The sequence below is a fragment of the Cavia porcellus genome, unplaced genomic scaffold (assembly GCF_034190915.1).
Source record: "Cavia porcellus strain 051 isolate PalLab524CR breed Dunkin Hartley unplaced genomic scaffold, mCavPor4.1 scaffold_22, whole genome shotgun sequence".
Classification (NCBI taxonomy): domain Eukaryota; kingdom Metazoa; phylum Chordata; class Mammalia; order Rodentia; family Caviidae; genus Cavia; species Cavia porcellus.
The window spans coordinates 9,978,393-10,222,185 of record NW_026947505.1 but is presented as its reverse complement, the minus strand read 5'-3'; the positions used below and the strand labels follow the sequence as shown (position 1 = coordinate 10,222,185).

Sequence of the window (243,793 nt, the reverse complement as noted above, 5' to 3'; positions counted from 1 at the left end):
AAGTGTATTTACTTTGGATATCTGTAAATAAGTTACCAGAAGCATCCTAAAAACTTCTCTCCACTGTTCAGGTGGGTATGATGACTTTGGTAGTAGTCAATGAGGAAAATGAAGCTTGCTTAGTATATGTATGTGCATACATAGAGAGAGACGAGGAGAGAGAGAGACAGAGAGACAGAGAGGGACCGACAGAGAAAGACAGGGAGGGCGAGATTTTTTAGCATTTCTTGATTTCCATGACCAATTAAAATTTAGGAATAATTTTTTTAGTAAATGGTTTTACGTCACTAGTTGATCTGTACTTTCATGGACAACAACCCCTATGTTTATGTTAACATATTTCATAATTCACAGAACACTATGTTTTGCTACTTTAAAAATCATTAAGAGCATTGAGATGTGTATGTGTATGTGTACCAACTCCACACAGGAAATGTAAACGTTATGTACTGAGAACATGTACTAATAAAAATTAAGCAAAATTCGAGTCAAGATTTTATAATTGGCATTTTTTTAGCATTATTTAAAAAAACACACCTTTTTAAAATCAGAAACTTACAGGAAAGAACAGGTATATAAACCCACTCTCAACAGTTAATAGAAAATAAAGACACACCAATGTTAGGATATTGAGATGGACCACGCTGCCACCAGGTTTGGACTGTCTGATCTTTATTAGAGTCTGAGTCTGGGAAGACTGTCACAAGTTAAACACAAGATCCAAGTTACAGTAGGTGTTGAGTAAGCTGATTATTAACATTGACCACTGAGGCAGCTGTAACTTTGTTGCACTAGGAACCACCTCTGCTGATTGGTCTGGGGCCTGCAGAGGGGCCCACGTGCATTATCCCCTTCAGTGCCTGGCCTCCCAGCCGCTCCTGATGTTTACATGGTTCTCAACAGGAAACAGTCACATTTCATTCTTCCTGGGCTAAATGGAATTAGGACTGCAAAAATGAAACTCTGATGAGCGAAGTTAATTATGGAACTGGAAAAGAAAAAAGGATGTTATCGGCAATGTGTTTGGAAAGAATTCTTTACAGCACAGTGCGGGTGACTTGGGAAACCAGTGTATTGTACATTGTAGAGTTTTAGATATAGAAGGTGTCGGCCTCAGGGGCGGGTGGCTGACGGTAGCTTCCATCCAGACTTTGTGTCCTGCGCTGCTAAGGCCCAGCAGGGAACAGAACACAGCGGCTCACACCTGCTCTTCCTCTTACACTGGGATCTCATTCCAGCTTAGGCTTCTCTTTCTCTTCTTCCATACCTGGAAATGAAAGCAGTGTTTTATTTCAGCATCAAACTAAATGACAAGCAGGTCTGCCGAAACTGCTCACAAAACCCTCATCTCCCACACTTTCCCCATGTACCCTCTCTCTCCTGATTTCTCCAGCAAAGAGGGAAAGCCGTTTACAACTTTCTCTAGAACATTCCTCGGTGACCTCTCTCCCCACCCTTTCTCTCAATCGGGACACAGTATTTCTAGGACATGGTGGCTCTCGGCGCTTCGGGGAGTACAGGGTGCTCCTTGACTTGTGGAGTTTGTATGGTATCCCCCGATGTTCCTTGCCAGCTTCTAACCACAGGAGCTATATGCGCCCAGCCCCTTCAAACAGACCTCAAGTTTTGATTTTTTTTTTTAAAACTTACTCCTTAAGAGCTAACAACATTAACAATTTTTTTTAAAAAGCTAAAAAACATCTTTTTTCATGAATTTACTTTTAAAAACTTTTTTAAAAACTTCATAGGAAACTTGCTAGGTATAAGAGCTTTTTATTTCTGGATGCATTTATACTTTTGAAAAACTTTTTACAACTCAGGATTAAACTCAGGGCCTCCTGCATGCTAGGAAAATGCTTCCCCTCTGAGTTACACCCAGCTCCACACCCACTCAAACTCTCTGCTAACAATCCCATCCTAAAACCCATGTCTCTCTTCCTGCAGGACTTGTGTATCCTGTGCCCTTAAGACACTGTTGTCAGTAGTGAACAGTCCATGAGGCTTTATTCTTTCCTGGGGATGAAAGCATTCAAGTTCAAGTCATTCTTAGGAATTTTAGCTCAGTTTGGCAAATGCTCTCTTCTTTCCTTCGTAGTGTAACAATTTTCTAATCTTACCAAATTCTTGGAGAATTCTTGATTATTTGTTTCAATAGCAAACATACAACAAAAGAATTCAAAATACCATGCTGAAGGTTTTGTTTGTTGGTCCCTAGCTCCCTGAGGACAGGACTTTTACTGATTTTATCTGTGGCACCTGAAACAGGGTCTGTGTCAGGAGAGGGAAGTGGGAAGGGACAGACAGCTGGCTCAGCAGGAAATCAGAATGAAACATAGGGCCCTGCAACATCATGTGTCATTAAATCCAACCCCAAAGGGTCGTGATTCTAGGTCTCACATTAGGAAACCCTTCTCACCGCCCCGTGCCTGTTTCAGGGGGTCACAGGGCTGCAGGTGAATGTGGTGATGCCCCCACAGGGTCTCTATGCAGTCTTTTCTTGTGTTTTTAGGGCTGGAGAAGTGGCAGAGACCTATGGCACATTTTGCAAAGCCTTTATTGTTAATCATATTTAGAGACACTTCAGATTAAGTGCAAAAAGGACTCTCCCTCGGAGCAGGAACTGGCTTGAATGCAAGAAGATCCAGCGTGTCTTCACTGCTGGGGAGCCCCGGAAAGGGCCGGAAGCACAACACCGGTTTGCTCAAACTGCACGCATGACCGAGTCCAGCCTCTTTTTACATCCCCTCCCCATTGGAAGTGGCCAGGATTCAATGAGAGTTTACTTTTCTTTCTCAAGTTTGTTTCCTCCCAGGGCTCCACTGCGGATGGCACGCAGTGATGGCAATGTAGGAATCTTCATGGAAAACGGGGTGCTCACTGACCTACAGAAGGAAATGGTCCCCACTTACTTTAGTTTGGCAGCTGTGAGGGGCGTGTGTGTGTGTGTGTGTGTGTGTGTGTGTGTGTGGGAGGGGGGCAGCTGTAAACAATGTCTGGAAGAACCGGAAGTAACTCCACATAAGCACAGAGACACCTGCCACAGAGCAGAAGCAGGCTGCACATGTGGAGTGACACACATGACTCAGTCCCAGGCATGTCGCCAGTCTGGGAGAAGGGTTCCTCCTGGGACAGCGCCTTGACATTTCTGGCTTTGTGGGCCTGCAGGAGAAGCCCCAGTGAATGCCTGCGAACAAAAAGACTTTCTGCACACCTAGGCCTGACCCTAGCCTCGCTTCCTCCTTTTGGGTGCGGGACCTTTTTGTCTAGTACCTTGGCCCCCTCTGAATGGCACAAGAGGTCAACATGGTTTCTGAGGATTTTATATCATTAGAAACACTGCCAGTGTGGCTTGCAAAGGTCAAGGACAATGGAGGTAAAGAGCAGGAGCTCTGAAGTGGCTCAGAGACTCCTTGTCCTTTGGTTCCAGAGGGTGGGGCTGCTGCCCAGGGCCAGCGAGGCAGACCTGCTGGCCCCAGGCTTTATGGCCAGGTCGGGCTACCTCCTTCTTCAACAGTCTTCAGAACACAGCATCCAGCCCAGGAGGATTGTCTGAGGCCTTCAAATGGAAGGGAGCACTACCTGCTCACCAGCTGGCTTGGCTGGGAACCGTGAGCCCTTCCTTCCTGTCCTTTCTCCTTCTGGAAGATGACTGTATTCTACACCAGCCCTGCCTTGTGTTTTGGAAGCAGGTAACCTCGTCTTGTTTCACAGGTTGACACTCAGCTGGCGAACAACTTTATTTCAGGAACAATCAGATCCAGAGTCTGTCCCACACCCGATTCATGTCATATTCAAGATGTGATGTTTGGATCTGAGTTGATGTTGGAAAAAATGGAGTGTGATGGGGCTGCTGGGATGGGGTAAATGTGTTCTGCATGTGCAAAAGAGGTGAATTTTGCGAGGGGAGAGGGTGGAGTGCTCTGGGCTGAAGCATGCATCCCCAAATCCTGTATTTAATTTCTAATGCGCAGTGTCTCCGTGCCTCATTTGGATGGGGTCTTTGCAAATGGAAAGTGATGTCATCAGGGTGGGCCCTCATTAGATGTAACTGGTGGCCTTATACAATGGGAAGCTGGGGAATGGTCACCTACACAGAGAGGACACCAGTGACTGGGAAGATGGTTAACTGCAGCCCTTGAGAATCTGGGAACAGGTATTTCCCTCCCAGATCTCACAAGGAATCAATCTTTGTAATCCTGTGACCTGGGACTTCTGGCCTTTACATATGCTGGCAACGAAGTCCCATTCTTGAGGGCTTCAAGCCTGTGGTGCTTTGTTACTGCAGCCCTAGCAAATTCAGCTTATGACTCACTTTCCTTTTCCACAAAGCAAATATTTGCTTGTTAACGTAGCCTATCTTAAGGTTTCACAGAGTTCCAATTTGCTAGTAGGTTGGCCTCATGTTATTTTATTAAACCGAGTCTGAGGTTCCGAGTCCACTGCAAGGAGATATCTGGAGCTGTGAATAAGACTGTTTGGTTACATTAATAACTTACTGGTTTTATTTGGGATCCTTTTAGTGAAGGTGGCATTTTGTTAGAGCAACCTTCTCTAACTCTCTTTTCTGTTAACACTGTATTTTTCCCTATAAAATTTTACAGACACACTTTTTTTTCCTCCTTAGAGTTGGCTGTTTTACTAGCTAATAAGACTGTATGAGTAGTAAATCTTTCAGGTAAAACGGCCAGCAGCTCCTAAATTGATATGATCGTTATAAAGCTGAAATTTCTGAAGACAGCCTGTGCACAGGCTCACGGGGCGGGCTGCTGGGGCGTTTCCCTCTGCCTCTGGAAGAGCTCTGGTGGGCGGCGTTTCTCTTGTTTTATGTTCCCCCAAACATACTTACTTCTCTGTGTATCCCAGATGTAGCTGTTCAGAACTTCCCCCAGAAGGTACAGAAAGTTCATTAAGATGGTTGTCGACCCAAAGAAGATGATTCTGGCTCCGGGGCCGATGTGTTCCAGGAAAGGGTACACCCACATGCCGGTGACATGATGCACCCAGCACACCCTGCCACAGGATTGCAAAGGAGACAGCGAGGAGTTACTCTTGTGGCAGATGTCAGAGCTGCGAGGTTACAAGTGCACATCCTCACCCACCCTTCTTCACCAGCTGCCAGTCACAACTTCTGATACTCAGGAGCTACCGAAAGTTGGATGTTTTCGCTTTTTGTTCTGAAATGATTTTAGACTCACTGAAGAGGTGCAAATAGAGGACAGAGAGCTCCTCTCTGTCCCACACTCAGCCTGCTAACCTCTTGTTAACAAAATACTGGGACATTTACAACAACTAAGCAATTACAACTAAAGTATAGAGCTTATTTAGAATTCCTCAGTTTTTCCATGAATGTCCATTCTCTGTTCCAAGATCCACTCAAGGGTCGCCCATCACATCGAGGGACACGTTTACTCTGTCTTTACTCTGATTCCTTGGACTCTCCTTGTCTTTTATAACATTTCAAGGGTTTTTGTCAGATATTTGACGTTGCTGGGTTATTTCATACTGTTATACAATCTTTTCAATCTCTTCTTTACATTGTGAAACCATGCAACATTCAGCAATCACACTGTAATAAAACCTAGGTATGCACCAGGTATCTTGCCAACCACCTTCCAACCAGACACGAATATGCATTGTACAGATGGCACAACCATCCTATGACCTAGCAGACACCAACATTCCTATCCTCTGATTGCCAGGTCCTACACTTATTTCACTTTTTACATTTACACACTTACATGTAATCATGCTATTTGTGTTCTGAAGATATTCTGTCTCAGAAGCGTATCAATTGCTACCACCTTCAAGAATTAGAATAGTTGTTGCATTGGCTCAGTCCTGACATGACCACGAATAGCTCTTTTCCAAAATATTCTAGGGTTTATTTCTTTGCTGTATGTCAATGTTGAAGTTATTTTACAAGTAACTGTACTCCATTGGTAATAAAGATTACCTTTTATACTTAGGTGTTTTGGAGGTCATTGTTCATATTTTCCACGGTTTTACTCTTTAGCAGTGTGCCTTCATCTCTATTAGCTATATACATACTTCGTGTTGAGGCAGGAATTCTAAAATCTTTACTTTAGAGCTTGAATTATGGATGAAGGTGACCTCATTCTCATGGAGGTGAAAATTTATTCTGGGTACTGTGCAACAACTGTACTTTTTAATATAGAAAGAATATACACACAGCTAACATCATATAGAAACAAATACATAGACACACACAAACATATAGTACATGTGAATACAGTGTACCTGTAACATTAAAATTTTATGGACCGTCAATTCCACGCTTAGGTGTATATATCTAAAATTGAAAGCAATTATACACCAAGGGTGACCAAGGGTCACAGTTGAAATAAGCCAAGTGTTCATCACCAGAGGAATAAGTGAAATCATATATATAGATATATGTTACTCAGCCACAGATTAATGAATTTGACACATCTTACAACAAGGATAAAATTTGAAGTGATGCTAAGTAAAATGAACCAGATACAGTACAACTACTGCATGATTCCGCTGACAGGAGACATGGAGAATAAGCAAATTCAGACCCAGGAAGTACAGCAAAGGTCTCCAGGGGCTGCGAGGAGTGCAGAACGGGAGTCCATGTCAGAGATGATGAAAGGTTTTGTGTACGGAGAGTCGTGATGCTTACATCACCACATGGACATATTCAGTGACAATTGTGCAACTACAAATGGTTAAATGATGGATATTATTTGGTACATTTTATCAAAATATGCAGTTTTCATGGAGTGGAGATTAGGAGAAACCTACAAAGGCTCCTGGTTGTGGAAGGCACTAACAAAGGATGGACTGAGAAAGCCTGCTGGACAGCAGAGAAACATTCATGGAGTCAACCCAAGTCTGCCTGGGTAGCAGTCCAAACACAAAGATTTTCATCACAAAAGGAGGCCACGTTAATAAGAATAACATTTTTTGGAAACTGAAGCATTTATGAAACTCAGTGAAAATTAAATGGCTAGAATTATCCCGTGGGATTCTCACACACCATATTGTTTGTTCGTAAGTCAAACAGTTTTATCTTCCTGATTTTTTCCATTTGTCTTTTTGAGACAGGGTCTCATTGTGTAGTCCAGACCAGCCATAAACTCACTGTGTGGCTTTGGCTGGTCTCGAACTCACAGCAATCCTCCTGCTTCAGCCTCCTGACTGCTGGGATTATAGGCATTCACAGCCATGCCCAGCTTCTCCCTAATCTTACCAGATGTAAGGAGATGGTGTACATCCATCAAGTGGCTTATTAATTTCCATGGAGATAATATGTAATATCCCCCAAATTTAATACCATAATGTTATAATTAATTTCTGTAAAATCAACTTATGAAGCTATAATCTGACTCACTGTAAAACTATTTCCTCAATTAGAGATATCAGGAGCAATTCTAATTATAAATGCTAATCATATTTTTTATACCAGATCTTGGTAGTCTACTTGCTTCTCGTAGAAAAAACTTTCCTTTGCAGCTTTTAGAGTATCTCTGATGCTCTAAAAAATCTAACACATCTACTTTTTAGATGTTGTTGGCAATGTACCTCTGATGTGTATGGCATTGCCTACAATACCAAACAGACATGACCATGTTCCTTGTCCCCTCATCACCAGAGGAATACTTAGCTGCCTTCTCTATTTGCATCTGTAGCCTGGATGGCTCCTCTGAATTTTAGAATCTCACACCCAGTTGTGCACTACACATCTGCCCCTGGAGGTGCGATGGCATTTCTCAAGGAACGTGTCAGTGTTAACATCTCCCTGTAATCTGGTTCTCCCACATCCCCTGCCCTTCTCTCCCCTGGTGCTCAACGGCAAACGTCTTTCTCTGATATCTCTCCCTTCTCAAACTGATGACCACTCCATTACCCCAGTAGAAGATGGGGTTAGAAAAACTGGAGTCAAGCTGGGTATGGTGGTGCACACCTGTAATCCCAGCACTTGGGAGGCTGTGGCAGGAGACTCTGAGAATTTAAGGCCAGCGTGGGCTACAAAGTGAGTTCAAGGCCAGCCTAACATGCACAGTAGAACCCTGTCTCAGAACAAAACAAAACAAAGCAAAACAAAATGAAAGAAAAGAAAAAGAAAAAAGAAAAGACAGACTCATATTTGACTTTTCTTTTTCTCATAAGCCACATTCCAGGCCCATACTTTCTACTACTTTCCAAATATAGTCATCATTCAGTGTCCATAGGGAATCAGATCTAATACCCTGCAGATACCAAAATCCACGGATGCAAACATTTCAGATAACATGGTGCAGTATTTACATCTTACCTCTGCACATCTCCTGCATACTTTAAATCACAGATAAATTACTTGGCTACCTCAAGCAACACAAACGCTGAGTGAGTAGTTCTTACAACTCACTGTTTAGGGAATGACAACAGAAAAGTGTGTGCACATTCAGCATAGACAGAATTGCTTTTCTGAATATTTTGGATCCACCGGCAGCTGAATCTTTGGGTGAGGGGCGCCAGCTGCCTATCCGACACACCTGCTTCCCACCTCACTGCCACTTGAGTGCAAGTCAGTGTCGCTGCTCATAGAACCTCCCGCCTCGTGGCTTTGACCTCACAGGTGTCCCTCTCTAAGTGTCTGCACTGCAGCAGCTGCATGGATCCGGATGCAGTGCACGCCAGGCCATGCGACTGTTTTCTCGCTTGTTCTAAAATCCCGTGTCCCTGGGAAGCTAAGGCCTGGCTGAGCTTCCCCAGCGCCTTCCTCACTTCGTCTTCCACTCTTTTCCCTCTTGCTCACTTCTTTCCAGCCATCCTGCCCGCCTGCTGTTCCTGCGCACACCAAGTGCTTTTATCTCCGGGTCCTGGTTTGGTTCTCCTCCTACTCCTCCCTGCTCCCAACATCCCAGCGCTGCCTGCATCCTTTAGGTTTGTACTCAAATGTCATTTTCTCAGTGACATTGCCCATGGTTGCCGTGCCTAAACCCCGCAATTCCCATCCTGAAACTCTCTGTTCTCCATCTCTTTTCCTCCTACCCATTTATTGGTGACTCCAAGGAAGGAGCACTTTTTCCATCATGCTGACCTCGGCATCCTGCAGCCATTGAGGCTGGCATACGGTGTGCATGCAAAAATGACTTCATGAATTAATAATGGAATAAGACAATGCCACTTACACCTGTTTATCGAGCTCCTACTATGTAGCAGGAACTTTGCCAATAATTTAAGAAAATCTCAAAACACAATGCCCTTTGTCATTCTATTTAAATCTAGAGTTGACTGATCTTTTCTGCAAAGAACCAGTTAGTAAGTAACTCAGCTTTGTGGGCTGCCCCATGGACTCTAGCACTGAGGTGCAAACACAGTCACAGATAATATGTAAGCAAGTGAAGGCTCTCCAACAAAACATTTTTTTGAGGGGTACCAGGGATTGAACTCATGACCATGCACTTGCTAGGCAGGCGCTTACACCACTGAGCTAAATCCCTGGCCCTTGGAACTTTTTTTTTTTTCAGAACAATGCAATCTGAATTTCATGTAATTTTCATGTCACGCAGTGCTTATCTTCTTTTGATTTTTTTCAGCCACTTCAAATGTCAAAGGATCCTTAGCTTGTCACACACCCACATGCATGCACACATGTGCACACACACAGGGCCCACACATAGAGGCCTGGATTTGACTGATAGGCTGTCGTTTCCTACGAGCTAGTTAAGTCTTTTTTTAATTTTGTAAAACTCTTTGTGAACATTATGTCATCTAGTCTTTTTTCTATGATTATTAGTGTTTATTTACTGCACACAATGACTGCATTCATCATGAGGAGGTGGTACATGTGCATTACACATCCTCACTGTTTTCACATCTCTCTTCCCTTCCCTCTCTAATTCTTCTTCCCATTTGCAGGGGATCCACCTTCTGTATTGTGACATCTATCTTTTATTTTGCTCTTTAAGTTATTTAAACTTTAGGTTTCTCATATAAGAGAAACCATGTGATATTTGTGCTTGTGTCTGATTTATTTCACTTGATTTTATGGTTTTGAGGTGCACCCTTTTTTCTACAAATGATTCGAAATTATCTTTTTTTATGGCTGAGTAGTAATTCAGCACGAATATACCATTTTATTTATCCATTTGGCTGTTGATAAACTTATAAGTTAATTCCAAGTTTTAGCTATCGTGAGTTGCACTGCTATCAACACGGGCATGCATGTATCACTGTAATTTGATATCTTTAACTCTTTTGAGAAGATCTCTAGAGGGGAAATACCTTGGTCAAAGGGAATTTCTACTTTTGTTTTTTTTCTTCTTCTCTTCTTCTTCTCCTCCTCCTTCTCCTTCTCCTTCTTCTTCTTCCTCCTCTCTCTCTCTCTCTCTCTCTCTCTCTCTCTCTCTCTCTCTCTCCCTCCCTCCCTCCCTCTCCTTTTGGAGACAGGGTTTCATTATGTGGTTCAGGATGGCCTTAAATTCACTTTGTAACTCAGTCTGGCCTTGAACTTTCAGCGATCCTCCTACCTCAGCCTTCAAGTGCTGGATTATAGGCATGCACCACCATGCCAGTTTCTTTATGGCTTTTTGAGGAATCTCCATACTGATTTTTACAGCCATCTGGTCCTAGATATATAATGCCATCTTAATTTACACTGGTGTAGACATCAGAGGTCACAGACAAGATGACAAGACTGCCAATGCAGAATTTGCAGGTCTGTATAATCTGCCAGGCATTCTGAGTGTGATGTTTTAATAGGATTCATGAACTTGTTCTTTGCTTTATATAAATCCCCCAAAAGGTGTAATTATCCTTACTTCACAGGTAAAAATATGAGACTATACTAAAATACCTGATTTAAAAGCCTGCAAAACTGGAAAGAAAGGCGCATTTGATTTGTCTTTGGAACTGTATGGGACTGTTTTCCTCAATGAGCTTTTAATATTGTCTCTAAAACAGAAGTGGGGCTTTTTCCCCACCTGCTTTGTAAGGTTTCCTAGATCTGGAAGGTCATCAGGCCGGTCAGCAGCAGAAACCCTGTAACTGGGGGGTTCACCTGAATTGGTGCAAATGATGCACCCACTTGTTGGAACAGGCTGTACGTTTTCATCACTTGTTTCCCTGATATTATCAGGGTTCAGCTCTGCAGAGATGACTCATGGCCTGCTCATCTGCGGGTGGGGAATTCTTAGTTCTTGGCTGACTTTCAATTTCTGTCTCATTTAAAAACCTTCTTGTCTTCGTGCCCAAGTAGTTATGCTGAATGTAGTGGTAATTTTAATTTTGCCTAATAACTCAACCGTGGTGTTTCTGTATATGTGTGCGTGTGTTATTACCCTAAGACTTGTGATTATCTATTGTATTAGATGTACTTTCAATTTCATTCATTTTAATGTGCAATTAAAAAATAACACTTGTCCATGCCTACCAGTTGTGTACTTTGCCCCTAGAAGTCCAGAAGTAAATGAGGCAAGAGGTAATTGAATGCAGTCTAGCAAGGGATCCAGATATCAAGGAACACTTACAAGTACAGTCAGAATCATTATGTTTTTGATAGTGCTGGGGTTTGAACCCAGGCCTCCTGCATGCTACACAAGGGCTCTACCACTGAGCTGCTTTCACAGTCTGTAGTCAGAATAAAGAAAGGCTCAGTATAAGAATACCATGGGCACACAAATCCCTCCCCCTTTGTAATTTCCACCTACCATTCGCCTTTCTTCTGTACCTTCAACTTTCCTTCAGACCACTTTTTCCACAGTTGATATACCTGGTAAACACCTTTCTTTAAAGCAGAGGCAAAATGTTTGCATCACCATCACAGATACTGCACTAATTCTCTTCTCCTCTTCAAAACCCAACTTACCCAGAAAGTGGTGCCCACTCACAGGAGTCATCGCCTTACTCGGTGCTCACTCATTCACCCCCAGCAGTCGGGCTTCTTTCTTGATACTCCATGAAAACACACGGGTGTCCTTGACACCAGTTTCTCTGTTTTCCCTCTACGACTTTGAACGTGCACTGTTCTTTGTTTTTTTCCGAACAGCAGTTGAACGCAGGACCTCGTACTTGTCAGGCAGGTGCTTGTGCTGCTGAGCTACAGCCCTGGCCCATTCTTTCCACTACTGTGGATGCTCTTCTTGTGCCCTCTTGTAAGTTCAACATTTGCTGCCCTAACACTGAACAGGAATTTCCTTAAAGCTTGGTGTCTCACCCTTCTCCTCTCATTATGCATTCTCAGCAGATAAGTTCATTCACAGCCATTGCAAAATGTCCAGTAAATACGTGAATATTTCACAACTTTATGTCCTAACCAAAATTTCTTCTCTACTCCAGTAAATGTTATCAAGTAGTCCTTAAGACATCTCGTGATGCACATCTTCTTTCCTTAGAAGGTTTATTTTTATCATTACATAATCACCACATTTATCATGAGCTGGGGCATGTATATCACATTTTTTCATCTTGTCTCTGCCTTCCCTCCCTGGTCCTTCTTACTTGCCTTCCCATTTGCAAAAGCTTGATATCCAGTTTCCCATTTTTCAGTTCTTTTTCCATCCCTTTCCCACTCCTTTCCCTTCCTCCTGCCTCTACCTCTTGTTCCCACTCCCACTGGAACAATGTAGCTTTTATTTTGGGTTTTATTTGTATTTTGGGTTGCTCATATAAGAAAAACCACGTAATATTTAAACTCCTGTGTCTCATTTACTTAATATTATGGTCTTAAAGTACATCCAGTTAGTCGTAAGTGACTTGAGTTTATCCTTTTTATGGCAGAGAAATCCTACATTGTGTATAAATGGCACATTTCCTTTGTCCATTGATCTACGGATGGGCATAGAACCCCTTTCTGAGATTTATCTATTATGAACTGTGCTGCTATAAACATAGATATGCACGCATCATTGTAATATAATGCCACGAACATCTTAAAGATAACCAAACTTAACAGATCGAATGCCAAAGTCATGCTCTTTCTCTCCAAGTCTTGGACACTCCTTATCTCTTCAAATGGCACTGCTGTCCATTCAGTTTTGTAATTCAAACACCTGCAAGTCATCTTTGACACCTCCCTCTATTTTATCACATACAAACTGTTATCCTGCCTGATGAAGGATACATCAGACTTCTATCCAATACACTGATTTTTTTCCTCCCAGTTCTGTCATCAGGACTTTAATTTACATTACAATCATGTCCAGACAACCCTAATAGTTTCTAATGTGCCCCAAATCTATCTCTCCCCCTTAAAGTTCATCCTCACAGCTGCACCACGATCTTTCCAAATCAGCGATTGGACACATTGTATCCCGGTTTGAAACATGTCAGAGCTCAGAGCAGGGCACTGTCTGCTTCCTTGTTACAGACAATGAAGGCTCACGTGCCCTTTATCCCGGGGCTTCTACCTGGCTCCACCGTCCTGTCTCACATGTGCACTTTTGTTACGCTGCGTTTCATTTGGATCCTCCATTTTGCACATCCCTCCTGCTATGCAGCTTTTCAGATGCTCCTCTTTCTGCTTACACTGCTGGCGATCCACCTCTTACACTAGTGAAGGTATATTTATCTTTCCATCTCTGCTCTCCTCTCACAAGCGACCTGTCATCAGTTATTCAAGAATGTTTTCTCTGATCCCCGGATTCCGTAAAATTTGATAAACTCCTGGAGGACCATAAATCTCATTTGAAAAACAAATTTTTATTAGTGCTTAAATTTGAATGATCTCTTTTTCCTCCGCAGTACAAGTTCTGTCAGGTGACGGGTTGTGTCTGTTTTTACCTTGTGTTCTTAGCGCTTACTGAGATGCTTATCATGTGATAGTAGTATGAATGAATGAGTGAAGCAGTATCTTAGCTTAGAAAGAAAGATGTGTAAGAATTAACTGAATAAAGACAGGAGGAAATAACTTCTTGGCCAGACAGAATAGCCTGTGTAAAAACCTGAGAACAAGGGAAAACTCCAGAGGTCCAAGAAGGAAACTTTTCTTGACATCAAGGGAAAGAGGGCAGGAGGAGCAAGCAGATGCCAGGCTGTGAGAGGCTTTGTAAGCCATGTAAGAATCTTACCACATAAGCCATGAGCTCTTGTGAGGTTGACGTGACTTCCCTTCCTTTTCCGCCTGTTACCTGTACTTATCCTGGATAGAAACACCTATCTTACCACCAAGAAAATTTCATTTTTTAGGATTATTTTTTTAAAATATTACGTATTTTTTTACTAGTCACATTTAGATAAGGTGGTAGGCTGTCTGAGAACTAGTATGGACAACAGAAAATCTTTCAAACACATTAAGTAAATTTCAAGTAGATCAGATTGACCTGGAAACCAACTGTGTCAAAAATGGAGGTGGCCAGGAAATTTAGGAGATATGAAAACCAGGTGTCTTGGAAACCATAAATATAAATGGTATGCAGCGGTATGCTGCAGAAGGTCACGGGAACCATTTGTCATGTCTTTGGGAAGCTTGTAAGTGGGTTGATACCTTGGACTCAACCATGGAGGCACTATGGCATTTACACCTCGGCCAAGGGCAAATGCCACACAGCATGTGACTCTTCCCTTGTCCCAGAAAGTACTGCAGAAACATCTGCCAGTAACTGCATCTTAAAAAAAGAAAACAGAAAGGAAAATATTAGAGGGCCTTGTATGTAATGATAAGATTATTTTGTAAAACTCCTGTTTCAGTTCTGGGGAAATGTGAGCGCACTCCACAGCACTCCACATTCCCATGCTGGCTGGGTCATGACATGAAAGATGTTTCTTTAATTCATAGTAAAAAAAAAAATTGACAGGCACTGATTTGGGGAATCGAGTTTAGAGAACTTGGTGATTGATCGGACCTGAGCACAAGGAAGCTGTGGTGAGTAAGGATTAATCACAGATTGCTGGCCCGATGAGCGATGAGCGGGCGGGGAGTGCTCCTGTTCCTGAGACAGGGCTGGCGCGGGATGACGAGTTCCGCCCGGACACGCAGAGCTGGAGGTGTCTGCCCGTGTCCAGATGGGACGTCCTGCAGCAGTTACTTACACGGAGCTAGCTAGGAGAAAGGCCTGATGTGGCCACCGGTGGAGGCGATGAGAGTGAGGACAGCGGGCCGAGGGGTCCTGACAAAGCTTAAGCGTCACGAGGCAGGGCAAGGGAAATGCGCCTGGAAGGGGGCCAAGGAATGTGGGCTAGTGACAGGGAAGCAAGACAGAAACATCTGGGGCTTTTGGAGCCGGGGACACAGGGCTCAAAGATAAAGGAGACTGCATCTGTTAGCTTGAAACTTTCAGAACTAAGAGTTGTTGCGAAACTGGCTTTCCAGCTATAAAGTGGATGCAAAGATAATTTTTTTTTTCGTTTTTTTTTATCGGTACCAGGGATCGAACTCACGACTGCCTGCTTGCAAGGCAGGCGCTTATGCCGCTGAGCTAAATCCCCAGCCCCCTATGCAAAGATAATTTTAAGTGGCAAGTGCATTCCTAAAACTGCCTTTGGGTGCTGACTTGATATAGAAGATAAATCGTGTTTAAAAGTTGATGGAATTCATTAGCTCTTTTCATAATGTGGCCAAATTTCATCCTATCACACACAAATCATAAATTGGGTAGACATGGGAGCGTCTGTGAAGCTGCGGTGAGGTGGGTATATCTTTCTTTTCTTGCTCTCCAACCCTTATTCAACCTATAAAGACACGAGTATCTAGTTTACCACCAAGAACCTTTCAGTTTTTAAGTTATTTTAAACAAGATAAATATTTCCCTATTATTCACATGTAGATAAAGAAATATATGGTTTGAGAGTGAGGTAATTAGCTCAAGAGACACACAGGACACAGGTGTACATGCATTAATAGCTAATAGCCAACAGCACTCCATACTCAGTAAAAGGCACTGTATTAAATACTTCTATGAGCAATTCATTGGGCAAGATACTCTATGAGTACCATTTTACAGATGAGGCCACTGAGGCTCGGCAGGTTAAGTACAGGAGGAGGTGGGATGCACACACACCTCAGCAGTTTAACTCTCAGCCTGTATACCAAGTGCCTCAAGTGCTTTGAAGGCCAGACTGTGATGGATGAGAACAGGGGCCCTGGAAAGCTTTCAGTATGCGCAGACAAATATATATATATATATATATGATTTAAGGATGAAATCACTCTAGAAAGTTTTTCTTTTTCCCATTGACTATAAAAGTAATTCATATTCATTCTAGACAATGTGTGAGATGCAGAAATGTTGCAAGATGCAAGATAAATGACTTCTGCTGAAGTTTTAACACAAGATTGAATGTCTTATAAAACTCAGGGATCAGATTTAATGACTTCCCCTCAGCAGAGGGGAAACCACTACAAGGATAAAGTAATAAACACCTCCTCAGAGCAAACGATGACTTACCTCTTAGGAAACAGTCACCTCACGTGTGCATTTAACCTACTAGAATTTACGACACTGCTTGGCTGGCATGAACTGTGCCGGGTGAGACAGTGGGTGTGTACCAGCCTCTCAGTGGGTCTCTGTGCTCCAGCCTGGTGCTTCTGAAGGGCTTCTCAAGGCTGCATTTGACTTTTGGCTCAGATGCTGAATTTATCCCTGGCAGCCTCTTTAGATCCAGCTGGCTAAATTTGGACTATTCTATCAGTATTGAATTCACACAGACTTGTTTCTGATAGATTTTTGGGAACTGAAATCCTGCTGGAGTTTTCTAGTTCATAGATTCACTCATTCCTTCAACAATCTTTTCCATCTCCCTCCTCCCTTCCTCCTTCCTTCCATCCCTCCTTCCTGGGATTGAACTCAGGGCCTCATGCAGTATGCGCTCTACTATTGAACCACACCCCAGCCATAACAAACATTCTCGAGCTTCCTCTTTATGCCCCACCGGGTGACAGCGGAAAGGATGTAAAGGTGTGGTTCTGAGGCCATGGACTGATGGGTTTGATGTGGGATGGGCAAGGTTTTAGGACCCAGGCACTAGGACAGGGCATTTGATTTCACAGAAACACAGCTTAAAAGTTCTCTTAGGTTCAATCCCCATACCACCACCACCAAAAAAAAAAGTTCTTATAAGTGAATATTTATGGTAGTTCCAGAAATTTAATGGCATCAATTCATGGGCAAATACCAAACAGGGATCTAATTTGAGCCTTAGTTGAAATAGTCCTAGCTCAGTTACAGACCTAATTCTACAAGACTACTCTTTATATACTGTGGATTTAACAGTATTTTTCTAGATAATATTTAAGGCATAATCAGAAATTAATATTCATCCAAGATGTACTGGTTTTTTCAAAGGATCCAGCCAAACAGAGGCAGTCAGGCTTGGTGGGTGTGTGTCCTGCAGGTGGTTTAATGATCTACTGTCACCATCTTTGGTTCCTACTAATTTTTGAACAAAAGGCCCCATTTTTTTCTTGCCCTGGGTCCTGCAGATCACGTCACTAGTCTCGTCTCAGTAGCAGTGCCATCTTAGTGCTGAGTCACCTTCCAGCTCTTTGATGTATTTGTTAGTGTATCTTGGCTGTTACATATCTTCTTGGGTCCTCACTTTTCCCTTTTAGTAAAGGAGTGTAAACAATACTCCCTACCTCACAGATGTAATCATCAGGTACTGCAAAGTTGTTAGCACAGTAAACCTGTGCCAAATTAAAAAAAAAAAAACAAAAGGAAATGAAACAAACAACCTGTCTACTCTTTCTCTTCATGCAGAAATACAGAGTATTTTCTTGTACTTCTCACATCGGAGAATATTTTCAAGGTTACAAAGCCCTCCACCCATCCCTGGGGAAAGAAGCAAACTGTGTGCCTCCCAGAATGAATTCCTGTAATGAGGTAATGAGGGAATGGGCTTTCTTCCTGATTCTAAATCACAAATATCAGAATGATTTATCTACAATGGCAGGCCAGTAATCGACTTCAGAATATTTTCCTCTAACACATCTCCTGGCCTGGGTATAAATGATTGTCTAAGCCGGCTGCAAGTGGTTTGTTTCCACTGAGTCCCGCTCTACAGTCTACCTGGGTTTATGGTGATGTTTTCCTGGAGAGGATTCAATTTGAATTTCCCTTAATAAAATCATTACTGTTTTCTTAAAAACTTTAACCGTTTGGAACTTCTCAAAGCACGCAGGTGCCGAACATCAAGCTGACACACTGAACACTGCAGGGAAGATGTGTTCATACGGAAGGGAGGTGGGGCCTCAGCAAGGGACCTTAGGACCCCAGCCACCATCGAGCTGGCTGCAGCTGGGAGGAGGGGTGCATTTAAACTAGAAGGGGCGGAGGAAGAACGTCCTGAACTCCACAGTGGAGAATCATGGTTTTCCATATTTTGCAAAAATTATCTTCTTTGTCTCTCTAGCATCTTTCCTGTCTCTCCACCTATCAGTTGCTTACTTTTAGACTATAAATAATGACCTGCTTACCCCTGCCATGAAATTCTAACTTCAGTCGGCCCCGTCTCTTTGTGGGACTACCAGTGTTTCTCTTGCATCGCCAACTCTCCTTGACAAGGACACATTTTTCAGACAGTGCTTGGACATCTGTGTTGTGCTAGTGTTCTGAGTCAAACTGTGGTGAAGCTTTCCCTGTCTTGTCACATCTGCCTCTAGATGTTGCTTCTCTCAGTTCAAAGCATTTATTTTTATGTTGTTATTTATCAGATATCAGCAGGACTACAAGGTCAGACATGTGAACACAGAACCCTGTGAAGCACATGTGGTCCCTGGACTTTTGATGGGGTTGCTGGTCTGACAGACGTGGTCCCTGACTTTCAGACAGGATTCCCAGGGTAATGGCCATACAGCTACAACTCCGCAGTAGCCACCTTTACTAGTCAAAGAAGTGGTAGAAAGTTGAGTTTTTATCAGAATTAAACCATCCAAAGTTTCAAAATACATATACATCTCTCTCTCTCTCTCTCTCTCTCTCTCTCTCTCTCTCTCTCTATATATATATATATATATATATATATATACTTTTGTACCAGGAATCAAACTTGGAACCTTGTGCCTGTCATGCAGGTACTTAGGCTGTTGAGCTATATCCCCAGCCCAAAATGCTCGTAGTTTTAAACAGCTGAAATTTCTTGTCCAACCAACTACAACTCTTAGTCTCCTCTGGTATACTGTCATGCTACTCAGGAAACCCCCATTCAACTCTTTTTAGATGTTTTTTAGGGTTTGTAAAAATTAGTTAATTTTATTTTAAAATTGAGGTATGGTTGATGTACAAAAAGGTGTAAATAATTAATGCATAAATGATGATTCTGAAAATCTGTATACACCTGTGAAGTTGTCACCATAAACCATGCCATAAGCAAAACATCACTTGTAGAAGTCTCTTCTTTCCTGTGTGCACGACCTATTCCCTGAACAGCTTTAAGTACATAGTACAGTGCTGATAACTGTGCACACTGTGCTCTACAGCAGATCTTCAAGATTTACTTATTGTGCATTACTGAAATGTTGTACGCTTCGAGCAACACCTCCTCCAGTCTTCTTCCTCCCATGACTTGGTCACTATCAATAGCTCTGCTTTTGTGAGTTTGACCACAATATCCTCATCCATGTCTTAGGAAATGGAGGACTTTCCTTTTTGCAAAAGGCAGAATATTCTATTGTATGTATATGGCATCTTTTATTTATCCATTCATTGGTTCATGAACATTTAGGTTGTTTCCACGTGTTTGCTAGAATGGATAGTGCTGCATTGAATGTGGGAATGCTGACACTTCTTTTGAGATTCTGACTTCCATTATTTTAGGTACATAACCAGAAGTGGGATTGCAGGACTGTATGGTCGTTCTATTTTTAATTTTTCAGGATCTGCCATGGTCTTTTCCATGGCAGCTGTACTAATTAGCAAGCCTACCAACAGTGTATGAGAATTTCCTTTTCCCCACATCCTCATCAACACTCTTCAAAATGTAAGTCAATTTTTTTTTTTTTTTTTTTTTGTACTGGGGGTTGAACTCATGACTTTGTGCTTGCCAGGCAGGTGCTAATGGCATTGAGCTAAATCGCTGGCCAATGACAGTTATTCTACGAGATGTGTTACTTCATTCAGTTTTATTTTCATTGTAGTTTAAATGCATTTGCCTGGTTACTAGCAAAGACACGCACTTTTTTATGTACCTGTTGGCCATTTGTATGTCAATATCTCTTCAAATCTTTTGCTCATTTTAAAAATTGTTTTTAATTAAATCCTTTATGAGATGTACAATATACATTTCACAGTAACTTTTTGTTTCCTTCATTGTATAAAGGTTTTTCATTCCATTTATTAAATTTTGTTTTTGTTGCATGTTTTTAGTGACAGTCATGAAATCATTGCCAAAGCCAATATCCTGTTTTCTTCTAGAAGTTTTAGAGTTACAGGGATTACATTTAAGTCTTTCATTCACTTAGGATTGATGTTTTTATATGGTGTAACAGAGATTCTTTTCCATGTGAATATCCAGCTTGCTACCACCATTCACTGAAGAGACTCACTCTTCCATTGCACATTCTTGGTTCCTTCTCAAAGATCTAGTACTGTAAATGTGTGGCATTATTTTTGGGCTTCCTGCATTATCCAGAACCAGCCCGCTGGTCCTTGAGTTTTCTTTATTGGGAGATTTTTGATTTACTGCATCTGTTGCCTTGATCATTATTGGACTATTAAAGCTTTCAATTTCTTCTTGTTTCAGTCTTGATGGATCAATATATCTGCTTTTATGTCAGTACCATACTGTTTTGATTGCTATAGTTTTGTGGTATATTTCCAACACGAGACGTGTCATACTTCTTGCTTTATTGTTGTTCAAAACTGCTTTGGCTATGTGTGCTCTTTTGTGGCTTCATATACATTTCAGGATTGTTTTTTCCTATTTCTGTAAAAAATGTTATTGAGGGCTGGGGATTTAGCTCAGCAGTGCAAGCGCCTCCCTGTTGAGCGTGATGAGGTCATGAGTTCGATCCATGGTACCAAAAAAAAAAAAGTTATTGATAGGGATTGCCTCATATCTGTAAACTATGTGTAATAGGACATTTTGACAATATTAATATTCCCTTTTCTGACCCAATATTTATTCAAGATTGTTTAATTTCTATGTATTTATGAATTTTCCATTTTCCTTATGCTGTTGATACCTAGTTTCATTCCTTTGTGATTGGAAAAGATACCTGGGATGATAAGATTTCTTTTATAACCTTAGCATGTGTTCTATACCAACTAATGTTTCATGTGTGCTTAACAAGAATGTGTACCCTGCAGTTGTTGAGTGGACAGAAACATCTCTTAGGTTCATTTGGTCTGCAATGTTGTTCAAATCTATTTACTTACTGATTTTCTCCCTGAAAGACCTATTCATTTCTGAAAACAGGGTAATGAAGTGTCCTACTATCACTGTATTGCTGTCCATATCTCTCTTCAGGCCTGACAATATTTGCTTTGCATATTTAAGTAGCTTGATGTTACATATATAATATTTAAATTGTTGTATTCTCTTACTGATTTGGTCCTGAATCTCTATTAATTTCTGTTCTCCATCAAACAGAATGATTTTTCACCAGTTCAAAATGTATTCACTATATAAGAGAAACTTGTATCCCCATGGATATTACACCCCATTAGGTCATTTATATTTAAGGTTAAAATTATGAAGAAAACCACGCAATGCCTTGTAGAAATGCCACTAATACGGAAAGTGGCTATTATGGAGGCTTTAAATATGTACTAATTGACATTTTCATTTTTCCTCACCTATTATAAGGAGAAAGAGAAGTTAAATGAAGAGATACTCTTCACTCTCTAAGTGGCACAAATGATGTTTTATAGGAATGAAGAACAGCAAGACATGAAACCTTAGTATAAACTGCTCTTTTCAATTGAATGAGAGTCCTCGTCGATTTCACTATTGACCTCAGTCCAAGACAGGCTGCAAACAAGGCCTTCGTCTGCTGCTATGAGCTCAAATTACCAATTCACAACCAAAAAGAGGCGACACCAGGATGCATTTATTTCAGACAATAAAGGTCGAGGAACAACCTGAGGTATTGAGTCATTAGGAAAGCTGAACACGCGCGTAAACTCGACAAAGATCCATTTTCATCCCTCAGTGGAATCCTTGTATTTTAAAAGGCTGAATTTTTCTTCTACATTTTAGCACTGCAGTTTTCTTAGTTCAATTGCAAACTTACCTTTGCTAAGATTTGGCACGGATCGAACTAGTCTGCTCATCATTTTACTTCTATTTATCTTATATAGCAATAATATGAGACTACTGAAGGTTAGCAATATCTAATAAGACCAAAGGGATATGAGCCCTACTTAGTGGGTAGCAGTTCAAAAGAAAACCTAAGGGCACACTGGGTGTTTTTCTACTGTGGAACCCAGGTACCAACTTCCTGACTACTGTGGTATTTCAATATTCCATTTCTTTTCATTAAGCAGTGACCTGGTGAGTATTTGGATACTGTCTACATTATAAATGTGAATAATAAAAAAAGGACTGCTACCATGGAAACTTACCTGATGGCCTTTGTGGTGAGTTCCTTGTTACTTGAATATAGCAAACTCTACACAATAAAGGACCCATCAACATTAGGTAGAAAGCTTCAATACAAGAGCACTGATTATTAAGTTTAATGAATGCCTTGGACATTGCAGTCTGAGGCAGCTTTTATTTTTGCTCAACCTCATTATTAGATAAGCACAGGGGGAACTTGCATTAAGATACCCTTTAGATTGCAAAGCAAGAGTCAATTTTAGGCCATCTCCCACTATTTGTTTCTTATAAGAAGAAACCATGCAGCTGATTTAAAGATATATTTACTTAGAAACATACTAACAGCAAACTAAGATGCTGGGTCATTCCAAGCTACATTTCAATAATTAAGCTTATTTAATTTTTATGTCAGCGATTTTTTCTACGTTGGTGCCTTCCTCAAAGGCAAATTTATTTAAATACATGTACCATGTTTTAAATGTGGCTGTACTTTCTATGTATTGATATTTTAAAGAGGCATTTATTTGGTTAAGAGTAGACAATATCTCTACTAGTTCAATAAATAACTAAAAATCTCTAATTTTCAATAATTAGTAATTTTTAAAAGTGTACATAGTCAAAAAATTGAGCCAACAAAAAAGCAAAAAACAAAACAAAAAGGTCACTGAAGGTAACGGGGAAGGCTTTTATTTAGTTTTTTTTATTTTGAGAAAGTGCATGCACCCTTTTCAATGTCAATTAAGAGCTTCTTTCTATCATTAGGTTATATTTGAACTCCTCGCTACTATCATCTTCTCTACCTGGGTGGACAGATGCTTGCTTTTCTCTGGCTTTTCTTTTCTTTTGTTTTGCTTTTCTAGAAAACACCACTGGAGAGTCCACTGTCGTGGACCCAGCAAGAACTGCTGAGTTTGTTACTTATGACTTATTTTCAACTTTGTCCAGAAAAACAATAACTAAGTGTTGACAAATGTTGTTCCAGTCCTTGTTTATTTTTAAGTGTGGAAGTTCATCTCCAAGGAACTGAAACTACTATTGTGTTGGAAAGAATTCATATTGCTCACTAGCTACACGGATGCAAGTTTTTGACAGTATACATCACTTATTCATTCATTCAAAATTTACTGAGTTTTTCCAGGCACCAACCACATCCCAGGCCTTGAGGTTAATCTGTGCATGTCATTTGTGGTGGTGCACAGCTGTGGTTTCACAGCCGTGTCATTGGAAGACTTCATGGGAGCACTAGAAAGTACTCAAGGGTTGGGAAAGGTTTCCTGGAGGAAGTGACACCTGGTCTGAGACTCAAAGACAAACTGAGAATGGCAATGAGACCAGGAAGGAAACACTCCCAGCAGAGGAAAGAAGACTACAAATCCCATAGTTGTGTTCATGGAGCTATATGTAGTTTAAAAGATCTGATACACTGATTCTGAAGAAGTTGCAGAGTTTGCTCCTGAAGCCTTCTGTATGTCATACATACCATGATTCTGCAGATTAATACTGCGGTCATCAAATTCAACTAGGCCCTTTCTGTGTTGTGAAATCTGCTTTTTTCTTAGCTTTTCTTTCTTTCTTTCTGGGTGGGATACTGGGAATCAAACTCAGGACCTCTCACTTGCCAGGTAGGTGCTGTGCTGCTGAGCCATATTGCACCTCCTCTTAGCTCTTTCTAAGCTCTGTCAAAAAGCACAAACAACCCAGATGTCCATCAACTGACGAACATATAAGCCAAATGTGGCATATCTACACAAACAAATATTTTCAGCTCTAAAAGTGAATCAAGTATTTATATCAGCTATAGCACGGATACCCCTCGAAAACACTGTGCTAAGTGAAAGACGCCAGTTGTAAAAGGGCACCCTTTGCATAAATTCCACTTGTATGAAGTATCCAGAACAGGCAAGTCCATACAGACTGAAAGTAGATTAGTCACTGCCAAGGGACAGAGGAGGAGGGAACAGGGAATGACTGCTTAAAGGGTAACAAGGATTCTTCTGAGAATAATAAAATGCTCTGGAATTAAAGCAGTGATGACTGTGCAACTTTATGAATGTTCCCCAAACCACCAGAGTCTACACTTTAAAAGGGCAAATTTTATGGTACATAAGTTAATTCTCTGTGAAAAAAATGCAAAAAGAACAAAGTTGAAAATAAGCCTTTCAGAAATAATTATCTTATCAGCCTAGAAGATACAGGTAAAATAAGTTTGCCAATATATTGCTAATTTCTGAAATTAGATTGTAGGGATTTATTAACCATTGATTTCTAAAAAGGAAGCAAACAAAGCCCTTTCCTGTCTAATCCAAAAGTCTTCCCATATTTAGATCATGCCACAAAGAAAACAGAAACCAGAAGAAAAGAACTCACTTAGTTTGCAGTTATCAAACTTTACCATTTGCTTACATCTTTTCTGAATTTCATAAATACTCTGAGTCATGCACTCTGCTGGGAGTTTAGGATACCAAAATCAACATAAGAGGCACAGTCTCTACCCCTGAACTTAACTATGTGGAAGGAAAACCAGGCATTTAAGGTGTAAATACAAATAAGTTCATGGGAAGAACAATCACAGACTTAAAACAGATTGGGGAATCAGAGAAGTTTTCTTGGAGGAAACGACGTTTAAGGTAAAATGCAAGGTGGTGAGAGTTTGTTAGGCAAAGGGGTTGGGTCAGAGACAGAGTGACAGGTGTGGGAAAAACATGTAAATACGTGGAGGGAAGAAAGAGAAGTGCATGTATACTAGTCCAGGCTCAAAAGAGACAGGACCAACAGGAGCAGGACAGAGTTTTATTCCGAGGAGCCAACCCAGTAACTTCAGGGCTGAGGAGTCCCAGCATCTGCCATCTGGAAGCTGACGGTCAGAAGGCTGGTGTGTACCTGCAGTCCAGTCCCCAAGAATGAGGGGCTGAAGGCATAAGTCCTGGTCTGGGTCTGAAGGCTGAATAACTAGAAGCTCTGATGTCCGGGGCAGGTGGAGATGGATGTCCCGGCTCAAGGAGAGAGAGCGCAAACTCACACCCGTCCACCTTTGTGTTTTATTCAGACTCTGATGGACCGTGCACACCGCAGCGGCACGGTGCTCTTCTCTGCCCACCTGCAGATTCCCTCACAGACACAGCTGCAGACGCTGTTACCCAGCTCTGTTAGCATCCTTTCATCAAGCTGCCACAGAAAATGAACACTGACAGTGTGTGGGGGGGATGGAAAGGGGGTGAGAGTGGCCGAAGGACAAAGAGAGCAGGTGGACGAGGTCGAGAGATGAAGCGGTACCAGTATCAGGGGCTAAGTCATTTGGGGCCTTGCAGGCCACTAAGGGTCTCCACAGTGGAGAAGCTCTCCAGTGCTCATGTTGCTGGATTCCTGGTTCTTCTACACCTGTGTGTAAGTAGTAACTTCTGAAACCATCAAGAAGAACCAAGACGTCACTAGTGTTTCTCCCAACAGTGGTCCAGGTATGAGCAAATCTTGGGACAACCTTCATGGTGCCTGGCTGCCCTTTGTTCTTCATTGACAAAGCAACGGGATGCTACGATAGGTCTGGGGCACAGAGACGACTGCAGGGACAATGAACCCAGAGGAAGAGAGGTACCTGCCACCCAGGATCCCTGTTACGTGATGTTCTTTTCTAATGGGCGAGATGGGGAAGCCCAGCACCCTCCTTTTACAGAGAGACTCCTGTTGCTCCTAAACAATGTCTTATTCACCTTATAAATCTCCTTGAACCTCAAGGCCACTTGAGAGCTGTTCAGCACCTCCCATGCCGACCTGTGCATGTGCTGCTATGCCTGTCACACAGTCCCTGTATGCTTCTGGTCCTATGCTGCCGGCCTTAGAGACACGGGTGATGGTGGCACCTACACAATGGAGTTATGCTTCTTCCCTGCCATCCTATTTTTAGATCCAGCTAGCTGAGACTTGAAAGAATATTTCAAAATTATGAGGAAAAATTACAGCCTTACTGTCAAAGGAGAGAAGAAAACTCTGCATGATTTCAAGCAGAAGTGGTGCCTCCCTACCCTGGATGTCAATCAAGGAACTACAGCTGCTCACTGTGCCCCTGGGGAAGAGCACTGCGCTCCCCAACACACAACTGACCACCTCTGGTGATAAAGTCACAGATCCAGGTCCGTCTCGCAGTCTTCCTCAGGAATGGGATGGGTGGCACTCCTGAGACTGCTTCCAATTCAGCCAGGAGCTGTGATGGTTACACTGGAAAGGACCTGCCTGCCCGCACAACATGATCACCAGCCTGCCAGCACTCGTAGTCTGAGTTTAGAACGTGCACAACGCCAAGCATGATGGAAATTAAGATTATTTTTTCTCTGAGTACAAATACTGTGTCTGGCTAGTATCTTGACGCTCCCCTGCACCCCGCCCCAGGAGGTGTGGGTTGGCAGGCTGGACTGATGAGTTTGGCCTGTTCATTGCTCACTGCAAACACTTTTAAATGGATATTGCACTTCCTCTGTGAACTAGCTGCCAACCAGAAGTTTGCCCTAAAGATCAAATATGCATATGATTCCTATTTTCGAAAGAAGAAGAAAAAAAGAATCAAAATATATTTTTAATCTATTAGGAAAACACCCCACATTTAAAAAATTTTTTCTGGAATTTAAAAGATGTTTTGTTAATAAGTTAAAAAATAAGTACAGTTGACAAGATGAATTTAAACTTGATGAAATTATTAAACTCAAGGAAAGAATCTTAAAATATGTCTCAGAACAACAGCAACATTCATTCTCCAAAGAAATAAAGCTGACTTCAGATTTTTCCACATCAGGATTAGAGACCAGCAGATCACAGAAAGAGATCAAATGAAGCTGTAAGAAAACTTCTGAGATCTTTAACCCAAACAAGATGCGCCCCTTTATGGCTTCTGTCTAGATGTCCTCCTAAAGCCATATGTGGTTATAGGTGAGGCTTTTCAGAGGTGGCTGGGAGATGCTGGGATCAAGGACATGTGATTCTAAGTCAGTCCACTGATTGGCTTGGCATAGTTCTGGGTAGGATTAAGGGTGTTCTATCCTAGGTGAGAGTGTTACCTACCCCAAGAGTGGGAGGCTTAGGTAAAATACAAGGGACAGAAAGAAAGCTGGTGTTGTCATCACTTGTCACTTGTTGCTTATTGCTTGCTGCCTTCTGCAAATCTCCTCTATGATACTTATCTGCCATGCCTTGGAGCCAGCCAATTACGAACTAAACTCTCTACCAAATGTGAGCTGCAGTAAACCTTTCCTCTTTAACTCTGAGTGTTGAGTATTTTGTGTCCACAATAAGAAAAGTGGCTAAGGCATGCCCATTTGAAAAAGGTAATAAAAAAACTAAAAAAAAAGAAAGAAAGAAAAAGAAAATCTAGATGGGCATTTAATCCTATCATATCAAAAATCAAGAAGCGACAGTATGTTAAAAAAAAGAGAGACAGAGATTAGAAAATGTCCTGGCTGAAATACACATCTTCAGCTAGCCTCACTCACCAGGAATGTGCCTTTTCAAAAAGACACTTGTCTTTCTGTGACAAGCAAACAGCACTAGTTCACACTGCACTCAAATGAACTGTTGTTTTATGTTTTCTAAAATTCATTGTCTAACTGTGATTAGAGTTTAGCGCACGTTGTTGGGGACGCAGGGCACCAGGTTCATGGCAGGGACCTGGCCTGCAGTGGTGACTCAGGTTGACTTGAGCTCTTCAACTCCTCTGGGGGAATGAACAGATCTCAAAAGAATCCTAATGACAGTTCTTGGATTTCTCTAGAGGCTAGCAAAAATTTATGAATGAATTGTCACTTCTTTCCTGAAGTCTTCCAGAAGAGCTAGAAAACTAACTCAAATTTTTATGACTCCATCATCTTTCTTATCCAGCAGAGTATCAGGGGGCCAAATTACTCACTATTATTGCAAAATGATTTGTACTTGTACCTGTAAATTTATGTATTTGTTTTAATTTATGTAAGGTTTTTATATGCAAGATTCTCAGAGTTTCAGGATGACTTATACATTTTGTTTTTCTAATGTCATGTGAGCATATTACAGCCCAGGGATGTGTCATTGTGCAAGGAAAAATAAAAGGGCCACCAAAACAGAAAAAAATAAAAAATAAAAATGGGAAACTCAAGCTGATAAAAACAAACTACTGAAGAGTTGTTAGGAGGACCGACATGGTAAAATTTGCATTTTGGAACAAAAATCTTTGGGTAAGGGATGGGGAGGTATCACAACCAAGGTAAGAGGGCTGGGGCATTAGGGGTGCATGGAAGAAAGGGATCTGCAAGAAGGTTATAAGGAGCAGCCACGGCGAACATGATGGCATCCACAAAAAGGGGACAAAACAATCAGTGAACCACCAAAGAACACGTTTAAAGGAAGGTGTCATGGAAAGGTAAATTAAAGGGTCTGGTGGAGGAGCTGAGATAGAATTTGTATTTTAGTGATTGGGGGGGATCAAATGTCACTGGCTCCCCAGGTGTACTGAGGGTCACTTGATCTTTTTGGCCTCCATGCAATCTTCTTCTGCTTTTGATGCATTTACCCTGGACCTTCAGAAGGCTAACTCTTATACTTTTTTTTTTGGTACTGGGACTCAAACTCAGGACCTTGCACTTGCCATGCAGGCATTACGCCACTGAGCTATAATCCCCGGCCCTCTTCATTCTTACACAGCATTCCTCTGGGTTAGGGAATGCTGGGCTATCGGCACTCCGCCTATTTCTCCTCCTCATATCCTTCAACAGACAATGCTTCTCTTACTTTGAAAATTACTAGGGAAACACCTACATGTATAAAGTCAAAGTTTTGCATTGTTATTTTACACCATGTTTTTCATGCCATTTTCCCTTATCTTAAACAAACGATCTTTTGATTCTGCTGACTCTTGGGTATAAGTTCAATTCTAGTGTAAGAATCTCATCTGAATTGTGCACTTATTTTTATCCATTTCTGTTTGTGTCTCCTGGAAGTCCGGCACTGCTTAGTACTGTGGGAGAGACACACAACTGGACCTGTTCTCATTGCTGCTAAAGAGCGAGAGTGGGCAGCACCAGGGCCCTGCAGAGATGGTTGAAAGTGCTCCTGTGCCTCTCTCCAGAGATGAGCTCCGCCTCTCCTAAGTGCTCTAGCCCTAAATGCAAAGGCTCTCACTCTGCTAACAAATAAAACTTCCCTCCACCTGAAATGGCTTCATTGCCTGAACTGGATAACACTCAGGCAGAGTGCAGTCGGTGAGGTTTCTCCTACAAGGTCATCAGCTCCAGCTGGTAATTTAAACTCATCAGGCAGCTGAAAGAAGAGACACTATAGCTAGAATTAAATCTTAGAGAAATAGATGGATGGCAAGGTACTAGGACACTTTATGTGGTTACTGTTGACCTAAATGTAAGAAGGCCCCTCGGTGTATGAGTTTGTATAGTACATCTATAATGAAAAAAATATGTATCTCCATACAGTCATTTTTACTACAATGCCTTCACTTAAAACTCACTTGCTGTCACAATGTCATTTGTTAAGCTATTTTAAAAATTTCTCTAGGACATTTTGATATAATGTCTAAAAATAATTAACCCCTTATAGACAAGGAGGCTATTTCCTTTAAGATCATTTCAGGTACTGATCTTTCTCCTGCTTTAGGAAGTAACAGACAGCCTGAAAAAAAAAATAAACATGACTACATGATTGCAATTAGTTTTGAAATCTCCGGGCAGAAATGAACAGGGGATTAGAGTAGCACGCTTCGCAGAAGCTGGGCCAAGTGTGGGGAAGAAGAGATGCCGGAGAGATAACAAGGCTGGAGCCTGAAGACGAGGAGTCTGACTTGGAGTTGGCAGCGGTGTGGAGAGGTGGCTTGGATGTGGTGTGGAGAAGGTCAAATCTTTGAGTTGGGAGGAACTTAATGCCCTTGATAATCAGAGAAGGTTGCAGTGGCTGGGTTAGTAAGCAACAGTAGAAAAGGAGGATGAGGAAGCCAGAGAGGTCAGCAGGGATCAGATAATGCAGGGCGCCCTGAGCCAGGTAAGGAACTCTGGACTGAATCCCCAGTGTAATGAGAAATCACCCACATTCTTGGAGCAAAGGAGTGGGGGGTTTCTTGTGTGTGTGTGTGTTGGTATGGGGAATCGAACTCAGGACCTTGTTCTTGCCAGGTAGGCATTTGAGCCACTGAGATATATATCCCCAGCTTTTCTATTAGTTTTTAAAAGATCTCAAAGATCCTGTGGATGATGGGGGAGTGGGGGGTGAGCAGTGGTCCAGGAGAGAGGGGAATGAAGTATGAACTGTAATTCTGGCCTTGGGGCCAGATCCAAGTGTGTGGACTCACAAAGAACCTTGGAGATCATGGAAGCTAGAAATTGTGGAGTGACTTGCCTGTCTTTAAGCCCTGGACAGATGGACAGGATGGTTCATAGATTTCTGGCAGGAATAACTTGGTGGGGAGTGTGGCTAAGGGGTGCCTTTCTGGGAGTGGATGGGGAAATCAGGTATTGTTAGGCAGACAGATCAGGAGTAGGACCAGGAGAGTTTCTGGGCAAACATGACAGGAACAAACTGACACTGGGAAAAGAGGTAGACAAAGAGGGGGATCTGGGAGGGGGGTGCTGCTGGAATTCCAATAGGAAGTATGCATAGAGTGAAAAGAGCCAGCAAAGGTGCTGAAGGGGGTGATCTGAGAAATAGGAAGATTGTCCTATCACCCAAGTTAGGGAGCAGAGTATTTCAGGAAGCTGGGATAAAATATCAGTTAAGGCCTACAAAGCATTCCATGACTTCAGCAAAATAGAAGTCACTGGTGACATGCAAAAAGGTTTTGCTAATGTAATGAAAGCATAAGCCTCCCTGAAGAAGGCTAACAATAATATCAGGACATGTTCTGTGCTAGATACTGTCCCACACACCTTATGTATGCTAAAATTGAACATTGTAATGACCACAATGACTTTGCGAGGTAGCGTTATGGTTTGTGTTTAGATGTCCCTCCAAAGCCTCATGCAGTCATAGGATTTTTTTTTTTTTTTTTTGGAGATGACTGAATCTAAAGTGTGTGATTGATTCAAGATGTGGTGCTGGGATTAAGGGTGCTGGGTTTAAGAGTGGGGGATGGCTGGATCTGTCCACTGATTGGACTGGCACTGCTCTAATCCCAGTGACTAGATACAATGTTCGGGACAGAAGGAAGCCTACCTCTTCTTCTTCTTCCCTGGTTTGCTTTTCCTGTCCTCTGCTACCATGCACTACTTCTCCTCTGTGATGCCCTTCTGCCAACCTACCCTGCTTTGAAGCAAGGCAATTACAGACCTCTATAAACTGTGAGCTAAATAAACCTTTCTTCCTTTAGCTTTGGGTGTTAGGTATTTTGCCTTAGTAACAAGAGAAAACTATCTAAGTAGGTACGATGAAGAAATTAAGGCACAGAAAGGTTAAGTGACTTATTGAAGGCCATATGGCAGAAGCAGAATTGAAGCTTAGCAGTCTGATGAATCAATCCATTCCCTCTGCTACCAGATTATCCTGTCTCTTAAATGTGTGAGAGAATAGACAGCATAGATAACTCTTTGGGGTGAGTCGGCTGTGAATAGGGAGATAGAGCAGCAGGTGGATGTCCAAGAGGGTGGTCATAGGACTGCAGTTTTTGGAAGGTGGAGACAAAGATCAGAATGTGTTCAGATATTGATTGGAAGGATCCAAGAGGGAGCCAGAAGTTACACAAGAATGAAGTGATGATCAAAGGGTGAGGACCAGAAGAACTGAAAAGGTTGAGGCAGATAACAGAGGGAGGCATATCCATCAAAAGGTGTAAACTCGTCGTCTCCTAGACCAGAAGATAATGGGCACGGAGTGGATGCTTGCAGGAGGACCTCAGAGGAACTGAAGTTTCAAGTCTTTCATTTTCTCTCTGACATAAATGGCTAGTTCATCTATTTAGGGACAGGGGACAAGGAGGTGGAGGCAGGGGGAAGCAGACAGAGGCCTGTGTGGAAAAATCACCATGCAGCATCAAGAAAACAAGCGGCACCTACTTGTTGATTCTCAAAAGACTGGAGGAAAAAGAAGGCATGCTATGGGCGTGGTTGTAGGACATCTGGGGGATGGCTAAAGAATCATAACTGCATATAAAATGATTTGGGGGTAGGATAGGATTCATAGCAAATGGGGTACTCCTGGAATGCCTGAGAACCAGCTCTCACAGGTGGGGATGAACTTCTGAATAATAAACACCGAACATTTATTTTCAGGAGATGAGTTGTATCCAGGCTTTTTCACATGAGATGTATCTAGGCTTCTTTGCACAGATGCTACGCTGAGAAACAGACCTGCCCTGAACCCCAGTGCAGAGTCTGAGGAGCTGAGCGCAAGCCACATCATCAGCTGTCAAGCTCCCAAATGTCCACACAGACTTCTTGTTAGAAGAAATCAACACACCCTCAACGAAATGCTTGAAAAACAAGCACATTGGAACAATGGGAAAGCGATGACATTCTCAGTTCTCAGGGGAAAAGCAGAGCTCCAGAAATAACTTAATATATGAACCATAAGAAAATTCCAGAACACTCTCTAGCATTCTTAATAGATTAAGAGAGGCACAAATCCCATAATGCAGGATCAAAATTCTTAAGAGCAGAGGGAGGATAAAATGAAAATCAAATAGGCTGGTAAGGAAGAGACAGAGACAGAGACAGAGACAGACAGAAAGAGAGAAAAGGAGGGGGAGGGAAATAGAGGAAAGAGAAAGGGAGAGAGAAAATGGGCCTTTCTCATGAGAGACTCCACAGACATTCAGCATTTCTGTGGCCGTAAAGGAAGCAAAGGAACTTTTAATTTCTGAGCATTCCTATGTGCTCAGCACTCCTGAGCAGTGCCTACCTTTACTGTCCTTCTCACCTGACACCTTGCAAAAATGAGGTTAAAAGAGGCCAAGCCACTTGCTCAAAGACTGAGGAAGAAAGGAACCCCAGCACCTGAATCCGCAGCTCTGCACTTCCGCCCAGAGTAAGGCTAACTGCTTAAAGAGTGAAGCAAGCTGCTGACACCTCCTAAGCGGAGGCTGCCCAGTGATGGTTTCCCAGAATACAGGACAATCAAGACCAGTGATTCAGTCCCAATCATATGGGGGACATCAGACACCCATTTTTGTGACTTTTATACAAATCCTGCCTACTAAGTATCTTCAACTCTTTTTTTTTCTTCTAGGTGGGGAATCTAAGGGCCACACAGGCTGGCTTGATCCAGTGCATTGGTTTTCTGTCACTTCTGTAACACATTATCTCAAATTTCAAGGTTAAAAACAATCCAAATGCATCTTGCAGTTCTGTGGGTCACAAGTCTAACAGAAATCTCACTGCACTAAAATTAAATTGCAGCAGGGCTGTCCCTCTTCTGGAGCTCTAGAGGACAATCTGCCATTCTGCTTTTTCCAATTCTAAAAACAATCTGTGGTCAATGAGCACTAGATACACTCCTTTTCTCCTGCCTGGAAAGCTAGCGGTGGTGGGTTGAATCCTTTTCACAGTGTGTCGTTTGTGGATCTTGCTTGGTCCCGTGTCTCTCTGGCTACAGCCCGTAAAGGCTCTCCACCTCTAAGGGCTCATGTGAGTATCGGGATCCGCCTGGATAATGCAGTCTATCCACAATGTCTCAGTAAGGTGACCTGTTCAAGGCTCTGGCGATTAAGACGTGACTTTCTTTAGGAGTGGGTGTTATTTTGTTTCCCAATAAGGTTAAAAAATTACTAAAGGGCTCAACTGACTAAAATCTGGATTTAAAGATTTGGTTTCAGAAGTCTTATTGACTTTACCTTTAATAATACATACAGAACCCTACCACTACTGAAAAATAAATTTTGAAAATTGAAATGGGTTGTATATACAGGCTTTTTCTGTCTAGATGCAAATCTAAGAAACTGATTTGGCCCAAAACCTACTACTGAGGTCCAAGCCACTTCGCCTATCAAGAACCAGGATTATTTCTAACTGGGAGGACTCTAATACGGTCTTGAATTTCATTTTCATTCTCATGACTAAATTTATAGGACTTTTAAACTTAAGTACACTCTTTGTTTTGAGAAAATTTCTCTGCGTTTAAAGATAAGGAACGTGGAAAATACAGAAACAGTTAGACAAGAAAATGAAAAACCAACCACAATTCCATAGCTGAGAAATAATTAAGTTTGGTGGGGGACAAAAATTCTGATATGAGATAATTTAGAATTGCATCACCAAAGAAAGATCATTCTTAATTCTGATTTTATTTTTTCTATGTTGGAAAGCTATTCAGTGAATATGTTTGTGATACTGAAATTTAGATTATGAAGCTTATCTACAACTATTGAGTCCCTGAAACAATTAAAAAATGTTGTTTAAAAAAAGTTATTTTCATATCCTGTAGAATTTTTTTTTAAAGTCAGAAGTGTATGAGTGAGTGGAACTGGTAAAAGAGAAAGATCTTACGACATCATAACTCAAATTCCCAAACATTTGATGAGAAAACATCAGAACTCTGATTATTATTTGTAGAGAAAGGTCTCAGAGCTGGCAATAGCAAATTAGAAAATTTTTCTATCAGCCATTCTCTGGGTTTGCACAAAGGTTCCTGTGAGGTACAGACTTTCCTCCTTCTATGTTATGCCTGAATGTACACAGCCCGCCAAACAGAAGTGGAAGAGACTGAATTCCCACCCAGGAAATGGGCGTAGGTCCTAGACTTACTGTTTCTGGTGTGTTTCTTTAAAATACAACAAAACCAAAATTCAGTACAGCTTTGGGCCAGCATGCACCTGAATTTAGTGCTGGGTCAGGGGAATCGTGTAGATTCTGTCTCACAGCTGGATTTGTCATGAATTTCTGCCCACAGCCCAGTGGCTTGTCCTGGGCAAGATGTCCAACCTGAGTTTTAGCTTCTTTCTCTATAAAACGGGCTAGAGATGCCTATGTCAAAGGGTTGCCAGGGTGGGGGGAGATGAAATGAGATCATATCTGAAAAGCATGTGGCACAGTGTCTGTCTCAAAAGAATGGTATTTACTGCGAGCTTTGCAATCATTGTTACAGTAAGTGGCCTCTGTTACATTCAGCATGAAATAATACAGATCCTCTCATTCAATAACAAAAGTTCTACAAAAACTCACAGGCTGCAGAGGAACGTCTGAGAGGTAACAGGGAAGGAACTAAGAACTTCCTACAAAAGGATGCAAGAACGTGTCCCAAACATCTGGGCAAGCAGAGAGGGAAACATGCTTGGCAGGCAGACGTGGTCATGAGATGAGTCTGCGGAGCTGCAGATGCTAAGTGAGAAGGGCACCAGTGGGGTGAGGCAGCAAGAGAGAGAGCTCGGTGGTGCCTGTGCAGGCAGGATGGCACAGGTGCCCGTCCCTGGCCTCCTCAACTCTTACCGCCCGACTCTAGGAGAGAAGAGATTCCAATGGAGAGGGAGACTTGTGAGACTGACAAGCCAGAATTCCAGAAAAGCAGACAGCCTGGCCAGCAGTCCTGAGGTACAGAGGCGGCTCAACCACACTTGGTACTGTAAAAGAGATCTATTTATTTTGTAATTAGCACACAATAAGAAGAAACCTTTCTTCCCTCTTGGCATAAAGTCCTGGAATGTCCAGTTACAACATGGGATGGTATCAAAAGATTTCATATCCTGAATCTCTGGTTGGAGGGTCACTGGTATGTTGGCCCTGAGATAGTCTGGAAGGGAGCAAAAGCCAGTATCATGTTGATAACAACTGGAGCCTCAGGATTATATAATGTGACATGTCTTGACCAGTACTGCTTAGGTCTTGGCATACCCAAATGCCCAGGGCAGAACACCAAAGGAAAAGCTGACTCTTAAAGTTTGCGTAGAATATATGAGAGGGAATTCACTGGTTAAAGCAAATTATATGTCCAAACAAGTACTGGTTTTCTGGGGGAGTACACGAAGCTGACAAGTCTCCCCGGGCATGAAGAGCATGAGTAATGCTTCATTATAATGAGGGACCCTGGGGGGTCCCTAACGAGGACTATAGGGTATTTCCCATGTGTGTGTCTCTATGGAACGTGGAATGATTGTACACACAGCAGAGGGAAAGCCATGAGAAAGCAGAGTTCCTGCAACCTCTGGGATGCTACAAGACAAGTTAATAGCATATAGATGAATTCTCAGAAATATACCATAGTTCTCAGAGAAAACGTCTCTGTCCCACAGGTAAGCGACTGTGAGTGCAAGGTCTTGAGACTGTATTTGGGGTGGGGTGGGGTATGATAAGTCCATTTCTTAGTTAATCTAAAGGTTCTTCTGGCTATGTTGTAAACTTTGTGGTAGCCTGGAATGGGCATGTGGCTTCCTTACTTAATTCTTCTGAAAGGGAACAGTCACTGATTATCAGGTACACAACTGGTAAACACGTTAGCACATTTCACGACATAATGTTAGACACATTTTACCCATGAGTCCTAATCAATTGTACCTTTTTAAATCAGAGAAAGTCAAATGTTTTAGCTGTGTGTGTGTGTGTATGTGTGTGTGTGTGGTTGTAAAATCTCTAGGAAGTGATGAGGAAAATAAACTCCCGGTCCACTCAAACTGGCTCTCAGTAGTTGACAGAGTGGCAGATGGGATGAACCTCAGTGCATACTTAGCCTAGAGTCTGTCGTCTGGATGTCCCTTAGATCCAGCCACGTGGTATGGCTTCCTGGCTGCAGATGTTCTTTCTGCTCGGATCTGGGGCATTATGTGATTGTTTATGCAAAGTATGTGAAGTCCTGAACTGACTGTACTTCATTTTATATGTCTAGGCTGGCCATGGAGATGGGGCCTCCCGAAGAGCCCTAAGCTCTTGGAGGGATTAAACATAGTTGCAGGGTGTTGAGCAGAACATTGTCCAGTCCTTCAGGCTTAAAGGAGGCAACGGTGACCCAGAAGTCAGGAGACGAGAATCCCCTGGGACAGAAACACTGGTGGGAAGGGCCTTGTTTATGTGTGCTCATATATCAAACAGGACTTGGAATTAGAAAGAGAAATAAAAGATCCTCTGTGTGAAGATAAAGAACTTCTGAAGCATTAAAGCATACTAAAAAGTGAAATTAATGTGAAGACAACTTGCCAGACAAAAACTCTTATCAGGTAAATCTGGCACCTCATTTTTGGGGTTTCACTGTGCCCACACACACATGGAGAAGTCTTATGTTTTATTTACCCAATATTCAAAACAAGCAGTAAAATGCATTCTATGTGTGACAGCCAATTATGGAATAGGTTTCAAGTGGATTTTTTAAAATGCACATTTTCACTTCCTATTAAGCTTAAGTCTGTTGATCTAAGAGGTCATTTATTTTGTTCTCATTTGTGTTTGTTGCAACTCCCCTTCCCCCAACAAAAGCAACAACAACAACAACAACAACAAAAACAAAAAAATCCCAAGCAGAAAAGCCCTTCAGCTATAAAACTAGTGTCCAAGGAAAACATTTAGTTTGAAAAAGAGTTGAAAAATGTAGCCTTGGAAGAACCACTGCTTACATGGGATTGTTCAACAAATTCCTGCTGTGTGAGGTTTGGCATATACTTTCTAAAAATATAAGCATCTGGGGAAAGGAGACAAAGCCCAGGTCTTGGACCAAATGAAGCACGCAGTGTGAATCTGTTAGTGATTATATCCATAATGCAGTATGTGCCCAAATTTAGCAGTGAAAAATCCAATACAGTATGAAAGCCCAGCAGGCGTGGTCCTTACCATAATATATAGCCCACCGAGAAGGTGTAAACGGCGGTGAGTCCGCTGCTCCTGCTGGGATACTGATGGTGTGATGTTCTCATCTCGATTAATATAAAGGGCAGAACCGTTGTGTGCTGAAAAAGAACAGAGACCAGGTGACACAGATTCGCATCTTGTCTTTCTATCATGGCTTTTCCTCTGGTAAGAGAATGAACATTGTAAATTTCCAGGAAAGAGCCGCAGCCCAAAGCAGTCCAGGCTCTCCAAAGAAGGAGAGTGGACGTGAAAACACATATTGCTACCTTGGTGATTTTCTTCTGCGTCTTCAATTCTGAAATTTTATTTTACTTAATGTCCATAGAGAGAAATTTCGAAAACACAGAAAGATGCCTAGCCAAAAAAAGAAAAAAAATTGAAACTAAAGGAACAAAAATAAACACAGCCCATGTTTTAATATACATGTTCTTTTTTCTTTTCTTGTTAATATTTATACTTAATTAAGATCATACAGTGTGTGCAAGGTTGTTTTACATTTTTATTACGACTTTGTCGTATGAGAATTTTTGATATGTCATTTTAGAAATTCTTCTAGAACATTAGCCCTGCCCACTGCTGCCTAAAACTCTATGATGTAGCACATATACTAACATTTATTTAGTAAATTTCTGTTCCTGGGATTAAATAGTAAAAGGTTTTTAATTTTTATTAATGAACATCTTTTACGGAACTCTTCATCTGAACATTAGGTTATTTGTGTACAGTCAAAGGCTCTAAAAAGTTTAAGGTTGTCAACACACTGCAACAGTATGTGTGGACAAGGTCAAGCTGGGAAACTGTTAAATTCACTTTCAGGAGGGCTGTGCCAGTTTGTACTAGCAGTGCACAGATTTGGATATGATGTCTGACGGTAGATGCAGAGAAGCTGGGTAGAGCATTTCCTTGGGTTTCTGATGCAATGGCTACTGTGCATGGTAAGACAGTGGGCCAAGACAGAGATTCAATTCATCCAACTCAGAAGGTAAGCAGAAAGGAAAGTCATGTTCTTAAGTTCCTCAAAGATACAAGTACCTGTGTTGCTGAAATCTGGTGGGCAGACATAAGGGTTCAAGAGCTCCTTAGAAAATCTGGGGCAGAATATATATTTACCACCCAACTCTGGAGACATTCTCAAGAGTACAACGATGCCACAGCTAAACATGGACTCATCAGCAGTTCTGAGTTTCACTTAGAATTTACTGAAGAGCCAGGAAAGAATCTTCATCTTGCTCTTGCTGTACTGATTCCATATTCAGGAAAAAGGCAGCAAATTGAATGCTGTGATTTTCAAATTCTGGTAAGTACTTTAGCAAAATGGAGCCAGGTGGCGGTTAGTACTGACAGGTAAAAGACATGCAGAGGATGTTGAGAAGCACACCTTTGAAACAACTTATTGCTTATACTCATAGAGAAAAGGAGATGAGGTTTTGTGAGAAATATTAAGATGGTGGACATTCTTCACTTCAACAATTCCTTTAGGTAACTGTGTTGAATGTCAATTCATCAGCGATTCCAGAGTGGCCTTCTAACAATGTCAGGTGAGTGATTCCACAGTTGGGTAGTTTTGTATTTCTTCATCTCTTATCTTCTTTATTATTATTATGTTTAAAACAGTATAATTAACTTTGGAAAGAACCATGCAAAATATACATTGTAATACAGAGAGAGAGAGAGAGAGAGAGAGAGAGAGAGAGAGAGAGAGAGAGGATGCATCCTATAAATTGATTCTATTGGTTTTTCATTACAATTTAGTTACCTCAGAGGACTCTGGCAAGGAATTTCACCAAGAGTGTGAAAGGCCAATTACAGTTTTATAACTTGAAACACATGCATAGGCCATGTCTTATCAAATCTTACACAGGAAAATATACCTGCAAATCAAATCGTTACATGGAAGATAAAGCAAGCCCTGATGGCCTGTGGGGGTTATCAATGACAATGATATTGCTTTTGACTCATAGGAGTAACAAATTTCTAAACCCTTTTTCTTCATTCACTGATATGAAGTGAGTAGATAAGAAGCCATTTTTTCTGTAGATTTATATTAGCGCCAATAACCAGTCTGAGTGTGTTTAATTACTAAGCCATTACTGTTTCTCTAGCCTTCCTGCCATTATCAGATGTCATACCTGAAGGGTTGCGAGGGACTTTGATAATGCCAGACAGAAAATCTATTTGAAAAAAGGAAGATCTTTCTAGATCACTTGAGCTATGGCCTCATCAGCAGTAAAAATAAACAACTTGCTTCTCTGACAAGAAACCACCGTCAAGAAATTTATTTGTGGCAAACTGCACCTGTGCAAGTTTGGTCACTGGCAAATCTCAGGGGAAGGTTTTCCTGTAGTAAGGTAACAGCTTATCACTCAGCATTTTTATACATTAAAGGAGGAAAACACAGAGAAGGGAAATACAGCTCTGTTTCCAACATTTGCAATTCAAATTATGTTTCCTTATAAATAGTACTATGGAATAAAAGTAAAGATAGTGCCAAATAATTACTGAAAATGTAAATTTTGTTCCACACAAAATTACATTTCTATGGGCTAAAAAACAATGCATATTTCTCTATGGTCTTGCTGGGCTCTAAGTAACCTTTAGCAGCTTAGTTATATCTTAAAATCTGTAGCACCACGAAGGGTGATTATTTTAGAATTATAGATATGAGATTCCAGTTTCAATCCACTTCCAGGTGTCTCCACCTCTGTGACTTCAGAACCACAGGAGAAGCCAGGTGTAGTGGAACATACTTGTAATACAGCATTCTGGGAGGATGAGGCAGGAGGACTGCGAGTGTGAGCCCAGACTGGGCAATTTAGTGACTTAGTAAGGCCCTATCACTAGGGGGGGGGGGGAGAAAGAGAGAGGCAGATCAGTGTAAATGCCCTAGGTTTAATTTGCAGTACCACCACAATGACTACCACCACAACAAAAACACTGAAAAGAAACAAAAGCAACAAAACAGAGCAGAAACAGTTGATTTCATTTAAAACCTCCAGCTGCACAAGAGAAACAATCTTATGTTTTGTTCACTGTTGTATCTACAGCCCCTAGAAAAGACTGATGCAGAAACAGGTACCTGATAAATATTTGTTGAACATCTGAAGTGAGTATAATTAACTCCATTCTGCAAAGAGACAATTATTTACCTAAAATCACAGAACTGCTGCATCTACAGGAAGGATTCCAAACCAGTTCTGTTTTGAATCTGCTTCCAAACCCAAGTTCTTTTTTCTGCATCTGAATAATATTTTGGAAAGATAGTGGAGCTGAATAATCTTTGAGTCAATAATACTTTGGTAGTACATGATTCAAGATCACACACATGTCTTGCAGCAGATCAGAACTATTTTCCAGTTAGGCCTCAAAATAAACAAGTCTTTACAGTAAAAAAGAAAATGTAGTTATTTCCTGAAGCATATTATGATCTAAATAAGGATAAGCAATAATGCCAGCAGGCGTAACACCTAGTGGTACAGAGAGGAGGAAGCAGACTCAGGAATGATTTACGTAACCCCTGAGATGCAAAGACCATTTAACATTTAGCGGATTCTCTGGTAGATGGAGACACACTTTAGCTAAACAAAGGAGAGAAAGTCTGGTCATCCTCAGGGGCTCCTTACAGTACTGGATTGTTCTTTACAGTATGTACTTGCTATGTTTGGATATGTTCAGATTACTTTATCTTAAAATGTCTATTGATGACTATATTTGCTTGGTTTTCCTTAAAGTAATGAAATCTGGAGGCAGACTAAGTTTACAAAGGAAAAAGATGCTGGAGATTCATGGGTACGGTGTCAGGGTTAGCTCGGCTCTGGTGGGAACCAGATGGCACATGGCATCACAAGTTAGGGAGGAAAAGATTAGATCTAGATATAGGAAACCAGAGAGGGTGGGGTCCCACATGTCCTTCCAAGGACATGCCCCCAGTGACCGCGTGGCCTCTCACTGGTCACCATTTCATAAAGCCCATTACTTCTCAGCTTCCAAGTTGAGGATTATTTATACTAAGCAGTCACAGGACGCTGTGCATCAGTGGAGGAACCGTAAATGTTCATCAGATATCTTTGCACGACGAAGGCTCTGATTCCGATGTCTGCTCTTTACACGTTGAACAGGATGTGGGTAATTGTGAAAAGGACATTAAAAACCTACTAGCATGAGACCAACTTTCCTAGGTGGAATCAGAAGAACTGAGGATAATTCAGAAGGCACTACGTTTTTGCTGTGTGCTTCAATATTACTTAACACCAGGCCTGTCTCTGTACTTCATAAATTATCTTGCAAACCACCAGAGCCTCCGCTATAGTCAGGATATTGAAGGTCTCCCAGAGTCCATGTGTGAAAATCCTGGTCCCAACTAGGTACTGGTGGGAGAAAACATAAAGAGGCAAAAGTCTAGCAACAGGAATGAACGCAGTGGGTGTTTATTAGAGAAATAGGCTCACATTACACAGGGAGGGTCTGGACTGGCTACTGTGAAACTTTTTGTGACTGTTTGTGATAGCCTATAAACAAAAGAGAAACTTTAGAATGTCAGCTGGTATAGATTATTAACACAAAAGACCCAACTGGCCTCAGGTATATGACATGTATATGACACGAGGCCAGGCAAGGGGAACAGATGAATTAGGGAGCCTCTCAAGGTTACTTTAGATCTCTAGAATCGATTGCTGTAATCAGAGCGCATGACATGAAAGTAATGGATTTGAAGACTATCGAATGGCCATTTCTCTGATATTTCGCCTCCTCTATAAAAGCTTTCATAGAAAAAATTTAACTGTTCCCATGGTTACTGGAAATGGTGGTTTCACTTTCAATAACTATGTTTTAAGTAGCGACAGGGAGAATGGATGCTGTATTCGCCTTTTCGGTCACCCTCTACTTCCTGCATTTTCTATTGTGGTAATGTAATTTAAGGCCTTCCCCCAGTGAACAGTTCACTTTACTCCCTGGGTTTTCGACATATAAACAGTTTTCAAGATATGATTTGGCTAAAAATAATTTGCTATAAATGGGGAGGGGATCAAGCAATGGAGGGAGAGGAGAAGGTGGTGAAAAAGGGACCATAAAAAGAACTGAGATGTGTTCTATACACGTACCAACTCATGATGAGTGTGATCATTATGTACTGCAAACAGGTACTAATGAAAATAAAACACATTTTAGAAAATTAAAAATGAATTTTTTCAGTGGCACAGTTCTCCTGTCCTGAATGAATACCAGGCAAACTTGTTTCCTCCTTGTTAGCAGAACCAGCTTTTGAATATGAAGTGTCACAGCCAAGAAGGGATAGAGAGCCCAAGGCCATGTCCACTCCTGTGCATCTGCAGTCCTTATTCCTCTGCCCTGGGAGTCCTGTCATGGCAGGAGACATTCCCTCTCCAGGTGAACCTGTCCTTGCCCTCGTGTTTTCAGGGCATCTACATTTTACTCTGTCCCATGACAATTTAGGATCACAAATAAAAGGATGTCTACAGAGATGTGTGCCTATGACAGTTTATATCTGGATGCCCCACCTAAGGCCTCATGTGCTCATAGGTAGGGCTTTGGGGAGGTGACTGGAACCTGGAGGGGTGTGGTACTGAACAGCAGACCGGTCCGCGGACGAGTTGATAGCTAAATGTGATGTGGGAGGTAAGGCTGTTTGGAGGAGGTGGTCACTGCAGCTACGATGTGGAAGATATATCCCTACCTCCCTTGATCGGTCTCTGCTTCGACACCATGCATGTCACGTCATAAGCAAGCCCTGCCTTTGAGTCTATGGGTTGAAACCTCTACAAACAGTGAGCCAAAATAAACCCTCCCTTCTCCAAGTTGTGGTACCGTGCTGGGTTTTGTGTTCCAGCAATGAGAATGTAATTAAGACAGTGTGTGTGCGTGGTAAACCTGCATTCTTGTGGGCATCCAGGCTGCAGGCTGGGCTAGAGATGTGGCTGGACTTGCCTACGAGGATGGAGTGAGAGAATGTTCCTAAGGGGTCCAACAATTTAGCTGGAGTCCACCGCAAATAGAAACACTATGAAAACTGCTATAAAATACAAAAAGTTGTATGCTCCAGATTGTACCTTGAGTATTTTTACCTCTCTTTTATCTACGGAAGAGTTATCTATAGAATAAAGGGGGTTAAAATGAGATATTTGGAAACAAAGCAGAAAATAATTTCTAGTTTTGAAAATAAAAAGTGTTAACGAAACATGATTTAAAGTGATACAAGGGGTGACATCAGAAAAATGGGAAATCGCGAAATGCTGGCTGACTCCAGCCTCTGGCAAGACTTCCAGGGTCCCCAAATGAATCCAGCATTTGACTCCAGAAAAAGGCAGCCTTGGTGGGGCGGGTGTGGGGTTGGGGCCCAATCTTCCCTGAGACTCAGTCAGTGAGGCCTTTTGTCTTTTCCAGGGAGAGAAATGACATCCCAGGCAGCTCAGAAACAAAACTGACACAGCCACAAAACCAGTTGCAAACCTGAATTTTTATCTCTGAAAATCGGATGCAATATTGTCCCCTGAAACTGTTGTTAATTCTACTAATTGGTCAACTCAAAATCTGCCAAATCTGCCACCCTTCTCCTCCCTCCCTAGAAGGGATAGTTTTTAGGTCAAAGGGAGCTACCAGATTTAGCCACTCTTCCCATTTCCATTTCTCTTGAAGTGAAATATAACTTCTGCCTGTCGCGGGCCTGCCTCTCTTAAGGGCTCAGAAGCTGGCTTTCGTTTGGTGTTGCCTGTGTATATGACGTAGAATCTCTCCAGAAGCTGCCACAGCCCTTTTGACAGTGCCTTTTTTGGTATGACGTAAGGCACCTGTTCCTGCTGGCTGCCAAATGAGCTGCATGGCTTTTACACAGGAGCAACTTCATAGTCAAGATGAGGCTAAAAATTGTGAGCCTCAGTTAGAGAAGGAACAGACATGTGTCAGTGCCCCACTTCATTATGTAGCCTAAGTACTAACCCTCAGAATCACTCCATTCTAACATGGGTGCAACAACTCTCGGGATATAGTTTTAATAACTAGGCAGAACAAATGCAACAAAGTCACATGTAATGTCACAGATATGCAGAGACAGATGTCTTTGTGATTACGAGCAAACTGTGTGTCACAGCAACAGTTACACTAGGACAGTAACACCATTTATGGCTATTATTCTTATGTTTAAAACCCATTTTAATATGACTTCAGGACAGTAAAGTATCCGATGATTATTCTGGATGACGGCACCACACGGTGCCAAGGGGCCATGGCTTTACTGGGAGGCTCCACCATGCCGTTTATTTTTCTCTTTATTTTTCAGTCTGAGCAGCCTGTGGGCCACCAATTAAGGAATTCCTTAAGTCTAATCCATAAGCACTTTGCCAAACTCAGCTTCCTCCACAGCTCACACTGCTGCCATGGAATCCCAGATGCATGGATGTCATGGAGGAGGAAGGCAAAAGGAAGGGGACACTGAGTCATGTGTTCCCGTGGTTGGCAAAATTTAAAAGAGGAAAAAGACTGCGTGTTAGTATTAGTATTAGTAGTGGAGAAATCAAGCTGGAGGCAGACAGGAGCACAGGCAGTGAGAGGAGGGACCTATGTGCCACACTCTCCTCTGGCTGACCTGTCACCAAGGAAGGGACCTGACTGCCCCATGACTTTCTTATAATTTTTCTCTTTCTCCTCTTCTCTCCTCTTTTACTTAATGAACACTATGATATTAAAAACAACATAAGGAAAAGAGGGGAAAAAAAGCTAGTCTAACTTTGGCAAGTATCTATTCAACAGGCATCCACAGAAGTAAGACTTTTTCATTCCCCTGTGTTTACAAGGTTTCTATCATTATTAATTGATGCACATAAATATGGAACACACAGTAACAGGAGTAGCTCCCACTTACTAAGCTAAAATATGCTGAATTTATACTAGACATATTCTACTGTTAGCATATTTAATTCTCATGACAATCTTATGCAGTAGTTATTTTCACCTTCATTTTATACATCAGGAAGCAGAGGAATAGCAGATTTACTTTTCAGCAGTGGAGAATTAATAAAGTCAGGTGCCACTGGCATCTGACTTCAGATCTGCCTGACTTGAAAACCTGTGCTTTTACTAAGACACGCAGCTTTTCACGGTCACTTATTCTTCATTAATTTGTTCAGCAGTTTATTTAGTTAGTCATTCAATAAACACAGTAAGTATTGGGTCCTTCTTATGGTGCCAGGCACTTTAAAATACGCCCCAGAACACAGCAGACAAAGATCCTGGCCCACAATGGACTGCTATTCCTCCAAGTGCATTTCTAGCCTAATACAAATTTGAAGTCTCTCACCTCTGAAAAAGTCTAATTCACTGGGGATGTCTATGTGAGGTCCTATAGTAAAAATGGCTTGTACAACACATGGCAATAATGATGAAGCTTTTATTTTTATTGTTTTGAGATTGCATTATTGTATGCTAGGAGCTGTACTAAGCACTTTGTGTGGATTAAAATTAATTTAATTCTCAAAATAACACCTTGAAGTACAATTTATCAATGCCATTCATTAGTTCCATTTTATAAGAAATAAGGCCCAGAGAAGTTAAGAAAATCGCTCAGGTTTATCCAACTGGAAGGAGGCGGGGTTTGTGCTCAGGCTTGGGTAGTCCCACTTCTGAGCCCTTTCTGCAGATTCTGGGACACTGGGAAGATGAAAGGATGGGGGATGGGTTTGTGGGTGATTTTAGCGGGGGAGTAACTCCATCTCATGGCTGCGCAGGGGAGAAGGAACCTGGAAACTTCTCACAGGAAGACCTCAGGGGCTGAGGGTTGCATCGCCTGTACATTCAAATATCAGACCAATCCTTATGCTCTCCTTGAGGGCAAGTCCCACGGGTAACTAAGGGCCTCACATAAACTGGGGACAAAGATCGAGAGTAACCCCAAGCCACTGCCAAAGACAAGCATTCTTTTTCTGGGATATCCAAGACCTTTCTAGGTTTTCAATGGACTATTCTACTTGAATGTACTGTGAAGGAATACTTAAATGTCCTGAGGGGTGAGGAACAGACGGAGGGGAGAAAGAGCAACGGAGGGTGTCATGGAGGAGGGAGGCAAAGGAAGGGGACACTGAGTCACGTGTTCCCGTGGCTGGCAAAATTTAAAAGCACTTGGAATATTTTCTTAAAGAACACGGGCAAGAGAACATGGCGGACAGACAACAGCAACTACTGAACGCTCTCTAAAGGCTCGGCTCAGAGGCCAGGAATGATGTGGACTAAGGAGATACGAACCAGTAGAGATATGCTCTGCTGACTCAGGAACGAACTGGGCTGAGAGAATCCAACTTGGAATACAGTCCTGGCGCTAAAATAGGAACAGAAAAATCTCGGTGTGGAGGCTCGACTCCGCGCCATTGGAAACCGCGGTTTGGATTTCCCGCCGCCCGGCGGCCGGCTACCTTCACAGCGGCTTGGCAAGGAGAGACGCGACCGCCGAGCCCTGGGAACGGGAGTCTGGGAACGGAGTTCCCGCGCCATCGGAAACCGCGGTTTGGATTTCCCGCCGCCCGGCGGCCGGCTACCTCCATAGCGGCTCGGCAAGGAGAGACGCGCAGAGGCTTGGGAACGGGAGTCTGCCAACGGAGTCGGAAACGCGACGGCCAGGGAGGAAGGCTGACTGGTGGCGAGGTGAGCGAGGAACTGACTCCCTACCGCAGTTTGACTTCAGCGGAGGTTTTTCTGGGCGCGGGCAGTCCTGTAAGAGCAGGGCGCGGTGGCAACTGCAGCCGCACATTTCCCTCTCGGACGGGATTGGTGAAAGGTGCCTGGCCGGAGGGACGCTGCTCGCGGACTCCCTAGGCTGGCCTAACCCAGATCCCAGAGCCTGACGGTGGCCTGGAGGAGCGACTGACTCCCGTGTAGGCTGCCTCCTCCGCAACTCCCTGGGGCGCAGCGGTGAGCGGGAACAACTAACCAGCGCAACTTGATCAAGCTGTGGCTGACAGGCAGGGAAGCCGGGCCTCCTGTGTAAGATTACATTTTATAAGGAACAGAAAATATGGGGAAGGGAAGCAACAAAAAAGGCTCCTCGACCCCCAATCCTGAGAATCAGGCAATAGTGGACACTGCACCAATATACATTAAGCGCCATTTAGAGAGCCTCATAGACCAATTCAGGAATGAAGTTATCAATGACCTGAAGCTAGAAGTATGCAGAATAGTTAGAGAAATGCTAAGCACCACCCAGGAAAAAGCAGATGGTGGAATGGAAGAACAGAAAAAGAGGGGAGAATTGCTTGATGGAGAAAACAGAGAAAGCATTGAGTATGTGAAGCAGGTGCAAAGGGACTATCAAGAAATCAAGAAGTCTACCCAAGACTGGCATAACAGCTTGAAAGAAACTAAGGACAGACTATCTGAATTGGAGGGCAGACTTGAAACATGGGAGAATGAAATGAAAAACTTCTTAAAAATAACAAAGAAACACACAGCAATAATACAAAGACAAGAAGATGATAAGAGGAGCCATAACTTAAGGATTAAGAACATAAAAGAAGAAGTAGGGACACCAACAAGTGAACTACAAAAGCTACTCACAGAAATAATCCAGGAGAATTTTCCTAATTTAGCAAAAGGTAAAGATACTCAAATGTATGAGGCATACAGGACCCCAGCTACCTACAACCCTAACAGAGAAACACCCAGGCATATAATAATAAAAATTCCAGAAATTCAATACAAGAACAGAATATTAAAAGCTGTAAGAGACAAGAAACAGATCACTTACAAGGGAAGACCCATCAGAATTACAGCAGATTTCTCTTCACAAACCATCAAATCACGAAGAGCATGGGGAAAAATAATTCAAGCTTTGAAAGATAATAATCTACAGCCAAGATTGAGATATCCTGCACAACTGTCCCTGGAAATTGATGGAAAAACGAGGTGCTTCCAAGATAAAGAGGAACTGGGGGAATTTGCAACCACCAATTCAACCCTACAGAAAGTATTGCAGGATATTCTAAAAAAAGAAAAATATAAAGAACCCAGAAATAGGGGCGGGGAGGCCACAACGAATGGAGCAGAGAACAAAATGAAGAAGACAAACTGACAGCTACTGACAGAAAAAGAGCTCAACAGAAATGAGACAGAGAAGATTGGATGATAGGAACAGCTTTTTTTGGAGAAAATGACATCTTAATAGGTAATGCTGATTTAGTACCATCTTGTTTTGAAGTCTCATCTAGCTTTTGTTCTTCTGTCTCCAATGGTCTAAACAGGTTGTATCTTATTGGATTTTGCTATGTACGATAGTATAAGAAAAAACCTTTTAAAGACAAGGAGATTATACAGAGACCATTGTTCATTTTCTGTTAGTCGATTCTAAATACTCTATAATGCTGTCATTCTCTTAAATGGATTTACATTGTTTTGATATACTTAATGCTACAGTATATGAAGTTGTACTCAAGGACTTCAGGGAGGGAGTCAATACGGTAACTATTTTTGGGTCAGGATTAGCTGGTGGTGAAACACTATTCTGCTTAAATGGTTATGTTTTGATCTGCCCTGTTTCGCTGTTATGCCCTCTTTTTTCTCAATCTCCACTCCATTATTTACTTTTTTATTTTTATCCATTTAATTAAAGGGAAAAATATAGCAGGATATAATATAGTAACCCACTTTGACTTTCTATTATCTCGATTTGAAGCCCTGTATTACTCTCACCATCTTGTTTTTGACTGAGGTTCCTATATTCTGTTTTGCTGGATAGTATCAGGTTCGAAAGTTTAGGCATCAGCTGAGAAGATAATGAGATTCATTATAACGCCCATTCTCGTTGACTTTTATCTACTTTTGAAGACCTACAATATCTCCAATGTTTTGGTTTTGTCGGTTTTATTCTTTACGGTTTTGTTCAATTGTATTACAACTAATGATATAGGCAATTCTATTAGAAATAGCGGGAGGCATTATGGTAACCATTGTTGATCACCTTGTATTATGTTTTTATATTATCTATTATGTCCATCCTTTTGACTTGACCGATTCTGTTCTGTTATGTCACATTTGGTTTTACTGTCTTCCAAAAAAGCAACAAGAACCGTGGGAGCAATGAAACCCAAAATGTGTAATAGTCACTGTACAAAAGAGAGGAAAAGAAAGTGCTCTAAACTATATAACTGCATGTATATTTAAATGTATAAGATAGAAAATGATATCACAGAGTTTTATTGGATCATTGAACAGAACTGTTTGCAGTATCATTGTTGGAATGTCCACTCTACAAGCTTTAATTTTGTGACTTGAACAATTATTTCTAAGATGGCAATATGTAATCCATTAACTAGTGATTTCCTACTGCGCATTTTTTTATTCTGTAAATCTGTATAACTTGTACCCCTTCACTGTTTTTTTTTCTTCTTTCTTTTCTTTTCTCCTTAAATAAAAATTAAAAAAAAAAAAAAAAAAAAAAAAAAGAACACGGGCAAATATGTTTAGGGAACAATACATAACACTGAAACTCATTGTAAGAGTACTCTGTCATGAAAAAAGAAAAACTTCATCAATAAGAGAGTAGGATATTTTTGCTGTTCATCTGTCACTCAGAAATGCTGTTTTCGGTAGAAGTGACTTATCCGGCTATTTCAGCATCATTCCCAGGGCGGAGGAGGGCTCCAGAAACACAGCTCTGGCCATTTGATGCTTTTTCCATAACTTCCCACTACGTTCACATGATGCCCAAGACTCTCAGCATTGCCTTCCAAGGCCTTTCTATGGGATTTAACCTACTTTTCCAGATTAGTAACTTATCACCCTCCTCTGGCAACTGCACTGTTTCACTGAACGACTTTAATTTTTCAGAGCTCTGTTCATGCTCTGCTCTCAGACGGGAATCCCCTGTATTTGGAATTTTCTCTTTGTTACATACTTAGGACAGAGTCGTTTTTATGCCTATCAAAAAAATCGTTGCTCATATTTCTCTGGTGCTTCACAGGTAGGAGGGGTTGCCGAGGCGCTAGTCCTGACCAATGGGCCGAATGTGAAGAGAAGCGGCATGAGCACCTGGAGAGCAATACACTTAAAAACTACTGTGAATTTATCTCTCTCGCCCCTGCCACAGGGACCTGAGGTGCCACAGGGACCTGAGGTGAGATGAGGGAGCCACAAGACGGCGGGGGCCTGGACCTGAGTCACCACCTGGAAGAGCACAGCCCTGCAGGTTAACTGGATGGCAGCAGGTATCGTTTGACTGGGAAGTAAACTTTGTGGGGCTCGTCCATGGAGAAAACAAGATAGCATATCCCAAATCAACTGTTCTAGAAAAAGTTAAACCTTCTTTTTAAATTGTGTTCCCATGACATATCTACATGATGGCTCTCAATGACTGTATACCTGTCTCCATTCCTATGCAATAAATGGTACTGTAACATTCCACATAATTCTAGTCAGCCTGAGACAAGGGACACTGGTGTATTGTGGACTCTTTAAAGAGAAGGAACAAACCAAGGTGATCATAGTATGTTCAATTTCTATTGCAGGAATATATTAGTCTGACTTTTTCATAGAAAATCTGATTTTTCCATTAGCTTTCATTTGGGAAAAAAATCCTGCAATTTAAGAGGAATAAAATATAAGCTCCTAAATGCAAGTTTAAAAACACATTTATCTTTAAAGAATAAAAAATATAAATGTCCATTACAGAAAGGAAGGGGGCTATTTCACCCCAAATCATATTCAAGTAAGTCATATTAAATCATATCAAATTAAAATCATATATCCACAAAATATGTAAACGCATTGATCTTGAAGTGGAAATAGTATCATATTTCCATTGATTTTATAATGTCATCACAGTTCTCTATCAAGGATAAAAACAAATTTCAGTGGTTTAAGTATGCTTTTTCACTGAGTCTTCAAATACAATGATTTCAAATGGCTTTAATTTGCCCTTGTTTATGATAAAATAAATGTTATTTTGATTGATTGGCAAATGTCTACTAGCAGCAATAAGAGCAATTATGTTTGACATGGAGACATTATAAAATCTATAACCCAAACCTTTAAAGGGTGATTTGAAATGTCAAATTTGACTTATGAGAACCAGTTATAATCCTGCTTCATGCAAAAAGCATTAGGTTAATCTGGAGCAAGGTACTGCTGCCAAGCATGCACTGCCATAGCTAATCAGGGAAATTTCAGAAAAAAATCATCTCCAAGAGATTATTGATTTGCTGTCATGGCAAGTTTTTCTTATGGGCTGCTCTGGAGCCAGAATGCATTGGCATGTATTTTTCAGTGACTAAGCCTTGATCTGTCCTTCTGGATTCCTGCCTTCCTTGCACTGACATCTGCAAACACTCACACTTGACAGCCTCATGCCCAAGTGTAGCGGCTTCCAGGGTGATTAGGATTAGTTCAGAGGAGTTTTGGACTAGTCTGAGTATAATCATAAGCAGAGAGCCATGAGTCTTAAGAGAGTGACATGCACCCTGCAAGGGATGCAACACTAATAGAATATGTACATGTGCAAGCAGTCATGCAAATATATGCATACGACACATCCATCTAAATAAACACTCATGCCAACACCCCTGTGCATACATGTGAGCACATGTCCATGCAAACACACACAGGAACACACATATGCACAGACACATGTAAATACATGCAAACACACATTCATGCACACACACTAGCACACATCTATGCATACACACACCCCTGCAAGCACCCTCACAAGTACATACTTATGTACAACCATTCAGACACAAACCCATGGAAACACGAGTACATACCCATACATACACAAAATCAATCATCCATCAGTACATAAGCAAATGTATATAAGCACATATCCATGTATATACACACATTGAAACACACATGGAAACCCACATAAACACATGCATACACACCTATACACATGCAAAAATACATACAAACCTACTAACATACTTAAGAAATGAAGAATTCAGTTTAAATCTTCAAGGTCATCTTTATCACCTATTAAAAGTAAAGCTTTTAGACGAGCACTATTTTAGATACACAAAGCAGCTACAATTTAGCTCTTTGCCCAATGATTCTTTGATATAAGGGCCCTTAAAATGCAAAGCACCAAAGAATTCTCTCAAAAATAACAGGAATGTCAAGGAAGAAAGAGACACTTTATTTCACAACTCCATGTTTTCTCTCCACTAGCTTTTGGTTTTGCAAACGGAAAATGACAGGCTTTCAACAAAGCAATGGCAATGGCTATGACGTGTGGATGGGCAGACAGGCGACGGGCTGGAAAAGGCATCTAGGAAATGAGTAACACCTCTCCTCACCCTGGGCAGTCCATCAGACTCCCACACCTGTGTCTGCCCTTGGTTCAGACTCTATTTCCCTGCACTTTCTATGCTTTTTTAATGTTACCCTCGTGACTGCATAGCCACTGTTGAGTCCAAACAAATGGGGACTCAAGTAGCTGCATGGGCTCTCCTCCCTGGGCAGGCGGGGCGCAGATAGGAAGTCATCCCCCATTAGCTGTGTGCCTTGGATCCAGCTGCTCTCTTTCTAGATCCCAGGACCCCTGGCCTGTAAGAGCCTACAGCACTGATCAGAAAAGCCCTGTCAAGTCTTAGGAATCTGCGTCCCATTCTTGATGACACATTTCTGTATTCGGTGCTTATCTCTGCCCTCCCTTCTTTTGCTCTTGAAACATTTAGTTTAAGCAAAACATACATAAAGGAAAGGAGACAAGTAAGTAATGGTGGCCCAGAAAATTCAGTGGGTATTCACAATCTGAACCTCAAACCCCTTTTTGTCATAAATAATCTCCTGAAAAGGTAACCACTATTCTCACCTCATACATCATAAATACTTGGTCTGATCTTAAAATTTATATCCGTGGAGTCACACAGTATGTGTTCTTTTGCATCTTGTGCTTTGGCTCAATTTGACATCTGTGAGACTCATTCACATTGCAGTGTGAAGCTCACCTCCTCACTGAGCAGCTCTCCTGTGTGAATATGACTCAATTTATTCACTCATTCTATTGCTAATGATGCTGGTGCATTTAGAAAGAATGCTGCTGCATCTATTCTCATGCATTCTTCTTTTGGTGGGCATGTTTGCAATTTCCTGGGCATAAGATGGAGAGAGGGATTTCTAGGTCCAAAGACATGATCCCAGATATCAGCTTTGCAGTAGTGCCCAGGAGGTTTAGTGTTATATTTTGAACTGACATAACTTTTTTAGATTATTTCTAATTTATTTTTTATGATTTAAAAAACTAGTTTATTAGGACACGTATATAGTACATAATATTTACATCCTTTGTGAGAAGTTGGTGCACATACACAACACATTTTAATTCTTTTCCCTCCCTTCATCTCTTGATCTTCTTCACCTTTGAGAGTAATTTGTTTCTCTACTTTCTATTATCTTCTACTCTGCTCTTTATTTTTATTCATTTTCATATATGAGAAACCCTTTGAAATAAGCTTGTGTGTCTGATTTATTTCACTTAACCTTATGGTCACAAGACACTTCCATTTCCTGATGTATTCCTCAAGTTTATTTTTATTTATTTTGGGACAAGGTTTTGCTATGCAATTCAGGCTGGCTGCAAACTCATGGTGATTTTTGTGCCTCAGCCTCCTGCGTGCTAGAATTAACAGTCATGTGCCACCATGCTTGGCTATCTTTCTTCACAGCAGTGTAGCACTCCACTGTGTGTAAATACCACGTTTTCTTTATCCATTTATCTGCTGATAGACATATAGGTCACTTCCAAGATACAGCTATTATGAAATATGCCCCTACAAATATGAATACTCATATATGGATCACTATAATATGATTCTTTTACTCTTTTAGAAAGGAAGATACCTAGAGGGGAGCAGCTGGGTCAAACTGAATTTTGAGTTTTTGTTTTCTGAGGAATCTGCATGTTGGTTTCCATGGTGGTTGTACTAGTTTACATTCCCATCAACACCTTCCCCCCACCCACACAGCCACACTAGCATTTGCTGCAGGTCAGGTGCCCAGGAGAGCTGACTCTGAGACAGAAATTAGTATGCAGAAGCTCTTTAGGAAGTGTTCTGAGGATCAATACCTTTCAAGCAAGAAGAGAAGGAAGGAATTAGCACAGGAAGTGACCTGAGCCTCTCTCAGCTGTGGAGCTGATGACCCTTTCCGAGTTGCTGCAGACTGCGATATGTGCATCAGGTCTTTGTTCTCCAGCGAGGACCAGTCCTGGGAAGTGGGCTGCCACAGGAAAGGGGGCTTACCCTTGGCAAGGCAGTGCTTTCAGATGGCAGCTGTTTTTGGAGGGGACTCACTGCAAAGTGTGGAAGTGTGCAGCATTCCCAGTCGCTGGGGAAGTGAGTCTTTTTGTCCCAAAATAGGGACTTGAGTGGCACATCACATCGTTCACCAAAAATGGCTAATAGCACACTCGAGATACAACCAGTCTGATCCTCTGCTTATAAAATCTGAACCAGTGCTGGCAATGCCCACTGGTACTGCAGGGTTATGCATTTTGTGACAGTGAACTTATGCAGACTTACTGCTTTTAGGAGAAAGAAATGGGTCAGTACATGACACAGTGTCTCACTGCCACCTAATTTATATGCTGTAAAGTCAGCTACTGTCAATTTATATATGGACATGCATGGTTTATAAGCCTTCTTGCTGTGCATCTGGGTTTCTTATTAGCCGACATTAAATGCTCTTTAAAATTCATCAGCTTTCATAGCAGTTCAGCACCTTCCGCTGAATAAGGCATATGCTTGGCCATCTAGCTGTAGCCACCATGGAATTGAGGCTCAAAAAGCAATGGCAGCCACACAATATAGGTGTCAATGCCACAGGAGGAGTACATGGTGGGGGGCGCAGGAAAGAGAAACTGGCTTTGAGCTCCGTAACGATGTCACACCACCAATCTCCAGTTCTATTTCTTTTTATAGTCCTGGGTTTTGTTATTTTTGCCCACAGACCAATACTTTAAACAACATTCCTTCCCAAAGCATACGCATCAAGTCATAGCGCTTTCCATCTTAACCTAATTCATCAAAGATATGTATTCCGATCAGCAGGAAGTCAACAGGACTAAGATGCTGCGCCCACAGAATTCAGCTAAATTAAAGAAATCTGACATTTTCATTAGCCTTGGTAGCCTGACCAGGGGTAGAGATTATGAATTGTTAAATTATAGTTGTATGTATTAAGGTACTTTAAAAAAAAAAAAAGCTTAATCACAGCCAAGGGCTCTTCCCTATACCAGTTGTGGTCGATACCAAGAAGTCAGCCCCCTATTCTGTGACCACACAGGTGAACAGGACGGTCCCCAGGTGCCAAGCATCTCTGCTCTCATCAGGCTCCTCCCTAGTGACAGGGTTTGGCCCTTCAAGTGCTGCCCACCGGCTCCTGTCTTCAGTGTCCCCTTTGCTCCAGCCAGCACAAGTATCTCTCTGACCCCGTATCCTCTCCCAGGATGTCAGGGGCGCACTCAAGGAAACAGAAAGATGATGTCACAGCTCACTTGGAGCCCTGAGAATGTTTTCAGTTTCAATAATTGGAAAGGACGGGCTGGGCACAGGAGCACACACCAATAATCCCACTACCTGAGGGGTACCACCTCACAGTCCAGCCTGAGCAGCTTAGTTATTTAGCAAGACCTTGTTGCAAAATAAAATAAAAGTCACGCTATGGTTTAGATCTAGGAGTCCCCCCAAAGCCACATGTGTTTAGCAGAGGGCTTTGGGGAGGTGACTGGATTGTGGGGTGCTGTACTTATCAGTGGATTTGTGCACTGATGTGTTTAGTCACTGACTGTGCTGTGGGAGTGTGGCCAGAGGCAGGCCTGGGGGAGTGGCTGGACGGGTGCATCTCCCCCCAGCTCTTCCCTTCTCTCGGCTCCCTGCTCACCACCATGTGAGCAGCAATCCTCCGCCAGACCCTTCCGCCAGGCTGTGTCTTCATTTCAGCCTGCCAGCTGTGGGCTGAAACTTCTAAAAACTGTGAGGCAAAGTAAACTTCCCCTCTTTGAAGTTGTGGATGTCAAGTATATTGTCCTAGCACCATGGACTAAAACAATTTTTAAAAAATGTTCAGGGATCTAGCTCAATGTGGAAAGAAAAACAAAAACAAACAAACACAAAAACACACAGACAAAAAAAGAAAAGCAACCCAGAAGAGACGAAAGGAAAATGCATGGGAGAAAGATGATTCAGAAAGAAAGTGAGAAATGTTATGGATTGGATGAGCTAGACCTAAGAGCCGGTACCAGGAAGACTGAGACGAGGAATAAAGGGAGTTAAAGATTATATAAAAGCTGTGTGCTCTGCTAGAAGAAGACAGGAAGTTTATGAGTTATGAAAATGGAACAGAGGAAGCATATAAGTCATCCCAATGCATGTGAGGATTCAGGTGCAAATATGATAGATAGAAAGACAAGGAGAGAAAGAAAAAGTAGGGTGCGTGACGAACACCAGGCACCTTATCACTAAGGGAAGACCCACGGATCTCTGCAACGTGGCCTCGGAGGAGCCCGGCTTCCTCTAGCCTCAGTGCTCCCAGTTCTGACCCATACTGCAGTCTGGAGGAAGCCAACACGGCCGTCAGGATTTGAACAAAGACGCTGGAATGCATCAGATCCCCTTGCGGGAGATGTGCTACAAAAGTAGATGGGGATAAAGAGGCGGGAGGGAAGAGACAGCCAGGGCACTGACAGAGTCCTGTCACTGCCACGCTTCACCTGCATCTTTCCTGAGGCTGAGCTCGTTTGGCTCTGCTTCAGTTGGTGCTTGAACATACTGCTGCCCTTGATCAGTCCCCTCCGTTTTTACTAATAGATACACCACATTTTTGTTTGTTTGTTTGTTTGTGTGTGGCACTGGGGATGGAGCCCAAAGCCTTTGAACTGAGCTACAACCCCAGACCTTTAATTTTTTTTCTTTTAAATTTTGAGACAGGGACTTACTAAGTCACTAGATTGCCCAGGCAGGGCTCAAATTTTCCGTCTTCCTGTCTCAGCCTCCTGGAGTGCTGGGATTATGGACTACTGGTATAACTGACAAATAAAACTTACTATCGTTAAGGTGTACAACTTGATATTTTGCTACACATGAGCAGTGGTAAAATGATCACCAAACTTAAGCTAATTAACATATCCATCACTTCAAATAAGTGGTGCGTGTGCGTGTGTGTATTTGTAGAACACTTAAGGCCTACTCTCTTTAAAAATTCAAGCAGGCAATGCAGTACCCTTGATTAATTCTTCACAAGTCACCTCAGGGAGTTTCTGTTTAGCACCTTCAGGGGACAGGCCACACTCTTATCCTTATTTCCTTTTAATTCATGACCGATGGAACTCTCCATGTAAGTAGGAGCAAATCAGAGTAAGAGGGAAACACGACTGAATGCTATCCGGATGCCGCTAGGAAAAGCCTAGGATGAAAACGCATGAGCCTGCACTGAAGGCCCAGCTCACTCCTCTCCTCTCAGTGACAGCGGGGAGGAAGCGGCCAGCCGGTCAGGTGCTGGGCGCGTGTCTGCGGGGTGACACGGTGGGTGAGGAGTCTGCAGGGGCACTGAGGATGCCTGACAGTGACCGCAGGGCTCTCTGTCCGTGGGAGCTCTCAGTCAGCAGGAGGGGAGGCTCAGGTCCTCCCAGCAGCGCCCCCGCAGAAACCTCTCTCCTCTGAGCGAGGTATAGTGGGTCTGGCTCTTGCCAAACTTAAATTGCATCCATGTTAAAGAGAAAAGAGGCTTTAGCACATTCCTTTGGGGAATGGAAACAATTTATTTTGTTTGTTTCTAATGGAGAGGGCTAGCTCCAGAATCTCACTGTGAGGTCTGAGAATCTGGGCTGAGGAGGCCAGGCGGTCAGACAAGAGAGGGGGACAGGGGGAGCAGGAAGGGGGATGGGAGCAGTTAGAAGGGTGAGGCAGGAACTACAGCACCCCATTTGCACATCTTTGGGGAACACATCTTTGGTCAGGTAGTCCACGAACAGAAGAGCTTTCACAGCTCTATTGTTTAAAAAGGAAATGAATACTATTTTCAAATTTAACCTCCTGCCCAACTACTACCCAGCACAACCAACTACAGTACCTCTGAGGATGGGAATGAGGGTTAGTTTTATTGTTTTCTTTCCTTGCTGCTCAGATTAAAAAACAACAACAAACAACTGCCAGGCTGTGGCTCCCCTTTTCTTCTAGGAAGAGAGGGCAAGGGCACTCACACCAATGGCCTGAACGACAGGAAGTAATGAGGTTTTGGAATGACTCTCAGAGTTCCCAACATGAACTGGGTGATGAGAAAAATAAGCATGATTTTTCATCCGCTGGTTTCCCTTGAAAGCTTATTTGTAATATAATTTATTTCCAAAGGGTGGGCCTGATCTGCTAACAAGAGTGGAGCGCTGTTAGCCCAAAGCTGCAGGTATCTACAAGCAGCTCAAGGCTAACCTGGGTAGCGTAAATTAAAAAGAAGATACATCCTTCTCAGAGTTCCCGAGCCGGGGACTTCGGTGATATATGGCCTCTTTTTATTTTCAGCAGAGAGCAGAATGCTTCGAGTCTTCGAAATACTGTTTGATTGCTTTGCAGAAACCAATCAGCAACACCTAGGTGAGGTTTTCTGCAAGGCGCATAAATCCTAGCCTGGGGAGACCAGCTGTTGCGAGATCCTGGACTGGTTCCAGTTTCCAACTGGGAGTCTCAAGGAAATGATCCTGAATCTGGGGCTTTGTTTGGATTTCAATGGAACATAATCGTGTGACATCTGGTCCCCCACCTTGTGCTGGCTGGGACACACTTCACCCTCCATGGCTCTGGGCACCTCCTGCCGGGCTTCCTGTGAGTGCCAGGCACCGATGCCCTGCCCGTCACCAGCTGCCAATCAGTTCTTCCCAGTGGGGGACGGAGAGAACTTTGGGGCCTTGGGATGCCTGCTGAGAAGGACTCATAAAAATGATCTTAAAATGCAATTTGGGTCCCACTCCCCCCTCAAGTTACTGGACGCCAGACAAAAGAGAATGACAGAAATAACTTTGGGGGAGGAAGAGCGAGCAGAAGGGAAGAAGGATAAGCATTGGAAATTAGCAGTGTGAGGCACAAGACGAAGGAAGCATAAAGAAGTGAATTAGCGAATAAAGGCTGCTAAGGAACACACACGTGGAAACACACACACTGGTACTAATGCACGGGCACTGTGTGTGAGACTCTCCTTTCACATTCTGAGTCAGTGGTGCTTTCTTTTAAAATTAGAATCCTCGATGATTCAGGAATGAAGTGAAAAGCACATATTCATGAACATCGAGCAAGGAAAAAATGCTGCAACCAGTATTTCGAAAGTAAATCGGTCTTATTATCAAGGGTGCTAAGTCCTTTTCCAAGAACTTCAAATTCAAATTCTGGGAATCTATGTTAAAGCAGCCTAAATAAAAGAAACAAACACAAGATAAAACACATGCCTCCCCAGCTGAGTTAACAAACGTATTTTCCTTAATGCTACTTACAATAGTAAAATTGCAAATTATCTTAAGGATCTATAATCAGGAAATGGCTTTTATACTAAGACATAAACAGTCAATGGAATACTACATAGCCATTAAAATATTAAGACAAATACTTACATTTTTGCATTTAGACATCAAAGAACATCAAAGAATTTATTTAGTTTTTTATAGGTCTAATTTGTAAAGCAGTCTAAAAGGAATACACTAAAATGTAAACAGTGAAATTCTCTGAACAATCATGATGAACCCTTTTGCTTCTATTTTATTTTTAAAAACATTCTTTAATTTGTGTGTATTATATAACTATTAAAAATAAATTAATAACAATTATGAAAATACAATAAAGAAAATGGGACTATTAGAACAAAGCACTTTTAATAAAACACAGAGATAAGAAGCAGAGCTTATAATTTGAGGAGATCAGTAAGAAGAGAAAGAACAAATAGGTAGGTTCCAGATATCAGACATAAAGCAGGATGACGAGGATGGGGAGGTGTAAGTGACAACAGGAGAAACCGCACTCAGGTATCAGGACTCCGGAAACACAAAGGGAAAGCTCTCAGATAAAAGGGGCTCAGCTGGACGTTAGATCACTTTTGTTTTGCTAGGCAACCATTTAACATTGCTTGGTTGCCATTAATACTGGGATAAGGCCATGTGAATTTACAGTCCAGCAAAGCTAAAGACAATTGGGCTGAAGGAAGATGATATACTAATCTGATTTCCTTTATTTATACTTAGTCATAGCCAAAAGCGTCATTCAAGTTTCAAGTCTGTTCACTGGGACACAAATGCCCCAGCACAACAAATGTGGTTTTCCCATGCCAGCCGATTATTATCCTCCTGATTACCTCCAGTGTTAGTTTTATGACTAATATTTCAGGCTAGCTGTGTAGATTTGAGGGTAGAACATAAAGAGGAGAAAATCACGAAGGTTTGCAATAACAACGCATGGTGAAAGCTTCTGAAAAAGTGACCACGATGGTTAGCAGGAAAGTATAAAGTGCATGGCTCTTCTCAATGGTGCCCCAGATGATTTTCTATCCCTGGTCTTACCCTCTGTGAAACTCTCATGGAGGCCTTCTGGCTTTCTAAGATCTTCCAGTGGATGGATTACAAATCTCAAAAAAAAAAAAACCCCACCAAACTCAACAACAACAAAAAAACCCTGAGTCTTCAATTTTCAGTTCTTTTTGGATGTATATCAGCTTCCTTTGCTTTTCTCTAATCTTATGTGAAATTTCTCCACTTTAGAAATCTGGACGCATCCCTCCTTCTTAAGCTAGTTAATACGATTCTTGGCATTAAAGGCAATAGCTTCTCAGAATTTCCCTGCTTTCTCTCTGTCCCCTCCACTTTTGCTTTGCAGCTCGAAAGATGACTAGATAAGACAGAACAGCCACATCATAAACAGAAGGCAGAGCTCTGAGCCTGCTACAGTTTCTCCCACAGCAAACCATTCTTCACTCCAATTACGTGTGGATGGAGACTTCAGTTTTCTAAAGAAAAATGCACTTTGGAAATGATGTCACCCTGCTTTAACAACATGAAGTATTTAATATTTCCTATGCTACTTGGATTATGTAATCCCATTTACCTTCCTCTGGTACAGTTTAAGTTTCCAAGAGGATTTAATATAGAGATGATTTGCTAAGCAATATTAGAAAATCACTTCCTCTTGCAAGTTCTTAGCCTGCCTTCTGTTACCCATTTCACTGAACATTAAACGGTGATCAGAAGCAGTTGCTCGAAGCCCCTTAGCAGCCGCACCTGGAACAGGTCATCTAATTCTGTTTTTCAACGACAATATAATTCATATTCTTTCTCTCCTCACTCACACATTTTCTGAAAGATAATCATGAAGAGAAACTGACCATAAACTAATCATGTGTTTACTCCAGGGTCCAAGGATTATCAATTAATTTAAATTTAATGCTCTAAAAATAAAGTGGGAAAAGAACTCTGAGAAGTTTCTTAGCTGAGCTCGGTGCAGCAGGTATATAATCTCAGCACTCTGGGAGGCTGAGGCAGAAGGATCACAACTTCCAGCTCTGTTTGGACAATTTAGCTAGATCCTGTTGCAAAATAAACAAGAAAAAGAGCTTGGGATGTTGCTCAGCAGTAGGGCCCTAAGTGTAATTTCTGGTACCATCACCATTTAAAAAAACCACAAAAGTTCCTTAAGTCTTTGCAAAGTTAAGAGTTTGTTTGTTTGGATGTATCTTTAACTAGATTTCTATTCTTCCTATGAGGCAATAGCAACTCTTCTTGAGTATTAGTTTATGTTATCATTTTATTGCCCCAGCTAGTCTTCTCCTGGTGTGTTTTGTGACAGCAGCATTCCACAGATTTCTAAGTGACCTTGGAACTGACTGGACCAAACACCCATACAGCTGCATGAATGAAAGGATGAGTGCAGTTTATTGGTTCCCACAGGAAAAGAGGAGAGAAGTGAATTCCAACCATGTAACCAATACAGAGCATAGCTATTGAACTGGGGAGGGAAGAGGATGATGCCTTTAAAGAGCAGGAGACCTCACTGTCTCTCCAATATGACTTTGACCTACAAACTCTACAAAAAATGTTTATTTGGCCTCCAGCTTGCTGCATTCAAATCTTGTATCACTGAAACTTTTAGGTAGCTCAAATGCAGTAAGTAGAAAAGCACATTCCCGATCAGTTCTTTGCCCCATTTCTGCTTCCTATACAGTATCCAACTAATTGCTAAAACAAAACAAAATGCAAAACACACAGGGAGTCACTCTCCTCTTCCCTTTGGGTTTCTGGATGGTAACACCAGACAGGAGACACTGAAGTGTCCAGGTTTGGGAGGTGCGTTTCCAGCACTGGTTACCAGCCTGTCAGAAGTAAGGTGTTTCTATGATGTTCTAGTGTATGTGGGTCTGGAGCTCGGGAAAGAATGCTGACCTCTTGTGCTAGGTGGCGAGTAGAGCTGTGGATATGGACATGGTTGCTCAGGAGAAAAGTGTTTATCAAGGCCAGAAGAAGTGGGCTGGGGTGTATCTCTGGTGTAAGGCACTTGTCAAGGATATATGAAGTACTAGGTTCAATCCCCAAGATTCCCAGTGGGGGAGACCAGAAGAGGGCCTCTGAGAAGGCCTTAAAGGATTCCACGGTTAATGGCTGGACGGCAGATGAGGCTGTCATGCACATAGCAACCAGAGAGGCAACAAGGAAAGCTGGGAAGCAAGACATCAAGGAAGGAAAATGAAGGAGGATAAAATGAGGGAGTGGTGGTGCCTAGCACCGAATCCTGTTATGCACACTGGAAACAAAGACTGGTGTAGTGTCTACAAACGCTCTGACCACGCTGTGGATAGAGACTCGTCTACACCTTCTGCAGCAGACGCCGGGGAAGAAGACAGAGAGCACCACTCCAGCTAGCACACTCCCGTCTACCCTCCGGGGTCTGCACCTTCAGATCTTTGTTTCAGCTGTTTCCTCGAATTCTTACTAGTTTAACCTGCGACACACAAGCTCTAAAGTGTTTCTTTCTCTCTGAGGAGTCGATCCCCTTCCTGGTTCTTTGTCTGCTGTTCTGACATGGTCTTCTTTGATTTTCTTCGCCAATCAAGACCATGAAATAGCTACATTAGGGACATATAAGAGAAGAAATATCTTTAAACAAGGGTATTATGAGTTTTGTAAAAGGCTGTAGTGAGAATAGGAGATAAGGTTAACAAATACGGTTATTAATGGCTAAGATGAAACCTTTGCACGGGGCTCCCTCAGCACTGCTGAGTCAGCACAAACGTCAATTCCGTTGATAACTGAGGGGTAACGGACTGGTGGTTGGTCATAACTCAAACAAACATAAGCTTATTTGAATCTATTCAGCTATATTCACTACTTAAATAAGGTGGAAGATTTTGTTTTCTTTTTCCTAAGGAAGAAACTTAAGGCCCACTTTCTCTAGCATTTAATAGCAATGGCTCAATCTTATGGGAAATGTCTGCCCATTGTCTGTGGAGAAATCCAAATTCAAATACTACTGATGCCACAGATCAATTTGGAGGACTGCGGTGATCAATTTAGGTTTTCTCATACTTGGTTTCCTAATCTGCCATATGGGGATAATGATACTGTTCTTATGGAACTGTTGTTAGGATTGAATTACATAAACCCACAATTTATCCTCTAACAGATACTTGAAAAAGTATGAGTTTTCTTTCCCTCCCCTCTCTCCCTCTTCTTTAAGTTTTGAAATTGCAATTAAAAACTCAGGACCCGCTGCATGTGGGAACACTTAACCATGAGTCTAGGCAGGAAGTGATGAACAGTGAGGCGGATCTCAGGCTCTCACTACAGGGAAGCTTCTGGAACCGTAGCCATTTTCACAGGCAATGTTGGGCACATGAAGATGTCGTCTTGGCTTTCAATGACTGGGACAGTAGCACCAAGAGAGGATACGCGTGTGAGAAGGGTCATGACTTACGTTTCTATGTCTCCAACACTCAGCACAGAACAGGATACTGACTGAAGACTCAAGGTACAAAAGTCAGTGTGTTACAGTAGCAGACAAAAACCAAACGCCCCAAAATACTGCAATATTTGAGGCAAATAAAACAAACTTGAGTTTTCCATTTATTTGCTTTAGAGCTGGTCAGTTTTGGAGAATTAAAACAAAAAAAAAGATAACAAATCAAACTAAAACAAAATCAAAACAAACATGTCCAAGAGCAGGAAACCTTTTACAAAAATACAATACAATACACTTAACTAACAATACACTTAACTAACAGTTCAAGCACACATATACACGCAGAAACTCTGTTTCCACGGAAAACCCCCAAGACTCACAGGTGCTTTATTTGCACCAAATTCAAGAGATTTCCTCTTTTAGATTTTCTTAAAATTTAGGGTGAATATAAGCAAATAAAGATTTTGTTTAAAGCAAAGTTATACTAACTGGGATATTCAAGATTACCCTAAATAGAAAACAACACATTTCAAACCTCATTTGATTTTAGCGGCTCAGTGTTACTGACTCCAAAATAACACTGGACCCCGGGAACTTGGAGCGCTCCCCGAAAGCCATCAGGCAGGGACCGAGGCAGTGGGAGCTGCCAGGTGCTTTTGTGACTGACGCGTTGACTGCAGCAAAAGTGACAGGGGTGCTTAGACATCATTCTTTCCAAAATAGACATTCACCAGCACGTCACAGGACGGCTGAGGGAGACAGGCTCGATGACTAGCTATATGCTTTCGGGGCAAAGAGAGGAACGACTGAAACTATTTCCAAAGACAATTATGTAAGATTTCCACTCTCCTTCCTCTCACTGTCCTAATGTAAGAAGAGGAAAGTGAGAGTTTTAATTTTCCTATCCACTACAACAGGACTCAGTCAAAGTCAAAATATGCCTCAACTTATTGGGTCTTTAGGAATAAAAAAGGACATAACTTTTTTTTTCTCCTGATATTTCATATACAGAGAACACTAAGCAAGGCAAGAATCTGCTACAAACTGCTGTGGAATGAAGAATTCCATGTCGAGTATCCTTTGCATCAAGGAAATGCTATTTTGATGGTATATTTTTATTTCATCAGGACCCCTTTCCACCTCTATTTCAGCTAAGGTCTCATTTTTATCTGCTTGGCATTTATGGAAGACTTCATTTAGGTTAAGGATTTTTTTTTTTAAATCGGTACCGGGGGATTGAACTCATGACTGCCTGCTTGCAAGGCAGGTTCTTATACAGCTGAGATAAATCCTCAGCCCCAGGTTAAGAATTTTATAAGGAAAAAAATTACAAAAATCATTGTGCCAGAATAATGTCTAAATCCACCAAGATGAAATTTATTGATGGTCAATGAAAATCTAACATTGAAGGTTAAGAAATCAGCAACACAATTATGCAACAAAATAATAGCCTAGAGCTCAGCATGTGACAGTCCCCAAATAACTAGAGACATACAAAGGAAAGACAGAATACAACGATGGGGTAATTGCTAAGCTATCACCCATCCTCTATTTTCCACTGGAAATCCTCATATCTTCAGATTTTTCCATAGTGTCAATTTTCTGGCCATTTTTTTTTTTCTTTCACATATTAAATGGACACTTAGTTTGACACTGCTTTGGGAAATAAGTCCATTTCTATTTATTTCCTTATTTTTGAAAAACTGTACCATGCCCTAACTTGTTAGTTGGTTTTTAATTGCTATTCTTTCCATTTGATTTACAAAACTTCATGTATTTGGTCACAAACTAAAGCCACTGTGTTCAAAAGAAGATTCAAACACCGCAATCACAGGAGATGCCACATCAGCATTTCTGACATTTCAGCAGGCTAAAACACATGTCTTCCAACTAATGTTTCATCTTTTAAAAATTAAAGATTTGTATCAAAACAGAATATCTCAGAGAGGACACAGCAACAGGGTTTAGAGACTCATAGAATCTTTGTAAAAGGATAGAGCACAGTGAGGTAAGTTGATATAAACAGGCATACCCTATCTCAAACACCCTGTGAAATTCTCATAAAAAGTATGAAATCTCCAAAAAATCTATTATGTACACACTCTCATATTAGACTCCATGCTGTAGACTGAACTGTGTTCCCCAAAATTCATGTGTTGGATTCCTAACCCCCAATATGAACAAACATGGAAAGCAAACCTTTTCAAGGGCAACTAAGGTTAAATGAAGTCATAAGGCAGGGAAATGCCCTGTGAGGACACAGTGAGAAGGTGGTCACTTACAGGTCAAGGAGAGAAGCCTTGGGACACCTTGGCCTTGGCCTTCCCCGTCCCAGGACTGTGGAAAAATAAATGTCTGCTGTTTAAGCTACCCATTCCATGCTGCTTCTTATGGCAGCCTAGCAAAATAATATACCCTCCCTCTGCTGGGAAGAAACATCTTTATATCTTGAGGAGAGTGTGGTCCTAACAGCAGACCACTGCCATTGCACACACAGACTTCTGTGTATTATGAAGCCATTTTAGGGGCAGCCACATGGACTGATGCTCTTAGGAAGCTCACAGAATCACAGAGTTCCAGAGAAGGAGGAGGAGCCTTTGGGGCGTGGGTACTGGGAGTCAAACTCACAGCCTCGCACTTGCCAGGCCCAGGCAGGTGCTATGCTGCTCAGCTATTTCTCCAGCCCCAGAAGCCTTTAAAAAGTGTTGTATACCTTGCCATCTCCAGTAATATTTTCTTTAGGAAACAAGTCAAAAATTACCTTATCAGAGGTAAAACTGTACATATTTATCAGTTAAACTGTGAAGACAAAGCAACATAATCAACTCAGTCTATAAACCAATATACTAGAAAAGGAAGAGGGAGACAAGGAGAGAGGGAGAGAGGGAGAGGGAGGGAGAGGGAGGATGAAAAGAAACTCCCGACAGATTCTACGTCGTTTGTGCTTACAGTTTAGGAGAAGCAGGCACAGCGCCCGGATCCTAGCACACAGTCGCATGGGTCCCACTGTTCCGGTTCCTGGGGCATGGTTCCACATGTTTAAATGTCCTGTGTGCTTCTGAGAAGCCCACCTGGGTGGAAGTTTCCATCTATGTATGGCATGGTTCACTGTGGATACCACTCCCTGGTTCGTGGAAGTTACAGGAAGTTAGAGTGCCAGTGAGGATCAGGTATAGCAAGCACTGCAAGGTGGCTTTCTTAATTTTCTTTTTCTTTCTTTCTTTCTTTCTTTCTTTCTTTCTTTCTTTCTTTCTTTCTTTTCAATGTGCGTGTGTGTGTGTGTGTGTGTGTGTGTGTGTGTGTGTGCGCGCGCGCGCGCGCGCGCGCGTATGTGTGATGGTACTAGACATTAAACCCAGAGTCTTTGAACTGAGTTACATCTCCAGCCAATTTTTATTATTTTGAGATGGAGTCTCACTAAGTTGCTCATTTGCTTGCAATGGGCTCAAACTTGTGATCTTCCTTCCTCAACCTTCCAGGGTTCTGGCAGAGGTGTGCACTCCCAGACCTCACTATGTGGCCCCCTTTGATTCTCTAGTTCTCTTGGTAATGACCAAGAACTGCCCCTGTTGCTTATTATTATTTTTGTTTACTGCCCCCTATTCCAACACATGCAGGTGGGGAAGGAACACAACACTTTCAAAAGGTATTTTCTCCCTGCACAGAAGGCAGCAAAGCCTTTGAAGGGAATCAGGTCGGGAGGAGCTGAGTTCAAAGCACTCCCCGATGGCTAGGAAGCAAGACAAGACTTCAAAAAGGGAAAGGGTCAGCCTTTGATGAACTGAAAAATTCAAAAAGAATTTCTGCTGCCAGCCTAACAGAGACTTTTCCACATCAGGCTATACAAAGAGGAGGCAGCATCCTTTGGTAACCCTGATATTTAATGCAAAAAGGGACCAGGTCCTTCAGGATAGGGATTCAGTGTTTGGAATGGGTGTTTTGATTAGTTTTAAGAATCTGAAAGCAGTTTGAAATGGTTTGCTGAACCATACATTCTAAAGGAAGTTAAAAATGACTTTATTGAAATATTTAGATTTTTATTGTAAATACTGATGACTTCACAGAATAACAGTATATATATCACTGATCTACATCAGTTCATGCCTACATATTTTGTTTGGGAATAATCTGTTCATGCACATAGTGTGAGATGCAGTGAGTTAAAGATGGCAGATATATAGAACCTCCCTAACATGGCTATGCTGAGGTTTTGTTAGCTGAAGAATCTGTCACAGAATCCCAATTTGTAATTTGGAAAACATATTCTCACAGAATAGAAATGAAGTAAGTAAATAAATAAATGTTAAAACAGGTTGGTTAGCATGATATTTGGTGTATTCTGGGTAAAAATTGGCCTGGAGTGTGGTTGTTAAGTATTTTTCTATAATAAAATAATACTAAATTGTTACAGTTTGTGTTTGGATGGCCCCCGAAACCTCATTTGGTCGTGGAGGGGATGAATCTAGCATTTATGATTGGTTCATTGTCTAGCGCTGGGATTGGCAGTGTGAGTGCTGCACCTGCCCGGGGTGGGGAGCTGACATACAATATAAGAGAAGGAAGGAGGTGTGTTTCACCCTTTTTGCTCTTGCTGCTGGCTGCTGTCATGAATAGCTGCTCCTTAGCCACACCACCCTGCCTTGAAACCAGCTGAGCATGGGTTGAAACCTCCAAAAACCGTAAGCTAAATAAACCTTTCCTTCCTTTGTTTTGGGTATTGAGTATTTTGACTCAACAATGAGAAAAAGTAACTGAGATGTAAGTTCTTAGTTCTGAGTAAGAGATACATTTTTAGATCATGATCCCACTCATTACCGAACATCTATGGCATATAGCAAATATGAAAGACAAAGTCTAAATTTTTCAGTGATTGTACATCCTTGAATTCATGACCTTGTTTTAGGGTGGACTGGCCTAGTGACTGGCTTCTAACCTATAGTCTATGGTAAAGGTGATGGGATAAATAAGATTGTGAGTTCTGTTCTGTTAGTAGGCTTCCTCCTTTGCTGGCTCTGACAAAAGTGTCGTGTGGGGGAGGCCTTTGACTGCAAGAACTAAGAGGGCATCTTCTGGTCAACAGCCTTTGGAAGAAATGAATTATCTCAACAGCCATGTATACTTGGAAGCAGACCATTCACCAGTCAGCCCTTCCGGTAACACCCCACCTGTGATTACCACTTTGCACTTTGGCAAACCTATAGCAGATTTCACCAGGCTATGTATGGACCTGCAGAAACTGGGAGACCAGAAACGCACTCGTTTAAGTGCTAGATCTGCCATAGAATAGCAGAAACAATTAGATAAGTGTAAACTCATCCAATCATTCTGACCTTACTGTGTGCATTTGGGTTGGCCCACAACCAGGTCTATTAACATCTATTAACACATAATATTGTTTGAAAATAATTTATTTTACTTTCTTAAGTACTTTCTTTTACTTCCTCACAAATTAAGGAATTTATCACAAAATTTATCTTTTCATATGGAATCTCTCTAGCTCTTCCGATTTTTATCAACTCAAGTGTCCAATATTTGTTGGGTTGCTATATTGTTAGCTGAACCAGATGATAAAACCACTCTAAAGACTGGCAGAAGTAATGATATTAAAGAAATATCTGATCTCAAGGTGACAAGTCGTGGAGGGGATAATATAGAAATGGGATAAGATGACAAAGTTCCAAAGAGAACCAGTTCTCTCTGGGGGAGTGGAGCATTGGTGAAGCCTTGGAGGTAGAGAGAAGACACAAAGGTATTTTGGTAACTATAGCTAATGTAAAAAAACAACAAAGGAAGGACACATTGCCTTTCTTATCCATGTAAGACACACAGGAGGATGAAGGAAATACTATTGAAAGAACTGCTAGTCAGGGACCAGATGTCACTCAAAAAAGGTCAGAAAAGTGCAGTTTAAAAGTGGGGCCTGAGGAATCATGTGACACACACAAACCTCATCCCCGCAAAACCATCAGAATGCCAGAGGATGTATTTATTCATTCAACAAATAATTTCTAAGTTCCTATTCTACGTAGCACAATGCTACTTTCACGAGGCCTACAGTCCAATTACCTCAGAAGTTTTAGTCATGAGGCCACTCCAGGCCAAACTCCGAAGAATGAGCACTCTTTTGAAAACAGTGTCTCAGGGTAAGAATTCTTGAGACATCCATGAAACATTTAGCAAAGTACAAGCGTTCATGTTTTAGGGTTGTGTATGGTCTAGGTGTCTCCTCCAAAACTCCAGCTGAAATTTAATTGCCATCTGCATAACATTAAGAGCTGAGACCTTCAAGGATGATTAGGACATGTGGTTTTGCCCTCTGATTGGATTAATATCTTACCTTGGGAATACGCTAATTATCTCAGGAGTGTGCTCCTTACAAGATGATGAGCTTGGCCAGTTTCCTGTCTGTTGCCTGCAGACTTGTTCTTCCTGCATATCACTAAGGCCCTTGCCAAATGACAGTGCTGTGCTCTCAGGACTCCCAGCCTTCAGAATTGTGAACAAAATAAACTTCTTTGATTGATAAATTACTCCTCCTGTGATATTCTATTATGGTAGCAGAACAACCGATTAAGCAGACTACTATAAATATTACCACGAATTGGGTGATTTTAAAGAATGAAAATGTGTCCTGTGATTGCTTTGGAGGACAGAAATCTGATGATAAGGTGTTGGCAGGGTTGCAGACCTTACCAAGGCTTTTGGGGAGAACCCATGTTTATCTCTCCCAGAATCTAGGGCTGCAGGCAGTCTTGGTTACAGGTACGTCTCCCCATCTTTGCCTCCATGATCACATGGCCTCTACCTTTTCTGTGTCCAATTTCCCTCTGTTTACCTCATATAAGTATATAGGTGATGTCATTGGAGGACTGCCCAAGTAATCCAGGGTAAACTCTTCTCAAAGATACTTAATTTAATCACGTATTTTTGCGACATATATTAATAGTTATTCTTTTGTACTAGTAGGTTAGATTCATAAATTCTGGAAATTAACATATGGATATCTTTTTGTAGTGGTTGTTAAAAATGTTTGTATTTTAGATCCTTTAGGTTTTGCTTTGAGAAGATGCATGCCTATAATCTCAGCACTCAGGAGGCTGACGCAGGAGTTCTGCTGTGAGTTTGAGGCCACCCTAGGCTATGAAGTGAGTTCAAGAAGAGACTAAACTGTATAGCAAGACCCTATCTCAAAAAAAATTCTTTTTCAGGACTTGAAAATAAAGTTGAGGAATTATTATACACAGACACTAATAAAAACAAAATAAAAATTATGAAAAAAATCCAAAAATTCTGGAATTAAATGGCCAAACATGAATTTTTGAGGTCGAAGAGGGCACTGAGGTTAAGATAATCTACTTAAGAAATACTAACAAAAAACTTCTCAGATCTTAGGATATAGACACCCATGTATGTTTAGAATCCCAAAAAGTCATGACCAGAAAAGAACCTCTCCACATCACATTATAGTTAAAATGGCAAGAGTACAAAACAAGAAAACAACATTTTAAACTCCAAGAGAGAAGTCATTTGTAGAGGTAAATCCAGCAGAATAACTTCTGTGTACAAATCCTAAAGGCCAGGAGGTTATGGAATAAGGTACTTCAATTCAAGTTCTGAAGGAAAGCACCCTGTCAGCCCAGATTACTATATTCAGCAAAGCTATGCTTCCACATGGAGGGAGAAATAAAGACTTTTCATGATAAGCATAAACAAAGAAATTCATGGCCATTAAGCCTGCAACGCCGAAAATACTTAAAGGAATCTTATGCAAAGAAGGGTAAGGGTAGATAAACTATTGAGAACCAGGGAAGAATACAATATTAGAAAAACAACAAAATGACAAGACTTAGTATATAACCTCCCATAATAACTGACTATACATTGTCTGAATTCTCTGATTAAAAGATAAAATAGCAGATTTTAATAGTATTAAAAAAATATGATACATCTTTTTGCTGCCTGCAAGAAAACTCCTCACTAGCAAAGATTACTTGGTTTGAAAGTGAAAAAATAGTTCCATGCAAATGAAACCCAGGAGAAATGAAGGAGCCAACAATATATGTTGAATAAAAGCCAGCTCTTCAACAAATGGTCCTGGGAAGACTGGATATGCATTTGTAGGATACTGAAACTAGATTCTTCTCTTACCCTTTTCAAAAAGAAATTCAAACTGGACCAAAGACATAAGTCTAAAACCTGAACTCTGAAATTGCTAAAACCTTGAAGCTGATAAACAAAAGGAAACATGGTAAACAGACATAGGCAAAGACTTGCTGAGTAAGACTCCAACATATAGCACAGAAAATAATAGCAAGAAGAGTAAACGAATGGGACTATAGCAAACTAAAAATGTTTGCACAGCGAAGGAAATAGCAGAGTGAAGACCAGCCTACAGAATGGAAAAAATTCTTTTCCAGCTAGTTATGAGAGAGAATATGTAGAGTATACATAAAACTCAAAAAATCAAATAGCACAATCAATAAATGGGCAAATGAGTTGAACAGACACTTCCTAAAGGTGTATGAAAAAGGTTCCACATCTGTAGTTGTTAAGAAGATGCAAAACAAAACTATATTGAGATTCCTTTTCACCCCAGTCAGAATGGTTATTGTCAAGGACACAAAAGAACAATACATGCTGGTGAGGATGAGGAGAGGAAAACAAACCTTTCTACTGCTAGCAGGAATACAAATTTGTGTCACCCTTATGGAAATCAGCATGGTGGCTCCTCAGAGAAACTAAAAGTAGAACCACAATTTGATCCAGTGATACCCACAGGAATGAAGGTCAACATTTTACAGTGATGCCTGTAAGCCTCTGTGCATTGTGGCAGAATTCACAATTACCTAGGTATCCATCAACAGATGGATAAAGAATATGTGGTGTATTCAGCCATTAAAAAGTGGAATTTTGCTACTTGCAAAGAATAAGCATATACTGGGAAATAACCTTTAGATGTTCTTCAGTGGTGTCATTAACATCTAATGTGAAAACACTGTAAAAACTGTCATATATTTATAAATCATAATTTTGTCAAGTATTTGTAAACTGTAATATATTTATAAACAATAATCAAATTATTTTGTGGCAGATTTACCCTAATTTTTAATATAGTCATTTTTAATATAGTCAATATGTAATTGTAGGTACTTTATTTTAATTAACACTAACAGCCCATCTTACAAACTAGAACGGCCGATAATGGACCTGTGGCTGGAGGTAAACTCAGTGGGAAGGAGCCTGCCGGCTGGAGCCAGAGATCTGATTTTCAACACTGCACAATAAATAGCAACAGCCACGGCAGCACCTACAACAAAAGAATGAACATGCCCTACGTGCGGAAAACTAGTGCGAGATAATGTTATTATTTCATGTTTTCAGGAAATGTGTTTTCAAACCATGACACAATTTCAGATCTACTATTTTCTTGATATTTGCTGTGCCCCTGAATCTTCTGTGGAACTTAACAACAACAACAACAACATGGTTGCCATACCCTGGGAGATTCTGATTATGAGGAATCCAACAGACTGGTTGGATAGGAGCTAGGAGAGAAGTGCATCTATTTTTTGCTTTATTTGGCTCTTGGCACAGGGGTGAGCTGGCCTTGCGCACGGCACGGCTGCTGTGTGGGTGTGTGGTGCCATCCCTCTGATTTTCATCAATGGCTGCTGTCTGAAGTGGCTCTCTGAGGGTGGTAGTGGGGGTGTGATCTCCTCCCACCATGCTCCACAAAACCATTCAAGCCTGACAAGAAAGTGAGAGATGGTCTTTAAAGGAACAGGCTGTAGCCTGGTATCTATAATTAGTCTTAAATTTCAGGGTGCTGGAGATAGCCTTCAAGAGATAATACTGTGCATTCAAAAATATGTGAGGAAGTATTGGTCTTATAGGTGCCAATTTGCTGCACACTACACAAACCGAAGCAAGCTCTAATTCTGTTTCTATGAATGCATTTAAGGCCCTCAAGTATCAATATCTTCTCCTGGCTTTAAACTGACATGCCTATATTGGTATGCACTGGTGGCCCTTTTTTTTCCCTCTGTAGAAATATTGTCTCACAGATAATATTATTTTTAAGACTCATTCAAACCCTACTGAATCTTACTAGTCCTAAGATGTTTCCAGGGAACCACAAAGGAGTATTTCTGACATAGATGCAGATGCAACGCTCAGTTTGCCAGTGGTAGAACCTAATGTAGGTGATTAGCAAACCCCCCTAGGAAAAGCAAGATCCTAGTAGACAATGTTCAGTGAGGAAAAGTCAGAAGAACATGAAAAGATCAAGAACTCTTGATTTTTAATCCACAGTCTGTTGGTTTCAAGGCAGGAAGGCACAGCAGAGAGGAATGGGAGCATGGTGGACAGGAAGCAGAGGCTAAGGAGAGGAGCTGGGGAAGCAGATAAGCCCTTCTGGGTCACACACTCATGACGCGCCTCTTCTGGCAGACTCCACCTAACAGCAACTCAGATTTAAGTTCCCCAAATCTAATCACCTTCCAAAAGTTCTCTTTGTGATCCCATGAGGCTTTAGGGGAACATCTAAACCATGACACTATTATTTACTAGCAATGTGATTTGGGGAGAGTCAATGACTCTTTAGGCTGCAGGCAGTAGTAATATCTACATGTTCTAGAACAAGACTGCTTGGCCTAAAGTTCTGGTTCTCATTTTCCAACTAGGGAGTTCTTAGGTGAGTTTCTTAACCTTTTTCTGCTTCATTTTCCTCACCTACAAAATGGGACTAACATTAGTAGTGAAGAATTAACTTTACTAAAGAGAGGTCTGGTCTCTGGGAGGTGTGTTCTAGGCCTGGAAGACTAGTTTCATCGGAGTGTCTTTGTTTGCCTTGGGGGTTCTGGTCACCCATCAGACTAACAGTGTGATTTCTAATTGGCCCATTGTCATCAATTATATCGTAAGTGTGGCTTGGTTGCTCATCGGTGGTGAGGCTGCAAGATGGGGCAACCTTTTGAGGGTGGGGCCAAGTGGCAGTCAGTCAGGTCTACCCATAGGTGCCTTTGGTGGGGATCTTGGGACCCTGGACCCTTCCTCTCTCTTTTTACTTCCTGGATGCCAGGTGATGAGTGATTTTCCTCCACCATGTTGCCCCAAAGCATTGGAGCCAACCAACAATGGCCTGAAATCTCTGAAACTGTGAGCCAAAATACGTTTCTTCCTTTTAAGTGGATTATCCCTAGTACTTTGTCACAGTGACAGAAAGCTAACATAGCCACCTAACTATCAGTTCTGCCTCCTTAAAAGACTGACGATGGAAGGTTAGCCACATGGGTAATACACAGGCAAAGCCTCCAAAAAACCTCAGACACCAAAGCTCAGACAAGTTCCTGGTGGGCCATATCCCAGGGAGAAAGCATGATTACAAACCCCACATCCAGACCCTTCTATATGCTACTCTAAGTGCCTCTTCCCTTGATTGAGTTAATCAGTATCCTTTTTCTGTAATAACCTGTGATCACGAATGTCACAGCTTTCCGTGGGTTCTGTGAGTCCTTCCAGGAGATGTTGGAAGTTGAGTGATTTTGGGAATTCCTGAACTGGCAAACTGGTATTAGAATTGGTTGAGATGATCTTTTGGGCATACTGTGCCTTCTAATTTCACAGTTGACTAACTCCTGAAATTCACAGAAAATCTTTTGCCTTTCCTTATATATTATTGATAGTACTGTATTAGTTTCAAAATGTAAAACAGTATATGGGCATACAAATTGCTCTGGAGACAACTATTACTTTATGAACTTCACATACAAACATTTACTAATCACTTTTGTATTCAATACTTACTATGTGCAAGTTTCAGTGCTGAATGGCTCAAATGTATCATCTCATCTAGTTCCCAGTTAAAACGTGAGGGAAAATTAAAGGAAACATAGAGGGCTACGGTAATGTCTGTAGGCTGAATCAATTCATAAGCAGAAGCAAGGGTTTGAACCTTGATCTCTGCGACCTGAATACAGATCCGTACATCTTAAAAGCCTGTGCTCCTAGCTGATGAGTGCTTTTGCCTCACAAAATAACCTCGTTGAGGCCATTCATCAATTCTGTTGCTGTCAAGTTGACAGATGATGTTTGCAAGCTCCCGAAGTGTTCGAAAAATGACAACAGCTATCAAATTTCAAAGTGTTTTCTTTGCAGAATAGAGACACTCAAACGCTGCTGTAGAAAAATCCGGATGTGGAGTCCCACTTTTGGGACTGCTTCGTTGGTTGAGAACAAAGAACGCCCTCATCCCAAACTTGTTTACTTCTTTTCAAAGCAATTATCATTCTGTACAACGAGAGCTTTGGGAGGGGCAGCAGTTTTCCTTGATTGGATTTTGTACTGATCTGTGAAATAAATCAACACTTTAATTTCCGAATTAGAGTGCATCAAACTCCATTATGGTATCAATAAAATGAAAGAAGCAGTAAATTTAGTGTAGAGCCTCAAGGGAAAAATTCAAATCACCATGAAAGTCTACACACTTGAAATCTTCCCTGGAAGCTGGGTTCCTTTTTCTACTTCTGCATTAACAGATGCCATTTCAGCACCCTCCGCTGCTGCACATATCAAAACGTCTAGAAAAAGAAACAACAAATCCCGCAATTCCTCTTCTCTGGTAGATTCTACTAATCACATTCCTCCCGCAGCTAGTACCTCTTTCTTTTCTCCTTCCTCATCTTTGTTCATTTCAGCCTCCTCCCTTCAGTTTCTTAAAGATAATTTCTTTTTCATTCTTTCAGTACTACATTTTATACTTACAAATGTGCACTGCATATTAATACAATGTTTCAAATTTGGATTACCCTCAAATTTCATGCTGCCTGCTTGCTGAAAGACACAGTGTTTTCCTAGGTTCATCCTTGGGTGCTTGTTCACCTTGGGAAGAATTAAAGGACTCTCATAATCTCTGTGAGGCTTTTCTATTATTTAACTGGCACAGGTGGGAAAGGGCTGATAACTTTAATATCTTCAAATCTTTACTGCAGGTAAGTATTCAATGCTTTGTTGCATTTTGTTTACATAAATTTTCTTTTAATATTCAGATTCTGCAAAGTGATTATACTTACCATTAAAATAAATTTAAAAATCTTTCCCTCTCCCTTGATTGTTATATCAAATGACATAACATATATGAGGGAAAGTGTTTTGCCAAATCTCTAGTACAAATGGAAGAGATCACTATAATATTAACTTGGGTGCTATTTAGTGTCTTTGCAAAGTGCAGTTCCCCACTCCCAATGAAAAGTGACAATGGCTGCCAATTCTTCACGATGCTAATTCAGTGACACCAATATTACCGATTGGTTCTTTCTCCCAGATAGGTTAATGGCTGAGCATATTCATTTAAATGTAACAAATTCTCAGAGAGTGCATGCAAGTTCAAGGGCTCTTGTTCAAAGCCTCTAGTGGTAACACGAGCCAGGAATGCATGCATCTCAAACCGGATTTCTACTTTGTCATAAAAGGAGAATTAACTTTTGTATGCAAAACATCACAAAGCCCCTGTGAGGAGTCTTCTAAAGTCATCACACACAGGTTGCACCTCACAGTCAAGTCAGTTCTCCAGCCTGCACCTTGATGTGGATGGTGTTTTATTTGTGGCATGCCACATTAAACCCGAGGGTAAAAGCCTTCTCTCTGTATCTTCCACTGCTATGGCCCCAGCATGTGTTCTAAGCAATGACATTACTAAACCATGTAGCCACATCATGCATTACCTACATTTTCACAGGCTACTCATGCAGGGTGCTGTGAATTCATGGAGTCCTTGTGACCATCTTATAGACACCAAGGAATCCACTTGTGTCAGTATGCAAATTTTTCTAACTTTTTTAAAAACATCTTTCCAGACAATCAAAGTCTAGGTCTTCACCTGGAATGACAGTCCCTTGCCTCCAGCCACCGTTCCACTTAGACCGATGTGCAGATAGCACCTTCCTAGCCATGCTCTTTAGAAGCCCCATGCCTGATTCGACTGAGAAAGGTGCTCCTTTCTCCTTCCAAACTTGTTCCTGTTCACTCACTTCCTCTAGACATACTCCTTACATTCTTCAAGAATGCACACTTATTCCTCCATTTTATAAGCATATAAATGCCACACTTCCCTCACAATATTGCAATAACAGCTGCTAACTTTGTTTTTCTTAATAAATTGTGAGCAGTGTGAGGGCAGACACTGGGTTTTATTCAGTGCTAACCAGATGAAGTAAATATGTTTCAATTTATGGGTCCTCTTGTCCAGGTTTGAGAGGACTTTGTTGGAACACAGAGATGAAAAGGACTTTGATATCAAAACAAAGGCAGAGGAAAAGTGCTGTGACTGATTACTTATGTCTGTGTTAGGAACAAGAGGGAGATTTGGGTATGCATGCCATGTACGCATCCTTCCTGTAGAGGTGTGTGATTGATAATACCTTCTGCACAAATGGGGAGTGCTTTCTGGATCAAATTGTACGAACATCTGGCATTCACAGACAAGACTGGCAAACAAAGTTTACACATGCTTACTGCTGGATTTTTTTCTTCTCATAAATTGAACTCTGTCTAAAAAATATCTATCCATTGAACATTCCTTCACTCCTACACAATAGGGGATTTTTTTCTTAATCTACCCATGGAGGGAGTGAGGCAAATATTCTAGGACGATATTCTGACCAATAGCCAGGTGGCAATAAAGAACTTTTTCTTAAGCAAGTCTCAGAAAGTCTTCTTCCCCTGCATCAGTGCTTCAACATTACCTAAATTACCTGTCTGTTGCCAAATAAACTGCACAAGTTAATTTGAGGTGACTTTAGATTAGATATTTATATAGATTATTTCTTGGCTTTCGGCTAAGATCATGTGTAGATACCTTGAAAGAAGAGACATCAGCTGGTCAAAAGATTCCTGGCATTTTGTAGTCTGGGACACTTTATCTGGTTATTTTTAACTGGCAGGTCATTTAAAGAAAGATAAGGCCAGGTTTCCAGACTCCTATAATCACACACATACACCTTGCCAATTTAAAAAACGTACAAGCTTTCTTTCCTAGGAAAACTATCATTGTTATTCTCATGATTTCATTTGCATGATTAGAATGCCCCTCCTGACCATGGCCCACCCAGGAATTACTTGCCTTTATTATCTTCTTCCTACACCATGACTATCCCAGATAGGATTCCAATTCTACACTCTGGGAAGCTTTAGCATCTATGTATGCAACAGGCAACATGCCCACAGAATCGGTTTCTTTCTTATCAAGGACGGAGAAGCTGGAGAGAGCATTCTTTCCCTAATAAAAAGGGAGCATATTTACTTACACGAGTTGTGTGAAATGGTGAAAACAGCCTGTAGTCTGGTTTGTGGGACCAGCTCCATGCTCCCACAAACTTTCTGTAGATCTAGGATGGAAATAACGCTGCCAGAATCCAGTAACTCCAGTTGCTCATTTATCCAGGATATCCCATAGGTGCTAGGCCCAGTCACAGCTCCCTGCCTCCCGCCTTCCTTCCGCAGACCATATTCAAGCTGGCGTGAAAAGAGGCCGGTGCCCAGGGTCAGCCCTGGTTCTCCGCAGGGACAGCTACTCCGCAGCCTTGTCACCTACCTCTCTTGCAGAGCTGCTGAAGTCATTACTGCTTGTATGACAACGAAGTGTTTTGCAGCTAGTTAACAGCTGGTTAATTATCTTTCTTGCATTTTTGCAATTAAAAACAAAAAGGCTAATTCAATTTTCACCTGTGGGAGCCATTGTTCTGAGACTTCTTGGGTTTGCAGAGACTTAGCATGTGAGTTTAAGATTCTCCAAAGCCATCCTGCTAATGGCATTGGTCATTACCCTTAAAGTGTGGCTTAGTAAAACATGGCCTTTGATTTACAGTTAGAAATGGAAGTAAAACCTGGCTCTGCCAATCACTAGCTGTGAGTGTGAGCACATTCTTTCACCTCCTCTGAGAAATGAGTACAATATTCCCTCCCCCTTGTGATTGTGAGAATTCAAGTTACATAAGTAATGTGCCCTATAGCAGAGATTCAAAAAAAGCATTGCTATTTTGTTACGATTAATAACATTATATGTGCTGTTTTATAATAAACTTGTAGCTAGATATAATGCTGCACACATGTAATTCCAGCACTCTGGGAGCCTGAGGCAGGAGGATCACAATTTCGAGCAAGCATGGGCACCTGAGTGGGGAAAAAAAAACCCTGAGGATATGGCTCAGTGTGAAGGACCTGAGTTCAGTTTCCAAGTACTGAGTAAGCAATAAAGCATGGTAGAATAGTAGCTTTATGAATGGATTAGCGTGTCCTTGGATATGAGTTTGATTTTGAGTCTGTATGTGATTTTGACTATTTCCTCATTTTACATAGCAACCCTGCCACTCGGCTGTGTTTGTTTTCCCTCACTGGTGATGAGAATTCTTTGTTCTTTCTGAGATGTGGCTGCTACCTCACGCTAGGACTTTCTCCTGGACTAAAGTCACTTTCTGCACACACTCTTCTCACTCGTGCTCGTTGTAAGGCCTTCCCTCTTCTTTACCCTGGAGGAAGAGAGATGTTGAACTGACCACAGCCTATCAGGGTGATTCAGGGTATATAATTTAAATGCTCTGTGCACATATGACCTGCCTCCCATGCTCTGCAAGATTCAATGAGTTCACATCTGCAAATTCCTTTAACAGTGCCTTACACACAATCAACATGGCAGAAACACTTGTTAGGGAAAAAGTTGTCAAACAAGTCAGATTCCTGTCAGGGATGCAGGCTGAGGGGTAAAAGGGTTCCATGGACTCAAAGATGGTTCAGTCTTGTTGCAGGGAGGGAAGGGGCACAGGGATTTCACTTAGGGCTCTAGGCTAGCTGTGAGCTGAAGTAGTGATTCTGAGGTTGGATCAGGGCCTGTCTCTTTCAAGGGCTCTCTTTCCATTTTAATAGCAAATAATTCTCTGTGAGAGTCCTTGGAATTAGGTCCTGAGGAAGAGGTCTGCAGGCTGGTGACCACCCATGGGTAAGGAGCCATGGAAAGTACAGGAATTTGGAGGAAGCACATGGGCATTTCTTCAGCAAGTTGACTAATGAAAGTGATCATACAAAATTTGGGGCTTGAATGTTGACTGCTTTTTATTTTACTGAATTTTATAAAAAGTTTGCTTCATGACAGATCAGAGAAAAACAAACAAATAAACAACTCACTTAAATACCAAAAGGAAATGCTGCTTCCCACAGGTAGTGTTAGGAAAATTCTACTTGCCCAGAAAATTCTATTGGTCCAGAAGAAAGGGGGTGGGACCGAAAGGTGCTCAAGTCTGTGATTTCATAATTTTATGGCCCAGGGAGAAAGGCTACCCATGATTCTATTCTTTATGTAGAAATACATAAGGCTTGCTAAAGGAAAAATTCTTATGTTTCAGTTATTTTTCTGCTGCATTAGGATCAACAGATGTGCTAATTATGGCATCATAACTTATAACCCTATATATGCAAATTTCTTACAACAAGGGTTATACTGCTAGATCTAAATCCCAATCCCAATTCTGGCCCTTATTGTCTAATTGACCTAAGAGATCCAAGCTCTCATTTAACTTCTCTAAATATTTACCCCTTTTAAAGTGTGAGCATAATACTTATTCCCTATGATTGCTTTGAACTCAGGTAGTCAGTATTTGCACAGTGTTGCATTTACTGTTTGCTAGACATAATAATAACACAGAACTACATTATATATTCATTTAATCCTTACACCCTCTGAGGTAGTTAATATTTTGATCTCTATTTTGCAGATGAGGAAACTGAGGCACAGAGGGTGGGTTACCCAGTTACACATCCAGGAAACAGTGAGGCTGGGATTGAAACCGAAAGTGTCTGGAGAGTCTGTAATATAAATCTCTCTGTCCTCTTTCCATGCTCACATTATCTTTGTCCATCAGATGGGCCTAGGCAATGGCTCAGCTCTACTTGGAACCTCATGTGCCACATGCACCCAGTAATAGGGAGCAACTACTTCCTGCCTGCTGATGAATTTCACAAGCTCTAACCCTGAGCCAGACATGAAGCCTGGAGGCCACATGACAAGTTGTAGATGCTTATGTGGCTGCTACAGAGGTCACAACTGGTCATCTTCTCACTTCATTTAGTCAATCATCCTTGTGTTCAGCATTCATGTTTAAAACACAGACCGTGTATCAGAGCTTGTTCTCAATGTGGGGAAGCCAAAGGTGCAATGGCATTCACTTCTCTCTGAAAGGGTGCGGTTCATGGATAAAAGAACCTACAAACATGGAAGTGGGAAAATGAGAGTGAGGCCAGATCACATGGTGTAAGCAGTCCTTTCTGCACTCTTTGGGAGCTCCGTGCCCACTGCTCTGCCAGCTCACTGGGCATCTGTATCTGGTCATTCATCACTTTTTCTTCTGAACCCACAGCCACAGTCAATCCCAACAAGGGATTAGAGCACAGGGTTTCTGAGCAGGAGCATCAGGGCAGCTTCTTTGGGTCCTGAAGATTTTAACATTAAAAGTTACTGGCACAAGTTGAAAGGACTTTAACTTCTGAGATGCTTCTGGACTAGACTGCCCTTCGAGATTTCCACTTGGAATGCCTTTTTTTCCTCCATAAGGATCCACCTCACATGTCATTTCAACTGCATGTCCTCCCTACACCCCCACATACCTCATTATCCAGTACATCTTGAGTGTTCCAGCTGTAGCTCTGCATTCCTTTGGCAAAGCACTTAGGGCTCTGCAAGTGCATTCGGAAATGCATAGATTTCTCCAATCGCTGCCTGTAGGCGGATGGACGTGCCTTCATCTTTGTGCCTCGGAGCCCGGTGTAATAAAGAGTTCCATGACAAAGGCCCTTTATGTTGCCCTAGTGAGTACACATCTTTGGTAATACTTTGACAGTGTCTGAATTGAAGACATTCAGGAAGTCATAACCAATCCTTTTCCATCCCAAACACAGGCTAGTCGTGGGGTATTACAAGGTTCTTAGTCTCAGCCTTATCCTCTGCCTTTCTCCTTTGAGAACAATCAATTTCATCTGCTGAAGAACCTTTGTGGATAAAAAGAGTTTTCTCCAGTATCTATCTTTCCCAGCAGGAATGGTTGAGGATTCCCACTAACTACAGTTTCTTGAAGAAGGGTTTTCTTGGGATAAATGGCAATTACTAGAGGGGTAGCTTCTGAATGAATTTCTCCATGGCAGATACCATTACTTGCTTGTTCACTTTTTCCTCTGTAGATTTAACACAGATTTTTACAGCTGCTATAGATCCTGTGACCTCAGAAAAGAGAAACTTCCTGCTCAGATCCAAAGGATGAGGTTTCATTGCCTTAGAACCTGATATATGACCATTTCTAACCAAAGCGATACAAAGGAAGGTTAGCTGGGAGCCTCCCTTTCGGTGGGCAGGGAAACAAAAACAAGTACTTTGGTAGGAAGAACATCTTTTTCTCCCATGGTTTCCTTTCTGCTTAGGACACGGCTATAGTAATTCTGGGAATGAATGTCTTGTAACTGCAAAGCAATGACTTCGAGAACGAAAGGTCAATACACAAAGGGTGGCAAATCAGAAACCTAGAAAGAAATTTGGTTATTGGTGGCTCTGTGGAGCGAGTGAACTAACACCAGAACTACACTTTGACTTCATGTGTGAGAAAATACACTTCAAAGTTTTCAAGCCATTAGCCATTAGATTTCCTATTGCTGAGAACAGCTTTCTGGCTGATATACTTCTCTATGCTCTTTTCTTTGACTTTCTCATGAATCCAAACTTCTTTCCTTTCCCCCTACATTTCTAAACTCTAGCCTTGCTTGAAGCTAAATTCAGTTAAAGAAGAAGTATTTTTCCAGAGCAGGAGGTAAGCCTGTACATCATCCATTCAGTATACACAAGATAGTTAAGACAGGTATACAGATAGTTTCTCTTAGTTCACTGAAAGGAAAGGTTAGTGCTAATATTGTTTGGACAACATTTCAAGCCCCTATCCGGTACTTTGAATAACTATTATGAAGATAACAATATATAATGTATTAATTATTGCTATCCTATTATCTTGTTTGAAAGTCTGTTTTTTCTCTCTTTAAAATAATAATAATAATAATAATAATAATAATAATAATGTAGATAAAGAAACCAAGGGAAAGAGAATTCAACAGTTCAGCTACGACCTGCATACCAAACACTGGTGCTAGTGTCCAGCTCTTTGGATTACTAGCCTCCTAAAAGGCCCAATACACTGGAAAGGTGACGTGTGAGTTCTTCACATAGCTCACGTCTATATACTATAAAGGTTTATTAAATGAACAAATGCAATGTCAACTCCATTATAAGTTCCACAGCATAAGACCTCTGCATTATTGTGACCTCAGGGCCCAGTGTGGTATGTGGTATATAGCAGATGCTCAAAAATACTTGGTGGGTAGAAAAGTGAACAGGAATTGCCAGCGAATGAATGGTGCCATATTAAGATCTGAGGGATTAGTTAAAGGCATTGAAACTCAAAGCAATGAACTGTTAATGTTGAGAGCTGGGAGGAAGTATACAGAAAAGCCCAATTCTTACACTACGGAGCCAGGCAGTAAGGGTCACCACTTTTCAGTAGCACCGTCATAGTCAATACTTGTTCAGATCCCAGCTTCCTTAAATTCAAAAGGGCCAACAGTCACCTCCTTCCTTTGGGTTTCTGCAAGGATATTATGATTGCCTGTTTTCTTTGTGAAAATAAAAATTTGTTCAAGAGGAATATGCTTCCGTGGCCTTTAGGATGACCTGATGCAAATGTGTTTAGTTGAAGGGGTGTTTTTGATTTAGATGGCTCATTTTGCTTACTGTTTGAGCGGGGAAAAGCTAAGCAGATGGCCTGGAAACACAAAGGACTGGAGTCTACTGTTGCTAGAGGTTGTAAAAGTGGAACCCCATGGCTGCCAGCTTGGCTGCACTTCAAACAAGTCCCACCAAGAGTGTAACTGGCTCAAGAGGGGGCAGGCACTGTGTGGGAAGCTCTCTAAGTGCAAAGAACAACATCATTACATTCAGGGCAGCTTGACTCAGCGCTGGGTCCTGGCCACCAGCCAACGGGGAGAGGGGCTCAGGAAATCAGTCAGGCCACCTTGCGGAGTGGCTGCCAGAGATCAGACCCTTTGAAACCCTGACTCCAGAGCAACGACAAATTACCAACAGATGGCGTGAGTCACAGAAGCAGAGTTCGAATGAGGCATCCGCACCTGCATGGCGTAGGCCTGCCCCACTGAGCTGAGCCGGGCAGACGCAGGTCCCGGCCCAGATGGCTGTGAAGGTCACCAGGAGGGACATCAGCCTTACATGCTCCACTCCTGAGAACTGGCACAGCCTAAGAAGCCCAGAGAGGCTTCCCGGGCTCGCCAACTAAGCCCAAATGTCCCAGTAAAGACCTCACATTCCACTTAGAGTGTAGTATTGCTCACAAAGATATTAATACAGGGTGGAATTTAGGGCATGTGATTCCAAAATACTTTAAGCCAAAGGTATCTGAGAAAATGGAAGCTTCTAGAAGGCCATACTCATGTCCTCTCAGCCTTTCTCTCCTAAAATGGATTCTAATCCTACAAAGGATCTACCCTGATCTACCCTGGAAGCAGGAGAGAAGACCTCAAAGGAGAGACGCTCTCCCTGTTCTCAGAGGAAAGAAGTATCCTGGTCACTGAAGACGAAGAGCAGAATCTAAACAAACAGGCCTTGCTGTGCTTCTTCCACTTCATCCTTTAGACCTCCCCATGCAACATAACAGATACACAGGCTGTTTTGTGGGAGTGTCTTCAGTTTCTTTATGAAGGCTCCTATGACCCCACAAACTTAAGCACTTCTGCATGCTTTTCTCTTGTTAAGCTGTAGTTTTCCCTGGGGGTTTTGCACTCTAAGCCTAGATTTTTCCTTTCCTACAAAGGTATCAGAGGAGAAGGGAGTGAGATGGGGGCCTGTGATCACAGCACAGGAAGAGTGCATTTGGCAGGAAAAGGCCACTGTTTCCCACTCAAGAAGCTCATTTGATGTACTTGCTGTCTCACGTACATGCTTACCTTCAAGTCAGAAAAAATCTTAAAGATACGCACATGCCCTGCATAATTTCCCTGGCATGAGTCTAAATAACATGGCCACCTGCAAAGTGAAATGCTATTTATAAATATTTCAGATTTTCTTTTTCCACCTTTAGAGACACATAACACATGACTTCACGGAGCCCTCCTGTGATGAAAGGAAATTTTACTTAGGAAAAAATCCTGCATGGAATAATGTGCTCACAGCACCTTGTCTGAAGAAAAAGCTTGTCTGCTGGCTTCCCACACACCCCACATGTACCTACAGCCTCACACTGTATGTGACCACTCCCCACTAACTTTTTCAACTGGATTTCACCTCTTCATGTCAGGCAGGTAGTTAAACATTTGCGGGCCTGAGGGACAAGGTGGGGGGATGTGTTCCAAAATAGTGTATTTTGCCAGTTATAGTGTTACAGGCAGCTGAGTTAGATAAAAATATTATAGGCAGTCAGACAGGACTGGACCCTCAAAGGAACCAGTGCAGAAGACCAGTACCTTGCAACCTTGGAAGAGACAGACACCTCCCGCTGTGGGCCAGAACTCAAGACAAAAGGCAAAATACATGCAACCACACCGTGTAAGTTTAAACATCAGAGATTGATATTCTAAATAGGTATGGATCACTTTGAGGAACTGAGGAGTCACCATCCTAACCCCCTACAGGAAGAGTCACTGCTCTATAAGCATGCCTGCTTGCCACATGACTTGCTTCCTCATTTGTCCCTGATTTGGTCAGTTTTACCTGAGCAATTAATCTTATTGTTTGGCCATTGTTCTGTACCACCCTATGCCCCTCTGCCTTGTGCGTTTCCATGTTTTCCCCATCTTGGACCCATCGTAACTAGTGGTTTTGCTCTATAAAAGTCCCTAGAAAAGACAAGAGTCTTTGGCAACCCGATCAGGATCCCTTCTGTCTCTCTCTCAGACAGAAGTTTTTTTTTCTTTCAATAAATGTATTCTGCTTTTAACCTCCATTGTTCCTAAAATTCATTTGATTTTAGAGAACACAAACACCCTCTGTGACATCTAGTAGGTTGGGAGTTGCATTTCCCTATATCAGTAGTTAAATAAAGAAACAAAGATTTCAATATAGTACATTTATAGGTCTCAGACCTGAAGCAACCCCACAAAGTACGATGACACTTTAAGGTTACACACTGTGCTAGTCCTCCTGATGTCTGGCCAGCAGGACAAGGCATACAGCATTCCTGGGTGCATGACCTACACCCAATAATAGTAGAAAGGGGGAAATTCTTTAAAGACCCTCCATTCTTGGGCTGAGACTTGATTTAGATTCCATATGGTTCAGGTGCTTGAGAGAAAAGAAAGACCTTTTTGAGATATGGACATTCCAAAGTAACCTGCAAGAGAATGCCAATAAACATATACATGGTATAAATAAACAATGGTAATCATCACAGTTACCTGAACTCCAGGAGTAACTTTGTGTGCTTAAAAATGCACTCAAACTCACAGCTGGCACACATGTCTTTGTGACACTGGCCATCTTCTTGTTTGAAGGTGCAACTCTCTCTAGGTTCAATATATCTACCTGTACTTCTACATGGGTACTCATGAGTCTTGACTGAATTTTTTCATCAAGGGCACAAAACAAACCCAAGGGAGGGCCCATGAGAGAGGGGCTGGCCCCTTGCTGCATCAAGATGCAGAAGTAGGTGTCCCAGTGACATTCAGGTATCAGTCGCCGTCTTTAAATCCCCGGTGCCTAGAGGACAGCCTAATTTTTTGTGGACTCTCATTTTATAACTGAGGAACAAATGAATGGATGAATGAATGAATGAATACATGTATTTATGCACATTACATAGTCATAATTAGGATCCCTCCTAACTCAACATCACCATACAAAGAAATGCTTTTGAGTTTAGGGGGAATAATCTCCTTGCTTTGTTCCAAGACGATCTAATCGAAGTTGTTCAGATTGTTCCTCCTCTTCCAAGTGTTTTTGCCTGTGTTTTGTGTCATGGGATATTCATCACCTGTCAGGAAAAGCTACTGTCTTAAATGAAAGGTCCAAGAATTTCATTTCCTATATGACTGTCATGGTGTTGGTTTTGGTTCTGAAGTCTAATTCTCACCCATTCTTAAACTGAGAAAAGTATCTTAATTGAGATCTGCCTGAGGAATCCTCTCTTACCCCGTTCTAAAAAGAATACTTAAAAATATCTGATTAATAAAAGAAGACCTAGCAAGACAATGCTAGCTGGTGGGGGCCTCCCCTCACCTTACTATTTATTTTTCCCAGTAATGAAATTTTTTTTTTTGCCTTCATACAAAGACAACTACAACTCCTAGTCAGTGCTCAATCAATATTTTCTTCTCTAGTGAAAGAAAACTCCTGGAAGGCCTTTAATGTTCCCAAGCAGGTGGGGGAAGTCTGGAGGATTTTCTCTTTTCTTTGGAAAACCCCCTTAGGGATACTCAGGGCTTTATCTCTAATCACTCTAATCTACCTTTGAAAGAAGGCAATTGACAAAAGCCATGGGAGTGACCTCCTTGTTAAAGTTTTCCAGAGCAATTTTACTTTTTCTTCTTTTATGAGTGTGTGTGATGAAGAGATCACAAAAAGAAATGTTTTACCTTTGAAAAGACTAATTGCCTAGTGTTTTATGTAACAGTGGGAAACATGGCCACACTCCAAATCTCCTTTTCCTCACAGCAGCACTATCTATGCCATCCCCACCAAAAAGGGCAGAAGTGGTGGCTTTTTGGGCGGTGCAGGGGCTTTGTACTTCTCCACAACTCCCTTGGGAGCCCCTCAAGCACCATGGACAGATGCCAGACAGGGCCTGGCTTCCCAGCAGTATCTAATTCAAAGTACAGATTTTTTTGTTAAAGAAAGAAAAAAAGGACTTTTCAAACAATTCAGTAAACTATGTACATGGTAGAGAAAGAGAGAATAACAGTTATTCACAGCTGGCACAGCAGGCTTAAGGCTTTTATAAAACATGAGAGTCTACCTTTACCATCTCATCCAACCAGAACCTTTCCTGAATTTCTTGGGCTCTAATTTGAGCAGAATAAATGAATCATTCAAGTTTAAATGTCCCAGGACTTGGGTTGGAACATTAAGACATTTTAGAACCTAAAACTTGGCCTTAATATGGACGATGCAGGAAAGGGCTGGAGAAACCACCTGGTATTGTCCACAGCCCCCATCAGCGGTCATGGGAGCTGCTTCAGGTGTAAGCCACTTTCTGGGGTGTGGGGACAAGGGGACTGGTGATTCCTGGCATGGGGGCAGACCCCAGGTGTCTAAGGAATGAGACTCTCTTCTCTCCTCACTGTGCTTTCGGGCCCAGCTCGTGGGCTGCTCCTCATACATCTGAGTTACCAGCGTGAGGTTCAGGGAGATGAGCAGAGGCCTGGGAGCTCCCGGAGCAGCAGGAAGAGGAGCCACTGCAGCACCAACCTCTGCAAGGGCTCCAGCTGAAGCTGCCCTGCTCATCTGACCTCCTGCACATGAAGTATTCACTGACATGTGACCTCGTGGACTAGAAAACAGTGCAACCCAAAGGATGCCATGGAGCAGAATGTGCAAAGGCAGAGCAGAAAGAAAAATAAAAACACCCTGCAAAGCTGGCAATCCCAAGAACAAAATGAATTCAGGAAGTTTGTCTTTTGCCAGAAAGGGGAAAGGATAACAAAGACTAACAAAAAATATGTAGCCTGCTCAAGACATTTGCCTTTTAAAAAAGCTGACAGGAAAAATCAATTTTTACCTTACAGTGCAGTGAAGGCATTACTATCTAGATTTTAGGGGCAGGAGGGTTCTGGCAAGAGGCATTTGGGAGATGGTGGGCTACTCCACTCTGACGCATCACTGCAAGGACAGGTGGCCAGCACACACACATTTGGTGATGGTAAGCTGCCTGTGAGTGATAGCTTGGTGGAGGGCAAGATCTGTTTGACTGGAAAATTCACAGGATGAGCTGCTTAGTTGAAGCCTAAAGTGGCCACGCCCCAACTTTTTCTCTTTTAAAACTGATATTCTTAGTTCCTATTGTACTAAACCTTTAACTCTCATAAATAACCAGAAAGTGGGTAAAACTCAGAAAATTGAGAATCATTATCTACTAATTGCTTGCATCGATATGAAAATCAAGCACCGCAGAGAAACACGGCACACTGAGAGGCACAGCCCCGCCCTGTGCCTTCCTGGTCAATCCTTTACACAGCTGCCAGCAGAATCTTTCCAATCCTCAAATTATACCTGTACCGTATTAAATGTTTCAGAGTCGCCATGATGCCTGGAAGCCTTCATGATTAAACTGAGACTCTGCTATCTTGGCATCTAAGGCCTTGGCATTCTCATATCCAACTACGTCTCCTTTTCATCTTCTGCCAGTATCCATATACAACCTGTGCGACAGGCAGATCAAAGAACTCCCGGCTTATTGCGTAGTCACCAAACATATGCGTTACTGAGCACTTGGAATACGGTCAGTCCAAACCGACATGTGTTGTAAGTATAAAATACATACCAGATTTTGAAGATTTAGTACAAAATAAAGAATATAAAAAGTCTTGTATTTTAAAAATATTGATTACCTATTAAATGGTGATACTTAGTATTTGTTGAATTAAATGTAATATATTATTAGAATTAATTCCATCCCTTCCGTCGCGCATTTGTTGACCCTGGGTTGCATTCATCTGTGGCTTGTGTTCTAGTCCTTCCCTGTGGGCAGTGCCAGTCCACAGGTCAGCCCAGGCTCTCCGCCAGCAGAGCCTCCTTCACATTGCCCATGAACTCCCCCCTCCTCTCCTGAAAGACGCAATAGAACATTGCTTGTTCTGGGAAACTTTCCAGTTGAGTTAATGTTCCTTACCTTATCTCTATTAAAAAACAGAAACATTAAAACTTACGTTGTAGTCACCTCTTTGGATATAAGTCTCCTTCACTAGATGGAGCTTTCGATGATAGAGGTCGTTTCTTCAGTATTTCTGTAGTAGGCACTGCCTTAAGAATGCTCCCTTAATTAATTAAATGCTATTTCAAACTTGAACATTAGTGGTAGTCATTCATTATTCCTGAATGATCACTCATTATGCGCTATGAGAAACATAAGGATAAAATATTATAGTCTCCCTATATCTGTATCATTTATTACAATTGACATGGTACTACTGTATCCAGGAACTTTCTTGAAGAAACACCTTCTGCATGGCAGCCCATTTATTTTGTAGTTCCATTCATTTCTCCAGATGAGGAAAAGAGAAAGCCCAAAAGGTTTAAGTGACTTTCCTAAGGTCATGCACATGTGATTAAGCCAATACTTCAAGAACGGAACGCATGAAATGTTAGTTGCATATTTAAAGAGAAGAAATTAATTGGGAAAGAGTTGAAATGGAGTGTGGCTGCATAAAAAACTGGAGACGAGCCGAGGGGTCATATTCTCTAACGTTTCTCATGTTTTAGTCATCCCTTACTATTTTTATGTGAGTTCCCATACTTATGAACAACTGTACTACCAGCTGATATTTTTAAAATGATTATATATTGATTCACTTAATTTACTTATCATTTTAAGTAATAATATCCATTGGTGATAAATATATATTATTAAAGTATAATAACATAGAAGGATATTACTTTTCTCAGTGTATAATTCATTCTTAGTATATAATAATATGCAACCTATTTTAGAGTTTTATTTTAAGGTACATTAATTTTTTCACAATATATAGTAAAATACAAAAGTAGTAAAAACATACTACATTATATTTATAAAATCATTTCATTTATCACCAGGAATAGCTATACTATCCATCAGCTGCAAAACTGCTATGGTTGGAAGTCCTCTAAAGGATTTTAATCATGGAAGTAACATAATCATGGTGGTATTTTAAATTTCTTGAATCTCTTCACCTTCGGTTAGAAGGAAAGAGAGTGATGAGATAAAACTAGTTAATAGTAAGCTTAGAAAGGCTCTATGAGCTTGGAAACACATTTGAACTTTTCTTCAAATAAAAAAGACACTATAATCAGGAAATGTCCTGTAGAGTGATGTAATATCATTTGTTATCCCTGAAAGACATGCCCTTTAGGTGGGGCAAGATGCACATGAAATACTGTCTATCATAAAACCAGCAAAATTTTTTCTTGACTATAATCAAAGATCATCTTTCTGAAAGTCCAAATATTGGAAGAATCCAATTCATAAAATTATTATAAGAGGGCTTTTAAAAATTCAATTAAATGGTATTGGCTTGGTCACTATTTTCTGTGCAAGTGGCCCATAGGGGTGGATGGTGCTATCAGCTGAAATCAGAATAATGAATTGGCAGTGTCATGGTGGCCCAACCCATCTGAGACACACAATCCACCGTTGATATCATAGCCGGCTCATATGAAGGGGGTGTTGCAGCATCAGTGATCATTTGTATGTGCTGGTTAGTTTTTGAACATCAAATTGCAAATCTCACGATGTACAATACAATATAAAATATGTTTTTCCCAACTCCCAACAAGCTGCACCTATTTGTGATAGAATCCAGAGACGACAATGGGTAATAAACAGGTTGTTTGGGATGCTTCACTGGGACTCCTAACCTGGAGTGGATTAATTCTGTAATGATTCTTTCACAGATAGAGAAACTAGAAGGCTACACAAGTGGAACAAATTGCATAATAAGCTTGTGTCAGAGCCAAAGTTACAACTTGAATCTCTTCAGATTAATTCCCCTTTTGGAGGCAAAGTTCTTCAAATACTAGTGGTGAGGGAAAATAGGTTTTAGTGCTTCATTCAGATTCTGGGATCAAAGTTGCTTTTCTCACAGGGTCATGAAACCACCTGCAAGGGAATCCTGAAATCAGGTCCCTTTCCTGCCGGAGATCCAGAGCTCACTTAGGGCCATGTTCTGCATCCCGCGGCTAGGAGCATCACACTTCCTCCTACCAGCTCCAAGCCTGAGTTGCTGTCTGGCAGAGGTGGTGCAGTCCAACACTAACCAAAAGGACTTTGCCAGACATCCCGCCCACCGGTGGCTCGTGGCCACAAAAGCAAGTTTCACAGGGACTAAGAATGGAGCTCTTAAATGGAGGAGTTGGCATTTCATACCTGACATTATGAGAACGGGAAGAGCACATTTTTAAAAAGCCAGCTCCACACTTTCACAAAGAGACACAGGAAAGTTACTTTTTGTCTTCTCCCTTCCCCTGACCACGCCCACTTTGGGACTGAGTAAACACACTGGCAAGAGTCACTTCTGCATTTGTTGTTGGGCACCCAAAAGTGCCCAAGACTGAGCACCTAAACTGTTCTTATTTGTGTAAGTGAAGGCAGTCTATATACCCCTAATGCTACTGGGTTCACCGTTCCTAACCCTCAGTCTATTCTCTCCTCATTGGCCAATGGTTGCTTGATGCTTCTGCCTGCTCAGAGTTTTCCAGTTGGTGCTGGGACACTTGTTCCATTCTTAGCACGTGACAGTCATGGTGGCTGCTGAGAGCCACCACCCTACCCAGCCCCTGCTGAAGGGACAGCCTTATCTAATCCAGTCCTCGCCATGGTCACAACTAATAGGATCAGAGGTGGACCCTTCATTCAAGAATAGTCCAGTCTGTACATAAACAGGTCTAATGCAACAGACTAACACAGTCCATTAGATTGTCTTGTAGGACGCTAAAGCAGCTGAAATAGGCCACGAGGAAAAGTGAACTGTGAGAAGGTCAAAGCTACAAGGCAGAGCAGAGTTTTTCAAAGCATGTTCCCAGGAGCTTTTGGGATTTTGTGGAGAGAACACACAGCCCCGGGCACAGATGAGAGGAAAGGTGTCAAATACACAATGCTGCCTGAAGACTTTCCATTGCTTAAAAGTACTTGAAATCACTAAGAAGGAGGGAAAAGCTGAATAGAGGTGGTTAAGGAAGCTAGATATCTAACAGCCAGGTCTGGGGGCAGAGCTGAGTCACATTAATGTGATCACCTAGGAATGACACTTCTGTTTTTCCTGTGTCACCAGCCCCTTCTGCTGGTTCTGGGTCCCTGTGGGTATGTGTCCTTACAGCCCACTCCAGCTCCTCCAACACTCAGTCACTCACAATGGCCAAGTCTTTGGTTTCTGCATCGAAGAAACCCCATTAAAAGAACCTTAAAATATCTGTGGTATTCTCCATGTGAAAACACTTTTGCTGTAAGGTCTCTGGGCTGACTGGAAGGCATGACTTCCAGGTGGTTAGAGATATTTAGGCCCTGAAAATTAGTCTCCTCTTTGGTTTTGTTTTGTTCTTGGGTTTTGCTTTGATTTCGTTTAGTTTTATAATTTCTCAGATCAAAGAGTCTAGAAGTTTCCAAGCTGAAGGATGCACAGAAGGACTTTACTGGTGTTTTCAGAAGTCTTCTTCCTGCTGCCAACTGTGCCAAACAGGGGTGAAGAAGGGGCAGGGGGCACAGGCGCTGGCACAGCCAGAATGGCTCGTCTCCTCTAAGCAGTGCGTTCCACACGACAGGGCCGAGGCCCGGCAGTTCCTCCTGCCGTTTCATACTTGCGCTGGTGCCTACACACACGTAAGAGGAGCTGCATCAGCGTGCTGGCTGCCCGCCTCCAGGTGACATTCTTGCTTTCTGAGACCAGCCTATCCTACCTCTGATAAGTCTCTTACCTTTGTCAAGGGTCTCCTCTGGATGGCAGAAGTTGAGACAGTAGGCTGTCTGTCTTTAGGACATTAGGTTAGCTAAGGAAATAAGATGCCTGGTGGCCTGCTGGACACCCCAGAGTGTCCCGGGAGGGACTTTGAATGAGTCACTCTGTGGTAACTCTATTAATATTTTAATGGCCAACTATGTTAAGCAGTTTCTATATAATTTTCATAAAATTATGCTAATTCTGAGGCCTAAGTATTTCAAATTCAATAAAAGTTAACTGCCTATATTTTCACTTCCTAAAACCCATGCTGGGGTAAAAAATATGCATTGCAGTTAACAGAATTATTTGAGCCATTAGCCAATGCAGAGAAAAAGACCTTTTGAGTGAAAAAAAATAGAAACAAGGGGATGTGGAACTGTCACGTTCACGGCAGGCTAAGTAGGCGTGACTCCTGTCGCTGCACAGAGCACTTCTGGGAGCCAGGCAAGCAGCTTTTTTTTTTTTTTTTTTTTTTTTTTTTGTCTTTACCTTTTTATCAGTCCCGGGGATCAAACTCACGATTGCCTGCTTGCAAGGCAGGCACTTATGCCACTGAGCTAAATCCCCAGCTTTCTCTTAAAGAGATGTAAGAAACAACCTGTTTAAAAATTTTGTGAGAACCTATTCTCTGAATCACAGATGTTCCCTTTTTAAAAGCCTTTACTGACTACATATGATACTGTTGCAAAAACAAATCCACTGAAAGAAACAGTTGAGCCTTATTACCTTAAAATGTATACAAGTTTGCATTTTAAATTGGGGCAAAAGCAAGAAAAAAGGAAAAAAAAAAGAGTTGTCTCACACGTTTTGGAGCTTGGGAAGTGACAGTCAAGGCTGATTTTATGTACTTTCCAAAACCCAAGCATAAGGAAATGACCAATTTTCACTATATGCAGAAGCAGAATACGCCAGTTTGACCAATGACATTGTTCTCTAATTTTCTCCTTTTCGGAGAATTTTCTCCTTTTAGGCAAATGTGGCCAATATCACCGTGAAGATGCAGGAAAGAGTACTCTGTGGTTTTAGGAAATTTATTCTCACTGACTTAATAGTTTTAATCTTAAATGTTTTCAATCTTGATTAATGGTTTCAATCTTTTAAATTAAAAGCAAAATAAATAGGAATCCTTGCCACATCCTTTAGGAACTTTTGGTAACTCAAGAAATCAACAACAGTATTTAATTACTGGCAGAGTAAAAGTGACTTTCAGGCAATTATTCATCCAACCAACATTTACTTAGCTCCTCTATGTTAGAATATCTGATGCCGAGAGACATGAGCAAGATATACTTGCTGCTTTCTGACCCCTTTCCTTGTGGGAGGTTGAAGACATAAACTCAATTAATTACAATATAAAATAGACACGAAGCACTCTAGGATACAGATGAAGCAGTCACAGGGGAATGTAAGGGGTAAAGGGAGAGCGGGAAGAGTTACACCACAGCCTGAAGGGCAAGCGGATGAGCAGGCAGAGAGGATGAGGCAGACAGCACAGGCAAAGCCCCAGGGCTGTCAGTCGCATTTACCAGGACGTGGTAGGGTAAAGGTCAGCACTTGAGTTCAGACCTCTTAGAGCTCAGCAGGAAGGCCGCTGATGGCATCCTGGGGAGTTTCAAGTCATCCTTGGCAGTGCTTAAAGGATGGCTTAGGGGACTTAGTTTCACCAGCTTACCCCGGAAACAGTACACAGAGGGGAAACAACGTAGGCAAGCACCCAGGGAGGAGAACACTAAGATTATCCAAGTGGCAGAGGCAGACGCGACATGTGAGGACAGGCAGAACGACAATGAATGGCTGAGTCAGAAGGCAATGAAGACAAACATCACTGTGGCAGGAAGAAGGGAAAGGGGACATGTACTTGTCGAGGACCTACAGCATACGACAACACTAAATGCACAGCACGGACACCTGTCTTGCTTGGCTGGGCACAGTCTGAGTTATTAGTGATGGTCATATTCACTCTCAGTGTGTTCTGGTTTGGATAATATGTTATAAATCTGTTTTTATTTTATTTTATTTTGTTGATGTCCTGGGGATCAAACCAGGGACTTGTGCATCCCAACAACCACAACAAGCACTGAAGCACTGCACTACAACCCCTGGTATGTTTTACGCATGTTCCCTTTCTTTATTCTTCAAATCAATCCTTCTGTTTATCCATGAAGAAGCTGCTAATATAGTCACGCAGTTCCTCATCTATCACTGCCAAACCTACGGGCTTTCTGTGCGTTCCTGCTTAACAGTAGAATGTGAGGGGCACAGAGCAGGGCAGGGTCATCTAAAGAGGACGAAGAAAGAGCAAAGATGTGTAAGATGGTGCGTCCTGCTTTGGATCTGCTGGAAGGACACTGAAGCTGTGGAAATATTGGCTGGAAGTCAGGAGCGAAATCATACTCGCAGTTTACAGATTTGTGAATCTTCCAAATCAACAGATGCAGGAGTGGAAACCCTGGGACTCAGTGACATCGCCAAGCATGAGACTGCAGGACAAAGGTCAGGGCTCAGATGCCTGCAGTGGCAGAGCCAGTGACACAAATGACGGAGGGCCAGGCAGGGGACAGTGAGGACTGGTACGAGGAGGTCTTCTCAGAACGATCTTCATTTCTCTTGAGGATGATTTGCAGTTTTAGCAAGAAATAATGCAGTCATTAAAATGATAGCCTACTTCTTAATTAAAGTGGATGACTACAGCAATTTCTAGCCATTTCATTTAAAAGAAATCACAATTTACTTATTAAAAATAGTTTTTCTGTTACAGAGTTGGCTCATTAACAGAACACAGAATTACAAATCGTAGTCATTCAATTTCTGTCTACTTTTTCATCCTAGGTTGGACCGCAGATGAGGTTTTTAAGGAAGCAAATAGTTTTTAACAAAATCACTAGCTTCGTCCAAGCATGATAATCAAATTGCAGTGCATTTTTACTGTTTTAAGCCGAGACAAATAATAAGTCAGACCCTACTGCCATAAGCATGCAGTGAGGGCAAAAAGGGGGTTAGGAAAGAGAGGCGTGGAGGGAAGAAAGCATTTTAAAATGTAATCCTTCCAAATTTCCAATTCATTTACATTAAAAAATTAATTAATTAATGAGAGCTTTAGTTGCTGATCTTGTCACTGTTTCACTCTTTCTACTGGAAAGGTAACGAGCACCCAGAACTTTCATAGACTTAAATCAAAGGTTGCTAATCTTCTATCAGCTCGTATTACTTGGACCTAACTTTCCGGAGGACTCAGGATAACACAGATTGCTGAGCTGCCTCTCAGGACTTCCTGATTCAGTAGGCTGGGGATGGGTTCTAAGAATCCGTGTCTCTAACCAGAGGATGCTGGCTGTATGGGGACCACACTTGGAGAATCACTGGCCATACCAGCGGGCACGCTACACAGAGGCTGGCCAGCCCCTGCTGTTCTCCGAATTACCGTGGAGCACAAACATCCACTCGGGCTCTGCTTCTCGTGGCACTCTGGAAAATGATTCAATGACACGGCTTCAAACAGAGGTCCAACTTTTTGCCTCATTGTCTGTGTTCTGAATCCAACCTAGTTTAATATTTTGGAAAATGTTACCCTTTTCTGTACCCAGCAAAGTAAATATTTTGTCAGTTGTTAAGGATGAGCTGCAGAGTAAGACCTAAAGATGTATCCAAATTCAGCAGGAAGGCTTGAAGCTGCTTTGGAACTTCTTCCAGATTGTGATTTGTAATGTATTTCAGGAGCCAGCAGAAATACCAACCACTTGATCTATTACGAAAAGGCTGAATGAACCTTTTCACAGCAGCATATTTTTTTCCACCCCATCTCTCATTACCTTTGGCAAAAGAAGGAGAAAAGACAAAATGCTTTTCTGTCAATCGAATTTCAGATGAACACTGTATGAAGAACTTAGTAGCAGAGAGTTTTAAAATTGGAAAAAAATTTTAGCAAGTCCTCTGGTTTGACAGTTGGCAAACCTAAGGTCCAAAGAAGGTCAATGCCATTTGCTAGAGAAGCAGACAGTGGCAGAGTTGGAGCTGGAATGAAACTCACAGGCTCTCAACTCCTGGACCAACAGATTTTTCAACATAACATTCCATGTCCCATGCAATAAGAATCAGTATGAATTGATTTAAAAACAAACAAAACCCAAACACCACCAGCAATGTATTAGATGCTGTGTTTTTTTGGAAACATTCCTAAATCAACTAGTTACTGACAAGAGAGTAGACATAAGAGAGTCTTCCAGGGTCCTTTGATGATTTCCCTCACTAAGCATTTCCTAAGGCATCTTTTATTAGGGAGATTTGGGTCTAATTCATATACTGCATGGGCTAAGAACATATATAGATGTAATCCTCACTATAGTGATACTCGCATTTTGATTATCTGGGGGGATGTTATTGCTTGAGTGTGTTGTGTAAACTTAATCTTCAAAGTCATACTGATGGCATTTAGGAGGGGCCTTTGGACAATAATTAGGACTAGGTAAGGCCATCAATGTGGGGCCCCACGATGGGATTAGTTGTTACAGAAGAGGACTAGAACCCCAGGGTATATACTTGCTGTGTCTCACCCTCTGTCATACCAAGAGGCAGCAAGAAGGCCTCAACTGATGCCAGTGCTCCTGGGCTTCTCAGCCTGCATAAGCATGAGCTAAATAAATCTTTATACTTTATATATGTCTGTGATACCCAGTCATAGCAACGGGAAATAAACCAAGACATGGAACTTACACAGGAGGTAAAGGATCTTGAAGAACACTAGGTTCACACGTCTCATACACACATGAGAAGTAAACACCCTCAGGAGCTGAGGAGCTTTGCGTTCACATTCATGATCTGTTAACTGGCAGAGCTAATGCCTTACCACAGACTTCTTGCCCTGCGTGTGTTGCTATTTCTACCTTATTGTTCTGTCTACTGTAGTACAGTGTGTTGACGTAAAGCAGAAAATTATGTGCTCCACCGTGAGTCTCGATCCAAAAACACTGAACCTGTTCAGTGTCAGGAAAGAAGTGTGACAGCTGCCATAGCCGCTAACAGTTCTTGAGTGCTAACTCTATGTCAGGTACTGTGCTGAACGCTTTTATGGATTATTGCATCTAATCAGTGATACCAATGAGGATGAGAGACGGTTAGAAAACAGGAAGTAAAAATAAGGTTAAAATGGGAAAAAGTCTCTGCTACTTTCTCAGAGCATGCTTCTGTGCATTAAATGTGATGATCTGAGTGTGGGCTTTAGAATGCTAGCTGGCCCATAGAGCAAACTAAATACTAGCTGCCAGTCTCAGGTTTTTCTGTATTTCTTCTCAACAGAATAGGAACTTTGGGTTTAGTTAGAGGCCTTAAGCGATTCACAACAGGTAACATTCTTGGGAACCAGTTGCCACCAGTGGAGACCACAGAAACCTCAGTGTAGTTTGGACTAAAATGCTCTTGAAGGCAGAAAGCTGAAGCCAGGGACCACAGAGAACAGAACTGAACAGACTCATACTGTGCCTGTGTCTCGGTTCCAAGGAGCTTGGTGGCTTTCCTCAACATCTCCTTGTCAATCTTCATCACACTTAAGCTGAAGGGGAAGTGACTATGGCATGAAAGCATCTTTCATTGAAGACAGCTTGAAAAGACAAAACCAATTACTGAAAACCAGTGGTAAAGACCCAGTTTCTCTAATACACACCTTATCCACTAGCTAAGAAAAAGTGAACAGTGAGAGAAGGATGCATGAAGGCAGATTTTAGGCTCAAGGTAAGAAAGCACTTTGAAGAAACTGGAAGTATCCAACAATGAATGTGCCAAGGTGCCATGTGTTATGCATATGTTCAAAGCAGGGACAGTAAACATTCATAGGATAAACAAGGATTAGCATCAAGATTTTCATTGTCAATGTGATCTTTATTTTATTAGCATTCTACCAGAAGATATGGGCATTGATGAGAGTTGAAAATGGTCTTACCAGGCAAGATCAAATGACAATTAAGGGTTGCTTTTGGGTTGAAATCGAGTTTGAATTCATGTTCTACTGCATATTAGTAATGTGACTATGGTTTTGTCTACACTTCACATTCTTCTCCTCTGGCTCATTTATTCATTCTGTAAATCCATGTGGAGGCCAGGCCATTTTCAGAGTGTTGGGTGATGGATTAGACAGATAAAATCTCTATTCTCCATGAATTAACCTTTCTATGTTTGCAGAAGAGTTAAGAATATGCATAAGTAAACACATATAATGAGCAAACTAAATAGTCAAACTAAAGAATGCTATGAATTACATAAGGCAAGTTGCCTAGGATACACAGGGTGTCCAAGGAACCTTTGGAGAGAGAGTGAGAGCTCCAGCTTTGAGAAACTCTGGAAGACGGAGGACAATGGTGGACAAAGGTTTTGACCACCTCATCTCCGGCTAGATTGGCATGTCGGGTGGGGTGGGGAGGATTTCAAAATGAAGTTGATGATGATGATCCAAGCAGCTGAGGTGGGATGGTATATACCACAATTTGTGGCAGGAAGGAGAAAGTCTATAAAATGAATTACGAGTCTTATTCACATTTAAAATATTCAGAAAAGAAGGGACCCTTTTCTACCCTCTGATATCCCAACACACCCAGGCCTTGTCACAGGGACACGTCTCCACGTCATGCTGCTAATCTAACATGCACCACCTAGCATTATGTTTTTAAACTACAGGGATCACAGGATTTTAGAAGTATAAATGCGCTTGGTCTTTTTTATATCAGTTTTTGCATCATGATAAGAAATAATTTGAGGGTTCCTGAAAGTGGCCTCTAAAGTTCTGAAGAGGGGATGATTAGGGGAGCATCAGTTAGGCCTCTAGGCCTCTGGCTCATTTTCAAGAGTTCTTCAGGTGTCTAGTTAACATTTTGTGTTTTACTGGAACACTGAGTTGCGTTCTTGGAAATAACCCCAAAATATGAAAATCACCAACTGACTCCAGTTTTATAGATGCAAACCTCAAAGCTTTTTCAAAGTCATTAGCTAATTAGTGGCAACTTGGTCAGAGCTCATTTTCTGACTTCTTATTTAATATTTTTCCATATGCACATAAAAATATCTACTCTGATTTTAATAGATACGGAATTTGTTTATATTTAAGTCTATATCAACCAGTATGTACTGCCTTTCATAAAAGTGTATATCTAAGTTCTAATGCTCTGGAAAGTACCACTTCCATTTAATTGTTTTTGAACAACGATTTGATTTCAGTGTCTTGCAGTGCATACAGATGTCCTCATAACCAGATGTTTCAGTTAGGATCCAGAAGGGAGAACTGAGAGAACAGAATTGGAGTGGCAACTTCTAGAAAAGTTATTAAAAAGTTGAACTGAGCGAGACACGGTGGTGCAGGCCTGCAATCTCATCACTGTGGGAGGCTGAGGTAGGAGAATCACAGGTTAGAGCAACCTGTGCAACAGGTTAGAGCAACCTGGGCAACTTGGGGACTTAGTGAGATCCTGCCTGAAATTAAAATATTAAAAGGGCAGGCGATGGATGTCGCTCAGTGTGAAGACCCTGGGGTCAATCTCCAGTACCACACACACACACACACACAAAGTTGAACTATTCTTTCCTACCTGGGAGGAAAAGTAAAATAGAAAATGACTGAAAGAGAAAACTACAGAATCAGAGGTGAGAAAGAAACAGAGTTTAGGAAGACAATAAAACGTAAGATTTTCAAAACGTTGAGAATAAAAGACCCCATTGACACCCTTTTTAGGAATCACTGCCTCAGACAGTGAAAACAGTTTATATTCTGTTTAAACTCAAGTTGGGCTGGGTACCTCCTAGTTACTTTGAAAGCAGGATTAGAGTTAGAAAGAAATCTGCAAAGATTTGTAAAGATATATACTAAGCATTTGCTTTGAGGGGCCAGGAAATTGTGCAGAAGAACTTGGGTCACATGGAGGCAAATTTCCGATTTGAAAAAAGAACAGTAATGGGAGGACATAGTGTGTTTTATTCTATTTTTCTTTTATTCTATTTCTGACCATGGAAAGCAATATTGGCATACAGAAAAAAGCAATCTAAGATGTTTCTCAGATTAGCTGGCAGTAATTACGGGTAAATTTTGACAGTTAGCAGATGAGAGGAGCATTTTCACAAAGTCGTACATTTTCTGAGATCAATCTACTCTTACAAGAAGGCTATCAAGTTTCTTTTCAAAACAGGATAAAAGTGTCCCCCAAAATCCCACAACTAGATAAACAAATTCTGAGTGAGAACGGTGCTATAAATCAAAGTCAGTATCTTCACCCCAAATGCTAAAGAGAAGAAATGATCTCATAAAGAAGACGGCGATGAGTAATACACCACTGAGGAGGTGTTCACACTGACATAGCTGAGAGATGCTGTGCTTGTATCCAATGAGCACTTATCGGGATGCAAGGAAACCGACCTTATGCATAGCAGGGGATGTCGTGAATCAACACAGGTCTCTGGAAAAAGCCGAGTAACACAACTGTTACCAAGCTGTAAATGGGTACACCACTTCTAGGCATCTATCTTAAATAATCACAAACTGTTTAAAAAGCTCTATTCATAAAAATGTTTGATGAAATAGAGTTTAAAAGTGTACAAATGTAGAAAGGGCAAGAAAATTCTCATTCAACTCAATGAATGATCAGTGAATGATCATCGAACAGCTACCAGGAGCTTAGGATAACAGGGAGAGTTCTCATTCATAATCACAGCTCAGCCTCTGCTCTCTGCAGTGCTATGCAACCATCGGGATGGACACTATAGGATCATGAAGAGATTAATGTGCTTGCAATATATTAAGTTTAAAAGTCTGAAAGCAAACATTATGTTTACGACAATGTTCATGGGGAAAAGAAAATGAAAAAGATCAGAAGAGAAGAAACCAAATGGTAACAATCACAGAATAATGAATCAGACTTTCTTTTTCTTCATTTTCCTGTAATGAGGTTATACTAACTTTTAACTAAAGAATAACAATAAAAATCAGAAGCGAAACCAGAAAAAAATAAAGCAGTGACTGAATGAAGACGAAGCTTCACAGGCGAAACACTAAAAATACTTGGATATTTTTATTTATTAGAAATTTGCCTTTCAAAAAATGATTATGGGCATGCACCAACTCCCTACAAGAAATAAAAATATTATGTACTGTAAATATCTGCTAATAAAAAATAACATAAAATTTGCTTTTCATTGACTATATTTAGCAATTGATTAACATTGTATTAATGGTTTATTAATTTAATAAGCTAGTTTATTTTTGATGAAGAATTATGAGATCTCTAAACTGGATATTTATTGAACCCCACTCATGGAGGTCTTTAGGTTCTCACACCAATAAAAGTTACTCTGATGCATGAGCTTAAGAAATCCTGTTACCCACAAATGATTTATACTGAAAAACAAAGAATAAAACAGATCCACAAAAAATCTGATCGGTGGCATGAACAGACATGAAGGTCTAAGATATTGGAAATGATACTTTGTAACAGGCTAAAGTTCACGCCAAAGGCTTGGGACTGAAGAACGGGTAAGATTCTGGTGTCCTAACCAGAGTGGGAAAAGGGCTCCTCTGGCAAGCAATTTCTGCAGGTTATTGGGCAGCAAGCAAAGAGAAGCCAAGCTAGCTAGACCATGGCAAGAGGTGCCAAAGCCAGGCCGACAAGGCAGGTCCTGCATAGATTTCCAGGTATTCTGTGTTTCCCACACCACTCAAGTTGGCCCTGCTCCTTCCAGGATAACTGAAGATACTGAGTTCAGTTAAGCCCATGTGATTAAAATTTACAGGGCTGTTTTATTTTCCGATACTTCTGTTTTGAAGCCTCAGGGAAATCATTCCGCACGGCCACTGAAAGTGCCAAGATTTTTCTTTTGTTTCAAATCAAGTATATATGGATTTAAGCTGTCATTCTGCATCTGTATGCTCTCCAATGTCACTATCACACCCCAGGGCCCTTGAGTCCCTCATATCCTCTCTGCTCTTGTATAACAGTGGTCACCCAAAGTCTTGCCTTTAATCAGCAGGTGACAACAGATTAATATAACTCCCTTTAGTTAGCTGATTTGCCACTAGATGCTGTGGGTTGTGAGAATGGTAAGCCAGACATTAAACAGAACTTTGCGTTCTACAAGCCTAGGTTATATATTTCTCTGAAAGTCTAATTCCTGAAACTCATTTCATGGCAACAATTGTCTCATCAACCATAGCTCTTTGACTGCATGCTACAGAAACCAACTCTTAATATCATTAAGACAAAAACAAAGAGATTATTAGAAAGCTATGGGGTTTGCAGTATTAAGCGGACTCTGAAGTATCAACCTCTCAAAGTGTCTACATAAAGAACTCTGGGGAAGTTCAGTTGTTGGAACCAAGCAAAGAGCCCACTAAAAAGTTGGCCCAAGTTCTGAGTTAGAAAGGAATTATGGAAAATTAACACAAAATATTTTAAAATTTCAAATATGTATAGCACTGCATCAAGACAAAAGCTACTGCTGACTTCTAATAGGGGTTTTGCTACTAACCAGTCACATAGGCCTGCTTCTTTGATTACTGCCAAAACCATCTGTAAAACGAAGAACAAAATTAAAACTATTCAAACTATGGCCCCCTTGTGATTTGCAGGTTGCCTGAGTCTATACCAAGATTACCTACCTGTTGGAGACCACTTCCCAAAACTCCATTCACCCAGGGCTGATGCAGTGGCAAAGCACAGACCACCTTTGTTAAAACCTGGATGCATTCTAGAACCTGTCTCTATATAGAGCTCGAGAGATCTTCCACTTGTCAGGTAGAGTTTGCATGTTAAGGAATCAATTTGTTATTCCTGGTCTAGCTGCTATTTCTCTGCTTTTACAGAATGAAAATTAAGACATTCTAACAGTATCAGGCAAAGTCTTTGGTCAAAAGAATCTCCAAGGGCTGGGGATTTAGCTCAATGGCCTGCCTGGCAAGCATGAGGTCATGAGTTCAAAGTAAATCAACAAATAAATAATAAAAATTTAAAAAGTCAATCTCCAAGACCAGCTCTTCTTACCCTGCTTGTACAATCTTGTGGGTAAGTATGAAAGTGATCATCCAGCCAGCCTGAAAATTCTGTCACACAATTCAAACACATGCTAGAGCTCCTCACATAGGGCTTGTCCTTTGCCCTCCATTCTCCCTGACCACAAACCTCATGACTGTCTCATTGGTATTCTGCTGGAATCCTCCAACTGAACTCAACGGAGCTGACACAATCCTAGAAAAGCCCTGAATCTGATTCAGCTGGTCTTAATAATCAAAAGAGTGGAAACAGACATGTTAAAACTTTGTATAACTGAAATCAGGATAAGGGAGAATAAGCCTACCAAAGGGGGAAAAATTGGAAAATGAAACAAGGTCTTGACAGTTTTATTCTTCAAAGTCATAAGTTTCATCTCACCAAATGAGATGTTTATTCCAGGTTAGATGTGGTTATTGCTATCAGAAAACTCAAAAAACACAGGCCATGAAACAGAGAACAGCCAGCTCCAGCTTTCAGACCAAAGCCCGCCTGCCACCTGATTTACCAATTAAAATGTCCTTGCAGCACAGTCACTCATTTGATTGTCTATCATCCGTGGCTGTTTTTGTACTCTAGTAGGAGTTGGGCACTTGCAACAGAGACTGCAGAGTCTCCAAAGCCTAAAATATTTACTATCTGTCCTTTTACATAAAACATTTATAAACTGCTGTGTCAGAGTGTTAATTTATTTCTGTCTCATTCAAAGAAGAAAAGAGAGGGGGCATGCTGGATCATCCAGCTATCAGCAAGGAGATTCAGTCTCCCTTTCTTGCTCCCTATACATGGTTTTACTCTTTACGACACTTAAATGCCCCACCATGGCTTCAAGGACTTCAGTCACCAAATCTAAAGTTCAGGCCAGAAAAAGAAGGAAAATCAGGAAGTTGCTAAAGAGAATCTCTCTTCTCTTCCCGGAAAAATTCGCTCTCATTAAGCAGCCTTCCTGGTGATTCCACAAAACACTTCCACTTCTGTTTTACCAGAACTCAGTCACGTGCCACATCAGGTTGCAAAGGGTACTGGGAAATAATGTTTTCTGTGGCTGTTTTATTCCTGGTGATTACATACTCAGCTGAAAATAAGAATCCATTCTTTGGAGAAAGAAGTTAGGCCTGCAAGGGTCTTTGCTACAAAATGCTACTTAGCAACACTGTATTAGAAGTCACGTAACTCCTACCTTTTCCCATTTGGGGGTGAGAAATTTTCAAGAAGGAAGAATTTGCACTCTGACATCACAGCCATAGCTTCTTTTGTCTTAGGTTTAATCATTTGCTGTGCATGTTAGCCAAGGCTGCATTAGTCAGGGACTGACACGCTCGTTCCTTCTAAAGGACTTACTATGCACTTGCCATGTTCCATACGCGGGGTGAGGCCAAGTGACATAAAGTGGGGGGACCTCTGGTCCCTACTCTCCAGGACTCCCCAGTCAAGTGGGAGACAGATAAACAAATGCGCAGCAGCCGTTCGGGTGGGAAGTTTCCCGTGGTGTGTGTCCTGGAGAACACACCATGGAGAGCACACGGGAAAGGCCTCAGACTTGAGCTGAGTCCTGAAGGAGGGAGGTGGGGGCAGCCACAGGCTGGAGAAGAGACGCGCTGTGATTGGGGGAGCAGCACGTGGAGGCCTGTGCAGGAGGGAGCACAGCACGTGCATGGGAGGCACAGAGATCAGGTGGGACATGGGCAGGGACCACACCTAGGACACAAAGGTGGGATGGCCCAGCAGAAAGGCCGCAGAAGGACCCATCTCATGCTTAAGTTACAGCAGTCTTGGATGAGAAGATCCATTTACCTGACTGCTACAGTGATATCATGGATGATTGTAATCTGTATATCATTTAATCTTCACAACCATCCTGCAAAACCCACCTCACAGATAAGGTAAACTGAGACTCAGGAGAATGATAGGGCTCCAATGGCCTCTCACAGACACTGAGTGGCAGGATGAGTTTTGCTCTAAGCTTTCTGAGCTGAGGTTCCAGGCTGTTTTGGAGGAATGTGGGCAACAACGCATATTCCAGACCCAACATGTCACCCACAAATGCAGTCCAGGAGTCTTATTTGCATGTTTTGGCAGGAACATATCTTAATGGCATTACACATAGGCAAACATGGAGGCATTTCCCTTGGGTTGCTTTCTGAAGCAAGATATCAAGGGAATTTTATTAGGCTTTGGCAAAGTTTCTGAATAGGAAAAAAATCAAGTATATATTTTATTATTCTTTTGTTTAGAGCTGTGGCATTTATTCAAACACTCATGGAAGATCTATTTCTCCATGATTCCAACTTTCTACTTGATTGGAGTGTGTTTTTCATCATTTATGTAGGGAGTCATACAAATTCTCAAGACGGCCTTTCTTTAGGATCTCCAGCCAACTAAATCTACTGTTTTCATTTGGGGGTAATCCTTGTAGACGCCTGTCTTTTCAGAGAGAACTTTACAGACACGTGGTCCTCTCCTCTGACCTCCAAGTTAAGAGTTACAAGCTGTCCTTCATAGAACACGGTGCCTAACAGTCAAAAACTTGAAATTCTGCACTGCCAGGGTCAGTTTGCCTTTTTTCTTGAAATCAGCAATAGCACAGTCAGCGCTCCATGAATTCATGAACTGAATAAAGATACAGGCCTTGCGGGAACTGAGGGTGTAGCTCAGGGGTAGAATATATGCTTTGCATGTAGCGGCCCTGGGCTCCAACCTTGACACCAAAACTATGTATTTGGGGTAAAACTGCATCAGTACTGAACATGTACAGACATTTTTCCTTGTCTTTATTCCCTAAACAATACAGTATAAAAACTATTTACATAGAATTCATATTGTACTAGGTAATGCAGTCATTAAAGTATATAGGAGGATGTGCACTGATTATAAGCAAATATTATGTCATTTTATGTGAAGGCCTGAGGGGATCCTGGAACCAAGCACTCTGACCCTGCTGTGTTGGTGTTTACATTTCCAGAGTCTAGCTCAGTGATTAGCATTTGGTAACCAAAATTATGACTAATAAACAGATTAATAAAATGGAACAACAATGTAACTGCACACTGTTGTATTTTAAATGGAACTATACAAGAGATGTTACCTTATTTTACAGGGAAAAAAGCAAAACATCTAAGATAAGCATGGTATCACTCACCTTAATCCCAGCACTTGGTAAACTGAGGCATGAGGATTGTGAGGGCAGGACACATAGTGGGTTCAAGGCCAGCCTGGACTACACAGTGAGACCCTGTCTCAACACACACAGACCAGACACAGACACAGACACAGACACAGACACAGACACAGACACAGACACAGACACAGACACAGACAGACACACATACACACAAGTCCACCCAATAAAAAATCCAAACCTGGAGTGTGCTATTCAGGGGGCTACCCAGGGTCCACGGTGGGGTTTTTAAGTCTTGGAGCCGCATTGCTGTCTGAGCAGTTGATCCCCAGACTGTTATCGTGCTTTTTCTCTGTGCTGTATCACCCACAGGAAGCACAAGTTTTGCAGATTAAGTCTGCCTTGATTTCAAGGAAGAAAAGAAAGTCTTAAAGGACCCGATGTTATAGACTGGGGTATGTATGCCTTTAAAATCCACTTTGATTTCATTCTTTTCTGAAAGTATTTTCAATTTGTATTTATATTTTGTTTTTAGAAACGATCATTTGAATTGTGAACATGTACAGGGTGAGTGTGACAGCACCATGCATGCACTCTGCCCAGAATGACCAAATCAGTCACCAGAGCTGACGCTTCCCAGGGGAAAAGGGTTCTGGACTTTCTGGGCAGGGCCCTAGACCAGGCTTGCAGATGCAAACACGCCATGCTCTCCCATGAGGCTCATGTGACACCCCCTCCCCCAACAAGCATGAAGTGCCACATGGCGCTGAGCTTTCATTTAAGGTCGGGATGAGTGGCAACCATAAAGTGCATTTTTGCCAACAGACCAGATCTCACTTTCTGGTCAGTCTCTTGCTCAAAACATTTCTGGAAGCCATTGCCTGTCACACAGTTTTGTCTGCCTCAGCCCTGTCTCCTGCACAGTTCTTTTCATCTCAGCCTTTTCTCCTCCTCCTTTTGCTCTGCTTAGTTCAATCTCTTCCCTTCCTCTCTCATTCTGCTCAGGAGCCAGCAACTCATATCTTCAGTGCCCAGGGCTCCAGGGCTGAGTGGAGAAGGGGGTTGGGCAAGCTGCACCCCAAGAGCAAAGGGAGGCTCTTGCAGGCATGGCGCTTCCGCCTGTTGTTGGTACGCTCTTTCCTCTCCTGAGGATGCAGGAGGGGACTGGCTGCATGTGGAACACGTTGGTGCTGCTGTAGATTTCAGAAAAGGATCAGCCTAGCATGGGCAGATGTGTTAAGCAAGATAATTAACTGGCCTTCCAAATAGGTGGGATCTGTCCTACTGGCAGGTTACCAGGGCTCTCAGCCCTGGATGGCTTTCCCCTCTGGGGGACATTCAGTCACAACTGCAGACATTTTTGGCTGCCCCAATTGGGGGGAGTACTAGCAAAGGGAAGAGGTCAGGGATCATGTTAACATCCCACAATGCACAAGGGACCACCCCACCCCATCAAAGAATTATCTGGCCGCAAATATTCAACAGTGCTGGGGCTGAGAAACCTGGGCTTAGACCAAGGACATTCAGGGCAGGTGTCATATCAGAAGAAAGAAAAAAACGCAGTAAGTAACTCATTGATAAGTAACTCATTGATAAAAAAAAATCATTTGGGCCACATCTCACCAACTTCACACATTTACACACACAGGGCGACACTTTTTACCTCTAAATATTAACTTGATCTCGGTACAGGTATAAACTAGGAGGGAGCAGGTAAGTGCACACAGGCTTTCACCCTCAGCATCCTGTCTCTGTCACCACACCAGCTTGTGTGCTTTCCTTTAAGAGCATAAACTTTCCAAGGCGGAGGACTTGGTCCAACAGACTTCCAGCCCTGTCTTGGGACTGGCCCATCAGGGCAGGTGACACAGTGGCCTCCGGAGTCACACTGCCTGGGTTTAAGTCTGCACTCCACCCTCAGTGTATCACTTAAGAAGTCATTTTCCCTTCACAAAGGCTTGGCATCCTCATCTATATAGGTGGGGTCTTAGGGGACCCACCTACCTCACAGGCAGAATTAGAGAAGTTAACATGAATCAAATGCTAGTACAGTTATATGGTGCTTACCAATGGGGACCTATTTTTAAAAATGCCTCATTAGGTGATTCTGTCATCACAAATGTCATGTGTAACCAATGGCACATCTAGGCTACATGACAGATGAGTATATTATATTCATATCAGGGTAAAGCCTATTGCTCCTCGGCTACAAATCTATATGTATATAATGTTCCTATACTAAATATTATAGGCAACTGTACCCCAGGAGGAAGCACTGATGCATCTAAACACACATAAAGATAGAAAAAGTACTGTAAAATTTTAGACAATAGTAATTTTCCAGCTTCATTATAATGTGCTCCATTATTGACCAAAACATTGTTATGTGCCATTTTAGTGTAAATGTATGTGGGCGACCGAAGTATATTAAAGAAAAGAAAGATAGGGTTAAACTCTGTCTCCATACTACCAAATTAGAAAGAAAAAATTATATAAAATAACTTGGCTTTTATCTTTTAGGAGGTCAGAAATTTTGAGATTTTTTTCTTTGAGATTTAACAAGCATGAAAATTTGTTAACATTTATAGGCAAAAGGAATTGAAATCCATAACGGGACTGATTTTCCTTCACAATAAATGCTTTGCCCCTATTCCTCTACTAAATCCAGTTCTCTCACTATATTTATTGCTACAGGTTAATTTCATTATTATTGTCTCCTGATAAAAACTGATTTATGACACAATGGTAAGAAAATTTAAAAAAGAATCGAACAGTTTTCTGAGGTTGACTACCACTAGTCGTCCTTCTTTGTAAGAGCTCTTTGAGTCCACATGGACATTCTCCAGTCTTATGGGTCTCTTTCAAGCTCACAGAGAGTTTACATTTTAATTGTTTTGCAACTGAACTTTCTGAAACTTACTTTTCCTAATCCTTCTGGTTTCTGATCCTTCACTACTTTTTCCTTGACTTCCCATGTGTGTATCTTGAGGAAAGGAAGTGGGATTATTAATTATTTGTTCACATGTGCAATTATTCCCTGATGCTCAAGAAGCATTTGCTGAGTACCAGTGTATTCTAGACCCTGCTCCAGCAGTGAACACACACTGCACTGCCCTGCCCTCCAGAAGGGAGTGCTCTTGAGTAAGAAGACAGATGGGAGAACTAAAAGAGTTCATCAGATACAAGGCCATTTCCAACATTATTATAAAGGAAATGGAATGCATGGCTGTATTAGTTTCCTATGGCTGCTATAACAATGACCACAAATTTGATTTAAGGCGTAAACCAACACAAATTTGTTATCTTACAGTTCTACACTCAGAAGTTCAATGGGGGTCTCATGGGAGTAAATTTAGGGGGTTTTTCAGGGCCATGTTCCTCCTGGACCTCTTCTGGATAATCCATTGTTTTACCTTTCCAGTATGAAGAGGGACTTGCATTCCTTGGTCATGGTCCTCTGTTACATCCTCAGAACCATCAATGGACAATTTCCAAGTCTTCTCATGCTGCCACTGACTCTACCCTTTCCTTCCACATAAGACAGCCTTGTAATTACACTGAGCCCACCTGGATCATCTAAATAATCATCTTTCAGAGCCAGCTGACTGAATTTCTACATTTCACCCACAACCTTAATTCTGCCTTTTCCATGAAATAAAGCATATCCAAGGGTTCTGGAAATCAGGACAACAACTCCATTGGGGCCATTAGTCAGCCTCCTGTGATGATGTGACAGAAAACTGTAACTTTAGGATAAAATAGGTGCTTATCAAATGCAAGAGTTGGTGAAATGGATCAAAACTACATACATTTCCTTTTGTTAGATGAAGAAAGCATGAACTGTTTTCTTTATTGCAGGAGCTTCAGGGGTGAGGTGGTTTTGGGCATCCTTCTTGGTTAACTAAATTATCCTAAAGCAGAGCTTCTCAGAGGCTAACTCAGATGCCAAGGAGCGACTCCCGCTGCCTTTGTCTTTCTTCTTCACTGGAGCCGGCCCCGCCATCTGGCTAGTGAAGGCCCCACGGTGAGGACTTTCCTCCTGCTTTTCACAGCCACCTTTTCCTGCTGCTTGCCGGAGCGCCCCACCTTGATTCTAGTTGGCAGCAGCAATCTTCCTGAATTATAGCTAGAGATTACTTTTTAAGGTTCCTAGGAGTTCACTTTCTAGATACAGAGTTTTAAAATAGCTGAGAAAAAAGTCTAAAATGGTTCTGAAAAGCTTCTGATGGGTGAAGGGTGAGATTTGACAGCTTTTATGGAATTGCTTTGGTGCAGCATGAAGGCAGTGAGTTTAATTTTTAATTTCTCCAGTGCTGCTTGATTTTATGATGCCGCTATTTTGCCGGCTGTGTCTGACGCATGCTCCTCCTCATTACTAAATTACAGCCTTCTGTTCCTGAAAAGGTCCCAGAAGAATTAAGCCTTGACAGTCTAACAAAACCTAGCGTCACTGACCCTTCCTGCCCCTGATTATATAACACAGTTGGTTGTATATGTGTCACTTTGCCTCATTATTTGCAAGCATCTACTTTATCCAGGATTCTTGGCTGTGTTTCCAATGCAAGTGTAAGCTCTCAGCAGGAAGAGGGAAGTGGCTCATGGCTCCTATGTGGCTTATACTTCTGTATAGCAGATTCTGAGTCCTGTGGCAGAAGTTGCTAAGTTATATTATTTCATAAAAGATGTTGTTTGAGAATACTGTAAAAAAAAGTAATTTCACTTTCTAGGTGTCTTTTACTAGGGCAGCAGGACATGGGCTGAATTCACCTGGAAGATTCTGGCATCTATCTTTGGAGGATAATTGGCTAAGGCACATGTGAGCATTTATGAAGGCCGTTCTTACCCACCTCAAGACACACCCCCCCACAATGCATACTTCAGTCTGTTTTCTCTGGATATCATGATTGTCTCATTTTATATTGAGTTAGAGCTAATTAGAAAATCACCCTCCACACAGACATTTTCATTTTAGCTGATAACTGCCACTAAAATCTCTAACCTAGAAGCACATATATGTACCAACTCCACGTAAGGAATGTAAACCGTATGTATTACAAACATGTACCAAGAAAAAAAAGGAAGGAAATCGAGAGATGGATGGAGGGGAGAGACAAAATGGGAGGGGATAAAAAAGGAATTAAGATGTGCTGTATAAAGTTACCAATTAACATTATGTACTACACACATGTAACAATAAAGAAAATGATCTGGAAAGAAAACCTGAGGGGCAGAGGATTTAGCTCAGCGGCTCAAGTGCTTACCTGCTAAGCGTGAAGTTGTGAGTTCAATCCCAGGCACCAAAAAAACTCCAAAACAAAAACAAAAAACAAAAAAACCCGAGTAAAAAGAAGATAAGAAAGCAAATCTGAAATATCTAGAGATATAATTCTATTGATTGAAAATTTGCGAGAATAAAGCTTCCAGGCAAAAAGAATATGAACACCGATGCTAGGCCGATCTTAACAAAATAAACCGTGAAAAATTGGGAATATACTTTCTTTAATTTCTCTCTTAATTTTTCCTTAAATCTACCCTCAGGATTAAATGGCAGCACAGCCTCATTGGTTCTATTTTCTATGGCTAAGAACATGAGAAGTATGAGTATTCATCCTGCCAAAAGTCCAAAGAACTGGTCTCACTTTTGCTCCTGGACAGGAAAACCCAGTTGATTACATTATAATCAGTGTAAACACAAACTGGAATGTGTGTGTGTGTGTGTGTACAGTGTAACAGTCGCAGAAAACCTAAATTGAAACCTTGCTACATGCAGCTATAATGTTCACTTAGATAACTGCTTTTGTAAACCAGGTTCTTACACAGTCTTAGTTTGCTGCTATGGAAGCAATGACATTAGCAGAAATAACAGGGAGGCCGCAAATCTTCAGGGATTATTTTTTAATGGAAAGGAAAATTCTAAAACTAAAAATATACTTTTTATTTGCAACTATGGGAATACAAACACTAGAAAAACACAAGAGGACTATATAATTACGACATGGAAGGTATTCCATCTAGTGGTTTCCAGAAAGGACAATCATGGGATAGAGTCTAAGGCTTAGCTCATTACAATTGGGGCAAAGGAAAAAGTACCATCTACATCTGGGGGGCTGGTCTTCACAATGCCCACTCTTGCAGACTGGCAGGGTGCGTTTACTCTAACACCTCTTGAGTTTCGAATTTATATCACTTATGACATTATGAACCTCTCCACCTCCCTCCTGAGCAGACAACTGCCTACCACAGAGATTCTGTCCCTTCCTTCATTGATAACTGTTAATTTTGACTGACATTTATTTTACAGAGCCCATTAAAAATGTTCAAGCTTGAAATATATGACTGATGTCCTCACTAATAAGCACCAACACCACTTGGACTTTTGGAAGCATTATTTTAAGATTGGTGGTCTAGCTCACCATTATTAGCAAAAACCACAAAATGGTTTTCTGCATGCTAAACTTAGTGATCCTATTTTGTTAGCTGTAAACTATTTACATCAAAATGCTGACTCATAAAACTTGGTTACAGAAAAAAGATTCTTTCAATTAAGGAGATTTATACTTTAAAAAAAAATCTTTTGATTTCTTCTGAATTTCAAAATTTTAGGAAGTTAAAAGGAGAAATTTACATTTCTACATTTAAATTCACACTGTAAAGCAATGATAGACTTGCACTAAAAATGGTAAAGACTTGCTTGTATTTTTCTTATCAACTAGATATTTGAAAACAATGCCATTATCTCTGCAATCTGAAAGAGGGTACTGTTGACTTCGTAACTTTTTGGCATGAAGCATCTTTTTTTTCATGGCTAGCAGTAGCATCTTCTACAAAGTTGAGTGTATTGCACCAAGGACGTTTTATTTAATTAAAAGTTTTTTATTAGTTAGTTGATCTAGAAAAATATTATCACAGATTTTTGTAACAGGAGAAATATTATGGTTAAAGATTAAAAACTACTTTGTGAAAGAAAAACACACAGTTGCTACTTGAAATATCTAGGACAATCCTACACCAGTACTATATCAGCACTGCATTGTAGAAAGTTGCTCCCTGGCCATTTACAATGGATACTGAACAATTCAATTTTAATTTTTGTAGTGAAATATGCACGTGGCCCTGTCAGCTTCTATTAACCTCTTGGATCTAGCAATACAAATGGCTAGCACATGAACATTTAAAAAGAAAAAAGTCATGGGACAATACAGTCACGTTATCTTGGTCATGTAAAAGGAGAGATTCAGTAAATAAGTATAAATGATTTCTAATGATTTGGAAGAAAAAATTATGTAACAATTACATTGTGTTTCCACTGGCAAATCCATTAAAAGTTGATGCCTCAAGCACTTTTTGCTATCCATAAATTCTCATGGTTGATGCTTATTTTTTTTTTTTTTTTTTTTTTTTTGTCCTGCAATCTGTATTTTATTAGAGACTTTAGTTTGGGGAATTCTTTGCTGCTGGCTGAAAGACCCTATGCATACCCTGGGGTGTTGTAACAGCACATTAATGCAATATTACATTAATCAATGGCACCACAGACATATACTATTTTAAAAGAAAACAACTGCAAAACCCACATCTGTGTTGTATGGGTAAGTGTGATTCTCACTTGGCAAAATGTCACATTCCAAATGTAGCTATCCTGAAACAAATCCAATTTGTGCACTTTATATCAACAACAGAAAAAACACTGATCGAGCAAAGATAATGTATTTATGCGTCCATCATTTATCACTAGAATGTATAATGTGAAAGGAATGAAACGTGGAGCCAAAGAGAAACATTCCTCTAAAATTAATTAGTAAGCTTCTAAAGATCTTTATCAAAAGGATGCATGCAGGCAGATACATAAATCACCCTTGTGGAACAGCTCCGGGGCTACGACAGGAGCCAAGCCACAATCACTGCAGCTTGAATACCTGCCAGACTGTCACCCTCATGTGGCTCTGTTTATTATCCAGAAAGGGATTGCAAGCGATTATCTGGATAATTTGTAGAAAGCAGATTTCACATTTTACTACTCAAATCTCACTTCATGGCTGGTGTGCTCTGGGAACAAGGCCACAGACAGGCTTATTTTCCCGGAAAGCCAATTTACCTGCCCCAGTGTCCTGGGCTACCCAGGAGTTTGGAGTGTGGCGTTGGGTACACAAAGAGCACTGGAGACCTGAGCCAGTCAGTCTTGCAAACAGCGTCTGCAGGCAGAGCCTTTGAGGGTGAAGCCTGGTGAAACCAGCAACAATGTATTATCAGAACGAAAACCAACCTTCCATAAAATCTATGGCTGGTGAGTAAGTAGCACAATTTCAGTAGGGCATGTCTTCTACCAGAAAGAGGGTTACTTCAATAGTCTAGAAATAATTCTTTCCACTTTTTCTTGCCTTCATCTTGAATTGCCATCTGTACCTCCTGGAACCCTTTGCTTGTCTCCAAACCAGACATCTTTCCCATCACTGCTTCAGAGCCATCCCTCTATTTCTGCTCTTGATTTGAATTCCTCACGTTTCAGGGTCTTCTATGGCTAGAAAAAGGGAGATTAAAGATGGCTGTACACGCTTTGCCACTTTCCCACTGTGAGGTAGAATCTGCCTTCTTGCCCCTTGAATCTGAACTGGGCTTAAGGAGTTGGCTGGCCAAGAGAGGCAACAGAAATGATTGTCTGCTTCTGCAGATGGGTCTGCAGAGGCCCTGTGGTCCTACCTGTGTGAACTCCTTAAATATGGATCTGGGACCCACAAGCTGACAATAAGAAGTCAGGCCACCCAGAGAGGCTAGTGAGGCCACAAGTCAGTGCCCTTGTCAACAGCCCCAGCCAAACATGACTTTCCAGCCATCCTGACCAAGGTGTGAGGCCACATCAGCTGGGTGTCAATAACGTGCAATGGGAGAATCCTGCCATGCAGCATCTCCTCGGTTCCAGATCTACACAATCTGGAGAAATAATAAAAAGGAGGTCGCTGTACACTAAGTTTTGGTATACAGTAGTCCCCTCCCTCACCTACAGTTTCATAGTCTCAACTCCTTGGGGTTCAAAAACAAATTAAAAAAATACAGAAAAATACTTAAGTTTTAAATTGCACATCAGGTGGCCACCCCAGGGGGAGAACCACCCAGCGCCTCCCAAGATCCGTGCCATGTTGGAAACCAAGCAACCAGCCCGCCTCCCTGGTAAGCAGCCGTGAGGCTACCAGCTACCGGCATGCGGGCTGAGAATCAAACATCCCATCCTCTCCACCCTCATTAGCAAATGGGAGCCAGAGGTCTGAGCAGCTCTTGGGAAGTTGACCATATGCAATAAAGCAAATAGGGGGAATTCCTTCTACCATCTCTTTAAGGCAAATATTGTTATCACTGTTTTGCTTTGTTCTGATTAACTGTATTGCTCTATTCAACACTGTGTTCTATAATGTTCTGTATTTGGTTTGATTTTGGTTTGAGTTCTATAATGTTCTGTATTTGGTTTGATATCTGAGTGAAAGAACAACTATTGTGAAGATAACAAGATATACTATGGCCCCTATTACTGTTACCCTGGTAACCTGTTGTGACATTCTGTACCAATTTCACTGCACTGTCTCAATTAGCTTTGTTCTGTTGTATTTCACTACCTTTAAAGTAATAATAAAAAACACTAAAAAAGAGAAGATTTAGATAAGAGAAAGAAAAAGAGAGTGAGTGAGCAGATGTCAAGGAGGTTCAGACATTCCCATGTCTGTCTTGACCTCCTTTGTTGTAGATCAAAAGGGTTATTGAATTATTTTCTAAATAAAATATACCCTCGTTAATGAAAAAATGCACATCATTCTTAATTTTTCATTCATGTAATATCATCTCATCATGGAGGCAGGGTACTGTCTCACATTACAAGCAGAAGGCTGAAAACCCTGTGGTCAGATATGTGGAGACAGACCACATTTCTTTCCCTATATTTGAGAATTTTCCTGCCATTATGTCTGTGAACAGATTTTTTTAATGCCATTTGTGTTGTCTTCTGGTTTTTCACTTATTCCAATTCTACTTAGATTAGTCTTCTTTGTATCATCTAGCAGTTGCTGGATCAATTTTTTCATTTTCTCTTTTTAAAGTGTCCTTGAGTAATGAGTCTTTGAAGGCACCATTGTCTTCTAGGTTTCAAATTCTGTTCTCACATTGGTTCATCCTGCTGCTCATACCTTCAGTGCAGTTTTTAATCTAGATTTCTCATTCAAACTTTTCCATGGGCTCTAATTCTTTAGCAAACTCATGTTTTATATAGTTCTGTTTAGCTCATCTAGGCTTTGTGTTTTCTGACAACCCCTGCATCTTTTGGTTATTATGTCTATTATCCATTTAGTTATTTCTTTTCCAATCTCATCCCTGAGGTGTTTTCTAAGCCCCTGTACCACGTTTTTGAGTAGTTCAGGTGTGTGGTTTATACTATCTGCTTCTTGGTACCCTCTGAATTGGCTTTGCTACACCCCAGGACTCAACCACCTTGGTTATTTTGGGAAAGGAAGATGCAGTGTAGTTAGCCCAGGAACCAAGTTTCTGGAAATGTACTGTACTACTGTTAATGTCACAAGGACAATCTAAATGTTGGGTTACAGAGAAATAGTGACAATTATATGACCCTGTTAATATCAAGCAAAACGGCTACAGTAGTATTTCCCAAGACAAATTAGCTACTAACATACTGTAACAATCAGTTATGCGCCACCCTTAATCCCAGAGAAGAAACCATCAGTTATGATCTAAACCTTAAGGCAACCCAGGTGGTGATTTACAGCTCATATGTACTAAATGCAACAGCTATGTCTCTGCTAATGGTAGAAAATATGCTCAACGGTAATTGTACAGAGTTAACTATCAAAATATTAACAAAGTTTTCTGGTTGTACTATCAGAATTTAGGGATTCATAATGATGGGTGCAAAAAGAAACTTTAAAACCTTAAACTCTATGATATGAGGAAGTACAAAAGATCTTATTGGGGAGAAGGATGGCTACAGAATTAAGTAAACACAGCACAACAGTTGGCAAAAAACAGAAGATAAAACAAAAAGAGGGAGAAGAATTATACAGAGAATGAAAGTAAGAGAGCAGTAATTAAGGGGAAAAAATTTAAAGTGGAGAAGGGGAAATAATGGAGCAATAAAAGAAGAAAAAAGGGTTAGAAGCAAAGCTGAAGGGCCAAGGAAGATTCCCAAGGCCCAGGGCCAGAAACAAAACAAAGAAGCCTAATGTACTCTCACAAAAAAAAGACAAACAATTAAAAAAAGAACAAAAATTTTAAAAAACACACAAGAGAAAATGTCTCTGCGATTTCAAGCCTGTAGTTCTCTTCCAGAGTCTAAGTTTTGTGACAGTGTCCAATCCAAGATGCGTCCCTACTCTTGCCGGTAGACAAAGGAGGCAGCCGGGGCCCAGATCCATGCTGGCTACTCACCGGCAAGCCAGCAGTAGGACTAGCGTGGGGTGCCAGTCCTGGGACTTCCAAGTCCATGGTAACTTAGGGTGAACGTTCATGTAACTTTTACTACAGCCCTGATATAACTGTTGTAGTTCTAGTCACTGCTCATTTCTTATGGTGCCTAATTTATCAATTAAACTTTATAATAGGTATGAACACATAGACGAAATATAGCATATCTACGTATCAGTGTTAACGTCGGTTTTAAGCATCCTTTGGGGGTCTTGCACTGTATTTCCCTCAGACAAGGAGAGACTAGCATAGTACGTTATGCAACCACACACTGTAATAGCACCCCTCCAACCTTCTGGGTTTCCTTTTTCACTCACTCCTACTTCTCTCTGCAATCTGTTCGTCGTGTTAAATCTTCCTCTCACACCAAGTAGTACAGCCCTGTGTACCTCCGTTACTACCTTCAAACCCTGCTCTCTCCCCATCGCTTCCGTTTCTAACTTCCCACTCTGTAGACATATACGATCTGGTGTTCGCAGTGTCCATTTTAAAATGGCAGAATTTGAAATTAGAAAGGGACCCAAAAGGTCATGGAATCCCGCCATGTGTCCTCTGCTGAATCTGCCTCCATGAGGCCCCTTCTTAATAGTAGATGTCTGGACAGTGCTATGACATCTCAAGGAATATGGCACATGGCACCACCCAAGGGTGCTTGTTTTAGCTCCAGATACCTGAGATGGTGAGGAAGTTCTCTCTGATTCTGCACAAAATCCTCTCTCACTAAAGATCCCAATCATTGGTCCCAGTTCTCTTGCTCATTATGTAGGAAAAACTAAATCTCTCCAGTTTGAAGCATTTCCAACAATTCAGGTCCATATGGACCAGGAGGTGGGAAGATGGCTGGGAAGAAAAGATTGTATCAGACACTGCTTCCTTCCTCAAACATTTTACTGTTGCTATGTCTTTGAAATTTCTGTGTAAAGTCACAGGGTGTATTTCACAGTCAACTTAACTTTCTGAAATGTAATTTAAGTGAGACAGTGAGCCACCTTTCTGTTTGGTTGTGGGAAACACAGCAGTAGCAGAGTCAGGGACAGTGGTGCTGGCCAGTGTGGTGCTTTGGACTACACACAGTGAGCTCAGCCTGCCTTATGGCGATCCTGGCTATATTATGCTCTAACTATGTGATCTTGAGTAAATTACCTGCTAACATCACAAGCACTTCAGGAAATTCAACCATGTGCAGTTATTTCACAATCAAATTCCAGTTTAAATATTCCAGTTTAAGATGGCACTCTTTTGCTGGGATAGAATCTAAATTCTAGGAAAGGCCATAGGCATTACAGTATCAAGGGAGTAACATCTGGTGTATTTGTCCTCTGTTCCTGCCCACCCTTGTTAGGAACTTCAACCCACAAGGCTTTTGCTGCTTACACTGCTTCTATGTCCACAGCCTCCAGCACAGAGGATTCACACCAAGTCTGCTAATCGCCTTCCCTTATGAGGACTTCTGACGCTCCGATCCTTCTCATAGAGGCCTCTGGGGACACGGGGAATCTGTGCAGCTTGAGCATCTCATCCAGCCTTCACTGCTTGCCAACCCATTGTCTTGATGCTTGTTTCTTCTTTGGGAGAGAATTCTCTGGAACTCAAATCCAGGCATCCTGTACTCTGAAATTTCCTCAAATACTTGTGAGACTTCCATTCTCTCCTGTCGTCAAGACATCAGGGCCTGGTGCGCCTTCTCAGGGTCCTTCAGAAACCAAACTGCAGGTTCTCCTCCTGCCAGCAGCTAACAGATGATTTTCTTCAGGCCAGGAAGATTCTAACTCCATCTTTCATTCTCCCCAACTCATGTGAGGGGATCATCTGGCTCTAGCTCTTGATATGCAAAACAAATCTCAAAGACTTTTTTATCTTAAGAAAAATCCTGTCCTATAATTTAAAAAACAAACTAAAGCAACAACAAAAATATAATCCTGGCTTGACAATCTTTTTGAGTTGTGTGACCCAATTTTAGAAATTAATGGCCAGGAATTTGCCTTTTCTGCAATTAACCTGTCCTTGAAGCTAATTCAAGGCCACAAGATAGAAAGGAATTATGAAGATGAAAAAACAACTGTTAAAATTTTAAGAGACAGCTTCAATGTAACTACACTACATTTGGTACTACTTAACTTTATTCCTAAAAACTGTTGTTAAATTACATTGATGAGCACCTTACATCAATGGCACAATAGGAATGAGCAGAAAAAGACACTGAGAGACACTTTCTCTGCAGACAGTGGTTCAAGACAGAGTCAAATAGTCTGTATTAAAATCTTGGCTTTGCTCTAGCCCAGTATCTTTGAGCATTTTACTCATTTCTCATGCCTCAGCTTCCTCATCTGTGAGACAGTAGTAGCAATCAACTGGTAGTAGTACATTCAGATCACCTGGGAGGATGTGTGGCGAAAGTATATACTTAGGCAACATCAGCTGATGCTATGATGTGCTGAACGTGGGAGATGATGGAGAAAACGGCTAAGAATGACTCCAATAATCACACAGCGCTGACTTGCTTGTTCCTGAAGTAGAAACAAATCATTGTGTCTTTAGACAAACACGACTTATAAGGAATGGCTAAAATATAACCCTAATTTAATCCTATCCTTTCCAGACCCAGTAGGACAGAAAGGAAAGGATTCTCACTTTTCAAAAAAACAGGAGAATTTGAGTTGTTCTCTTTTTAAAATCACTCTGGGCCTCTCCAGAGCAGAGGAGCCATCTACAATTGTGGATCTCTAATCCTGTAGACAGGCAGGAGCATCTGGGTCTTCCCAGTGATTTCTGAGGGCTCCTTCTACTACTGAGCTATCTGGGGGTTAGTCTTGTCACCAACTGTGGTTCAGAGAGCTTGGCAGCCCAGTATTAATAGCTCACAAAATCTTTTAAAATACATAGCTTGAAGCTAACCACAAATTTAAATTTAAAGATAGCAATGGTGCCTAAGTCAAACTGCTTTGTTGCAATGAAGTTGCATCAGAAAGCTTTAAAATCTCCACGCTTTAGCTACATTCAACGACAGTTTGGGGATCAAAGCACATTTTCTAACCAAGCAGTATTTGCTTGGATTCCCTAGTGGAGGCGTCTTGTGAACCCTGCTTGAATTCAGTGATTGACTCTGGTGGTTTGAGAAACAAGGGATGGCAGTGATATTTACTGTGATGAAGCACAGGTTTTCAGGGAGATCAGGGTCAACATTTCCATTATGGATATGTTACTTATAAGTCCGAAGCAGAAATCCAGTAACACAAAAGGACCAGAACTTAAATGAAACATAAATGTGGAAGCTTCACTGACTCAGGCAAAAACTTGGAACAGGAAGAAACCACTCCAGGAGGGACTATAGGAAGGAAAGAGAGGCCAGCATCGGTTCTCAAGCTGCACTGGGTGTCAGAGACTACAGAGGAGCAGGCTGCAAAGACACAGACACAGCAGCAGAAGAAAATCAGGGGCTGGGAAAACAGAGTTCTAAGGAGCATACCATATAAGCAAAAAACTACTCAAGGAATCACAGGAAGCAGTGGTGCATGGGTGATTCCAGCTCTTGGGAGGCTGAGACAGGAGGATCATGAGTCTGAGGCTAGCCTGGGATACCTCGCAATAACCTGTCACAAACAAAGAAGTAACAAGTATCCATGGGTCACCATGCAGTCACTGACACCTCTACCAGTGCCAGGGTAGTGATGTAGAATTCTTACTGAGAGTGGGTTAAAGAATGGATGGAAGTCAGGCAGTAGAGATGCTCTGGCTGATAACTCTTGGGAGGAATTCAGGAGAGAAAGTAGAAGTAAGACTGTAGGGATGAGATGTGCTGAGTTTAGCAGAGGAGGAGGGGACAGAATATAAATCTTGTCACCCAAATGCCTCCTATTATCTTTAAAGTCAACTAAAATCCGTTCTCTGTTCTCTACAGTTCTCAGCATCTACCTACTGCCAAAGCTATCAACCTGAGCAGGTGACTAACCACACTGACCTTTCTGTGTTCCAACATGATGGACATCATCCTGAGTCTCATCAGTATCTCAAAAATGTATGTCCCTACAAACAAATATTAATTTTCCCAGTTTGTCCTCTTGATACACTCCCTGCTTTTCGTTAATGGGATATCCAGGTATTCATACTCAAGAAAATGTATCTCCCTTTGCTGTCACCAGGAAACCATATTATGTTTTGGCCCGAGCCTCTCTCTTGATGGCCCCCTGTTGAGACCATGCTCCTTTCTGGGGCCATCTGTCAGAAGCCTACATTTCCTTTAGATCTTGTGCCATCTCGCCGGGGACTCTTTTCCTGACCCTTCCAATGTGATGCAGTTTCCTGACATCTTCTAGAATTCTCTTGAGTTCGCTTTACTGAGACACTGTCTCATCTACCCGACTCAGTTTTATTTTTGCTGAAAGGAGCCTTTTGATATTTATTTTTCCATCCCTTCTATCCCTGTGTGCAGCAGCCACTTGTGAAAGTTTTATTTAAGTTAAAAGCAAATTGTAAACCAATTCTTTCACGTGTACAGATGCTTTCACGTGTACATGTGCATGCACAGTAAGCAATACTTACGAAAACTTAGGAAAGGGCTTAACTGGAGTACAGAAATTAACTCATGAACAGTGAGGCATAGCAAAAAATATTTTTATTTCTTGCATCAGCATTTAGCTTTTTAATATGAAATATTTCAGATATACATACAAGTATAAAGAACACCATCATACCCATCATCCAGCTTCAACAACTAAAATGTTCCCAACTGAGTTTCATTTAGTCATCATCCCCTTTTCCATTTGCTCCTGGAGAATTTTAAAGCAAATACCAGGTATCCTGTCATTTCACTTACACGCACCTCAATAAATATCTCTACCGAATGAGGCCTTGTTTTAAAATCTAATCATATGTCAAACTGAGTGAAATTAATTCTAGATAGTTAATATGATTTAATATCTAGCCTGAGTTCAAATGTTTTCAATTTATTGTGATCATTTTCTTGGGAGTATACGATGAAAACTTATAGCATATTTAAAAGCAAATTAATGCATGACATTAACTCTTGATTCTCTTGGTATATGCATTGGGAGAGGTTAAACAGGAAGGAGAGCTTCAGTTTCTGATTTACTTAAATTTCCTTGGTTCATTTCCTTCCTGCTAAAGCCATTCTGGGTCTTTCTCATTAGCATGTCTATCAAACAGTGGGAAGGTAAGAAAATGTGGCAAGGGTTGCCATATGTTCTCTTGTTACCTTCCTCTAGAAGAACATAAAACTAGTACTTAACAGGGACACTTCCTAGACTCTTGCAGTTACATGTACATATGACTGTGTGACTTTTGTGAGCAAAAGTAATGTGTGTAGTTTTGAGGTCATTTCCTCAACTGAAAAGAAGCATGCTCTCCTCTCTCTTGTAACCTCATTCTAATGGCTTAAACACAGACGGAGCATGGAGGACCAACTGCCACTGTGCAAATGACCAACAAGAAGAGGATCCAGCAGCAATCAGAAGAAAGAACCTGGAGCCCTAGATGACCTTAATGATGAAGAGCAGGCTGCCAACCTCTCTGCTATCAGTTTCAAGCTGCTGTTATTTTCAATCCATTATAACTGCTGCTCTGATATCTTCATTAAGATAGCAGGTAAAACTCAATAATATTGTGATTATAATTTTTTAATAACTGAAGGAAAGTTGCTGTTCCCAGCATGACAAATGATCAAATTTTGTTTGTGTATGCTCCCAATTAGTGAAAAGCTTTGCTGCATCTGATTTCTGGCAAACATTTGTTCAAATCTTCCCTTGCTGCTCCTTAGCAATAGATGAAGTTTAACCTTTATGACACTTTAAAATCTGTAAAAATGAGAATGCTCGCTCTCCTCAAAGATTAACTATAGAAAATAAGTAAAGCTATGTATATTGAGGACTGAATCCAATACTTGGTACCATACATAGAAGTATCTAGAAAGGTTAATTTCCTTTCTTTGTTTTCTCTTCCTGTAGATGTAAGTTATAAGGTCTGACATTTTCCAAATATCTACTATTGCTGCAGCCATTTATATCTTTGGAACTCTTTTATCACTAGACACTGATTATGGGGCTCTGGAATTTACAAGGCTAGTTTCTTTTCAAAGGCTATGAAAGAAGCTATGGGATAAAAAACATGGGCTTTCTCCCAAAGATTATATGGTCCATTTAGAGGAATGTTACTAGCAATATATTACTTACAGTAACCATGGCTGATACAACATACTTGTACAGACCTCACATCTCAGAAGTTTTGTCTCCAGTCCATGGAAATCAATGCTCCTGAGCTACTGTGATTTTCTGTTCCTCATACTGATTTGAGGATTCAGGCTGCAGAGTTCCCAACCAGCATGACAACATGTGGAGAGTTAAGTTGGAAGTACTTATGGCCTAGACCTGCAAGTAACTATTATCCTCTAGGTTTTGGTTCCAGATATACAAATATGTTAAATCTCTTACATATAATGGCAAAATGGAAGATCTTGGAGATGCGTGTCTGTAATCCCAGGATCTGGGAGTCTTAGGCAGGAGTACTGGAGCTAGTATGAGGCAGCCTAGACTACACAGCAGACTTTGTCTCAACAAACAAGTAAAACGATGAATGGCATAATGTTTGCATAGGACCTATATCCATCTTCTATATACCTCAAATCATCTCCAGATTACTTATAATACAAAACCAATCTAAATGCTATGTAACCATTGTCCCACTGTATAGTGTAGGGAACAATGAGCAAGAAGTCTATGTGTGCAGCACAGGTAAAATTTTTTTCAACTATTTTCAACTAACAGTTTGCTGAATCCACAGATGTGAAATCTGTGGATAAAGAAGGCTGTGGGTAACATCCAGTGACATCCCAACAACAAAGGATGCTAGTAAACACAGCCTAGATGAAGAGACATGAGAATGGCAGTCAGCTAACAGCTTCTGCCATATGCAGCTAGCCCAAGAGCTAATTTAATGAATAACTTTATTTAGCTTTAACTTGTGTGGCAAGAAAACATACTTGGGAAACATACTCGGAACCTCTATTACTAGTGTCTCACAACGCTCTTCTCTGATAAAAATAAATAAACAAGCAGGTAAAGGTAATTTTTTAAATGAATTGATATTCAGAGCTGGGTGTGGAGGTGCATGCCTATAATCCTAGCACTCTGGAGGGCAGAAACAGGAGGATCCCAAGTTCAAGCCCTGCCTGGGCCACTTAGTGACTGAATGAGACCCTGTCTCAAAAAATTAAAGCTAAATAAATAAATAAATAAATAAATGGCTGGAGGTGTAACTCAATGGTGGCCCTAGATTCAGTCCCATTCACACACACACACATACACGCACACAGAAGCTGATCAAAAATATTCTTGAATACCTCCAAGTGACTCCTGTAAGTAATTAAATACTTTAAAAAGTTTCCATGTCAGAAAACCTAAATTATTTTAGTTAGAGACTCAAGCCTTGGATTATTTCCCTATAGGAAAAAATAATCACTTTGTTTGGGGAAATGGCTGAACTTTTAAGGAACTCTCAAAAGTCATTAACTTCAAGTTGTCTTTTCCTAAACATGGATGTCCTAGTTACTGAATCAACAGGACACAGGTGGGCCAGGAACCATACACACATTCATCACAGCCATTGTCTGAGTCCCCGAGACACATGAAGAAACTTGCTAAGAGCTGTGGACTATTATATTTCACTATAATGGTATTTCCAGAAATAAAGGGAATTACACATTAATAAAGCAAGAAACTATGCAGGTAACCATGACAACTGCTACAAATCCAATAACATTTTATTCTCCTGAAGAATTTTTTCTTTCTTCTTCTTATTTTTTTTTATTACCAGTAGGATCAGAGAAACTATGAGAAAGAACCGAAAAGCATTTATATCTCATTTGTATGCTGATATTTCCAGAGATGCCACGGGCATGCTTAGTACATTATAATACCAACTTTGCAGGAACTTGAAAATGCTCATCCTGGTTGCTTCGTGCACATATACCTTGAGAAACAGTCACAGTTCAGGCCCTCTGTCAGATGCCATTAAATTCAGCTAAGCTGAGCTCAATTTCATTTGTTTTCTAAAATATATTTCCCTTTTTGAATTTCCCCAAAACAAATTGCTTATTTCTAGTGCCATGTCTCTAGAAATTTCTGCAGGCTCTTACATATCTAAATCTGAATACAGAAAATGTAAAAGAAAGATAAATCCGCCATGAAGCCAGCATTCCAAACCATCAAATCACGGGTACACTGCTGTTTGTTTCGTCTCTGTTGCTTCTGGTGGCTAGGTAAGCAGAGGCACAAAGTGGGAAGGACGGCTTTAAAGTTTCTCTTCTTGCACTCCCCTTGAGTAATTGGGGTTTTTTTTCAACTATTTTCCTGAAAATTTTCCTGTGATTTTCTCTTTTTCTTTGTAGATTAATATTACACTCAACACAGTGACCCTGGATGACAGTACATTAAGCAGTGGAAAGAGACCCGACGGCCATCACCACAGTCCTGGGAAGAAACCTGACCCTGTGCAAGCAGGGCACAGGGCAGAAGCAGTGGCTCTAACACCGGGAGCAAATGAGCCAAGTGGGGAAAACCTTTCCACCTTCCACACAGTGTCATTCTGCCCTTACTTCTGACTCAAGTGAACAACGAAGCCACCAATCTTCTTCCCCCAAGAAAATGCCGCATAGGTGAGCTTTTTCACTGCTTCCTGTTCAGGCGAGCTTCCCTTTCCGCTACCTCTCGGCAGCCCCTCTACCAGTGGGTGTCTTGGTACAGCTCAGGATGGCCTGATCCTGCTCTCACAAGTACTAGCCTTCTTGGCTTCTCCTGTACCTTCTCCCTGAGAAATTTTCTCACCCCTGTGAGATTGCCTTCCCTTGCGGGGTTCTCCTCCACACTCCTAGTACAGGCGCTAGCCAGGGCTCCAATATCAGTCCTGTCTTCCTTCCTAACTATAGGCTGCATTTATCAGTTCTTCCCACCCAGCTCTTATTCAAAAGGGGAAGCCTTCAAAAATGCCCCCTGACCTCATCTCCCTCACTAAAACCCTTCAATGACTTTCCTAAACCAACAGGATAAAACTGAGTCTGGCCCAGTGGACTCCTTGGCTGAGGTATCTGCACCTCTGTTGCGGGAGGCTCACACCTGGTGCACCTGGTAACTCAGACTGTGGTATTCTGGTCATTGCACATGAAAGTCCTCAGCCAGGGGCACCTTTTCTCTCTTTCCATCTCTCTACTGTGCACATCCAATTATCCTGTTCAGGAAAAACATCCAGACCTAAAAGATAAAACCTGTTATGTCTGTCTGGATGCCCCTCAAAGCCTCGTGTGGTCATAAGTGGAGTTTTTTCAGAGGTGGCTGGATCTAGAGTGTGTGACTGATTCATGGTGTAGCGCTAGGATGAAGGGTGCTAGGATGAAGGGTGCTAGGATGAAGGGTGCTAGGATGAAGGGTGTGTGATTACTAGATCAGCCTAGTGATTGGTCTGGCACATTCCCTAAGCCAAGTAGCTTGCATAGAATATAAAAGAAGCAGAAAGAAGCTGCTACTGTCACTTGTTGCAAATCACTTGCTTTCACTGTTTTCTGCTTACCATGAAGCTGCTACAAATTCAATAATATTTTATTTCATTAACATTTTATTTGATTATTTTTATTTACTATTTCTCCCCTGCAACGCCCCTCTGCCATGCCAGCTGACTATGGACTGAAGCTTATAAACTGTAAGCCAATAAACCTTTCCTTCTTTAATTTTAGGTGTCTGGTATTTTGTCTCAGCATTGAGAAAAGTAACTAAGATAAAATCTAAACTAGTTTCTGGTGCCCAGGGCTTGCCTAGTTCTGTTTATTTCTCTAACCATACATACAGCCACACCCTTACCTTTAAGTCCACTTTCAGATATATTTCACTGTTTTGAGTTCTCTAAAGAAAGCAGGAATGGAAATTGTTCTGCAAATCATCATATTTGCTCTACATTTTCCCCTTTTGCTCCTTAAAATGGGCCACTGGAGATCCTCAATTCCCTTCCTTTCTTGGAAGCTTCACTTTCCCTCTTTATTCCTGTTTTTCTGAAGAACAAAATCAATAACCAAAACAGTCCCAGAACAAGGATGCTAAATCAATCTATTGAGCAAATCTTCAGATGTGAGTAAGTCTCTAACCATGACTACTCTTCATGCTTTGGCTAAGGCTCACCTTCTGGGGATCCCTCAGTAGCTGCTCACAGTCCCTCAGTGGGGATCCCTCAGTGACTGCTCCTGTGTCAATGTAACCAGAAGACACTGTTTGCTTGTCCTGCTCAGCAGAGCCACACATGAGCTCTGGGAGCCTGGGCACTACTCCTGGGGCAGTAATAACAGGAGAGGTGCAGAGATCCAGGACATGCCCAGCTTCTCCAGAGATCCTGGTGTTACTGAAAGCTGGCAGCCCCCCAAACAAAGGCCAATCCAGAAGAGGCATGAAGAAGACTGGGGTTTTTGTCCATCTATTAAACCACACAACTTGAAATTAGCCAAATAAATGTGTAAATTCAAGAAATTTATGACAGTTCTCCTTTCTTCTAGTTGTGATCACATGACAAGAAAATGTCACAAGTACAAAAGTAGCTTTTCTCTCCGCCTGGACAACAGTACAAGGGAATAAGCAGGAATAATCCCTCCTAAGTCATCTGCAATTTTTCCCAGCCTCTTTGACATTCTACTGATCCATGTGAAACAATTTTGTTTTTCATATATCCTTAAATACGCAACCTTTAAAATTTTTTTAGTTTATTTGTTTAGTCTCTTTGAGACAGGGTTGCACTATGCAGTTCAGGTTGGCCTTGAGCTCACTTTGTAGCCCAGGGTAGTCTTGAACTTGCAACAAACCTCTTGCCTCCGCCTCCCAAGTGCTGGAATTACAGGTGTAAAGTCACCATGCCCAGCTCCTTTTTTCTCCCCTATGTATTTCTTGCATCTGTTGCTGGACCATAAGGGAAGTTTATTTCCTTGCTTTCCTTTTAAGACATTTAAGTTTCCCATCCTCAGTTTTTCTGGCAGTTAAATATAGACACTAACAAGATTTGAGGATTAAGTAGACTACCTACAAAGTGCCTAGCTCAGCAAGAGGTAGGGCAGTAAGAGGAAGGGCAGTAAGTAAGTAAGTCACTGTAGCTGTGATTGGCATCCTTTACATTCCATTTATGAATGCTAACCAGGAGAAAATGCAGAGATGAATTTCCATTGAGGAAAAGGAAAGCGGTGAGTCTTGTGGTAAAATTAACAAATAAAGCCGGAGGTGTCAGCTTCTTGGGTCCTCTCTAAAACAAAGAGAACCATCTCAAACATCTATGATTGGTTAACTATACTGATGGCTCACCTCCAAGGACAAGGCCTCTTTCTAGGTTGCGTGGAGGATGTGAAAGAGAGAGCTTGGAAGAATTCACACTCCAGCAGTCTTAATGATTTCTATTGTATTGTGTGATGTATACTGCAGCGACTCCTCTACAGGGTAAGGCAGCTTGCAATAAAGGCTCAGGGTAGTAAAATCAAGACAAAAAAGGAATCAGACCAAAATACGTGATGGAAAAGGAGAGAAAACTGCATTAGAAGTCAAAGGTGAACACAAGATGATGTAAGGACCCTAAGTGTGTCATAAAAGAAGTGGAAACAGGGCTTGTTAACCTAAAGAAACACCCAGGGTCTCGACACATAATGCAGCCTCCATAACTAAATCGAGGAGGAAAATGCTGCATGGCTACTTATATAAGGAATGCTGAATAAAATAACAGAAAGTATCTTCAGAATAGCTTTTCAGCCCAGGAAGTTCACACTGGCATGAAATGCCTGGAGCTTCACAGACTTAGCTTGAACCCAGGCTCAGCTGTCCCGTCTCTGCTCCATTTCTAAACTCCCTTGATTCTCAACACCTCGACTGTGAATGACCCTCCCTGTTTCTTGGTTGCTCTGAGCATGCACTGAGGCAGCATATGTCAACAGTCTAACCACCCCAGGTTTTAACCAAGATCGAGGTCTCCCCTCTCTAGACCCATCAGAGGTGTAAATCGGTATGGATTTTAATGTTCTAACAAGAACCTGTCATAAAAATATGGACAAATCATAAGTCTATATATTTGGAAATTATTGTATATTCTCTCTGATTTGGTTATAATTTGCCCAAGGAGAGTGATTCTGTTTTTGTCTGCCAATATAAACAGAAGGGACCAGCAACACACAGATGTGCTCCACCAGGTCTGTCACAGGAGGAGAAGGCATTTGTCTCAAGGATGCAGCAATATGGTCTAAGCGTCTGGCTTCTGGAGACCAGAGCACCACACATGTGTAGGCGCGCCGTGACAGCTGCTCTCTGACACCAGCACTGAATGCTCCGAGCAGCCTCGGGCTCCTCAGAGCAGATGCCACTTTCTTTTCAGTACCATGTTCACGTTAAAAGTTTTATGGACCACTGCTTTTATCACTTGTGTGTTCTTTGGAGCAACCACTTTTCAGCAGTGTAATCTACTATCGATCATGGTAAATGCATAGGAGTTCACTTTGAAACAGAACGAGGACCCTTAATGAACTCGTCTTGAAAATTAATTACCACTTGTACAACAAAATTGTGAGAAAACACATTTCTAGTTCCAACTAACTGGTTCATGAAAGAACTTTTAAAACCCAAACTCATTTGTCCTTTAGCACTGCCTAAAATTTACTAAGAAAGAGACCATGAAGGCCTTGCCTTCGTAATGCTGTTGAGTTTAAAAACAAATACAATCTCGAGTAAAACATTTTTTGCCCTTCCTTTTCCTCTTCCTTCTACTTTCCCTTTCTTTTCCCTTCCTTGTCCTTTTCTTCTGATCTTTCCCAAACATAATTTTAAAAATCTTCCTTAATCCAAGCTACATTGGCAGAAGAAGCTCCAGAAAAGTGTTAAGACTATGACTCACCTCATTGTAATTCTGCTTATAGGATTTTATGGAAAAGTAATGAGATCCAAGAAAATAAAATAAAACTTTAAAAATCCCACTGACAAGTAAAAATCCTTTCTGAAGGAAATAGAGTTATATAAAAGATTTATATTTTGTTTCACATAACTCAGAGGAAACCCATATCCCCTGTTAACTGCAGACTCTAATTACTTACAGACCACTGAACTCCATAAATATTTTCAAAGATTAATGAAAATTGACACATGTATTATGCTTTTCATCTTCTAATAAGTGGTAATATTAATTCATTTTTCCTAGAATTGAGGGATGGTGCCAGTACCTGATTCCAGTAGAAACAAAGGCAGAGATGCCACCTCGTAACCATTCATAAGAGTTGAATTTTCCTAATTGTTCCCATTTCCTCAGGTTTGGCTCTATGCCATCACCTTCCAGATGTAACCAAGATGGCTTCCTTCTTTGTGTTCTTCCATGGACCACTTTCCTGGGATCCCAAGGATGCAGGAGGGATCAACAAATTCTACAATCCTCATACTTGTCTCAAAACTAGGCAAGAAAACATTTAAAAAATACAGATGGTAGGTAAGGCCCCACCCCAGATTGAACCAATCAGAATGTCTGAGTGTGAAGTTCAAGCCAATCAGAGTTGACCACCACTAATACAAGTCGAATGGTGTGGAAAGGGAAAAACAATTCACACCTCTACAAATGGGGTTGACTCCTAAGGGAAATGAGTTTTCAAGAACAGTTATATTCCTTTCTACCATATGTGCCAGTATAAATACTAATCAAGACAACATAGAGAATACTTGACAAATACAGTAGTTCCCCTAATCAGCAGGTTTATATTCCAAGACTCCCAATGGACACATGAAACTCAGTTAGACCAAACGCTACAAATATCATAGTTACTGCTACTCATACACACTATAATAAAGTTTAATTTATAAATTTGGCACAATAAGAGATTAACAATAATAACAGTAAAATAGAACAATTATAATAATATATTATAATAAAAGTTACATGAATGTGGTCTTTTTCTCTCAGAAATATCTCATTATACTTGCCCTTCTTGTAGTAGGTTAAGACTATACATGGCCTACATGGTGAAGTAAGATGAAGTGAATAACGAAGAAATTGCTACAAAGGGCTGAGCCACTTCAGAAGGGCTGAGCCCAAGCAATGCAATACCATGTAGTGACACAGATAAGACGAGGAAGACAGATACTGAGTGACTAATGAATGGGTAGTGTATACTATATGGATACTCTGGACAAAGGCATGATTCATATCTTGGGCAACACAGAACAAGAATCTGGTGCATGATTTCACCATAGCACTCAGAATAGCTGGCAATTAAAAATATATGAATTAAAAACAAACAAAAAATACATAAAACATATGAATTGTTTGTTTCTGGAATTTTCCATTTCATATTTTCAGACCATGTTTTACTGCGGGTAACTGAAACTGTGGAAAGCAGAATCACAAAGAAGAGGCACTACTGTAGTTCGCAATGATTAGAATGAAAATGAAGGAGCTAAGTCCCACCATCGTAGAATACAGGTTGAGAAAGGCCTTACCTGGAAGATTGGAGGTGTGCCAGGATGCAGAAAGGTACTTTTCACAAAAATATGTTTATTGTTCACTCACACACATAACATTCTATACAAAGTAATCTCATGTGATTCTAAAAATAAAGGATAGTAAGATTCTGAACACAGTTGAAAAGTGAAGTACTGTCAGTGATTTGTAATAATAACAAGCTCCCTATTTCCATTATATCTAATGTTTACCAAAAAAGTAAACAAAAACACTGCCAGGGGGAAAAAGCAGAGTGACTGCCGAAGCCAGTGGGCAGCAGGGCACAAGGAGTCTCAGGGGCAAGAGCTCACTGGCCTGCACCTTCTTTTTGTTCTGGCTCTTGGTTTCTTTGAGCTGGGATCTTTGACAACAACTACCTGAAGCCTCGGTGTTTTTCAGGACTGCTGTTTCCTGCTGCACCATTTCTTCTCTTCCCTGCTATGCTGTAAGTGACTGGGCTTCTCTTTCCCCTGTTCACATGCTGAAATCCCACCCACAGGGTGATGGCACTCGGAGGTGAGTCCTTTGAGAAGGTATTGGGGTCACGAGAGTGAAGAGAGTGAAACTCTCAGGACTGCTATCAGTGCCCTTATCAAAGAGGCTCCAGAGTCCTCACCATGCAGCCATCTGAGGACAGTGGCCGTCAGCAGTCTACAGCCCAGAAGGAGGCTTTCAGCCAACCATGGGGTACCCTGGTCTTAGACTTCCAGCCTTCAGAAACACGGGAAGTACAGCCACTCGGTTTATGCTATTTTAGAACAGCAGGCTGAATGGACTAAGACATAACCTTCTTTATTCATGAGTTTGAGCATCATTTTAGGAAACATACTCACAATCTATCATATTAATTTTAGAGAGCTCCAAGTCAGAGATGATGCTTATTACAGAAATTGTGGTTTTCACCTGAAACACACACACACACACGAAATTGAAACCAAATCACCCAAGACTGATCAATAAGATCCACAATACCAAAAAAAGAGAGATTGATCAATAAAAAATATATATAGGGTAAAATGACAAAATCTTTTTGCTAGAACTTTTCAGGCAAACATCAAATATAGCTAACTGGGGGAAAAATTCACAACCAAATAATTTAGTAAAACTGAAAAATCATCAAGTTTGGCTTTAATTTAAGATACTATATGGAAAAACTTTTTGCAAATACATTATTGATTTTAATGTAAGTTATACTATATAGGATGTGTACATTTATGCAAAACACTATAACCTATAATTTGACTTAGCTTAGTTACATGACTTACTTATGTAATTGTACAAAATGGTGAGGCTGGAAGACTTAAGCTTATAGGGAAAAATGCCCTGATTTTTAAACTTACAGAAATGTCAAATTACTTATTGAGAAATGTGAAACGAAGTGAAAAAAAAGTATCCTGAAAGTGTTTGTGCCAGCATGTTTTCCTGATCATCCAGATGTAAAGACTGCCGGAATTCTAAGATTGGTCAGAGGGTTTTTTATAATGTCATTAGAGGACTCTTAGAGGGTTGAATGCTCTTTTGCTTTATTTTGTTTTTAAAGAAGTGTAGGATATGGTTTTGTATAAAAGTGTTGAGTTGGCTTAAGAGAATGTGTGATTTTCTCCAATGGTCTCATACTCTTCCATGTAGAATGGTCCAAACAGAGCTGGTCTCGGCTTCATCATGGGGCTGAAAAGGAGTCACACCAGTCCTGACTGCTGACTAACAGTAAGCACAGCTTCATTTTACCCACTTCTCAGAGGTTAGCCAACTCCAACACGAGAAGTGCAATCAGGGGACATAATGCATCAACATAAATACACCACTCATCAATTACCATGTTTAAATAACAACATCAGTGTGTTTTGGGGTGTGAGTACAGAGAAAAAGAAAGGGGACTAAATATAGTGTGTTGGGGTCCTATCAATGGCCAACATACAAGCTAAATACGTCTTCCTATATATTTTATTCATCTACTGAGTCAATCTTTGTCTTCATTTGTAGCTCATTCCTGAATTAAACTTCAGTCTCCCCATTTAAAATTATACCCTTTGAGCATCTCTGTTTGCTATAGCAAATGCTGGGGAAAAAAAAAAAAAAAAACTACCTACAAGGAGTAATGGTGAGGTGTCAATTTCCTCCATTACCTAATTTTTCCAACCTGTTACAAAGTACAACTAATAAAACTGAAAGCAAGCATCATTCCTTGTGGATTTGAAGGACCTGCGGTAATCCTATACCAATTCAAGGGAGGAGTTTTGATGCTTACAAAAGCTCTTCAGTAAATCACTTGAAAAATGGCATGCCTTAAAGGCCCATATTTCATTATCTTGGCAAAATTCTGTTTTGAGGTCAATTCCAACTGCTCTTCTTGGGCAGAGCAGTGTGTGTGGAACAGCACCAGCATGGCACCAGGTCAATGCTTTAGTCATCGCAGGAGCGAGCTTCCTGTAGAGAGGCAGCCTGCTTCGAAGTCAGATGGGCGTTTGAAAAGCACGCCAAAAAAAGTTTAAGATCTGAAATGTTACAGGAAAGAAGGTCATAACATCTTTTAATTGCCTACGATCCTTGCAGAAGGTTGCTTTTCATATTTTTAAGCAAATATTACAGATCTACCCAGTGTGAAAAACAGTTTAAAAATGTGTTAAGGGAGTCTGGGCATATGTCTTCAATTGAATATAGTGCCGAGTGCCAAACGTCAACCAAGCTGATCACACTGTAGGTCTGTGTAAAAGCCTAACGTGGTGGAATCTAGTTGCTATAGTTGCAAATCAAACAAATAAATGAGACACCATGGAATGCAGCAAAATATCTGTGGTCTGATTAGTTCACATTTGCCATATGTGTGAAGATTAGTAGTTAAATTCTGAGTTTAAGCAAAGGTCTTTCCAATAGGTGCAACTGACAGGAAATGCTTAAAAATACAAAAGGAGCTCTGAGTTCTGTGTCTAAAGGTAAATATCTATTTTATATAGCTTTTAAGGAATTTTGTTAACTTTTTAGATTGGAAATACTCACAAATTCAGCGTTGCTGTAAGTACAAGATTTCTACCAGGGCATTTTTTTTTCTTGAAACTTTATACAGAATTTGACACTGCTTCGCTGCTTCTTGCATGAGAAGTTAAAAAATCATTAGCTATGGGGGTATTTTATTTTGTAGAATTTATAGCAACTGGACCTACCATGTGGCAGGCACTGTACTTTGCACGACCGTGGTCGACCACACGAATCCCCACAACAAGCTCTGGTTTCTCCCTAGTGGAACTCAGTGCAGAAACCTAAGAAGACTGCTTCACACAGAACCCTCTTTTGACTAACCTCTTAAATCATTTACATGAAACTGATTTCACAGAACAATAAAACCAGGGAAGACTCGGAGGTCACTCGGTTCAGTCACCCTTTCTAGGTGGCTCGAATGTCTGTAGCGATTAGAAGTGTGGTCTCTGGAAATGGAGTGGTTCTTTTGGGGCTACCTAGGGTGAGGAAAAGAATGGAGCAAAAAGCCACCGCGATAGTGTGGGTGGGTCAGGCAGCAGGGTGGCACACAAAGCAACGTTTACTCTTGGTCTCATCATAACTCGCACAGACAGCAGGCACAGGAAGGCAGTATCTAGATATATGGTCATTACACACAGCAGCAGGTCAAATGCATTCGTGTATTTTGTAAGGATGAGAGGGAGTTGTGCTGAAAGGAACCATTTCTACCAATCAGAGCTAACCTTTGTGCCTGTATTGAAGAGCATCACATGCAAATTCATTTTCTAGTCTGGATATAGAGAGAATAACAAGAATAAGAAATGACCATCTTTGTTTACAGAAAAAGAAAAACCTATTTTATTTACCGAAAGGGTAATGAATGCTTATCAGTGTTCTGGTCTTGGCCACCGAGTGCTTCTCGGTGTTCTAGTGAGATGTTTGGTGAAACAGACGTAAAGTTATCCCCTCAGTTACGAGCCTGGAGAAGGGCTAATGTGGGACACGTGCACGCATAGTTCTGCTGTTTGAAAGGGGAACGCTGACTCTGAAGATTATACACCAACGAGCCTGACATTACAGTCTGAAACACAGGAAAATTAAAAAGTGACCATAAAATGCAGAGAAATTCTTAGAGAAAATAATCTCTTTCTTTTTATAGAAAAGCTGATCACACTGTAGGTCTGTGTTGGGTCAAACTGGGAAAGTAAGGAAACATGGTAAAATCCACTCAGTCATCCCTTCATATAGTCCTGCTATCAAAGGTCATTTTGTGAGACTTACTCTGCTCCAGGCACTGAGCAAGATGATGGAAATATGCAGAGGAAGCTTGAGACCCTCTGCCTGCCCTCCAGGAATACCGACTGGGGAATGCAGCAACAACCTGCAAGTTCAGCAAAATGGGTGCCATAACAAAGGCAGCTGCAGAGTAAAAAGCTCACCAAAAGGGAGTCAGGGGAGAGAGCATATGTGCAAGAACACGCAGATGACGTAGGGGAACGGTAGATATATACAGAGGATCAGCTGTGTTCCAACAGAGGAATGAAAAGTTTGTATATGTTCATCCTTTCTTTTCTTCAGCATTTTTGAGAAAAGATCTCACTATGCAGTTCAGGCTGGCCTTGAGCTCACTTGTAGCCCATGCTGGTCTTTTATTTTTTTTTTCTTTTTCCTTTTTATCGGTACCGGGGATTGAACTCACAACTGCCTGCTTGCAAGGCAGTCACTTATGCTGCTGAGCTAAACCTCCAGCCCCCCCATGCTGGTCTTGAACATGCAACAATCCTCCTGCCTCAGCCTCCCAAGTGCTGGGATTACTGGCATGCACCACCATGCCCCGCTATACACTCTTGAGAGCAGTTTTGAGGGGTTGGGGCAGGTATGCTGGAGTTCTGTGTGAGCCACAGGCCGGCAAAGCACAGTACTGAGGCTTCCTAAGCAAGCCTTACTTTGTGAAGAAGCATAAACAGGCTTAGGAAAGTTGGTCAGGAGTTCAATATCCCCCAAAGATCTGACTGTTTGTGGGGTAAATTTAGTAGTTTGGATTCAAAACCCAATAACCATAGAAAAAAACTAAGTTAGACTGGACATTTTCTACTGCATTGTCACATACTGTCCTTGCCTCTCTTCAGCTAACCACTTTTCTCTGCCTCTTAGACAAAGAAACATGCAGATAATAACGAGGATGTGCACACCAGCAACACATCTTTGCCATCTCCATGTTCTTGAACTCTCAGCAGTTTCTTTTCCTTCATTATGCATGTGTGGCCAACACAAGGGCCCCATGGAAAGTCCAGACATCCAGAGTCCAGCCGAATTGGGAAAAAACAAACAGCTGCCCTTCACTGCTGGGTTTTGATCGATGCTATTATCCAGTGTTGCCAGCAAGAGCCTCACAAAATCTCAACTTCTTCCTCTACTCTGCATATTTCATTAGGCTCCTGATTCTCCACCTCTGAATGTGAAAGTGATTCTCAGTAGCTGTTACTACTGCTCACCCTTCCCTATTGCCCAGACTCATGTCATCTTCATCTAAATGCCTATTCTGGCCACACAAGGTTATCACATTGTTAAAATTTACAGCTCTGAAAAGCCAATTCTTTTCTTGCTGACCTCAATGATCCTTAAGCCTCTATAGCAGCTTCAACCCAGTGGCAAAAAGTTAGGTACCACAATTTAAAACAAAGGGGACTTCATTTAATGTGTGTGTGTGTGTGTGTGTGTGTGTGTGTGTGTGTATTCAATGATCCTCAAGTTCTTAGTACTGTGGCATTCTCATGTCTCATTCTGTATTCATGCTGAGTTTACCATGGTGGAATTCACTAGGACTAAATCTAAGGGTCCTACATTTGTGTCTAACAAGCAACATTAAATCTTAGTTTATTCACACCCTAGTAGATAAGAAAGACAGAAATTTTAGTTCAGAGTATAATGAAACAGTCAAGAATGTTAATAAAAATTTCAGTAACGCTAACAAGCCAGGATGATGAACACGAGGCCTCATGAGCAGTGGGTCCACAGAGCACACACTTGGGAATGACCCATGGAAGCACTGGAGACTGAGGACACAGGACAGAGTGAGATCCACTCAGAAGAAAATATGAAAGGAACACAGTGGATAGGTATTCGAATCCTACAGAATGATGAAGGGTGGACAGATGTGGGCTAAAGAAGACTCAGCTCTCTATGAGCCTGTCCCACAGCTGAAGACCACTGCATGGCCAGAGTCTGTGTTGGAAAGCCACCCCTGGAGATGCCCAAGCAGAGGATGCTAATTAGCGAGGATATTGTTCAGTCAGTCAAGTACTATATGCTGTACAGACCAAATGATTTTGAGAACTGCAAGTCTAAAATTCTGGGATCCTAAAAGGTTCTATGGCAGAAAATGCAGCTTCTTTCCACTTTACTTTCTTTGGCAGCTATAATAATGTGAACTGAGGTTGGAGTTTCAATTAAAAGAGAACTGGAAAGGATACAGATGTGGCCTTCTGCCAAGAAGCTGGGTCTGCGGCTCATGAATGATCTGTCTGTGGTGGTGAAGAAGGCAGCCAGTGCCTAGGACAGCACCTTCCTGCCTGCCACCACCCCTCCCCGAAATATGAAGACCTAGGAGCAAATAAATGGAAAACAGATGAATTCAGTTTACTTTGAAATATCTCTGGATTTAAGGATTGGGGGAAAGCACTTGAGTAAACCACACTTCGGATTTTGATGACCCCAAAATATCTGAAGAGAACTTATAGATCTTTTCATGAACCAGTACTCCTGCTGGGCCTGCTCATCTTTGACATGAAGCACAGAGGACAGAGTGTAAGTGATAATAATATTGGCCTTGAATTTTGGCTTCGGGTGGAAAATTAGTTCTACAAAGGGATTTCTGATGGCATAAAATTGCCATAAAAATTCATTGTCTGACTATTGCACTAACACTCATATAAAATAATCAACATATAGAGAGACTTTTCCATGAATTTGATCCAGCCTATCTTTTCCCTTACTTGTAGCTCTTAGCAAGGAGGGCTTCTTCTGGACACTGAGTCTGGCCTGAGAAGCAGTGTGATGTGAGCAGAGAGACGCCCAGGGAGAGCAGTGGGCTGGGCCTGCAGGACTGTGCTGCAGGGCAGTGCACACTGCGTGAAGTAAGGTGCGCGTTAGCAAAAACATAAATAACCTGGGACTGCATTTTCATTCTTACTCTGAAGTAAAAGACAGAGTTGGAGAAAAAAGGAGAGCAAGAAACACAATGATGATGAGGAGAGGAGGGGAAGGAAAAGGAGGAGAAGGATAAAGTCAGTTCACGTATTAAAAGTATTCACTGACAGTCCACTAGGTAGAGGCACTGTTATAGGTGTAGGAAACGAATCAGTAACTGAAATGCAGGTCGCTGGCCTTAGGGAAACTACGATGTAGCAGACTGAAATGGACAATAAATATAACACATAAGCAAAACCACATACAACAGCAGAGATAACTGTCACTGGGGAAGGAAGAGCACAGTGAGCGCGTCCCAGGGAGCTGGGCAATCGCAGCACCCACGTGACCGCGCAGGTAAGCCTTACTGAGAAGGCAGACTGGACAGAGTGGGCCAAGCAGATTTCTGGGGACAAATTCCAAATAGAGACGGGTATTCAGTGGGTTTAAAGAACAGCAAGGAGACCCCTTGACCCACCTACGCATCATACGGTTATTCAAGGCACTGCCGAGAAACACAAGTTCATCTCCTAACCTCAGACGCTCGCTCTGGCCTCCTGTCCCCGCTCCCTTGTGTCACCTGTGGCACTGCTCCACCTTTCCTCTGCTCCCTGTTGATCCCTCTCCCTTTCCTGATCTCATCCAGTCTCCCCTTTCTCCCTCGAGTCTGTCTCTCCACCTCACAACTTACTTAAACATTAATTTAAAAATATTTCTTCTCTCATTTACCATATTCTGGTTAAAGTACAACTAAAAAATTCAGCAATGACTAAACTCAAATACCTTCACATTTGTGACTGTTTTAAACATAGTAGCTGAACCTTCATGTCAAAATTTAAGTCTGCAGAGATCTTAGAACTGGATTTAGTAGAACTGAAGACGACAAATGAAAATCCACAGTGGAAGAAGTTATCATCAGTAAAATTTGATGTGTGACCGCTCACACTCGTGAAGCCCAGGCAGCAATGCTGCAGGTACCTGCCTCGTGGCCCGCGGCTCTCCTGCTTGGTCCTGACCTTTGAGATCTTACTGGATCTTACTGAGATCTTCTGGGTTCCTCAGAAGTTTCTGACTTCTCTTCAGTTTCTTACTTTTATAGCTGAAAATTTCCAAATCCCTGTCAGTTACTTCAGAATACATGTGAAAAATGGAGAAAGGCTAGGTTTTTCCTATGAAATGCTTATGATGGTCTTCTTTCCACCAACAGCTTATTTCACAAACCACCTAATACGGGGGGTGGCCCAGACTCCATGAATCCCAGAAGGCATAATCTGTATATCCTAGAGCTCCTGGAAACATTCCACAAGTCATGTTATCCATCCAAAAAATAACATCAGAGCGGAGATCCTGCGAGACCCATATCATCCAAGTAGCATTTAATGCCTTATCTCCAGGGAAAGACAGATGCATAAAATCTTTCATAATCACCCAATGTTGAAATAATATCGAACAGAATAGTTGCCTAAATTAAGATGCTCTTGAGCATTGGTTACAGAGAACAAGAACAACTAACAAATCAAGCAAGAAGAGAGGCGGGCTTTATTATTTTCTACTCCCTGTAAATTACACAGAGCATGAACAACTCCTGCTGTGGTTTCAAGGATATCAAGATCTTGTCTGCTTTAAGATGTGTGATGATAATAATAATCTCCAAACCTTCTGCAGTGCTTTGTATTCTCACTGCACTTTCTAACATTAATAATTAGGTCTTTGGTACCGTCTTACCATTGGCTTTTGTGTGTGTTACAGCATTACTCAATTACCCTCTTTCTAGAGTTTAAATATTTATTTATTTATTGCTTTTAAAGTGTATTTACTCAATTGACAATGTTTTCAGATTATAATCAGCAGGAGAGAAAGGCCCAGGGCTCTAGGACTGCAGCCCAGAAACCAGTGATAACGGTGTTTATCTTCAGCAGAGGGAAAACAGCCTGCAGGAGCTTGCTGCACCCACCGCTTTCCTGTTACCTGCCACTTCTGTCCCCATGTGAAATGGGACCTAAACGCAGTCTTTGACTAGTAAAATTAATAAAAGGTCTAGAAATAGACCAAACCTAGTTAGTTGCTTGATTTTGAATAATCACTGCTCAAACATATACATTAATACAATTCATGCCAATTTTTAAAACTACAAGAATTAACAACTTTATTTCACTAAATTAAAAGCATTTGAACTTGGCTACAACTAATTCTCTAAATTTTAACATGGAAAGCCTACAAGTATGCCATTCTGGGGTATATAATATGCATTTTTAATTGCTGTACCACAAATTAGCTGTATTAACAATTTTTAGACAATTTTATTGCTTTCTTCAAGGAAATATAATATGATGGCATTTGATTTGCTAAATCAGTGCTTTTCTTCACAATATTGTGACTGAACACTGTCTGAGAAGGTGAACAAGCCACTGGATGAGGCAGTCATGCATGGACCATCAGTGGTTGAAATCAACAGAAATGACTGAACTCAAATCTCTCTCTAGGAACCGTGACTATAAATCCATTAATTGCACATATGTCTCTTGGTAGGATTTCCACAGCTGTGTTAGTGTGATGTTTAAAGACTCCAACAAACTGACAAGCTCCCCTGTGTACACTCTAAGCACACAGCCCTAGAGAGTCTTAACCGTTTGCAGAAATACTGAGAAGTTACAAACTAAGCTAATAAAGTACAAAATAAAATATGTCCCATCCTCCTACATCATCACCCGTGTTTCCATAAAAGAAAAATCTGTGACTCAATCAATTCTGTGATTAAATGAGTAATAAAATACATATTTATAAATTACAAATATAAATACCAAAATTAACAAGGTATAATATATTTCAATTTTTCTTGCCTTCATTTTAGCAAAATCACTGATTATGATACAATATAAATTTTCACAAAATTTGATCTCTAGATATTAATATAAATGATCATTTGAAAATAAAATGTACTTATAAATAAAGTGAACACAATTGAATGTTTCAATCAAATAAAGTAAATGTAAAACTTTTAGCCAACTCATTTTCATACATTAAAAATGCTATTTTCAAATTATTCATTAGAAATCAAAATAAATATAAATTAACATTAATAATTATTAAGCCTTTAAAATTTAAGCAACTGAAAAAACTGATTTAAATTTTTAAAATTTCCTAAGTTTTATGATATACTAGTCATGATTTCACCATGTGATGTTATATATTAATTGTCAATGTAGAGTTAGTATCATGCTTTATACAAGTCGTGTTTACACTAACAGCTACACAGAATTAGAGCACTGTAAGGTATTCCTTGGCACCATGTGCAGCTTCTTTTGTCAGTGATTCTGAAGCTATGAATGGGAACGTGAAGCAAAGCAAAGAAACAGTCATTCATTTATGCTAGGAAACAAAATTCATTGCAAAAGAATCTACTGAGCTCATATATCTCCAAGGGTTTGACATGTTAATTAATGTATCCGTTTTCTTTCCTAAATATTTGTATCACTCAATTCTTCCTTATGTTTCCAAGCAGTGCTCATCACCAAGAGTAAGAACTTTAACCAATTATTCCCCCATCCATTTGAAACAGATCTCCCTATTAAAGCGACTCAAGAGAAAACGGATAGTCAAGCCTAAATTCTAATGACTGTACACGTGCTTATGCTATTTGTTTGAAACATTAAAGTTTTAGTACAAGAACCTGCCGTCAATTTGACTCATTCTCTGGCTTGAATGTAAACTGTGCAGAGAAAGGAGTAAGCAACAGGCCAAAGAGTCCAGGTGTGCATTTCCAGAGCACGATAAAACAGCTCTTACAGAGGCCCTACTGCCAGAAACAGGAAACACGTGCTTTCACACTGGATGGCAAGCAGCAGCTTCAGAAGCCTCCTTTTCCTGCTTTATTCAGTTTGAACACCAAATGAAAATTTATCAAAATTATATTACGTTTCTTATTTCTGCATGTCATGAAAGTTGATTACTATTTGCATAAGAATGTGCCTACTTTGTACCAGAGCCCTCCAGTTCCTCTCAGAGCATGTGACAGGTTTTCCAGTTTAATGTCTGGAGTGGAGATTCCCAAAGCACATTTCTGCTTGGAATTTTGCTCTAGGAAGTCATGAACTCTCTGAAATGCCTTCCTTAAAACCCCTATGGAATTGTCAATTGGCTTATCTTTGCTACATAGTTTAAAAGTAAACTTCAAAAGTAAACTTCAAAATATCCTGAAGAGGTTACCACTGTATTTTCTGCACTATAGTTACAAAAGCTACACAAAAACAACATTTTCTAAAAACCAATTAATCTCTTGCTCAGGTAAAACATTGGTACAAAGTGTCCACCTTTGAACCCAGGTAGGTGTAGGTTCAAATCTCATTTCTACTACTCTAAATGATTTGGGGCAAATTAGGTGACTTATTTGAGTCTCAGTTTCTTCACTTGTAAATGAGATAGCAATTCCTTGTTTATGGTGTTATTCTGAAAACTAAATGTACAACCAGTATAAAAACCCTGGTACATGGTGAGTCTGAAAGTACAGCTAGGAGTATTGTCATGGTTTATGTCTGTGTCCCCCAGACCTCAGGAGTTTAAATTGTGCATTTGTTAGTTGTTCATTGTCTAGTGCTTGGATGGATGGTGTCAGTCCTCCACCCACATAGGGGTGGAGCCAGGATGTGATGTAATGGCAGGAAGAAGGTGTGTCTTGCTCTTTGCTGGTTCCAGTTTGCTGTTGGCAGCCTCCATGAACTGGAGCCCAGCCATGCCTGCCTGCCTTGGAGCCAACCGAGTGTGGACTGAAACCTCCAAAAACTGTAAGAAATAAACCTTTCCTTTCCCAACTTTGGGCTTCAGGTATTTGTCTCAGCGAGGAGTAAAAAGGAGTAAAAGTAACTAAGACAAGTATCAAGTAGCAAACACTTACAAAAACTGTCTATAACGAATTCATTCATCATTTTAGTAAGTACATAGTGATTTAACCAAATGCCATGATTTAAAGGCACTTAACGTTTTCACAGGGACACAGACATACATAACAGATAAAGGAAAGTGGCATGCAACACAAATGGTGCAATAGATGACCTTGCTTGACAAGTCAGAAAAGATTTCATAAAGAAGATAATAATTAAGCCACAGGATGAGCAGAAATTTGTCAGGAAAGAATGAGAAGGGCACCTAGAGCAGAAGACTGTAAGGGCATGGAGTTATGAAGAGGCTTTCCCATCCCCTTCAAGAAAAGTCAAAAGCTGGAAAGAAGAGTACCCATGTGAGACCCTTGGTGGCGAAGGTGAACCAACAAGACCCAGCTTATTTATTTTAAGGCAGAGCCAAGGCACCATGTTCATCCTCCAAGGATGCAGCTGCAATCAAACTCAAGGAAAATTCCAGTTCCCTAAGATGTGCCACTTTTGATGGCTTGGCTGGAGAAAGGAACAGGCTGGATCAAAACTGTTCGGCACAGTAATGTTTGCTTGTCAGTATATACTGATTTTCTTGTACCAAAATGGGAGCAGAAGGAAAAATTGTTATTTTCGACCTAAGACGTGATTTCTAGTTCTTCCTTCCCCTGTAATTTTTGTGATGTGTTGCCCTTTTCAAAAGAAACACCCTGGGATGTAGTCTAAAAATTGCTATTACCAAAATGCAGTCTTCTTGATAACAAAATAGGGCTTGATTCCAGACGCTAGAAGAAAAGATGACACAATATTTTCTGCAGGAAAGATGTGTTCGAGTCTTGCAAAGTAATGTGCAACCTATCTGAAAGGCTTGATTCAAAACTAGTGACAATAACACCGTAACTCAAGTATCAAAAAGAATTAGACCAAGAAGGAAAGACTCTCAGCAAACACCCAGGAAAAGCTGAACTTGACAAAGCAATCGAGTCCATTGCTAACAATGCCTCCAAATGCTTGTGACAGATCACTGAGGGAAGTAACAGCCTTCTTCTTGCTCACCTGGGGGAAACAGTCCAAGCAAAATGATTGGTTCTAACATAGTCCCTCTGATAGGACATGGAGTTAAAGCAGAGTGCCGATGGTGTGTGAGTGGAAATAATCCTTCGACTTTAAGAACAAGGCTTCCAAAGGCATAGAAATCACATTCAGCCCACAATGAGCTGGTTGTAGTATCTAACACCATTGACTCCTCTCTTCAACTGTGGATTCATTTACCATTCAGTTTAGTTAATGACTTGATCCATAGGAACAAATCTGTTTACATTCAGTATTGTTCTCTTGAAATCATTTCTCATTATAATCGTTCAAGATTTGACAGGTATTTAAGCACATGCTATCCAGTTTAAACAGTCCATAAGTTTTATTTAATAAAAGGAAGCCAACTGTTTAATCCACTCACCATTCCATGATTTAACCATCCTGGGATAAAATTATCAAGCAACTTCGGGTATATCATCTCTCTGTCATAAGCGTAGATGATCCAGAACACAGCTACAACGAACTGCAAAGGAAAAGAGATCTTTTAGTTCCAGTTCATCAGTGATCTACAACATACACTTGGTTGGTTAAAAGAACTCAACAAAATCTAGAAGCTATGCTCAAAGATGAAGCAGTCAGCTAGCTAATGATGGGAAGCTGGTTCCATCTTCCTCCCTCAGCGGCCACAGTTGGTGCCTCCTATCTCTTTGGCTTCCCAACTGTGTCTTCTCTGCAGAGAGTTCTGTCATGAGAGAGACTGAAGAGGTCTCCTGGGGGAAATAGCATCATTTCAGTGTAGCTTGTGCCGGTTTGATTCCTCTCAAGAGGGTTTAAAAGTTCACTGGTGGCTTTTTTTCGGGTTCCATTCCCCACTGTACAGAGTCAGCACACACTCAAGAAGCTGTAGAGTTTGTCCCTTTCCCTCGATCCCATCATGTGGTTTAAATTAATCTTCACTTTCTCAAGTTTCCACTTTACTACTAACAGCACTGAAACCACTGCTTATAAAATGTCCCAAAGTCACATCTCCAGCAAATGTATTAATTTATACAACCTCAGCAGGGGCTTTCACTGTACTGAGAAGCGGGGAATATGGTAGATAAAAGATGCCTCCCAATTCTCTTGGAATAACTTAGAAGTTCATCTCTGAGTTCCAGAGGTTTGTTTTGGCCCACTAGAAACATAATCATAGAAAGAGAGCAGAGTACTTGATTTATTATTTTAATGTTTTTTGAACTAATGGTGATAAAAGCAGTTCAAATAAAATAGAAATGGTTTTAACTTTTAGCATAGAATTTACAGAAAAAGTAGATGCCTATGTAAATGTATTAAAAAATAGGAAAAAGGGAAGCATTATATGGTCATTACAGCACCTATCAAGTGATCTCTCAAAATAAAAACTATAGAATAAAAAATGCAACACAAATATTACACAAAAATAATCTTATTCCATTTTCATAAATAATCTGTGCTCCACATTCTACTCATATAAATAATAAATATTTTAAGCCCACTTTTTAAAAGACACTTATACTCTAACTCAAGATTAGTAAAAGAGTTTCAAACTTCTTTTCTGTGTCAGTTATGACATGGGTAATCTTGACCTGGGTGGGGGTGGGATAGAAATCATCCTTAAAACCTTAAAAAATACCTAGGATATTATAAATATTTACTTTATAAAACACAATGGATGATTGTTACAATATGGCAACTATAAATTATATGTACTGCCTTAATATCAGATTGGGATTTCAGTTATTTATTTTGCTCTTGGGTTAACTATTTTCACTCTCAGTTTATAAATTCCCAACCCCAAGACAAAAAAGAAAAAAGATCTATGTTTTAAAGTTAACTACTGTTACTTTTCATCGGTTTATATATAAGTTTTCACAAATAAATGCAGTGGAAACTACTGCTTTATTAATTTTCATCCCACTAATTTGGATGATTCTGTAGAGGGAATCTACAACGCACTTACTTCATTTCTATTTTTTGAAGAATTTGCTAAGGAAAATTAAAACATTGGGTTTTTACATATAGAGACACAACGTTAGTAAAAAGCATATCATTTTTTTTCCTCTGAATGTGCTTCAAACTGGCAGTCAGGATAGTTTGGTGAATTACAGTCCAGACTTCAAGCAATAAAGGTGGGAGCAGAGGCATCAGAGACGGCGGAGTGAGGGTCCTACACATGACACTGGCTGTGAGGTGAGCAGAGAGACTTGGAAGACGGCATCTGGAGATCGGTATGATTTTACAAAACAGGAGATCTGGACAATATTTTGAGTGGCTAGAAGTCAGAATAAATGGGTAAGAAAGATAGGGAATGACTAATGATCGTGATTTTGTAGAAGAACCAATCTAACTATTTTCCAGGTCTTGAAAATGGGGATTTAGGAAGAGGATCCATCTTGGGGCTGCCCTAGTGTTGGGGCCTGGTAATTGGGAAGGCAGAAGATCTGAAATGAGGAGGTTGTAAGATCGGGAAGAAGGTCTTATAGGAGCAGCACTTTGGAGGTGTTACTTAGGGAGGGGCACTGCCAGTTAATTACATGAAATACCACATATAAACCCACTAGTGACATCACGAGGTCAGTTAAAGATCATCTTCCCTGTTTTCACTTATTTCTTGTTGTACAGGGTTGACAATTCTACATACACCAACCAGATGAATAATGATTAGTGGCCTCAATGCTAGGAAAGTAGTCAGGGTCCCACAGAAGAACTGCCCCACGGATATCTGATTACTCAGTGTGGTTCCAAGTCACCTACGCGTTTGTTAGATATGCAGACCCACAGGCCTCCCCCTGCTGTGCTCTCATTCTACATTCTAATATGTTCCTTAGGTCAGTCACATGCAGCCATCTAGTTTGTGGCACTGGTTTGTGACCCCTGGCCTTCGGAGGCTTAAGGCTTCCCTGTGAAGAGATCCCAGGCCCAGTGGCTCACCTACCCAGATCCTGCACTCCTCCTCCTAGACCACATCCATGTGACCCTCACTCCGGAACTGCCTACCCAAATGCACAAAGGGATGCTGCAGGGCCTTTGGGGCCTTCTCTTGTGGTCTGACCTGAAAGTGGGCTTGCAGGAAATGTGTGTTTGCTTTGACTTGAAAGGTGATGGAGACACATCTGTATCTGTAGGATGAGGACCTCAGTTTGACTTGTAGCCTATGTGTCCACAACAAACCACTCCAGCCCTAGGGGGAACCACTGGTGGAAATCCGTTCACCTTTGCTACCTAATCATAAGAGAGGGATTCCATCAGACTCACAGCCCACTCCTGCACTCAGGCCTGGACAGCAGGGGGCAGAATCTTGGGGGCTACATTACAATTCTACTTACCACAGGCTCACACTATATCTGTTCTTCCCTTCAAAATGCACTATTTTAAATCTTTTGCATTTCTGTTTAACTATTAGTATCTCAGTTTGTTACCTTCTAGAAATATCTTCCTAGAATTTTCATTATGCCTGGGGAGAATTAACCTCTTCACCATATTTCATGTTTCAATTCATGAATAGGTTATATTTATGTATTTATTTAGAGATTCTTTAATTTTTCCTAACAATGACTATAGTTTAATGTATAGATTCTGCATACATTTTATTGAGTCTCTCCCTTAATATTTCATGTATTATGATACTAATGTGCATGGTATCACGTTTTTCATTTTTGGTTTGCAATTTATAAAATATAACAGGTTTTTTACATATTGACATTGTCTTTTATACCATTAATAAATTCACTTAGTAGTTCTAGTAGCTATTTTGGATTTTTATACCTACAAAGTCTGTAAACAAAAACAGTGCTTCTCCTTTTAAAATCTGTGTTCCTTTTACTTCTTTCTTTTCCTTTTAAATTGTGCTACCTGGGGCCTTGAAAGAAGTGATATACAGTAATTTCCTTGCCTTCTTCCTTCCCCTAGAAAACTGCTCACTCTTTCTGTTCAAGCTTGGTGTTAGCTGCAGATCTGCTCCAATGCCCCTTATCAAGTGAAGGAAGATTTCTTTCACTCCTAATTTACTTAGGTGTCATGTCTATCTGCAAACATATTTGTCATGAGGGTGCTTAGTTTTTTAGTCTGTTGTATACCTTGAGATGATAATATAGCTGTTCTATACATTTAATAGCTCTGTTAATATGGTGATGTAGCTGGATGTAATGGCACACAACTGTAATTCCAGCGTAAGGAAGGTGAGGCAGGAGGACCACCATTAGTTTGAGGCCAGCCTGAGCTAAAAAATAAGTTCAAGGCCAGCACTGATTGCACAGTGAAACCCTGTCCCAAAAAGGTAAAAAAAAAATGATGAATTATATCCATTTTAAATGTTAAATTGATCTTTCATTTCACTATGCAGCCCAGCCTGGCTTCTAACTCATGGTGATTCTCCTGGCTCAGCCTCCAGAGTGCTCGGATTATAGACATGTGCCACCATGCCTGGCAATCTTTTATTCTTGATCACTGAATATTATAATTTAGCCAGGTGTGGTAGTGCACACCTGTAATCCTAGCACTTGGGAAGCTGAGACAGAAGGATTGTGATTTGAGACCAGCCTGGGCTACAATTTGAGACCAGCCTGGGCTACAAAGTGAGCTCAAGGCCAGCTTGAACTGCATAGTAAGACCACATCTCAAAAAGACCAAAAAAAAAGTACTATAATTTATATATGTATGTTGCTATATTCAATTTGCTGATATTTTGTTAAGATTTTTTAGCTCTATCATAAAGTATACTGATCTATTATTTTTTATGAGGTCTTCATCTAATTTTGGTAACAGGATAATGCTAGCCTCAAAAAATAAGTAAGAAGCATCCCTTCCTGTATTTTTGAAGGCATTTGTGCTAGACTGGCATTGTCTCTTCTCTAAGTGATACACATCTCCATTACAGCCATCTGGACTTGTACTTTTTCATGTAGTCAGATTTAATTATGAATTTACTTTCTTTAATAAAAATAGGGCTATACAGGCTAACTTTTCTAAAGCTGATTTTAATCATTTTTACCTTTTGTGGAATTTCTCCATTTGACCTGAGATCTTTGTTGTTTTCAGTTCTACCTTTTCTTTCTTCCTTTCTTTCTTTCTTTCTTTCTTTCTTTCTTTCTTTCTTTCTTTCTTTTTCTTTGCGGACTGAACCAGGATTTTGAATATGTTTAAGAGGGGTTCTACCACTGTGCTACATCCCCATATCCCAGCCCTCATGCTTCTGACTTTACAAAGTCATCCTTAAAATTTCACCATAGAAATTGGAAAATGGTATAAATCAGGTATCCCTCCACCCACTTAGCACTGGAGGGCCAGTTGTAAATACCTACCAATACAGCTCTGCTGGGAGCTACTTCCTACTTACCATGGGTGATTGGTTACAGTACCCCTAAAATTCTGCAGGCTCACTACTCAATGCTGCCACTTTGGCCAGTGCTTTTGAACCTTGCTATACACTGAGGGGAGGATACAGGTTATTTAACAGGAAGTGACTTTCAAGAAGTGTGAGTCACCTTTCTAGGTGTAACACTAGAAGGCCAGGAGGCACTGCTGAATGATCAGTCTTCTAAATAATTCTTGAGATATAAACACAGCACAGATGGTAGCTTCTTGGCTTCCTGCACTGATATCCTCTTGATAGTATGGTCATCAGAAAACCCAAAATAAGCTTGAACTCTATACCAGGGCATGGATAGGAAACAAAAATAGTTACTTGTGGACAGGCTAAGTGATACTGGAATGTTCAGCTGCTGGAAAGACGCTCCCTCTATGGTCAGGACCAACGGCCAGCTATCCCTCATTGTGCACCTGCTGTGTTTCTTGGCTGTCAGCACCAGAATACTGTACTTGAACTAGAGTAGAAGGACAGTCACCTTCCAGCCCTTGAAGCTTGGAGACCAAGTACTAGAGTGATAGCTGGCATGAATACCCCATTCGAACCCCTAGAATTATTGAAAGCTACTGCCAAAAGAAAATTGGATGTCTGTTGTCTTGGTTACTTTCCTCTCTTGTTGCTGGGGCAAAATATTTAATGTCCAAAATGAAGGAAGGAAAGGTTTATTTAGCTTATATATATATATATTTTTGGAGGTTTCAGTCCATACTCAGCTGGCTCCAAGGCAGGGTGGCATGGCTAAGGGGCAGCCATTCATGGTGGCCACAAGCAACAAGAGTGAGAAGGGCAAAAGGTGAGAGCACCCTTCTTTCCTCCCTATGTAGTATGCTGGCTTCCTGCTCCGGGCAGGTGCAGCACTCATACCCCCAATCCCAGCACTTGACAATGAACCAATCACAAATACTAGACTCAGCTGCCTCCATGACTGCATGAGGCTTTGTGGGGGACATCCAAACATAAACTGTAACAGTTTGTCTCTTTTTCAAAGGAATTTCTCATACTGATTCTAACAGAAGCCTAAATTTAAGTTTTTGTCCATCTCTAAGAAAAAGCTTCACTAACTAGTGGTAAATTTTTGAAATTTAATAAAACAGGTTACTGATGTTTTGTTAAGGATTTTCCTTTTGTCTCTATTCATAAAATATACTGATCCATACAGTAATTTTCTTTTCTAATAAAGTCTTCATCCAATTTTAGTAGCATGATAACGCTAGCCTCACAAATAGACTTACAGGGAAAAGTGCCATGAAGAAGGTCAGAGAGCCACTAATCTGTATGTTGGTATAGAGGGACCAGGTAGCAAGCCCTCAGAATCCACTGTTGAAAGACAAGAAGAAGCAGGGGAGGATATAAATGGTTTCCAGCTTCCTCAGTATATGATTTTTATAAAATTGCTTCCCCTTTTAATGTACTAGTCGTATATCATATAGACTACCAAATACTGATATGAAACAATTTGAATTTTTTGGGGGGCTATATTACCTTGCTTCTAGATTTCTGGCTCACGATTTGGTTTGTACGTGTTTAATGATGTTCAGAATTGTGATTTCTCTTTCCCAATACACGAAGTAAGGGTGTGGAAGTGAGCTGTACACTCTGGACACGGCCCTGCCTTGCTCTGTGGGTCCTGTGCACAGTGAAAGTCATATTTTTATGTGGTCCTGATGCTCTCACCTTGCATTACTAGGAGATCCTGAGTCTGATCCTGTGGCTTATGTCCCTCAACCATACCCTCAAATTCAGAAAGGCAGAAGGAAGTACAACAGCCTCTAAAATGTCACCATATCTTCTTTTTCCCAGTGTAACAAGCTTCTAAAGCTTCATCTCTACAAGTGTGACAAGAGATTCCTCTCCCTGCAATTAGGAATCTATGAATAATACATATTTTATTATGCTACCTATTCTCTCCAAATTACCTCAAAACCAGCACTTCACACAAAATGTTTCTAAAGCATATTAATGTTACGTCTTTTTATCTCAATTATTTCTACAAAATCTTGTAGGAAAACCTAACTCCTACAGAAGCCTGTATGACGTGGTCTGTGCCTTCGTCTCCAATGTCAGTTTGTGCTCCTAATCTCCAACCTGCAATCTGATTGTTCCTAAAATTTACCAAGCCCTTGCCTGCTTCAGGGACACAGGCTCTTCTCTGAGTGCCAGGAATGCTGTTTCCGTTGTTGCATGTCTGGATTCTCTGTTCCTGTCAGTCTAGTTTCAACAGCACAGCTGTAGGGAAGCCTCCACAGAACATTGCTGTGTTATTTCCTATCACAGACCCAGATCGAAAACAGCAATATAATTTATTCATCTATTCTTCACATTTATATAGCACACATGCTGTGTGCCAGGCAATGGGGAATAAGCAACAAGCAAGGGCCTATTCTCTGATTCTTCACTTTTCACAGAGGAGCTAAGCAATGAGCAGGATCTTGCTACTTCTGTTGTGGCCGGCTGCTGATTAGTTAGCTCCTGGTGAATCAAATCAGAGAACAGGAACTTGTCTTGCTGGCTGCTCATTCCCCACTGCCTGGCACATAGCGTGTGTGTGACATAAGTGTGGAGAATAAATGAGTAAATTATACTGCCAGCCCCACCTCTCCCATGGGAGCAAGTACCTTTATCTCTTCAATTTTCTTCCTATTGACTTACAGTTTCTCCTTTATGTTTTCTGCGGGGTTTGTCATCCTTCAGCGCAGAGAACAGAACACCTTGTTTCCCAGTTATGTTCACAGCCCATCCCTTCTCAGATCTCTATCAGACAACTCCTTCTTCACCTGTTTAAGTAAGTCTTTCAACATCTTACGGTCGTTCCCCAGACTCCTACATCAACATGGAAGACTGAAAGCTCTTTACGTCAACCACGAAAAAGAATGACTGAGAGACAAACAAAACTGATGAAAGTGGGGAATACCCATCACCCCAACATCACTCTTTTAAAAGGCTGCCTGCCAAGAGTTCAAAAAGCTGAATGAGGCCAGGGGCAGACTCTGAGGGAAGAAACAAGATCCTATCGCTCCCTGGCCGAGTGAGCAGAACAGAGAGCTCTTCAGGTGGCACTCCCTGAGGGACATTAAATGACCCCTGCTGGGAACATGAGTGCCCGATGCCTGGACGCTCTGGGGAAATGCTCTTATCCCTCTAAAGGGTATCGCAGGTGACGTGCAAACATGTCAGCGCATCGTCTCAGCAAGAGGCGATGTGAGCCTGCTAAGGTCAACGAGAAAAAAATGATGGTAACGAGCCCAAATAGATAGGCCATGTTCATTCTATGAAGACCATGCTTTGTGCCACTCTGCAAAGGGTTATGATGAAAATAAGTCAGAGAGCAATGAGTTGAATGCAGACTGGAGCCTTTCTGCAGGGCAGAGTGGTAGGGAAAAACAGAAATTCAAGCTGCCCCAGCTCAGTTCCCTAGCCGGTCTCTAGTTCTGCCCTTCCATAAATAGCTGGACCATGAAGAACCAGTCAATTTAAGGATAAGCAATCACATGAAAAGAGATAGTATGGAATGTATTCATAGGTGCCACAATGTAAAAAAGATACATAAAGAGGAATAAGGCGAAAAGAGCAAGTAAACAATACAAACCAGAAAGAAAATGCATAAATGGGTATAATTTACAATCAAATAACCCCTCATTAAAAAAGGAGCCAAAGAATAAAAATTGAAATATGTTAAAAGAATAGAGCTTTCAAAGAGAAGGTAAAAACGAGTGAAAAGGATTTAAGAAATAAAATACAAAAAGTAAAACTAAACGTTCTGTTATACGGCACAGAAGGGAAATTTTCCTTTGGTGAAAAGTCCTGGCTTTGATTTCTGCAGGACTGTGGGCTGGCCACACTGAAAACTCTTCCTGCTACTGAAACAGTAGGTACAAAATGAATTACAACTGACACACTTTTAAATGAATTACTGAGCATACAAGAAAGAAAGGGAATATCATTAGAAGAAAAGAAGAGAGGAAGGGAGAGGAAAGGAAAGAGAAGAGGAAGAAAGAAAGAGAAAGGAAGGAAGAAAAGAAAGAAAGAAAGAAAGAAACGCAGAACTGTTGCAAACACAGCCATATAAGATTCCGTGGGAAGCAAATAGTATCAGAATGAGAATATGCTGTGGCTTGTGCCAACAAGGTAGACCAGAAGGCCCTGCAAGACACTGGGGGCCACTAAACCTACAAATGCTTCTGTTGGCCTACAGAGGGGCATTGTCTTCAGTGAGAGGTGAGACTGGAAATAATACTCTTGATTGGGTTAAATAAACTGCTTTCATTCCTAACTGCTAAAATCTTGTAAATTTTAAAAGTTTAACTTCATAGAATTTTTTCTGTATTGAGAAAATAATTTTTTTCTCCCTTTAACTTCATACAAGTGAAAGGTAACTCTGGTAAATAAGCAAGGGCTGCAAAGTCTGATGCCAAACAGCTGTAGTGGATGCTGCAGCATCTCGACCATGCACCCTTCTCCCAACTGTTAGGACTATCCACAGCTGGCCGTTCTCAGTGCCAAGTTCACTGGCATCTGGCCTTGGATATGGGAGACTGCCTTGTTCAAGGTCAGGCTTTCTCCTGAGAAGGGGGGCAGTCTAAATCCAATGATTGACCCATGAAACTCGAAAACCAAGCTTTCTTGCCTCGCTCTAGGACATTCTGAGGGGCCATCCCAGCCCGAGAGTCCTGCAATGCCTCAGTTACAATGGCAATGTGGGTCAGCGTCTGCTCGGCCAGGTCCTGTCTTCCACACTTCCTATCAAGTGTATCTCCCAAGAGCTCCCTCCGAATGCACAGGTTCTCCATCTGCTAGTTTGACTATAATTTGCTGTTCTCACACTCACGAAGGCGTTTAATCCCCCAGGTCACATAAAGATGGAATGAAAGCTGCGGAAGCTTGATCCAACTCAAAATTTAAAGACAGTGCCTTTGGAAAGTGATTAGGATTAGATCAGTTCCTTAGTGAGAAGTCTGTATGATGGAAATTTGGTGGCTTTATAGAGAGGGAGAGAGATCAGACAGACACACAGACACAATCTTGGCTCCCGTGTCACTCTGTGCTGCCGAGGGACTCTGCCAGCGAGAAAGTCATCACCAGATGAGGTCCTAGACTTTGTTCTTCCAGAACCATGAGCCAAAACAAATGTGTCTTTTTCCCCTTTCTTTTCTTTTTTTCTGCAGTGCTGGGATGACTTCAGGGCCGTCACACTAGGCTGCATCACAGCGCTCTTCTTTTTTTGAGAAAAGTATCACTGTCACTAAGTTGGTAAGTATGAGTAAGTAATAAGTAAATAACCACCAAAAATGTATAAAAAGTAAAAATTCTTTGTACTTTCAGCCTGAAAGGCACACTGTCAAAAGGAGAACTGAAGCTTTGTCACTTTTTTACACATAGCAAGTTCTAGATACCTTTGAACAGATTAAAAACTGGACGAGTGGATAAATTAAATGCCAGAGACTGTTTCATAGATAATTCTGTTCCCCCCTAAAAATCTATTTATTAGGAATGCAAAGAATTGGGGGACAAAAAATGTAGGAACAATCACTAAGAAAACCTCCCCGAAAAGAAATGTCATACATTGTAAAAAATGATCAAGATGGGTCCTCGGGCTCAAACACACCACCGTATGCCACAAGAGAGTGGCATGGAACACAGACAAGTCAGGAGGATCCATGCTTACCGTTGCCAGCACTTAATAAGCACAGTGGGGTCTCAAGCATCTCAGCAAGGAGTACTTGGCCAGATACATCTTTCTTCTAGAAGACTCAGATCTACAAGATGGAGAAGCAGTGCCCACTTACAACTGTTGGTCGTAACATTAGAGTCTTGTCTTGCAGCTTGGGCTCATATTCCCTTACTCAAATGCAAGTTTGTTCCCCAGAACATTACCCTGTGTAAGTGGTCCTGCTATGGTTTGTGTCTGGCTTATTCCCAACAAAACTCACGTGAGCCTTGTTCCCCAATGTAATGGTGTTAAAAAAGTAATGGAGGAGCCAGGTGTTTAGCTTGCTGGCGTACGTGCCTACTTGGCAAACGCGAAGTCTTGAGTTTGATCCCCACTGTAAAAAAAAAAAAAAAAAGGAAAAGGCAATGGGGCTTTGAGAAGGATTAATGCTCCTTTTGGCTTGGCTACTGTAAGAGTGAGTTTTTATAAAGTGAGCTGGTACCTCACCGAGGTCTCTCACCATGTGCTCTTCCATGTGCATCTGCTTCTCTTTTCCACTTCTCTACTCTGAATTGAACCAGCATGAACCTTTCATCAGAAGCAAAGCAAATGCTCGTGTTAAGCTCCCTGGAACTGAGAACCGTCTTAGTTACATTCTTTGTCATTGAGACAGCATACCCAACATCCACAAACTGAAGGAGGAGGGGTTTGTTTTGGCTCACACTTCATGGAGGTGTTAGTCTAGAGTTGACCAGTCCCAAGGCAAGGCAGCATGGCAGAGGAGAAACAGTGCATGGCATGGCAGCAGGAAGCAGAAAGAGAGAGATCAATGGAAGAGGAGGGAAATAGATCCTGCCAGGCTACACACCAAGGACCCACCTCCTCCCACCAGGCTTCACCTCCTAGCATCACATTTAGTTGTAAACTCTTCAGTGGACTAATCTACACTGATAAGTATCACACCCTTATAATAAAATCACCTATGAGAACACAAGGTGTGTTTTTTTGGGGGGGGCATCTAGATATGAACCATAGTAAGAAATGTGAACTAAATATGCCTCTTTTCTTTCTAAAGTCTCCAGCTTCAGGTATCTTGTTATTCCAACACAAAGCAAACACAAGTCCCTATGACCAGCTGGCTGTTGCATTTGTGGATGCATCTCTGTCATCACTGTTCCTATGTGCTAAAACATCATCGGTTGTGCCATGTTCCGTTATGCCGTGTCTTAGTGTTTCTGGGATCTCTTTCTGGCTGGTTCACCACTGACTGAACCATGAGAACAATGGATTTTATATTTTCTTTCCCACCAACAGGACCTAAATAGCCTGGGGTTGAATTCTAATGACAGCAGTGTCCTTTGGTGACAAGTGACACATGGAGGCTCATTATATTGCCTGGAAAGCATCCTGGTGGTAGGCTTGGTTAGTAGCACGGTAAGTGTGGTAAGAGATCTACAGGTCATAGAGAAGATGAGGCCCTAAGGCAGGAAATTGTGTATTCCATTTACGGACATCCATTATGCTGTTCTAGGTGCTTTTGTTTCAGCTGTCACAATGGAAAGTCAAGATATTGGTAGCTTATGAAATTTTCACTAGGAAGTCCTGGATCCAGAATCAGAACTTAGCTCTGTCTCCGAAGCTCATGTTCTTCTGACTAGATTTAGTACTTTATGTCTCACGTAGAAAAGATCAACTCCTTAGGCAGACACATTAGCATTATGGGTTACTACTAACCCTCCTTTTTTTTTTTTTTTTTTTTTTTGGTTTAAAGTTAGATTCATTTTAAATTGAATCTACACCAAAATAAATAAAGGCTTATTTTAATGCCAAGTGGGAAAAAGTCAAGGTAATTAAGTGAATATCCATAAAAGTCACGTAAGGCCATCATTAGTGTTGATGTGTTTATTTTTAAAAGATGTGATTTTCCCATTATGAAAATCATCAAATAATTAAACTCCTACCTTCTCTGTTTTTTATAATAAAAGTCTCTATGTAAACTAGACTACAGGTACAATTATGTCAACATGACTATCCATAAGGTAAGTGCATAAGACTCATTCAACTAACTGCAACTTGAATTTAAAGATACCACCTGGGAAAAAATTAAGAATATAATGCAATAAATGTTAATCAATGAATGAGATTGTCCTTGTATTGAAGTATCCTACATTAAATGACTACCTGTCAATGACTACCTACATTCATTCAATGCCTTAAATATTGTATGGATGTGCAGCATTGTTAGTTTTTAACGGAGCACAGTTTAACAGTGGAAGGGGATGCCTAATCAAATGAATTGCAGCCTTCCCGGGAAAGATATGCTAATAGGATAAAAGTGACTTTAATAATGAATTACCCCATGGGTATTAAAGAACAGAGCGTCTTCAGCTTTGTATAGAGAACAGGGTCCCTTGGCTACTCAAGAAAGCATTCTGTCTACCTAGCAAATCATCCCTACAGAATATAAGGATGCATCCTACTCTAGAAATCTGACCACCTGTCACTAATATCAGGTAATACCACTCTTTGTCTTGACTTCAAGTTCACCCAGAAAACTCCCAGCTCTCTTTTTTCTTCCAAATGCTATTCTGCATATAAGGACGGTGTGTTCAGACTCCAGCCTACCTGTATATTTTTTCATCATAAACAACCTATCTTTATGACTGAAATTTTATTCACAATAATTTAATTGGCATGACTTTACTTACTGAAGGATTATCTGAACTCAGACTGATGAAACAAGCATCTGGAATTTGGTTTTGGATCACAGGACATGTGAGCACTGTTGCAGGACACCAGGACAGCCTCACTGCTCCTCTTCCCCCATTGAGTTTCTACAGAGGGGAAACTATGGCTTTCTGTGTCTTGTTTATTTTTAATTTAAAATGTAATTACATATACATGCTATGCATATAAGTAAAAGCATGATATGCATAAACAAACTAGGAAAAATATGCAACATACAACATTCACAAATGGCTAATTGTGTGTCCACAGTCTGTAACTGGAAAGAAACTTGTAGAGATACTGATATAACAATGTGGTGGCATCATATCAACAATGTATCAGTGTTCCTTCTTTTTTTCCTCTTTGAGCAATTTTACCTTTAATTCAGAGCATGAGCATCTTTAAAATGGGTCATGCATGCAAATATGATTGTTAAGTATTTTTTTTTTTTGTCTTTTTCCTTTTTATCAGTACCGGGGATCGAACTCATGACTACCTGCTTGCGAGGCAGGCGCTTATGCTGCTGAGCTAAACCTCCAGCCCCATGATCGTTAAGTATTTCCCAAATGTGAGTTGCTGTCTCAGAGCTTCCCGAATACCTTTCTGATGGATTTTCTTACTATAAAAATAATAAATGATTACTGTGGAAGTCTGTGTGGATGTTAGTTTCACCTTTAAATTTTGTTAGGATGATCTACACTATGCAGGTAAAGTAGAAGGAGTTAGCAAGCAAGCGGTCGTCTTGGGAACCAAAGTGCCTCAATGATCCATCCATGTGGATCACCCAAGGATCACCACTCTGTCTGCCTCACCGTAAAATTTTTTTCCCTTGGCATTTGATGCACATGAATTTCTTGTCATTTGCTTAGGTCCCTCCAGAACTGCTGACCAATTACGGATTTTTTTGTTTGTGGCAGAAAAACCCTTCTTGGCAATTAAAACACAGGAGGTTATATCCAACTGATTACTCTGAAGATCAGCAGTTCAGCAAGATGTCAAGATTGGGGAGAAACATCTGTTTTGAAGCTGATCTGTGACAAGAGCAAGGAAATCCAAAGAAAATCAATTTTATATGATAAATTTCTTCCTTAAACCTCTTCCTTCTTTTTCTTCCCTTATACCTTTTTGCTTGAAACTCTTCAAGCACAAATGCTGTTCCTCAAACATCACTGGTCAGGTCCAACAGGGCAGGCATGTTCTCTACACAGGACAGCAGAGCAAGAACCAGCCACTTCCCCAAAGAGCTATGGTCTTCTTCCAGCATCACAATGTGCAGCGATGAACCACTTCCTATTGCCTAATGCCTTCTATTTATGTAAAACCCCCGCTAGAGTCAGTGAAATCATTTGATTTAACACAGTGACTGGGACTCAGCATGCAACCTCTGTTAAGTGAATGTGCTAGGAGATCTGTCAAGGGGTTCCACCCATCTTCCTGGCTTCCCTTCTTTTTCCAGGTACACAGGGTAAGAAAAGGCCTCTGTTTTGCTTATACCCTAATACAGAAGATACTGGGACAGGAAAGATCACTTACAGGAATCCTTCACTGAACCGTATGGGCATCCAAGATACTATTTGGCTAACTGATGTAGCTAATGCCACATCCAGCCCCTGTTGAAAATAAATGGAGGTGTAAACCAGAAGTTTAAAAAGAAAAGCAGACTTGATTGGCACCTCACTCTTGATAAACCAGGACAAAGTGGCTTTCAGGCATTTATGGTAAAATATTTTACTGTATAGGTATAATTCATTTGTTAGGACACTGCAGCTAATGTGGAACATACAGGACCATTTCTCACCAAAAATATTCTTTTGCAATTGTGCAGCTACAAAATATGCCTCTTTGGGAGTCTGCAGATAGTTTACAGATGATATTGGATCCATTTAGTAATCATTTCTTTCAAATGCAGCTAATTTTACTGATAAAACTTGTTTTCACATATTACAAACAAGCATAGTGGGCAAATATCTAGTAGCTCAGATCTGTAAGCAACTGTTAAAATGAGAAGACAAAGTAGGAAAGATTTTGTTTTCTTGTCAAACTTCCATTTCACAAATTGGCCTAGAAAGCTGTAAAATCTTGGGCCCTGTAATGGAAAACAATTTAGGAAGATAAAATACCAAAAAACTCTCATGAGCACAGTCTGTTAAGTACCTCAAAGAAAGAGATGAAGTAACGATTTTTGTTCCGATACGTTCTTCACGATTAGAAATTTTGACAGACTCAAGTTCTACATATATCGTGGAAAATGTCTATGAAGCAAATGATGAAAAGCACTGGTTCATGGCAGCATGGCTGATGCCAAAGTTGAGGGCAGATGCTAAGAGTAAGCGCTCTACTTGCTAGAGAGTCTGAGTTCGAATCCTGATTGATTCACCAGCACCATTCTCTGGCTGTATGACCTCAGTCATGTGAACTGGAAAACAGGAACTCACTCTGTAAAATACGGTGAGAATGATGCAGATTCCCTAATGGGACTGTGAGGTTAAGTAAGCCATTCGAGTAAAGCCTTCAGCACAGGACCTGGGCTGCAGCAGGTGTGCAGAACTTAGGCTGTCACCAAGTTTTTCAGACTCCTGGGCTGTGTGTGGGTTCTGCCACCCTGGAAAGGAGTGTGGGGAGAAATCTCAGGAGGCACAAGCTCAACTGCTCGTTCACAGGCTGGAAACCAAAAGCAGAAGCAACAGCAAATGCCTCCGGGTAAGTGAAGCCTTCCTGGAACCGAAAGGCAATCGTTGGGGGAGGCGGTAGTCAGCACCTCTGAATACTCAGACAAAACGTTGCTGTGTGGATGAATCCAGGGCTGCCGTCTTTTGCTGCCTCAGTGGCCATTTCATTTTCCTCCCTGAGAGCAGTTCCCAAGACACCTCCGCGCTCACGATTCTCCAGCTGTGCATGCAGGAAGCTGCTTTCTGTTTCATTATTTGCGCCTGTACAAAGGCAGTCTTCTGATTTTTATAGTTGATTTTTAAGGCAAAACGAAGGGGGAAAGGGAACTTCCTTTTTATCCACTGATGAGACGGCAAATCCTTTCCACTCCTGCTTTGGAACTCCAGCATACTATTACTTGATGTTTTGGGTTCTTTCCTGTTTCATGTTCCTTTCCCATCTACTCCAAGTGAACCATGAACAAAGCAGTAGAGAAGCCAGAAAAGCACAAGAGCCGATGAGGCTGCAGGGCTCCTTCCGGTGCCTTCTGTGACACAGGGTCCCTTCACGTTCCTCGTGTGGCACCACATGTCGCGAGCACAGCCCAAACTCCCAGATCCTACGGGTCTGCTCCTATGTGTGAAGCAGCGGCAGGCCCAACCTATGAATGGGCGGACATTCTCCAGCAGGAGATTTCAGCAAAGCTTCGCTTTCCAGAGTTTAGGAGACAGGAGTCACCAAGTAGAGCTGCACGCGAACTCAGCTATCTTTTCTCTCCTCACCACTCCCACCTCCTCGTCTTCTTACCAGTTTCCAGCATAATCATCACTATGCTCCAGAGTTCGTGCCCACGAGGTTTGTAAGATAGCAGCATGAGTGAAAGTCCTATCCAAGACCGGCTATTTGTAATAAAATAAGCAAATCAAATTGGGAGAGGTGGCACGTGTCTATAATTACAGCACTCTGGGAAGCTGAGGAACAAAGGTTATAAGGTAGAGCCCAGTGGGGCAACTCGGCAAGACCCTACCTCAAAAATTAAAGCAATAAAGGGATGTAGCTCAGTACAAAGGCTCTAGGTTCAATCCCTAGTACTGAATAAAATAAAATAGTTAATATGAAAACAAAAGTTAATAGACCTTGTGTAGGTGGAACATCCACTCCTTTCTTTGGGGACAAAATGTTTGCTTATCAGGCTGATGTGACATAACACACACTGCTCAAGGCAAAGCAGGTGGGAGCCACTTCAAAACACCCAGAAGACTAGTGATTTCAGGAACACCCACGCAGTAAATTAGTTTTCCTCCTTTTCTTTTTCTTTTCTTCTTTTTTCTTTCTAAAAAATGATGCAGGTTGAAGGATATGTGAGAAAGGAGATGGAGTAGGGAATGAGAGAGATGCCGAGAAGGAAGAAGAAAAACGAAGTGTACTTTTTATTCTGATTTTAATCAACAGCAACCTTGTATCTTGTCTCTGGTCCCCAAAGTTAGGTCATACATAAAATCCAGGTTGTTAGGGATCATATTTTTGAGCAGCGGAATCCTATGTCTGTTTTATAGCATATACATATTATTAATGTTACTGAACATCACTTCTGGCTTATCGTGACCTTGAATTTCAAGTACATATTTTACTTATGAATATGAATATGCAAAGAAGGCATATTCTTTGTCTGAGATATTTTTGTGACATTTGTCCAGAGAGTGAGAATTCTGTGAAATGGTGCACAGAAATGTGATAATTTTCTACTATTTTTGTGGACAGAAAGACTAAAAGAAAACTTCACTTATTGAACCGTTTTCAGTGTCTTTAAGTTGGTGTCTAAAACCAAGGCTATGTTAGAAAAGTTATCTAGGATGTTTCAGAAATCACGCATAAACCACTTAATTGTATAAGAAATCTGATTTTCTCCAAGAATAACTTTTTTAAATGTCAGATTTATATACTACAGGTGCAAATGCATTGCAAATGGAAGACAATATAGGAAAAATACCATAGGTCTTCCTTGGCTTCAAATCAAGAAGGTCCATGATTAGTCATGCCAGTGCTACTGTATGTATTTTTCATACTGGCATAATAAAAAACAAATTATCTAAAGTATCACTTGTTTTACTCACTTTACATGTGATTGCTATTCTCAAAATTTGGTCCTTAGAATACTTCTTGAAACTCCTGGTTTTGACGGGCAGCGGGTGCCCACGCCCTAGGGCTGTCCTAACTAACCTGAGTTCTCACTGTGGCTTTGCTTCTCACTTCCGCCTGCTTTCCCAGCACCCTCTCTAGCTGGGTTTAGCGATATGATGGCTCTAACCAGTGAACTCTAAGGAGAAATCTGTTATTGGAACTGCTGGGAATGATGATTCTTGTCTAGTAAACGGACAGACCCTTGAGGAGGGCTCCCTAGAGAGCTTCATTCTTGTTCATGCCTTCAACAGTGATATAAAGGATGCAGTCCATGGTGCTTGATCAACAACTTAAGGTAGCAAATCCAAGGTCAAAGGGTGACAGGTTGCAAAGTGGAAAACAGAAAATGCTCAAGTTCAAATAATACTGAGCACTGCCACCCTGAAGTTACCTGACTGCATGCTTTCTGTTTTATAAGATATTAAATATATTTATTGATTAAATCATAGCAGCATAAATTATGTTCAACTAATATTGAATTATTTAGACATTGCTCCTGTTGCTTGGGTTTAATAGTAAATGGAATTCAATCTCCCCAGCCTCATAGAGAAAAGATACATGCTACACAAAATAATAAATATATAATGCACCAGGAAGTCGTAATCATAAGAAAATAAAGCATGATAAGGAAGCAGAGAATAAAATGTGGATAATGCATATAGATTATTTGCAGCTTTGCTGAGCAGTGACCATCTGAGCAGAGACTTGAAGGAAGAGAAAGAGTAAGTCAGGTGGATACCTGGGAGTTTTCAGTTACTTGCAGTGGAAAGCATCACCTTCCACATCAAAGATGTTCTATGTCTTTCTTAAAAACAGAGCTTACATACCATTACTTCTGGAAAGTCTTGCAGGATTTCCCATCCCTCAAATTACCCTTTTCCTTTTTACCATTCCTTCTCTGTACTGAAGACACATACTGTTTTACTCTTTGTGCTCTTACTTTATTTGTTGACTGAGCAAGTGAAAGTACTCTCTATAGACTGTGTCATCTTTGAAGGACAGGGTTGATATTTTAATCCTTACCATGTTGCCTTCTTGCTCTCTGTACCACACAGTGGGCTCCTTATACTACAAGTAATTACTGACTAGGCTATCACTTCTGTTCTTTGTTCAGATAGAAATGTGTGATTTTTCCAGTACACTAATTAAAAGTAGGCATCTACACTAAAATTCTATAAAGTGTGATTATTTGTTGTGTTTAAGAGACCTGTCGTGCAAGCATCAAGAAAGCCGACTCCTCTGAATTGGCGTGAATGTGTACAAATTAAGTAGGTCATTTAGGCAGGAAATCCATGGTTCCCATTAAGGAGAGAAGAAGATGTTTGAGAAGCAACCTGGTTTCCTGTCAGATTCATTCGTCTAATTATATTATGTCCTTACTCTTTTGAACAGACTATTAGAATTGCAAGGCTATGTACATAGCTTATAAAATTAGCGTGTTGAGCTTTTGGCTGGAAACAGGGAAGCATGGCTTATTTTGCTTATTAATCTTGAAGCAGTGTTCATCTATGAACCTCTTTCACTGGCAGCTCAACTCAGACCTTCATTTCTGCACAGGAGACAGGTGTATGACTGACTCAGTTCACTCTATCAGAAGTGAACTAGGTTCCCCCACAAAACACAATCAAAGCCAGGCATGGTGGTACAGGCCTGTACCCAGCACTTGGAGGCTGAGGTAGGAGGATTGCTGCGAGTTCAAGACCTGCATGGGCTACAAAATGAGTTCAAGGTCAACCCTCAAGCAAGATCCTGTCTCAAAAAAAAAAAAAAAAGACAAAAAAGGGCCAGAGTTAGCTCAGCGGCACAAGTACCAGCCTGGCAAGTATGCGGTAGTGAGTTCAATCCTGGTACCAAAGAAAAGGAAGGCGCTGATGTTGTATTTTTAATTTAGGATATTGAAAGAAAGTAAAAGGGCATTTAAAGAAACATGAAACATAAAATACTGGGTAAGGTTTAAAGAAAATAGAAACGAGTTTCACTAAAGTATGTGTGTAAAAATTTAATAAAAGATTAACACATATCAAGTGTATTTTTAAAGTTAAATCCAAAGTTTGTATAACAAAGTAAACAATGCACTTTAAAAAATTTCCCCCTACATATCAAAACAGAAGGAGTCATTTACTTTTATTTACAATCTCAGTTTATCTTCCTTTATATGTTATAATAATAGACATTAATATTAGCAATTATTATTAACATGCTTGTTTTCAATATAAGGCAACCTCTTATATTTTTAAAAAAATCAGAGTTAGCAATAATGTGTTTTGAGGCAGGGCATGGTGGTATACACATGTAACCCCAGTACTCAGGAGGCTGGGGTAAGAGGACCACTATGAATTCAGGGCTAGCCTGGGGTACACTGAGTTCAAGACAAGCCTGGACTACATAGAAAGACCTTGTCTTAAAAACAATTTTTTTACGGTTTTTGAATTGCTGTGGTATGACAATCTAAATATATATATATATATATTTCAAGATAGTTTATAGTTTCCTAGCATATCAAAATTTAAAGACATTGGGAAGTTACTTTTTGAAAATAACTGCAACAAACTTCATTTTAGAGTTTGCATTTGAGATCTTAAATTCCATTTTCCATGTTTCCTAAGGAAGCAGTTACCATGCTGTCCCCACCAAAGTACAGACAAACTGTAGAGGATTGGGGAATAGTTTAGTACATATAAAATCTTCATCGAGGCTCCACAAAGCAAGATTATCACACCTGAAATGGTCACTTAACAGACAGCCTTGAGCCTAAACTCAGGGAAGAAGAACAAATTCTAGAATAGTTCATCCAGATGCTTGCTGGTCTGCCCCAGTAACTCTGGGAGCCCACCCCAGGTTACCACATTAAAGGAAAGAGCACACCCTGCTTTTTCATTAAAGGAGCTGCCTTTGAGAGATGTTAGAGACTTATATTAGGGTTCTACATTCACCGTGATCTTTTTGTTTAGTTGTTTGTTTAACAGCATAAGCCTGCTCTCTTAAATGAAATGGTATCTACCAGTGCAAGAATCAACAAAACTCACAGGAGACAAAAGGCATTCTTGGTTTGATTGCTCCTAATAAACTTCAGTGCTTCCAGACCACAGCATGTCATAGAATTATTTGTAATGCTTCTTTAAAAGGGTGACAGGGTTCACAAATAAAGTGCACATGGTAAGAAAGCCTCCCGTGGGTTATCCCTGTGAATGAGCTGCAAGGCTCTGGGACTGCTGGTGGTTTCCGGCCATTAGTGCTACTAATCAAGGCCAGCTTTGCATTTATGGGAATCGGCACCAATCAGGAAGATACACGTTATGTTCACTCAAGCAACCCTGCCTGATTCCTTCAAGGTCATGCTGAAACAAAAGTTTAGTCCAATTATCTTTGATTGGGATGCCTCATTATTTTTATATATCCTTGAGATAAAACTATTTGTGAAGTAGATATGTTAGGTATAAAGATCACCAAATCATATTTAGTATTTCATGTTCACACAAAGCAATTACTGCCAACTTTCAATTAACCTCCATACTGGAGGAAACATTAGTGTTGAAAACACAAATCCTAAATAATCTACCCATGGCTTTCTAGCAACTGAAGGGAAGGGGAGGAAAGGAGAAAGAGGGAGAGGGAGAAAGATGCAGACAGAGCCAACAAGCCAGTAAAAGGTCAAGTCAAAGAGCCGCTTTAGGAAAATGTGAGAAGAGGTGATAAATTCACCTGCACGCTTCTCATGCCCCTTTCCTTTCTCCCTGCATCAGGAAGCAAAAGTGACTCTGTTTTCCCAGGAACAAACTGACAATCAAAAAGCATGAGATGTAGGAAGCCACAGAGAGCAGCAGGAAGCACTCCAGGTGGTCAAGCAGCCACTTCAGTCAGGGCCGCAGAGCATGGAGACCTCTGAGGACCCGGACCCGAAGCCCGGCACCTTTCATGTCAGGGTGCTGGAGTCAGGACGGGTGCTCTCCTGCCTCAGGAAGCCAGGTCGGGAGCTTTGTGCTGTAGGATTATGACTGTGTCACCCACTTCACACACTATCCTGGATCCCTGTCCTCCATGATAAAGCTCCCAGACCACAATTACTCAGGTATAGCTGGGTCTGTGGCCTGCTGGGCACTGATGCTGTCCCATCCTGTGCAGGCGTGAGTGGTCAGATTAGGTGCCTCCCTTTTGGTCCAGGAGCTGTAGGACAGAGGATGAGGCCTCTTCCAGTGACTCCTCACAGCTCTGCTCTAGGAAGTTGATATTTTCCCAAGGAAGAATAAAACAACAGTAGGATTCTAAAACCTTCTGTTTAGTAGGAGGCCTAGAGAAAGAGAGAGGTTGGGGGAAGTCTCCAGAGTCACAGCAAAGACACAGAACCACTGGGGAGGACGGGTGGGGAACAACCTTAGGAACAGAAGGTGAAAATGACAAAACGCAACGCTTCAGTAAAAAATGCAGCCTCCCTGTTAATATGACTTTGCAATAAAGTTAATGGGATCTTAGAAGAAATACAAATCCCAGATAAAATCAGGGTTTTCGGTCTCAAAATAAATGAGAAACCTTTTGGTAACTGGGCAAATAGATACAAAGTCAAATAACAGAGTAAGGTACAAACAAGAGAAACAGTGAAACATGATTTCAACAGAAAACTGACCAAGAATTTTTCTTAATAAGAGACAGAGACAGAGAAGGGAGGGTGGGAAGGAAAGTGGGTGGGTAGGGAAGGGCAGAATCAGAAGAGAATGAAATGAACCAAATCTTAAAAAGTTTACGAAAAATAATAGGCTAACGATTGTAAAGGGGAAAGTGACTCACAATTACCAGGGAAAATTATATCAGATAAAAAGAGTGGCCAAGGAGCCAGACATGGTGGTGCATTCCTGTAATTCCAGCACTCAGAAAGCTGAGGCAGGAGGATCACTGGGAGTTTACTGCCAGCCTGGGCTCCACAGTAAGTTCAAAGCTACCCTGAACTGGATAGCAAGGCCCTGCCTCGAGAAAGACATAAATAGATAAATAAGGTCAAGGAAAAAAGTTAAAACAGTTAGTGAAGTTGCACATCTCCCACTGATCCTTTCATGTCTTCTAGGAACCTCCAGAACACGGATGACCTCTTGTGCAGGGGACGCACAGGAGGCGCTCGGGTACAAGGCCAAGGCCAGTGTCCTACGCGGGAACACAGCAGGTAGGAAGGTGCGCTCATGTGCCAAGAAAATGCAAGTGCAAGCTGAGGCTTCTGGTAAGGAAAGGAGCAGCAGGGATGAACACTCTCCGCTTCCAAAGCAAAACACGGACAATACAACAAAAACAGGGAAACGCAGAGAAAAGTATCAGATACAACAAGACAAGCAAACTAAGAAGTCCTAAACTTGCCTTTTGGCCACAAAACACACACATACACACATTTAGGAAGATGATAAAGGCAAGTCTTGACTACAAACAAGGTGGAGAAAAATTTCTCCAAAGCAGCGTCCAGAGGATCCAAAGGGTACCTGCAACAAACCTTTGAGAGACGGGCAATGTTATAAGCTGGCATATTCTGTGGAGAGTCCATGCCACAAGACAGGAGAGGCAGATCTAAGAGAAAACATTCACTGCTGCTTCCTTTCTCACCGCATTACCACTGTGTTCTTTCCACCCTGCAAAGACTTCAGGGGCAGTGATGCACCTGGAGAAACTCCAGGAGCCAAGAGATTTAACAACAATGCCACATACACGGACTTTGATTTTGCACAAAAAGTGTATATATATTTATGCTTTATGCCAATGGGAATTTCCTCGGATAGAAAGTATATGAGTTTTGTGAGTTAAGTCCAAAGAAAAAAAATATTAAATGACATATAAAGCATTTACCTCTGTTATGTAATAACAGAATTTGAGACATTTGCTCCATCACTTCCATCTGAGAACCCATTAATTCAGGTTTTTCAGTCAATAAAATGAAGGAATCAGATGTGGTGTAACTGGGTTATAAAGTTCCTGTGCCCTGGTGCTACTTCCAAGAGCTAAGTGCTACTTCCTCCAAGAACACCACTTCAGTGCCAAACATGTGTAGGTTTCTGCCCACGACAGACTTGGCAAATATGAATGAACAGCCACTGCAAGGATTTACAGAACAACCTTCCGACTTCCGACAATGAAACTTAGATTTGGTATGTGTGCACGCCACATCAGTGGGGCTTCTGTTTTTCCCAGAAATAAGCTAGCAAGAGAAAAGTCTGAATCTGAATTAGGTCACACATTCTTGCTTGTCATCACAGTTGGAGATACACACGAAGTCTCTCATTCTTCTGGCAATGCACAAGTGGAAATCTATAGAGTATTATGGGTGATCTATAGAGTATTACAGTAACGTGGTTTATGTGCAGACACTGGAAAATTAACAAACTCGTGAAGAAAAGTGAGCAGCGGAGGGAATTTAACTGAAACAAAGAAAATCAATGAAACCAGAACAGACTCAAACATGAAGCGGCACTTACTTAAGTCAGACTAGCCAGCGCTGCAGGGAAGTAAGTGAAGAGGGTGAGTCAAAGCTTCCTTCCTTTTCTCCAATTCAAAAACAGTGAGCTGACCCAAAGAACAAGTGTGGGTTGCTTGGGAACCTGATGGATTGAACTACATTCCCAGTGACATTCTTGGGTTAAATTCCTAATCCCAGAGCCTCAGAATGTGACAATATTAGGAGACTGGGCCTAACAATGTGATTTAAGTTAATCAAGACTACTAGGAAGCCCCGATCCAGTATGATTGATCTGTTTACCAAAAAAGAACACACCGCAGGACAGGGAGCAAAAAATGTGAGATATTTCCCTATGTAAAAAGACACTGAGGGTGTGGCTGTCCAGAAGCCAGAGAGAGCAGCCATAAAACAAACCAATCCTGCCATCACTCTGACCTCAGACTTCCAGTCTCTCAGGTGGGAGGCCACACTGTATTAGGGGCAGCCCTAGTGAACTAATGCAGGAATCACAAGGCTGCAGGTATAGCTCAGGACTGAATGTATACTCAGCATGTGCAAGGGCCTGTGTTCAATCACCAGCACCACTAAAAGCAAAAAAATCTCTTGTAGTAAGTCCCTTTCTCTTACAAGTAGGTAGTAAGACCCATGCTTCTTCTGCAGCTCAGTACACTGTGTATCATACTCACAACCCCAACAGGAAAGGCCAGCACGGCTAACATCCAGTCCCGGAGCGAGATGAGCTTCTTGAGCTGCCTCTCTTGTTCTTGGTTTCCGCTTCCTCTGGTCAGAAGACTGGAAAGGTCAGTCAGCACACAGATGCCGAAAAAGACAGCCTGAATGACCTGTAGGGAGACACCCGCCGGAATTGGTCAGTAATGCTAAGGAGACCCAAGATGTGACACAGAGACACAATCTGCATATCGGCAATAGGATACATGGCGAGATAAGATCAGAAGTCCCTTTGAAGAGCCAGTTGTCAAAGAAGGAAACAATAAAATATTTACAACTTCTGACAGGTGTTTAAATTCATCTGAAAAGCACTGCTTACATCCATTCCTCATTCCCCTCAGGACACGCACAAAACATGTGTGCATAGCTACACCTAAAAGAATCCCAAAAGAAAGCAGTATCAATTAGCAAACTGATGCAGGCATCATTTTAAAGCATCACATCTGTGGTCCTGCTATACTAACTAGCACGAGCATGCAAGCAGGTAAGGAGTGAAAACAAAGGAGGAGCATAGTCTGAATAATAAAGGAGAGAATTCAGTCTAAATATGAAGAAAGAAACCTCTTTAATCTCTTCATCTTACACATTTTTCCACTCAAGGAAGTGATAGACAGCTGCTCCTTGAATCATAAAGACATCAACCGAACACAATAATCCAGACTCCAACACAGAACAGTTTTCAAAGTTGAACTAAATCATCTCTTCCTCAGATTTTTCAGATTTATGAAGTAGACTCTCTCCAAAGTAATATAAACATAGATATTCAGGCAGTTTCCCAAAGAGCTACCAGTTGTACCTTCCCAAATCAATTACAAAAGGAATCACATCATTCATGTTTTACTTGAATCGCCACAGGAATAAAACCCTGAAACACTACAAACCAATCATTTACAAAATTTCTAAAGCAGAGATAAAGTCATCAGTGATTCAGAGCTATGAGTAGAGAGACAGGCAGTATACTGTTAATATAGCCAGGCAAACAATAATCCAAATTGTAGAAAAAAGTAGCTTCCCTGAGGTCAAAGTCTTACCTATTTATCAAGGGCAGACTGGGGGAGGGGGTCTGGCTTCTTCTTCTGGGTATAATTGACTGATAACTGGTTGTGAAAGATTCAATTCACTCATTGTCCCTTTATAAAACATTCTTTCTGAAAAAAATTCCATGTTGGTGTGGACAGAGTCTGGAAAAGTTTTGTGAATGGTTCCTCCCTCAGGTACAGAATAAAGGGACAAAAAGTCCTAAATAACTATCTAGTCCCACCCCTGGAATAACCCTGGTATTATTTTAGTTTTTTTGAAGCTCCCCAAATCCTGCTCTTAATAGTCAAACTTAACTCAATTTAATGTTCCGCTTTTCTTTCGAAATTAGCTTGTCTTTAATTCAATGACTTATAGTTTCTTGTCATTATTTCTACAACCAGAAAAACCAGAGTAAGAGAAACTAACAATGTCACTACTGAAAACACAGAAATGCTAACAAGCACCACTTTTGCAGGACTACAAATAATTTAAGTGACTTAGAAAGTAATTTCACTTTTAGAAAATTTTCTACATCATATCAAGTCTTCACATGCTTAAATCTCTCTGTCAACCCTAATAGAGTGTGAGACATTACAGTGACCACTGAGGAATAATAATCTCCATGGCAATCTGGATTACTGTATGCCCAATAATCAGGGAAATTAAAAATAAGACCACAATGAGATGGCCTTTCTAATCAATTATAATGATTTACAATTAAATTTTGCCCATACCAAGTTCTGTGAAGACGTGGAACAAACAGAAAGCTTATTTATGGTGGGAACAGAAATCTGGACAAGCACTCTGGAGAACCACCAATGCAATCTGGTGCATTACACATGCTACTACACTCTCTTTGCCTAGTAGCTAAAGGACGAAGGGAAATCCTCCAGAAGCCCTAATGCAGTGCACTGGCCACATCTACTGAAAGGTAATATCAGCATTCACTGCTTCAAAAATGTTGAAGCAATCGTATATTTCTTGATAGCAGACCGGATGAATGAGATAAGCTTTAGTCACATAATGGAATTCTAATCATACCAATTTTTCACTTTCACAATGAAAACAAATTAAAACAGAAACAAAAGAATGGCATTTTGACCCTGCTGAAATAAATTTTAAAATCAGAAGATAAATATACAGATGACGGTTTATGAATTAGAATGTAAAAAAAAAATAATACATGAAGATAAACAGCACTGAGTTCAGGTGCCTCCAGAGAAGAAAATGAGATTGGGAAAAAGACACAAGAACTTTAATTGTGTTTTAAAATAGAAGACACTTAGTGAAATGCACTAAGTGATTAAAGTTTTATGTTTGTTAACAGGACAAATTCATTAGAATCCTACCAGAGTTGCCTCCCACCAAAAAACAACCAGAACTTCATTCTAATTATTTAGAACTTTTTTAGGTACTTAAATGAATACTCTTGTGGCTGTTAATATTATAGGCTGAGCATCACCAATCTGAAAATTTCAAATCTGAAATGCTCAAATATACAAAACATTTTGAGCAGTAATATGATGTCACACTTTAGAAAATTACACAATTGACTTTATGACAAGTCAAAGTCAAAACACAGGTGTACGACACTCAGCTTCTTCACCACTCCTGAGAGCAAAGATCCTCTCAACCCCTTCAGCTACAACATGTAAAGCATGTTTTGAGTACCAGTTATTAAATATATTGCATAAAATTGCCTGCACACCACATATATAAAATGTACATAAAACGTAAGTGAATTTTGTGTTTAGACTTGGGCTCATTATCTATAGAAGAATATTCAAAAATCTGAAAAATCTCAAATGCTCCTGGTCTCAAACAATTTGGGTAAGGATATTAAACCTGTAATACCAACAAAACAAGAACATTTCATACGTATAAAAAGGCCAATTCATCGAGAAGGCATAATAATCTTAATTAGGTTCATATCTCTATATCAGACTTGCAAAACAGAAGAAACTGTTACTATGAAGACAAATTACCCAACATTTTCTCAGATAACTAATATAAATAATATTGGTGCAGCAGATATTTTTAAGAACATTTAAAAGGAATGGATTAGAAATATGTATTATGGTTTAGATCTAGAATGTTTCCCCAAAGCATCATGTGTTCAGAGGTGACCCTTTTGGAGGAGGTGGTCGCGGGGAGGCTGTACTCACACAGTTCTCTGCTGAGCGCGCTGTCAGAGGTGGGGCCTGGCCGGAAGAGGCGGGCCACCGGGGACGTGACCCGGAAGAGAATATCTCCTTCCTCCGCAGCATCTCCCTTCGCTCTCTGCATTCCCGCTGCCACGAGGTTGAACACCTTTTACACCACCGTTACTCTGCCAACTCCCTGTGAGCCAAAGTAAATCTCAACTGTGCCAAAATAAACTTCCACTCCTTTAAGTGTTTTTGTGTCGGGTATTTTGTCTCCAGTGATAAGACTGTAACGAAGACATGAGGGAATTTTAAAATGAAAAACAAAAAGGAGAAGCAGAATCTCATTGTAGGAGAAAAGAAAAATAAAAGATTTGTACAAATACATATGTAATAGTCTAAACAAATTTTGCCAATTTTGTATGGTTAATCACAGGTACAAATGAAGTCTTATTATATCATCTTTTTATCCATTGTGTCATCTGACACACTGGGTCCCCTCACAGTTAACTCATGGTTGCTCTGTTATTGTCTGAGGCCTCTGTTATGGATTGCTCTGAAATGTCCCTAAAAGTTTATGGTTAAAAGACTTGAGCCCCAGTTGGTGACATGACTGAGAGTGGTGGAAACATTAGAAGATGGGGAATAGCTGGGGAAGGCACATCATTGGTGCATGTTCTTTGGACTCAGGTCACAGTCCAAAGAAATCTTCCCTCTTTTAGGTTGTTTGGCTTGGGTACTATGTCACAACCACGGAAAGCTAACACATCATCTCTGCTAGCTTTCCCCTGCTTCAGAATACAGTGTGGCCTCTATGTCACAGGAACTGCTACAGAAGACTTCCCTTAATGAAAACCTGGAGGCCAGAGAAAGGAGCCACAGAATTATCCAGTGTCTTAATATGAAGAGAAAAGGACTTCGAGAGATGTGTTGTTGTTTCTTTAACTCATGTTATCAGGCTGAGATTGTGGCTCAGTGTTAAGAATGCTTGCTGAGTAGGTACAAGGCCCTGGCTTCATTCCCCAGCACTGGAAAGAAAAAAAGTGTTTGTCTTCAATTCATTACCAAAAGATAATCTCTAAAAATTACAAAATATTCTATCGAACCCTGGAGAATGGATGGACTACTTTTGATGTTTAAGGAGAAGTGTACCAATGCTGTTAAACCACTATAGATTTCTGCCACTTTGATTAGAGTTTGATCTGAGCTGACAGTTAAGAAACTGCATTGGAGACATTTTACTTGTGCTTTTTTTATTACCTGTAGACATATCAATGCCCACTTCAATTTAAAATTCATTAAGCTAACTTTAAAATGTATGTGGAGATGCACAAGTGGATCGTAAGCAGGATTACCTTGAAGTATTATTTGGCTCCAGTCATTGTGCAGAGTTGGCATTTCTAAACCATCAACTCAGCATGACACACATATACACCATCTGGCTTTGAGTTCCCAGCAGGTTGGTTGCTCTTATTATTTTATGCCCCATGTAGAAATGAAGTGGTCAGAATGAATCATCTCATTCCAAGAAATAAAAATAGAATTGATCAGAATGAAATAAAAATTTTCAAGATATGTTAGAGTTGCAGAGTGCTTATTCCTTTAGAATGTTCTCTACAGTTCAATTCGCTCTGCCTCTTTTCTCCACCTCCTCAACTCTTCCTGTGTGGCTTATTCACTGAATCCTTTTAGATTTAGGATTTATGTATACAAGTATTTACATATACCCAAATTCCATTCATAGTTTCATCCCTTTTTTTATACATCATTGGTTTTGATTAAATTAATGTTTTTCTCTTTGGTATACACTAAGTGATTACAATTTTCTACTTGCACTTACAAGGCACATTCAATAGGCTCCTACCACTATCGCCAAGCACTTAGGATACAGTTTATCCAAAACAGGTTTCACTTCATTCTACTGTATCATCTCCAATGTCCTCAACTAAAGATCAATTATATATTAAGTTGTGTCATTAGTTTGATTAGTTGCTAGTTTACACGTTTTTGCCTAACTCATGCAAGACAGAAGAATGCATAAAAGTAGAAAAAGCAGCATATGAATTAAGAAATTGAATCACTGTCTGTATGATTTCTAAAGCCCCAAAACATACAGCGAAATTGGCTGAAGTATTTCCAATGACTGGTGTCTACAGGAGACCACATTTTGATTATGTTGTACTTTCATAAGATTAATTTAAAGGGTGCCGTGATGCTTGTCTTGAAGGTTGTGCTTATTTTCAAGTTAACTTTAGATTCAACAGACAGAAGAAACCAGAAGAATGCTGAGGGATAGCAAAGGAAACTGGAGTGACATGGATCATGGGATGAAGGAAAACTGTGGCGAGCACAGATGGGAAGGAGGCAGTGAGATTTATTGATGTCATAAAGAAAGGCCTGGAGGAGTCTCCATATGAAGATAAGAACATTAATTAAAGGGTAAATGATAAGGAAGTAATGAAAAACTATCTGGACACTCTTCTATTCAGAGACAGTATTATGTATGGAACATTTAATAAATTTACATATAATCCAGAGAACAGAAGAATCATTTATAAATTATTTATCAATTGATCAATCTATTTATATCTACATCTCTCTCTATATATATGTGATATATACATATGTAATGTACAGTGTATGTATTATATGTGAGCAAGAGAGAGATTTCTATGCAGAAAGGTAAATAATGCATTTGAAAAATGGTGTGAGCTCCAAACCTTGCAGATCACCTAGTGCCATATAGCATGAGGCCCTTTAGAGCACACAGCATATTTTGTCTTCAGTTATAAAATTATCAAAGAAGTCCTTGCTGGAAACTAGTGTTCAGAGGGGAGTGATTCTGGCTGAAGGACCTGAATAACATGCAGAAAGGATATGAGACGTCAACAAACAGTGCCACAACACATGACCTTCAAGAGACCTTTCCCCTCCTCAGATAGCTGATTCTATAATGGTGTGTAATGCCGTTCTATTACCAGGATCAACAGTGAATGCCAAAGGTAATTTAGCACTGCAGAACAGTGACTCTAAGTATGAAATGAGATGAGTGGATTCCACAAGGAATTCCTTTGCACTTGTTTCCAGAGCCTTCCTCGCCTGAAACATCTGAACATCCACAGCAACAATCCTACAGCTACACAGTGAATCATCAGTTACTTGCAGTCTGTGACCAGTTACAAACTTAAATGCCACTCTGTAGAGAAACCAATGCAGATAAAAGTACATCATGCTCTCTCTGCTTCCCTCACCCATTAATACTATACTCATCAGATGCACCACCCAGTGAATTATATTCTATAACCCTTGGAGGAAATAGTCTAAGCAAGGTGATGTGGACCTCTCACTCTAATGACTACAGACTCAATTTTTCTAAATCTGCCTTTTAAGTGATATGCTTTAAGCCTAAGCTTCTTCAAGAAACCTTCACCACAGTCATTTCTAAGATGGACTAACTGCATCTTTTAGCTCATGGTTTGCAGAATGTGATTTAGAATCCCTGCCCATGTACACAGACATTTACCTCATACTGCTCCATCTCATTACTAAAGAGATCGATGAAATAGACCATAACTCACCACCAGCAAGCTATCTATTCAGAGAAAGAAAACGGAACTTTTCTATCGGCAATAATGTACTTCAATAAACAGATCTGAAGAGGAGGGTGTGTCAATAAAATTCATTATAATATTAATAATCACTTTCAGTATGTAAGTAGCAAGGAGAAGTGTAACCTGAAGGAGATGTTGGGGTGTGCTGCACAAAGGGACAGGTGCAACCATGTCCCGGTCCAGCATAACCTGCTAACATCAAAACAGAGACTCCATTCTAATCTGCAAATCCCCCTCACTGCTCTGCCTGCATTGTCACAGCTACTTGGAACAGCTCTACATTGATACTATGAGTAATAGCTCAAAAAGTTCATGATTTAAAGACTTCTCGGGCTGGGGATTTAGCTCAGTGGCATAAAAGTGTCTGTCTGGCAAACATGAGGTCGTGAGTTCAATCCTCAGTACCAAAAAAAAAAAAAAGACTTCTCATAAACTATTAATATTAGCATGAATCTCTTTTGAGCACTGAACAAAATGCAGTGTTGATTTAACAAATACTTACAGATTAACCACTGTGTACAAAGCATTCAGTAAACTGCAAATACAGAAATATAAACTGTTGAATTGTTTTATTTTAAAAAGATTAAGATAAAAGAGGACATATAACAAAACAGATCAGATCAATTTAAGCAACACAAGTGTTTCACCACAAGACAACCTGACATAACAGTAGCTACCATAGTGTCTTTTTCCTTGAAATATTTGAGTATACCTTCATACACAATAGCATCAAACATAACAAAATAGTATATAACCATTCAAGAGAATTAAAGTATTACAGGGCATTCAGTACCAACTAACAGAAAACAAACAATGGTTACTATATTATCTCCTTGTCCATAAAAATTTTTGTTAATACTATCACATATAATAAAATCCAATAAGATACAACATAATAAACCGATGGAGACAGAAGGACAAAAGCTTCATGGGACTTCAAAACAAGATGATATTAAATCAGAACTAGCTATTATATTGTCTTGTTTTCTTCAAAATAACTGTTCATACCATCATAGACAATAAAATCAAACAACACAGAACAAAACCATTCCAATTCATGAATAAAAACATTATGACTTCAAAGCAATATAATGGGGAATCATATTTACCACATACTTTTATGTATTCTTACCATTTCTTACACTAGAGAGACTATTCGGTATTTATACATGTGAGTTTGATTTATTTCACTTATGAGTATGGTCTCAAACTGTGCCCATTTATTTATAAATACCTCAATGTGAACATTTTTTATAGCTGAGTAGTACTCCATTGTATAAAAAACCCACAACTTTTTTTATCCATTCCTCAGTTGATGGACATTTATGCTATTTCCAAGACCTGGCTATTACAAATTGTGCTGCTATAAACATGGGTGCACATATATCACGGTGGTATGATGCTTTCAGTTCTTCTGAGAATATGCCTAGAAGTGGAATAGCTGGATCAAATGAGACTTCCAATCCCAGGCTTCTGAGAAATCTCCAGACTGACCTCCACAATGTTTGCACTAGTCTACACTCCCACCAACAGTGCATAAGAGTTCCTTTTTCCCCACAGCCTCTCCAGCATTTGTTGTTGGTAGTTTTCTTGATCCTAGCTATTCTTTCAGGAGTGAGATGGAATCTCAGTGTGGTTTTAATTTGCATTTCTCTAATGAGTAATGATGATGAACATTTTTTTCATGTATTTATTTGCCATTTGTATTTCTTCATCTGAGAATTGTGTATTCATCTCAGATGCCCATTTTTGGATTGGGTCTTTGAATTTTGGGGGTCTGATTTTTTTAAATTCTTTATATGTTTTAGACAGATGTCCCTTTGTCTGAGGGAGAGTTCACTAAGATTTTTTTCCCAGTTTGTGGGTTTTCTTTTCACTATGCTGGAGATTTCTTTTGACATGCAGAAACTTTTTAATAAGATGTGATCCCAGTTATTGCTTCTGGACCTCTTCATGAATTCTTTACCTACCCCTATGTCTTCAAGGTTTTTACCCAATTTCTGTTTTTACCCAGTTACTGATGAATTGTGAGAGTGCTAGTAACCTCCACTATCTTCTTCCTTTTCTTTGCTTTTTTCTCCTTAAAACTCCCAAAACCCTAGTCTTGAAAACTTCATTTATTTTTTTGGCCTATAGATTATAGCTTAGATGCTTAGCTAGCAGTTACACTTTAAACAACGAAGAAACTTTGGCCAAATTTTCAAAAGGCCTCCTCTTCTTCCTTAACCATAGAAACTACAAAAAGGGGAACAAACGGGTTTATATCAAGGTGACCAAACTGCCTGGTGCCCACATTCTGTGTGTCGATTAACTAGATGTGTAAGAAGGTCTTGTAACATTCCAAAGCAATAACAGTGCTACAGAAAGGTGGTATCCATGGTAACCTCCTAGACCTTGTGAACTCATACAGGGGTATATAAGGAAAGAGAACAAAGGAATTGAGGCCAGCCAGCAGCTCCAATGGCCTGTACTGACTGACTGCTGTAGCCTTTGAAATAAATCTCACTTATTTCACAACTGTTGATTTCCCATGGGCAACTTTCTTAAGCACGCTGTCGCAGAATGATTGTGCACTATGCTGCAAATGTGAATATTCTCTGAAGTGCCTAACCTCTAACTTAATAGTATCTACACTTTCTAAATACAGATATTTAAATTTACATGCACAATAAGCAGGATGTTATTATGAGCAGGGGGAGGGGAGTACACTACATCATCATAAGGCAAAACTGCTCTCAAGTGCATTAACTTTTCTAAGATGGTAAAATGTATTTCACAATCTTAACTTTTTACTCATAATGACAATTTATCTCCACAAGCAATTTAAATGACAAAAGAAATCATTCAAGAGCTCAATAAATCTAAAACCTAAATAAGAGGGCCCTGTCCTCAATCAGAATCAGATAGATCTTAGCTGACAGACAATACAGAATCAGATAACCATATGTGAGCTATAAATAATCTGTGGCTAGTAAAAGAAATGATATGTACTAGAGTATACAGACATATGCAGGTGAAATTGTATTGATGGAGTCAGAAAGAGATGGCCCTGTCCTTAGAGGCTTTTATTTAAAATAATTTAAATGTATTGATTTGGGCCTGACATTGAGTCTACATAAAGGCTATCTCCACATAACTGTAGCTAGATGCCCAGCAGAGAACTAAAGAGTTAAAATAGTTGTGAAGGCAGTTCCCTGCTTCTAAATGCTGCTTTCTGCCTTGGGAAACCAGACTTTCCACAAGAGCTTCTGGATAGGCTTGGCAAGTTTTCATTTTTTTTAAAATCAGATAACATTTGTGGTTATTACCTCAAGCTGACTATATTTTTTACCATATTAATTTTTTCAATGTATTATTTTGTAGGTCACTGATGCAGACCCTTAAAGGGTATAAGATGAACCACTGTCTTAAGTTACATTCTGCTAGCGTACCTTCACAATGCCTATCTCTGGATTAACAGTATTTCTACAAACTCAAGGCCCAGTAGTCTGAGAAGCTGCAAAGCCCAAGCTATGAGCCTCATCACCATGAAATTTAAATGACAATGCAAATCTCAAACAAAATTAAAAATTCCTCAAACTTTATAATTTCATCAGTGACACAAAAAGGAATACAAAGTGTGGAAGATGGTGTGGAAAAATGTACGTGGAAGTATATTCTAATAGTATCATGTTGGAAAATAATGACATTATTTAGTAAAGTTGAGGATGCTTATCTCCAAGAGTAGCCTTACTTAAGTCTCCTGGAACCCAAAGTAGATAAACTGGAATGAGACTGGAATGGAAAGTGTATTTCTTTCCTTTAAGCCAGTACAAAATTTAAAAGACAAGGAGAAAGAGGAAATGGAAGAAGCAGAAGAAGAAAGAAAAGAAGTGGGGAGAAGGAGAATAGGAAGCAGAAGAAGAAGAGGAGGAGGGGTATTATAAAACTAAGAAATATACCACTTAATAATTTCTTATAAAACAAAGTAAATGCATCCATTAATTTCTTAAGAAATAAGTTCTTATGGATTGAAAGCAATGTAATAATTTTTAGTTATAACTAATGTGCAACATCTGATTTTCTTTTACTTTAAAGACATTTATAACCATGTAACTGTAAGTTCTCATTACATTTTAAATTTTAGAATGGACTTCAGTGATTTTCTTTTAAGCAGAGGAAATGTAATGCAAAGAGTTAGTAAGCTATCATGGAGACCCAAGGACCATAAAAGAGTACAGGGAGGATCCTCTGAACAAGACAAACTTGATGAGGGCTCCTTCCTCAGGGATGGGTTGTGTCCTCACTGCAGAAGGTGGTTCTGCATCCAATGGATGGCAGAGAAGTTTTCTGTGTTGTCTGAGGAAAAGCTGGTGCACAACCCCTGGGCAAACAGGATGCCACCCTCCCAGTGCAGGTAAGCAACGCTGAAGGACGTCTGGGGAAAGAAGACCTGCACAAATGGTTTCTTTGAGAGGAGAGCTGCGGTCACCAGGTCAGGCCAGTGCTAGGGCTGTGAGGCCACCGAGGGACTGCACCATAACTATGTGTAGCTGCACCAATGCAAGACTGGTTGTCCTCAGTCCTACACCACCAGCCAATGCAAGAGCAGCTGGACCCAGTAAGAGAAGCCCCTTCCTCTTGCAATGTCCCAACAGCACCTTCCACTGAGAAACCACAACACCATCTCACTGTGGAAAACTGCTTAGGAACTCCAGTCTGTTATGGAAGAGTGCGTACTGGAGGGTGAATATGGAGCTAGGGGAAGATGCATACTATCCCATTCAATTCACTATGACTTCGCTGGCTTTTACACATTACTGACACTATTCTAGTTATTTCTAGGAGATGCAATGTGGAAGAGTCGCCAAAGAACATTTGCTTTCCATTATTCAGACTTGCAGTCTGAATCCTATCCCTTTCCCTTTGGCCATTTGACTATTTTCTACCCTTCTATCCTAGAGAAGATCAGGAAAACATATGATGACATTATCTTAACATTTCAAATGTGATAGAACTTTAAAGTGATCTAAAATGCTAGTAATCTGTGATAACTATCAGACAGAAAAGGTTTAAGTGAGGGGCTAAAACTGAATTTCATGTGTATATCTCACATTAATCATGTGTTCTGTACTCAAATGAGACTTGTTTCTAATGACAAAAAAAAAAAGAAAACAGACTCAACCATAGATAAAAATAGAGATATTACAATACACAGCAGTGAAAAGAAATTCCTAAAGTTAGATGTATCAACATGGATGAAATGCACAAGCAAGTTGTAGACTGAAAAAGTATATTATCATTTAAATAAAGGTCTAAAATAAGTGGCATAAATGGAAAATACTAGCCCAGAAACATACAAGTGATAAACTATAACAAAACTCAAGCCAATGACAATAAACACTATCCAGAGCCCAGCTAGTGTTCCCTACCATCCCAATATAGCCTCAAGCCATCTTTTGTTTTTTTACTACTTGATTACAGTCTAATAAAAATCATCATCAGGATTGCCATTTTTTAAATGTCTAAAAAATAATCAATAGTGTTGCTATTGTTGACTCATGCAGTCTACATAAGGGTAGGGTTTGTTCTGACTCCATAGTGCATCCCTAGAACTCAGCACAGCACCTGGATATAGTTCTCACACACACCTCCTCATGACAGTGGTGAAGATGAGTGGAGTGAAGAGAGACCTGACTTGGGACAGGCAGGATGGCCAAGAAAGGCAGAGGGAGGAGACTACAGGGCTAGAGCTCCACAGACCACTGCCATTACATTACTACTTTACCAGAACTGCTCAGCGCCCTCCTTAAAGGACATGCAAATGGGAACAAGTGAGTGTGAGGGTTTACAAGCAAAGCCCAGAAAGACATGAAGACACCATGGGTATCAGGGGGTGAGTAATTCGAGATCCATCATGGAGCTTAGAATGAATGGTCAGAGACACAGGAAATCCATGGGAGATGGAGTGAGAGCTCCTGAGAATGTCACTGTTGCAGTGACAAACGATCTGAAAGACAGGAGATCGCCCTATAGGCTGTTATCAATGACAACAAGGTCTGGAAGTGACCACAGAAGATCTCTGCTGGATAAATTAAATCAGTGAAGTCAAGGAGACAAAGAGATTTCTTAAAAGGTATTAATCCCTTCTATGAATTATGTTATTGAAAGTTTTTGAGAAAAGAAAAAGGTTAAAAGAAAATAAAGTCAAAATTCAAAATAATATAGAATTTCAAAGAATGGCAGAGATTTCAGAATCTATCAATTAAGTGAAGGACTATAAAATATGAATTATAGAAAACAATGAATAATTACCTTGAATCAACAGAAACATAATGACATCCAGTTACATTAAAGCGATGCCTCTTATTTTGGTTTTGCCACATTTCTGTAGTTATAATACGTATGTGGCATGCTAATAGGGAAAACAGCTCAGGGTGATGAACAGCCAAAATTGTACATGGACAGAAAAATTTTAAATTTTTTGATGAATGCATATCCCAGAAAGGGATAGAGCTGATCCCGGCACTTTTGCTGTGAATGGGAGAAAGAAGGCATATCCAAATTTCTCTGGAGAAGTTGCAAAAGGATTTAACATATGTATTCTTCTAAAAGCAGCATTCATCTAAACTTCTCCTGAGAGAAACTCATTCAATATCCACCACATCAAGAAGTCACATAGAACTAAAAAGTATACATTCAAGAAAAAATAACTTGAAGCTCTAAGAATTCACAACACAGGAAATGAATAATTAATGTTGCCTTACAAGATCCATGAATTTTGAAAGCTAATACTAATTTCCACTGCAGAATAACAAGCAAACAAATATACTTGCTATTTGTTAGAAATTTGAAAGTACTGTATTCTGAATTTTATGTTAGAAAGCACACACTAAAATTTATACTCATTATTAAAAGTAGGTGGGAAAAATAAAAAAATTAGCATAGTATGCTACATTTAGTAAAAAGATGTTAATAAATTTCTAAGTGGTTCCAATTAAGATCTTTCTAATAAGTATGTATACACACTTCAGGAAAAGAAAAATAGTATAATGTTTTTGCAACAGATGGTGTTACTCTTGGATGCAAGACCCTAGAGGATCACACATGTCACAGAAAACCCTTAGAGAAGAATTCAAAATGCATGTGCAGCAATCTGTATGACCAAGGTTACCACAGCAGCAATTTGCAATACTAATAAATATTTGGGACCTAATAGCCACTAATTTGAGCACCTCTTGTAACTGTAAAAACCAAAGGCAACTCACACTAATCTCATATCTCAATAATGTGATATTAAAATATTCATACATTTTTCTTTTCTTGAAGGGTGTGTTCACTCTCTCGCTTTCCTTCCTCCTTCATATATATTTTTTCTATATTCAATTAAGAATCAATGTATCTATAGATCAGAATACAAAAGCTGAAGGTTGATGCTCCAAATTGGTAAATGCTGGAAGAAATAATGTAGTTGAAAATATAGTGGGCAAATATATCTATGTATCTCTTTTAAATATCATAAAGGATATTGGATGTTAAAGCTGAATTGATAATACCAACTCCAATATCTAATGTTGTCTACTACCTACCCTCTAAAGGAATAATATAATGAATAAATATAACAAATATAAATCAAAATATGCAGACCATTGGTTCATGAGTTCCAACAACCTTGATAATATAATGAAAACTATATATGAATGTACATTCAATTTTGAGTGAAATTCTGGAGGTTCTCCAAATCCTCTGAAGTGTATTCATAGCCCCTAGGTTCTACAGCACACTTTATAAACCCCCACCATAGACAACCACATAATATCACTAGGTTCTCTTTATGCAGATGTGTAAAGCTTCCTTCTCTGACGTCTGCCACATTAACTCATGCTGAAATGCTAAAGGTCCTGGCCTGGACTAGAGATATAGCTCAATGGCACAGTGTCTGTCTGGCAAACACAAGGTCCTGAATTTGAGTTCTAATACCAAAGGAGGTGGGGAGGTCCTGGCCATTATCCTCTTGACCTGGAAGAATACCCTTGGTGTTCTAGAAAAAGCTCTCCACTACAAAGTGTCCTCACCTCACCTGGGTAGAGGGTAAACTATTTCTGGGATTTAACACTGTTTCTGATTGAAATGATACAGCCAAACATTTTTAGACAAAGCATAGATTTTGATCTCCTTACTATCTTATCAGAGAATTCCTGAGCATATATGACACTAATTCTTTCCATTCTCAACTAATACCCTAAAAAATATGGTTTAATGTTTAATCTCTCCCACACAGCCACCTGAGGTCATCTGTGTCAAGGTATTGTTAGTTAAAATTTAAGTCCTATGCTGGTCTCTGCATCTGAAGATTCCAGTGAGCACTCTCTGGAGATCAATTGGTAAACTGCCTATGGGGTTGCCAGGGGCTCTTGTGGAGGTGCTCTTTACTCTGTGGATCATTTCTCAGGGGAGCCATGTATCCCTACATACGCTGTAGTGGAGATCACTCTGACCTAGACAACACTCTTTCCATGTTTTAAAAATATTTGTCATGTGGTGCTCATCAAATTGCACAGTAATTATTTGTTGATGTTTCTCTCTCACCTTCCACAGTAAGCAATCCTCATGGGCAAACATGAGCACTATACGTTTGCATACTCACATAACACAGCGCTGATTTGTGAAAGCACCTGCAGGCGAAGGACACAAGTATATTAGACATGTTCCTTGCCTTCAAGAAACTTAAGTGGGAAAGAGAGAGTGACAGATGACATTGGGGATACAGCAGGGATCCAAAAATAAATAGGTTCTTAAAGCCATATTAAAGATCTTGATTTATATGCCAAAGAAAGAAATGACCCACTGTAAGCTTCAAATTGAAGAGTAGCATGGCTGGAAAGATTACCCCAGAACAGACAATCACTTAGGGGTTGGAAATACTCAAGGTAGGGTCCACTTAGGCTGTTGTTTACTTTTTGCAGGGTTGAGGTTATGTGGGAGCAGAGAAAAGATGGTGGGTACAGAAAAGAGGAAGTAAGCTGCAGAGACGTTAAGAACACTAAGGAGGAAGGCTTGTGAGGATGCTGTCACTGAAAAACGGGAGATAATGGAGGACGAACAGTAACTCCCAGGTCACAGGACCAGTAGAAAGAGAATCGTTCACCAAGGTGAAGAGCAAATCTAATCAAAGAGTTTCCTTTTTGATAAGTTAAGTTCCAAATGTCTTTAGGGCCCACAAGTGGATAGATCCTACAGGAAATTAGACATTTGTGTTTGCACAGTTGGATATTTCAATACTAGCTTCCAAAAACAGATTGTCAATGAAGCCAGGAGAAAACAGAAAGTCCAAAGCTAATCATGTGTAATGCAACACACACAGAGTTCAGAGAGCCTGAAATATTACTAAGAATAGAAATAAGCATAACCTAAGAAAAAGCAAAAGAGTGGAATGAATGACAAAGACAATAGACAAGGAGAATTTCATAGACAAGGAACATGTGAAAAACCTCAAATATGAAAAAGAATCTAAAGTGAATATTTCTTTTTAACTGGACCTGGCAAGTATAAAGTCTTTGTGTTTTGATGATGAGTGCAGTTTTGCTGGACCTTTAGTATTCCAGGAGCCAGTGCAGGCAGTAAATTGGAGCTAAGATATTGAAATCAGTGGGAAAAAATATTCTTTCCCAAAGCATGACTGAGAAAAAGAAGTATCCAGAGGGAATTTCGAGTCATCAACTTTAGACAGTATGCCCTTACTGATTCAAACACGATTTATTTCATTCTGAAGATTTTTATTTAATGGAAAATGTACTTGATGGTAATACCAAAAACTGTACTACCTTCTCAGTCACCTTGATAATATCTCGATCATTAATTTTAAAACTTTTAATTTCTGGTGATTGGCAATGATGAACCAAAAGTCAGGAAAGGAAGTTGAAGATACACAATCTCTTTGTTTAGAATGGTCATTCGTTCTGCATCAATGAATGTGCTTCAAATACTTAAAATATGCATTGGTTTCTTCATTCAACTATGCAATTACTCAAGGCACTAAGTCTGCTTCTCAATATACTTTATCATTCTTCCCACGCACATCTGCTGCTTTTAAGGATATTCCAAAGATTCCATCTGGACAGGACATACTGTATCGCACCTACCTCAAACCAACACTAAAAAAACCCCACACCTCCTCCTCAAGGTGCAAGGGCACTTCCTTCTTCACTTTCAAAATAGAGTTTCTCTATAGTAAGTTGTTAAGAGTGAGAATCTAAAGGAAGATTTTGCTTCTATGCAAATAGCTCTCTACTGAGAAGAGGCCCAAAACTAGGAGCAAAGTTAGTGAACGATGCATAAGACTTCCACAAAGAAAAATGCAAATTTTATTGAGATAAGATTAGAGACAATCTAAAGAAATGGAGGGATATACTATTTTTCTGGAAGGAATAATATTAAAAATGGTCACTTCTCCCTAAACTAGAGATTATAGATTCAAAGTTATCCTAATTAATAAACAAAAACCATTGTGCAAAATTTAGCAAGCTGATTCTAAAATTAAATAGAAATTCAAAGGACTAAAAACAATAAAAATAATCTTGAAGAACAAAGTCAGAAGATTTACACCACAAGAAATCGAAATTTAATTTACAGACTTAGTCAATATGAGATGGTGGTACTGCTGCATGAACAGATGCACAGACCAATGGAGCAGAACACAGTTCAGACCCGAACCCAGACCAGACTCTGATTTATAGCAAAGCTGCCAGGGCCAGAAAAACAGCCATGTTAGAAAAAATCCTGGCGTCTTACTTCTCACAAAAATTACTGTGTGAAGGGTCGTAAATGATAAAGATAAAACAACAAAAAGTGTAAAAGACAGTGTAAGAAAACAACTTCATGATATTGGCTTAGGTAAATATTTCTTAAAAGAATCAAACCAAACCAAAACAAAACAAAAACCAATGGTATTAAAATAGATTAATAAATTAGTCTTTATTTGAAAGTAAGAGTTTCAGTGAATCAAAACATACCATAATATAAAACATAAGCCATAAAGAAAATACATTTGCAATGTATATATCTGAAAAGACTGATTTTTAAAATTACCCTTCCTTGAATGAGAAATAAAATAGAGATCACCGATTTTTTAAACGAACAGAAAACTAGCAGACACTCCAAGGAGTGTGCTATTCATACAGCCAAAAAAACAGTAAAAATGTGTTAACAATACTAGTGATCAGAAAAATCCAAAGTAAAACCACAATGAAATACTTACCAGAATACCTAAAATTCTAAAAATTGAATCATAAAATGAAAAACACTTCCACTGACAAAAGTTGGGAAGGACGTAAACGAACCACAACTCTCTAACACTGTTAGCATGAATGTATACTGTTAAAGCATTTTGGAAAACTGGCTAAATAGGTGTTTACCTTACAATTCAGCAATTCTACCTATAGAGAAACATGTTCATAGAAGTATTTTTCTTGATATCTACAAATAATAACTCAAAAAAAGTGCATCAGCAGTAAAATGCAAAGTAAATTTTAAAATATAGTAAATGAAAAGCAAACCATAGGCCATATCTTTAATAAACATAAGGTGCCAAAATTATCAATGAATTTCTTGCACATCAAATTCAACAACACATCAAAAAAGTCAACTGGGTTTCCCTTCAGGGATACAACAAAAATTGATAAATGTGATTCACTATACAAATAGGATCAGTGATCTAAAAAGCACAGGATCATTTCAATAGATGCAGAAAAGCTTTCAAAATAAAATTCAACGCGCCTTCATAAAACCCTGAATAAACTAGACAAAAAGAATCATCTCTCAACATAAGAAACACTATGTATGATAAACTCATACTGACAAACATCATATTGAATGAGTAAAACTGAAAGCATTTCCTGAAATTAGAAACAAGACAAAGGTTATCGCCCCCTCACTACTCTTGTTCAATATACTCCTGGAAACTTCAACCAGAACCACCAGGCAAAGAAAGAAGTAAGAGGATACAAATAGGGAAGGTGGGAATCAAATTATCCCCTGTTTGCAGATGGTATGAGTTAATACCTAGGAAACCCCAAAGAGTCCACCTAAAATCTCTTATATTGACAAATACATCCAATAAAGTAGCAGGATACAAAAATCAACATATAAAAACTGGTAGTTTTCTTGTACATCAATAATGAAATCATTAATAAAGAAATCAAGAAAACAATTCCATTCCTTTTCACAAAGGTTAGGAATACACCTAAACTAGGAGGTAAAAGATTTCTGTAACAAAAGTTATAAATTTTGTGAAATTTATGAAAATTATGAAAAAAGAATTCTTTAGACAGAAGATAGAAGGACACCCTATGTTCATGTATTGAAAGAATTAATATTAAAATGGCTATACTGTTTAAGACTAACAGATCCAATGCAAACCCCATTAAATACCAAAGATGTTCTTCACAGAACTAGAAAAAAAATCCTAAAATTCATGTGGATGTACAAAAGACCCTGAATAGTTAAAAAATTCTGAATAAAAAGAACAGTGCTAAAGGTATCATAATACCTTTCAAAATATCATACCAAGTCATTATAACAAAAATAGCATGATATTGGCATAAAAATAGACATGTAGTCCAATGGAATAGAATAGAGGACCCAGGAATAAGCCTGCACATCTACAGTCACCTTATTTCGACAAAGAAGCCAAAAATATATGTTGAAGAAAAGATAGCACCTTCAACAAAAACTAGATATCTAACTGTAGAAGATTCATACTCAAGCTCTTCTTTGTATCCTGTAAAAAATTCAACTCAAAATGGATCAAAGAGTATAATGTAATACCTGAAACTTGAAATTATTAGAGGAAAACAGAGAAAATGTATCAAGATATTGGTGTAAGCAATAAATTTTTAAACAGGATTCCAATAGCTCAGGAAATAATAGCAAGAACTGACAAATGGAGTAGCAGCAAATTAGAAAGCACGGCATGGAAAAAGAAACAATCCAACATTATGAGAAAATCTACAGAATGGGAGAGAATCTTTGCTAACTACTTTTCAGCAGAGGACCACCATCCAAAAATATTAAAAACATTTTAAAGCTTTAACACCAAAAAAAAAAAAAAAAAAAAAAGTAACCCAATCAATAAATGGACAAATAGCTGGTCAGACACTTCTCAAAATAAGTCCAGATGGCCAGTAATTACATGATAATATGCACATCTTTAGCCATCATGGAAAATGCAAATTAAAGCCACACTGAGACTCCATCTCACCCCAGAGTGGCTACTATTAAGAAAACCAAAAATAACAAATGATGATGAGCACGTGAATAAAAAGGAACCCTTATACATCTTTAGAAGGACTATAAATTAGTATAACCACTCTGGAAATCAGTATGGAGGTTCCTCAAAAAGCTAAAAAGATGACCATCACATGATCCAGCTGTACCACTTCTGGATATATAACTGAAGGAGGCAAAGCCAGCAACAGCATAGCGATCCTGCACATCCACATTTACCACTGCACTAATCACAGTAACCAAAATACAGAATCAGCCTGGATGCCCATACACCAACAACTAGATAATGTACACATGCTATATATTCACAATTGAATAGTAATTCAGCCGTAAGGAACAAAACCATGTCATTTACAGGAAAATGGATCAAACTGGAGAATGTCATGTTAAATGAAACAAGCCAGACTCAGAAAGGCAAGTCTCACATGCTTCCTCTCATACTCTGAATCTAGGGGAGAAAAGACAGGAAAGCTGGTGAAAGACTGTTAGGGAAGAGGAGGGCACAAAGGAAGAAGTGACAGGATGCGGGAGAGGGTAATAGGGAGAATGGGTACCATCACAGTGCGACATACCAGAATGAAAATGTCACAGTGAAGCCTATCGCTTGGTAAAATTAATATCCACTTACAATTATAACTAAAATATGCCTAAATCAAAAATTAAATAACACTACAGGGAATCTTATGCCATAGCACTAAAAACAAAACAAGGGCTCCTTATATACAATCACCTGGGTAAACCTCACAGCACATACTGATTAAAGGGACTTGAGATCATCTGAAGAGATTGCATGATTTCATTTCTATGCAGTTCATGAATGGGCAGTGATAATCTACAGTAACAAAGATCAGAATAACCGTTACCGTCTGAGGAGCTAAATGACTCCAAGGGACTCACGGCAGTTTCTGGGGTGTGGGTCATGGGTCCGGGCATGGGTCAGGTGTTAGTAAAACAGATGTTCTCCTTTTCCAAAACCTTGTTGAGCTATTCCTCTAAGATTTGTGTACTTCTCTATTTCTTAGTATGTGCTTTGAAAAGTATGTGTGTGTATGTGTGAGAGTATGAAAAATGGGGCACAGAAATATGGAAGTACACGGAATCAGTCCACACTTACAGACCCACAGTACAAAACTTTAAAAGGTATGTCTAACAATAAACATCTTAGAAAGCTGAATACCTGTGTGTGTCCCTCATATACGTGCTAGAAACCCGTGTTTGAAAGCGGTGAAGTGTTGATATCCTCACATGGAGTTAAAAGTGTAATTTGATACACCAGCACCTGATTCTGGGCCTCATCCCAGCTGCAGTTAAGTGAGAATTCTCTGAGCTGCAAACTGCCCTTCTCGTTTTATTCCTAGAAAACAGAGGATAATCAGGGAAAAGGAAAAGGAAGGCCTTCTGTCTGTCCTCACACCATCACACAGACACCAAAGCATTTGACCGCCATTCTCAGAATCTGTTTTCTGACGAAGACTTTTCTCTTGGTTTTAGGTTTCTCTAGAAACTGTCTCAAAATTAGTAATTTTTCTCACATCTACGTCGCAAAAGTCAGAAATCCTTAAGGAAAATTCTCTTCCCATGGTTTCAAGAGAGAAAGTCTGCAAAACGCTGGACATGGGGTTGAGTCTACTGCCTCCAATCCTTCATTTATCACTTGTGCAGCAAAGGGAGTCAGGCCTCTGCCATGTACCCCCCTATACACACAGAGATGATCTTCCCTGGACTCTGAAAATTCTGTTTATTTAAGTGCAACTGAGAGGTGCAACCTAGCATCAAAGCTTTGATGTACCAATTCTGCCAAGCGCAAATGCCTGAGTAAAACACACAGTTCAAGTTAAAACAACAGGGATTCCAGGAAATGAGTTTTCACAGAAAGTTTTATGCAATACCACCCTGTCGATTGATCAGGAATTTAATGACAGCATTTGTCCTTTGTTTCCCTGTTAGACAAACCACAACCAAACTCAAAGACCTATAGAAATTGGAACACACAAATAAATGAGGTTAACAATTTTTCCAAGTTATCACTATGAATAAGGATATTTCAGTTGATGTCCAAGCTTCAGAAATGAATTCTAATTCATAGGCTCGGGAAAACTATTACATAATAAATCCCTTTACCCCTGACCCAGAACTCTCTCCTGTTTCCCAGTGTCCATCTACAACACCCCACTCCCCTCAGAATTTCCTGCCCATGTGCTTTTCCATCACTTAGCACAATGGTTAAAATTCAAGTAAATAACTGGTAGGCTTTCCAGATGTAGTTAGTTGGCATATTTCTGTTTCTTGCATTTATCAAGGGAAGTTTTGTAAAAAAAAAATCACTGAGTGTAATTTTACACAGCTAGCTTTCACAGTCTGGAGGGTAGATGTCTACAGTCATGTTAAATGCTTTGGATACACTATCACTGCACTTGGGCTAAATAAACTACCCATTACATTTTTTCTTTGCTTAAGACATTTCTCTACAATGAGTTAGCAGGCATCTTTATCTTAAAATTAGTTCTTAACTTTATTTGTGCACCATTTAAAATTGCTTCTTCCCTTCTAGAAAGTCTTAACTAAATTATTGGTACTTATATAATACTTTTAAACAAAGGCTTTCCTAGAACAGTGGTATAAGAATTTCACTAATCTTCAGATCCTGTGAAAATTGTTGTTTAAATTTTAAAATACAGAAATACCTGAACCAGGGACACTGTCAGAGTCAGAGTATGGAGAGAAGAAGAGTTAACCAAAAGCCACAGTCTGAAAAGGGTTTGTCATATGAGGGTGTTCAAAGGTCAGGTTTTGAGACATGGGTAGGTCAGGAAAGTGGAGGGCTCATGCATAGAATCAGTGCTCACATATAAGAGACTCCCCTCTTAGAGATCCCTTTCCCTCCATCATGTGAAGACACAAAAGAAAGACGACCACCTGTGAAGCCTCCATTTTGGTCTCTGCAGATTCCAGCACTGTAGGAATTAAAGCTGTTGTTTATAAACCACCTAGTGCATGATATTTTGTTGTGACACTTAAATGGCTAAGGCACAGGGAAAGTCACCCTGAACCTAATTCAGGCTCAAAATTACTAAACAACAAAGGATTTGAGACTTGTTTTGCTCATCAAGAGGCAGCCAGATGATTACTGGTAGATAGGAATATATTTAGCTTTTTTTATTCAGTAAATATTTGTGGGGGAGCCCTGACTGTGCTAGGGTTATTCACTTTTATGAGGATTTGGAAATCACTAGGATACAGTTCCCAACCTAAGAAATCGCAGAATAAACTGGAAGAGACAGAAACAAATGAATAAACAAAGGAAATCAAAAGATAGTCATGCATTTGTCTCCTAGAGATGGCTGCTTGAACAAAGTACTACAAACTAGAGGGTTAAATGACAATGGTTACTGCCTGAGTTTTAGGGGCTGAAAGTCTGAGATCTACAGGATGGGGTACAGGGGAAATCTAGCCCATGTCCTTTCTCCAGCCTTTCCACACATAGCTTACCGGCATTCTTGACCAACAGAAGCAGCACTCCAAATTTCCACCATCCTCCCCACAGTGTTCTCCCCGTGTGCCCATCTACCTCCACAGTTCTCCTTTTTATAGAAACATGAGTCATACTGAATTTGGGGCCCACCCTACTGCACCATGACCTCATCTAAACTTAATGGTATCTGCAATGACCCTGCTTCAAAATACTATCACACCCTGTCAGTACAGGAATTTTACAAAGACACAAAGAATCCAGGATGGTCCAGTATGCAAGTGTGAGCAGGGAGGAAAGCGGCATTAGAAAAGATGTATTCAAGTGTACCCTAACCAGCGCCAGCTTTGGGACTCCCTTGTAGAATCATCACTATTTCCTTAATGACCTCCACTCTTATCACCTGTTTCCAAAGTGGGGCCCTGATCCCCCCATCTGTCCCATGTGGCAGTCAGGTGACCTCAGAGCTAAAATCTTGAGGTCTGAGCACTACTGTAATGAGCACCTAAGACAGTAATGTGAAGGACCTCACTTTGCAGTTAACTTTCAAAGCAGTTAGCTTCCCTGTAACTGAACCCAGAGCACTGTGAGTCTCCAAAGGAACAATCAGAGAACTCAGTATTACACCCTCCTCTGCAAAATATTCCATTTGGTTTGTATCCCCAATTCAAGATAAAACTATGCTCCTGGACACAATTTCTTTTTCCAGAGCCGTGGGAGAGATATTGATATCACTCAACACTTTTCTCAGAAAAACCTACACTTCTGAGTGTTTATAGTCTGCTTAGGAAAAGCATTCCAACTACCATGCTCCTAGAGAAATATTTTAGCTTAAGGACATAAATGATACTATAACTACAGTATACACCACATTTCTGAATGACCCGACATGTTCTCTGAAGGCCTGTGCTCCACCTGCTCACCTCTCACAGGAGCATCCCGAAGGCTTCTCCACCCCAGGTGCTGCCTCTGTACCTCCCCTTGGCCACTGTCCTACATCTTCTCCTTGGTCATTGCTTTGGCTGGCTTTCTTGGCCTAGGATATGGCGCACAAGATATATGACCCTTGCACTGGGCCACACTCAGGATTTTGTACTCTGCTGTGATCTTCTCAATGGTCTGTCTTATGTACCCCTTATTTCACATGAAATTTTATGAGAATATAGAAATGTAACAATGAGCTGAGAGACATGGTGAGACTCCTACCTAAGCAGAGCTAACTTGTCAGTGTGTCCTTAGCTTCCTGCTAAGTGTCCTTAGCTTCCTGCTAAGGACAGGTAAGCCCCACTTGTTGGGTTCCATTCCAAGCCTACCAACTATAGCTCTTAAAACACATTCAAGTTATTCTACACTTTCTACGTTCCCTCTAACCCAGCACTGAAAAACAAAACCAAAAAGAGCTCATAGCTGGCTTCTCAGTCATTTTACTGTTGCTGGGACACAATACTCAACACTTGTAACTTCAAAAAGGAATTTATTTTGTCTCATGGTTTCAGTTCATAGTTAGATGGCTCCAAAGTAGAAGTAAGTGGAAGGGCCTGGGCAGAGCACAGTTAGTCAACCCAAGGCAGAAAGAAAACAGAAATAAGAGGAGCAGAGGCATGAATACACCCTTGCAGGTCATGACTCACCTCCAGCCAGGCTCCATCTCCTAGAAGCACATTTACCTGCTGTTACGTATCAGTGGATGCATCCACTGAGTAGTAGAGGATCCCATGATCCAATTACCTTCCATATACACGAGGCTTTGGTGGGGCCTGGCCCTAACTCTAAACCATAACAGCTGGAAAAAGCTAAGTTGCTTTTAATGAACCAAATACCACATTCTCAAAGAGGCCTTTAGAATTAAGAAAAAGCCCAGTTGAGAAAAATGACCATGAGCCTGCATCAATAGTGTCTGGGGCTTGGAAAAAGGACCTCGTGACTAACAGAACCCTACTACTGCCACGAGGTCAGAAGGAAGTTAGTCCATGGTGAGAACTAAGGCCAGAGTCCTTCATTCACACCTGTGTGAAGGTGCTGGGGGCATACAACGCAAAGACCTTTATGTAACAGGCTGTACACAACTTTTCAAAGTTTCTATTTTTAATTTTAGTACCCTTTCTAGCTCTACAGAATGGTCAGCTACAAAACACCTAAATAAGCGTTGTCTTCACTAGACAAGCAGCACAGAGGAGTCTCAGAAACCGGTTCCCTCCACATGACTTCTACTTGTCATGTAACTTCTGGGGAGCACCTCTGAGGTTTATTAAAATAAAAAAAAAATCTCTATTTCTCCATCACTGCCACTATCAGTACAAGCAAAGCTATTAGGAATACGGGTCACTACTTCTGAGAAGATGGAGAGCAAATTATTGTGATGGGTCGAGTACTTTTCACCATTGCCAGCAAGAATCCTGCCTGGTGACCAGACCTTTCCCAAGGCCCACATAGTCCTCTTTCAGTGAGCACTTCTGGGTTAGAACTTATCAGGAAGAAGGGCATTCAGTAGCACACTTTAGAAAATGTCTATATTTATCATCTCTACACTGTCAATGCTACAAATGACCTCAATGAGCTAAAACAGTGCACTTCTAAATACAGACATTTACTTCACAGGGACAAAAACAGCAGGGACCCATACACAGCATGGCCCCTACCCCATGTGGGCTGACTTAATTTAATTAACAAATGTTGCCCACCAACCCAACAATGACCATTGGGGTGGAGCTATAAGTTCTTGTGAATCTCAAATTATACTTCTATACTAGTTTATAATTGTTTGAATTTGACACCTCCTCAAATGGCAACATTTTTGAAGACAGAAATTTGTATGTTAATTGTCACTGCTATTGGGGACCATGAATTCACAATAGCTAACTGTGCATACTTCCCTATGGAATAAATGGAAGTTTGAGATTATGGTATCATCCTTTTGAGACTTCCTATTAACTTTTGGGATGGACCATCCTCTCCCATCCACTAAGACTAAAACTAAGCCTACTAAAAGGAAAAAGAACACTCCAGAGTAAGATCCTTCTTAGCATACGATCATCTCCCCCTCTTGAGTCATTCCAGGATCACCCATTACCTGCAGGGTCATCTCAACCTCTCAGTCTTCCAAAGACCTGGAATCTTCTACTAGCCCCTATCATTGTATATGCCCATTGCATTGTACATACTCAATAAATAGTGGTTGGTCTGGAGCATCTGTGTCTTTGCCTATTCTAAGACACTGCTCTCCCAGCCCCCCATCAGACACTACTAAATTGTCTGTTTCTTATTTTATCCTTTACTGTACCCTTTATACAGGCAGTTGGGGATTTTAGCCAGGTCCCTGATAACTGTCTTACCGTAACTAGCAAAGTGACACATAGTAAGTATTCAAAAAATGTTTATCGCATAAGCAAGTCAACAAATAAAAACAGCCAGTTGCCTTTGGACTTATTTTAATTTTATTTTTTACTTTTTGCAGTCCAGAGGATGAAATCCTCACAGTAGGCAAACACTTCCCCACTGTGCTCATCCCCAGCCTTGTTTCATTATTATTTTATCAGTACCTGTTTGCAGTACTTAAAGATCACATTCCTCTTAGGGAGTTGATATACATAATATAGCTTAATTTTTTACCATCTTTCTTCCTCCATCTCTTGGTCCCCTTTCCTTATGCAAAAGATATAAACTCTGTGACACTTTCTGGACCAGGTCCGGTTGGTAAGGGATGAGTGAACAAGTGAGCCTTTGCTGTGTTGAAGGCAGCTCCTCAGCCCATCCCCGCCTGACCTCTGCCTATCCAGCAGTGGTATAAGATTCCCAAAGAAGCACAAGCTCCACTGTAGGCTGCATATGTGAGAAAGCCAGGTTGTATGTTTTTTCTGACTATCTAGCAGGACAAATCCTGGAAATAAAATGCACAATGAAGTAACAGGCTCCCATCCCTGGCCCTGTTCCATGGAAAAACTGTCCTCCATGAAATATGCCCCTGTGCCAAAATGGTTGGGGACCACAATTTTAAGGCTTTGGGACAACGTTTTTAAAAAATAATAGTTCAATGAACAGAGGGTTTTTTTTCCCTTTGCTTTACTTTATTTTTGATTTGATGAAAAACTACATGGCTACATGACACATCTATATCCATCTCTGCTCTCGACCAAATTTTGTATTTTTAGGTTGAACTTTTTTTTAAAACAGAAGCACACATGATGGGGGTGAAAAACAGTATTGATCACTACTATTTTGTCAGAATACTTTTTCATGTAAAAATTGATGCAGTGATAAGTTATATCAACGTGTGCTTTAAAAAACAACCCAAAAGACTCTGAAATCATCAACACATTTTCTTCCTAGTCCTTGGATGTTTAAAATCCTCTTGTTGAAATTATTTTCTAGGACATTAGTTTCAGAGTCATAGTAAGTGGTTTCTATAGTGTCACGTCTAAAACTGCTCCCAGTTCCACTTCACAGAGAAGCCAGGTCTTCACACACGTCTTCCCCTCCGTTCTTTCTGATTTGCCCTTTTCCTCCAACCAAGAATTTTTTTGGAAATTATGCAAAGACAGTGGCAGAAAAGCAAATGTAATTACCTAAATAGTGTGAAGCACGAAGCTCGGTGAATAATAGGTATGGGCTTACACTGCAGGGTGTACTTTAAACTGATGGACTATGCCTGCCAAGAATTTTTTGACATTGGGCTCAGTGGCCTCCTGCATGTTTCTATATGTGTGCTACTATATTATGTCATTTTCTTACTTTATCCTCCTAAAACAGAATCTTGGGGAATGAAAGCCAGCAATCTCACATCTCATTTTAAGAAATTTACCTATGTGGTCATTTAAAAGAGCTTAACATCAATGTAGATAGAAAGAATTTAAGAAAAAATAACCTCTCAGGTAGGTACACAAAGACACAAATGAAAGCTTGAAAATTTTTTAACAATAAGTTTAAATTATACTAGAAAATTAAGAATGACAGCATTAGGTCCTTTTATAATCTTGTCTCCATTAATATCTTATAAAATTTTACAGGAGGGTGTTATGTATGTATCACTTGCCTTTTAACATAAAAGAAATGGGTAACCCACTTTCTAGGCCTCCTTTTGTCCCTCATGGAAGCTTCCTTTCTCTCAATAAATTCTTCCTACACTTAAAAAGTAAAATAAAATAAAAGGAATAAAGACAGATACAAATATTAACAGGATACATTAATTAATATATTTTCCCAATACTTCTATAATTTCTTAAAGTAAGTGAACACTTTAAAAAAAAACACTGTAGATCAAAGTTATGATCAAGTGTCAGTGCTTCCTTTGTTCCATATTCTTTATAAAACTAATGGGTAACATTTTATATCCAAATCACATTGAGACAAAACAGTAACACCAACAGAATATTTTTAATGAAAAAATATCCCCAATCATCTTTGAAATCAAAGAAAACAACCTAGCTTAATGTAACGGTTGATATGTTGTGCCAACCTGAGAAGTTTAGAAGTTTACTAAATGACTCAGCAGGTGGCCAGAGTCCTTACTTTATCAACATCCTGAGCCTGTGCAAGAGGAGGGTAAGGAGATGGTGTGAGTGCTACACCTGCCCTACCAGGTGGTAACCTGCATACACTATAAGGGAGGAAAAGAGGTTTATTCTTCCTATCCTTTTTATTCTTGTGGCTTTTGCTGTCTCTGCCACTTTGAAGTGTTGTCCCTGTGCCATGCCACCCTGCTTTTGCCAAATGTTTATGGACTGAAACCTCCATGAACTGTGAGCTAATTAAACCTTTCCTTCCTCAGCAACTGGATAAAGTAACCAAGACAGTCAATGAGCTACAAAGAGATTTCAAAAGGCAAAGAGAAGTAAATCTTGCTGCTCATAACTCCACTTGACAGTAGGAATCATAAGAAATTGACATGGGAAGAATAGAAAGTACCAGCAGAACAGTGCAGTCAGTGGGTGGCATCAGGTCCCACATGCTAGGAAAGGTAAATATACTTTAAAAGCAGCACGACACCACTGGTATGCACACAAAATTGGACTTGAGTGAAATTTAGCTGTGGCCAAGTTTTCTTAAAAAGCTGGCCACTGACACTCATGTTTAGGTTTGGCATGGGGCTTCCCAAACAAATAGGTGGCACTCCACAAATATGCAGGTGTAATAAATCACCCTGTCAGTTAGATTTACATATCATTCTTATGGTCCCAAATTGGCTAATCAGTTGTAAAACCAAATTACACAGTACTGAAGGCAGAAAAAAAAAAAAAAAAAAACCAAGCATGTAAACAACATCACAATGGACCATTGTACTGTCAAGTTAGTCCTGCTTAAACATGCTATTTCTATTTGGATAAAGAAAGCCTTCATAATGATGTCACTTTTATAAAGGCCCCAATCAAGCAAAACTAACCAACATAATATTATGTCTGGGGATACATATTATTTAAAAAAGGAGAGAGTGATAAACACAAAATTCAGAATGGTAGCAACTTCCAGGCAGGAGGCGTAAGTATGAGCTCAGAAAAGAACAATATGGAAGACAACAGTAGTGGTAAAATTTATTTCAGAACTCTCCTTAATAATCAGTGAACATCAAAATTATTTTGTTAAACATTTATTCCATAATTCACTTTTTAAAAACTCTTCTCCTGTTTAGATATGGAGTACTTTATGGAACAGCAGTTTTGCCTTATGCAGAGACAGTACCTATATTAATTGTTCAAAACCCCATTGAAAGCACTTTGATCTGTGTGATATTTTTGGCTGGCAATTTTATGAAGGTTTTTACAGTAGTGTTATCAAATAAAAAGAGCTGCTAATATTTGCTACTTTTTAGTCAAAAACAAATGTACCCATCTTTCGTGAAATAAAAAATAGTATGTGGTTGCTACCCCAAAAGCTAGTGAAAAGAGATCTTTTTAAATCAAAAAGTCTTCACTGAAATTTCTACAAGAAATGAAGATTTTTTTAAATTATGTGCTTCACACAATAGGAAGATTATTCTCTGATCATGAGCAATTTCCCAAACAAGGGATATTACCAGATCATTTTCATTGTGTAACTAATACATTAGCTCCCCAGATAAACTGAAATTTTTAAGAGCGAGATATAGTTGCTGAAATGTTTGCATTTGTAATCCAATTCAAATAAATGAGATAGTCATTAGCAAAAATGAATAGAAGGCACCAATAAAAATTCAATTTATCTGTAGAACCTAGCAGTCATGGGTAATGGTGGTATTTAGATACAGAACAATGGGAGAAGCAGATTTGGGAGGTGAAATTAAGAATTGTTTTTAACACATATTGAAAAGGAGGAAGTGGGATATAGGAAGATAAAGCTCAGGAGAAATTGGGGATGAATATAGCAATCCAGGAGACCATCTTCACATGGAGTATATTTAAAGCCAACATAGTGAATGCAGATTAGAAGAAGATAGTTTAGGACTGAGTCTTGGAAAAATTCACCATTGAGTAATTAAGAGAAAAAAGAAATCAGCAAGAAAAACTAAGGAAAAGCAAGAAAAAGGTCCAAAAAACACCATGATTTGCCAGAAATCAAATTTTAGGGCACTGTTTCAAGAAAGAGAAAATGACCAATTGGACCAAATTCTCTCAAAAGCTTCAGGTAAATGAGGACTCAGAGATGCTTATGGTATAGTTGATATGGTAGCCAACGATGTTCCTGATTAGAGCTTTTTCAGAAAAATGTGTTTTATAGAGAAGGGAGAAAGAAGTAGAAACCAGAAGCACAGATTTCCTTCAAGGAATTTTGCTGAAAAGAAAACCAAAGAAGTACAGTGAAGTTAACACAAAAACAAATTTTATTTTGGAGAGAGAAAGCAGGAAGAAGAGACAGACAGACATATAAACAGAAATAGAGAGAAGAGAAACAGATGGCATAGTATGGGTACATGTTGATGGAAGTAAAGCAGTTGAAATGGAAAACTCTGATCCAGAAAGGAGAATGAAGCCCAAGGAAAAGGAAAGAGTTGACCTTGGAAGTTATAGAGGACCCACCTGAATGGCTCTCCTTCAACAAAGAGCAATTATCTCCACATTAGCTAAACCTGGGCCCTATCCTCATGTACTTATATGTACAGAGCTGGCCAAGCTATTTCCTTTTCCCTTCAATTATCTCTAAGCAATGTCACTGTTTCCTTGTCTCACTGTCCCTCTAAATGCTTGAGCCCAGCAGGATGGCAGAGCCATACAACTCCAGGGCTGTCAACTGGGATCAAGCCTCAACATAAGGGGCTATGATTTCCCAGCACAAAAAGGACTTGCACATCAGAACTGAAGCACCAGTCTTCTAAACATTAAATGCTACCTCGGTTGTGCAATGCAGATTGGTCTTTCTGCACATCCTTCTCTATGCATATTGCAGAGGTGCTTTCTGGCCTCCTAGCTAGCTCAGCTCACAGGTCTCACATAATTCCCACCATTCTTACAGTCACTCATCCTCTAGCCACTCCTTTCTTCACAAATTAATAAAATTTAGGTTAGGCCCTGAGTCATGGCCTTTGTTCAGTGAACCCTCATCTGGAATGGACTCAGGACCCCTGGGCTACTCTTAAATATAAATATGTCCTAGTGTCTTTATTCTTGGCCATGGGCTGCACTGGAGGTGGCAGATTATAGTTAACTTGCCAGAGTTCCAATAACAAATTCCAATTTCATGGGATTTAAATATAAACTTCCTGGACTATGACAAGGATGGGAAAAGAGTCGCTATACAAACATAGTTCATTCCTTGGAACAGGGGGAAATAAACTAGCGTTAGTTAAAGATGGGTTGGTGGATTTGATAATGGGAGAACATAAATCTCTCTTCTGATGGCTTTTGTGTTCTTACTGAAACAAGCATCAAGGTCATCATATTTCTTGGTCAATAAAGGCTGTTCCTTGAGTGATAGAGTGAACAGAGTGAGAAGATCAAGGAAGAGACTGCTAAGATATGATGACAGAGAAAAACAGGTGGAAGGGGTTCTGTGCGAACAGGAGAGGAAGCTACCTAGAAAAACACAGTACACCCCCAAGCATCACCGGGGGTCCAGCTGACATTTATGCTGCCACAGTTCTAATGGCAGTAACCTGGTTCCCATTTCTGGCCTACAATTTTTGGCTTGCATATGGTGACCTGTGCACCCCACTTACACCTGTTGTATTTGTCACTTCCCTGTCATGAGGACAAAATATCTGACAACTAATTCTTAAAAGAAGACAGGCTTATTTTGGCTCATGGTTTCCATCCATGGTCACTGGTTCCAAGGCAGAAACAGTATGGTGGAAAGGCCTGGGCAGAGGATGGCTGCTCAATCCATAGTAGCCAGGAAGCAGACAAACAAAGGAGAACAGAGACAAGAATACACCTTTCCAATCACACCTGCATGGACCACCTCCAGTTAGGTCCTGTCTCATAACAGCACACATCAGCTTCTCAACTCTACAATGGACGAATCCACAAAAGAATGTAGTCCCCCATAAACCCCCAGTCACCTTTCAAACCCATGACACTGTGAGAGGACATTGTAGGTCTACATCATAGCACCTATAAATGATTCTTTTATTAAACTCATTTGAGTCATGAATTTTGACATGGTATCTCTCTTCTCTGACAGAACCTGTGCTGATACAGAAGTGACTTGTTATTGCACAGAATATGGCTTAGTGGTATGGAAAAGGCTGTTTCCTCATTCTATACAGAGTCTTAATGTTCATATGTCTTTTTAAAAGTAGCAAAATGTGTAATTACAAAGAAAATGATGTGTAATAGTAGAACAAATATACTTTTCTTAGACTGCTAAGAGTCAACTTTTGAGGTTAGACTAATAAATCACTCATGACTAAACTAAGTACATGCAAGACGAGTGGAACGCACAAGTAAATCCACAGAAAGACATGTTCAGTCCCTCTTCAGCCATGCCAATTCTGCACTAATCAGAATGCTCTAGGCACTTGAAATTTATGTTTGGACCAAGAATTTATGAGTTCAAATCAAATGTAGTTAATGCTCCTGATTTCATAAATGTAAGTCAAAGACAGCTAATCATTTATATTTATGAAATATATGGTGAAAGATAGGCAGTTAATCTATTGGATAGGAAATTATGAAGGTTTAAGTACCCTCAAGTGATCTCTGGTATTATTCATCTATAATTTTTATAAAGTTAGGAGGAATAAAGAGAAATCAGTACTTCAAGTATTGAAGGGAGTGTAATTGATATGGCTACTCTTCCTCTGAAAATTTGCCCTAAGAAAATATTCACAGATATATCTAAAAATTGATCTAGTCATATATTCAGTGAGACAATCAACAGAAACACTCATATGGAAGACCGTGCAATTATTTAAAATGTTATGGAAGATTGTATTGTGGCATAGAAATGTTTACAAAATGTTTTAAATGAAATAAAAGGTACTAAAACCAATGACTGCTAAACCTTCTAAGTAGAATACAAAATGCAGCCATCCGTGGATTGAAAAGTAAACAGTTCCTGGTGGACTGGGGAATATGAATAAGATCCATAAGGAGGTTCAAAGATTTTTTTAATTGTCTTTGTTCCCCAGATAAAACCTGATGGCAGACTGACTCCTGAAACTATACAGCAAGCCCTGACAGCAGGAATTCCAGAAGAAACCTCTCCTTTCCAGCCAAAGGACTAGTAAAAGAATTCTGTGGGCTAGAAATTCTGATTCCTCTCCATCCTCAACACATACTTCCACCTTTTATTTCCTATCAGCATGTATATCTAAAGCCCTAAGCAAAATCTCGCACTCTGGCCACAGGAAGTGGGAAAAAGGAAGCCCTATTGTATGAAGTGTGTGTCTGTGTATGTGTGTGTGCGTGTAGAGCAGAGTATGTTTTTTCCTTTCTTTTCTTGCTGCCTCACTATAAAAACATCCCCAGTTGTGTGGACTGACTGCATAGCAGCATAGTAGGCTAAACTTCGGAAAGGATGCTTCCTTCTGGCCACAGGAACCAAGAAAAGGGATATAAGAGAGTTGGAAGGTATAAAAGAAATTAGATGGAGAAAAAGGCCGAAAAGGGTCAATACGTAATTCTCATTATTAACTGACATCAGTCTACATATACATAGAACAGGCCTACAGAAGTAGGGCAGAAGCATCAAATACTGAAGTCCATGTTCACACCCCAGGCTGACCCCTGAATAATATAATCTCCACTCTGATTCAAAAAGCACAGTAAAATCTTTGCAAATTCTGCAGACATCAGACATGAGTTAGAACATGCAACCTGAACCCAATCAGATTAACTGCAGGCTAAAACAAAGAAGCAATATTCTCCGTAAGATTAAAAAAAAACAAACAAATCTCACAACATAATATTCAAAACTCTCAAGGTATAACACCACATAATTTGTCATGCACACAAAGAGCCAAGAAAATGATGCAATAATAAAAATATTTTCAAAAATCAGCAGATGCCAACTCTGCAATGTCCCAGAAGTTAGAATTTTTCATCAAGGAGTTTAGGAAGCTCTTTCAACAATCCTCCAACAAATAATGGTGAACACCATTAAGACGAGTGAAACATAGGAACTCATTGCTGTGTAACAGCAACTGCAAAATAGAAACAGATGAACATTTTAGAACTGAAACACATAATATCTAAAATTTAAAAACTTCACTGGACAGGCTCCATAACAGAATGCAGATCACATATTGGTTAATTTGGAATTAGATGAACAGAAAACATACAATTAAAAAAGAAAAAGAAACAAAAAAATCAGACTTTAAAAAAATGAACAAGTCTTCAATAATCTGCGGAACAATAATCAGAATGATCTGATATTCATATCAATGCTGTCTCAGAAGACAGGAAGAAAAAAATAGACACAGAAAATATATACGCAGAAATAATTGGGTGAAACACATGACTACAAATTCCAGCAGCTACACAAACTTTTTATAAAGATGAACTCATGACGCCCAGAAATACAATAACTAGGCTGCTGATAACCTAAAATAATGAAAAAAAAAAAAGCTTAAAGACAACTAGAGAATATAACAACACATGCATTCAAGGGAACAGTAGTTTGAAAAACTGCAAATTTTTCATTATAAATGGTAGGTCAGGTGTCAATGGTACAAGATCTTTCAAGTAATAAAAAGAGCTATTAACTAGGATTTTATATCCAGCAAAATATCTGCTAGTAATGAGACCAAAGTAAAGATACTCTTTTTTTTTTTGTACTCAGGACCTTGCACTTGCCAAGCAGGAGCTCATGCCACTGAGCTAAATCCCTGGCCCCAGGATACTTTCATACGAAAGAAAGATAAAAAATTTGTTGTCAATAGACTTCTTCTTAATGACGTGCTAAAATGAGTCTTCAGGCTGAAGGATAATGATAACACAGGAAAATACATACATAAGAACTGAAAGAATAACAACACAAATGATAAATATCTGGGTAAATATAATAGGTAATTTTACTCCACTGAGGTCTTTAATACATTTTATTATTGCTTGCAATAATTCTAATATTCTCTATGTAGTTGTCAAGTTACACAGAAATAATAAATGTGAAAACTATCACATAAAATGGGGAGAACAAAGTGATGAAGCTTATATATTTTACTTAAACTGTTAGCCTAGTCACTGCAAACCTGGATTATGTCAACTCAGGAGTGTATATGGTAATCCATAGAGCAGTAACTAAAATAACATAGTGTTAAATGAGTAATTTACTGACACAGCATGTGCTTAATATGTACAAAGTCCACAGCACCTTAATAAATAAGTAAAATAATACCAAGACATATGTATGAACACACAGTACGATTATTTGTAGATACTGACAAAAAATTATCCTAAAATTTATATGAGAGGACAAAATAATTGAAATAGCCTAAACAAATTTTGAAAAAGAACAAATTGGAGAACTGGTGCTATCTGCTTTCAAGATTTACTATAAACCTATAATAATCAAAACAGTATAGTACTCATGAACACACAGACACACTGGGATTACAGAGTTCACAAATAGACCCACAGATGAAGCCAACTGATTTTTGGCTAAGATACAAAAACAATACAATGGTGAAAGAATAAACCTCTTCAAGAAATGCTGTTCTAACTGTTCCTCAGTTAAACAAACAAAAGAATCACAGACTTAAAACTTCTAGAAAGAAACACAGGAGGAAAAAATTTTGACTTTGTTAAGTAAAGTTTCCAGGCATTACATCAAAAGCATGTTCCACAAAAGAAAACAAAATGACAGTTTAGAAGTTATCAAAATAACTTTCTGATCTGCAAAAGATATTACTGATAAAATGAAAAAGATAAGCACAGCTAGGGGACAAATGTCTGCAAATCACATATTGGACAAAGTACTATTATTTGGCATACTTAAAATCTCTCAAAGCTTAGTAACCAGGAAACAAACCAATTTTTTTTTAAATGAGCAAAAAGATTTGCACAGATTTCACAAAAAAAAGATACAGAGATATCTGATGAAAATGCACAGGAGCAATGCCAATTAAAAGCACAATAAGGTACAAGTGCATGCCCACTAGAACAGAGCGCTAAACAGAAGAGAGCACTCCCAACAGAGAAGGCTCAGCAAGTGGACGTCTCACATGCTGCGGGTGACATGGCAACACAGCACAGCATTCAGGAAAACACTCCGGCAGCTTCTCCTACACTTAAACAAAGCTTTGCTATACGACCACACAGCCCTGCTCCTAGTCCATACATGCTAAAAACAAAAACTCATGTTTGTAAGGAACTTGTACAAAAATGTGTATAGCAACTTTCCTTGTCATCACGCCAAACTTGAAAAACTCAAATGTACTTCAGTTTGTAAAAGGATAGACAAACTGTGGTACATCAATACCATGCTCAGCAATAAAAGGGATTATTGATACACACAGTATGTATAAATCTAAAATGTATTTTGCTAAAAAAAAAAAAAAAAAAAAAGGCCCAGAGCTGGGTGGGGTGCAAGTGTCTATACTCTGGGAAGCCGAGGCAGAAGGATCCCAAGTTGTAGCCTTGAAGTTACTTAGTGAGACTTTGTATCAAAATAAAAACTAAAAGAGGCCTAGGGTTATAATTTCATGCAAAGGCTCTGCATTTGATTCCCAGTACTGAAAAAAACTAAAGCATACTGAATGCCTTATATATATTTTTTTATAGAGAAACAAAACTATTGGGACACAGAACAAATCTGTGGCTGATAAATTCAAGGGAGAAGGGTTCCATGGCACAACATACGAGCACACAGCACTCAGTCCTGCTCAGCACCACAAAATTTTTAAAAAGAGAGAAAACTCAAGGGGAAGTTTCACCATGAAGAGGCAACAACAGAAAAGAGTACTTTTACACAATTGTGTTGTATGTTGAAACTTACAGGTCTTAACAGAGACTAATTTTGATATTTGTGAATTTGAGAATTCATAAAAACCATGAGTATCCACTGCACTTCGGGGTTTAAGTATAGACGTGGCTGAAAGGCAAACATAAAATACAGTGCTACTGTAACACTGATACATGAGGGGCTGGGGATTTAGCTCAGTGGCATAAGCGCCTGCCTTGCAAGCAGGCAGTCATGAGTTCGATCCCCGGTACCGAAAAAAAAAGAAAAAGACAAAAAAAAAAATACATATATATATATATATGTAAACACTGATACATGTATGATGCTGTAATTTAAATTACTCAGTAACTTACAAGTAACTTTCACAAAATGTGTGAGTTTTTTCTGAAATCTATACCAGTATGCATATATATCTGTAGTTTGTGTTTTCTTCTCTGCACAAAATTTCAAAACAGATATTATTTAGAAGTACTAAAATGCTAATATGCAAGGAAATTAAGGAGGATTAAAATGAATATATTTTCTTCCCTAAAATTAGTATTCAAAAAAATTTTTGATGCCCAAAGTGGGAGCCCAAATGTACAGTTTTTCTCTAATGATTATATTTTGCTTTTGGAATTAAACTGGCAATTCCAACTCACCTTGGAGGTCAAAATCAAAGCTACTATGAAGCGTTGGAACACTGTCCGACGGGTTTCTCAGAATTCAGTGCTCCCATCCTATCCCTCATTCCCCTCTGCAATGGAGCTGACCAAAAGAGTTGTCCCTTTAGTTCTCAATGCCCTGGGACCTGGCCACCTTGCAAGTAAGAAATGAGCCCTTTAACTGCAGGACCACAGCCTGCAAAAAAGAAAAAGCCATGTTATTATGGAATCCTAAGCAGTGTGATTTTTCCAAACATGCCTGGATCACAGGAACATCTGATTCATTGTGGAAAATTGTACTATTGTTCACGCTTCCACAGAAACATGTGACACTGCAGCAAAACAGAGACACACACGAAACCCTCAAGAGCAGTTACCAATTTTGTTAAATATTATAGCAGATCTAGGGAATTGGTGGAAATGGGGGAAGAAGTGAGTGACCTCACCCGTGGTCAGATGACTTTCTGTAATTTCAATAACATGCACAACTAAGAAAGGGAATAGGTGACTCTATCAACAACAATTTCCCTCACTCTGACAAATCCGGGCACTGTTTTATGTATAATCCAAAAGAAACACTTGCAAAGAAGGTAAAGAAGATTCTATGCAAAGGATTTTTCTCACAATTCTTCCTCCAGGCTAGGAAAAAATATTATTTGATCCTTCAAGTTTTTGTACTCATTTTAGGGTCAAGTCTGGGTCTTCTGGAAAAAAAAATATTGTAGCTTCTTCCTCTCTAAGATCCAAAAGATACAAATAAACAACAACAGCGACAACAAAGGCCCACCTAATTTTCTTCACTGAGCAGTGAACCAGTGGCCTTCATGTGGCATCCTGAGGTTTTGACTGGCAAAACTAAATACCACAGTTACATAATGACAGACAAAATTTCTTCTCAAGATATTTTATTTCCTATTTAAATTGAGCCATGAGCTACAGTCCAGAATGTATTTTATGGTAAGTTCACATGGAAATATAAGACTAACTCAAATGCAAAATTTAGGACACTTACACAGCTTTTTCTGACTCTGTAACATTTTTCTAAATGTCCAAAGTTTTCACATGTCTCAAAGCAAAAACGTGCCCTTTAGGTATAGTTGACCATTTCCTGCTCTTTGAACATCCTATGTTTTCCACGTCAGAGCTTTTATTTACCCTGCTTCTTTTGTACTTTTCTTAAATTCTCTTGCAAAAGGATTTAGATAACAACAAAGGTACCTAGAATCTATCACTTTAAATTTCTACAAAAATTCTTTCTCCTAGCCATAATATAAGACTCTGCCTTTGGCTTTCATAAAATTACAATATAACAAACATCAACCCTAAGAATATTTCTGCTAAAAAATGGTTAAAAGTATTATTTATTTATGGTGCCTGACATCCTTTATGTGAAGAGTCCAGTGATAAGTAACCTTGAAAAGTCAGTACTTGAAAAGAAACTATTTTTCCTCATAAATTGCAACATTTCCTTTATAATCAAACAATGTATTGCTTTTTGCTTTAGCTGTCCTGGAGATTATCTAAATTTTTAATCTAAATTTCTTCTCAAATGCAATAACTAATCCATTCCTGGAGCCTAAAACCTATTTTTCTTTTTATTTATGACTTGTAATTTTTTAATATATCTCTACGTCACAGTGAACATTACCTTAAATATATTTTGCAAGTAGACACAACTGATATATGAAAGCTGGGGCTTCCAGCTATTCCACATTAAACTACAAAGCAAAAAGAGTGCATTTCAGCATCCATCAAACTAGAAAGTGCATAGGAATCATCTGAGGAGCTCATTAAGATGCAAATTCTGAGGGAGAAGTGTGAGGTGGAGCTGGCTCCCAAAGAAAGTTGATCCTCTTGGTCTCAGCCCACACTTGGCAAAGCGGAGTCTCAACAGCAATATTCTGCCAACGCATACGTGAACAGTCAGGGCAGGGGCAGAAATAAGCAGAGTACAGCCCAAAGTGACAGCGCTCAAAACACTAAGTACCGCAAACCAGAGCAAAGGAGAGACCCAGATTGCTATTTCAATTTTTCAAAACTGAAAAGTCTCAAATCCAATGTCATTATTAGTTCCATTTTTAATAACAAATACCCAGTTCATGGTTTTCAAAGAAGTAGAGTCTATCAAACATTTGACCAGTCCTAAATTTGCTTTTGTTTTTGTTTTTGCTTTTGAAAGTTTGGGGAGGAGACAAGGGAAAGTATACTCCTTAAAAATTTGGAAAGAGAAAGTTCCCATTTTTTTTCCCAAAGACTAAGCATCTGTTATACTCCAAGTACTACTTTGGGGCCTCAAAACACAGTTGCCTTGTTTTACTTATTTATGCTAGTTTTACATTATGCTTTTTATTATTATCTTTTAGGTCAACTACACAACTTGGAGAAGATAGTAAATAAAGGAATAAACCTGCATTACTTGAAGAAATTCATGGTAGGCTAAGGAAATATTTTAATTTAATTTTTTTTTCTAGTTCATTTCCAGTAAAGAGTATTCCATTTTCTGGTCAGGAATGTTACATAACAATAGTTTGTGAAATAGTTCATGGTAATGAAAAGGCCTAGTATTTCCAACATTGTTCAGTCTTCAAAACTTGTCTTACTGTCCATATTATATGTATGTGTGTCGCCTCGGCGTAGCTCCATGAATGAAGGTAAGAAAATCTATTTTGATTAAAGCTAAAATTAGCCAACATACATAAAGGACAAGTTGAGTCCTATATTCCCAATAAATTCAAAAACAGTTAAGGCTTTTTCTAGGTCAGAGGTTTTAAAACCAACTGTATTTGCTTCCTGTTGCTGTGGCAATAAGTTATGATACATTTAGTGGCTTGGGCAACACGAGTTTATTATTTTACAACTCTGGAGATAAGAAGTCATTGGAGTAAAATCCAGGTATCACCAGGGCCGTGTTCCATGTGGAAATCCTAGGAAAAAATCCACTTCCTTGTCCTTGCTCCTAGATGCTTCCTTGGCTCAGGGGCCCTCCTCTTCCGTCTTCAAAACCAGTCATGTTGCACCTTCCTCTGCTTTTCTTCCACAGTCACGTCCTCCTCCAACTGATGCTTCTCTTTCGCCCATTCCACATTTAAGGACCTTCATGAATATACTGAGCCCAAATAGATATTCCAGAATAATTTCCCTATTTCATAGTTTGGCTGATCAGTAACTTTAATTCCACTTGAAACCTTCATTTCCCTTTGCCCTATAATGTCACATATTTCACAGGTTCTGGACACTTGGATGTCTCTTTGGGGCTCCATGATTCTGTCCACCACAGCAAGCCAATGTTTCTTTTTCCATTTGATCACCTGAATTTTCCAAACACAGCTCAGTTCTATTACAGTCCCTCCATAGTGGGAAAAGAGCTCTTGGGAATGACTGTACCATTAGTGGTAGTGACAATCTAGCCTTCACCTTGTCCACAAGCTCTAGTTCTCTTGGAAAGACTCTCCTTCCCAAACAGAAACATGAAAACAGCTGCAGTGATGGCTATCACATAGCCACCTGTGCCCGGATACATTGCCTCCCACTGCCTTGAGTTCACTCCCATTCCATAAACTGATGCTACAACTGTAGACACCAACTGTGGCCATCTGGATTAAGGCCCTGCCTGTGCAATCCAAGTTGGTCAGAAAAAGTCTTAAAATGTTGAAAAGCATCTAAAATTGCTCCGATAAACTTACAGCCATTAAAACTGTCCAAGGCACTAGGAAATACCATTTATTCAGTGTTTGTTTAAACACACACACACACAAATGTAAAATTACACATGTAAATTTTAGTAGCCTGATCTTTTCATGCCATTAGAAGTACTGACAGTTTGGTTGTTTTAACAGCTGTATGATGCTTAAGTGCTAAGGCCTCTAAATCTCTAATGAAAGGAATAACACTTTGTGTGTTTTTATGAATATATTCCAGACATACTTTCTTACAGAAATTCTTGGTTAAAGAAAATTATTCTATGTCAATCAGGAACCATAGTATTGTATACCAGGAGAGAAGTTTAGCACTCCCCTTCACAGGGATGGAAGAGGCCCTTGCCTGACACGCATACAGTTAAGGCACTGCCACCTACTTTGTGGCACTGATCAGGAGACATCCAGTGTGAAATGCCAGGGTGAGTGGCTAAAGCCCCTAGGAAATTATTGAGTGAAATATAAATACGAAATAAAGTTTAAAAAGTTGAATTTGAATTTATGGTCTGGATACTGGAAGACTAAACTGTGGTTGTTGCTGTGTGGAACAGGAAAGTCCTGAATGCTAAAATAGACACTGCATGACAGCGTATCCAACTGACTGTCCTACTGTTTGGTGTCACACAAGAGGTTAGAGGTGTACTGTTTCCTGTGAGCTCTGTTTTCTAATGCACAGTAAGCAGTGCCGGCAGGAGAAGCAGTCATCTCTCTTGGGTTAACCAACACCTTCACTCCACCCCTCTTACCTGCTGACCCAAAGCAGCAAAGAAAGCAAGGGCACAGCCTAGCAGTGTAGACAGTCTGCTGCCCCCTCCTTGGCAACACTCCGAGAGTCTGAGGTCTGATTTAGAAATAGATATAGCCTTGGTCCCAAAGGACTTTTGCCCATATAATACCTAAAAGTAAAACAGATGTGTGTATTAAGCAATGCCTACACCTTCACTGTTTAAACTCTTAAAGAGACATGATGGCTGATGCTGTATGCATGGTAAACATGCTTCCTACACACATCTATCAAAACTTCAGGGCTGCAGAGCTCATTCAGTTTATGCAACATGTTTATTACGTAACATAACTGGCAAAGTCAATCTTCACTGACAAGTCAGTCTGTCCAGATAGGAAAAGTGTCCTGGTGATAGCCATTTACGTTCAAATACTAAAAAGAATCTACAGAAAACCACAGCACAGAGCCTTGCCACGTGCTGCTCACATGGATGAATGGAAAAAAGGGAAATTCCCACATGAAGAAGCAGATTAAGTTCAAGAAAGAGAAGGAATAGTCCGAAAATTTAAACACTATGCCACAGGCAGACCTGTGTGCCCAGAGACTGGGGGAAAGAATTTAAATTCCTCTCCAAAATGACCTCATATAACACAAAAGCAAGTGGTATTTCCAAGGCCTCTGAGTGCATTGCTCTGAGGCACTCTACGCCTTTGGAAGGATCTCTGAAAAACTATCAAGACATTTTCTTAACACAGAGGGCCAAGAAAAGAGATGATAACCTTGTCGGCATGGCCAATCTTGTATATAATCTTAGACACACAACTGTACCATTCTGGGAGTTGGTTCTATATTTTCTGAATCATGCGGAACTTCACTAATAGTTTTTTTTTTTTTAAATCCCCTTATCAGATCATCTTTTAATGTGGACTTGTGTGTGCATCTGTGTTTGTGCTCGCGTGTGCACTTTACCTGGTCTTAATCACTTTTCACTCAGAAGGGCCCAGGTCCACCTCATGCCATTATTTGGGCCACATGCCCAGATCGGAGTCTCCGAGGAAGCCTTTTGAGGGCCAGAAGGTATTACGATAACCTGTACCATTAAGGGTATCATGTTGTGTCAACAAAGAAGCTGCTTATGCAAACTACTGCAAACTTTACACAGAGAAGCGTACACAGCGAGGCTAGAAATGCACTTTGAAACTCTTGATCCCTAATGTTTCCAGGGAAAAGGTTTGAAGTACTGTAAATTATCGGCGGTGAGCAGAATGCAAACTCAAAGCGACAACTTTATTGGGTACTTTCTCTCTCTTAGGAGAATTTGGGTGCTTTGGGGTGAAGCTCCCAGTAACTAGACAATACCGTGCGTCCTTCCTCCGGTTGCTGCAAGTTTATCCGCTGGTGGGTGCCCTGGGAAGCACCTCAGGGGCGAATGGATCTGAGGCCACTCACATCAAGGCCATCCTACGCTTTCACGCTTGAGGAAATCGAAGAATCTTCCCGTGTCATCTCTCAGAAGCAGGTCTGTGTCCCCTTCCAAATGGCCCACCACCTCACTGCGCGCACCTTACTGGGCCTCCAGCCGCCAGGTAAGGGTGGGTGGCTCCCGAGGTGGCTCAGCGGGGACAGCCAGGCCGTGAGATGCGCTCGCTGAGGGGGACACGAGCTCAGGGTGCTGGGCGAGGTGCGCACCCCAAAACACGCGCGGGCGCGGGGTTCAGGGTGGCCCGGAGAGGGGAGGGGACGGCCTTACCAGATCAATGAACGTCAGGAATTTCCAGCTCCCGCCGTAGGTCTTATGCGAGGGCATTTCGATGGCCTTGTAGTTGCACAGGATGGAGCAGTAGGACAGCAGGATGGCCACCCGCAGCACCTGGCAGGGCACGAGCGCCATGTTCGCGAGCGGCCTGGGCGCGCGGGGCCGCGGGAGGGAGGCCGCGCGGGCGCGCGGTGGGGCGGGGCGGGGCGGGGCGCGCGCTCCCCGGGACCTGCGCGCCGCGAGCCCGGCGACCTGCGTGGGCGGGGCGCTGCGTGCGGGCGGGCTGCGCGCCCGTGATGGGCGGCGCGCCCGTGATCGGCGCCTGCCAGGCAGCTGGCGTGGCGTCACCTCTTTCGTCATCGTTGTCATTCTGCTCCTGCGTTCGCGGGTCCTAGGAGACCCGGCCGGGGGCGCCCCCTAGTCTTCCGAAACAGCGGTGGGCGGCCTCCTGGTGCCACCCGAGGTCAGCGATCGCCGCTGGAGGCATCTATAGGGCAGAGAGGGAATGCATCCGCCGAGTCGGTGGCAGCCGGGCTGGGCTAGGGGACCCGGTGCGACAGCGTCCGGCCCTGGGGGTCATTGCCGTTGGTCAAGGAGGTTGAGGGGTGCCCAGTGCTGTGAGACCAAGTGGAGCTGTCACAGTGGGGTGACTTGTGATCCTCGTGGGACTTGCCTTATGTTGGACACAGTTGAGGTTTCATTATTGACCACGCCACTGTTAACTGAAATGCCTTTATGAATTCTATTCTGAGCAGGCCACACTGCACTTTCCTGCAACACTTTAACCAGTGGAATATCAATGCATAAACACAAGATAAACTATGAAATTTGAGTAAGTTTATAATAGAAAGTTATAAAGGATGAGACTCCCAGTAACGCTTTTTGATGCAAGACCGCATGCATTTAAAGACATAGCTTTGGAGTTTGAGGTGTACGACCCCGGTGTGTGCGATTTAATACGTATTTTGGAGGAGTTGGCAACTTGTTTTGCCCTTTCAATTGTCTTCCCGTACCCTCTATTCCTACACTACAGCACCAGAGCTTAATGGAAGGAAAATAAATACAAACTGGATCCCTTTCACCTTCTGGTAAATGTTGTCACACTCCGGTTGCATCAGTCTGGGTGCAGCATTTTTTAAAAATCAAGATCGTATTTCAACCAACCAGTTGCAGGGCCAGATTATGAAAAGACCACATAGGTATTTCCTGTGGATCCATTTAAAACAGGTGTCTCCTCCAAATAGTCTCTGAGTCAGAGGATGTGGAGGGAGGGGTGGCAGGGAAGGCTTAGTACAGCAAGCAAAGAGAAAGTAGCAAATCATGACGTTTCCTTGAATTTTCCCAACCAAGTTCTAAACCAAAATGAAGAAAAAAAAAAAGACTCACTATATTTTAATTGGCATTATAATTGTGCTAATAGAAATTGAAGTCACAAGAAGATTCTATTACCATAAAACTGTTCTGCATTGATAATGTATAGTCATACTGCCAAGAAAAGTTGGATTGTGTGTGTGTGTGCCCTTGCTAGTATTCATAAGCTTGCAAAACAAAACTGAAACGAAACAAAACAGAAAAAGAGGATTTGTTCAAGGTCTATCTTAATAAGGGTTTAATAAAATTTAATGAGTTAATGTGATGTTTACATAGTTACATAAACTAGATTTTAGAAAAATCATTAAGACTCCTTTTCCCTCCCATTACAAAGTCAAATAATATTTTCATTTTATTTAAATTTTCCCTGCAATTTCTTTTAAAATAAATACTGTAGCACTCAAATAAATGTTCTGAACCTATTCTGATAGTTTGCTTTTGTCATTTTTGTGGTTTGCTAGTCATAATGGGATAATTTCATACTTTAAAGGAATGAAACATTTGCCTAAACCTTGACTCAAATACTATTTTCAAATACTATTCTCTAAGAACGTCAGTCTAGTGCTTTTACAACTTCTTAAACTTGTCGAAAATTGCTCTCTTTTTTTAGCCCATATCTAATAATCTTAGTCATGTTTTACAGTTATTGCCTGTGAAATTTACATACATTATATTTTACAGTGTAGATAATAAAATGGGTTATTCTTCTTAAAACATCACTTAGGTGTTTATGAACCATAGGATATTAACTTGTCTTTACATGATAATCCATAGTTAATTTAGACAATACTGTATACATTGTGTAGAAGAAATATATACATGTCACTTTTTAAACTTTTTGATTCTCCAAGGCAATTAGAGGGATAGAGAAGAAAAGCCTTGTCCAGTTGAGTTTCATGAATACCAAAAACATGAAAAATGCCAAGAAAATATTTCAAGATCCTTTTTTTGCATTCTAATGTTCAAATTCTTAGACTAAAAAAGAGCTAAATTTACTGCTCCTTAATTACTTCAAAAAGCTGACGGAAACTTCATTCTTCTTTAAAGGGACTGTTTTGGATTGGTTTTTGGTCTTTAGTGTTTTATTTTTTAAGGTAGAGGATGTTGGACATACTGATGAGAATCTGTGCTAATTTTGGAAATGACAGGGACCCCTGTGTCTCCCTTATGTTGTAGTCCAAGAAGCCAACTTCATGTGACTGTAGGACTTTGCTTTAAAATTCAAGAAGAAGAAATTTGTTTATGTATCATAATATTCAATGGCACGCATTTCCTTAGATTCCTGTATTTACACAAAGTAATCATTTTCTCATTATATCAATAAATTTGGACTTATTCTTCTTTCACATTTATCTGCACACAGGTGGAAGTGAGGATATGTCCCTTTCAAAGGCTTAGCAATGGGAAAAATCCTCTCAGTACTGCAACCTTTAAGTTGTTTATTTTTCCTTCATTATAAAAGTAGCATATTTACAATATAAAAATAGTAAAAAAATAAAAACCTAATGTTAGCTCCACCAGAGAAAACACTGCATGTTAGCAGGTTTCTGCCAGTCTTTGTACAATACATACTTAGCTAGATGTAAATATACGATTCACATCACATTTCGTCTTAAATTTAATATGAATTTTCCCTTATTATTTAAAATTTGTAACAAACAATCACATTTAATGTTTGTATAAAACAACATGACACAGAAATATCCTATTTCACTTAAATATTCTCTGCTTTGGGGTATTAGATGGTTTACAGTTTTTTAGCACTATAAATACACTGTAATGGCTGCATTTTGAACTGGGAAAACCACATTCTAAGTATTATTTAGAGCTCAAAAGACACATTTTCACACTCTCATGTGTACTTGTGCGCATGGGTTTATCTGAGCTGAGGTGTCAAAGAGTATGTTCTTGCCTTGGAGAGCAATTGAGAAAGATTAAATGAAAAAGAGTAGGTAAAAATGACTTTTTTCCCCCTGCCTTACAGATAGAAATTGCAGTACCAGTGCACTTAACCAGCTAAATTTTTTCTATGAAAGGTGTTTTTTTATTGGCCAGATACAGCAAGTACTAGAAATACTAAAGGATATATTGATGTTGCCAACTCTCAGAGATTTGCTGATTTTAAAAATGGGCTGTATTTGCTACAGAGAATTCTACTAAAAGGTGAGATTTGTAAACGCCAGGAATTTTCTGGAGGATTTTTGAAAAGCTGTAGAAAAAATAATGTCTAGATTAGCTGGGAGTTACTACATGGATTTCACACAGATCAAAACACTCCCTCCCCGCTGCCAGTGCCGGCATTTTGCTCCTTATCCACTCCACAAATGCACATGCCACACCCAGTGACCCTAGGGGCTCAGTCCCCGTAACCTGACACTCCTTCTTGGCAGCTTAGGATGTGAACCGCTTGTTCCAAACCATCCACACCACATCCAGTCACCATCCACTGGTGATTTAAATTTACATACACTCAGTGTACTCAATTTTTCCTTCTCAAGAACGGCTCTCTCTATAGTGCTTCTGATTTCCAGAAATACTACCTGCCTGCCACGTTGAAAGCCTCAAGCCAGAGCCAGATGGCCCAAGGTGCCAATCTCTTCAGCTGAAATACTGCTAGAGCTACTGCAGAATGAAGGTAGCGTAGCATCGAAATTCTGCTCAGGGGTTCATACACTGTGTGTTACAGAAGAAATGCTTTCTAAGTTACTTAGCTGGGTGGTGATAGCTAAGAGGGGCTCCTTAAAGCATTCTAAAGTAATTGCAAATTGTTGCTGAATTTCTCCCCCATACACCCCCCATGGATGTCAGAGATTTTGTAGAGTTACTGTTTTGCTCAGTGGAATATGTAAGATTTGGGCACTGGAAATACATTGCTCTGGATAGTGTGGAGGAGGCAGGCCCCACAGCCAGCCAGTCCCTCCACTACCCTCAGTCTCTTTCCTAAATAAGTGTTGGAACAGGTAGGATGGTGTCCACCTATAATCCCAGCACTCTGAAGGCTGAGGCAAGAGCATCGCCATGAGTTTGAGGTCAACTGGTGTACATAATGAGTTCAAGACTAGCCTGAACTACATAATAAGACTCTGTCTCTAAATAAGTAAATAAATGAACAAATACTTAAAGGAGATTTTAAAGGACTTTGAATGTTTTGACCGTAGAGAAATGATACATATTTAATGAGATAGACATGTTTAATCTCATTTGACTGTGTAGACATATATAGAAACATCGTACAGCACCCCATAAATACAGACAGTTTTCAAATTTTATGTTTCACTTAAGAAAATGAATTTAATTTAGAAATAAATCATATTCCAAAGCCTGTAATCTTTTGGAAAACATACACGTATCACAATTCAGTCAAGCTAGTAATAAGGTGATAGGATATGACTGCATCTGTAAAAAACTAAAGCAGTGCCATTTACTTTTATTCGAGTAGAGTCACTTCATTTTAAATTTTTAAAAATTGTATGTCTTAGCCCTCAGTTGCTATAACACAATACCCCCGGCTGTGTGATTTGCAAAGCAAAGAAGTTTATTTAGCTCATGGCTCCGGAGGCTGAAAGTCCAGCATCAGATGGCTCCATCTGGCAAGCGCCCTGTGCTTCTTTATAATGCAGAGGAAAGGCAGAAGTGATGTCAAAGAGGCAGAACACAAAGGGCAACCCTTTGTAATAACCTGCTCTTGCACTAACCAACTCAGTTTCATGAGAAAGACAGTAATCCCACTTAAAAACTTAATTGCCTCTTACCGCATCACTTCGCAACAACAGCATGATGGTGATCCAATTTCAACATCAGTTTCAGAGGGGACAAACATGTTCCCATCATAGGGTTGCATTGGTTGATAGTGAAAATCACACATATCTGGGCTACAGTCAGCTAGAAGCCTGTGGGTCAGGATGCCTGGATTACCCTTTTGAAAGAGGACCCATTCAATATCTTGCCCAGGGTGTCTTCGGAAGCCCGCAGGCCCTGTTCCAGTCATTCCCAGCCTTTCTTATCATCTGTAAGATTTGAGTCCACCATGACTGGAATGGAATGGCCCTATTCTTTGATGCAAGAGAGAGAAAAACATGGAGCCAGGTCATTTAGACTGAAAGCTATCTTTCCTGGGTGAGCTGTGTGGATGGATGAATGCTGGCCAATAAGGTGAAGACAGAAGCTGTGTGTGGCAAGATACTGACCCTTAGGGAAGGTTTGCAGAAGAAGCTGCTGCACGTCTCTTCCACTTTCATCTCATTATTTGGCATCCACACAAGTGTTCACAGCTGGGAAAAGGAACCTCTACTCTGTTTGACTGCAGGTCCAGCCCAATATTAGGATTCCATTAACAAAGAATGTGAACATGATGGATTGAATGGTATGCCACAAAAAGACATGTTGAAGTTCTAATCTTTTGTACCTCAGATAATGACCTTACAGTAGTTAGGTACAGGGATGTTGCAGATACAAGTACTCAAGTTACATGATGTTGTACTGAAGCAGGGAGTGTCCCAGTCCAGTGTGAGGGGTGTCTTTATGGGAAGACAGAGGTGCACAAGGCAAATGCCATGTAAAGACAGGAGCAGAGATGATTGATGGCAAGGACTGCAGATCGTTTCCAAAGGCCAGGAGAAAGGGATGGAACAGATTTCTGTGACCTACAAGAAATCTCCCTCCCTTAGGATGCATGATGTTTAGGGTCTTCTGTGCGTTTGTTTGTTTCTCTTCAAACAATTATGCCTTTCATTGTCATGGGAACACTTGCTTTTCTTCCAAAATTCAACATTTGCTTTTACTCTTGTGTGGCTCTCATGCACTAATGATTCATAGCACCTTCTCCATCTGTTAAAACTCTACTCATCTCCCAAGGGCCAGCCCTGACTGGAATTCCACAATAATACCCATATTTGCATTGTACTTTGCCAACTAGGGAGCACTTTTAGATTATAATAAACACATCGACAATGTCATCTCCTGATGTTCGTGGCTTCCTCTCTCTTGTGCCTCGATCAGATCCCTGTTCCACAGGCAAAACTGATCTGGATGTCTTTCACATCGTTAGCCAACCCGTAGGTGATGGTGGCTCTTGTTGAGCCCTCTTCCTTTTGTAAGATAAAGATTATTCCCCCAATAGTTTCCAACTCTATGAAGCAGCTACTTAAACTATCCCCCCTGGGAACCCAGATCTTGTCCAAAGAAGGGAAGACTTTTGGGGAACTGATAACCTCTGTATGAAAGCAGTGTCACAGATGTGGAATGCATGGACAATGGGCTGGCCTGCTACTTCTTACCATATTAAGTAACTTTCCCCCCTCAAATTATGGGCAGTTAAAATGTCTGCAGTCTATTTATTGGGCCCCCAACTTAGTCATCCACAAGGCTAGTAGGAAGCCAGTTTTATAAGCTAACATAATCAACATCCAGTACAAAAAGAAAGTTCAATACAATTAAATGAAAGGCTTTCATTTTGTACTCAGGAGACATATGATTTGTCATGAGAGACCTCATCAGCAGTCTGGCCAAGTGTCAGAAATCAGTTTTAAAAATCTGAAGCTGGACAATGGGAAGTCAGAGAACTTCACGTGCTACAGCCCAGGGGAGGCTTGGTAGCCAGGAGGCTTGCCCGAAGCCAGGCCTGTACTGCTGCTTCAGGCCCTAGAAGCTGATCAAGCAACTTCCTTGAACTTTGCTGAACTTTGCGAGTAGACAATACCAACCCACCAACAGATTTGGGAGATTATCTGGGATACACTGATGCAGCTGGGCTTAACTGTGGTTCTGAGGAAGGTTAGAATCTGGTGCCAGAACTCTGAGAAACATTTAAATAGTGCAGTCCTTGTCTTTCTCCACTTCTTGAATTCCACTGTGTATTTCATGGCTGGTGCAGCAGCAACCATTTTATAAGAATGAGGGAAAAACAGAACCCTAGAGATTTTCACACTGACGTCACTAACCTGCTGGACCAGAGTGAACAGTGGCCTTTATTCAGGCTTCTTATGACACAAGAAAAACAATTTCTCATCTCTTTAAGTCAATTCTGTTGCATTGCTGCTAAATTATGGTAGAAGGAGACATTTTGGATTATTTCCTGTTATCTGAAGAAGTGTAGACCCATAAGATAGTGATCCAGTAGAATACGACACAGACCAAGATTCAAATATATGCATTTTTATATAATAAACACTGATATAATGCCATGGCTGGACTCTGAGCTAAGCCCTTTATAAATATCATTACTCATTTTATCCTCACTGAGAATGGTTACCTTTCTTATCTTCATTTGCAAAGAGGAAATGAAGGACAGAGTAAATTAGGTAAACCACAGAAGTCCACACAGCCTTTAAATGGCAGAGCTGGATTCTTTTGGTTTATTTAGTGTTAGGGATTGAACCCAGGGCTGTGTGTGCATGCCCAGCAAACACTGTGTCATGAAGTGACATCACCAGTCATTTTGAATTTTATTTTGAGACAGGGTCTCAGTAAATTGCCCAGGCTGGTCCTCAGCCTGCTGAGTAGCTGGGATTCCTGGAAGACTCTTGAATTGTCGCCCCGGGCTGAGTAGCACTGAGGCTGGTCAGTGCGTACCACATACTGGGTTCTAGTTCCTATTCTGCTGCAGAAGAGATTTGTGATTTGGGCTGTGCTTTTTCATCTGCTGACATAAAGCTCTGGCCTCTCACAGGAGTGGCTTCTTCCTTCCAGGCTAAATGTCATAGCTGATAGAAAGGCATCATCACACGTAGGAAACAATGTCTGTATTTGAGTATCTCTGTGGACATCATGGTCTGATTCATAGGGATCAGAAAATTCCAGATGATTTCAAGAATCATGAGTCATAGCACACTTGTAATAGACTTTTAATTTATAGACAAGTTTTTGGTCATCATCTGGTCGTGTCATTTAATTTTAAGGCATCCAAGGACCTGGATTTATCTTTTTAAAACTTGAGCGCTACCTTCTTTGAATGAATGTTTCATCAATATCTATTGATGCTCTATTTTCTCTTTATTCTTTCTACATAATTACATGCAATCACCAGATTCACCCAAGAATTATATTAAGTAGCATTTATCTCCTGGAGTTTAATAGTATTTTTTCCTGGTCTTTTGAAGTTTTGCTTTAATCAATGAATTATTTTATTTCTTTAAAAAGCTCTTCATTTTACCTTAATATATAGATTGTAGGCCAAACACCTTTATTTTGGTAGCTACAGGTGGTTGCAATTTTCCATTCAGAGGAAACTTTAGAGACTGCCTGGTCCAAGTCTTTCATTTTATAAGGATGAAACTAAGGTTTAGAAAAGCCAAATGACCACTCTGAAATCACACTTCTAGTAGCAAGGCTGAGACATGAATTGCCGTCAGGTAATTTCTTTCTTTCTTTCTTTCTTTCTTTTTTTTTTTTTTTTTTTTTTTGTTATTTTGTTTAAAGCCATGGATTATAGTTTAAAGCAATTTTTGATTTATATAAAAATTGAGCAAAATTACATGAAGGTCACATGTTCCATGTACAGATGCTCTTTGAATTCCCATGGGGTTACATTCCCATACCATGCTGAAAATATCATAAGTCAAGAAATGCATTGGATACACCTGACATACATCCCAGTTTAGCAACACAGCACCCTGGATATGCAAGCATTTATTGCTGTATTGAGAGTTGTCAAATTTGTTACTGGTATCTTTCCCTTTTTCTCCTTTTCCTTTTTTGTTATCTACTCTTTTGGTGGGGAGGGATTCTTGGTTTTAATGGAGTATTTTATACTATTCTATTTTTCATATCAGTTTAATTCTTTTCAAAAATTTTCAGATTGTCCTAAGATATGTAATATGCATTGGCAAATAATCCAAATCTGTTTTCAAGTAATACCATAGCACTTCCCAGGCAGTATAAAAATCTTACATTATTTCTAATTCTTCTTTCACATTGTTTATAATATACCTTTTTTGTGGTGTGTGTGTGTGTGTGTGTGTGTGTGTGTGTGTGTGTACAATAGGGATCAAACCTAGGGCTTCCATGCTAAGCATGTGTTCTACCACTGATTATAATAGCCCCATTTATAACATTTCTGTCATTTATTTTACTTATTCATAGTTTATAATCACCAAATATATTACTACTGTTACTATTTTGAACAAATTGTTCTCTGTTAGATCAGCTATGAAAAGGAAAACGCAAGATGTTTACGTTCAATAATTCCCCGTGTAACTCTTCCTTTTGAAATGTAGATCCTTATTTCTGACCTATATTTTTCTTACTTTAAGAAGAGCTGTCTTTTAACATTTCTTGCAAAGCAAATCTGCTGACAACAAATTCTCTTGAATTTTATCTTTCTGAGAAAGGATTTCTCCACATGTTGAAAGATAATTTTGCTGTACTCAAGATCCTAGTTTGGTGAGTTTTTTCTTTCAATGCCTTCAAATAGTTCACTGTATGTTATTTTTGCTTATATAGCTATGACTTTGGGGGTAATTTTGAGCCAATTTTGTCTCACTTTTTAGGGATAATTCTCAGAGCAATTCTATTCAAAATCTTTTTATTGTCATAATTCATAACCTCTTCTATATGAGAAAATACTGTTTTTCTCCCAGTCACTTTTCCTCCTCTCTCCACCATTGAAGTAAAGAACAGGTACTCAATTTAAGATCCAAGTCAGTCATCTTTGTTGGTCTCAGACTGGCACTGACATCTATCACAGCTTCAACTCCATCACCCTTTCTAGTGCCATCCCACCAGGCTGTCCCTTCTGACCTACTGCTGTCTCGTACTGGTTGTTGATTCACATTGTGCTTATCTTCTATGGGACTTTCTCTACTATATATAATGGGTTCTCTACATTTACAATGGGCTCTTCAAGAGGGAGGTTAGTGCTTTATTTATTTGTAAATATATTTTAATGCTATTTTTGGCATATTTACAATAAGACAGAAATCATGTGTATTTATTTTGAAGACATCACCATATTCTTATGTTAAACAAATAAAATAATAAGACAAACAGCATCATGTCCATAAAGTTTACTTAAAGTTGCAAAAGATATTTGAAAAAAAAAAAGCAGCAGTATGCTCAGATGTAAAATAAAAATGTTATGTGATCTTGGTTTTACTGACTGTAAGTAAAATCTTGTGTAGTGATCCTGACCCAGCATTGATTGGCCAATGTCAGCAATTTTCATTATTTGGTTTGTGTGTATTTTGGATGATCAGAAAAAAGAGATGCTGCTGTGATTGCCTGTGGGTAAGGACAGAAATATTATGAGCAGGGAGCTAGTTGTGACCATATGGTAAATTCTAGCCAACCCAAGGAACAGGAGACAGTTATTTGATGCATCTTAGAAGAGAGTTTTAGTGGTGAAAGCTTCAAAATGCTTTCTATTGCATTTAAATTAACATAATTATATACATGTTTATGGAGTGTAATATGATAATTCAAACGTATAAAATGCATGATGGATTGCTTCTTGGTCTTTTGGCTAAGATCAAGTGTAAAATGTATGATGATAAAAATCAAAGTAACATTCTCCTTATACATATATAACTTCTCCTTATACATTTATCACATTTTTGTATCAAAAAACTTTGAAGTGAGGCTGGGGATTTAGCTCGGCGGCATAAGCGCCTGCCTTGCAAGCAGGCAGTTGTGAGTTTGATCCCTGGTACCGGTAAAAGGGAAAAAGACCAAAAAAACCCAAAAAACAAACAAACAAAAAAAAACTTTGAAGTTCCCTTTTCCAGTTCCTCATAAAATATATAATAGTTTGCTGTGAATTGTACCTTACCATGCTGTGGAACACTAGAATTTATTAATTCTGTGTACCTGTATTTTTAGTACCTAATTGCTACCCTCCCTCGGGCTCTTCCCTCTGTCCTTGTCACCCTCTAGTAATCATTTTTCTACTCTGTCCTTTGAAGTCAACTGTTTTTGCTTCCACATGTGAGTGAAAATATGCAATATTTGCATAATATTTCTGTTATTTCACTTAATACAATGGCCTCCAGTTTCCTCCATTTTGCTTCAAGTGACAGAATTTCATTCTTCTTGTGGTGATACTATATTATATATATAATATATATAACATATATATAAGAAATATTTTTATCCGTTCATAATTAAGTGGGTTAAATAATAGAGATTCCAACAGCACCTATGGGAAGTTGTAGCCATTTGGAGTTTTGGAATAATTTAAAAGAAACTATAGAGTATTTGATAAAATCCATTAATTCCTTTTGTCTGCAGAAGCTGAAGCGATTGTGAAAGGAGCCATGTAAGAGTCAGCATCAGTTCTATTGCATAAAGATGATTTAAAAAGTGTGGCTTGGACATGTGGGAAAAATGAGCAATCTATGTCAAACTGTGCACCACTCAGAAGAGATGAACCTAAACAGTCTGTGAAAACATTCATCCAGAAAAAACTTTTAAATAATTTCTCTCTATTTTTATCCATCAGAAAAGCAGCTCCTCAGCAGAAGTGATGGAAATAGGAAGAAGGCTATAAGTTTCAACGAAAAGGAAAGAGAAAGCTCCTCATTTATAGACCCACAGGACCTCACAAATGTGAGAAACAAAGGCAGAGACTTCTTAGCTAAGCAGTGGAAACTTGGGAGATGTTATAATCTTTGTTGAAAATATACTCATGAAAATGAATAAAATGGCCCCTGCAGCTTAACTCTAAGGTATACATATTTTTAACTATAATACACAGACTACAAAAAATAGTTTTCCATATTACATATCACATGTTTAACCTCTTGACTTGACATTATGATCATCTAAGTTTTATAATGAATAGAGAGAAAAACATCAGCAAAGATAAAAAAAAAGCTGAGTATGCATTGTTGTAGGTAAATTCTACTCATCCTGACACTGAGGACTGTTGGGATCTTGTCAAAGTCCCTTTCAGACTACACAATTTGGATTTTATTAGGCATCTTTGCCCTGGACTACTGTTCTTTGTTTAAGACCAATAGGTAAAAAGAATTATACATTAACTAGGAAATATGCTTTTACTTTTGTTTATTGTATGTCCTTCTACTACAGAAAAAAGGAAAAGAGGAAGGAAGAAAGGGATGAAAAAAGGAAGGAAGGAAGGAAGGAAGGAAGGAAGGAAGGAAGGAAGGAAGAAGGGAAGAGAATATGTATGGTTTATGTCTGGATGTCCCCGCAAAGCCTCATGTGGTCACGGGGGGAGGGGGCAAACTTCTGGAGTTTGTGTCTGATTCATGGTTCATTGCTGGGATTATGGGTGTAAGTGCTATACCCAAGTGAGTGAGTGCTGCCTACATACAATATAAGACACAGAAAGAGTCTTCTCTCTGCACTCCTCCCTCTTTGTTCTTGTTGCTTGTGTTATCTGCCGCCACAATTGTTATAGGCAGCTGAGTTAGTTAGAAATATTATAGGTGATCAGACAGGGCTAGGTTCTTGAAGGAGCCAATGCAGAAGCCCAGATACTTTGCAACTGTGGTGAGACAACTGTGGGTGAGACACCTCCTGCTTTAGGCCAGACCTTAAGACAAAAGATCACAGAAATGCATCCATATTCTAAGGACTGATATTTTAAGTAGTTCTCTATTACCCTGAGGAAGTCACGAGTCACCATCTCAACCTCTATGGGAAGAGTCACTGCTCCATAAGAATGCCCATTTACTATGTGATCCACTTTACCCATTGTCCCTGATTTAATGAATTTTACCTGAACAATTAATCTCATTGATTGATCATAGTTCTGTCCCATCTTATGCCCATCTACCTTGTGAGCTCCCAGTTTTCCCCACCTTGAACCCAGCTCACCCCATGATTTTACTCTATAAAAGTCCCTAGAAAAGGGGCTGGGAATTTAGCTCAGCAGCATAAGCACCTGTCTTGCAAGCAAGCAGGCAGTCGTGAGTTCGATCCCCGGTACTGATAAAAAGGAAAAAGACAAAAAAAAAGTCCCTAGAAAAGACAGAGTCCCTGGCAACCAGCTCTGGACCCCTTCAGTCCCTCAGACAGAAGCTTTCTTTCTGTCAATAAATATATTCTACTCTTAATTTCTATTGTTCCTAAATTTCATTCTTTGATTTTATAGAACATGAACTCATACCAGACATTTAGTAGGTCGGGAGTTTCATTCCCCTATATCACCATGACTTGGAACCAAGAGATTATGGGCTGAAACTTCCATGAACTGTGAGCTAAATAAAATTTTCTTCATTAATTTTGGACATTTGGGTATCCTGTCTCAGCAATGAGAGAAAAAGTAACCAATACAGAAGGAAGAAAGAAGGAGAGGAGAAGAAAAAGAAAAGGAAAGGAAAGGAAGGCAAGAAGGAAACGAAAAGAATAAAAAGAAAGAAAGAAAAAGGAAACTTAAGTAAACGTATTAAAACTGGAACTAGATTCTGATTATAATTGATCCTTAAGTGGACTGAGATTATCAGCAGCCATTCTATCTGCCTGACACAAGAAAAGTGGAACCTTCTGAGACAAGGCAACATTACCTACACTCTCTATGATTTCACTATGCACAATGTCCAGCACTTAAAAAATTACTAAACCTGAAAGATAAAGTTAATTTTTCCAATAAGCAAGCAAAAAAACAAATGAGGCTTATAGATGATCAAGATAAAGGAATTAGCAAACAAAGACTTATGAATAATTTGGATTCATATGTTCAAGAAAGTAGAGAAAAGAATAGGATTGAAGGAGGTAGAAAGATGGATTTCCAGTAAATACGGCTACTGGGAATCCAGTGCTGACAAATATGATATGTGAAGTTAAGAAATCCATGTGTAGAGGAGACACCAGTAGAGACAGTGCAGAGAGATAGCAGCGTGTGTACCCAACAGCCCAGGAAGTGGAGAGAGGTCCAGAGATGCTGGCTGGCTTAGTGGCCAACAGCTGTGATGTGAGAACCACAGTATAGGCAGCAGGATGACTGCTGACCGAATGGTAGCATCTGGCATTTTCAGAAAACTAATTGTAAGAAAAACAGATTGATTTTTCAAAATGGGTCCATGTTGAAACTAATGGAAGCCAGATTTCTCACTGTAAAAGAATGAGGAATACAAAAAAGGGAGGAAAGAATAATGAATTGTAAAATATTGGATTAAAATTAAAAACACAATAAGCTTGATGTTATTACTATACAGATGAATAAGTGGCTAGATAGATAATTACAGATGCATATGAGCATGAATATATACATATACATGAATGCATGCATATATTTCCAAATTCTGTCCATGAGGGGAGCCTAGGCACAATAATACTCCAGTAGCAATGAGCGTACTAAGTGTGCACAGTTAAATTCTATATACTGACTTCTCTCAATAAAAGAATAACAACTCCTTGTGAAAATGGCTGATTCAAGGACTGGAGTAGAAAATCTTCAGCATTAGCTCAGTATATCATATTATTCCTAAAACTAAAGAATGAGCGTAACACGTCAAAATAGCACAAGAAGCAGTTTTTAAAAGATTCTACTAGCTAAGCGTGTAACAACTTGAACATCAGAATAAATGATAATACCAGATTATAACCAAAATGAAAAAGTCCAAAAGAACAAAATGACTGCACTTTTAAAACTGTCAAGGTCTTGAAAAATAGGAAAAGACTAAGGAAATGTTACAGAATTGAAAGAAGGAAAAAATGGAAAAGCAAAATATTACGTGATGCTGGACTGCATCCTAAATCAAAAGGAAAAATTAGACAACATTGAGACTATTGACAAGATCAGCATAAGGACTGTGGATGGGACAGTAACAGACGATAGTGGATAGTAGTGTTTATCATTGTTCTTTCTGACCTAAAAGATTCGGTGGTGACTATTGTAGAGACTATTGTGAATTTCTTTGGAAGAAATACACTAGGACTATTTAGAAGTAATAAGGCACAAAGCCGGCAGCTTGCTCCCAGATTGTTCACTAAAATGATATCAGATGGTTGACCATACATATCGGTCTACCTATCTATAGAAAAAGATATGGAGCAAGCATGAAATCACTAACTGGAAAATCCAGATGAAAAGGGGGTAAGAGTTCATTATACTGTTCTTCAGATAGTTTTGTGAGTTTAAAATTATTTCAAAGTAAGTTATTTCAAAATTAAACTTTAAAACTCAATGTATCAGCTTTACAATAGGTTAGACATTACTGAATACAGGCCTCGGGAACAGGAAATATATCAATAAAGATACGCAAAGTGAAGTGTAAAAAAAGAATGGGGAAAATAGCAAAAAAAATATGAAATATGAACAAAGGATCTACTGTGTAAAATTAGAGTTTCTAAAGAGAAAGAAAGAAATGGGGTAGAATATTATTCAACGGGATAATGGCTAGGTATTTTCTAAAGTAGATAAAAGTCATTCAGCTTGTGCAAAATAAAACTCAATAGATCCTCAAGCACGATAAGCACAAGGTAAACTACACTTAGGCAACTCAGAGAAAAACAGCTAAATGCAACACAGAAATCTCAAAATCAGCCCGAGTGGGGAAAACACATTACCTACAAAGAAGCAGCAGTAAAACTGGCAGCTGGCTTCTTAACAGGGACAATAGAAGCCAGAAAACAAGAGTCCTGTTTTAAAGAACTGAAAGAAACAAAAGAATTTTTTTCAAATAAGCAAACAACAATAAAAGGAAGGAAAAAAGTGAACAGAAAAGCAAAACTGAGTTATTTATTTCCAGGAAGCCTACATGAAAATGCTGAAGGGAGTCCCACTGGCAAAAGTAAACATGGAAATTTGAAAACACGGAATTTTGGAGGGAATGGAAAACATTAGATGGGTCGTTTTGTGGGTAACAGTAAATGACCTTGCAAAGCAATAGCAGTAGTATGGAGTTACAAATATGCGTAAAACTAAATCCATGAGAAACAAAACATGAGAGACAGAAGAAGGGTAAATGAGTTTGTGTCCTAAGATTCTGACAGTAACTAAGAAGCAATAAAATTAAAAGTTGGTATTACAAGTTGCAATTACTAGAACAATCAGTGATAGTAAATAAAAGCGCAATATAATCAATGTTGATTCGATAACACAACAAATGTTCAGTATAGAGATCACAGGAATGAAGATATTGCCGGATGTGGTGACACATGACTGTAATCCCAGCACTCTGGAGGCTAAAGTAGGAGGACTGCTGCATGTTCGAGACCAGCCCGGGCTTCAAAGTGAGATCCTGTCTCAAAAAGACTAAATAAATAAACAAAAGAGTGAAGATATAGGGCCTGTGTAGATAATCTGGAATAATCTCCCTATTTTAAGATGAGCTAATCAGCATCCTTAATCCTCTTTCACCATGTATCTGAAAATATCCATTGCTTCAGGAGATTAATTAATTAATGCTCTTTCTTCTCTGAAGCACCATCTCTTCCAGATCAAGCAGAAAAGAAAAGCAAAGGTACAAACAATTTTAATAACTCAACTAAGAAATTATTTAAAAATCCATAGACACAAAACATTTATAAAAATTGGTTATCATTAGATGTAAATAAAACTCCATTTGAAAGTAGAAAACATGCTGTAGCTTTCTGCTACCATCTACATCCATACAAGTACGCTAAAATAAGTAGCAAATCAACAAATCTGGAGTTGCATGGAATTAAAAAAAAGCAAAAAAATCTCCAGCACCCCAGAAACTGTGTTGAATAACTGAAAAATGGAAATAAACAGAACTAATAACTGAAGAAAGGCGTGGTCCAAATGCTTGGAGGGAAGGCATTGCTAGAGGAGTTTCTCACGCTCTGAGTTTCCAGCTGCAATGAGCAAGAGACATCAAGGGTTAATGGATGGGACAGTAAGCGGGGTCCAGCAAGAGCGATGGGAGGAGCCCATCCTCTCCATCCCCTTGCACTGCCTATGACTTTAAATTTCTGAAAAGAAAACATTTTGAACAAAAGTATGTGAATCAGGCTTCTGTCTCTGGAATAAGGCCGGTGTCACAGAGATCTTCAACTTGTTTTTCCTCTGCTCCCTCTACCACCTACTGCTTCAGTTAATGGAGTCCAAAAGGCTTTGTCTATGATTAAAATGCCAGAGTGTGGCGCCAGAGAGTCACCAAGTCTTAAACCAAACTCAGAGCCATAGCAAGACGGGGTCCCCAACCAACAAACACAGGAACCCATGCCTACCACCGCAGGAACCTGATCTATCAAACCATTTTCCAATCCCCTCTGATACCTTTCAGTGTTCCACAAACCATCATGATCCCATCAGCTGTCCCCAAGGGCCATGGAAGAGGGCCACAGTAGCAACCAAGTGAAGCCAGCCCAGGCAGCTGCGCCTGGGGGATGATGGTGGGCACTAAAGCAGTATCTAAAGACGTGAAAGCACAAGTGTAACCTAGCAGGACATTGACCTGCAGGGAATCGAAAGACCATGAAAGTAAACCTGGGTAGTTGTCATGCAACGCCACCCACTTGCAATGAGATAAGAGCTGAAATTCCCTCACAGAACACTGTAGTAAACGGATTTCAGCCACAATGTGAAGAACAGTCCAGAATACACACGTGAATAGTAGCTGTGTCTGTAAGTAACTGAGTATCTTTATGGTATTGCCTCCAAGGCTAACACATTTCTTTTCCATTACTGTTTTCTAACTTTTTGGAGAAATAGTTGCAAAAATAACATCACTATTGGCGCTCTTAAAATCTTAGGGCATGTAAGTACAGTACTTGGAAAATGAGATTTGGAAGTAGGATACCGATATGGTAGTAATTTTTTTAAAATTATTAACTAGCTGGCACTTTTATCTAAGTAAGAGACTCATGAATTTTCTTCAGGGTTTCTTTTTAAAGAGGTTATAAAATTAATCTGTAAAAGGATTCACAACATTCTGCTGGAATAATGAATGATAAAGTCCAGGTGAGTAAGTATTGGCCCAAACCTGTCTTTCTCCTTAGAAGGAGAGCAATTTCAGGAATAATAACTCCACAAACAATGTTCTTTTTATTGCATAAAGACAACACTGTGCAGTAAAGTGTGCATTTAACAGGGAAATAGATTAGTGGATTAGATCCACTTTTACTATTGATTAAAACATGGACTTATCTTGCTTGTCCTGGGAACGTCTCAAAACCAGATCCTCAATTACTTTATCAAAAGAGGATATTGACTAATATGATCCCTACATTAAAAAACTCTAATTTTTATATAGCTTTCATATATATATATATATGTATATATATATAATTGTAGCTTTTTAACAAAATAGAGTGGAGTCACATAAGACACATTTATTTCCAGGTTACTAACATTCCAGGGAGTTAATAAGAATGTAAGATTATGGAGAAATCCAAAGAAGAGCTATCTAAGTAGAGAATTCTATGCTATTAAAATAAAAAATACAGGATATTGGAACGAGGAGGGAAAGGAAAGAAACTATTAGAAGAAAAGGGGAGAGAAAAAAAATAGGAAAGGTGAAACAAAGAAGAGGCAAAGTAAACTAAATTTAGAATGACTTGAAATTTTCATTAAAAAGTAACTGTTTCCTATATACGATTTTTTAAATTAACAAAAGAATTTTCCTATTAATGTCATTATACTTAAAGACAGTATATGTTCTTTGTTCTCGACACAATACAAAGAGATCATGCTATCGTCTGAATATTTCTGTCCCCCAGATTTATACACTGAATCCTAATGTGATGGTTGGAGGTGAAACACGGTGTGTGGCAGGTGTTAGGGCCCGAGGGCAGAGCTCTCACAGGTAGGACTGGTGCCTGCACACGAAAGGCCAACGACAGAAGCCTACTCCGTCGGCACAGGAAGACACACTGAAAAGATGTACCTCTGACCTGGCCGTGGACTCTCACCAGACACCACGTCTGCTAGTATCTTCATCTTGGGTTTCCCAGCCCCCAGAACAGTAACAAATAAATTTATGTGGTTTAAAACTGCTCATCTTACCATATTCTCAAAGTCTCTATTACAGCAAGCTGAACACACTAAGAAAATATATGTAGGCAAATGAAACCATTTTTATTTGAATATAAATCTGACATTACTAAGGTGACATGTTGAGTACTTACAACAATAACACTCAAAACAAAGAAATCGGTAATGCTGCTTTCCCACTGAAGAGAGGAAAAAATGTTTACACAAGAAAGCGGAAAAGGAAGAGGAAGACGATAGGCGCCTAATATTTTTAAATAAACCTTTATTTTAGAATATTTTTAGATTTAGAGAAAAGTCGTAAAGGTTATACAGAAAGTGCCTGTGCAGCCTGTACCTGGCTTTTTCTGTGATTTCTAAGCGCACATCTTAGCCACGCCCACTTTCAGAGCCTGATTCTTTAGATCTCACCCTCAAACCCACCTTGCTATCCCTCTGGTTCTAGATGTGGGTCTCTGCCTTCGTCCACTTAAAGATCCTTTCACATTTAACTGGATCCTCTTAGAAAACTAGGAGCTTGCTTTTCTTTCAAATAAATTCCCAGTAAGCATTGAAAACCGTCCCTGAAACCCAGCCCAATGATTAGGCCTCTTGTCCTTACAGACATCTGTGTGCCCTGTCACTGGAGGCCCTGTGCTCGCCAGGATGCTGGTTTTGTGTCACAGATATCCTCTCTCAAACCCATCCTCCCAAACACATGCCAGGGACCCTCTGGCTGGAGTAAGTCTGTGACTATTTGGGGACCCTCCTGGCTCTTGGCACATATAATGTTCTTGGTGAATCTTCCCTGAGTAAATGTTGGAGATCCCATCCACAAGCAATAAGCTTTAGAACCAGGGCCAACTTTCTAATAACTGGACAGCTCAAAACAGGAGGAAATAATCTTTGCCTAAAGGAAAGAAAATTTGGGAACATTTGGGAATTATTTCTGGATTATCCAAATATATGTCAAATTCTACCCTACCTTGTGTAGTGGGGAAGCCTTTTCAAGGCTATTGAAATTTTGATTGTTAACTTTGGTTAAGGCAAACCATTTGCTTTAGTTCTTTTCATTGGACATGAACGTGATATATATAAATTTGAAAGTCAAATAAAAACCTGTGGAAAATCATTAGTTTAGTTGTATAAATTTAAAATTTTATTCATTTAGGAATCCATTTTGGCAAGAAGTTTTCTAATCTTAAAAGTCAGAACAAGCATGTTTTTACTCAATTGTCAAAGTCAGATTATGATCAGCTAATATGTTTATAACAATTCTTATAACACTTTCTTACAACAGGTTACCTTAAAAACCCAATCTAAAAAGTATTTGCTTCTTGTATTCCACTCATTTTATTTTAATTGAAATTTATTATTTAATATGTAATTATTTTTAACTGTACACTATTGGCATCTTTGAATTTAAGTACTCTGGAGTCTAGCCAGGGTATGTGCACACACACACACACACACACACACACAGGCACACACTAATACATAAAGGATTCATGTGTGATTTGCTCAGATGCCAGTTGTGTCTGTCATTGTACCACACCCAAAATGGCTGCATAAGGTTAAATGTGACTCCTCATGATTTGTTTTTCCATTCTTTTTAGTATGTTCTCATTTTCACAAAAATGGTGTTTTTTTTTTTAAAGGCATGAGGGCCAGGGAAAACATAAAACAAAAACAAACAAAAGCATGACAGCGGCTGGGGATATATCTTAGCAGCACAGTCCCTGCCTGGCAAATGTGAGGTGGTGAGTTCAATTCCCGGTGCAAAAAAAAATAAAGTGACACAAAACAGAACTTCAAATCAGAATATAAATTGCTATATTGCTAATTTGCTATAAAAATTATTTTTCTGAGTCAGAATCTTGAAGCTATTTAGTAGGCAGTGTGAAGAAAAACAAACTAAATTAGGAGTAGCTTTTGTGGGTGGGTTTGCTGATGTAAGGTTAACACGACAGAGTGGCCCTTGTCCTTTCTTCTGTACAATTCAGAACTTACAGGTGGTGATCCTAAAGCAGAGACTGAGAGTTCAGGTGGACCTCAGTGAGGCTAAGAAGGTCTTAAGTCCACCAAGAAAATATCCATGCATTGCCTTTGTCATATTAATATTAAAAGAAATATGGTGTGTGCTCTGAACCACCTTGCTTTATTTCTATAGAGCAAGAGACACAAAGAAGAGCCTGATTTAGGTATCTTGTACATATATACGTACATTTTAACTGCAATGAAAATTAGATTAAAATTGGAGAAAATAGACCTTGCATTATGGGATATAAAGTACTAAACAAACCCAGGGCCCATATCTTCAATAAAAGAACATAGGTTTCTTGGAGAAATAAGATTCTAGGACAGGAGCAGGAATACACACAACAAGCCTAGAGGATCTTGTAGTGTCATATGTTAATGAAGCGCTCCAGAAAACAAACTGAAGATGGGTTTATGGCAAAGGGTTACAGGAGCTAAAAGACCAATAATGGCCAGAGTTGGAACAATTTGGACAAGCAAACAAATAATGTATAATTAGATCACAAACCATAGTATAAAACAAATACCCTTGAGTTCATACTTGTACAAATAAATGACTGAATGAATAACAAAATCTTGTAGAATTCCAAATAATTTATACAGACACTGTCCCTCAAATAAGTGAAGAATCACTTCCACTCATTAAGTAGGGGTGCACACAGTGATCTACTCGGGAAGAGTGCCAATGGAAAGAAGGAAGAAGGGTCCCCTCCCAGTGGAGACATCATGAGAACACTGCCCTCTCCCTGCCTTGTGACCCAGCTTAACATCATTGGAGATAAATCATGTGCTTGTACACACACCTGATACCTAATATGCAATGAAAGTGAAACTCTTTGTGCTTCCTCCCTGGAACTCATAACCTCTGCCTAATCATGGAAACAATAGCCTGCAGGTCCACACTGAGTAGAATTCTACAAAGTATTTCCACAATATTCCTCAAGACAGTCAAAGACATCAAAAACAAGTAAAATATGAAAAGCTATAGTCTGAAGGACCCTTAGGGAGACAGATGACTCAGTGGGATTCTGGATAGGATCTGGGAACGGAGAGAGACAATAGGTAAAAATCTAAGGACATTTGAATAAAGTATGCTCTTTAATTAATAAGATGTTATCAATATTTACTTATGAGTTATACTTCAAGTATTATACTAATGAAAATCATAAATAATTAGAGTGAGGAGAGGGCTTAATGGAACCCTTTCTACTATCTTTTCAATTTTCCCTATAAATCTAAACCTATTGTAGGATTAAATTTTCACTTAAAACTAAAATTTGGCCTCTCTTGTGAGGGCCAACACTGTATTTCTCTGAGTGTGTATTTTAAAAATTCTGCCCAATCCTTTTATGCCTCTTGCTGATATATCTTAAAAATTTTTTTTTTTTTAACCAGGGATCAAACTTACAACCGCACACTCTCCAGGAAGTCACTTATGCCACTGAGCTAAATCCCCGGCTACTTCTTGAAAAGTCTGTGTGTGTGTGTGTGTGTGTGTGTGTGTGTGTGATAGAAGCAGGAAACCTACAACCTGTCTTGTGGGTGTGGCAAGGTTCCTGTCTTAGTTACTTTTCTCATTGCTGAGCAAAATACTCAACACTCAAAGTTAAATGAAGAAAGATGTATTTCACTTCACAGTGTGTAAGGTTTTAGTCCATAATCGGCTGCCTGCAGACAGGGTGGCGTGGCAGAGGGCATCACAGAGGTGAGATGGCACATGCTGTGGCAGGCAGAAGGCAGCACGCGCCAAGCTTACCTTCCCCTCTCCCTTTGCCATCCATCCCGGACGCAAGCCTATTGATTGGAGCCACCCACACCCAAGGTGGGGCTTCCAGTATTCACACCCAGAACTAAGCCCATTTACTTATCGCACACCCTTAGTCCCAGTGTCACACACCCTGGATTAAGCCACCTCAGAAAAGCCCCATCTGTGAGTGCATGAGGCTTTGGGGGATGTCTAGCCACAATCCATAAGAGCTCTCTGTCTCTGCTTTGGGGACTTTCTTGGACCATATCTGGTGACATTTCCTTTACTGAGCCGGCTCTAGGAGGCAAAAAGGCATAGGGACCATGACTTCAACTAGTTTAATATTCCTGTGTCTCCTTTAGGTCATTCAGGATGAGCTTTATATCCTGGCTACGCAGGGTCATTCTTGCCCCTCCTCATCCTGCAAGCAGCTATAAGAAGACAAACCTTCACACAGATTATTTCTAAAACTCTCCAAATATGACAGGATGCAACCATTCTTCCTGACTTTTCTTATTATAAAATGGGGAAGGCAAAAATAATTATCCATTCAACATCCGTAGCTCCAAAAGATATATACAAGAGAAGAACATGAGTAGATATCCCTAGGTAGGGACCTTTGTAGAGAATAATAGGTGATGTCTCACAGAGAGAAAACTTTGAGGTTTTCCTCTTACTTTGGATGAGCAGTACTACACAATACATACAAGTATGTGCAGCTGAAATTTTAGAGGATAAAAGCCAAATGTTGAGAAGACTGGCTCCCTGCAAATATGGTTGAATGACTCATTTAAGCTTAATTAATGACCCCTGGCCTTTTTGTGGCCTGAGAAAAATACATTCCTTACTTTTAAAAATTGCTGTGGTTAGCTTTTTTCTTACTTGCAGCTAGATGCATTCCCAATTGTTACAACAAAGACATGAGGAAATGGTATTTAAAAGAGAATAATTCAGGGCTGACTTTCTAGAGGTAATGCACCATTCGGTGATAAAAGTTATCAAGCTATATAATAATACATATTTCACATGGATGTGTATATAGATTCAAATATATGAATATTAAATTTTGACCATTGTTCATGACAGAAATGATTTCATGGCTCAGTAATATATTACTTAAGTAATATATTACTTAAATATTATAAAATATTTATGAGAATTGGGTATGACCACCAATACGATAGAAATCATTGTAGTCGTTATATCTCAAGATGTGCTGGGATTATCAGCCTGCATTCCTAAGAGAGACTTGTGGGACTGGTAGTATTTTAAACATAGTCAGCAGCAGACGTTAGCTTGACCACTGTCCATTACGATAATCCCAAGGAGCAGTGGAATAAACAAGCAGAGTGGGTCAAAGATAAGCTGATCTGCAGACCAGGTGACACAGCCATTTCCAGAGCCAAGAATGAATCCAGGGTTCTTGGATCAGGTAAAAATGTGCTTGCTCACAACTTCTCCCAGGGTGGGAGCCTTCAGTTCCCAAGACTGCCTTACAAGGTGCAAAAGGACGTGCCGTGCGGG

At 40.3% G+C, this 243,793-nt stretch overlaps 1 protein-coding gene and 1 non-coding gene across 8 annotated transcripts; one reads left to right on the top strand and one right to left on the bottom strand.

The window, feature by feature from the left end:
- Positions 1 to 655: 655 nt before the first annotated feature.
- Aig1 (androgen induced 1) lies at positions 656 to 219,502 on the bottom strand. 7 transcript variants are annotated; one of them, XM_063233401.1, is made up of 6 exons: positions 219,273 to 219,480; positions 174,603 to 174,758; positions 149,324 to 149,425; positions 38,142 to 38,257; positions 4,847 to 5,010; positions 656 to 1,267 (listed from the first exon to the last, which is right to left on the bottom strand). In XM_063233401.1, the coding sequence occupies exons 1-6, from the start codon at positions 219,411 to 219,413 to the stop codon at positions 1,230 to 1,232; spliced, it is 717 nt and encodes a 238-aa protein (XP_063089471.1). In that variant the 5' UTR covers positions 219,414 to 219,480; the 3' UTR covers positions 656 to 1,229. The 7 variants fall into 7 exon arrangements, with proteins under 7 accessions (XP_063089471.1, XP_063089473.1, XP_063089472.1 ...); XM_063233403.1 differs by lacking the exon at positions 174,603 to 174,758 and having other exon boundaries at positions 219,273 to 219,485; XM_063233402.1 differs by lacking the exon at positions 38,142 to 38,257 and having other exon boundaries at positions 219,273 to 219,484.
- On the top strand, positions 217,084 to 217,204 carry LOC134472239 (U6atac minor spliceosomal RNA). The gene has a single exon (XR_010042133.1). It is a non-coding gene; the product is annotated as a U6atac minor spliceosomal RNA (small nuclear RNA).
- Positions 219,503 to 243,793: the final 24,291 nt, after the last annotated feature.

Excerpts from the sequence above, each read along its gene's own strand:
- Aig1 (XM_063233401.1), bottom strand. The coding sequence starts at position 219,413 with ATGGCGCTCGTGCCCTGCCAGGTGCTGCGGGTGGCCATCCTGCTGTCC. Across the intron at positions 38,258-149,323 it reads GATGGTTAAATCATGGAATG|CACACAACGGTTCTGCCCTT; the intron begins GTGAGTGGATTA and ends GTTCTTTTTCAG. Across the intron at positions 5,011-38,141 it reads TCGGTGGGCTATATATTATG|GGTGTGCTGGGTGCATCATG; the intron begins GTAAGGACCACG and ends ATCCTGTGGCAG.